This window comes from Nilaparvata lugens, chromosome 2 (genome assembly GCF_014356525.2).
Source record: "Nilaparvata lugens isolate BPH chromosome 2, ASM1435652v1, whole genome shotgun sequence".
Taxonomy (NCBI): domain Eukaryota; kingdom Metazoa; phylum Arthropoda; class Insecta; order Hemiptera; family Delphacidae; genus Nilaparvata; species Nilaparvata lugens.
Window position 1 is genome coordinate 76,475,686 of NC_052505.1, and position 287,127 is coordinate 76,762,812.

The 287,127-nt window shown below is 35.0% G+C and overlaps 10 protein-coding genes and 2 non-coding genes across 15 annotated transcripts in view; 5 read left to right on the forward strand and 7 right to left on the reverse strand.

Moving 5' to 3' along the window:
• LOC111048352 (piwi-like protein Siwi) overlaps positions 1-10,154 on the forward strand; it is a 36,567-nt gene extending 26,413 nt beyond the window's left edge. For both annotated transcript variants that reach the window (XM_039421752.1, XM_039421751.1), the window contains exons 7-13: positions 586-741; positions 1,274-1,416; positions 2,230-2,338; positions 3,337-3,629; positions 4,889-5,043; positions 6,037-6,458; positions 7,505-10,154. In XM_039421752.1, the coding sequence (XP_039277686.1) occupies positions 586-741; positions 1,274-1,416; positions 2,230-2,338; positions 3,337-3,629; positions 4,889-5,043; positions 6,037-6,458; positions 7,505-7,915 (1,689 nt within the window). In that variant the 3' untranslated portion in view covers positions 7,916-10,154. The remainder of the gene's footprint in view (positions 1-585; positions 742-1,273; positions 1,417-2,229; positions 2,339-3,336; positions 3,630-4,888; positions 5,044-6,036; positions 6,459-7,504) is intronic.
• A 3,086-nt stretch (positions 10,155-13,240) lies between these two features.
• Positions 13,241-27,660, forward strand: LOC111048343 (succinate dehydrogenase assembly factor 3, mitochondrial). Its single transcript, XM_022334220.2, has 3 exons — positions 13,241-13,465; positions 19,775-19,952; positions 27,356-27,660. Exons 2-3 carry the CDS (start codon positions 19,776-19,778, stop codon positions 27,527-27,529), a joined length of 351 nt encoding a protein of 116 aa, XP_022189912.2. The 5' UTR covers positions 13,241-13,465; position 19,775; the 3' UTR covers positions 27,530-27,660.
• Positions 27,661-38,864: 11,204 nt separating this feature from the next.
• LOC111048347 (acid sphingomyelinase-like phosphodiesterase 3a) lies at positions 38,865-136,498 on the reverse strand. The gene is made up of 8 exons (XM_039421753.1): positions 136,259-136,498; positions 106,678-106,745; positions 68,166-68,225; positions 66,677-66,827; positions 46,387-46,592; positions 45,554-45,711; positions 39,794-39,980; positions 38,865-39,113 (listed from the first exon to the last, which is right to left on the reverse strand). Exons 2-8 carry the CDS (start codon positions 106,739-106,741, stop codon positions 38,887-38,889), a joined length of 1,053 nt encoding a protein of 350 aa, XP_039277687.1. The 5' UTR covers positions 106,742-106,745; positions 136,259-136,498; the 3' UTR covers positions 38,865-38,886.
• A 4,008-nt stretch (positions 136,499-140,506) lies between these two features.
• LOC111047684 (venom protease) lies at positions 140,507-154,374 on the forward strand. The gene is made up of 7 exons (XM_039421759.1): positions 140,507-141,305; positions 144,911-145,090; positions 145,847-145,938; positions 146,558-146,661; positions 149,741-149,994; positions 151,148-151,305; positions 152,817-154,374. Exons 1-7 carry the CDS (start codon positions 141,215-141,217, stop codon positions 153,027-153,029), a joined length of 1,092 nt encoding a protein of 363 aa, XP_039277693.1. The 5' UTR covers positions 140,507-141,214; the 3' UTR covers positions 153,030-154,374.
• A 1,214-nt stretch (positions 154,375-155,588) lies between these two features.
• Positions 155,589-203,154, reverse strand: LOC111060452. The gene is made up of 17 exons (XM_039420193.1): positions 203,004-203,154; positions 202,347-202,523; positions 201,373-201,464; positions 199,095-199,204; positions 197,690-197,952; positions 188,509-188,666; positions 185,938-186,145; positions 181,161-181,288; positions 179,283-179,395; positions 177,061-177,296; positions 170,569-170,730; positions 169,000-169,185; positions 162,558-162,634; positions 161,131-161,237; positions 160,114-160,367; positions 158,300-158,439; positions 155,589-155,921 (listed from the first exon to the last, which is right to left on the reverse strand). Exons 1-17 carry the CDS (start codon positions 203,080-203,082, stop codon positions 155,694-155,696), a joined length of 2,718 nt encoding a protein of 905 aa, XP_039276127.1. The 5' UTR covers positions 203,083-203,154; the 3' UTR covers positions 155,589-155,693.
• Positions 173,354-179,396, reverse strand: LOC111047687 (transmembrane protease serine 13). Its single transcript, XM_039421760.1, has 4 exons — positions 179,279-179,396; positions 177,061-177,296; positions 174,504-174,664; positions 173,354-173,648 (listed from the first exon to the last, which is right to left on the reverse strand). Exons 1-4 carry the CDS (start codon positions 179,287-179,289, stop codon positions 173,613-173,615), a joined length of 444 nt encoding a protein of 147 aa, XP_039277694.1. The 5' UTR covers positions 179,290-179,396; the 3' UTR covers positions 173,354-173,612.
• LOC120349985 lies at positions 181,018-184,337 on the reverse strand. The gene is made up of 2 exons (XM_039421761.1): positions 184,186-184,337; positions 181,018-181,288 (listed from the first exon to the last, which is right to left on the reverse strand). The coding sequence occupies exons 1-2, from the start codon at positions 184,292-184,294 to the stop codon at positions 181,083-181,085; spliced, it is 315 nt and encodes a 104-aa protein (XP_039277695.1). The 5' UTR covers positions 184,295-184,337; the 3' UTR covers positions 181,018-181,082.
• A 4,789-nt stretch (positions 203,155-207,943) lies between the features above and the next one.
• On the reverse strand, positions 207,944-232,786 carry LOC111047689 (venom protease). Of its 2 annotated transcripts, none has more exons than XM_039421756.1 (7): positions 232,606-232,786; positions 228,225-228,413; positions 224,913-225,007; positions 224,294-224,403; positions 213,100-213,359; positions 211,295-211,452; positions 207,944-209,622 (listed from the first exon to the last, which is right to left on the reverse strand). In XM_039421756.1, the coding sequence occupies exons 1-7, from the start codon at positions 232,754-232,756 to the stop codon at positions 209,416-209,418; spliced, it is 1,170 nt and encodes a 389-aa protein (XP_039277690.1). In that variant the 5' UTR covers positions 232,757-232,786; the 3' UTR covers positions 207,944-209,415. The 2 variants fall into 2 exon arrangements, with proteins under 2 accessions (XP_039277690.1, XP_039277689.1); XM_039421755.1 differs by lacking the exon at positions 228,225-228,413 and adding an exon at positions 230,681-230,875 and having other exon boundaries at positions 232,606-232,763.
• A 3,510-nt stretch (positions 232,787-236,296) lies between these two features.
• On the forward strand, positions 236,297-248,568 carry LOC111047688 (serine protease snake). The gene is made up of 7 exons (XM_039421754.1): positions 236,297-236,452; positions 237,650-238,168; positions 240,436-240,545; positions 241,299-241,405; positions 242,388-242,650; positions 244,569-244,729; positions 248,282-248,568. The coding sequence occupies exons 1-7, from the start codon at positions 236,374-236,376 to the stop codon at positions 248,510-248,512; spliced, it is 1,470 nt and encodes a 489-aa protein (XP_039277688.1). The 5' UTR covers positions 236,297-236,373; the 3' UTR covers positions 248,513-248,568.
• A 15,110-nt stretch (positions 248,569-263,678) lies between these two features.
• On the reverse strand, positions 263,679-263,871 carry LOC120350132. The gene has a single exon (XR_005570647.1). It is a non-coding gene; the product is annotated as a U2 spliceosomal RNA (small nuclear RNA).
• A 531-nt stretch (positions 263,872-264,402) lies between these two features.
• LOC120350138 lies at positions 264,403-264,521 on the forward strand. Its single transcript, XR_005570652.1, has one exon. It is a non-coding gene; the product is annotated as a 5S ribosomal RNA (ribosomal RNA).
• A 3,294-nt stretch (positions 264,522-267,815) lies between these two features.
• Positions 267,816-281,557, reverse strand: LOC111047690 (venom protease). Of its 2 annotated transcripts, XM_039421758.1 has the most exons (8): positions 281,405-281,557; positions 279,951-280,130; positions 278,211-278,308; positions 276,624-276,733; positions 272,627-272,804; positions 272,289-272,373; positions 270,888-271,045; positions 267,820-268,078 (listed from the first exon to the last, which is right to left on the reverse strand). In XM_039421758.1, exons 1-8 carry the CDS (start codon positions 281,481-281,483, stop codon positions 267,863-267,865), a joined length of 1,104 nt encoding a protein of 367 aa, XP_039277692.1. In that variant the 5' UTR covers positions 281,484-281,557; the 3' UTR covers positions 267,820-267,862. The 2 variants fall into 2 exon arrangements, with proteins under 2 accessions (XP_039277691.1, XP_039277692.1); XM_039421757.1 differs by lacking the exon at positions 272,289-272,373 and having other exon boundaries at positions 267,816-268,078; positions 272,542-272,804; positions 281,405-281,552.
• Positions 281,558-287,127: the final 5,570 nt, after the last annotated feature.

Here is a 287,127-nt window from a genome sequence, read left to right on the forward strand (position 1 = left end):
CTTAAAGCTAAAGAGAAATTAGTGACTGTATAAAATTCATTTTTTTTTCAGTAAACTCGTTTATACTGTAGCATGCTAAATCCATCAAATATGCTCTCAGCAATTCCTTAAATTCTGATCTATCAGGTTCATGTCTTATGCAACCTGGGAGACAACCAATAAATTTTATTCCCATGTACGTTGGACTTTGTTTATATTTTTCCTTATTGTGTTTCTTTATTGTAAAATTATTTTTATTTCTTTTGTTGTAATTATGTATATATGTGTGTACATTATGTATAATTATGTGTTATCTACTTGCCGTGGGAATCTAGATTCGTTAGTTTTTATATATAATATTGTCCTATAAATGTACAAGCTGTACACCGTCATGAACTTTAACTTACTGAAGAATGGCTTGCATGATTGCTCTCTATCAAGATTTAGAATTATTCTTATTGCTTCTTTTTGTAATAGGAGTATTTTATTTAAGTTTTAGATGCTTGTTCCTCCATATATTTCAATTCTTTGTTTTATAAATAATATAAAACAAACATCAAAATATTCTTTGATTATTTTCGATATAACTGCATGCTTTGGTTGCAGGACATATTCAGAAATGAAATGATCGGTCAAGTGGTATTGACCAGTTATGGTAACACCGCCACTTACAAAGTGGATGACGTGGATTTCACCTCAAACCCTGACACCACTTTCGACATGAAAGGAGTCAAGACTACCATCCGCGACTACTACAACTCGGTAAGTCTTGTTATTCTACCATCCTCATTTTCCCACCATAATCAATTACATTATTTCCCCAGAAGCTTTCTTCTGTTTGAAAGTTGAGATTTTCTGTTTTCTATGTAGTTAGTCTGTTTCCATGATATTTACTGACTAACTGTAGCAGGTTCAACTGTATCCAGTTATTTTCAGTTTATTGAGTTGAACGACTTTTATTATAGGAGGAAACTTCTCTTGCCAGCTTGTTGGAATGTTGGTCTTGTTTTCCGTACAGTGCCGTTGACAACAAGTAAAATCATACGGGATGTAAAAATACCGTAATGCAAAAGAAGCCCTGGTGTCTAAATGGATTGTAACTACCGGCTGAGGGCCTCAAGACTTGAACACTACATATTAATTTGGTATTTATTCAAGGATAGCAGCAGAGCAGTATAACAAAATAGTACTGTAGAATAGAATAGTCATGGATAGAGTGAGGGTAGAGCCGATTGTGTGATGAAAGTTGTCGACATTTGTAATTGAGTTTTGGATGTATGATTTGTGATTTCAGAAATACGGTTTGAAAATTCAAGATGGCAGACAGCCGCTGTTGGTGTCGAGGCCGAAGGCGAGAGACGAGCGTGGCGGCCGCGATGGTCCCATCTTTCTGGTGCCTGAGCTCTGCCGCATGACTGGCATCACCGACGAAATGAGGTACAACCTTTTTTATTAGGGGTCTAATCACAATACTTTGTAATAGGACCACCTTCATAGTTTATTTATTACCTATTTCATCTACTTTCTATTATATTTTATCATGAAGTTTAATTTTTCATGGTATACTTTCATGATAGGTTTAATTCCACATGGATGCAAATAACAACTTAGTTTGCTAATGTGATCTGGTATAGTGTTGATGGCTAAATATCTACAATATTATTTTCTTAAATATTTGTAATTGATCAATACTGATGCGTAACTGTAAACAATTATTAATTTCTCAAGTTTAATTTAATTTTATTATATTGTATATTTTTGTAAAAGTTACCATAGGCAACAGCCTTGTAACAGTTATCAATAAATATCTTATCTTAAGCAATCGATAGGTCAGACTCCTAGGGAGGGCGACACTGTAGTATAACAAAAGCTTCATGAAACACGTTGCCTCGATGTGAATCGCATCCAAATATTCAGGCCAAATACAATCATCTTTATCTATCTATCTATCTATCTACTTTCCTACATACAATTTGGAAACTTGTTTTAGTGGTACCAATAGTAGTACTATTTGCTATTTCCATTTCGTAGTTCTAATTCTACAAAACTTCTCAAAGTCAAGTACCTCACAAATTATGGTTGCAATTAATAATACGACTCTCACAGTATCTCTAACTACGTGTTAAAATAGAAATAACAAATGTTAGGATGTAATTTCCTCTTTGAACTGTATAATTAGTGAAATGAAGAAGAGTGAGATGTTTTTAGAGTTGAGTGCTTAGAATTGCATTGCTTGGTGTATTTGGACAGAAACAACCAGAACCTGATGCGCGCGATGGCAGACAGAACCAGGATGGACTCTCGCACTCGCCAAGAGAGACTAATGGTCTTCCAGAAGAGATTCACTCAGACTCCCAAGGTAACTTCAAACCTAATGTTCTTGAAAAATGTTTAGAATCTGTTACCAAATCTAGATTATTTCTCTACTCTATCTCTACATTATGGAACGTAGGTTACACATTTCGTCAATAACTACTATTGGCAGCTTAATAACCACTATCTTGTAACAGTTTTCTTAGTGAAATATCAAAATCATCTAACGAAATACCAGACGGTGATTCGTCATATCTTTGTAAATGTTGTGAAAGAAAGAAAGGCCCGATTTCACCAAAACGATAGTAGTAGGTTTTTTTTTTTAATTTAATTTTTTTAAGTAAATACTGTATTGTAATTTTAAAAATATATAAATTTATTTCTCAATTCTATAGCTCAATTTTTATTAATTGTTTCTTTAAATTCAACATGATTGGCAAAACTTCCATTTGCGATCAACCAAAGAAAATAGTCAAATAGCTCAATTTAGGTTGCACAATATTTTGACGCCGGTCCCTAGATTGTCAATATCATTGACAATTTTGGTTTGTAGTCGTTAAGCAGCTTGAATTCAAATTTATTTCAAAATTCCTATATGTTTTATTAATCCTCACGTGAAATAAATCACTATTAGAGGCGTTGTGCGGTATTCAAATAAATCGATCAATCTCAGATAATTTGAATACATGGGGATCATTTAATTTGGTCATCTTCATTATTCAAATCAAATCGTGCCATATGTGATGATGATGGTGACTCATCACTCGTCACATTTGTGACAATGATGAAGGTTTAGGTATTTTTGGCTGATTTTTCATCTTATTCTAATTAATTTTTGTGAATTAGATTGTCTCACAAAGATTATTTATAATACCTATATTTTGTTAGAAAAAGTTTATTTTATTTCATTATTCTCTCTTAGGTCTCAATGTTAAAACTCTGTTAATGGCTCTGTTTAATATAGTCTTTAGCCTATTTTTCAATTGAAGTCTTGACTATTTAGAACAGATTGGAGCAGCATTTAATTTGATTGCGTTGTTTCAGAATGCAGAGGAGCTTAAGAATTGGAATCTGAGTCTATCGAAGAATTTGGTGTCTATGAACTCGAGAATTCTGCCACCAGAGAGAGTGCTGTTTGGTGGTGGAAACGCAGTGACTTTGGACCGCGGCCCAGACTGGACGAACAATTTCAGAAACTGTAGTCTGCTGGCCACATCGGCCATCTCGAATTGGGTGGTGGTTGGCCTGAGCAACGCCCAAAGGGACATCCAGGAGTTTGTCTCGCTGCTGCAGAAGTCAGCCCGAGGAATGGGCCTGCGCATTGACCAGCCCCAATGGTCAGTAATCATTGCTTTATTGGTTTCGTAAATATGATGTTTTTTTGGATGGAATTTGTCCCAGTCATGTCAGAAGCCTGAAATTACGTTGGTGGACCTGAATCCTGAAGAACTCTGATACAAATCTCTCTCTACAGGTCACATTATATTCATTTTTTACAATTGAATTGAATAGTGAACGCTATAGGTTGTCGCTTTTGTTGGTTATACGTAGCTGTCAGCATTCGTTCATTTCATTCAGATTGTTCAACTTGAACAAACATAAATTATTTTTTCTTGATATTGCATGAAAGTAACGGGAGTGTCTCGATTAGACCAGGTGTTCGATTATACCAGGTCCTATTCTACAATGAAGCTCCAAAACGTGGTACAATCGAACTACTGGGCTAATAGAGACGGAATGCTTCGATTAACCCAGTAGTTCGATTGTACCGGCTGGTATAAGCGAAACCTGGTCTAATCGAGACACAGGACCTGGCCTAATCGAGACATGGCATGTCTTGATTGTATAAGCCAGTACAAAGAAAACTATCCATCTTGGAGAAAAAAGTCAGAGATACAAAATGGAGATTAGATCTTTATCTACAACTTCTTCACTCTTCTTGAAACTTTCCTACCCTAAAATAAAAAACTTTCTCGATTAGGATTTGTATTGGTGTCTCATCTCAGAATGTGTTTAAAGCCTCATCTGATAAAGTTCCTTATAAAAACTGAATAAAAGCACTAAATACATGTTTTTGTATTGTTCGAATCACAAAATATCATATCTTAAGTGAGCAAATTTTCAAAAATGTTCATGAATATTCAGATTTAGAAGAGGCATTGACAATAAAGAATACGCTTCAGCCGGGCGGGCTCTATTTTTATGATAGCGTAGCTACTGTACTTTATATATAAATAACAACTCGTGCTTCTGCCATTACAGTTTATATGACTCCTGGTACAATCGAACTGCTGGGCTAATCGAAACATTCCGTCTCGTTTAGCCCACGTTTCGATTATACCAGGTCCTGTGTCTCGATTAGACCAGGTATCGTTTAGATGACCTGGTATAATCGAACTACTGGGTTAATCGAGTCAGAATGCTTCGATAAACCCAGTAATTCGATTATACCAGGTCCTGGTCTAATCGGGAAAGTCCGACCTGGGGTAATCGAACACCTGGACTAATCGAGCACCTGGGATAATCGAACACCTGGGCTAATCGAAATGTAACTAGAAGTAACTAAAGTAACTAGAGTTGTGATTGATGGTTTCAGGATGAACTTGGACGACGACAGAGTGAACTCGTGCGTGGGAGTGCTGGACAGAGTGCTGTCTCGAGACTTGCCGCAGATCATTCTATTTCCAGTTTCTAACAATCGCGCTGACCGTTACAGTGCCATCAAGCGCAAGACTTATGTCGACAGGGCAGGTCAGTTCAACAAACTCAGCTCTACAAGTATTTTAGGTTAAAACTGATTGAGGAAAGTGATAAACTTATGTTGAAGAGTTCTTGGAAATCGCACTAGCCTAATCTTGCAGTTTACTTTCTTCAGTAATACATTTTTCTGATTATTCATTCCAATATATATATATATTCAATTCAGTCAAATCTTTTTCAACAAATAATTGGCTGCTGGAAAACATATTTGCGAACGAAACTAGTTCGAAATTAGTCCTTTCAAAATTAGTTTATGCAACTGAATATTAAAGTGGTTGACAACACTAATTTCGAATCGGAATAAGAATGGTGATGGCGCCTTGACTGCAGCGGAGGAGCCACTTATGTGGCGTATGGGCGGTACAAAGGTTAGTGGAAGGGCGGAACACTCTTATTCTTCTTCTTCTTCTTCCCCTTCTTCTTCTCTCGCCTTCTTCCGATCCTTCTTCTTCTTCTTCTCTCGCCTTCTTCCGATTCTTCTTCCCCTTCTTCTTCTCTCTCCTTCTTCCGATTCTTCTTCTTCTTCCCCTTCTTCTTCTCTCGCCTTTCCGATCCTTCTTCTTCTTCTCTCGCCTTCTTCCTCTCCTTCTTCTTCTCCCTCGTCTTCTTCATCTTCTTTCTCTTTCTCCCCTCTTCCCCTTCTTCTTCTTCACATGTGTGTGCGAGAGAGGGAACGAATATGAGGAAGGGAGGGGGGAAGGTGCAACGTCCAGAACGTGTAGTAGGGAAAATGATTGACTCTTGTGGGCGGTGGAAGGGGCAACTCTCCGCCAGCTATCCACCACAGGCAGTCAAGGCCAGCACCATTCTTATTCCGATTCGACCTTTGTGTTGTCAACCACTTTAATATTCAGTTGCATAAACTAGTTTCGAAAGGACCTGTTTTTCTTATTGAGACAAGTTGAGAAATCTGTAATAATAATTGTACTCAATTTAGTACAATCTAATATGGTGCTGTATGGTGTGTATATTTGTTGTGTGCAGTGCCGAGTCAGGTGGTTGCGTTGAAGACGCTGCGCAAGAAGGGCCTGATGTCGATTGCCACCAAAGTGGCCATTCAAATGTCGTGCAAAATCGGTGGTTCGCCGTGGTCGGTGGACATCCCGATCAAGAGCACAATGGTGATCGGATACGATGTGTGCCACGACGCAAAGCAGAAGACAAAGTCGTACGGCGCACTGGTGGCCTCGCTGAACGCATCGTGGTCGCGCTATTACAGCAGCGTCACCCACCATCAGCACGGTGAGGAGATCTTCAAGGATCTCCCAATGAACATTATCAAAGCTATCACCAAGTACCAGCAGCACAACGAAAATCAGCTGCCGAACCGACTTCTCATCTACCGCGACGGAGTGGGCGAAGGCCAGGTGAACAAGGTCTTCAGTCGTGAAGTGGAGGATGTTGTCGTAAGTACATTATCTTGATAATCAGGCAAATATGAACTTCTAAAATACACATTGCAGTGTTGATTTAAAAGCTCTTTCAAAATAATATTCCTAATAATAAAATTACCAATGTAGGCTATTAGTATAACTCTGAGGTAACGTTTCAAAATAGTAAAATAGATTGAACCGCCAACAATCTGAGATTTGTATGATCGATGCATGAAATAGTGCATTGATAACTGACTGTTAAGCTGCAGGCAGTATTGAGTGAATTTCAATGTTATCCATCATCCTGAGCCAATGAAAGTTCATATTGGATTGTTTTGGTCATGTCTTGCCATTGCCAGAAAATAAAATCTATTCTTATTTTATCTTATAAGAATTAAACTAGATTCTTATATTGTTTAGAGCTCTTGTAGATATTTGAATTCAAAACTATATTTCCGAGGGCAAGATGTGCATTATTTTGGTGTAAATTCGTTTACTCCACCTCTTGAAGCGAAACTTGTTTCATCGGAAAACTCAAGATCCCTTGAAACTGATGCAACCAGTCAAATCTATTCATTTTCAGTATAAATACATTAATATATTAAATTTTATCCAATTTATTGTTTTTTATTTTGTGCCTTATGTACTTTGAATGTACTTTGAAAATTATTTTTTGTAATTTCTACGACCAATTATTACTAACCCGTTTAATGATATGAATCAAATTGCTTATGTTGAAAAGGGAACTATAGAAGAATTTGAGGAAACTTTTTCTTAGAATTAACGTTCTTATCGATGTTCTCTATATCGATTGCTAGATAGTGATAGAAAAGTTTCGTTTTGACATGAATTTGCTTATGATTTGTTCACTACATATTGAAGAATAAGTGCCAGTTGCACAAAAGCCAGTTAAATTTTAATCGTGATTAATTTCACTTGAATTAATTTGAGAAGCCTTCTTTGATTGGTTCTCTTGAAATTGTCACGATTAAAATTTGACCGGCTTCTATACAACCGGTTCTAAGTGTTTTAATTTTCGTCGATAACTCAGTAATTTGATGGTATTTGTGTTTGTGCAGAACGCTTTGCAGGCTACGTACGGTGAGCAGGCGCCGAAGATGGCGTTCATAATAGTGACGAAGAGGCTGAACTCTCGCATTTTCCTGGGCAACGAGAACCCACCAGCGGGGACTGTGGTGGATGATGTGATCACCTGCCCGGAGAAGTATGACTTCTTCTTGATTCCACAATCGGTGCGCCAGGGCACGGTCAGCCCCGCCGGGTACAACGTCATCTATGACAAGTCGGGGCTCTCTGCTGATCACATGCAGCGCATAACTTACAAGTTGTGCCATCTGTACTTCAATTGGTCGGGCACAGTTCGTGTACCGGCTCCCTGCCAATATGCTCACAAACTGGCCTTCCTGTGCAGTCAAAATCTGCATGGAATCCCTAATGAAGACTTGAGCGATCTCCTCTACTTTTTGTAGACGAGACTACATAAAGTAGTACGAGTCAACCAAAGACTGACTTTTTCGTAAGGTTGAACGGATACATTTTTTAGTACTTCCACTATACGCATAAAATAAACGCGACCGAATCCCAGTCGTGCTTACCATCCTTTTGTACTGTGTACTCCAACATACTTTCAACATTCCAAGCTTCTCTACTAGATGTATTGATGGTATATTGTTCAGATTGCTTTATACATTGTGTGGGTTAATGGGTATTTTCAAATAAGTTACCGGTTGGAAATAAAAAGAATTATAATTTTGCTTTTTGAGAAAATGAAAGATCCAACTGATCAATTCACGTTTGAGGATAATTTTCGCATTTATTTCAGTAGAAATGCAAAGTCACATTTTTCGAATGCAAAGTTACATTATGTTTAATTGAAGAATCATTTTCTTGATACACCCTGCAAGATATAGTTATATTTTTTGTACAACTACATTTATAATCGTGTAGATTTCATTTTTCACTTTACAATCTTTGTTGAGTCTTCAACTCTAAAGTTTTGAATTTGATGATTTTATAATAATGATTTTTCCTACATGAACTTTGAAATTGATGAACAAGATGTCCATTATGTCAGTCTGATATCAATGTTTTTAAATAAATTTAATGTAACTTACAGGGTATATATTACTGCCATTATTTATAGTTTTATATGATAGGTTAATAATCAAATATAGAGTTGTTATCAGAATATATTTTGACTTACTGCAGAGATTATTAGACAGCCCTATAGTGAGGTCCACGTTATAATAGCAGTGAAGGAAGATACGAGAACAACGTTGCCAAATTGACTCCATTTTGCCACTGAGTGTACACAGCTTTTATTCAATTCACCCCATTAAATCTGATCTGATATTAATTCCTTTGAATAAATTATCAATTTCATGTCAAATTAATTAAATTCATCCTTAAAATATTGTTTCCATAATTTGATTCTAAACTTTGCTTTCCATAACTGAGATCAGATTTACAAACCTGAAATGGCGGCTAATTTGAAAAGCTGTGATTCACCAATCTGAACTTCAAACAAAACAACAGCAATTAAGTTATTCGCTAGGTATTCTATTCCAATCTCTTGAAAAAATAAAAGAAAAATAGAAATCCTATCCATAATAAGATCGAAATAATCCTAAAATAAGGTTTCAATGTTATTTATACTGGTACCCAGAAGCATGGACGAAGTCTAAGATAGTCTAGATAAGTTATTAACTTTTAAAGTTGCATTTCAAATATAATTTGTGTTTCTCATACGGTAATAGCTAAAAATAATTTCATTTATCCAAAAAAAAATCAATAATACGACTCATGTACTTGAGCATTTTGTTATAAATCAAAATAAAACATGGGATTATTTGTCTACCTCTGTACAGTCACTGTCAAAAGAGAAATAAAATATTTTTGGCCAACTGTCAACATTGCAAAGCTAGAGAGAGATAGTGCTATCTGTTGCATGTCAGACAAGGATAACAACACTATTAACAATCATTCACTGCCATTATAACATGGACCTCACTATAGTACCCACTTACTATAGTGAGGTCCACGTTATAATGACAGTATTTGATCGACTTTGGTTTTGCTATCCTTGTCTATCATTCGACAAAGCCGGTGGTACTATCCTTTTCTAGGTCCACAACGATGCCAATTATGTTTTTGCCAGTGTAGAAATATGATTAATTAATGCAGAGAATCGGCATCTCTATTCTTCTATCTTTATTCACTGCCATTATAACGTGGACCTCACTATAGTGGGCTTACCACTACTGCCAGGTTTATAGTTGTAATATAATAATCTAATTGAACGGCCTTCAAGATGAGTAACATTTTTTGAAAGTTCTTTCAAATATTGTAGTTTTTTTTATCATATTGAAGAGAAAAAATGTATTAATTAGATCAAAACTTGATCGAAACTTTCTCCATTCTGTGACCTCCTTTTTGAAGTACAGCGTTTATCTTTGGTTGATGGATTTTTTCTTGTGATCTTTGAGGTGCTAATGTACTCGTATGTACACTACTTATTAGCAGTATTAGCATTTATTAATTCTTGACTTGATCTCACTCAATCTCATGCATGTCAAGCAAGATTCATTTTAAATTGCAAGATTATTTTTTTCATTTTTCATTAGTATTTAAGAATCTGTTTTGTTAAAACGACTTCACTTGAGAATATTTTTTCTTTAAGCTATAAGAGTAATAGATGTTTCTTTAAAATAATTACTTCTATTGATTTATGATTTTTTCATCATTTCATTCTCTGTTAAAAAGGAAAAATATTTTTTCTTTAAGCTATAAGAGTAATAGCTGTTTCTTTAAAATAATTATTTCTATTGATATATGATTTTTTCATAATTTCATTCTCTGTTATAAAGGAAAAAAAATAATAAAATTTTGATACTAGCAATACTTGTTTCACATTATTTATTGACAGAAATTATACAAAAAATTACTCGATATGCTCTTGTTCTTGGTTGAGTGGATGGAATGCTCATCAAAATGGTGATCCAAAAGAGAATAAGCCACACTCTTATCACTCAATGTTATGACTATGTGGCCTAGATTGTCAATTCTATAAGCGGCTCATACACTGGTCGAGCATTGCATGTCGTGCTTGCAGGACGGGCCAAAAATTGAAGGATCGTGCCAGTGTGTGAGGAATGTGCTGAGCATGTCCTGCATTGCACAGCACGATGGCAATCTGGAAAGGTTTGATTTCCGTCGTACCAGGCCAAAAAATATCACTTCACAATGACTTCTAGCACGGCACGGAGCGAACTGAATTTGCAGTGCTAGTGATCATTGTGCTATGCCAAGCTGGTCGTGTCAATACTAAAAATGGCAGGATGTGCAATGCATGAGCAGTGTATGGGCCGCTATAAACAGGGCCGGCGCAAGGTACATACAAAACGCCAAAAAAATAGTGTTTGTGCCACTATAGCAGGTGCCAGGTGTGGATAACATTTTCAATTTGGCGTGCATTTTGAAACAGTGACTGGTACCGCGCCAGGATAAGGTCAACATATTCATATACTACCTACATAAGATGAGGTTAGTGGCCAGGATAAGGTCAACATTTTCATACTACCTACATAAGTTGAGTTTAGTAGCGAGGGTCTAGAATTTTTATCTTGAAGGAGCTTTAAATAGTTATTTGTATATCTAGAATGAAAAGTATGACTTTTTCTCCCTGAGGGAAAAGTTTGAAGCCTGAGGCGAAGCTGAGGACAACAATTTTCCTGAGGGAGAAAAAGTATTTTTCACTCGTGATGTACACAACATTTTTCCTCCATCTACATTTTTTTATAGAAACTGCAAATAAAATAATTTTAATAACTTACATATTGGTGACAGTGTTTCCTAACAACATAACCTAACCTAAAATCTAAAACCTAAAAACCGGCCGTCTGATCGGCACTGCCGATTGCGCTATCTTTCGGCTAAAGTTGTAACAATTATATCAGCTGGGTGTTCACCAAAAATGGCTGACTCCAGATCACGCGGTTCAGATTTGAATTGCAGATCAAAAATATTTGTTGGCTGGTATTTTGAATAGAATAAGATATTTTAAAAATTGTATAAATTTTTATCGTCTACTAATAATATTAAGAATATAATATCATACAAACATATATTTCATGAGTTGATAAAATTTCTGGTTGTGGTATTGAATTCAGTTGACTCAATGACAGACACCTCTTTATGCTTTCTCATCTGAGCTTAGACCTTCTAACCTATTATAATGTAAGTTTTTAAAATAGAGATGCTTCCAATGTTATTTGAATGGAGTCACTTTTACTCCCTAGGGAGTTTTTCTGTTTTTTACTACCGAGAGCGAAAAAGTGACACTTTAGTATTATGTTTCAGGGAGTAAAGTAAGTACTTTAGCCAGTAGAGGAAAAAATATTTTGTAACTCGCGACTCTGTTTAAAACAGAGTTTTAATTCAAGAGTTTATACTTGGGGCCCCTAGAATTAAACATCTATGTGTATTCCAAATTAAGGTTTAAAGCAGTTTTGGGCGAATGCCTTTTGTTTTCACCTGCATTGTATCTATTGTCTATGAATAAATGAACTAGCAGGTAACTCTTCCTTTACAAGGGTGTAATTAAAAACTTGACCTACTGAAATTTTGAAGAATTTTAAATAGGCCTATAACCATATATACGGCTAATTAAGAATCTATAAGCAAAATTTCAAGATCAGTCTAGTAGTTCAGACGTGATGATGCGTCATTCTAGAATTTCCTATTCCTCACATGTATAAGCCAGCTGTTCATTCCTTTATTATACAGAGTGTTTCCAACTCCCAATATTCTCGGACATTGTTCCTGGATGAAACATATATATTCAAATATCATTTTTAAACTGTCCGTAGTTACTCACACAGCCACAATTTTGTTTTTCACTTGCTATTTTTTCTCAACAATGGCTGAACATATGGAAATGAAACTTTGCACAATCATTTATGACAAAACAAATGGCGGCCGATTAAAATTTTAATTCATAATCGAAAATCCGTTGATTTTACAAAAAATTACATAACTTTTTTTAGTAAATTTAATTGCAAATCGATTTACGCCTTATTTATTAAGATTGAACAAATATTAAGGGCCGGTTTATGAGCTCGAGATTTCATAGTCTGAGGATTTCGTAATCATCGGTCTAACGTAGTCTAGGACTAATAAATGAGCGGGACTGCGCAAGCGCGGATTATCTTTGCGCCGACTCAACTTAAGCCCGCGGAGCAAAAGTAGAATATTCACAGGGAATTTTGTTGTAAGGTTGGCAACAGGTGGTTGAAAGCACTCTCACCTATTTTTACTTTCCTTGGCCTTGCCCTATTACCATTGGTAAGGAAAATATTTCTTTCCGAAAAAAATTAAGTTACCCCAATTTCTAAATTTCTATACGTTTCAAGGTTAATTAATTAACAAAATATTTTATCTTTATTATGAAAATTCATTATGAAATCATTGAAAAATATAATTTCTTGATTGATAAAATATAATATTGATTACGGTATTTTAAACGAGAATGAGAAGTTAATATTATTTCAATAAACCGGTATCAGTTATCCTCCATAAAAGGCATTGACAAGACAGAGGATCGGCAATGTTGCTATATCCACAGAGGAAAGAAACACTACTTATGCTTATTCCGTGCTATATCTTTCTCTACTCCCATTATAACGTGGACCTCACTATAGTTGGTAATACACCCATCAGTGGCGCTGAAATTTAATCGCGCATGTTCATTACGTTGAAGGATTCTCTGGAGAGATAGTCGTTTCCGACTGCCATAAATAAGTGTATAGGTTATGTCAATAGTAATACTTAGAAGCTTGTTGTTAGCCTGAGTTTTATTTTATTTTTCAACTGGTTTGTTTTTACTAGCCTTATTCAATGAGTTTACGGTTAAGCAAATCTATAGGCAAATTTCAAAATGCACGATTATGATTTATTTCATGCTACCTATTTTGTATTAACTTGGACTTCATCAGAAAGATAACTTAGTGGATCTGAATAAGGTAAGAATTATTGAAAAATTTAGTAGCCTAATCATCAATCAGATCCGGATCTACAGTTATCATTAGGGAGTGCAGGCTAGCATGTTGGTGCCCCTCCCCATCACAGATATTCTCAGCTAAACTTTGTGATTGGAAAAACAAATTCTATATACAGTACAGTATACGGTATTGTACGTTACTTTTACTTCAACTCATGTGACTATAACAGTTACTGCAGTATAGTGGTAATGTAAATCTTATGTTATGTCAGAGTTTGGAGGTGTCAGCAAAAATTACCCAAGTTGAGCTGTGTAACAAATGGTTAAAGCATGACGTTCTGGAGAGGAGGCACCTCCTGTTGTAAATATTTAATAATGTTGTGGTTGTAGTCGTTGGACATTGTAAAGCCCCTCATGAGATTTAGGAGGATTATATTAAAGCCCGTCTTGACGATATATTATATTTTCATCACAGAAGCCAAAATTAAGTGCAGAAAACAATTAATTTTTGTGCAACATGATATCTGGAACAAAGTATAGTGAGATATGTCGAAATATGTACCAGGAAATTAGTGGTGGAGGTGAATGTTGGAAATATGTTGTTGTTTTAATTCCACGTTGAAGCCTAGTAGAAGATTCTATAAACTAGGAGACAAAGTTTCCTACGGACTACGACCGTGTCTCTAGACTATAGACCGTCTATAAGGGACAGTCTATAGTCAGTAGACGCGGTCTACAAGTCACTTGTTACTTGCTTACTTGCTACTTGTATTTGTCCTCCTGACAGTCTGAAGGCTGGGGAGTCGTCATTTTTTTCACGGCAGGTGATTTCCTCCTTGAGCATGTCGTATATGTTGAAATGTATGCTCTTCAACATACTCTGATTCTGCATAGTAGGGTCGGGCCAATAGGTATGACTTTAGGCCTCTGGCAAATGCTGCCTCGTCATCCATGTCCTTCAGGTCACGCGGCAGTAAATTGAAAAAGTATGATCCTGCATATGTTGGTGAGCAGCTGTGTTTCTTCAGTCTATGTTGCGGCAAGTCAAGATTCTTGTTGTTTCGAAGGTTATAGCAGTGGTTTTCCTGTCTTGTGGTAAGGCCTTTCTTCTTAACCAGATTTATTGTTTCGAGCAGGTACAATGAGACTACTGTGAGTATTTTACTCTCCACAAATAATGGTTTACAGTGCTCCATCATGTTTTTCTCCAATATCGTTCTCAAGGCCCACTTTTGCATTCTCAGGACTCTGTCAAGGTGTGTCTGGGATGCCGATCCCCAGGCAACAATACCGTACCTTAAATGTGAGGCAAAGAGTGAGTGGTATGCAATGAATGATGTACTTTTCTCTGATATGTTTCTAACTCTTCGTATTACATACATGGCAGATGCTAACCTTTTGCATAACAGCTCTATATGATTTCTCCATGTTAAGTGACTGTCAATCATTATCCCCAGGAATCTTGTACAGTCTGCCATCATTGAGTAATCATTTGTTTGTCTCTCATCTGGGTTGTTGTTGACTGGAGTGAATCTGATGTGGACTGTCTTCTTCCTATTAATGGTCAGCTTCAGTCTATTGCATGTGTCTGTGGTCTCGTTCATGATGGGTGCGACTGCTGAGCGGGGTCGGAGCGACTGTGGTGCGATGGAGGAACGAGTGCGGAGCGTGCTCGGTGCGGGTTGGAGGCGCGTATATGTGTACGCAGCTTTAGAGGAGGGTCAAATCCTGTTGTTGTTGCTGGCTGTGTAAAGGCTTCATTTAGGATGTTGATAGTGTGAAAAGGATCAGTGATCTTCTGGCCCTCTATTTCCAAACAGAGGTTTTCCTGCCTGTTAAGTTTACTTCTGTTCTGTTCATCATTGATCATTTTCCATAGGGTCTTAGTTTTGTTGTCTGATTCCATGATCCTACTCTTGACATGTATCTTTTTTTGTGTTTTACATCCTGGTCATATAGATTTTTTAGTTCTTTGTATTGCTGCCTATGGTCCTCTCATGCATTTGAGAAGAATTTCTCTCTAGCTAGTTGCTAGAGTGTTTCAGAAGAATAGTGTTTTCGTCCCAAAACTTGAATCCCTTTGCTGTAGTGATCTTCCTTGGTCCTCTTGGCATTATTTCATCCATTTTCTGTCGCATTTTTGTAGCAAAAATATTGTATTTTTCATCGGCAGCGTGTGTATCAATCACTGGTGACCAGTTGGTAAGCTGTAATTTTGATTTTAGCTCTTGAATGTTTCCTTTTGAATAGTTTCTTGCATACCTGTATGTCGGCAGTTCCGGGTTGCATTTGTATTTTATATTGCACAATACAGCATGGTGATCTGAGAAATGGCTCGGGTAGACTGTGGCTTCGGCATCTGAAAGTGAGAGGTTATGATAGCATCCATCAAGGCTTGTGGCTGAGTTTGGAGTCACTCTGGTAGGATGCATATAATGTATTTGGCAGCCATTTTGAGTCAACATATTTTTTAGGTCTTTGAAGTTCTGCTCAGATGTCTTGTGAGTGTCAATGTCTGTGTCACCCAGGATCACTATTTTGTGATGTTTTGCTGAGAAATTCTGCAGCAGGCCTCCAAGTTTAGTGAGGAATTCCTTTATGTTACCTGGGTCAGGTGATCTATAGGTTCCAATCAAAATCAGGTTTGTCTTCTTTGTTTGAATATTCAAGCCTACTGTTTCAAATTCTTTTTCTGTAGGTTTGTATGGCTCTTCCAGCTTTATTTCTGTTGTGTTGGATAACATGTCTTCTTTAATGTATATTGCTATTCCTCCCCAGAGGTAAAGGGTCCGGCAGAAACAGGAAACAAGGGAATAACCCGGAATTGAAGTGCAGAGGAGCTCCTCCTTTTGCAATCCATGTTGAGATAGTATCAAGATATCAGGGCTGTATTTGTGGAGATCTATTAACAATCTATCTATTTTTACCTGCAGGCCTCTCTGAATATTAAGATGGAAAATAGTTAATAGACTTGATTTCTTGGTTTTGCTGTCTAAGTTTGGTTTTTTGGTGAGGCTATATTTCCGTTTGGGCTCCTTGTATCATTCCCTAGGATTTGGTGAGGTAGTTGAAAAGCATCATCATCAGTCTTTCAGCCAATATTCTTGACCCCTCCCAGTTTAGTTGCCTACCATTCCAGTTTAAGTGGTGTTCCTTAAGATGGTCAGTGTTGTCGACAAATGTGGCATTCAGCTGCCAACACATGAATTTTGATGCGTTATTTGTCTCCTGAAGAAATCTTTTATTAATGTCCTCTCTTGGCGGAATGGATGCGACATACCATTTAGTTTTAGGAAAACGTTTTATGTTAGCTTCTATTGTGTACCATAGTGGCCTCATGACTTGGTTAGGTGTTTTAGATCCCAGAAGATTTCTTGATCCAACATGCAGTAGGACTTTTTGTGGCATAGTGGTTTTACTTTTTAGAACTCGACTAATGTCCTGTATTTTGGCATCTGTGATGATTTCTACATCTAAGTCTTTCTTACACATACCCTGGATTATGTCTCCAGCCTGCCTCGCCGCAGAATCTGCGATCAGGAGAGCCGCCCTCTTGTTTCCATTATTTTCCTGCTCCTCAATTTTTGCAATAGAAGGTTCAGGTTCAAGTTTATTGTTCTTGCTTTTTTTTATCGGTACGCTAGTTCTCCGTTTATGATCTTTGACAATTGTTACACTGTGATCTTGTGGGCAGTCCTCTTCACTCACTGTCAGGCCGCATTCAGACTCCTTCATCAGCTCTTCTCTTTTTTGACATGAGGGCTCCGGGAAAATTCCCTGTGTGAAATCGCCGACACGACAAACAGACAGGATTTACTCTGATGGACAGAATAAGATGAGACTGCGGTTTATAACTGCGCTAGGTCTACTGTTGACAGAACTACTAGTGTAGTACATTACACCACAAAAATTTGCTGTTCTATGAGGAGAGAACTAATAACTCATAGGTTGTAGCTGATTGAAAATAAAATATTCGTTTTTTATGAAAAGTTTTATTTTTATGTGAAAGTAACATCTAAATGACATTAAACTTATAGTGTCGCGTAAGTGTGAGTTGAGCCTTAGAGTGCTGGAAATAATACATGTTTTCAAGTATATCAAAACATAGTGGGACGTTGAAGGTAGATTGAAACTTTGTCCTCAATTTCTTTCTAAGCTTCAACACCAGTAAGCTCGGATATTCTTCCCCAATTTTTTCCAACTCGAGTGTAGATTAGATTGTATTATTTAAGAAAATAAAATATGCCATATTATTCTCTAATTTTATAGATTGAAATAGACCCATAACTTAGCTAATTATTCAATGAATTTTACAAAGTATGAAAAATTGATGGGAATAAAGACAGAATTCAATAATTTTATTATATTGTAATTTGTAGCTTTATAAATCGGCTGGGTTTGCACAAAAATAATTTCTTTTCCAATCTTGGAAAAGGATGTAACATAACCTTTTTTCTATTAACACACTTTTGGAATATGATAGAATTTATAACTTTAAAAAGAATCTATAACTATAGAATCTCTAACTTATAATTTATAACTAGATTATTTGACTTTTAGAATAGTCTAAAATTTATGAGACTGATGAAATTCGAATGAAATAATGGTGTTTATTCATTTATATGGACAACAATAGAAATGATATAAAGTGGAGAAATTGTCAAGTATGGTTTGATAAATACATAGTTATTTTTAAATATTAGGCCCTATAATATAATATAGTCTAATAATATTTTAACAGAATTAGAAGTATAACAAAGTGATTGAAGAAAATAAATTGTGCATTAGTTGAGATAATGTTGATGACATGATATAATATTAATTAGCAGTATAGTATAATTTACTATATTATAGTATTATTATTACTATTTTATGTAAAATATAAAGGTTCCTTTGCTTCAGCACAAATATTTCAACTCTAAAGCAACGGTGATTGCCGAGTGTAGCTAGCCGCCAAAATCTGGTGTCCCTAGTGTGCTCGCAATAAAAATGATGGAGGATCTGGCTCCACAGGCTAATGTGACAGACAGAATACTGTCTGATATATTCTACTGCTTTGTTCAGCAGCTGATAATAGTATTTTGTTGCTGATAGTAAAATGCTTGATGGTGGCTTTTAAATGTACCCTATTTAAACTAGTAGTTCTGTGAGCAGTAGACCTCACGCAGTATTCTCATCCACAAGAACCTAATTGAAACTATAATAGACCTTATGGAAATACAGCAATAGACTGGCTTCTCCACACATCTGTGTAATCACTTGTCAGCTGATTTAAGATGAATAATTCTATAGTCTGATTTTTACTCTAATATTGGCGTATGAAGGAGGCTCCTTTTTCCTTTTATATTATCCTTGAAATGCGAAATTTCCAAAAACCTTGTAAATACGTCGACGCGCAATTAAAAAAGGAACATACCTGTCAAATTTCATGAAAATCTATTACCGCGTTTCGCCGTGAATGCGCAACATATAAACAGTTAAACATTGAGAGAAATGCCAAACCGTCGACTTGAATCTTAGACCTCACTCCGCTCGGTCAATTATTGCACAATATATGCAGTAGAACAACTGCCATCAAACACTGCACTTCTAGACGATGATCGATACAAATTTACTATTTGCAACTAGTACTTTTCCCTTGCCGCACAACGATTACTGTTCCGTCTTTTTTATTTACTGCACGTCTGTCCACTTTCATTTCTGGGAATGGTATCTACAGCATTTGTGACAGTAAAATTCCTGCCACAAACAAGCAGTAAAATTCCTGCTAAACCAAAAGGTAAAATTGTAGAGCCATAGCCTTGAATGATTGGATAAGAAGCAAGTTGAATTTTAGTCTAAAATTGCTTGGTACCTTGGTATCTTGGCTTGTTTTTGTTCTTAATATTTACTATTTCTATAATTGAAAGAGCATAAATCTTGAAGTGAACTATAGTGAGGTCCACGTTATAATGGCAGTGGATAAAGATAGAAGAGCAGCGTTGCCTGTTCTCTGCCTTAATTAATTATATTTCCATATTGTCAAAAACATATTTGGCATCTTTATGCAGCTAAAAAAGAATAGTACCACCTATTTTGTGGAATGATAGACAAGGATAGCAACATCAAAGTTTATCAAATACTGCCATTATAACGTGGTCCGCACTATAGACTGCATCCAATATGACGTATTGTACAGAATACAGTTCTTAATTAATAACTATCTATTTTCTGTACTTTTTGTTGTAAGTTTGATGAATCTTACCTTATTAATTCACTGTATCAAAGATAAAAATGGTGATTTGTTTTTCACAAAGTGAGCTATTCCAACATTCACATTCATTTGTTACAGAATGACTTGTTTCACTCACTTGCAACGTGTAAGGATTCTATACAAGACAATTCTTCGCTTGCACAGAGGTTTACCAGAAGGCTTGAAGTTTCTAGGCGATTCATATGCAAGAGACGAATTTAAAAGACATAAAACATGTAACCCAGCTGAAGCAGCAGTATTCATGACTGAATGGACGGTAATGGATTATGCATTATTACCTTATAGCCTACTTTCACAACTCTATTTAAGTACTGTAATTTGATTTTGATTTTATCTAAAATATTCTTGATCATTTGTAACTTGAGTGGATCAAAAAATACAATAGCATTCACTGCCTCAATCATAACTTTAACTGTTCTAAAATCTTACAATCCAAGCAAGTAAAATATTTGGGTATATGTATGAAAGATGGTCTTCTGTAGAGGAGCCATATTTATGCGGATTTTAAAAAATATTTTGCGCATGCTTCTCCATAGATTCTACTATATGAGAAATTTATGCCCAATTTATATAATGAAGAATGTGTACTTCTCGCTTGCGCATTCCAGACTTTTATATGGCATTTCATGTTGGGGATGTACATGCGTCACCCACTTGAAACCACTAATACTTTTACAGAGATCCTTGCTACATTTTATGCATGAAGAACCTGTTGTTCACCCCAATCTCTTCAACAATTTGCAATTTTATTAAACTAGTGTAAACTTGGGAATAGCTTGTATATATTTGAGCGTGCGCATCTTACTTGGGGGGCGGGGGCTGGTCAGGTTAGAGTGCCAACACCCAATTCAACTTTTTTTTAGAAAATCGTTTCTGTTCTTAGAAGGTAAATTCTGTAATAAACTGTCCTTATCAATTATTCATAGTGGATAAGGGCATCTGTTCAAAAGTAATTTGAAGGCTTTCCTGTTAAATTTAAGTTGAAACCTTCAAGTGAAGATGAATCATTTTAAGTTGTTGGCAGGCCTGGACCGCCTGTGATGTTTTAAAGTCGTATCTGTTCCGAAACTTTCTCGTAATTTAAAGTATTACTTACGTTCTAGAGCCAAAATCAGTTATGGTAAGGCTAGAGTGAAGTGTTGAGTTTGTATTGCAGTTACTGAAATACGTTAATACTGAATCGAGTTCGCTGGATCAGTGTATTTTCAACCTCACTTTCGGATGCCGGCTGGCAAGGTTTACTAATACAGTGCAATGTTATCAGTCTTTGCGCCTTGCCCAGTTGCATGCCACTAGTTGCATGCCATAGTAGTTGCTGCTGAAGGCGCGGGTGAGTTTTGACTCCTGTAACGGCTTCAAGAGTACGGTGTTGATTTACAATCTGATGACTGCAAAACCTCTCTGAAGTGATAAGGACGAATAATGAATGTTTATCAGCAAAACTTATAAACATTCCGTTTCATTTTCTCAGTGCTTAACATGTTGATTCCACGTGTCTTCTTATTAGCAATGTTATAGATAGTAACTTAACTACAATCTGAATGAACTTCTAGATTCTTGTTGCTTGCGTTGTATATTGTGTTCCTCTTTTATAGCACTGTGAAAATATTCCATTCTATAAAGATGGAAAATATTCAGCGTTTTCAGGCCTCAAAGAATAAAACCAGAATAATATAATATATTATACATATTATAATTTAAAGGACATTAGTATAAAAAATCGTTCTCATCTACTGTTAGCAATGTTATCACTTGGTGTTGCCTTGATAAGGAATGTGCGGCTTCTTTGAAGACTGATGTGAACTGTGATAGGGTTGTTTAATTGTCTGGTATTCATAAGAATCATACTCGACTTTCAATGCTTTCTGAATCCCCAATCTCGTCATCATCCACTATTTCCGTTGGACTCAACATTGAAGTGGGGAATCAAAATATCGACTCCAATAGTTTATCACCGATGCTTGACGAATCGGAGTCTCAATTCGGTCCTCTGAACGATGAACTTTCTCTTTTAAAAATTGAAAATTGATTGTTGAAATCTCGGTTTGAGGAGTTGGAGATTCAGCGTAATGCGGCTTTGGACAGGTCGATTGAACTGGATATCCAATTAATGCAACGTCTGGATGCAGCTAAGGACATTGCGACACAGACCGTCCCAGCTCCAGTCGGGGAAAGTAGGGCTAGCGGAACTCTGATTGACTGATTAAATACATTCATCGGTGATGAATTATTCACAGACAATGACATTGATGTGTATTGTAACAAAATGTTTTCCAGATGTAAAGATTTAATTGTTAACACGGCTGTAGTGTCTTTGATTATCAATGATAACAGTTATGACCTCTCCTTTTTAAGCCCTAATTCGTCTGTTAACAAATTGCCTTTGTTCTCAATGACAACTGCAACATTGATTCTGTTACATTCTGACAACATTGAATGGATGGATTGGCTCACACTGGAGCCTTGTTGTATTTGATTATATTGATAGTTCTTTTTATAATTTTTATTCTGAGACAATATAACTACAGGTAATTGAATATTTCAGTGGAAAGAATGAAGCTGGTTCTCAATTCGGATCGGATAGTTCCTGTAGACTGTCTACAACAACAAAACTCATTTGACTGTGATTTCTTAGCGCTTATCTTTCACCTTGAAAGCTACATCAGAATCAGAACTAAGAGCAAAAGTAGGTCCATTAATAGTATTGAATTTGGCAGATTTGATTCAAAAAAATATAGGTTCCAGGTTTTGGGTACTATCGTTTAAATCATTTAGAGCGGCAGAGTGATGATATTCATTGGTAATATTTCTCAATCTACTATACGTTCTTATAATACTAGAGAGGCAGTTTCACAAAAAATCTCTCAGAAAACTCATGCTATTTCGATCGCTTCACAAAATGTTCACACTGTAACATCGAACACATTATTATTATTGGATAAGAGTGTAAATACAGAATTCTGTAGTGATATTTTTCTTAAAAAATATATTAATTTAGATAAACTAGATGTGATAAATCAGAAATTGAAAGATGATATTGAGAGCTTAACTGAGCATATTGGGTCATTGTCAATCTCGATTAAGGTTTTAGAGGCAGATAATCAGCTTTGAGAGAATATAAATGTATTTAATGGAAAAAATGAAACAGATAGATTTAGAATGCTCTATGGTGAATTTAGTGATCAAACTGTTTTTTAACCTCAAAATTTAGAGAGAGTAGGTCAAATGTCTGATTACACTTCTATTTCAAATTTTAATTTTCGAGATGATTGTCGTAGTGTTTCTAATATGTCCGAGGTAATAAACAATAGTCTCAAATGGCGTATCACACTCTTTATGGATAGTCAAGGAAGGAATGTAGTTGATATTCTTATGCAAAATAAGGTTGATAATTGTGATGTCATGGGCACCCAAGCCTGGGTCTTGTTTCAGGAATGTAACAGATGAGTGATTGCTCTGAAATGGGTCCACAAGATGCATAAGTTTTTCTTGCAGGGGGTAATGATATTGCAAAAAATGAGGCCAAATTATTCATAACAGCACTACGTAGGAAACTTTTAGAAATGAGTCACACAAGAGAATTTGTCTTTTATATTCCTCATAGGCATGATCTCCCCAGTTTGTTGTGCGTGAATAAATCAGTGGCGTGGGCAAATGTTGAGCTACGAAACGTTCAGTTTTAGAGTTGAGTGGACTTGGAAAGCGTTTCCATACACGTCATGAGCACTATTTGAATAGGCTAGGGAAGCACTACATTGCAGCAAAAATCTTTAATGATCTCTATAAAAAGGTGGATACTGTTGTAGGTTAGCCAATACCATTAAAAAACTAGACTATTTAACTGATATTGATACTAATCAATGTCGGCTGGATATAGGGAGTGATGAGGAAACGTCTGCACAAACAAATACTGAATAAGGAGTCTGAGAAATTGAAATTTATACACCAGCGTATAAGATCACAGTACAATAAATTGTATAGGCTAGAAATATTAATTGATTTAGAGATATCAGATTTTCTTATTTCAACTGATCCTGGTCAAAGGGAATAGTGAGCTGAGTTGTGCAACTGTGTATAATATGCGCCTTATTGTCAGTTATTGTAGAAAAATAGGAATATGGGAGGAGTTTCTATATATCATAATATTAGTCAGCAACCATCGAGTATTCTGAAAGTTAATGAAAATTCGACAGAGTTAGCTGGGAAAATGTGACCTGTGTGGTCACGAAACCATGGTCCTGTACTAAATAAAACTGTAGAATTTGAGACAATATTTGTGTGTTTTTATTTAATTCTGAAAGTTAATGTTGATGATTACTGTATTGAGAGTTGGAGATTTAATTTAAAAAAGAAAACATACATTCTGCTCTCCAGAGCTATCACCTTCCACTTCTGCTTTCGGAAGTGCTTAGTAAACAACTATTCTCATATATAGCCTATATTGTTTATTTTTGTGTGTGGCGAAAAATAGCGTTTGCACCACGGGCAAAAATGTTTTTCCGGCTCTCAATCTTTTCTAGTCCTCGGCCTACGGCCTCGGACTTGAAAACCGATTTCGAGCCGGAAAAATCTCATTTTCTGCTCTAGGTGCGAAATATACTATTTCAGTAATTCAACCAATGTTTTCGAGAATTCATTGATGAACATGGAGATCAAATTTATTTGTGCAGGTGATTTTTAATATTGATTTTCTGTCTTTCCTCAACGTAGGGGCTTCCTCTGCATAATGAATCAATATAATTTGATAATGTGAAGGTTCCTACTAGAATAACTGCTCATAGTAGTACAGCGATTGACAAACATAATTACGAGTGGTACATTAACAAAGATAAATGTAGATGTCATAAATTCATGGCTTTTCGACCATACCGCTCAGTGTATTGAATTGTTATTGGGGAAACGCTCCCGCGAAGCAGAAGTTTCACACAGTGCAACTGTTGATTTTCGGAATTGCAGTACGGATAATATAAACAGTTTGGAGGCATCTTTAGCAGGTGTAGACTGGAATTCATATTTTAATTTTAATTTGGGAGATACTAATAAAAAGTATGAGGTTTTTCATGATATTTTCATTCACTTATATAATATACATTGTCCCTTAGTAAGGGACCCCCTGTGGGTTGGGGGAGCTTTGAGTCGAACATCGTATTCAAGAATTTTCTGAAAACCAGAATACACCCACAGTATCCCTGCTTGTCTTAGAAGGCGACTAAAAGGGACCCACTCTCCAAAACCCTTCTTCCAAAACGTTTCATTTCTAGAATGGCACTTTTTCCATTGGCTTAGCTTTGTGCCATTCTTTCTTCATTTTTATATCTGTCGGCCTTCCTTGGCCGTATTCTCACTTCTTCTTAGGACAACCCACGGTGTGATGTGGACCGTGCTGATGGGTGGTGCTTTAGTATGGTGTTTCTAACGGTGCCTGCAGGATGCCATGCGCCCTCCTGTAGTATTTAGCCTTGCCTGCTGGACATGCGGGGCTCCGTCTGGGTTGACTCCACTTTCCTAGATGCTCGTGGGAACCACATGTACAAACCAAACCCCAAGGCAACTCCAGAAGTTGTCTTGCCTTCAAACCCATTGAGATCTGCCCCATCAGGGCAGGTTCCTCAATCTGAAATGGGTGCTTCAGGAACATAGAACGTTCCGTTGCACTCTCATGTTGAGGCTACCAACATTGTGAAGGCTTCCACTGATCACGACATGGATAACGTGAGTTCAGTCACACCATCCCAACAGAAGATGGAGGATGAGCTTCTCAGAAGTCTAGAAAAGCAAGAATCTGCAGAAATGCCGGAGGATGCAATAGAGCAACCGAGCAGTTTGCGAGAAGAGAGACCAAACCTCACCACTGCTCAAGGAAGAGCGGCCATTCAGGCAAAACTTCTTGGGAGGTGAGGCTTTTGACCCTGCAGAGTTTTGGAGGGCCAAAAAGAAAAAACCCAAGAAACCAGAGATGGGCGAAACTCCAGGCACAAATGTGGGTCAAGAAGCTGAGTCGAGGGCGGCCAGTCACCAGGTGCCCCAGAGGCAATTCGGCGACCCCTCCCTCAGCGGAAGGACCTACAAAAAAAGAAAAAAGGCCAGGAGTGGAACTCAAGTAGGTCACGAGTTTGCGGATGGAGAGACCAAACCTCACCACTGCTCAAGGAAGAGCGGCCATTCAGGCAAAACTTCTTGGGAAAGGTGAGGCTTTTGGCCCTGCAGAGCTTCGGAGTCTGTTTTCTTTCCCGACTGACAAGAAAGCCTGGGCTGACGACAGTTTTCGACAATCCACCGCCAGGAGGCAGCACCGCACGGAACAGCGCCACATCAACGCGCTCAATTCAAGAACGGCCACAACATTCCCCCCCACCTGAAAAGATATTTTTCAGCTAGGGCAAAGACAAAAATGACGATTATATAATACAAAAATCCAAACATGCAACCACAACCAAGAACACAAAAAAAACCAAGATTCACGACTACACCCTCCACTATTGAGTGGGTAGTGGGAAAAGTTTAGTGACTGGTCGTAAAAGTACTGCTTTAGTAAACTACCGTTTATTTTACAGAGAACTTTAAAAGTGCAACTTCCCTTCTTTTTTTGTTACATTTTACGACATGCCATTTTAAATTGAAAATTAGGCTGCCATCTTCCAAAATGGAAGACAACTCAATTTTTTTAAATGGCATTTAAAAAATTACATTTAATTAATTTACAATATTTTGGCATTAAAAATACCTCCATTTTTATGATATTTTTGGATTCTACATAGAATTTTAAGACATTTTCACTATTGTCATTTTTTGATAAACCCAACGGTTTACGAGCTGGAGGGCATTTTTGTATTCTTATCATGAAGGCAATAAAATAGTGTTTTTCAATGATTAACCACCGGTATATCAAAAACCATTAATCCGACAGCCAACTTTAAATGGGGAACTTCCCTTCTTTTTTTTGTGAAATTTTACGACATGCCATTTTAAATATTGAAAATTTGGCCGTCATCTTCCAAATGGAGGACAAATTCATTTATTTGAATGGCAACCCCCATTTTTTATGAAATTTTTGGATTCTACGTAAAATTTAAAGACATTTTTACTCTTGTCATTTTTTTTGATAAACCCAACCGTTTAGCATGTACAGTCATAATAAGAATCTAAAAATGTCATAAAAAATGGGGGTTGCCATCCAAAAAATAAAGTTGTCTACAATTTTGGAAGATGGCGGCCTAATTTTCAATTTAAAATGGCATGTAAAATGTCACAAAAATAAGGGAAGTTGTACATTTAAAGTTCTCTATAAAATGATCGGTTAACAGCAAGTTTCCTATTGTTACACCTTATGTGAATCACTCTATACATTGTATTATTTTTACTATCGCATAAGTAGATGTTTTTTGTTTAGGCTATTGTATATGACGTTGTTTGTAAAATTATTATGTTTCTTGACAATAAAGATTGATTGATTCAATTTTTTCATTATTCAATTTCAAAAGCCACATCTGTTGGCAGCCTTTGAGTTGTGGCTGTTACAATAATATTCAAGAGCAGAACTCATCCAATTTCATGTTTGATAAAAAACATGTTTGATGATCAATCATCTAGGCGAAATAAAGCTTAGTTATGAATCTGATTTTTGAAATAAAACGGTTTCTTACCAACTTTCTGTTTCAGAACTACGCTATCCAGCTTACCGAACAGTTGGGCTTGAAAGGTCCAAAATTCTCAAATACTCTTGGAGCTTGTATGGATGAGAAATTACTGGATAAAATGAGAGAAGATCAGATAATGCAGCTCTATGAACTAATGCAGGCTAGTACTGAGTTGAAGAGATCAGAAACTGAATAAATCAGCCACTATGTACGTTTGTATATAATAATAGGTATTTTTATTCTAGTCAATGCCAAGTAATGATGTTAGTTTGTTGATGTATCTGTAACAGAATGCTAATTCTATTAAACCAAACCTGGAGAATCGCAGATTTCTATCATTTTTCTCAATCCCTGTCAAAAAAATATAATCAGTGCTAGGACTTTTGTCAACATCAGAATAACAAGAATCTGGTGTGGCGCACTCACACAACTTTCCTTGCCGTTATGAAAATTGATCACCTGACGCTAGTGTACACGCGCATCTCAAGTCTACTATTCAAAGATATGAGACAGCTGGTGATAGGTCAATAACGCTGGAAACACACGAGGTCTGCTATCTCTTCGTAGTGAATGATTAAATCATTGATTTTAAATTTTAATAGAACCAACAGTTTGCAATTGAATAATCTTATTTTCTCGCATTTCGAGCTTATTTTCAATTCTAGGTGGAAATGTTACTGGACATTAATTGCAAAGATTTTCATGCTCATTCTTTTCCACTTGAAATTTTTTGTTTAAATTGTATATGAAGGCTGATAATTGAGAATCTAAAATCAAACTTTGCATAGATGGGGTAAAGCTCCTGGAATTTCTACAGATATAGGACTTGTTGCAGTTGATAGAGCTTATCAATGACTATTCCAGGTATAAATTTGATCAGAATCGTTGTAGCCGTTTTCGAGAAAATCGCGAAAAACCCTGTTTTTGACAGATTTTTCGCCATCTTAGCCGCCATCTTGGATTGCATTTGATCGAAATTGTTCGTGTCGGATCCTTATAGTGTAAGGACCTTGAGTTCCAAATTTCAAGTCTTTCCGTTAACTGGGAGATGAGATATCGTGTACACAGACGCACATACACACACACACACACACACACACACACACACACACACACACACATACCGACCAATACCCAAAAACCACTTTTTTGGACTCAGGGGACCTTGAAACGTATAGAAATTTAGAAATTGGGGTACCTTAATTTTTTTCGGAAAGCAATACTTTCCTTACCTATGGTAATAGGGCAAGGAAAGTAAAAATGAATTTTTATTCACGTTTTAACCATCTGATGTATTTGGGAACTATTTAAAAAGAAAATAAGGTTTATTATTCTAGGTATTAAATATTGTATAAATATCAGGAACTTGATAGAGAATTATGGTAATGAGTAGAGGAAACGAAAAGTAATCCGAGCTTCCTCAAGTGAACAGGGTGATAGAGAGGAAGTGGAAATGGCTCATTGAAAAATAATTATTAAAGTAATGCAAGACCATGCTGTTAGCAAATTCTTGAAGACTTCATAATCTTCCAAAGATTGAAAAAAAAACAATGTAAGGCATAATCACAATTACTTCATCACGGTACATTCGCTTACTGCTCAGCTCTACAGCTCTTTACTACCCTTGGCCTCCCTCACATAGCCTCTCCATCTGTCTCGATCCTCGTCCTGCCTCCTCCAGTTACGAACTCCAAGCCTCCTTAGATCGCGTTCCACATCATCTGTCCTCCTATTTTTCGGTCAACTTTTTCTTATACTGATGCATATCCTCTCCTTCCATAAACATTTCATTACTCTTCCATCTTCCATTCTCAATATATGTCCCATCCATCATAATCTGCCAGATTTTATGAACCGCACACTGTCTTCATTGTTTAAGAACTGCAATATTTCAGAAATTTTCTTCCTCCCCAGAGAGCATTCTCAAAAATAGGGCTCACGATTCTTCTCATCACATTTCTTTCAAAAACTCTCAGTCTTTGCATATCTACAGCCGTAATATTCCATATTTCCGATCCATAACACACCACAGGCCTCACAAATGCTTTGCATAGTTGCAATTTTTTAGCTCTTGATAGCATATTCGAGACTTGAATAACTTGATATCATAATGTACATTAATAAAAATGATACTAAGGAGTAAATTGTGCTGATTTCTATTTTAGTAGTACTATTCTATTAGATTCTAGTAGTACTGATTATTGAAGTGAATGATACTTTGCTGAAGTGATATCTCTTTGTTTAAAGAGATAATTTACAATGTTGTTTCAAAATAATTTTGCTTTTTGAAATTTATTCATTCACCATTTAAATTTACCATGTAAACCATGCTTCTTAATTTTTTCTCTGGAATGTTTTGGGAAACCATTACAATATTAGAGTCAGCCAGTGATAATAAATGGCATATCATCATAATATTAAAGGTGTTAGATTGACGCAGTTGACAGGTATACAGGAATAAGCCTTGGTCCCAATATTAAGCACTTGATACCTGCAGTTATTAAAGCTCATTTCGTTCTGAACTTATAAATGTTACTGCTTGAATAAATTTGTCTGTCCACCCTGTCACCTAAAATGATTCTAACAATTTCGAACCACATGTTTTTTAATTTTCTATGTGTTTTATAAATTACTGAACGTGAGACTGCTCACTAACTATGAGAACTGTGTTTAAACTCTTGATAAAGGCAAATTTTTCTTGTTTATGATTCCATTCACCAGAAGAAAGGGCAATTGAGCGTTATATAGCTTTAATTTATAGGGAATACACATCGAGAAAAGGGTAAAATTATTTCTGTTGTTTGACCTGCCACAATATCAGGCTATAATCTGATATTGTCTGAACATCATTCCAGGTGTTTCATACATCTTAAGAGGAATGTCATCTCAGCAAAAAAATAATTTTCCCAAAGACTTGACCAATATTACTACTCCAGGTCTCATTGTTAAATGGAGTGTTCAAGTGGTGAGGACTTTCGATATTATTTTAAGCCATTGTTGTTTACTTTGCTGAGTAGTTTTAATTAAGTCATCAGCGAATTTTTCAAATATGGCAGTAATATACTTCAGACTTACAGGTAAACTTATTTATCAAGATTTCTCCAAGTTCCAGGCAGCCTCCATTTTATTATTGACTCATTCAACAAACTCGTCAATGAAATTTCTTTTGGTTGAGGCAACTGTTTGAATATCTTCCTATATAACTCATATTCCATAATTTTTTGTAAATACTTAGTTCTTGCTAGTCAAATATGATTGGTATTCAATTTTCTTTTCTACATATTTTATTTATCATTCATGTTGAAAAGGACTTCTATTTCCTCACGTATCTTGGTGTGGGAAAAGTCCTTATTCTATTAGTTCTCTCGTTGATGATGTGAATATAAAATTCTTAGTCTGTTGACATCACATTTAGAATTTGTTGAAATGGGAAGATAGTGGAATCTTGTGGACAATGAAAATAAATTTGTGAACAGTCGTACAAAAATAACTTTAATTCCACACCAATCAAAAGTAGATGGCACTTTACAAAAATGGAAGAATTTATTACACATATTTTCATACAACATTTATCAAACCATATAAATTAGTTTTATAATAATAGTTATTGTACAGTTCAATATTATTTTGAATGTTTGTATACAGGATTGTATTTGTCGGGTATTCAGGTTTGAGTTCGAATAGATTCTCATTTAATTTTCTTGTACATTTGAAGTTGGGTCGTATACACAGCTATTTCTTCAATTTCCTTTCTTTTAACACGATTAGAGAGAGCTTTCTAAAAAGGGCTCATACGACTAATATTTGGTTTTATCATACACAAATATTTTTTGTAAACTACATACATGTTTGAGGTAAAACAGAGAATTTTATCTGCATTGAGCTGGGAATGCACATACATATTATTCTACTAGACCGTTCTGAGACAATTAACACTCATTCAATTATATATATTTCAGAGAGTGTAGGATCTGCACAGTATTAACCAAGATAAGTACTTTCTAAGAGTCTTTGAGGTTTGAATTTATTCAATAATGAATTTTAACCTTTCGATTATTAATAGAAAAGAAATAGAAATGATTTGCATTTCTATTAATCTTTTCCGTATATCATTAAGTGAGTTTATGGGTTTGAAAATCATACCTATCTATTGAGTGGAACACTTCTCTGAACAAATTGAATGGTTATTAAAAATTTTGAATTTATTAATATCACATTCCACTTCCAAATGATAAGTGAAGTGCTGGCCAGGATAGCCGAGACGTCTAAGTCTTTGCACCCTACATAGGTTTCTATAGACCCTGTTGCACCCTTTAGTCTGCTAGCGCTACCCATCTGAGTTCGAAGCCCGCCGGTGGGCATGGACGTTTGAACATCTCATCAAATCACCCTCACACTTTCCATTACCCTCGCACAAGAAAAAAAAGCTCATACGGGCATCATCCGCTATAAAAAAAGCTTGCAATACCACTTACAAAAATCAAAATTCGTAAAACTTGGCTTCCTCAACTTTTTTATCATTATATTATGATTATGATGAATGTCACACTTTTTCCTTAAGAAAAGCTCTTATCATCAGCAAATGCATTTAGCACCTAGCCTTTGTGTTAGCGATTTAGTATCCGTATACACGTATTTATTCTATCAAAATAGCTTTTTGCAAAATAATTCACATACTTTTGTTCACTTCTCATTCCAAATATATAGCAAAGAAGCCTTTGGAATTAAACACTTACTGAAAATAGATATGCTTTCATTCACATATTATTCTTAGTAATTGTAACTTATTATTGAATACGGTACTGTCAAATCTTGTGATAGTTTAATCTTTGGGAATGCAGTTTTGTTATAAATGAATTTCAATGCAACTGTAACCTGAATATCCGATACAATCAAGATTCTGAAAGTACGACCTGTTTTGTTTGGCTGTCTCTCTCTGTACAACTATTGTCACCTCACACTGGCCGAGTAAGCCAGTATAATTAGTAAGAGTTTGTTTGAGTTGAGATTTGTGCTGGCGAGGGATGTGGAGGCAGCAAGGGCACTGGCTCCTGTCGCTAAACAGTTCTGGTACAGTGTGTAGTCCACTTTCGAAATTGCACAGTAGTGACTGTGCGCCCAAGCGGCATTCACACTGTCACTCAGTCCTGACGTTTGCACTGAGTTGACTACATAGTACCTGTGCAAACAATACTAGTGTTATTAATGCCCATTCTACATTCTTTCTACACTAGGCTGATGAGAAAAAATTGTGGCTGAGGTTTCATGGAAAGTTATTTATTCATTTACTTAATTATTTATCTATCATTCATAATCAACTTTAGGACAATGAAACAGACTACAGTCCAAAACTCCTTTTCATCCCAATTTCATAAAATAAATTGTCCAAATCATTGGCGTAGATAGCTGTTTAACATTGCGGGGACGTACTGTGGGGTCTGGGGGAGACCCCCTCCAGTCGATGGGTGTCTGGGGGGGGGGTACCCACCAGTAAAGATTTTTTTGAAAAATAGCTCATCTAAATGATGTTTTTTAAGCATATTTCACTTCAAATCCGTTTTAAATCCTCTAATTTGGCAGTGGTAAATTAGTGTGTGAATAAAATTCTGGGTTACTGGTTTTATAAGTTTTACTTAATACAAATTATTTACAAAAAAAAACAGCATTAGTTGTATTGTTTGTTTTGATTACCAATCAAAGCAGGATAGCTAAATAACCATAAAAAAGTTCTCCACTCACAAACCATACAAAGCTGTAATATTTACTTAAAACTGTGTTATAAAGGTCAACATAAATTCCCTTGAGTAATTACATTTTTCAAAACAAATTTTAAATCTTTGTGATTGTAACTCTTGTAACTGTCCCTCATCTATTACCTTTCAAATTACAGATACTATTTTATCAATTTGTAGAAAACAATTTTTATATCAGGTATCAAAGCTCATCAATGTTATTCCTAACCATTTTATCACTAGTAAATTGAATAGAAAACTGCTAATTGAAATTCATACATGGATAATCTCGAACAATGTAATTTTGGCAATGTAATTTCCTCATAGCTTAGTATAAAGACTTCTCATGTTTTTTTATGTAATTTTCAACTATTCTTTACTTTCCCCTAAGCCTTCACTCTGCTCTTTCTCTTCCCTTCCTCACTCACTTTTTCTTTTCCCTATTTCTTAATGATACCCCATTATTATTCTCATGTACTGTTAAGCATTGAACACTCGACCTCTGCGCTCAGGTTCCTCGAACCTTGCAGGGACTTCCCGTTTTTACTTTCCTTGCCCTATTACCATAGGTAAGGAAAGTATTGCTTTCCAAAAAAAATTAAGGTACCCTAATTTCAAGTTTTCTATACGTTTCAAGGTCCCCTGAGTCCAAAAACATGATTTTTGGGTGTTGGTCTGTGTGTGTGTATGTTTTTGTGTGTGTATGTGTGTATGTCTGTGAACACGATAACTCCATTCCTAATTAACCAATCGACTTGAAATTTTAAACTTAAGGTCCTTATACCATAAGGATCCGACATTAAGAAATTCAATAAAATTCAATTCAAGATGGCGGAAAAAATGGCGGATAATTACTAAAAAACCATGTTTTTCACGTTTTTCTCGAAAATGGCTCTAACGATTTTCTTCAAATTCATACCATGGATAGCTATTCATAAGCCCTATCAACTGACATGAGTCTTATTTCTGGGAAAATTCCAGGAGCTCCGTAATATTATTGAGAAAAATGGCGGATAATGACTAAAAAACCATGTTTTTCATGGTTTTCTCGAAAACGGCTCCAACGATTTTCTTCAAATTTATACCATGGATAGCTATTTATAAGCCCTATCAACTGGCATGAGTCTCATTTCTGGGAAAATTCCAGGAGCTCTGTAATATTATTGAGAAAAATGGCGGATAATGACTAAAAAACCATGTTTTTCACGGTTTTCTCGAAAACGGCTCTAACGATTTTCTTCAAATTTATACCATGGATAGCTATTTATAAGCCCTATCAACTGACATGAGTCTCATTTCAGGGAAAATTCCAGGAGCTCCTTTATATAATTGAGAAAAATGGCGGATAATGACTAGAAAACCATGTTTTTCACGATTTTCTCAAAAACTACTTGACCGATTTTTTTCAAATCCATACCCTGTATAATAATTTATCAGCTCTATCAACTGGCATGAGTCTTTTTCCTGGGAAACTAATGGGGGGTCCACCCCATCCTTGAGAAATGGACTTTGTAACCTCCTTCTCGTGCATGAGATAGGTAGGTAGAGCAGTTTATAAAAAGAACACAGTCATAGTCGAGATATTTCATCTGTAGAACAGCGGTTTCGACGACTTTTGAAAAAAACATCGAATTTCACAATTTACGAAAAAGGAAAAAGTACTCTGAAAACAATTATATATACACATATAAAGTAGTCTGATCGTAGTTGCAAATATTTTGCCGCCAATCGTCATTATATTATTCCCCTAAATTATTCTCATCTAAGAATGAGGCTTACAGTTCAATAAGCAAGGAAAGTTGTGTGCGTGTACCACACCAGATTTTTAATATAGTTATGTATAATCCTATTAATGGTATTTTTATTTTTCATTTTATATTGTATTTTACTTTTTTCATTACAACCATTTTTGTCATTGTAATTATGTTTTTGGGATAAATAAAGATTTGATTTGATTTGTCCTTGTTTGGAGAGAGTTTCAGATACAAAATACTTATGTAACAATCGTAGCATAATAGATGAGTGTGTTAGTGTGTGTTCGTGCATAATAAGGATATAGATTCTACTAGAATATTCAGCACACTGGTCACTCTTGTCATACAAACGACGCTATGTATAAATATTTCGTACAAGGCAAGTTTATTCCCAATTTACAAATAAACTAATAAAAATCTGTTATCATAATTAAAAACTTAAATAATTTTTTTCGGGGGACATAGCCTACGCCTATACCATAAAATATTGGGGGGACGCGTCCCCCGTGTCCCCCCCCAGGTTCTACGCCCATGGTCCAAATGAAGGTTATGTGAAACTTTTCAATTTTTCAATAATTTCCACATTGAAACAAAACATTAAATACATTTTCAATTTTGAATTTAATAGCTTAATATGGAAGTCCAAAAACACACCAAACAGAATATTAAACACATATCCTATTTATCATATTACACATAAATATTACAAAATAAATAAATATTACACACATATTTATCAAGAATGCATTGACTTCCTTTATATATGGAGAAAATTAGAGGTCGTATAAAAACACTATCAAGCTGAATTGCCACATATATTACTTCCCCACATACATATAAAGCATATTCCCACATCAGAGAACTTGTCCGGTACCCCTACTATGAAAATATTATTCCCATAGGCTCTAATTGAGCCGTTCATACTCGCACGGCTGGGCTGATTGGATTAGTCCCACTAAAACTCATGGAAATTATATTTTCCTACAGTTACGTTGAAAAGTGGCCATTGCTGCACTGATTACAGAACGCAAAGAATCACTTTTCCGTTCTAGTGCGGGAAAAATTTTTTCGCCCCACTTGGATGTAATGAGCTGGTTTACGTGCGTCATATGGAGGCCGAAAGTGATTGTTTTCTGACCAGGCCGGTAAAATTTTTACGGCCCTAGGGCTGTAAAATAACCTTGAAGTCAGCTGATTCTGATTTGATGTGAACGTGTTTACAAAATAGTTTATGAAACGGAATCAGTTTATGCTTCTAGAATTGAATAAAGTTTTTGGAATAAGATACTATCATTTTATTTGGATGAATGAAATACAAATGAGATATTATAAACTATTCAAATTCAATTTTCAGAGTATAATAGAATCTAACCTCAAACCTCCTAGTAAAGCGTTTATCACGGAACATGGTGGATAAACGGAATCATTTTATGCTTCTAGAATTCAATAAAGTATTCTGTAATAATATACTATCATTTTATTTAAATGAATAAAATACAGATAAGATATATATTATAAACTATTCAAATAATTCGATTTTCATAGAAGGATAGAACTTCTAACCTAAACTTCCATTGACATTCAGATCACATCAGATTGGCCGAATTTCAAGTGTGCTAAAACAGCTGATCAAAAACTTTTTCAAGTGTGATAAACCAGCTGATCAAAAACTTTTTCAAGTGTGATAAACCAGCTGATCAAAAACTTTTCATTATTTGTGTTTATCATTCAATAATTAAAACATTTATAATAATATCATCTTATTGTCATTTGGAAGAATAAAAAGTATAAACTCAACCTCTTACATAATTGAACATAATCTTTTAGGTTATTTAGACAAATCAGAATAAAAAATAAAAGTACTTGGACAATTTCTTGATTTCGGTGCAGCAAACTGTCACTTTGCGCACTAGTTGCACAAATAACTATTTTAATTTACCGGACATGTACACTGATACTGATATGTGACAATCCAGCTTTACTGGTAATCTAATATTGTAGGTCGAATTACTGTTCTGTAGGTCAACATTTTTAAGGCGAATGAAAATCTTTATCTAGAACTGAATCAATTTCTTCATCATGTTGTAGACTTTTCATTTGACTCGAACGTACTAATGTGACGATTAATTATGAATGGAGAAACCCGAAAATCTAGTGTTGTTTACATTTCAAAAATATAGTTTTTTTCAAGTCTCATGTCTTTCAGATGGGAAGCTTGCAGTTCTGAAAAAATTGACTCGAACGACTTTACTATTATAACGTCTTTACTTGGACTTTTTACTATTGTGAAAAATGAATATGAAAGGGGAAAACCTAGTTTTATTCAAATTCCATAAATATGAATTTATTTAAAATTCAATTCTATTCTATTGCAATTCTCATGGTTTTCAGACGAGAAACTTACAGTTCTGAAAAAAATGGTGACTATAAATGAAACTTTTGGTTATTCCTCTGGATTATCCATTGACTCGAATCTAATATTGTGAAAATTAATTATTTATTCATTCAGTCATGTACAATTATTACACTTGTTTAAGAAGGCACAAGAAGCTTATGCCCAAAACTGTCCCTTCTAAAATTTGTACTACAGTCCAAATCAAAATGTAGGTTAAGCAGGTAGTATCACTCATTAACATAACAATTTACACTTCAAAAAAACTTTAATAAAAATAGATATCATGAATAACGAAATTTCACAGAATTAGAAACAATTATCCAAAAAATCTAAATTTCTAATAAAACTGGAAAATGAGGAAAACGTTCAGTGCTATTTAATTTAATAGATATGAATTTATTTCAATTCTCATGTCTTTCAGACGAAAAGCTTGCAGTTCTGAAAAAATGGTGACTATAAATGAATTCTTCGGCTATTTCTCGTGTTGATTATCAATATTATTTACAGTAGGCCTATGATACTTCTCCACAATCTCTATGGCAGTCGTGTTCCAAATCAGTCTGCAGAAATGCAAACAGCATTTCACTGTTTTTCATGTTTCTTCTTATAGTTTTGCGTTTTTTTGCAATTTTATTCCAAAACAATGGAAATAAACTATCAAGTCTACTTTACAAATTTTAAAAATTATACAGTAAAAATTCATCCTTGCTGACTAGACTTAAAACGTTCCAAAACTTTTTAAATCAAACTTCAGTTCCAACTGTTGCTCGAGTCTCCAGACCTTCAACATTCACCAGCCTATTAGCTTGTTCCAAGGTATTGTTATTTCCAAAATGTATTAATTGGGCTAATTTTCTTAGGACAAATGTTTTATCATTCCATAATACTGTAGGCTATGTCGCAATTAGTTTCATTCGTTATTTTGAAACAGTGATGGTTATCTGCACACCAAGTGCACATAGTAGCACTTAGCTGCGCCAAATGAAAAGTTTTCTCACAAGCCGCAGGCAAGTTTTTTATGTGCAGCAAAGTTTGAAACATAAGTTTCATCTTTTACGTCGGGTGTAAATTGCAGAGGTTAATTTTGCTGCTGATCATAAAAATATTGAAATAATAGCCTATCACAAAGAAACTTCTAGCAGTTAGAATTATTAACATCGTTGTAAAGCTACAATTAACAAGTCGCAATTTATTAATTTTCTTTACATACAAAGGCTCACAGAGATCCATAAAGAGCCTTATTTACACAATTAAATGAAACAACAATTTAACTTATATACATTTTGAAATATAGTAAATAAAGAAAAGAAAGCAAAAAGCATTTACACAGTTGAAATAATCAAATTAATTTATGAAATACCTATAATAACAACTCAGTAATCATTAGTAAGTGTGAGTAGTAGCCTAAGCAGGAGTGCTTATCCTCCCATGGTCTATGTCGCAAAATCCCCCCCAAAATTTGGCATCTATTTAGGTAATTAATTCTTGGATAGTCTTGGATTAGATGAAAACTGTACATTAAAAAAGTCCCCCCTCCACTTTTCCTAGTTCTATCTAAAAATCCCCCCTAAAATTTAGCCTCATGTCACAACTTGCGACATCAAAACATGCTGTGGACACCCATGAGCCTAAGTCAAGTAATATAGTAATGAATAACATAGTTCGTTATAGGCTACCTTTTCCTACCAGTGAGAAAAATTGGTATTTTGTGCTGTTCAGTTATCAGTGCAGGAATAACCATAAACTGCAGTGTTGTTTTCATAAAGTGGATTAGAACTCTACTCACCTGACCTGTATCAGTATCAAACTTATAGAGCCTGAGAGCTGGATTGTTAGAACCACTCTGTGTTCTCCGAGGTGTTACTGAAGGTGCAAGAAATATCCATGAAACTGGTTTACCTGTCAATAAAAATTGAAAATTCAAGGAAATTTTCCAAAATAAAACTTTCATCTAATTAACTTCTATTATTCTTGACATGTTGAAAGAGACGTCTTTATATTGTCATACAATCTTCGTTCCACAGCAAAAGGAAAATATCATTCTGTACTAGACCTTATTCTTTTTAGTAACATCATTCATTGTTTGAATTCTCTCATCCCTTATTTTTCTGACTTATATAATATAAAGAAAATATGACAAGCTAATCTTTGTGGCTGATCTGACCACAAATGAATGAATATTCAGGTTTCATTTCTTGGGGGGGGGGGATACTTCCCCATATAGGATACGCCCCCCCCCTGGATACGCCACCGATTAGCGTAAATACTGTAAAATTCTTTCAAAATGAATGAAGTTAACAACTTGAAAACGAAAATACTATAGTGAGGGTCACGTGGCGGCAGTATTTGATTAACGTATATATGTATGTCATTATTGTCTGAACTGAACCTGAAAAAAGCATAAGCATGTATTCCGAAACATACAGACAAAAATTTCCATCCATAAATCTAAAACTGAACATGGAATACCTACTGGGATGATATTGGACTTTTAACATTTTTTCAAATGTGCAATTTGCTAATGCTATGTTGCTAATGCTATTTTGCTATGTTGGGACAAAATTTTCCAATAGTATTACCATCGTCATTATAGATAACTCGAAAAGAGTCAGAATGGAGATGGCCGAAAAATTGTCCGGTTATGATGCTGGCGTATCGCCGCACCAGGTCCAGGTACCTGGCGTTGTGTCGTGGCAGAATCGACATCCTTGCAGGTGTCGCTTGTCTCTCATCAGCTCCTGGAGCAACGTGGCCCACCAAGTAAACCTACAAGTAAAAATACAATCAAACCAATTATTCAAGACTAGCAGGTAACCCGTGCTCCGCAAGGGTCCATTTTAAAACTTGACAAACTGAAAACTTTAATTTAAAACAGACCTATAATCATCTTCAGTTAATTAAGAATTTATAATGCAAAATTTCAAGTTAATCAGTCCAGTAGTTCAGACGTGGTGATGCGTCAAACATGATTTTCCTATTATCCTATTATTGATTTTCCTATTTTCCTATATCCCATACTAGTACGAGATGTATAAGCCAATTCTTTCCTTTATTATAGTATAGATAAGAATTATTTTCTTCGATGAAAACCATATTATATAATACACTGGATGAACATTCAATTACTTTATATTAATTTTTATTTGGAATATAATATAATGAACAAAATATGCTCTAACAGAGGCTACTGCCATAGAGAGAAGATACGAGCATCGAGTAAAAAAAGCTCAAGTACGCTATACGACTTATACTTAGTTTTTTTTAAAAACTTAGTTTATAATTTAAGTTTTCTCTGCTACGGGGTTTGGCTATATAAAATAACCGGATTGTTGCTGAAAATCATTTCTTTTTTAATTCAAACATTTCAATTTGTTATTATCTTCAAGATAATAATTGGTCCCGGCTGAAGTATGACAGTCGTAAGGCCCATTGACGGCTCAAATTATATACTCAGGCGAGGTGGGACCTTCCCGCAAGGGACTTCCCACCAACAAAAGCCATACGAATTTACTTTTTTTATCTTCAAGATACACCCTTCTTCTATCCCCTAAAATAATACGGTACGTGTAAATATTACATTTTGTTCAGAACATTAGTGGACGTCTTCTTTTGTGAGCTCCTTCATGATATTCACCTCTTTATCTATCACAACCTCCAGAGCATAGATTAGTGCTCAGCTCAACTGCCATACGTAAAAACTAAGATTCGGTACATGTTGAAGAGTTTTTCAGGAAATCCGGGTCATTTCTAATGGCATTCAAGGTGTCAGGACAAACATTTTGTGCGAGCTTCATTCCGTTTAATAGTGAGAGTTTCAGGTGTCATTTCGCTCATAGGTACCTTTTGCGTGGAAAAATTGTTGGATATTTTTGTATAAAATTTACCATACACATTCTTTGTGAATTCCTATAATTTCAGCAATTGAACAAATTGATACCTGACGGTCAAAAGACACCAGATTACTAACTTTTCCAATAATTAAAAAAATATTTTCTTGTTTTCTTCCATGTTCGGTTTTGAAGCATCTAAATGTGAAAATCTACTTTGTGGAAATAATTAAGGACTAGAAGGTTCGTGAAGTGGACAACTACAAGACAAACTATATCGGACTATCTGTAACCTTGTCTAAATTTGGGAGAAGAATAGCACAAGGTTACCTTAATTTTCCTCTCCCTATCATTTTGATGATGTACTTATTGTATGAATGAATAAAAAAAATCATCAGTTCTTGACTGGAGAGGGCGATTTCGGCGTAAATCGTCTCCAAAGTCTTCTCCACTATCTTAAGAACGCTAAAACTCTTCAATAAATCATTCATGTTATTGATATTAATTTCCTTTCACACCTATTCTGATAAGAGATATATGTTTCAGCTCCGTTTTCCCCAAAAGTTATATGTGAAATTTGTTGTTATTGTTACACTTTTCATTTTTCCGGCGAGACAAGAAAACAGCCTGGCAATAAATTACAGTTTACAATAGTGTTAACAGTGGCAATTTCCTGAAAAATCATAGCGTGCAGTGTTTGCTGTTTCTACAGTTAATATTCTCAAGCCAGGTTGATAATATACCTTCAGTTGAGCCAAATATATATGACGGCTGAGGCATAAAAAATGTATACATTGTGCTTGTTGAGTTGAAACTTTCTATGATTCTCTCTGTAAAGTAGCTTATCTTCCGTTCTTACTAGTTGAATCTAAATTATTTAGACAGTCCAATATGAAAATTCAGTAGATTCTAAAGATGAAAGCCATGCAAACATACAAATTAAGGAAGAGTAAGCATGCATAAAAGGTAGGAAAATCATGAAAGTGTTTCACATTTAACCACAAAGTACCCTACCGTATAAGATTCATTGAAAGATGATTCATCATCTTCTATTATTTTTGTTAACATATCGATTTTTCACCTCCACTCGCATCTTGTCATTCATTACACAAGGTTGGCAGAAGCTTTTCTTTATGTCGATTAATTTTGATTAGGGCACCAAAAGAATAGAACATTTTCTATTTGAAGCATTCAAATTAAATCTATTGAACATGATTTCTTATGACTTAGCATTCACAGATTTAGTTGGGTGAAGCTATTTGAAAAATGTACCTCATTATCAATTTCATGGTTTTTATACCATTCTAGTTCATTGTGATCATTGAAGGGTTGAAGTGATGAGTTAGTTCAAGTGAATTCTAGTACACAAGTATATTGTGCTTATAATGGGCTCTTCTTTTTTTCTATCGATGTTTTGCTCCAGTAGAGAAAATTTAAAATGTTGGTTTTACATTTTATAAGCTTTATAAATAATATAAATTAACGGTAATATAAATTTATAAGTCCAGTATTAAATTAATCGATGTTGATTTTCATTGTATCGCTTTGTATCAATGTTACTTGCACTGTTTGCAATTCATCACTATTCTCTCAAGAATTAGTTTTTTATGAATTCCATGATCTGAAAATTGAAATTCAAATGCTATTTGGATGACGTTCACATTCCACTGGTTTTTTTACAATAATTGTTACGTTGAAGAGTGAGGCAATTCAATCCATTTGGAAGTAAAAGGAATTCACAGTGCGATTTGAACAGTGGATAGTAACTTTGAAATTCAGTTGCTCAATTCATTTCGGCTTGATACTATCATTTGTAATTATAGTTGATCAGAAATATGCATTGTATATAATGTTCATATCTCAGTTTGACTAATCTTCTATCACAGTCTCGCTTTCATTCATAAACATGATAATCCTAAATACGTTGATTACCTTAAAGATGTAGCTTATCTTACGTCGAACAATGTACAATACAAACAATTTTCATTGAATTACTATCATGATGATCATTGGTCCCGGCTGAAGTATGACAGTCGTAAGGCCCATTGACGGCTCAAATTATATACTCAGGCGAGGTGGGACCTTCCCGCAAGGGACTTCCCACCAACAAAAGCCATACGAATTTACTTTTTTTATCTTCAAGATACACCCTTCTTCTATCCCCTAAAATAATACGGTACGTGTAAATATTACATTTTGTTCAGAACATTAGTGGACGTCTTCTTTTGTGAGCTCCTTCATGATATTCACCTCTTTATCTATCACAACCTCCAGAGCATAGATTAGTGCTCAGCTCAACTGCCATACGTAAAAACTAAGATTCGGTACATTTTGAAGAGTTTTTCAGGAAATCCGGGTCATTTCTAATGGCATTCAAGGTGTCAGGACAAACATTTTTTGCGAGCTTCATTCTGTTTTATAGTGAGAGTTTCAGGTGTCATTTCGCTCATAGGTACTTTTTGCGTGGAAAAATTGTTGGAGATTTTTGTATAAAATTTACCACACACATTCTTTTTTTTGAATTCCTATAATTTCAGCAATTGAACAAATTGATACCTGACGGTCAAAAGACACCAGATTACTGACTTTTCAAATAATTTAAAAATATTTTCTTCCATGTTCGGTTTTGAAGCATCTAAATGTGAAAATCTACTTTGTGGAAATAATTAAGGACTAGAAGTTTTGTGAAGTGAACTCAACTACAAGACATCCTATTTCGGACTATGTGTAACCTTATTTAAATTTGGGAGAGGAAGAGCACAAGATTACCTTAATTTTCCTCTCCCTATCATTTTAATGATGTACTTATTGTATGAATGAATAAAAAAAAACTATCAGTTTTTGACTGGAGAGGGCGATTTTGGCGTAGATCGTCTCCAAATTCTTCTCCACCATCTTGAAAACGCTAAAACTCTTCAATAAATCATTCATGTGATTGATATTAATTCCCTTTTACACATATTTTAATAAGAGATATGTTTCAGTTCCGTTTTCCCCAAAAGTTACATGTGAAATTTGTTGTTATCGTTACACTTTTCATTTTTCCGGCGAGACAAGAAAACAGCCTGGCAATAAATTACAGTTTACAAAGAAACTAATTTGTCTACAAACATGGGAGATGCCTTATTCGAATGAGTGGGCTTCACACTACATCACTGCTGTTGGAGTATAATAATGTGGCAATAAGGGGGCTCTTAGGTCCGCCGCAAAGTTGACCCACGCTAATCCACGAAAAGCAACCCACGTCATGGGATGTTTTGCAAACCATTGCTATAGAATTATTCATAATCAATCAGCTGACAAGTGTATTACCGTATTCATTGCATCCTAGATGTCTAGAGAAACCTAGCATTTTGATTTGGACAGTATAGTATACATTGGAAATGGGACAGTTTTGGGCATGAGCCTGTTGTGCCTTTTCTCATGTTAAGTATTTGTGCAAAATGTGATTAATAAATAAATAACAAATTTCACATTTAACTTTTGGGGAAAACGGAACTGAAACGTATCTCTTATTAAAATAGGTGTAGAAGGTAATTAATATCAATCACTACTTTGCGGCGGGCCTTATTGCCTCAATTTCGCCCACATCACTGTAAATATTGTAAAGTGTAAATAAAAGGCATTTATCTATATATCTATCGGTTGCTCTTTATTATTTGAAACATATTTACTTCCTCTGTGAGATCATCATGCGGTCCCGTTACTTTACAGCCACACCTCGTAGCATAAGCGATCTTTGAAAATGCTATCTTATGCTATATTTTCTTTATGGAATTACCCAGAGAGATACAAGATAGCTGAGGCAATCCTCCTACATAAATCACGGCATTTGAAAAAGCCCGAAAATTGTAGACTCATCAGACATACGTGAGGTAGCTATCATATCACTTTTGGCAGTGGGAATTGTTTGATAGCATCATCATTAGGCTATTGCCTGTTCCGACTTACAAACAGTGAGGATAGAATGTAATTAAATTATATACTCTCTGCTGACAAACAGCTTATATTCATTTGAATACGTGGTCTTATGTGGCCTTCCAATTGATTTTCTGCCTTCAGTTCTATAATTTTATACCTCTAGGGAGAATCTTTCTGCAGACATTCTCTTTATAATATGTTCCTTCCATTGAATTCGGTATTCTGTATTTCTCATTCAAATTGTGTATTCCCAGATCTAATCGGATAACTTCATTTTTAAAAGCTTTTGATAGCTCTGTAAGTAAATGTTTAGTTTATTTGTTGCCTACACTATACAGGATATAAGTTTGATACCTTGATTGGTTTGGAAAATATAAAGACTTATCGGACACTCGTGACCCCTATTATGTACTCTAGTATCAGAGGTTACTTGTCGCTAGGACTAGATACATTATCAATGGCTATTTGTTTACATACTGCTCTTCTTATCTTACAACCTAGACCAACTCATTCTTGGATTCTTCAAGACCTTGAGCTATCCTGAAAAAAACATATTGCAATATCGATTGAGTATTAAGTTGAAATAATTACCGTTTCCTTGTTTCGCTGTGACTTTTGAAGGACTTCCTCCAGCCATACCCATTGCTTTCCTGGGTCTTCATCGTTATTTTGACTTGCAGCCCACAAATTAGTGTTGAGTAGTACTAAACGCAACTTCTTTACTTTTTGTTCTATTGTGTAGTAACCACCTATGAACAATAATAGGTATATGTATAACTGTAGCAAAACTTCATGAAAATATATAAAAATTGATTACACTGATTACAAATTAATACTATGGAATCTAAATTAAAATATCATTGGAAAAATAAATTATAATTGAGAATAGTTTAGAATCTCAATTAATCCTGATCATTATTGAAATTATCGACAAAATGAATTATTCTCTATCGATGGAATTGGAATTCAACTGCAGCTAAATATGGTAGAAGTTTTTGTCTTGAAGGTTCCCTTGGTGAAGAGAAGATTATTCTAATTAGGTTTGGGCTGTTTTTGTTTCAGGGAAAACATCCCCAAATTAGATAGAACCGAATGATTATTTTTAATTAATTGAAAAATTGCAACATTGAAAAATTATTTGATTTATTGAAATAATCCAAAATCAATCATTCTTCTTTGTCAAGAAGGCGACAAGATATACCGTACAAAAATAAGTTTTTTATTTTGATTATCACAAAATTGAAACAGGCTACTAAAGATAAACAGTAGACAGATACAGGTAAGGTTGAGGAGCAAAATCAGATCATAAGTGAACAAAAGTAAATATATATCACTATAAACGATAATAATATAGATTTTTTGATCATTGAGAATGGTTTGATTAAAAGTAATTTAATACGTTGAATATTTTCAATATTTCGTACCTTTATTGAAAGTGGATAAAGCTTCGTTAGGCAACCATTGCCTCCATAGGTTTGACAGGAATTTGTATGGCTTTGTGGGATCGTCATGACCCAACACTGGGAACACAAACTGGCTGCTGAATGTATTTCTCAACAGGGTTGTTAGATTGTGGAGGGCACTCATACTGTGTAAAGGAGGGCGGCCATTTTTTGTTGATAGCGAGTCCCTGCAATCAAGAATCAAAATTACACATTGAATTAATTCCAAAGAAGGTCAATTATCAATTCGGATATCATTGGTTAAATTACCAGAGTAAAATTGAATTAAAATTTGAATTAAATTAAAGTAAAATTAAAAGTAAGTTAAATTACCCAAGTTAAATTAGCAAATCCCTCTCTAAAATTGGGTAACCGGCAAGTCACTCTAATAGAATAGAATGGGGTATGGGGCGAGCTGGCGAAGTGAGACTGTCGATTCTCTGCCGTCGTTGTGGCGAACAAACGCATATTCAGGGTTACTCTCGATTAATTCAACTTTTTCAACTTGCGATTCTTGTTTTGAGTTTTTTGTCATCTTCTTCAACCATACTGGTCCAGGTGTCAATAGCCAGGTTGGTAATGGTTTTCCATTACTTGAGTTTCTTGCATGTAAAAACATCCGCTCATGTGGTGTGCAGTTGGTGCTTGTGCATAATAGGGAACGAATAGAGTTAAGGGCATCGGGGAGAACTTGTTCCCAGTGACTGTTGTTCAAACCTCTCGATTTTAGGGCTAGCATCACACTTTTCCATATAACTCCATTGTACCGTTCGACTTGCCCATTACCGGCTGGATTATAGGGCGATGTTCTGCTGCTGGCAATTCCTTTTGATAGTAGGAAATTTTTCAAAGCTGATGACATAAACGATGTTCCTCTATCGGAATGTATGTAAGACGGTACACCAAAAAGAGAGAATAGTGATGTAAGGTGTTTTATTACTGTATTAGTAGTCATGTCAGGACAGGGGAAGGCAAATGGGAATCTGGAATATTCGTCTATAAGAACTAAAATATACTTGTTCCTTGAACTTGATTGTAGTGGGCCTTTGAAATCCATATTAAGACGTTCAAATGGTCGAGTTGCTTTGATAAGGCGGCCAGTTCCTTTGGCATAGCGTGGTTTCATTTCAGAACATGTAATACATTTGGAACATACTTCTTTTACATCATCTATTGAATATGGTAAGTTCTTTGTTTTGGTCCAATGATGGAGTCGAGTAACTCCTGGATGACACAGGTCCTCATGAATTTTTATCAGTTTCTTTATATCTGTATGGCATCCAACAGTGGCACAGACTCTTGATAGTGTATCTGCTGGTATATTCTCTTTTCCAACTCTATAAATTATATTGAACTTATATTCTGACAATTCAAGGCGCCATCGTTGGATTTTGTCATTCTTAATCTTGCTGGTTTGTTTATTACTAAACATGAATGAAACTGATTTCTGGTCTGTGATAAGTGTAAATTCTCGTCCAAGTAAGTAATGTCGCCATTTCCTGATTGATTCCACAATGGCATAAGCTTCTTTTTCCACTGCAGAGTGCCTAGTTTCAGATGTGGAAAGAGTTCTTGAGAAAAACGCCACTGGTCTCTCATTCTGTGTTATACTGCTCCAATAGCGTAATCTGAGGCATCAGTTTCCAAAGTGAACGGGACTTTTTCATCAATCTGCACTAGAACTGCAGATCCTATTTCTTTCTTTAATGATTCAAATATATTTCTGCATTCTTCATTCAACGGGAAGTGAGTATTATGCACAAGTGGATGGATCTTTTTTGAAAATTCTTTTATCCATTTGGAGTAGTGTGCAAGCATTCCAAGGACACGCTTCAATTCTTTCTGATTTTTTGGAGCTGGTAAGTCAAGGAGTGGTTTCAATCGATCTGGATCGGGCTTAATCATACCCTGACCAATTTCGAATCCCAGAAAGGTTAAATTCTCCATAGATATTTTACACTTTTCTTCATTAATCGTGAGGCCATATTTTTCTGTTGCTCTCCAGAAATTTTCTAAATTTTCATCATGTTCTTCTTGGGTCCTTCCGCATACAATAATATCATCTAAATAGGCATAACATGATGTCAAATTTTCTTGTTCTATGATTTGATCAATCACTTTCTGGAAAGCAGCTACTCCATTCGTGACTCCGAACGGAATTCTTTTGAATTGATACAGTTTGTGTCCAACTTCAAATGCGGTGAAATGCCTTTCCTCAGGCAAGATTGGTATCTGGTGATAGGCAGATTTCAGGTCAATAGATGAGAATATTTTATATTGCGCTACCTTATTGACTAATTCTTCCATTAGTGGTAGTGGATAGGCATCCAAATTCGTGAATTTGTTGATGGTCTGTGAATAGTCAATCACCATACGTTTCTTTTGGTTCTCTCTTGAAGTAACAAATGCTTGAGCTCTCCAAGAAGAATGACTATTTTCTATAATATCAGCATCTTTAAGCCGTTTGACTTCATTCATCATAAACAAGTAATCCTCTTCTGAATGTCGTCTCGATTTAGTTATTATAGGCCGACAGTCCGGTTGAAGATCACGAAACAATGAGACAGGTTCTACTGTAGCTTGGGCTAGAGCACACTTTTTAATTTCATAAGTAGGCCTTCTTGCGTCATTGTCTTCATTCAGTTGTAGTGCTGCTTTAGATCCACCAAAATCAAAAGTGATGGATGAAAAGTTCTTTAGAAAATCGTGTCCCAAAATTACACTAGCGCAACATTTGTTCAATACGATCAAAGGAAAATCATTATATTCTTCGTTCTGGAAATATATTTCACTCAAAGCGCACTCAGTTGTTTTAGTGTTGCAGGCACTTGAAGCAAATGTAATCAAATTGGAATATGGCATAGTTTTCATCTTCGATTGTACTACTAGTTTCTTATCTATAAAACTTGCTGTGCTCCCAGTGTCTAATAGTGCCAATGTATCTATTCCATTAACACGTATAGGAACAAGACATTTTGAGAGGTCAGTGCTGGTATTTGCTGCTGAAATTACTGTGGCAGATACCATTTGGTTTTTTTTATCGTTTCGTGCTCTGCATACTTTTGAAAAATGGCCTATTCGATTACAAGTTAGGCATGGTTGTCCTTTTGCTGGGCATTGGCTATTATCAGTATGATTATTATAGCCACAAAATCTGCATTGAATCTTCTTTTGGTAAGACTTACGGACTAAAGTCGTTTTCTCGGTATTTTTATTCTCGTTTGCTAGGACTGTGTTAACATATTCTGAACTGGTTTCGTATTCTTTAGCAATGTTTTCAGCATTCTCTAACATTCGTGCTTGTGAGATAGCGTCTTGCAAAGTTAGCGATTTCATTTCGAAAAGACGTTGTCTGATTTTCGATGATTCTAATCCGGAGATGAACGCGTCTCGGATATATTCACTTTTGTTATCGTCAGCCGTGACTGCTTGAAAGTTACATGGTAAACTTAGCCGTTTTAGTTTATTATAGAATTGATCAATTGATTTTCCATGGGTTTGTTTTGCTTTAGATAAGCAGTAACGTGCATGTACTACATTTTGAGGTTTTATAAAGCTTGAACCCTCTGCTAAGAACCTAACGGATATAAATTTACCCTCACAAAAACTGTCTCTAATGATTACTTTATTGTGAGAAGTGATATAAAAAGGAACACTCCTAAACGCTGTTGTTTTCCGTATCAATTCTTACCCCATCTGTTGCTTGTGTTACGATTGACTGTGAAACATCGTCGGAGTTATCCTTTCTGCTGTTACAGTGTTCAATTATTTTCTCTCTCAGTATCACTCACCCTCTCAATTTCACCGGCTCAATAATTCCTTGTTGTTTTTAAGCAGCTCAATTTATGTGCAACTGATAGCGTTCTCCTTATCTTGTTTTCATACCTGTACAAGAGTTGCCGGCTGACGTGACTGCTAGCAAAATAGGTAGCGTCTTTCGGTTGCTATGACAACGCTGACTGTCGACAGTGACCACCAGTTTTCTTATCAGTGAACTTTCTCTTTCAATAGAACCGGTGTTTTTACTTTTCATAGAGACTATGAAGCCAATGACGACTCGTCAAAGGCGCGAAAATTTGATTCGCGCGCAATCGGAGCTCAATAGTTTAAATGGTGACTTAATCAATGCTGATGTTGTTGAACTGGCAGTTAATGTTAGGGAAACACTCTCTATGATAGCTGAAAAATATTCGAATAATGCAATAGTTGACTTGATTCCAAATATTATCGGAGTCTTAAATAAACTTGACAGTTCTATTTCGGAGAACAATGAATTGAGAAACGATCTTATGGAGATCTCAGTTGAAAATAAACAGTTGGCTAAATCCTTGAGTGATGAGAGGAACAGAAGAAAGGAATGTTTTGAGGACTCTTTGGTCAATGAAGGGAGAGCAGACGAGGAAATAAAATTGCTGAAATCACGCATTGTCAGTCTAGAGGCAACTAAACGCAGTTTGAGTGAAGAGTTGAAAAATAAAAATGCTATTATAAATATAATTCAAACAGAACAAAATAGTTTTTATGATAGAGGAGATATCCTTCTGGAACAAGATTCAATTAAAGATACGGACTTTATCATATCTAAAAAAGTTGTTAAGCCTAAGAATGGACAGAGAGAGAGTAATCCAATCGTGACAGAGAATAGGTTTTCCGTACTCTCTTCTAACACATCGTCACCTTTGATGCCGGATAAGTTTAAGGTACAAGTTGAAGTTCACCAACCCCCCTCAACGCGAGAAACAACTCACTTGAAACGCCGTAAGAATATCACCTCCAAGAAGAAACAGAGAGTTACTTTTCTAACTGATAGTCAGGGAAAACAGTTCTGTAAACACACGAGAGACCTGGGAGATGATTTTGAGGTTTTAGTTTCCACCAAATCGAGTGCTAAGTTGAAAAATGTTGTTCTTGATAGTTGTAGTTTGATCAAGGACTTTACTGAGAGAGACTTTGTAATTGTATCGGCGGGTTCAAATGACTTACATCGCGGTGAACCGTTCAAGTCGACGTTAAACCAGGCAGTCCAGTCTCTTGCTGATATAAACATTCAGACTAATGTCCTGTTATGCAGTGTACCCTATCGATACGATGATTCTACTCTCAATGAAAATATCTGTAATGCAAACTTGTACTTATCCAGTGCGGTGCGGAACTATACAGGTAGACTTAATATTGACTACATGGATATTAATGCGTTCCTCGTCAGATCTCATTTTACGCGACACGGGCTTCATCTCAACCGGCGTGGGAAACGGACTCTCGTCAACCGACTGACGAATTTTGTGAGAGACTTTTTCAATGCTCGCCCTGCATCCTCGAGAGCTGAATTATTAGCGGAGAAACACAATTTACTTACGCGCAACTCTCACAAGTCACCTGACTCTCCTGTCTTTCAATGTCTAGGATCATATCCAGTCACACCCAGCTCACCAGCCCCTCTCCGCGCGCAAAATTCAGTCATCTCTGTACTGACAGAGAAATCACCTTCAGTTGAAACCATCATCCCGATCTCCTATCAATCACTGGATGAAAACAATTTTTTAGTCAGTTCTCCAAACAATCCAGCTCGTTTTTTAAACGGAACATTTTAGATTCTAAAAATAATCCTAATATTTTTTCTCTTATGTATTGTAATGTTCAATCTCTGAATAACAAAATCACTGAGATCGAGATGATAAATCAAGAGAGGGATTTCGATGTGCTTTGTCTTTCTGAGCACTGGTTAAGGAAAGAAATCATAGATCTAGTACAGATAAGTGGGTTTCTATTGTTAACTGCCTTTTGCAGAACCTCTTTAAAAAATGGTGGGGTTGCTATATTTATTTCCAACAAGTATTCGGACCATGTCCAGCCTCTTGATTTGTCATCTCATTGTCTTGAATTACACCATGAATTTGCCGGAGTTATTGTTAAAAAATTAAAACTTCTCATCATAGTGATATATAGATCGCCTAATGGTAACCTGGAATTATTTTTCAGTGCTTTGGAGAGACTAATTTTATCTCTGAATAAATATAAGAAAAATAAATATAATATTATCGTAGGTGGAGACTTTAATGTAAATATTCTATCAATGGATTCTAGAAGGTCAGATTTAATAAATCTATTAAAGTCCCTGGATTTACATCTGACAAATTTTGAGGCAACAAGACATAATTCTGCACTAGATAATATAGCTACTGATTTAAATCCTGAAGATTTTAGTGTTAAGGTTGACCCGCTAGCACTAGGTGATCATGATGCACTATGTTTCTTTGTGAGATCAAATTTAAATTCGGGAAATTCTGGTAAAAAACAGAGTTTGCAGCCACAGAGTTTCAGGCCAATAACCTCAAGGGCATTGCACTGGTTTTGCTATAGACTTAGTTTGGTCGATTGGACTAGAGTAACCATTCATGACAGGGCTGAATACAATTTTAATGCATTTTTCAATATGTTTAACGGTTTGTTCTTGGACTCATTTCCAGTTGTCAAACGTAGACCGGATATTTCCAATAAATCTAAGGCTAAAAAGTTTCTCAATTCACCGGCTCTGAACATACTTAAGAATTACGTTTTGATTGCCTACTATAAACTGAAAAAAGAAGGTACAGAATCAGCTAGGTTGACTTACAATAGTATTAAAAAGCTATACAGAAGTGAATTGAAAGTGGCTCAGTTAAACCACAATGCGAATTTGATTGAAGCAGCTAACAATAAATGCTCAGCAGCTTGGAAAATTATTCGAAATAATTCCAAGCCCGCTAAATCTACCGCTACTTCTATCTCAGCAAAGGAATTCAACAAACACTTTATCAGCTCCATTGAGAAAATTTATAAAGATATTGAGCCGTCACAAATTTCTGCTGTTGACCTGCTGAACTCTTCCCCAAAAACGCAGGCAACTTTTGTAATAAAAGAAGTAACCTGTATTCAAGTCCTCGAAATAGTTTCTAGAATGAAGTCTTCCACCACCAAAGACATATATTCTCACTCTAGCTCCCTTATTAAACGGAACATTTTAGATTCTAAAAATAATCCTAATATTTTTTCTCTTATGTATTGTAATGTTCAATCTCTGAATAACAAAATCACTGAGATCGAGATGATAAATCAAGAGAGGGATTTCGATGTGCTTTGTCTTTCTGAGCACTGGTTAAGGAAAGAAATCATAGATCTAGTACAGATAAGTGGGTTTCTATTGTTAACTGCCTTTTGCAGAACCTCTTTAAAAAATGGTGGGGTTGCTATATTTATTTCCAACAAGTATTCGGACCATGTCCAGCCTCTTGATTTGTCATCTCATTGTCTTGAATTACACCATGAATTTGCCGGAGTTATTGTTAAAAAATTAAAACTTCTCATCATAGTGATATATAGATCGCCTAATGGTAACCTGGAATTATTTTTCAGTGCTTTGGAGAGACTAATTTTATCTCTGAATAAATATAAGAAAAATAAATATAATATTATCGTAGGTGGAGACTTTAATGTAAATATTCTATCAATGGATTCTAGAAGGTCAGATTTAATAAATCTATTAAAGTCCCTGGATTTACATCTGACAAATTTTGAGGCAACAAGACATAATTCTGCACTAGATAATATAGCTACTGATTTAAATCCTGAAGATTTTAGTGTTAAGGTTGACCCGCTAGCACTAGGTGATCATGATGCACTATGTTTCTTTGTGAGATCAAATTTAAATTCGGGAAATTCTGGTAAAAAACAGAGTTTGCAGCCACAGAGTTTCAGGCCAATAACCTCAAGGGCATTGCACTGGTTTTGCTATAGACTTAGTTTGGTCGATTGGACTAGAGTAACCATTCATGACAGGGCTGAATACAATTTTAATGCATTTTTCAATATGTTTAACGGTTTGTTCTTGGACTCATTTCCAGTTGTCAAACGTAGACCGGATATTTCCAATAAATCTAAGGCTAAAAAGTTTCTCAATTCACCGGCTCTGAACATACTTAAGAATTACGTTTTGATTGCCTACTATAAACTGAAAAAAGAAGGTACAGAATCAGCTAGGTTGACTTACAATAGTATTAAAAAGCTATACAGAAGTGAATTGAAAGTGGCTCAGTTAAACCACAATGCGAATTTGATTGAAGCAGCTAACAATAAATGCTCAGCAGCTTGGAAAATTATTCGAAATAATTCCAAGCCCGCTAAATCTACCGCTACTTCTATCTCAGCAAAGGAATTCAACAAACACTTTATCAGCTCCATTGAGAAAATTTATAAAGATATTGAGCCGTCACAAATTTCTGCTGTTGACCTGCTGAACTCTTCCCCAAAAACGCAGGCAACTTTTGTAATAAAAGAAGTAACCTGTATTCAAGTCCTCGAAATAGTTTCTAGAATGAAGTCTTCCACCACCAAAGACATATATTCTCACTCTAGCTCCCTTATTAAAGAAGTAATTGAATTCATTTTACAGCCGCTCACCACAGTTTTAAATGCATGTATAAAATCATCAGTTTTTCCATCCTTGCTGAAACATTCAAGAACCATCCCGATTCATAAGAAGGGTGACATAAATTTTCCAGATAACTTCAGACCAATCTCCATCCCACCTATCTTTGGAAAAATCCTAGAATATATTATCGCAACCCAACTCTATGACTTCCTTGAATTAAATTGCTTGTTTACAGATTCCCAGTATGGTTTTAGAAAAGGGAAGTCAACAATAGACGCTGTGCAATCAGTTATAACCGAAGTTGAGGAGGGCTTTAATAGTAAAAAATACACAGGATTAATTCTATTCGATCTAAGTAAGGGATTTGATGTCGTGGATCACTGCATCTTGTTGAATAAATTACAGTTTCTTGGTGTCCATGACAATACTCTTAAACTTTTAGAATCCTATTTGGAGGGTCGTACTCAGTCAGTGTGTATTAACTCAAATATTTCTGAGCCACTTAATGTACCACACGGAGTACCTCAAGGGTCCATACTGGGACCGTTATTGTTTCTAGTGATGATGAATGATATAGGATTGAATATTTCATCTAAAATAGTTTGCTATGCTGATGATTCATCTTTGGTCACAAACGATGTGGATCTGGGTGTCCTCCATCAAAAAATGTCTAGCTGTAAGGGTGAGGCTTCAGACTGGTTTAGAGCAAACCGCCTGTTTCTAAATACAGCCAAGACTCAAACATTGGTGCTTGGACTCAGAAAGATTAGTGAGGGAGTAGATAGTGCAAAGCTTCTGGGCATAACATTAGATCAGAAACTTACATGGATACCCCATATTGAAAGTGTTTGCTCAAAATTAAGTAGGGTTTTATATCTCCTTCGCAGTCTTAAGGACTGTGTTCCTTCAAATTACCTGAGAATGTGCTACTTTGCCTTTTTTCAAAGCGTTTACACGTATGGTTTAGTCTTATGGGGCTGCGCCCCAGAGGTTCAAAAAGTATTCTTGCTCCAGAAAAAAGCTATAAGAATTATATGTAACGCTACTTATCTGGAGCATTGTAAGCCATTGTTTATAAAGGAGAAAATTATGACAGTGCACAGTTTGGTAGCTTTCAAACTTCTCCTCCAGATAAAGAATAATTTAGGTTCTTATAGCCGCAGAGTTGACATTCACTGTCATAATACTAGAAATAAGACAAAAATAGATATACCATATACAAGACTCAAAAGAATATCAACAAGTCCAAATCAAGTTTCATTGAAATTATTCAACACATTACCCGAGATAGCCAGGAACCTACCAATGCCAATTTATAAGAAAAACCTAGAGCGCCTACTATTGAATAATCCTTTATACTCAATTTCAGATTTCTTCCAACTACCAGTGAAGGACTATTTTCAAGTCAAATAGGTAGTGAAATAATTCAATAGGCTACTAATCATGTAAATGTACTTAATTGTTCTTCCTCAGTTTTTCATCTAATGCAAGACAATTTTGTATTTATTCGATACATTGTTACTTTTTCTGTATTGTCATATCAAATCGTACTAAGTGTAACTTTCACTGTATAATTCAAAACTTAAAACTATGTATTATATTGTTGACTGACGTTTCCGATAGCATTGTATGTATGCATTGAAGGAATAAAAAGCATTCTTATTCTTATTCTTATTCTTACAGTATATAAGTTGTCTGATGGTTTATCAACTATTCCAGTCAGAACTCCCAACTCCGTTGCTGGTAGAGGTAGGCTAGTGCACTACACTACACTAAAAACCATTAAAAGTTTAAGTAAAGTTTGTTATTCATTTTCTGCTACTTCTACTTCCTCTTATACTTTTCCTCCTTCTGTTCTGCTTCTAATGTCTTATCTTCTTCTTATTCTCCGTATTCTTCTTCTTCTTCTTCTTCTTCATCATCATCTTCTCCTTCTTCTCCTCCTCCACCTCTCCTCCTCCTCTTTTTCATCTTCTTTACATTCTTTTTCTTCTGTTCGTAGGGTAGGCACGTCATGCACATTCTACACCCTCAGCTATTATTAAGGCTACTTTATACCCCAAGGAATTTATTCATTTTCCGGAGGTCTAAAAGAAAAGTACGGACTTTGCCTGTGCTCCCCAGCAACTGCTCCTAACTGAGCCACCCTTTTACAACTTTTTTCTCCATGAAGAGTAGGCTACTGTGGAACTTTCAGGCCCAAGCGCCTCTTCTCCCTGTGTTTGTCTATCACGTTAAAATGTTGTGAACCGTTATAATTCCTCCCCAACATGTAATATTTTCAACAAAACTTAGCTCACGATAAACTTCTAACAGGTGATTAATTTCAATGAGAGAATTCATTCTGCTAATTGTGTTTAATGGGGTGAGTAAACGTAGGCTGTGTAATTATTATTCCCTGCTGTTATTAAAATAGACAATAATTATTCTACCCATAAATATAACGATTCTATGATACGTGATTTCATCTTCTTCCAAATTAACCATTATTATTATTATTATTTGATACAATTTTCACTCCTTATAAGCTATTCGCTATTCATTCCCTATCGGAAACGTTTTTTAAACTAGTATAGACATAAGTACCTATCTTGAAAAATTGATAACAGAAATTGAAAAACAAATTGGGAACTATCAAGTCACCAGGTAGATACGAAGCTTACTTGTAAACATTCCCTATCGAAAAGATTTAAAATTAGTATAGACATAAGTAGCCTACCTATCTTGAAGAACTTTTAACAAAAGTTAGAAAAAACCATTTGGAAACTAGTAAGTTATCAGGTAGATACGACTATTGAAGCTATCCTCTATGCATTCCATAAAGCAAAGATTTCATACAATATACTTTAGACATAAGTACCTATCTTGAAAAATTGTTAACGAAAATTGAAAAAAAAACGAACTGGAAACTACTACGTTATCAGGTAGATACGACTATTGAAGCTATTATCTATGCATTTCCTAAAGCAAAGATTTCATACAATATATAGTATAGGCATAAGTACCTATCTTGAAAAATTGTTAACGAAAATTGAAAAAAAACGAACTGGAAACTAGTACGTTATCAGGTAGATACGACTATTGAAGCTATTCTCTATGCATTTCCTAAAGCAAAGATTTCATACAATATATAGTATAGGCATAAGTACCTATATTGAGAAATTGTTAACGAAAATTGAAAAAAAACGAACTGGAAACTAGTACGTTATCAGGTAGATACGACTATTGAAGGTACAGTATGTAACACACTGAGGAGGCTGTAGGCTGTAGACCCAATTAAAGGAAAAGGAACGTTTCCCGTTAAAGATGAAAAATAAACACGCTTAGAGGAACGAGAAGCGAATTTCCCGTTGGAAAAATACAATTCAAGAGTGGACGCTGGGTCTCTGTAAAACGTGAAGCACTTCAGTTCCCATTACTCATCAATGGCAGAGAACTCCAGTTTCTTTGAAATAATAACTCAAATTCCTATCTCCAATGTCTACCTCAGTGATGGGTATTTTGAAATGGGGAAAAAGAAAATTTTGATTTAAGAGAATCTGTACTGTATTCAGGCTGTAATTCTTCGATGTTTGATTTTCAAGTTGAAGCGTTAGTGGTATTTTTGGTAATAAGGATCCTTACATTCCTTGGAAATCCTTTGATTCTGATCACTTAAGAATGAATTAAAGCTCCTATTTCTCTCAAAAACATATTATTTTACAGTTTTGAACTTGGTTAGTTATGATAGGAGTATTCAGAACTTCCATTATCCTTCAGCCACAAGGTATATATTATTTCAAGTTTGTAGTGTTTGTTTGTTCTTGAAGTGTTGGATCTCCATCCCTGACCAGAGAAGCTATTAATCCGAGAAGTTGCATTAGTTGAAGCAATCTGAAACTCTTCAGTTATAAAGTTGGAGTTGCTGGATTGCTCGGGCAAGAGTCTTAATCAGTGTTTGACTTGGGGATCTTGTTTAAAGTACGGTACTGTGGTAGGTATACCTTCGCTGCTTCTCTATCCACAGACACTGAACTTTTCGACAAGTGGGCTATTTTTGATCGATTGCTCGGCAGTTCTGGAGTTGATCCATTCTGTTAGAGGTCGACCGCTGATAGGGTTACTTCTCACTTGCTATTAAAAAGCAGCGTTTGTGCGCAGACTCTTAGTTCAGAAAAATTGTGATGCTATTCATTTTGATATATGGATCTGTTTGAAGTTGAGGTCTGAAGTTTGAAGTCTGTTTTATGCTTTTTCCGGAGTAGGGTTTTCGTTATCACGCTTGGAGTAAGTAGAACATAATTATAATGAATAACTGCCAATGACGAAACATTTATATTTATTATACTGGATTTGGATATGGAGAGGGATGCAAAAGTCTGGAATCCTGTTCATGATTTATCGTTTGACTAGCAGAGCTTCACTATATGAGTAAGAAGAAGTAAGAAAGTATTACAAGAGCAGCTCAAGAAACTCATTCAAGAATGATTCCAAACAATTCCACGAGCGATGTTACATGATGGGATGTGTAGCCAGGAAGCATGAATTCAACTTGTCAACTACGAATTCAGGAAGCTTGTCAGTTGTCAACTACGCAATTTTAATATTGTCACTTACATTTTGTAACTCTATCAAAAATCCGAGTTTCTTGAACACATTGTATGGAAATTTTTTTCAACATTTGACAAGTTATGGCTTTTTAACAACTTGACTGTCATGAGACCCCATTAAATTTCGGATCTCATATACTTGTCCTCTCAAGCCATGTACTTAGGTTACATCCGGATATAAGTATTTCACAGCAAATATTGTCCCAGATGCATTCTATTCACCATGTTGAGTGTGATTAAAAACATTTTTTCCCATACAGTATATCACCTCATGTTTTGATATTCACTTCTAAAGTTGGCACCTACCTAAATGTGCTTTGCATCTTGAGCTTGAGTTTGGAGTTTTTATGACACACGCTTCACTTATGAAAAACTCCAAATCCAAGTGATAGGAGAATTGAAGAAGCGGATTTAGGAGGTTCAGCGTTTCCATTCCTATCACGTGTCTCGCGAAAATGAGAAAACAGAAAACGAAAGAACTTTGTCGACTTTCGAAGAAAGTGACCATTCAATTTCGCCAAACAGAAAGCAACTCCTCTCCAAGTTAAGAATTCATTTTGACTTGATGGATTTCCGAGTTTATAACTTGAATCCGTCTTGCAGCGAATCGGTTATAGAACTATCAAAAGTTGAACCCACAAACTTATTTTTATTAAACTTGTAGGTAGGGTTCGATTTATGCTCAGCTCAACAATAAATTCATGTCGATAACTTTATCAACTTTGGCAATTCAACAAGGAGAAGGAGGAATTTTTATATTGTAGGTACTAGTATAACATTCACTTTGGTGCTCCAAGGTGTATGCTTTCAATAGTCTATTTTTTATGATTGAGAGTTTTATTGACAACGAGGTGTGATAATTTGTTGTTTATTTAAATTACCAACTGTAACTGTTGAAACCAGCAGTTTCCTTTCCTCTTGTCAACGTGATGTTCAAAATATATAGTGGATCATACATAGATATGCAAAATATCGGATGAGAATCGAATCCATGATTGTTCAGTGAAGAATAGCGGTAAAGGGTTGCTATGCCCCAGCGAACTGAGCTGCAACGGACGATAGCCGTTGCTTACTTTCTATACTTTTGATTAAATTATATTCAATATTTCTTGTGAGATATCATTTCATAATTTTTTCATAAAACCCGAGAAAAGGTCTATGTATTTAAATAATAATACATTAACGAAAATTATTCTAGGTACATTTGGTGAATCTTTACAGCAGTGAACAGGTTCAGACGCTGTATTTTGCTCATCCAACACATCAACTCATCGAACTCATATAAATCTTGTAACGCTTCCAGTTATGAATGTTTTTTCGCAATTCGGAAACAATGGGCCCGTTCTGTGTACATGGAATGTGGTAAATTGTCCGATTCACAATTTACCAGGTAAAAAGTTCCGCGTTCCATGGGAAGAGTTTTGACAGATTCTGTACCAGAAACCAGTTCCAGTTCCAAAATCCTGCACCACACTCGAATTTACCACGCTAATTGTCCGACCTGGTACAGTTCCAACTATCTGAGCTCTCGCTGGTTGATTATTGTAGTCTGCTTGCTTCTCTGCGCATGCGCTGATAGTAAATTTTAGAGTAATGGAATAAAATAAATGCACACTTTTCTAGACGATAAGTTTGTGAAACAGCCTTTCTTCATTCACGCAGCTAGTAAACGACACATTTTAGAGTAAATCAACTTTATATGTGCGCGCCAAAAGCTTGAACCAGCGATTTTGAAATGGCGTTCCATGGGAGCATTTTGCACTAGTCACGTGATGGAACAATTTACGATTGGAACTGGAACAATTTACTGTACACAGTGTGTCATCCCTGCCTCTCCAATGTGTCTTTTCTCTATTTTTTCAATTTCGCGCCTTTTTGCCCTAGTAGCCGTTCAACTACCTATTCCTGTTCCCTGTCATTCGATAATCGTATAGATTTTTGCCAATGTTTATTTAAAAGGCGGTGGCTCAACAGACTGCACACAGACACAGTGGACAGTGCTAGCAAAGCACTCGACACATAATTGGTGTGAAAGTGGCCTAAGCCAGGCAGGCAGGGGCCAATGAACACGCTAGGGACGTGCTCCAACTCTCTGGCGAGGTTTGAACGCTGTGCTCGGACCACACTCGAACACCTCTTTCAAGCGAACAGTCTTGGAAATCGATTGATGAACGAACGAATAACCCCATCGGCCACGCGAGCACTCACTCCTCTATTTGCATACCAAATACGCTCTGCTCTGCCTGTGTGCTGTGTATATACTGATGTGGATATTGTGTTCACGTCAGGTGTAAAGTATTTAACAGTCTGTACAGCTTGTAATTTCATTTCCTCCTGGTTATAACAATGTTCCTGGGATTCTGATCGTTCAATCCGATCTGAATTTGAGTTGCGTTAATGAAAAATGATTAAAAGTCGAAGTTGAAGAATTCTAGCTATGAAGAATTTCAATATTCGCGTAACCTGTCACATTTCTTACCAAAGTCACATGTCTTCAAATTTTCATGTTTCCAAATCTACTCATTTGCTAGATTTGTAAAATGCCTGGTTATAACAATGTTCCAGGGACTCTGATCGTTCAACCCGATCTGAATTTGAGTTGTGTTAATGAAAAATGATTAAAAGTCGAAGTTGAAGAATTCTAGCTATGAAGAATTTCAATATTCGCGTAACCTGTCACATTTCTTACCAAAGTCACATGTCTTCAAATTTTCATGTTTCCAAATCTACTTATTCGCTACCCACTTTTTCCTCTATTCTCATAATCTTCCTTACGTAAAGGCCTATTCTTCGAAATGTTGAAAACACAGGTATTTTTCATTCATATTCACTGTTTATATGAAACCAACAAAATAATCTTTGATTCAAATTTTCACTGATGTGATTAACATTGATTCGATTTCCTGATTAACTGATTATTGGGCTTTGGGTTTTTTCTCTGTAATAAAGATTGTTTTGTTGTGTAATAATTTATGCTCTGTGTAGGCTAATAGTATATTAATAAATTATTTGAAACAATTTACTCTCGATCTAATCAAGGTCGTTTTAACTTTAGTCCTAAGACGGGTTTGCTACCTTCTACAGATATTTCAGACAAACCTCTCTCATTTGCTTGTGAAGCCCAACATCCATCACAGGTTAGGCATTAGATGAATGAAGAATACCAAGAAAACGATTTTTCCCCAGGAGCCAACGCCCAACACCCAAAAGGGTGTGACGATCAATCAACTACTGTACTTTACACTTAATACAGTTTCTTCCTCTTCGTCGTCTTCTTCTTTTTCTTTTCAAGAATTTCTTCATCCCCTCTTCCATCACCAGATCACATTGGAGAAACCTTCTTCATGAGAAATGGTATCGTATCTTGTATACCATTCTTGCTTACTATTAGAAGCATACATTCCAAATGAGAGATTGAATTGCAATTAAAAAAATATAGTTTGTTATCAGGAGAAGCACATAGGTACTGTAATATGTGACTTTCTAGTATGTGTATACTCCATTTGTGATAAATAACCTATTTGTGAATATAAAAAAATGGAAATACCATCAATTTTGAAATAGAAACGTAATGAAAATTCATAGCACAAGATATTAACTCATTATATTTTATATCAAGTGCATTACAGTGAGTAGAGTTAGCACAACCTCAAATTTATTCAAATAACGAGATGATGGTTTTGGCTTCTGTCCAATTCTAAATCTGAATCTTCGATAAGCACTCTGACTTGTGCACAAAAACTGCTGAAACGCCTGTTTAAACTGAGAATATCTCCATTATTTCTGACTTCGCCTTTCATTTTCTTTACTTTTCTAACTATAATTCTTCTTCTATAACATGTTTTGATCGAAATGTATCATGATGCCCCCAAATGCTTCTTAGTTGTTCAGTTGTGCTCGTTACTTTTGAATTGAGATGATCCATGATTATGACGTTACCAAGCAGTCACGTTTTGGCTGGCTCGTATTCTATTCAATCACACAAATCTTCCGGTGCAGACCGAAAGATTTAAAGGCTTTTAGCGGTTCATCTGACAAAAATATCGTTAATCCAGTTTCTTATATTCTTTCTATCTCTCAACCTGTTTCTCAACAACTATTTCATTCGAATCCGCTTATTCGTATCCTACGGCTACTTACGTAGTATACTTTTTTGCAACCTTTTTTCGGAATGATATTACAGGTTAAAAAAGTATTGTGAAAAATTTCCGACACATGCTCATCGCGATAATGACATTTCGTTTGAAGTCAGATCCTCAAGAGAAATTGAATGCGGACGGCTGGAGCTGTCGATACCGTTGAAATGGTGTATTATCTGGCCGTTAGGCGCTATCTTAATGCACGTCTTGTGTCAATTCCAGCCGTTCGCCTTGCAGGCATTCTCGATTTTGAAACGTGCTGAAGTCAGCAGAATGGCAGATCCTCTGTGGAGCACCGCGGTCCCTTAGGAATCGCCTCTCGTCTCCTGCACACCATCCTGATCGACAAAAATCGATCCAACCGTTGTCAAAACAAAAGTTCTTGCATTATTCATACCTCCAAAAAACAAACACACTTGGAAAACGGATAAAAAACTACGCAAAAAAGTTTTTATCGGAGCTCTTGGAGTGGAAAGCTCCAACTTCACATCTTTAAAGGTCTTGACTTGTCATTTTGTATGTTTCAAGTGACTTTTGGTAGTATGTCTTGAAGCTTGGCAAATTGTGACAACATCATGTTAATATGAATCTATAGCCTGTTTTTTATTCTATGTGTATTCTATATCTATATTTTGACAATATTTTTGTTAATTAGTAGACTACTTTGATAGAAGAGGAGTAGAGAAAGCTAGAGATTCAAAAGAGAGAGAACAGAGGTATGAGAAGAAGTAGAAGAAAATTAACTAGAAGACCGAGAGGAAGGAGGTGGAGAGAAACGAGAAATCAAGAAAGAAGATGAAATAAATCGAAAATTGAGAGAAGAGGAAGTAGAAAAAACCTTAGTATAAACATAGAGAAACAATAGCAGGAGTTTTTGTCTTGCTTTGTCTTGTTGAAGAATTACACAACCAATAAAGATGCGTAGCCTACTTTTACAATTCATACAAGTTTTCATATTTATTTATTTCATTTCCATGTAAGTTATAACAAACTGCTATTACTCAACCATTGCTTACGCTATTGTTTCTCTATGGTAAAAATTAAATGTTGAGCATGAAAAGTATTATAGGAGCCAATCAGAAGAATGAGAATAATGTACAGCCAAAGAAGTAAAGCAAAGCCGCCAACTACTACTGTACTCCTCTTCTCCTCTATTACTCTGTCCATCATATCCCCGATATAAGAAATGCTGGTTATCCCACCACTGAACGGCATTTTATTTTTATTTTATTAGTCTTTGAATAAGGTTATACCAATATGAGGCTGGATCGTGTTGTACCAGAGATGAAAGAAATATAGTTTTCTTTACTCTATGGTTGTACCTATCACCAGAGACAAATGAACAAGGTAAATTTATCTTATACTATTATCTTTATTAGGCCCGTATGTAGATACTCGGTTCAAACGGAGGAATGTCAGCTGTTCGTTTAAACTCTGTATGGAACACATTATGATAAATGCAACCATTTCCACATGTAAACGTGGTTTGGCGTTAAACGAAGTGTTAGCATAATGGTCCTTAATCAAATTAAACTGTATCTTTACTCTATGCTATCAATTATCTACAAAAATAAAAGAGAATGCACAATATTTTATATTGTATTTTTCTCTATTCATTTTTATTTAGAAGAGTAATTGTATTTGATTTGTTTTTGGTTATCACCTACTAGATATTATGCTAACACGAAATTACTTCATATTTTTTCTTTATCATTGTACATAATTATCTGTATTATTTATTAAAATTACTATTAGTAGGCTACTTTTTTTCATTTATCTTGCCTTCTTGTTGTTTTTCATGTTTCAGTATTCTTTTACTTTGTACTGCTGTTTTTACGGACTCACAGCTACCGTACAAGTCTGACTTTGCTGGCTGTGCCTGAGATTGATTATAATTTACATTTGTCTTATGTGTCTTGTATGTGCCAACAGTGGTTTCCCTGAATGCTGCTTCACAAGAGGTGACTCAGTCAATATTGAGAGGTGGTGCAACTCAAACTTGCTATGCGTGAGCTCCAACAAGGTTCAAGATTTGAGATTCACTTATAATAGGAGACTTCTAGTGAAGTAGATGCGGAAAAAGAAGCTAAGTTTCTGGGATTCACTCTAGACAATTGTTTGAGTTGGTCCAGGCACATTGATAATACGACTGGAAAGCTAAATAGAGCTTTATATTAAGAAAGTTGAGAACATGTGTCAATGTTGATGTTCTAAAGGTTGTCTACTTTGCTCACATCAAGTCACACCTGTCTTATGGAGCTGTACAGTGAGAATCAAGGGCATATAACTCTTAACTATTTCGAATTAAAAGGAAGGCAATCAGGCTTATTTGTGGTCTGCAAAAACGCGCTCAATGTAAAGACAGCTTTAAAGAATTAGAAATATTGACATTACCCTCTATTTTTGTGCTTCAATATCTGACCTATGTGAAGGAAAACTTAAATAATTTTGTTGAGCAGGGAATATCCCATGAACATCAAACGAGAAGCAGGAACAACTTGATTACCAACCGCTACGAGTAAGCTAGCACGCGAAAAACATTTCTATTTATTGGTGTGAAGCTTTTTAATTCGCTCGCTGAACAATTTAGAGGTTGTAAAATCAAGTTTTCAAGCGGAGGCTAAAAATATTTCTAACCAGTAACACCATTAAATTTACACTTTTCAGGAGTTATATGAGCTCGCTAGGACTATGTAAAATTATTAATATTATGTTGAGTTACATGAAGTACATACTGTATCAACTACTGTTACTTTTCATTTTTGTTGTTTGTTTCTATTTGACTGACTGAATTGTATCTCAATACCAGAAAATTACATATTTGAATATTTTATTATCTCTCTCTTTTGTTATTCATCTGGACATTTCCATAATTGGATAAGCATGTTTCATTATATTGTAATTATTTTAGAATGGTTTATTTTCAATCATTGTTGTGTGATTGACATTTGTTGTAAATTGTGACGAAGGTAATGCTTCTGAAGACCACAGAAGCGTTTACAATAAAACTTTCATTCTATTCTATTTTGACGAAATAAATATTCTATTCTAAGGAAGGAGAAAATGTTGGAACTCGGTGATAGGTCGCCGTCTATATCGTGGGTGTCTTTGTTGTATGGTTATATTATAGTACTGACCCAGTCCAGAGAACAAATTCGATGTTTTCGCCGTGCTTGTCGCGCATCATACGCACTGCGGACTGGATGAGACTCCAGGGGCTGTCGCAGTTGTGGTCGCCAAACAGCTGTTGAGAGCCTCCCCGGCCACCCCCGCCTCCTCGCCAACAACCTAAAAACCATTTTCGCAAAACAATTCAAGCTTAGTCGCCAAGTAGATTCCAATCGAAATAAAAATATCTTCCCAAAGCTGATCAAGAACACAAATTATCGTTTTATCAAATAAATTTAATCATTTCAGACCGGGTGTAACAGAGAAATTTCAAGTTTAACTTATTCTACAAGACTTTCATTGATAAGAAGGCAGCTAATTAACATAATCAGTAAACTGATAAATGAAATACCTCTTGCTTTGGATTTCGAAATTAGTAAAAAGAGCGTGAAAGAGTGGATTGAGAGGAACATTTCTTCACCTTAAATATATAAATTCAATTTCAATTATTTTATTTTTATTTGATAGTGTTTTCCCTGCTCGATATTTTTGTTGATTTCTGATGATTCCACTGTTCTAAAGTTTCTACTATAATTATTGAATTTGAACCTGAATTTCCTGCATTATTTCGAAATATTATGTTTTTCTTTTACTGTTTTGCAACTCTCACCAGCGGGCAAAGCTTTATTTTTGCTGTTGATGCCTAGAATTTTATTTTATTAAAGTACGGTATATGTATGAACAATTATGTTTATTTATTTATATTTCCAATGATATGCCAAATTATAAAGATTTTGTAATATTGTAAATGAAATCGAAATTGAAAAAATTGGAAACAGAGAGTATAGAATGTAACATATTATATGGAATGTTACATTCTATATTCCATGATCTCATAATTTATGCATAAATAAATCACAATCAATTCCACTGTCAATGGAAAAGATTTTTCTCTCCTCATTAATTGTTTGATAAGGGAGCAACGTTTTGGAGTTTCCCTGTATGCTCCCACACTGTAACTTCCAAAAAAAAAAATAGATGGAAAGTTTGGCGTTGACGATTGGGGCTCCTAGCATTCGCTTTATCCTGACGGTTCAAATATCGAATGTGTATTTTATTCTATGTTTTTGATATTTTATTGACGTTTATCCCAACATTCCAATGTAGTATGATAATTGAAAGTTAATTGATTTTTTTTGTGATTAGAATTGATTTTATTCAAATTAACAGACTATTGTAAGCAATCCGGAGTGAGGACTCTACTATGTAATGAACCGTATGTAGTAGGATTGTATATATAGGCCTACTAAACATAATTTTAGCAGGCCACTCTAATGATGAATAGTAAAGCTAAGACTTGAACCAAATTCTTAATACTCAAATTGGCCAAATAATTCATGTGATAATTATTTGAACATTCATACATTAAACACTTGTACAAATATTGAAAGGTTAATATATAATATTATCATATTATTTGATTATACTACCAAAGTTATACTAATAAATACTACTCACTGTGACTTTCAGTTCCATAATGTACATCCCAGTGAAGATCAGTTATATGCCAAAAATAGCCTGAAACAAAACAGTGCTAATTGAGGTGATTTATCAGGAAAGTTTTTTCTTTTCAAGGAACAGATATTTCCAAAAGTATAGTCATGTTTATTGATTGAGTTGCTAAAATGATTAGATAACTTTATCGATGGGGATTGCAATGTTCGATTCAGATGTATGATTCTACTCTAGATGTACAGGGTGTTTCAAAAAGTGGAAATATAGGATGTTTTATTAACACAATATAATATCATCAAAGTATCATCATGAACATTTAGCGAAGATACCAACTTCGCTCAAGTGTATATCTAGTATTCACTTTTCCTGTAGTGTTATAGGCCTTTTGCTTGCTCATAGTTGTCGAAACGCGTTCTTTTTGGCTAAAACTTATTGTAATTGAAGGAGAATATTCACAGGGACGTTCAAAGATTCTTTGTCTGTATCACGTCTTCACCTGTATTGTAGTTTGTTCTAGGAGCTGAGAGTCGATGTGAACAAACATGCACGTGAGAGTGGATATAATTTGAGCAGCAAGACCGATCCATAGTAGCCACCTAACATCTTTGTCATAAACTAAACTGAATAATCAGAATACGTGATTCAGTAAGAACGGAAGCATTATGGAATGGTATTTACGATTTCAGCAATCAACAACTGATATGAGTCATCACTTTAAATAAACTATTTCGCAGAGTACTGAATCAGTTCACACTAAGACTCAAGCATTGCAGCGATATTAAAGACATTTTACATCCTGAGGGATTCACGTTTCTAGTTGGGCAATAACTTTTATACGCACAAAACGCAAATTTTACATTATTGTTCTCTCTCCTTTCGTTTGAAAAGTCTCTAGAGTTATATGATTTAACCATCTGATGAAAGCATTTCTGTATGATTTTGAAGCAATCTACTGGAATTGTAGAGCAGCTCTGGAATGTGAGGTTGAAATGAAGATAAGACCCACCTATGGCTTACGTCCAAATGCCTGTGAGTGTATGGAGTGAGCAGACGCAGAACATTAACCTCATCTCTTCACAATCAGATTGGAACAAAAGCAGCCTGAAGAGCGGCTTCACGATTGAAATATCCTCTGCAATTAGTTTGGGGAGAGAGGCTTTTTTCATGGAGATGGATTAGTTGGCTGTGGTGAGTAGCGAGCTCACCTCACTACCGTTAGGTCTACCCTTATCATCGATTTTCATTTTTGTTTACTCGATTCTGATGAACTTCGCAAGATTCCTAGATAGTTTATTATCATCCTATTAATCATATTGATCATTATCCGTCTAAATCTCTGGGTATCACGTGTAATTCATCGTTTCGAATGTAGTAGGCCTGTGAAGAATAAGATAATATTACTGTTTCCTAACTTCTTAAGGGTCGGTTGCACAAGACTATGATATTATGACAATCTAGTCGTCTATGATATTAAGTAAATTTCAACGTATTAAATTATGCAAGTGCATGCACTGTGAATCATTGATTAGGATCCTGACGCTACTCTTAACTTTGTTCCCAACAAATCAAAATATGTGATTGATGATGGACCGAGAATGTGGGGACAGATGAATAATGGATAGTACAAACATTTCCTCCTATTCCAACAATGTCACTAGAATTATATTACTTTGTTCAGAATTTTCCTTCTATTCTCATTTATTTCTAGTTGTGTTTTGAAAGACTACTCAAATTGAACTGATACTCTTGGAGGGCAAGGTTTAATTTGTTGAAAGTAATTTCGGCATGCTATTATGTACCCTTGGTAATAAGGATGGTTTTATTTGATTTGGATGAGTTATTACTTTCATTGCCCTATTACCATAGGTAAGGAAAGTATTGCTTTCCGAAAAAAATTAAGGTACCCCAATTTCTAAATTTCTATACGTTTCAAGGTCCCCTGAGTCCAAAAAAGTGGTTTTTGGGTATTGGCCTGTATGTGTGTGTGTGTGTGTGTGTGTGTGTGTGTGTGTATATGAGTGTATGTGCGTCAGTGTACACGATATCTCTCCCAATCAACAGAATGACTTGAAATTTGGAACTTAAGGTCCTTACACTATAAGGATCCGACACGAACAATTTCGATCAAATGCAATTCAAGATGGCGGCTAAAATGGCGAAAATGTTAAACAGGGTTTTTCGTGATTTTCTCGAAAACGGCTCCAAAGATTTTGATCAGATTCATACCTAAAAAAGTCATTGATAAGCTCTATCGACTGCCACAAGTCCCATATCTGTAAAAATTTCAGGAGCATCGCCCCATCTATGCGAACTTTGATTTTAGATTCCCAATTATCAGGCTTCGGATACAATTTAAACAAAAAAATTAAGTGGAAAAGATTAAGCATGAAAATCTCTACAATTAATGTACAGTAACATTTTCACCTAAAATTGAAAATAAGCTCGAAATGCGAGAAAATAAGATTATTCAATTGCAAACTTTTGGCAGCTGTTGATTATATTAAATCATTCACTTTGAAGAGATAGCAGACTTCGTGTGTGTGCAGCGCTATTGTCCTGTCACCAGCTGTCTCAGATCTTAGAATAGTAGATTTGATATGCTGAGGGATTCACGTTTCTAGTTGGGCAATAACTTTTATACGCACAAAACGCAAATTTTACATTATTGTTCTCTCTCCTTTCGTTTGAAAAGTCTCTAGAGTTATATGATTTAACCATCTGATGAAAGCATTTCTGTATGATTTTGAAGCAATCTACTGGAATTGTAGAGCAGCTCTGGAATGTGAGGTTGAAATGAAGATAAGACCCACCTATGGCTTACGTCCAAATGCCTGTGAGTGTATGGAGTGAGCAGACGCAGAACATTAACCTCATCTCTTCACAATCAGATTGGAACAAAAGCAGCCTGAAGAGCGGCTTCACGATTGAAATATCCTCTGCAATTAGTTTGGGGAGAGAGGCTTTTTTCATGGAGATGGATTAGTTGGCTGTGGTGAGTAGCGAGCTCACCTCACTACCGTTAGGTCTACCCTTATCATCGATTTTCATTTTTGTTTACTCGATTCTGGTGAACTTCGCAAGATTCCTAGATAGTTTATTATCACCCTATTAATCATATTGATCATTATCCGTCTAAATCTCTGGGTATCACGTGCAATTCATCCTTTTTAATGGAGTAGGCTTGTGAAAAATAAGATAATTAGGTACTCTTTCCTAACTTTTTAAGGGCCGGTTACACAACTCTATGGTAGACTATGATATCATGACAATCTAGTCGTCTATGATATTACGAATTTCAACGTAATAAATTATGCAAGTGTGAATTATTGATTAGGATCCTGACGCTACTGTCAACTTTGCTCCCAACAAATCAAAATATGTGATTGATGATTGACCGAGAATGTGGGGACAGATGAATAATGGATAGTACAAACATTTCCTCCTATTTCAACAATGTCACTAAAATTATATTACTTTGTTCTGAATTTTCCTTCTATTCTCATTTATTTCTAGTAGTGTTTTGAAAGACTACTCAAATTGAACTGATACTCTTGGAGGGCAAGGTTTAATTTGTTAAAAGTAATTTCGGTATGCTATTATTTACCCTTGATAATAAGGATGGTTTTATTTGATTGGGATGAGTTATTTTTGTTTCGCAAATGGACATTTTGAGAAATGACTCTAACAATCTATTCAATCCAAAACCGATTTTGAACTTGAGAAGAATGAAATATGAGAATCAATTCCAAATTAATATAATAATTTTTCAAAAATATTTTCACTGTGATGCTCGTTATTGAATGAGTTGTTTACCAAATTGATTACAAACTAATCCGTCAAAAAATGTTCTATTGCATAGAACTTTTCAAAATTATTGTTATGTTGAAACCCCAAATTTAGAAAAATTCAGCTCCTGTCCCCGCAAAAAATCGTTTCAAATCCTTTTGACCTTTATTTGAAACTCCCTACTTGATTTGTTTTTCAACACGCCTCAGGAATTTCGATTACGCAGTCTGCGTCAAACTCCAACCCCCTCTGTGTGCACCCCTTTGTTGAATAAGAAGAAATTGGAATTGAAAGTTTTGAATAGCTGATGACTGCGGCAATTCTTTTTTTTAAAGGGTTGAAGCTGTTAGATATGATAGGAGAGTACAGAGGTTTCTATCAACACCAAGGAGAGATATGCTTTGATGGTCGGTAGTTTTTAGTGAAGAAGAGTCATTGCCAGAGGTTGGCTGGTGATTGCCAGTCGATAAATTGACAATGATAGACTGGCAACGAAATGGCTCTGGCTTTATGCTTGGTAGCGTGAGGGGGCTACAGAGGGGGGGGTGAATGTGAGTGAGGGGGCTTCAGAGGCTCACTCCATCTTCTAATCAAGCGGCCCTTTCAATTTGTCTCAGTGACAGACAGCGGCCAGGCAACTGGCTGCCATTTATCCACCCAATTCAACATCACATTCATATTTCATAAATTATTTGCTAACGCTCCATTGTTTTTATACCGAACGTGTTTATATTATTGTAATATGGTGAATATTGAGAGGTTTGAATTGTAGTTTTTTTGTGCCTTTCTTTCAGGTTGATGAACTTATCAAATTTGAACGACATTTTTCCAATATGAACTCTAGTAAACCTTGTTTTTGATTGTTAAAGAATGTATTCATATACCAAGTAAGCACCTAAATTTTGCATCGACATAAAAAATTGGCTAACTTGCTTCTTATCCATCCATATTATTGCAGTCTTCTAGCATTTCCATAGTACTGGCTTGATTTCGCAATGAAATTAATGCAAACGTATTTAGAAATGTATTTGAACCGTGCGACCCCACGACGTTTTAACCTGAAGTTAGGCCGCGCGCTCCACGTGTTTTCTTGAAAATTGGAAAATTTGATTGGAAGAGCGGTAGTTCTAATTGAGTCGTCACCGCGAGAAGATGTAGTCGCAGAACAAGTCTCAGTCTCTAATTTAGGCTTCGGTCTAATTAGATGGAAAGTCTCCTTGCTATTTTTATTTTGTATAAATTGAAAGCATGTAGTCTGAAAAATAGTACCGTGGTTGAAATGTAAGCGTGAGTGATTGTAAGTGCCGATTTATTTGTTGAATTTTCGATTCCATGGTGAGTGCCAAAATTATTTTATTAAGCTCAAATAGATTGACCAGATAAATTGACCGAGGCCCTAAATTTATTGTAGATTGAGTTAGCAAATTCTTGACTAATATCAACTATGAATAATTGCGATGAAGTAGTAATTTGAAATTAAATTTTTTTAATGTTGTAATATTGAAACAAGTAATTGAATAAATAACCGGATTGGTTACAGTGAAGATTATGATTCGATGTAACAGAATTTTAAACATGAACGATAATTCTATGTTTGAATACAACTAATAAATTAATATTTCAGTAGCATTTCTACCAAAATCTTTTATTTGACGTTCCTGGCTCGTGATAAGTTACTTAGTGGATAAAACAGGTGTTTTTAAACAATAGTGAAGATCTTGGCATTTGCATGAACGAATCCATCCAAAGTTCCCAACCGTGTATTCAAATAGTTTAAACAGGTTAATAGTTGATTAGAGATTTTAATAGCAATTATTATATTTTTCCTTGTTACAAAATAAGGGTGCTAACAAAGTACCCCGTTACCTCCAACCGTTAAATTATTTTGGGTGCCAGTGTGATATTTATTCAACGTTTTTAATAATGGTTAAATTTCTACACTTGATAATGACATCATAGCCGGTCTACATGATTGTCCAAACATCTTTTGTATCTCTCATTCTTTTTGATATCTCATTCCCAAGTTGAGTTGAGATTCTCTAGTTCAAAATCGCCAAGGCGCAAAAATAGTGTACATAAAAAAATATGAACTCTGATGTCCTCAAAATCGGTAGATAATAAATTAAAACAAAAAGTATTATTTTTATCATGAATAGTTGGCAGATTAAAGCTTTTCGCTTTGTTGTGATCTTTTTGTTCCGGGTATGAATACTTTAGAAGCTTAATTATAAGGAATAAAATTGTGATCGCCGTTTCAAATCGTTATTTTTCTCAACATAACTGATTCGTTTTTATTTTTTACTGAATGATTTTGTTCACTGTATATTCGATTTTATATCCTTTTTCTGTGGTGAGACTTGATTTTTCAAATGAAAGTAATTAATAAGAGGCGATCAAGTATGATTGTAATTAGGCTCACTCGATTCATGAAGCTTCTCAAGGTGTAAACAACTACAATACTAATGCCCGGTTTCACCAACCTCGATCAAATGTAGCCTTGCCATGGTCAATTAGACCATGGTCAAAATTTGATCACTCGTTTAAACATACAACTGTTCCACCAACCTCGGGATTGATCAAAACTCCGTCGGTCAAATTTGAACATGGTCAACTCTTGAAGCTGTACTTTTCTGAAGTTGGCCTTCCAGGGGTGCCCAGCCCCCCCAAGGGCAATGGCGCATGCCCCCCCAATCCAAGTGTAATGCCCCCCCCCCAAAGTATCCCAATTCCCAACCCCTTAATTTTTAACATTAGTCAGTGCTCAGTGTATGACAATAAAATTCACATCTTACATTCTAATCTTCCAAAGGACATTATTCACCTTTGTTCTTGTGGGGAATTCTTTCTGTTTTCATAATATTATAAAAATATATACCATCGCTTCTTATCTATTTTAAAATAGAAATAAAGTATCTTTTTGATATTTTTTTTGAGACTAGCAGTGCACCCGTTCTTGTTCGGGAGGACAAAAAGTACTACATTACATCAGGAAAACTACATGACAAATATTTTAATAGGATATTAAAAGATAAGTAAGGGAGGCTTTGCTTTTTAAATGTAAAGGTTACTCATAAAAAGTTGAATTATAATATCATTGATATTCTTTTATTGCAAAAGAATATTGCATAGCAATTTTGGTGAACATTCATACAAATTTGGAACGATTTTATTTATACAATATATAATGTCGGCAAGTTTAGGTATTCTAAATCCTATACTATTAAACGAGCAATTTCTGTTTAGATGTTTTGGTGTTCAAATGTTCAGATATTTATATGTTTGTATTCCACCTGATCTCGAAAACGGCTCTAACGATTCTCACGAAATTCTGAAAATAGTAGGTTTATAATATAAAAATTCGATTGCACTAATTCTCATCCCTGGGGAAACTCGCTGAAGGACATTAAAAGAATTTATTCATCCTTGGAAAAACAGCTGATAATTTCGTCGTCTGTTGATGATGGAAGTGAGTGAGCGAGTGCATGTGTGTGGGACTGAGACAAAATTATGACTCAGCTGTTGAACTTTTGTACCTAATAATTCAATCAGGTACTTAGTGGCAGTTGTACAAAAGCCGGTTAAATTTTAAACCTGATTAATTCCAGTAGAACCAATCAGATAAGCTATCTTTTTGAGATGTTCTTCTGTGATTTGGTTCACGTGGAATTAATCGGGATTAAAATTTAACATGCTTTTGTGAGATAAATTTTTGCATTCCTCTGCGATAAAATATTCAAAAGTAATTATTCTAATGGGGGTGGAATATATTAGAATTGATTTATATGAACGTTTTCCAAAATTTTGGGTTTAAACTAGGATTAGATACCCTATTATTTAATCTCAATCCACTGTGATTAGATAGAACCTCTCTGTATGAACTATGAGTATTTATTATAATTTCTTCTTTCGTAATAATTTTTATATGCTTTTCTAGTTTTGTAGGTACTCCAGAGCGGAGCTAGGTGCCCCGATATTTATCATAAATTGGAACAGATTGTCACTGATGTTGTGTTGTTGGTAGTATTTACTTTTTAACATTACAGGAGTAAATAACACAAGTCGAACAAAATGTATATTTAAATGGTTTGGTTTTTGGAATAAAGATATCATCTGAACAAATACATTTTGTAAATTCTATCTATTAATACCAAATATCGGGGCACCGAGCTTTGCTCGTTATTCATTCATTGATGAACAGAACTCAATTCTTTGAAATGATTGGGAAAGGACTAACAAGCACAGCCCAAAACTGTTTCTTCACCGAATTTTGATTCATACATTATAAAATTTATAATTGGAATATTTAATATTCCAAAAGTAGGTTATGTTTCATACACTTGAATTCAAGTGAAATTTTCAGTCCAAATATTCGAAAACATAAAAGTTCTAATTTAGATTGTTTACATACCAAATTCAATAACAAAATATAACACTCACTAATCGCTTAGAACTGTAAAATAATGATTAACTTTGAATATTATGATATATACCATCTCATGTCAACAAATCAGATTACTGTATTTTGATCGAGTCAATTAAAATTTCTAGATTTCTCGCGAGATACGATAAGCTAATTGATTACACAGCTGATCTCCCACACAGGCACACGCATCTTCTGTTATCGACAGACGACGAAATCATCATCTGTTTTTCTAAGGATGAATAATTATCCTTTTCATGTCCTTCAGGGAGTTTTCTCAGGGATGAGACCTAGTTCAATCGAATTTTGATATCATAAACCTACTACATTCCGAATTTCGTGAAAATCGTTAGAGCCGTTTCCGAGATCTGTTGAACATAAATAACCATATAACCAGATAGCCAGATATAAAAATATAAACAGATATACAGAAGTTTCTCGCTAATATAATAATGTTAACATCTTATAGTCCAGTCAAATGATCGTTTTTCAGGAAACAGCCACGAAAGAATTTTTTTCGATGGTTCTATCTGTATTTTGGGGCGCTAAATTCCAATCTGAAATTTGCTGACACACCAGAGAGCGACTTCACCCGCAAAATTTTGAACTTTTTTTAAGTTTTCCATTTAATCTCGAGAAGCTTGAATTTATCGAGAAAAAGCATTCTCTATATAATATTATAGATAATAAAATTTCCAATGAATTTACTGGTCGCGCAGGACTACTCTTTGGATTTTTTATCTGAAGTGTTCCACAAGATACAAAACTTTGAATGTGCGAGAAATTTGTGATACTCCCCCCATTTTCACAGTCTCGCATATGCAACGTTGCGTATCTTGTGGAACACTTCAGATAAAAAATCCAAAAAGTAGTCGAGGTTGTGATGAATTTTCTCCTCTTTTCACTCCCATGAATTATACTTCTGTTTTCAATACCGTTAAAAAGTTACAGCCAATTGAATGATGATCTTTATTTTCTCATTTTTCTTGCGATTATACTGAGTTGCCTTAAATTGATCTTGCATCACTGTTTATATTGAAAAACTGTTGAGTCTGTGAAAATGAGAAAAATATCGAAAATTTCTTGATTTTTTTAATCAAACGTATCTTACTTCACGATTATATTTTTACAAAAATCATTCACCTCACATAAAAGAGGAGATTTTTTCCTTCAAATCGAGACCAAGTATCATTTTGAGTTACCGAGACACACAGTTTTGAATATAGAAATCGGTCATTTTCTATGCATTGAAATATGGGCTAAAATACACTAAAGGAGGAATTTCCTATTTTTTTAACAAATTTCAGTGAAACAATACATGATTTTCAACCGCCTTGACGAGCTAATATGAACGAGCTGTAGTACGAGGAGATGTGATCATTCAGTCAAAAGTTATAAGTGTTTAAAGTTTTGATCCAGGTCGTATCCTTATGTGTGCCCCCCACTAGGAATTACTAAAATATAACGAGTGATTCTCATAGAACATAACCCTCGTAAGGTGATTTCAGCCGAAATATGTTTCTTTTTTGTAGGAAGGCCACGAGAAGGTATTATAATGAAAATTTGAATTTTGGCTGTAGGACATGATTTTCTATTTTTGGGTGTATTCCCCCTCCCACCTCTACTAAATTCAAAAATAGGTACCTCAAGAATTCTGTTCAGAATTAATATTGTTAATTAACGTGATGTGTGGCTTTCTATCATTACTAGAAAAAATCCTAGTTGTATAGGGTAGAAGTGGTAGGTTTGCATAATTTTGAAAACTCCTTAAAAATACCCCTTTTTTGAAAACTTTTAGCTCCAGAATCAAGAATCGTAGAGTCCTGCACGACCACTCAATTTATTGGAAATTTTATTATCTTTAATATTCTAGAGAATGATTTTTCTCGAAAAGTTAAAGGCTCTCAAGATTTAATGAAAAACTTGAAAAAAGTCCGAAATTTTGGGGTTTTTTGGGAGTTTTGGGGGTGAATCCGCCCTCTGGCGTGTCAGAAAATTTCAGATTAGAATTAAGCCCCCCAAAATACATATGGAACCGTCAATAAAAATTCTTTCGGGCTGTTTCCTGGAAATCGACCATTTGACTGGACTATTATACAAAACAGAAAAAATAATGAAGCATTACAATAATTATTACTTGATTACTGTGTGGTAAATAGGGTGAAAATTTGAAAGATTGAAATTGGCTTCATTTGATATTTTTGACAAAAGAATTTTTTTCTTCTGTCAAATTCACTAGAATTTGCGATGTTGTTTATAATTGCATTTTCATTTCAGAGACATTAATATCATCATGAAACGCCTTCGAAATTAAAATAATTATTAGATTAAAATGTACATTACAATTTAACTTAGCATTGTCCTTTTGAGAAAATTAGGTTGCAACAGCAAGGATACTCAAACACAGGACCATTAAAAATTAAAATTAAGCAAAGGGAATCAGAATAATAGTGGATGATAAGTTATAATTTATTTTTGTCAAAGATTTACCTTCAAACTCATAGGCTTAAAATTACTAAAATTTCTGCATACAACATATTATCAATTGCATTTTTCATGCTTTATATAGAGTTACACTTTGCAAAATATAACATTGTAAAGGTGGGAAAAAGTATTAAAACTACATTAGGATTTTTTAGCCATGATTCAAAATGTTGACATAAAATGTAAAAAAAATCGTGCCCCCCCCCCCAAAAAAATGTTGATGGCGCAAATTGCGCCATGCCCCCCCCTTGTGGGCACCCCTGTTTGGCCAACATGTTTGCTGGCTTGCTTTTGGCTACATCTGATTTTTATGGATAGAAATTACTGAGATATTGAAATTTTTAAATGCTAATGAATTAATAATTATTATAAAACGAAAATCCAAATTAAATTCTGTAATATAGTAAATATAGTAACACTCCATGATACTCAATATCAGTTTCGCTGCTCATATTCAGAGGGTAATTTGCGCTGAATGCTCTTTTTACTTTACCGTCAGGCCGTCAAAAATTCGGATTACTGTACTTTTTTCTGTTATTACTGTACTGATTTATATTTATTATTTCGGGGCAGGCCCCTGGGCCCCCTTCTTATATACGCCCCTGGCACAGACGTTTTGTATAGTCACACATTTTCATTAATTTAAATAATAATATTTCAAATTTGAATTGAATACTTTCGTACAAAAAATTTACAAATCACCATCATTTTTGACAATTTTTTTCATGAACAAAAGAACATTCCAATTCTAATGAGATACATTGAAGCAGCAAGGTTGATCTAAGGATTGAATAATATATGCCTACTGTGTAATGAAAGAGTGAAGCAAATCTTTTTCAAAATCTTCCTTTATTTTCTATACTATAATAATTTACTAATTAAAAGATTCGGAGAACAAACCTAATAAATAACTCACTACAACTAAATTCAATCGCACTAAAAACTTTGAAATTTTTCATTGCGTCAAAAACATAATAATTATGGTAACCTACAAACAAGCAAGGGAATTGATCGAACCAGACTTTTGACCGTGTTCAAATAATTTGATCGCCCGTTCGGCGGCAGTCAAACTTAACCATCGGATTGACCGTGGTCAAACGTAACTGGTGTTGGTGGAACGAATTATTTCTGATTTAATCAGCTGATAGACTTTAACCATGTTCAAATGCCTTGACCAAGGTTGGTGAAACGGGGCATAATGGTGCATCAACATTGAAATTCACATATCATCTCAGAGTTTTTTTTAGATTCTATGAATAAATAATTGTTGCATATTCTATGAATACACTTTTCCAAAACAAGTATTGAAACTCTGAACAAGTATTCAAAATTTGAAAATGGAAACAGGAGTGAGACCAAGTCAAAGAGAATTACTGGAATTTTCGTCAACTTTCCACCGCACTGTTTGTTTCTTCTCCTGAATCAGTAAGAAACCTCTGAATAATAGCGTGCCTAATAATTGGCAAAGTCCAACTTTTTATCGACTAATAAGCAAAGAAAAGCGAAGTTTTCGGCGCACGGCAGTGGCGCGTGCATTTGTCATTATCGCTTCTTCTTGTAACTTTTCGAGCTCTTGTAACCTTGCCTGGCTCACTTCTTCAACAAGAAACTCTCGATGAAGGTGTAACAACAAGAAGAGAAGCCTCTCCAGAAGAATTGGTGTGGGTGCAGTAAAAGAGGTGGGGGTGGGAAAGAAGGAGGAGGGGGAGAAGACATGTTGGAATAAGAAGAAGAATGAGAGGAGGAGACTTGAGAGAGAAAAAGGAACGTGATCAGGAGAAAATGTCAAAGAAGTTTTAGATGGAGAAGAGAAGGTGGAAAAGCAATGAGGGGGAGGAGATGAGGAGTTTTAGAAGAAATAAAAAAGGAGAGGATATGATGAGTATTGAGAGAAAGAAGGAGGAAAAGTAGAGGAAGAGGAAGTGGAAGTTCAAGAAGTGGTGAAATAAAAGGAATGAGTGATAGTGAAGAAGGTGACAACAGATAGGTAGCAAAAACGTTAGTGTGGACGACAAAGTGGAGAGTGACGAAAGAAGGTGAGAAAATCGATGAAGAAGCTGCGGTGGCTAATTAATTGTGGATGGATTCAACAAAGTGGAGAGGAAAGAAAGAAAGAGATTAAGTGAGAAGGAGAGTGGGAGAGAAGGACGAATGAAGAGCCGGGTGAAAAACTTCTTTAATTCAGTCGGCTCAGACTTGGTTGGACTTTCCTCGCTGGCAAATAAAGTTAGAGGCGAGTTTTGTAGAAGTGAAAGGGAAAGACATAAGATGCCGACCATGGGCGGGAAAAGCGCGGCAAATAGCGTCATTGGTGGTCGCTGTCCTTCTTTCTTTTATCAAACCGCACTTTCAGTTCGACGACAACTAACTTGCAAAACTTATTCGTGCTGCTCTCTGTCACAAAGCGTCGGCATCATTCACTCTCCTTGCAAATCTCCTGACTGGAATTTGTAAAACACGAATCGAATTGAATCTAATCTGCTTATCCAAACGGAGAATCTAGAAGACGTGCCTTGTCGCCGCATATCAACTACGCCCAAACCAACCAATCTTAATTTAATCTTTGAATTTTTCCGAAGGCTTTAGCACTGATAGATTCTATTTTCAATCTTCAAAAGTATTTTTTATCTCTTTCTTGTTATCAATCGCACTCACAAACCATGAAAATTTCCTGAGACACTTTATAACTTGGAATCAATATCAAATAAAAATTATATGATTGCCAACACTACATTAAGACTACCAACACAGAACCTACCAAAACTCTTAATATGTTCTAAATATTCATTGAAGAAATTCATTCATAATACAGATCCATTAATATAGATTGCTTTGTTCGGAAATGTTGCTTTACTTGCATCGTTTACAATATTAAGCTGCGTACACATAAACTCGCCTCCAACCCGCACCGAGCACGTTCCGCCCTCGTTCCTCCATCGAACCACAGTCGTTCCGCCCCCGCACCCATCATGAACGTTACGGAAGATGTTAGATCTTCTCGCGTTCCCCGGTCGATCATCAATCGCTCTGCTGGAGTGACGTTCGGTTGCGAAGCAGAGCGAAAGTCTGTACGCACCTCAAGATCCAATTCACACAGAAGTGAAGTGACACTGACTTTTTTTCACTCCCATGCCACTCATGAGGTGCGTACAGACTTTCGCTCTGCTCCACAACCGAACGTCACTCCAGCAGAGCGATTGATGATCGACCGGGGAGCAAGAGTGGTTCGACCGGGGAACGCGAGAAGTTCTAACATCTTCCTTAACGTTCATGATGGATGCGATTGCAGAGCGGGGGCAGAGCGACTGCGGTACGATGGAGTAACGAGGGCGGTACGAGGGCGGAGCGTCCTCGGTGCGGGTTGGAAGCGCTTATATTATGTGTACGCAGCTTTATATTTACTTGCCACGTAAATCTCATCGCATTGAACCATATGTTATAGAAGAGTTAAAAAATCAGCGTCACGCCAGCGAGGCGGTGCCACGTCTGCACCTCTAGGCTTTCGGAGTTTGTATGCTCATCGATCAAACTATCAAACGCTTTGACCAATATACTTGGAGTTTTTTAACTATCATAGACATCAATTTCAAGTCTAATTAAATCGACCAAACTCAAGAAATTCGTTTGAATTTGAACATTTATAAAGAAATCGAGTATTTGAATTTGAATTTGAATTTATTACTCTTTGCATGTACAACAATAAAGTTATTTGGCAATCGTCACATATTACAAAAATAAAATCACAACAAAAAGTCATTCATGTCATAAAAACACTTATCAGCCAGCCAGTCCTTCAATTTTTTCTTGAGCTGCACTCTATTGTCAATGTCCTTAAGATGGTATCATTTCATTGAAACTAGAATTAGCACATTTTTGAGAATTCAAAAGATTTTTTTAATGAATAAATTAGAAAATAGTCAAATGAGATTATCGACTGCATGCCAACTCCCATTTTTTGCCGTTATGAAACGCAAAGTCACTGATAACTTTTTTTCATTTCCAGAAAATGAACCAGATCCCTGCTTTCGTTCCTCTTTTATCCATCTCATCTAGAGCTTGAATTGTCTGCTATCTGACTACCCGAATATTTTTGATAGGAGTGCAGCTTTTTCGTTGTGATCGCAATTAATTCCGAATAATTATTGGTACAATATTAGCATTCTAATATTCCTTTGATGATCTACTAGTAAGGCTACCTTCTACTTGAAGAATTTTTCAAATTGTTTCGGAAGCTTTGTCTCAAAGGACCAGAGCGGCGCCTTTATGAGAGTCAAGTTTACTCTTATCAATTTAATTTGCTTTCGAGAATGTTGCAGGATGTAGTGAGGAGAGTGGAGCAGAAGGAGTACACAGCAAAGTCCATAAAGTATTTCGTCAGCTCTCTACTTGGTGAACTCTTGTAACAACATTAATTAAGAGACAAGTTTCTTGATTGTGTCACTCCTCCCTTTTTGCGCGCTCACAGCTCAACTTGCTATCTATCTGGTTACCTCTCTCGTCACTCATAATATCCCGTGTCTCTTATCTCTTGTTGGACACATTTTGCATCATATGCTTGCACTTAACCGGTAATTGATAACGATGAAGTTTCGAGGCTTTTATTAGCCAATGTTAGGAGCATTATATAAGGGTGGACGAACCTAGATGATTTTTCATTGGAGAAATTCTGTACCAATACTACTGTCTATTACTGTTTATTATCATTAACATATGACATATATATATATATAATATATATATATATATATATATATATATATATACAAGGTGCGGCAGGAACGATTAAGCAGTTTGTTTCCATTGTCACATCAGCTGTGATAAAGTTACAAATTTCCACATGGTCTGTTTTTGTTTCTTAGTTAACCCCATTTCAGTAGCCAACATGATTTGGACCGGTGCTCATCGTGGTTTTGCCGTTCGCGCTTATTATGAGAACAATAAATCTGTGATCGCTACACAACGAGCTTTTCGACGACAGTTCAACATTCCACGCAACAACGCCGTTCCGAATGCAAACACAATTCGGTCATGGATTCGGCAGATGGAGGAAACTGGTAGTACACTGAAAACAAATACACATTGTCGTCGCAAGTCCATTAGAACGCCAGAAAATGTGCAGAGGGTAAGAACAGCATTCGAACAATCACCGGAACGCTCTGCTCGACGACATTCTCTTGCATTGGGGATTTCAGACCGCAGTTTAAGAAGGATTTTACATTTCGATTTAAAGTTTCATCCTTTTAAAATAATGATTGCTCAAGAATTACGCCCAGTAGACTACGCCAACCGACAAAATTTTTGTGAGCAAATGCTTGCTCAAATCCCTCCACATGCAGCTTTTTTTAGTAGTGACGAGGCACATTTTCATCTTAGTGGGTGCGTGAATAAGCAAAATTTTCGCTACTGGGCTGAAGAAAACCCTCGAATTATTCATGAAAGACCTCAACATTCTCCTAAAGTGACGGTGTGGTGTGCCATATCACAATTTGGCGTGGTTGGCCCCTACTTTTTTGAGGAGGAAGAAGTGACCGTGACAGTGAATTCCCAACGTTATGTTTCGATGTTGAGAAACTTTCTGCAACCCAAATTAGAAGAGATGGTTGAAGAACACGGGCTGGCGGATTTGTGGTTCCAACAAGATGGAGCTACTGCTCACACAGCTCGAATTTCACTAGACGTTTTGAGAGAGATGTTTCCGGGACGCCTAGTCTCTTTGAGAGGTGATGTTGGGTGGCCTGCGCGGTCACCAGATCTGAGCATTTGCGACTTTTTTCTTTGGGGATATCTGAAGGAAAGGGTTTTCAAAGGCCGCCCTCACACTCTAGCAATGTTGAAACAGCGGATTATTGACGAAGTGAATGCCATTCCCCGCGATATGTGTGCAAGAGCTGCTGAAAACTTCAGAGATCGCCTTCAACAATGTATTGATGCTAACGGTCGCCATCTTCAGGACATAATTTTCAAAAACTAAGTAATATAAAATGGTATATTGAACCGCTTCAGAAAATAAAAACATGTTTCCATTATATATCCTGAGTCACTTTTATTACTCCTAAAAAATGCTTAATCGTAGCTGCCGCACCCTGTATATATATATATATAATATATATATATATATATATATATATATATATAATATATATATATATAGACGCACACAAACACATAAGTGGTAGTCAAAGAAAAATCTGGTCATGAGACCGTTGTCAGGTTAATACAATATAGTAAAAATGTATTTATTTTGATGTCAAGGTTGTCAATGTAGTGTAGTGATTGTGAAGCCGAGATAAAATCAATTGAATCGCCTTGGAAGGCACGTATATTACAATTTCTGATGATGTGCTTCATCGTCTGTCTATCCTCTACACAATCACAAACAGGGGAAGGTAAACTGCCCCAGTCATTAAGAGAGGCCCCGCATCTCCGGTGGCCAGTCCTAGCCCTGTTGAGGGTTGCCCACGTCCGTCTTGGCAGTTCAAATAAATATGTGCAGCCTATTACTGTAATTTTAGTGCTGTGAATACTGATAGGCTACTATATTGACAAAGAAGGAAGTAGGTCGCCCAAAAAGTTGTATTTAATAATTATAGTTTCATGAGTAACTTCCACTCTAGTTTGATTTCAATTTTAGTCTAATAGACACTCTAGGTTTTCTTTTGTGTTAGAAATTGTATGAAAAGACAATGACTCTTATTCCAAATCTGTATACTCTGAAATCTCAGAATTTTATTTCAAGAAAAAAGCCTTGTATTAACCTATCCACGTACTTTAACGAGCTGGACTCACTGTATTTTTGTTGGGCTGGGGATATTTTGACGAGCGCAGTTTGCCGTAGTACTGTGATCCGTATTCACTATTTTGGTAAGAGCTACTCGTATTCATTTATAAATAGATAGATAAATGCCTTTTATTCACACTTTACAATATAAAAAGTAATGTGGGCGAAATTGAGACACTCAATTCCACCTAACCCACGATTATTAGCTACAGTACATAAAAATAATAATATACTTAAGAATTCAAAATTAAATACTGTGATATGTTTACATTGATAAATGTGTTGGATTTTGAGTGAAAAAGACTAGTTGATGTGAAAACAAGCATTTTGGCACGTGACTGGACTGGCGAAGGTGTCAAATTGATTGAATATGATGGATGTGTCGTGGTCAGCTTCGACAAACCTGCTTTATCGCTTCCATCAAGCTCCTGTTTCACGTGGAAACGTGTCGCTCCATCCGTTTTGTCGAAAGTATGATTTGTTACCGAAATTTAAAATTTCTGTCAAACATTTTTGATACTGACCCTGGAAATACACCAATGATCTGGTGATAGACATATATGTATATATATATTTTACCATTCAAAGCGTAAAATAAAGTCAACCTTTCAACTTATTCTAAAAGTTATTTTCATCCGAAGAGAGTAGACTCCGCGAAACAATCTTATTTGGTAGGCTCCATCATACTAGAAAAAAGATACTTTGCATTATTCGTCTCTGGTCCTATTGAAGTGAGAAGTAGCAGGGACAAATATAATCAAGGTATCTTTACTCTACGGTAGTGATGACATTTTACAGTAGTCATATTTCTACTTCAGTCAATAAATGCATCATGATCTAATACAATGATTAAAATACCACGAGTAACAACTTTGTTATTCTGAGTTGCATCGTTGTAAAAAGTATCTTTTTATAATATAAAGTAGCCGACAGGTTCGCTTCGCTTGCCTTATCCGTCTAACCAGGTCCCTTGCCTGTGTTTTTTTATTTGAGCTTACTTCCTTCTATCTATAAAAAAGTCGAAAAAGACTTTCAGACTATCAATTCAATCACCGGTCAATTTGAATTATTATGTAGCGCAGGGATCCAAAAATCTCTATTTTTATCAGAATCAATAGATATTAAGTTATTTTCCTATTAGAGACTTGCTCAAGGTATTATGAGAATTATTGTACTCCAGTTCTTTGAAATTCTGAAAAACGCAGAAAAATACTGGAGAACGCTGGAAAAACGCTGAAAAACTGCCAATTTTGGGCGCATCTCTATTGTTATTTCAAACCCCTTCTTATTTTCACATCTTAGCTGAACTTCTGAACTGATTTTTCATATTCTCTGTTGATTTGTTCTCGAAGAATTGGATGATATGCAGAAATAAAGTGAATTCTGGAAAAACGCTAAAATTTGTAGCTAGGCTTTCATAGTTGATGGTTCAAAATTGAATAATAATTATAATCCTCCACGTAGGGAAAGGTACTCCAGTACCCATCGGATGATCTAAATATTGGATAGAAATCCAGGCTTCTCAGAGACAAAGTTCTCGGTTTGGAGTTGGTTGAACGAAGGGCTCACACGGAAGTGAGTCGGCATGAGACTAAGATAGATTGTGCAATGGACAGCAGAGTGTAGAGTGTAAAATCTCTCCCTCCGTATCTTTCTCGCTCTCTCCATTTCCTACCCCATACTTCAATCTCTTTCCACATTTTCCATTCCCTTTTCGCCGTTCTTGTTCCTTTTGGTGGGTGTGGAAAGTGAGGGTGACGAATCGCCTTCTGGGACTGGGATCATTTCGAAAGTAGTCGCTTTTTTGTCGGACCTATGACAAATGGTACTTTCCTTTCACAATATAGGCCTTCCTCTACAACTTCCACTTCACCTGTAACGAACTCAGCCGTAAGGAAACTCTGTTATAGCTGAATATAATTGATCATTCGATCACTTGATCATTGAATCATTTGATCATTATATCATTGACGTATTGGTTACATTGGGCTATCGATTGCATTCAAGTTCAACATGGAAAACAATATTAAGGAGTTATCTGATCTGAAAAGCAAGATAAAAAATTATTGATTTTTTGATTTCAAGAGAGAATACGAGTATACTTTACAGTAGCTTGTTTTGATGAGAGTTTAAGATTATTATGAGAAAATAAATTCATTAAAAAAAAATCAAATGTTAATGCAGTGCATAATGTGGAACAAGTAAAATAATAGTATTTTAATTTTATCAAAATGATACGTGATTTTTGTTGAGTTCAGTTATTTGTTCAAACTTTAATCTGGGAGTTATTATTTTTTTCTCTTCATGATTTAATACATTTATAGAGCGGATAAATTTGTGCTGTTTGTTGAGTTCAATCTCCAATCTGGGTGTTTATTTTTTCCCCACATAATTTGAAAAACTTATAGAGCGGATAAATTTGTGTTACAAGAGTTTTTGAATGATTCTATTGTTTGTTATGAGGAGACGTGACTTACATTTTCTGCTGAATGCTCTGAATACACATTATTCTTTGTTGGATTGTGTTTTGTGAAAATAAATTCGATGAAAACTAATCAATGACAATTTGAAGGAATAAGCCAGGTCCTCTAGCACTCCCAAACTAATAAAAAAGTCTTCTTTGAATGGGGCTCATTCTGCATATGCACTGAACAAATAAAAACAATCCATCAATTTATGATCTAATTCTTTGTTGATAATCCATTCATCAACGTTCAATGATCCACTTTGAGCAACTGATATTCAATTTCCATCTAACAAACAAACTCATTTTCACATAATAATATTCTTCTACATAGAGGGAAGAGCTCACCAGTGGCAGAAAAAAGTATCAGTTACGAACAGTTCTTTCAGCAGAAGAAATAAAAGCTTGATGTAGCGAAAAACTTTGCAGTTGCAAGTTGAGTCAAGCTATTTGATAGCTTCATGGATTAGTTGAGACTGAAACTTAATCCAGCTTTATTCAATCACGTCTCATCTACTTTGCGCTCATCCTTTCCCTCCCCAGCATTCTTGTTCATCCTATCCTCCTTCCCCTTTATTTATTTTTTCATACTGCGACGCGCCACAGCTTATTAACTCCTTCTTTTGTTTCTATCTAGTCCCATCCCACTCTTCCCTGGGGATGTTGCTTTCTTTACTCTGATAAAAACATGTTGTCGATGTCGAGAGAAAACTCCATTAACAAATATGAATATAACGTGATAAATACCTATAACACAGGTCTACATGAAGCTCATTTATACTAATTCAAAAGATGATCGAGAGCTTCAGGGTATGAAGAGCATATTGAGGTACTTTGTTGGAGATGATGTGAAACTTACTTCAAGGAGATTGAAAATTATTTACTAGATAATGTGCAAATGCAAATTTTTGTTTTTAAAGTTTTTATTATTGGACAACTTTTTTATTATAATTAGCTCTAATAGTTTGTGAAGTCTGAAGTTCTGAATAATATCCTTTCAGAGAAAAATTGTGTAGTATCGAAAAATTTGCATATCGTCTAATATAGGCCTAGTTATAAAAGTCAGTGATGTAAACTATGAACTTTAAAAACGCATTGTATTGTACTGAGTGACCTATTTTCAATGGGTGTCTCTGACAATATTAGTAGTAACGATAGGTTACAAGTTATTTCTTGATTAAAAGTAGATTTGATGACTAGTTATTGTGTCTTCTGTCCAAAAGTAGAAAAATTGAGAGCCAAATGAGGACTTGGAATTTCCAAATACTGCCTTCAATTGGTTGGACACACCTCAACGCATCAATGACTATGTAGATGTAATAATAAAGTATCAATATTGGAACTGTTCTCAATTCGCTCTAATTGGATAGGCTTTCATTATATGAGAGTTGCAGTCATCATGTATGATTCTAGCCGACAGTTACAGTCGCAGTCGGTTATTGAATTGTGATTGAATTACTCAGAAGTGGAACAATTTGCACATTATCAATGCTTGTGGAAGATTCAGCGGAATCGTGATTGGGAATCCTGATACAATATTGATGGGATAATTTCGATCACTGGCGTTCTGTTATTGAATCACAGTTTGGAATGTTGAGAGGGATTGAACATGGAGTAGAGTTTCGAACAGAGGATTGCAATGTTTCGGATGAAGCGGGATTGAGTCGGTTCATTTTTCATTGACCAAAAGGGGACATGCATTGCTGATTTTTAGTGGTAGTTGGATATCGCATCATATATCAAAATATAAATTACAATATATATTACAATCATATATCTCAGAATATTAGAAGGATAACATATTAAACTTTTCCAACTTCGCAGCTAATTTAATAACTAGGTACACTGAAATTGTGATAATTACTGATACAGATAATAGATTTTACTAAAATAAAGCATATAATGTTGATCTTCATCATCATTAGCTTATTGTTTTTCAAAATCACAGTTCTACCAAACGTTACATAGATATGTTTTCCAAAAATTGATTCCTGACATCCCTATATTCGAGGAAGTTTGTGAGTTCATGGTTAAAACAAAGATTCATTATTCCATTGTGTTAATTCTGTTTTAATATTTTTTGAGAGTTTTTGATATGATCAAAAACTACTACTGCTACTGCATACTGCATACAAATGCTACTTTGACTCCATACAACATAGATCCAGAATACGTTTGCATATGAATATCCCGGGATCAAAGATATGAGAAAACAGGAAGACTTCATGATTCGACTTCAATAGGCATTCCATTAAAAAAATTATTGATTCAAATCGAAGCACTCTCTGGTACTGTACCAGTGAATTGAAGTGGTATGCCAGTTTGAAAAAGTCTAATCCCAAACTCTCTACTATCAGACAATCAATACTAAGGGGGATGTGATATCTGTTCAATAAATGCGCACATTATCTAATAAAAAGGTGAGTACTGTACTCGTTTTTTTGCAGTGCCCGCTTGGAAATGGAACAGTTGAATGGAATCATCGATCCAGCACTGCACAAAACCCGCTCTTCTATTTTATCTCATTGTGAAGCTGCTCTATTTTCTTCTGTCATTGTATAAGTACCTCCGTACATCTAGTGCATGGGCCACTCCAGAGGAATCGATAAAATCCAATTATTTCTTCGTGTAGGTAAACTCTGTTCGATATATATATAGGCGTTCAGCACCCCTATTTCCCCAGTGGTTTGGCACTTGCTCACCAGGAGGCGTGAGCCAATTGAGCTGGAAAATTAGCACATATTGGTCCATTCATTTGAGGTCACATCTTTTTCTCTCGTCTTGAAAGGAGTTCTACGGTACCGTATTTCTAGGATAATACGAAATTTGATGAAGTCTCAAAACAGGTCAAATTTACTCAGGTGAGGGTACTGCAATACGGTTTCTATTAATATTTTTCTACTATAGCCGAAGAAATTATTACAAGTGCTCTCATGAAGAAAATGAAGATAAAGTGCTCCTTGAGAGACGTAAGTTTATTGTGTGTGAGTTGAACGTTTTTTTTTTTTGACGAAACATTTCTATTGACAACTAAGCATATCCAAACAACCTAACCTAATAACGCGGAGCTACTCGTAAACTCGTATTAAAATCCTTACAATTTTTACTTTCCTGATAATTATTGGGCTCATGATATTGATCATATGGACTTATGGATTTGAATTTGATCATCTTATTTTTGTGTTCTTTTTGGAGTCATCATTGATTGTCTCTTTTCTCGTTGTAAGCAGTCTGATCAAAGAGTTTTCATTGGAAATGCGAGAATGAAATCTTCATTAATAATTCGAAGTACAGACTGCTCACATTAGAAACATTTTTGTCAATCCTAGAATCAAGTCCAGTCCTTTTCTAAGAATCCTTTAGAATCACTAATCGGGTGTTTTCACAAAAACGTGCTCTCTGAACTGAGCTAATCCGAATTCCAGCTTATTTCTATTTTCATATAGATAGACTCCAATATTAACAGTTGAAGGGGATGTAGTTTGATAATTGGAAACTCTTGTCTCGATCCGGATTAGTGTCTGTCTGCCATATCGAGGTGGATTATTGTCAAAAGCAGCGTATTTCTGCAATAAGATGAAACCAACGTAGCGTGCAATAGAGAAGTAAGATTTGGAAGTGGATGATTGAGAGCGAAAACTGGACGCTACAAGGAAAAATAATAGATTGCAATTAGCAGCAAACTCATCAAAAAAGCATTTTTACTTTCACTTCAGCTACTTGCTATTGAACTCCCTGATGGTGACATTGGATTATTCTGTCTCAAAAACGTTTAGCTTCAATAGAGCTGTACAGTCCTGACGCTGGTTGTATGAGGAGTGGGAGGAGGAAGTGATTGTTTTTCTTTCATCTTTTCAAATATCCCTGTGATACCCTGTTGAAATGGTTCCATGAGGGATTGTTTTTTTTTCATGTTTCAACCACACACGATACTGGGAGTGTACCGCTCAATCAGCTTTGAGTACAGTATTGATGATTGGTGCATATTACATTAGTTATATCATATTACATTATTATATTATACTACCCTATGCCGTTCTATTTTGACTTTCATCAGATATTATTCAATTCTTAGTTTCGTTGATTGCTTATTGAGACTTTCAATGTTTAAAATAATACATTTGATACACAGATCTTGAACATAATTGGTTGAAGAAAAGCAGGCATACCCTAAATTTGAACAGATCAATATCAACCGGAATGAAGTTCAGTTTTGATCTCAATTTGAAAAAGAGCATAGGCTGAAAGTGTATAAATATTGTATCAGAAATTCATAATTCAACAATTCAGGTCAAAAACGGTTAGGAACTGTTATATAGTGAATTTAAATCTTGTAAATCGTTATTAATTAACAAGGGAATTGTACAATATCGATTGGATTATAATATCTAAGAGAATCCTGAAGCAGAAATTATCAATTTTATATGCCAGATTTTTATTGTCATTGGCTATGAAATACCACTTTTTCAAGTATTTCTGAGAATTATTCTTTAAAAAAGCTTTTTTTCCACAAAAACATTATTTCATGGAACATCTAAATCTGTCAAATCACAATCTTAAGGATAAACTGGAGAAAGAGGAACAGCTACAATTAACTGAGGGAGGGATTAATAAAAATAATTCCATGTATTAATAAAAATATTCCAGCCAATTAGAATATTTGATTACATTGAGTTGGAAAGGTAACCGTTGCATCCCCTTTACGTTGAGCTCAGGTAAACTAAAACTCACACGTGCGCTTTGTTAGTAACAAACATTGGTGTTTCAGGAGACTCAAAGCATTACTTTGAAAGTCAGATAAATCCTCATGGTGAATCGAAAACTCATTGTTGAAGGGAACAGTAGTTATGTTCGACCCTATTTTTTGGTACACAGAACTCTCGCGCATCCTAGTTATAATATGTTTACATTTTGCTGACAGTTCAATATACGGATTCACCTTGGAATTCACACAAAAACGAAATACATTCGCTCCGAGATACAATAACAATTATTCTGCCATGCAATTTCGTGACAGCTACATATGCGACCATGGATTTGACATGGGCGAATAATGTATTTCATCCGAATTTAATAGAACTTTCCATTGACACGCGTAGAATAAGTTGAGGGTACCGACCTGCCGGCCACTGTCACCCCCTCCTCTTTTTTGTGCCTGCGTTTCAAATTTCCAACCAAATCTCGGGCAAGTCAATATCAATAAGCCGTTAAGGCATCACAAGTATATATAAATATATATTTCCCTCTTCTATCATGTATAGTAATATTACACTCACTGTTCATCCACTGTTTATTCAATGTTATAACTATATTTGTAGAGAAAAGATGCGCGTTAGCTAGCGTGTTGGAAATGCCCATTATTTCAACCGTCATATTTGGCCGACGGCTCATTCCCGTTTTTACTCTTTACCTGTTCTCTCTTGCTCACTTTCTCACTCGACCCTTCCCCTCCCTCCATCATTCTTATCTCCTTCTCCTTCCAGTTTCCTGTCCTCTCCCTTCTCACATCGACTGAATCGATAGAAGGAATGCCTTGAAGGTTCAGCTCGCCCCATTTTGATTAATGTTCTGAGGTAACAAAAATTGTGTGAATTATCGGATAAATGGTTGAGTGGAAATTTTTTCACATCAGGATGGAGTATAATCGTTCTTATGAAGAGTAATCCCGTGACGATAATATTTCTAAAATAGTGAGGCAGAGGCGGAGCAGGGGTGTTTTAAAATAGTGTTAGTAACATAGAACATAATATACTGTATTAAAAATCTTTACCAACAAAGATTTCATCAATATTTGCATTGTATCTCAGTTACACCAGAGAGAAATAAATATTATCTATTTATTCACAATCACAAATCATAATTAAAATATGATTGGGAGAAGACAACAGGCATATCCAAAAACTGTCTTCTCCCAAATTTTTACAAATAAAAGTTTCAAAAGAGAATGAGGTTAGATTTCACTTTTTTATCTTCTCCCTGGTTACACTCAGGTGTGCCCGAAGTTCAGCGCCGTATAATATAAGAGTAATTCTTGTAAGTGTTAAAGTCAAAGTCTAGGCCTACTTTTATAAGCTCGCTTCAAATGAAATACTGAAATAGCTATCAATAAACCATTGTCAGGCACAAACTGAAACCAAGCTTTAGTAGTTGAGCTTACTCGAACCTGCTTTTATTCATTTCATTTATTTATTCATAGACAATGGATACAATGCAGGTAAAAACAACAGGCATTCGCCCAAAACTGCTTTAAACCTTAATTTGGGATACACGGTCCAGGGGTTATGTAAATAATAACTTAATTCACACACTATTTTCAGACTATCACGGCCGTAGGGGAGTTGGTATTTTCGATATTTGAAAAACAAAGGAAGAAATCGAAAGAATTTTTAATTACAAAGAGAATTTTCTATTGAATGAGATGAGATAATTACGGGCTTCTCGATTAATTCGAAGGTATTGAATCTTTGATACCTTCATTTCCCCATCTGATTGTAGTTACCCAGACACCCCATCTATTGTCGTTATAATGAATTGGCAATATTATTTTATTGCATCGACTGTATTATATTATGGCGAGAATGCAATAAAGGAATAGTTGATAGGTCTCGTTGGCAGTAGACAGTGTTGCTACGCTGTAAAGTTGTTGGAAGACTGTTTAGAGTGCGCACTAGGCGGGCAGCATTAGGTGTTGGATATACGGGTCATGTCGAAACGTATTTACGAGGGATCAACCTGGTTTACGACTAGGGTGGGGCCCCTCTACCTATCCCCACCCACAACTCCTGACATCATCTAGACCTCTCTCAGCAACACTACTACCCTCTTTGCTTTGAAGCCTTTACACTGATGTGAAGCTCGCACATACCACACATGAGTCGCGTCATGTATATGTAGTACACTTTCTGTCTCTAACTAATCTCTCCGCCACAAAATATATTGATCGATTTCGATTCTAGTTGATTTTATAGGGTAAGTAAAAATGTCATTGAGAAGATTTAAAGACATAATTGAATGATTCAGCATTGACTCTTCACTCTTGATGCTAAATCGTTATTAAGGGTATAGTTTTCATTGCTTGTTTCTGTTTCCAGTTCGAAAAATCACGTGAGGAAATCCTATTGGATCCTTAATTTTAGAATATCGTCAAGTATTTCTTGATATAAATCAAGTTGTTTAATGCGTGTTGAAGATTACACGTTGGAGGTGTTGAAATGTTTTTTTCACATTTAGTATTGCCAATTGATTGTGCTGAAAAACGTTCTATTCTTCATTCATAGTGTCATAATTATTATTATCGTTTCATATATAGTTCAATAGTTCAAATTAAGTCAATTGATTGAAAAAACACACTTGTCATCTTAGCATTGTATTCCAGTTGTTTTCTTGCTCGCCAATAACATTCATGCTTCGAAAACATACTTATAACAAGATAAGAAAACAAGATAAGGTTTATCTCAGCATTTTTTTAACATTCTTGTAATACACATACAAGAATGTACTGAATATTGATTGACTTCTTAATACCACAATATATTCATTGAATGTCATGATGATTTTTTCAAAATGACAAGGCCTTTTATTTGTTTTTCATCAATTTCTCATAACATTATAAATACAACAAACTATAGAAATGCATTGTAGCAATATAAATTATTTACAAAAATGAGAGAATCAGGAACAACTTCCTCGAAAGAGCAATCTTAAATACCAACTCACTTGATTATGAGGTATCTATTGATGTAGAGGAGCTTCTATTACTTGGTTATGATTAAGAGGTAGCGAGTTGCAAGATGTATGATGTAGAGGAACGTTTGTCATACATACTATGATTCACATAAAGGATGTGATTATCCATCTCTCACGATTTACAATAACTCATTGCAAATTAATAAAATCCGTTATTATCTTCACGTGAGAAATTCAGGAGTCTGAACACCATTCTGATTTCATAATTTTCTATTCTGATTTCACTTAGAACTAAAGATTTAACACACTGATGTCTACTTTGAATAAAATCATCAGTTCGTTAGCTACTCATTCAAGAATCATTCTTATTTCCTTATCTGAGAAGATATTACTGTATATCCATTCTTCCAATTCAGATGTGGATCAATATTGATATTTGCATGAGTCCCAGAAGGTACAAATCCCACCACCATGTTTTGATAGAATTCAGAAAGATTAGAGCTATGGTTTCATAGCTTGTAGATGGAAGAAGTTCATTATTACCTCGTGTGAGCACAAATAATTTTCAACAGTGGGTTTCAAGTTTCCTATCATTTTCAATGAAACAAGTAAATGATATTAAAACACTGGCATCCACCAGCATGCACAAATATATTCTACAATGTTTTATAACATAGAAATGGTATGAACAAAGCGTAATCTGGTCAATACAATGTTTCACAAATTCATTTTGAGAACAAATGAGTAAAATCGAACATAGTTATTAAACTGAAATTAGTGGGACTTCCAATCTCCCACTCAAATATTTAATGATTTTTATTGCTTTACCAATCAACTAATAATGAATAACTAGTGGCCAATTAGAGCGTTTTGTTTGCGAATTCACAATAATTCGGCACCTGAATTTCTGTTCAATGACCGTTTGCAGCTTATCGAGAAGTGGGACTTCATTAGCGGAAATATCTACTTCATTAGAACAACTGCATACCATTGTACACGAAAATCGAAGCTTACTACCGCTTTTATAAAACAGCAGTACTTCATTATAATGAATATTAGATTGGCCAAAAAGCGTGATTATAATTCAAGTGTATTCTCACTAATTGGCTAATGAAGCCTTCATAAATTAGCCAATCATTATTCCGTTTGATTGTGAAAAGAAGCATCGATTCGATACGCATCCCTACAATAATAATTAATACAAAGAGAATTATAAAATAGAATTTGGTTTGTTAGCTCGTCTAAAAATGAGCTCAATTGATGCTTAATATAAAATTCACATTTCACAGAGTCACGAATATTCCTATCATAATAATATCAAACGATATTCTTTATTTAAAGCTCTAAAGAATAGTCAAAAGAGAATAAATTAGTTTATGATAAAATTGAAGTTCTGCACAAGTCACTAAGTGATTAAATATGCTATTATAAGCCACGGTAGTTAGAAGAATATACTAATGTTCTTCAATATACCGTGTTATAAGCCTTTCAAATTTCTTATGAACATCATGCCTCATGTCTCATGATCCTCGTAACATAGGAATTGATCTTCTTCATAGTACCCGGTTTCATATTTATTTTGACAAATATGAGTCTTAAATGAATTTTTTTCAAATACCATGCATAATTTGGGATGAACAGTGGATAAAACTTTCTTTTCCGACAAATTGTGGATTTTCAGTTATTAGAAATAATACTGTTCACTGATTCTATCATCAGAAGTAATGAAATACTTGATATAGAAATTATTTTTCGATAATTGCTTAAATGAATGTGTCCAACTCTTGCTTAAGATATCTGCATTCTGCCTAGTCGTTCGAAATATCTCACCAACTCATATTCAATGAATTTCCACATTCAATATCGATTCTCAAAATTGAGAGATATCAAGCTTTCCAATACTATTGTATAAAATTTCAATAGCTTTATTGATCAACAAAAAATGAATTCACTTGGTGTGGAAAAAGATTGTAGTTCGAAGCATAATGGTGGAAACTAGCTGTTGAGCTGTGGACTGTGGAGCTCTGTGATTGGTCGAGACTAGTCACTCCCATTTTCAACACTTGAAACAGCTGACCAATGGGAGTCGAGGATGGTCTGTGATGACAGCCCACCTGTTTATCTTTGCGGTAGATAGCGCTCATGGTATTATTCTTCAAACTTCATGAACATAATTATCACTATTATAGTAGGCTACACTTCACCTTCAATTCTCCCCTATTTTGTTGTTCTTCATCCCTTTTCACTTTACCTTCAACTTATGTGGAAAATTGTACCATCGGGCTGTTATCCTGTTATTCGCCTCTGAGGTAGCCTCATATAAAATTCCTCTTTATTCATTCATTCATTTATTTATTAAGTAATAATAGTTCTGATAGTTTTCCACCTGAATGTGCCCAACTAATACCGCCGGGTCGTTTTTCAGCCTTCATGGTAGCTGGTAGCCCATAATAAAATTATAAAAACCTACAAAAAGGGCAGGAGACACGACCAGGGAATATAGAAGGGAGTGCGTTTTCATGTATGAGGAAATATTGCAGCGGCAGCCTTTTGTAAGGTCAGTGCTGTCACTCTTGAGTTTCCAGCGTCAAGTGGCATGACAGATCGCGATGAAGGGGCGGTCACTAGACGAGAATATATCTTTGTACTCTCAACTCTCTCCCACTACTAGGATCTTAAATGATGGTTTCACAATCCTACTCTCGCTCCTTCAAAAGCAACTTGTGATTCAATTGATCATATTAGAGTTAAGGTTGAGAGCCAACTCAAAGCAAACTGTAATGTTCACGGTATACGGTGGGTATTTTATAATAGCAGGTAACCCGTGCTCCGCAAGGAGCTAATTGGAAACTTGACAAACTGAAAACTTTAAAATTTTAAGATAGACCTATTACCATCCTCAGTAAATTGAGAATATATAAACAGAATTTCAAGTTAATCAGTTCAGTAGTTTAGACGTGATGATTCGTCATTCGTGAATTTTCTATCCCGTACGTGTATAAGTCAATAATTCTATCCTTTAGACTCCTCTTTTTCTCAATTCAATTTTGATAATAAAATGAAAAAGAGACAGAATTCATATACAATCGTGATCCAAATAAATTCATTGATTAGAAATCACTGAGTGGTTACCCAAAGCTACACGGGGGTTGAGCAAGTTTAAATCAAACGAAAAATGTTGATCGTATTCACAATATCTATCGTGTCTGAAGAATTCTCAAATAATATAAACCGGAATTATTCATGATTATTGTAACATTTCTAACATGTATGATAATTCTAACATTTTTCTGAAATATTAGAATTGTAGAATAAAGTGATGATGTTTTGGGAGGATTTATCTCTCAGAACATTCTCGAAATAAAAATAGTCTTTCAGCGATAACAATCATTGGTATTGTCGTGAGTCATGAGACTCGAAACCCTTGAAAATTAACTATCAGTTTTTTTAGTTCTTGTATAGTTTTCTACATATTGACCTCCATTATAAAAATTGTAGAGAAAGAATAACAAAGGATTTTCATAGTCTCTTTATCTGCAATCTTTAACAAACACCTAAATCCATCCCACTATTTCGCAGAATGGACTTTCCCTTTGACAATAATTCTACAATACAGAAGGATTTGTGTTGCATTTTTTTTTTGACATGAATGCCTCTTGAATCGTCTTCCTATTGTGATCCATGCATGGATCCTGCTAATTCAGCATGCTTTTGTAGCGATGTGCGTTTTGTCTCACTAGGACTTTGAACACAAACATGCAACAGTACTGGGTTGTTACGGTAGATACCAGGAACGTAATCATGAGTGAAGAGCCGGCCATCTATTATTTGTACACGACATCGGACGTCTCTAGCGTGTCCGGCCCGCTACGTTATACGTACGCCAACGCATACGTTATAATCTCAAAATTACCTTTGTCGTCAGACACCAGACCACTGATTGTATGTATAGCCCGCCGTGCCGTACCTGTCGTCACAGCACTCTCCCTCTCACTTCCGCTTCCCACCCTGTAACGTCCTCTTCCATATCTCTCCATCCGTCTCCTTTTCCCTATTTCATTATATCCTTCTCCTTCTTCACACTTTGGAGTGCCTTCCACACACGGCTTCTTACTTCTACTACTCGTTCTCCAAACCATTCCAAGTCTTTAGTTCTTTCTCCACTTTTACAAATTCATTAACCTTATAATGACCACTGTATGTTACTTCCCTAATTATTATGCTCATTATTCAACATTCGTCTTCTATCTTACACCTTTTTTGCTTTATTCTCATCTGTCAATGCTTCTTACTATATTTTCCCATGCTATCTACATCTTCTACTATACTGTTACTACTCGCTATGTATTCAATCAATTAATCAATTCCATTCAAATCAACACAATACAATATACATAAAAGAAATCGAAACTCAAAAAAATCACATTAATAAAAAAATGTCTAATAAAATACAAAAGCAGGCTTCAAAGCAGTTTAAGAATAAGATCCTGGTTTTTCTTATCTTAGTAACTTGACTACCTTCCACTCACGCGTATATATTTTTTTAATTAAACTTTTTATGTTGATTTTCTTTCATCTGTCTCACCTTCTCTTCCTTTTTTCATCCGCTTCTCCCTCTTCCTTTCATCTTCCTGCCACTCCTCTTCTTCATAGTCATCCCATTCTCCTCCTTCTCCTCCTCTTGCTTCTCCTGCTCCTCACTTCAATGTTCCTCTTACTCTCAATCCACCTTCTCCTTCTCATGCTACTCTTTTTTCTCCTTCTCCCACTTCTCCTCTTTCTTTGAATTCCCTTTTCTCCTTCTCCCTATTTTCATATTCTACTTTTCTCCACCTCTTTCTTCTTCTCCTCAATCTCCTCTCTTCATCCTCCTTCTCCCCTTCTTCTCTCACTCCTCCATTCCTTGTTCCTTTCGTTTCCATTCTTCCTCCTCCTCATTCAGGCCCTTCTCATTCGCTCATTTTATCAAGCTTCTGCTTCAATCTACATTCTCAATCCTATTCTTCTCCTCTATTACTTATCATTTTTTGAAATTCACAAATTTCTCCGTCATCCCATTTTTCCTTATTATTGGCTCCTCTGCCAACATTCGTTCTCCCCTTGTCATGGTATCCATCCTCTCTCGATTCATTTCTTCTTTCGCTCTAATCATTATGTTCTTCTCTTCCCTCCTTTTAACTTTCTCTCTCTATTTCCATTATTTGACCGCTACTACTCCTCTTACTTCTATCATATTGTCATTTTTCTTCCTTCCTTTCAACTTCTCCTTCTTTCTCCGACTCCCTCATTTGACCGCTACTTCTCGCCTAACAAATGTCCCAGCTATCGAGCCTTCATAATTGTTGTGGAAGGGGACACCAGGACTGGTACGGTATTACGGGATATCACAGTCCTAATCCGATATCTAATCAAACGTTAATTTGCCTCTCGAAATCCTCACCACGTCACGTTGTAATCCTCGCCTCTGGCCCATCCTTCTAAGCTTGACACTGCAACACTCATGACAACGGAACCATACCTATAAAAGGTATGTGAACAGAACAGATAGGATGGAATGAGAGTGCAATGAAAGGAGAATGAGTTGTGGTGGGAGGTGAATAGGCGGAATAGAAGAAACAGAATGAAGAAGAGGTTGAAGAGGAATAAGAGGGGAAAGAGGAAAGAAGGAAAATTAGAAGACCTTTAGGAAGAGGATGATTGAAAAGTATTGGAGGTGGAAGAGGAGGTGGAGTAGTGGGAGTAGAGTAGGATGAGGAGGTAGAGTAGGGGGAGAAGGAGTAGGAGAAGGAGGATTTGGAGGAGGGTGAGGAGGAGTAGGGATAGGAAGAGGAGAAGGAAGAGGCTGAGGAAGAGGAGGAGAAGGATTGTTTGTTGGAGTATTTCGGTGGTCAGTGATTATTCACAACAGAACGCGAACGGGATGCATACCTGCAAATACAGTAACACCGTCGCTGTCATCTGATGCTTTGCTTTGATGACGCACTCTTTGTGTTTGAGTCCTGCCAGCGTAATACAGCCTCTGGCCGAAGTGACAGATGCAGTGTGAAGGCAAAGGGATAGAGGTAGAGTAAGTGAGAGAGTAAGAGAGACAAAGAGAGAGTGAGAGTGATAGAGAATAGAATAGAATAGAATGACTGCCTTTATTTTATACCTAGGTGAGCGAAGTTAGGGCGCGGTCGGTCCTCTCTTACACTCAACCCTCCAATACAATCAGAGAGAGAGTGCAAGTGAGTTAGAAAGACTGTGTTAGAGAGAGAGAAAGATTGATGGAAAGAGATAGAGTCAGAGCGAGAGATAGAGGAAGACGGATATTTGATATTTATCTGGAAAATTTTACAATCAGAATAATTTATTGATAATGAAGTTTTTAATACTATAATACTCATATATTGCACAATTCACAAATGTTCAATAAATATTGCAAATCATTTATTAGCATTCAAGTGGCATTCTTCATTCTAAATAGTATAATACTATATTGAGCCAGAAATTATAGATGCTTAGTTACGAGAATGCCATTCTTCAATCCATATTTGGATGGAATATGTTTCATATCGTTTGACATAATTTGTCTATTTAATAGATTGCAAGATTTAATAATACTTGCAGTTGACTTGATAATATTGACATTCTCTGTCCGCAATTTCATGTTTTCTATCGATTCTATGATCTATGCACAACTACGTTGTGTATTTATTGATTTTTTGTTTGCTTTGAGTTTTGAAAGTTGGTATTTATGATACCCTGAAAACTGAAAATGAAATTTCTTATGAGATTATCGATTAATTGAAAAATAATTGATCACAGTTGATTGAATGACACATTTTTGCTGATTAACCAACCAATAATTCATCCATTAATGAATTGGGAGATTAATTTATTCTAGTACGAAAAATTAGTAATACAACGGAATATTCTTTTTGCCTTATCAACTTAGCTATTCTTATTCTCTCATCAAAGCTTCGAAGGATACCAAATAGAGTTGACTAGTTTGTTCCTAAACCCAAAGCTTTGAAAAATGAATTTTCGCCACAAATCAGAAGATGACATAATCAACCTCAATACTGTATGGTTCCAACATGCCATACATTGAGAGAAACTATAAAATCTCTAGGCAGAGCCTCTCCTGAGATCTTGAGTGGTCTCATCGTTGTCAAACCGGCCTCTTGTGACTTTTTTATTGGGATACCACAAATTTCGTATATACATCAATATACTAAGTAAATTTGAAGCCCTGAATGAGACAATAACACAAAAATTTGAGCATTGAGCTTCAGATTAGTATGGATAATTTCTTACAACGTCCACATGAGTGTATGGACAACAACGGACATCATTTTTCAAGTGTTGCTTCCTGTGTGTAATGAATGGTTTCATTATTTTCTCCTCTTATTATCGAAATTTCAACATTCAAGTTAAATACTGGAGGAAATTTTGAGTTCTGTATGGAAAATAAATATGATGTTTCCAGCTGTTCTTAGTGAGAATTTGTGTGTATTTATGGCTTCAAAATTTTATAAAATAACTTAATCAATTAATGTGCAGTGATAATTAAGTGTAATATTTTACTTTCGTTTGGTGTTTTAATTCTTCTAAATTTAAAATTCGCATCTTATATTTATTTTTGGACGAAAATTGAGCTTGAACTATTTACAGTAGAAACATAACCTATTTTTATGGACATGTAACATTATCAAAATTTTCGAATGGAATAGTTTTGGGCTAAGCCTGTTGTTCCTACCCAATCATATTATTTTATATGATTTGTAATATTGTATCCACGAGTAAATAAATAAATAAATAAATAAATATATAAAAGGAGTATGTAACAGCGGTTACAAATCCTCTATTCTTCATTGCCCAACCCTGGATTTACTTAGCGAGGACATTGATCTATTTCCCATAAAATGGAGTTGTATTCATGTTTATGCCTATTTTGTTCTCTGATAAACCATGAAAAGTTGTTCATGAGAAACATTTGGGGGAATACCCTTTGCCTTCTGCTGAAAAACGTATCATGCCAAAGCATCAAATAAACTTTTTAGTTGTTGACATTTGAACCCATGTCAGTTAAATATTGTTTGACAAAAGAGGGCTCTATACCTGGTCAAAGCTAGGACCCAAAAATGTACAATTCGAATTTCATCTACTCTCACCAACATATTTGTGAATTTGTTGTTTCGGAAAGCGGAAAGTGATACAATATCCAAATTGATAATTGCCAGAATTAATAATTAGTCACAATGATAATCAATATCTATAGCTCATGAGAATGATGCCGATACCAGTAATCAAATGGATGACGAACACGAATAATTATTATTATGATTGTCATCAGTTGGTTGCATCAAATTCATCGCCAAGTAGACTACATTGGTGAGAGACGGCTGGCGATAGCAATACATGATTGATACGCTAATGTAGTGGAACAATACTCAATCAATTAATGTCAATCCTATTAAATGTTCGAAACCATTCACCTGGGACCAACAGTGGGTAGCAAGGCTCGCATTTGCGCCCTCATTCAATCAAGTTTTATTGCAGGCTCTATTACATCAATAGAATGTTGTATCCAATGGCATTGTTTTCGCTATTTCATGTAACGTATGTCAGTCATCTATTTATTATCTGAATGAAATTGGAAAGAAACATTTTACACCATCTTTCAATCAATTTCAATCTTACAAGGGTGAATCACATCAGGGTAATGCTTCCATTGTTAAAATTTGCTTCTGCCTTATTCGTACTTATTCAGCACAATAGGAATGATTCATCATTAAAAACTTAATGGAGTGGCCGTAGTCGAGTGGATCAGATGCTGGCTTTATGATTCAGAGGGCCGGGTTCAAATCCCAGCCCAGGCAAGATATTTATCTCGGGCCACTCCCGTGTTTCGGATGAACACGTTAAGCCGTCGGTCCCGGCTGCCTAAAAAGCAGTCGTTAGGTCATGTCAGAGGCCCTGAAATTGATCAGTTGCGACCTGAAAACTCTGTCACCAGACCTGAGCCAGCCAGGTCACTCGATATTATTATTATTATTATCATTAAAAATATTGGGTTACAATCGGAACTTCTTTGGCTTGAATAGTCTCAAACAGTTAGGATGGCCACTAACGACTGGGACAAGTGTGTCGAGCATCTGTGAACGGAAAAGGAATTCAAGTGAAAGACTTTGAACGAGAAACAGCTGATTGACAGCAGCTTTCACATAAAATAAACAACCAATACCCTTCCTGTCTTCAATGACGACCACCCTTAGAAACCATCCTTGCAATATGCCTAAAATTTGGGCCAAAAACATTCACCGATATTCGAAGAGCATATTCCAAAAGTTTCATTTCATTCCAATCTGACTCTGACAATCATTTCTTGATCTCTTGGCCATAAAACAAATGTACTTATTAATTTCCATTGCCATAAAAATTATGATGTGTACTTACTATACTTGGAGGCTGAGGTAACATTCAATTTCTCACCGAAAAAGATATTTGACCGTATTCTTTATAAACTAGAAGCCATAATAATATTAAACTGGAAAAACAATAATTCTGATTTACAGCCCCCCAAAATGAATTAAATGTACAATACTATAGTGATGTATTACGTTATGTATAAGGATGGAACAAATTCAGTTTCTAATTAGAAACGTCTGAAATGGAAGAGCTGGTGATAAAAAACTTTGAAACGATTGTTCGAGTTGTTTGGATGAGCGCGACTAACTGCCATCCATGATAGTGGGTCTGGATGGATGTACTCGGACGATAAGCCATTACAAGAGACAAATCACCCATTAAGAACATTCTATTCAGGAGATGCTTTGAATGGTTTCCATTGGTGCAGCTCATTTAAAAGCGCAAAACTGACTGAAACATGGCCCAAGACTCATTGCATTCGGAAATGGTTAGAATTCAATTGACTAAAAATAAGCCATTGTAAGATTCTTACATAGTGTGAGATAGTATCGTGCATGTTGAGTATCCAGATGGTCAATATATGAGTTATTAAACGCCATTTAATTGATATTCTTGGGTTAGATATGATCAAATAGGTTCATTCTTATGCGTTGATAGTACATTTTCAAAGGATGATTCAATTGATGCCTAGCAAGATACTTGGTAACTGCCATGACTGCTATGATTGGAAATGTTGTTTTTAACTCTACCAATAAAAGTTTTCCAATTCTTTGATCTAATTTAACTTAAGATAAATAGTTATGAAACACCTTGACGGCCTGAGAAGAGTGAGCTATGATATGAGTACATTGAATCATTGTGTCAAAAGGTATGAGTGCTTATTATTTTGATCCCTGACGTTTCGTTTTAAATGCTCTTATGATTTTAGGCATCTACACCTGTGCGAAGTACCAGTGTAAGGACAATGAAGTTACTGGCAATGGTTAAAACTGAAAACCTGTATTTCAAAATTTAAGGAAATTGGTCGTTATCAAGTGGATCTGAGTTCAAGATATGAATAAGCCAAATCAGATTGCATATTGATCTCTTCCACACACAGATGGGCACATGAGTGGATATGGGATATAACTCCCGGTAAAATAAACGTTCAATGGTTGGACGCAGTGACTGCGAGATCCTTATCCTTCTCAAATAAGTTTAATAATGATAGCAGTTCATGATGGAGGACTATCTGGAGTAACTTTATTGTTAAAGTTAGTGCATTAAAATATTAAGTAATTATATTAATCAGTGAGTGCACCAAATGTGAATTTATTCAGTTTTAAATAAGTTCATGCACTTGAAACTGGCATGAATGTTGATACATGTTGTGATAAAATAATTCAAAAACGGGTACTGAGATTTGTATTCCTATTTATATTACAAGTAGCCCTAAACAGAAAAGATACAATTATTCAGTAATCTTTTGTAGCTTATTACTTACCTAGTCTCCCGTGAACACTCGCCAAAACTGATATCACCAATAAGAATTCTGCAATGAGAGCCATATCCCTGTAAAAATGAGAACAAAGCATTAATTATCAGTCCTTAAAAAAATCGAAGAGAGAGTAATTTTGTTTCAATGTGATCCTCCTCAACCAATATTCTATTTCACTTAGGCATGATGTCTGAATACCTGGATGAATGTGAAAGGTATCACATTTCAGAAAATGGTCTACACCAAACTTCTTTTTGAGAAATGTTTGGATTGGATATAGAACTAGACAAAAACATTCTCGACTTTCAATATTACGATTTACTTAACTTAGTTATGTTAACGTTTATTTAATTAGTTTGTATGACCTTCCACTGACCTTCGTCTCTGATATTTTATTTAATTCCATTCGATTCCTATTTTTTAAATAACAAGCTCCTAGAAAATGGCACTGCATAGTGTAATACCGAATATACCATAATCTGAGCATATTGACGATAGTCAAAATTTGACGGAATATGGAAATATACGTGAATATATAAAACAAATTGAATAACATAGAAAAATGGAAAACCGAGAGTATCATGATATCCTCTTTGATTGATTGATTGATTATTTGCCTTTATTAGGGCAGAGTTAGGACTCCTGGTCCTCTCTGACACACAACCCTAATAGATACAGATACTTGATAATAGTTACAGAAAAATAATTTATCAATGGATGAAGTTATTGGTGAGGGGGAACATTTTAAGCCTTGAATTCCCCGTTATAGAATGAATGCGGGTAGCGGGTCGGCGACTGAACGTGAACAATTTGTCTTTAAAATTGTCCCGCTCACATCGTAGTTCCGCTTTCTACATAGTGTGATCTATGCTCATAACAAGAAAAATGGAATGATTCGCAAAGAAGCTAGAAAAATTGGTAAACCAGCGATATAGAATGCGATATTGATGCGATTTACAAGTCAGAAGATTGGATTGATCGTATAATTCATCTTGAAGTACTGGAAACTAATCGTAGAATAGCTGTTTTTTGGATAGGCAACCGATTATATTCTATAAATTAGAAACAATCATAAAAAAGAAAAGAGTTCAGCTGAAAATATTTTGAAATACTCGTATTACGCTGCAGAGTTAGAAACTGATAAATCGAGCAAGATTCAAAAGAGAAATAGGAGGAGATTGAACATGGGTTGGAGCAGGAGAAAAGATGATGAACATTCATAGAAAGACAAACCAATAATAGAGAATAATTTATTAGAGAATCGGCATGTAATGCTGAGTAGGAATTATTGGATAAACGGATATAGAGATGAAGATAAAAAAGGAGAAAATGGAAGACTGAATGAGAGAAAAATATGTGGTTGGATGAATGAAGAAAAACAAACCAAATTACTGTATAGAGCACTAGTTTAGGAGTCTCGCAGGGAAAACTTTTTGTCACGAAAGCTCGACGAGAGAACTGGGAAAAATGGAATTAAATTCGAGTAGAAAGTGGTGTATAAAAAGTGGGAAGAAAAGAAGTTGTTGGCCGTGGTAGAATGGTAGCGAAATTTCACCCCTCATAACCAAATACGTTGCGGGGGTGGGGGGGGGGGTGAGTAGGTCCGATCCTCCCGCCTCCATCTCTCCACCAACCTTTCGTTGCTCTGCTCCTCTTATCTGAGGAATGTTTATGTTCCCACTCTAAATTACAATATAATTTAAAGTTGAAGAGAAAATTGCTTCAGTTCTTTCCGTTCCGGGTCGATTGTTTATTTTCTGAATCACTGGGAATCCATTAGACATTTCCCTTCCTCCGCCCCCACTTCCTGCTGTTTTTTTCACGATTGTGTCTCATGGCACGGCGGATCGCTTTCATTAATGCAAAAAACGCAACCGTAATTAGAATTTTGGCTTCTCCGTTTGGAATTAGTTTACATAACGCTTTCGAGTTGTCTTTTCAACTGTATCATCTCTCTAATGAATTTCTGTGTTGTATGGATTGAGACCGAATTGTCATTTGAATAGATGGAATTAGTCTCTGTTGCCTTCTATGAAAATAAAATTTATATTGTAGATAGATCTTAGAAAACATTCTCAATCAGCCAATTATCTCTGTTCAATACTTCCATCACATACAGCCCAAAAAATAATGTTGTATTTGTTTATTGTTATAAAATAGAAGTTGTTCTATCCATTCAAACTCACGACTTTACCAACTGAATTGTTGTAGTTGAATCTATAGCTGTTATATATAATGTTTCAGTTAACAATTCATTCCTGAATCATCTATTTTTCAATATATTTTTGATATGATGTGTTGAACTTCAGTCAGACCTTTAAGACTTTGAGAGTGAACCTGATACGTAACTTTACTCAAAGTCTTCCCCTGGCTTGGATAGACAGACCATCATGAGAGCAAATGAACAATGCTCTTTGACAAAAGTTGAAATTTAATTTTCACACTCCGTTGATATAGGTGTATCAATTTGTATGTTACATGTATGATAAATATCTCAAATACATTAATGTGAGCTGATAATAGTTGAATCCACAAAATCTAAGTGACACGTTTTATTTCAAAATTTCAGAGTTTTGCTTGAATGAAAACAGTTTCCGAGACTTTTGGAAAGTGAAAGTTTAGTATGTTTCTAAAGTTGAAACGCTGGTACGCCACAAGAATAGTATTTAGTATCCTTGGGCAAGCTATGCTACGTGGATTTTCAAAATCAGGATCCAACTTTATCTAGACATTGCTATTCTTGAAATACAAAGAGTGAAAAAGGAAGAGAGAAGAGAGAACAGTATCGATGGAGTAGAGTGAAAGAGTAGAGACGATAGTAGGAGGAAAATGAAGAGAAAGCTTCATGTAGGGAAATAGAAGATGGCAAAGAGAAAGCCAGTCACAGTTGGCAACTGCACTGAGCAGTTCTGCTTGTGTAATAAAACAGGGGACAGATGTCGACTTTTGAGCTTGTTCTGAGCTTTCCAGCTATTTATGACCTTATAAATACATAATTTGGTCCCGAATTAACCTATTTATGTTTTATTCAACACCTCATGTAGTTTTGGGACTACAAGAGAAAACGTGAGAGACTTTGTACACTGCAACACAACATCAACAGACTTAGCAGAATTATATATCTTGTACTATATATATGACGTTTGTGCTACCCTAAAACCGAATGGCGAAAACTTGTATCTTACATACTGTATAGTAGAAACCTAGTTGGTTGATGTTATCTTCCATGTACTGTAGTGTGAAAATTGTGCAAGCCTTAATTCATTTTTCACCCTTGTACTCCAGTTTCAGTACACGTGTGCTCCATATAAAATTGTTGGTTGCTGAAAGTGTATGCAGTTTTCGATTTCTTTGATTGGAGATTTGATGGAATTGCGTGTTTCCCAGTTACAAATCGAATAACTTGGAATAGGAATAGGATCAAATTTTCCTGTTTTTAGAGTACAGTGAAAATAATTCAGAATTCACCTTTCACAGGGAGACTCTGAATTAAAAAAAAAAGACAGAAACCATCTCTGATGTCATCACTTGCAAACTCTAGATCTTTTGCAATGATGATTGTAATATAGAAAATATAATTTGTTGGTTTGACAATATTTGTGGGCTTGCTTTCATTCGAAAGCCTAGTAGGGAATGTGGAACCCTGCCATGAGCATTATTGATGAAGTGAGTTTTCAAAGCAGAAGATTGTTATTGATTTCCCCTGTGACTAATGTGTTTGGTTGCGTCAAATTGGAGTTGAGTCTTGACATTATTGGGAGTCTACAGCAGAGCCGAGAGATATGTTTCAGAATTTATTCAGAAAATAAGAAGCAAAAATCTATTCTACGCGTACATGAAATTCCAAATAATGGTTTCCTCCCCTCACTGTTCTCAACTTTACTATTCTTTAAATGTAGCTATAGTATAATATAGCCCAGCCATTAGATGGAGGGACGAGATCGCTCAGTGTGTAGGAGATATGTGGCCGACAACAGCCAGGGATCGGAGAAGGTGGCAAACAATCATGGACAATTTGTAAATATATTGTAAATTGAGTTGGTAAATTTTGTTATTTGGAAGATGTTTTTTTCTGGTAACTGCCAAACAAAAATTACCTCAATTGAGAGGCTTTTGCTCATTCCATGAATGTCAATGAAGCTATTAATATTATTATTATCATTTCATTCATCACATGACAAGTGAGTGTTTATTGCAGTCAAAGTCGGCCTTTAGCAAGACTTTGGTGCATTACTAAACTGAAATGTTCAAAAATGATCTCACAATGGATGCTGTGCTGAGAACAACTGCTTTTTCCATGGCATATTTTGCACTTCTCGATATTCCCATCTGACAAAGATTTGCTGACACTTTTCTAGTTACAACTCCAACCGTGGAGATAAATGGCAGGAACAAATGTGATCTTTTCTTGCATCCAGACATCCTTGATCTCAGCAACCAAAGAAAGGTACTTGGAGACCTTTTCATTATAATACTGGTCCAAATTGTGGCAGCATGGTATGCCAACATCTATTAGTGTTGTTTCCTTGGCTACCTTATCCTTTATGAGGATGATATCTGGCCTATTATGAGCAACTGTTCTGTCTTTCAGCACCGACCGATCCCAATATAACTTATGTGTATCATTCTCCAAGACTGGGGATGGCTTGTACGAGTAGTAGTAATAATAATATTATTATTATTATTATTAAGTATAATTGAAAAAGAATTTGGTCTTAATATGGGGGTAATAATATAAATTATGAGGATTTGAATTGTACAATAAAGTAAAATGTTCCAAACTATTCAATAATAAGCATGTACATTACGTGTTGCTAGAACCAATAGATGTAAATCACCAACAGAGTTTCGATGAGTCTCAGTCCTCCACCTTTTTGCTGATCACCATGAAGTAGGATGATTAGAAATTTGAAATATTCTTGTTTTCTTGGGCTTGTTTCCCAAGAGACTAGAGACTAGAGCAATACGATCGCATAGGAGCAATATTTACAATGTTTTCAAAATCGAGCGAGTGAATTACATTAGAAGCTTTTATAATGTTCCCACAGTTGTTAATAGTGACCTGTGTCAAATCTGGATGGAATCGCATCTATTACGTATGGTGAACTGTTCATTGTTTTATAACGCAACAGTGGGAATACTCTGTTGGCAATTTTTTGTACAATACAGTTATTAGCAAATTTAAGAACAGTATAAGCAGTTGAGTCCTGATTTTCAAAGCTTATAATTCTGTTTTATCAAGTACTGGTTGAATTGGATCTTCTTTATAGAAATAAATCAGTTAGGCTAGTTTCACACTTATTCGGTTCGTTTCGTTTTCGGCAAATTCCGATAAGTGTGAAACGGTAATTCGGTTTGAATTCGGTACCGAATAGAAACCGCATAGAACCGAGCGCCCACTTGACTCTAATAAATTCCATCAGGTTTCAATTCGTTGCTAGCGAGAGGTTACTTTCACACACTTTCGGTTCGGTTCAGTTCGGTTCGTTTCGTTTTCGGAAAAATTCCGATAAGTGTGATACGATGATTCGGTTTGAATTCGGTACCGAATTGCAACGACATAGTACCGAACGCCCCCTCGACACGAATAGGTTCCATTATATTCGAATTCGTTGCTAGGGAAACAGGAAAAATCAAAGTCTTTTACACACGCTTGCCTTTTTTGTTTGTTATTTTAACCTGATATCGTAATTATCTGTTTCAAAATTTTCCAAGTCAAAATCATAATGGTCAATTCATTTCTGTTAGTTCACAGAAACATTTTCTCTCAATGAATAGTTTGCTGAAAAAATATGAAAGATATAAATTAAAACTTAGGGACAATTTTTATTTTTTATTTTTCCACGAATATTACATGATTTCATCAATGAAGAGATGAAGTTTTTTTATAAAACTGTGTCAACTAGGAAAAAATTTCCAATTAAAGAAAATAATCTCTCTGAACTTCCAAAATTAACATAATCAAAAATAAACTATCAAAATAATTCACAATTTTCAATTAACTTTAAAATTTTGTTGTTCAAGAAATAACATATTACAATTTAACACCAACTGTTATATTTAAATATACCAGCATGAACTGTGAAAATCCAAACACAGCTGTGTTTGAGAAGAAAATACCTAATTGGAACCGTACGAATTAAAACCTGACATGTATGAAAGCCTCATTCGTTTTCGGTAACGAGCCGAACTGAACCGAAAACGAACCGAACCGAATGAAACCGAAAGCGTGTGAAGCTGGCCTTAGTGTTGAGGTTTTTGCTAATGATTCTTTTTCCATTTGATTCTTTAGCAATGTATTCATTATTATTCAAGAAAGCTTCAATTTTCTATCCCCAATTTACAGCAAATTCCCTGTAAAATTCTTGATCAATTGGCTCGAAGACGTTATGTTGAAATTTTTCATCAGAATTTAATATTCTTATAATATTTTAATTATCAAATTAGAATTGACGTTCAGTGTAGAGCTTTTTTCTATTAAACTAGTTCTTCTACTAGTTTAAATGTTGTTCTTTCATTTCTTATCCTAAAATATTAATAATGTTGAGCTTGATATCGATTAGAGAAAATACCAAAAACATCCTTACATCGGATGTAACCGTAACTTGATAAGCCAAGTGAATTCAACTAAAAATCAGATCTCCATAAAATTTGGCACAAAAACGAGTGCATAAGGGTGTCTGTGTACTGGAAAAGTACACGTACAGTATTATACAGATTACCACTAGATTTACGCTGATTAAAGTAGACTTGTACTTGGGGGAAAAAGGACATCAAGACTAATCAACTTTGTAGCTCCATTGACTCTTTTGTTTCATGCTTCCTCTGTCTTATCTTCGCTTCAACCTCCAATTCCACTTCAGCTACTCTTTTCTTCTTCTCCTTTTTTCATTCCTTCGATTCGTTCACCACCACTCTTTATCAACTGTTTTTACAACTCCATTACTCTTAAGTGCTTCCTTATTTTTTTATTCTCTTGCTCTCTCTTTTGTTCCTACTCCTCCTTGTCTCATGTCTCTGCCTTCTCCAACTTCTTCTTCTTCTTCTCCTCTTTTTTATCCTCCAACTGCTATTCAGTAAAAGCTTGTCCTTCTCCTTCACCCTTTTCTCCATTCATTCTTCTACTTATTCTCTTTCATCTTCTTCTTCTACTCCTTCTCAACCTTGTCGCCCTTCCCTCCCGCTCTTCATTTTCTTCTTCCCCTCCTCCTCCACCTTTTCCTCCTCCTCCTCTTCCTCCTCCTTCACCTTCTTCTTCTCGATTTCTATTTGTCCTCCTTCTTCAACTCCTTCGCTTTCTTCTTCCACTTCTTCCATCACTCCTCCTTATCCTCCTTCCCGTCCTCCTCATCTTTCTCCCTTTTCTCTTCCTCCTTATCCTTCTTCTTCTTCATCACCTCCTGCTCCTTCTTCTCCTTCTACTCATCCTCCTTGTCCTTCATCTTCTCCTTCATCTCCTCCCACGTTCCCCCCACCCAATTATCATTCTTCTCCTTCTCCTCATATTTCTCTTCTTTCTACTACCGTTCTCCCACTTCTCCTTCTCCTTCCACCTCTACCCTTCTTTCTACCGCCACCACCGTCCGTTGTCTCAACCCATAAATGAAGTCAAAGCATTACACATAGACCAAGCACAGCACAGCAAGTGATGCCAGTGCTATTCAAGATCCTGGCTGTGATTCAGTAAAAGCTTGGAGCCGGCAGCGCAGTGCAGCCAGCCCAGAGCGGCCGTTATCTCACTTGGAGCTGGGATTAGCGAACGGCTGTATCTTCATCTGTATTCATTGTGGGTCTAATGTTAGCAGTGGGTTATCTGGCTGCTCGTGCATTCACCCTCCACCACCGCTTCTAAACGGCCCCCTAAAAGGGGAGCTCACACCGCTCACTTACCTCCAAATAAAGTATTGCACAAAATAAACGCGGGTTTGTTTGCTGCTACACTAGTAGCTTTCCACCGCCTTTAACCTTCCCATTGGTTGCTGCCACACTCTGTATGTACACGCCAACGCACTTACTTCCAATAAAGCTTCAATTTTCTATCCCCAATTTACAGCAAATTCCCTGTAAAATTCTTGATCAATTGGCTCGAAGACGTTTTGTTGAAATTTTTCATCAGAATTTAATATTCTTATAATGTTTTATTTATCCAATTAGAATTGACGTTCAGTGTAGAGCTTTTTCTATTAAACTAGTTCTTCTACTAGTTTAAATGTTGTTCTTTCATTTCTTATCCTAAATATTAATAATGTTGAGCTTGATATCGATTAGAGAAAATACCAAAAACATCCTTACATCGGATGTAACCGTAACTTGATAAGCCAAGTGATTTCAACTAAAAATCAGATCTCCATAAAATTCGATTTGGCGCAAAAACGAGTGCATGAGGGTGTCTGCGTACTGGAAAAGTACACGTACAGTATTATACAGATTACCACTAGATTTACGCTGATTAAAGTAGACTTGTACTTGGGGGAAAAAGGACATCAAGACTAATCAACTTTGTAGCTCCATTGACTCTTTTGTTTCATGCTTCCTCTGTCTTATCTTCGCTTCAACCTCCAATTCCACTTCAGCTACTCTTTTCTTCTTCTCCTTTTTTCATTCCTTCGATTCGTTCACCACCACTCTTTATCAACTGTTTTTACAACTCCATTACTCTTAAGTGCTTCCTTATTTTTTTATTCTCTGCTCTCTCTTTTGTTCCTACTCCTCCTTGTCTCATGTCTCTGCCTTCTCCAACTTCTTCTTCTTCTTCTCCTCTTTTTTATCCTCCAACTGCTATTCAGTAAAAGCTTGTCCTTCTCCTTCACCCTTTTCTCCATTCATTCTTCTACTTATTCTCTTTCATCTTCTTCTTCTACTCCTTCTCAACCTTGTCGCCCTTCCCTCCCGCTCTTCATTTTCTTCTTCCCCTCCTCCTCCACCTTTTCCTCCTCCTCCTCTTCCTCCTCCTTCACCTTCTTCTTCTCGATTTCTATTTGTCCTCCTTCTTCAACTCCTTCGCTTTCTTCTTCCACTTCTTCCATCACTCCTCCTTATCCTCCTTCCCGTCCTCCTCATCTTTCTCCCTTTTCTCTTCCTCCTTATCCTTCTTCTTCTTCATCACCTCCTGCTCCTTCTTCTCCTTCTACTCATCCTCCTTGTCCTTCATCTTCTCCTTCATCTCCTCCCACGTTCCCCCCACCCAATTATCATTCTTCTCCTTCTCCTCATATTTCTCTTCTTTCTACTACCGTTCTCCCACTTCTCCTTCTCCTTCCACCTCTACCCTTCTTTCTACCGCCACCACCGTCCGTTGTCTCAACCCATAAATGAAGTCAAAGCATTACACATAGACCAAGCACAGCACAGCAAGTGATGCCAGTGCTATTCAAGATCCTGGCTGTGATTCAGTAAAAGCTTGGAGCCGGCAGCGCAGTGCAGCCAGCCCAGAGCGGCCGTTATCTCACTTGGAGCTGGGATTAGCGAACGGCTGTATCTTCATCTGTATTCATTGTGGGTCTAATGTTAGCAGTGGGTTATCTGGCTGCTCGTGCATTCACCCTCCACCACCGCTTCTAAACGGCCCCCTAAAAGGGGAGCTCACACCGCTCACTTACCTCCAAATAAAGTATTGCACAAAATAAACGCGGGTTTGTTTGCTGCTACACTAGTAGCTTTCCACCGCCTTTAACCTTCCCATTGGTTGCTGCCACACTCTGTATGTACACGCCAACGCACTTACTTCCAATAAATTGGCTTTTCCCCTCCTGAATTATATTCTGCTACCCGAATTCCTCTTCTTTTTTCAAACTGCTGCAGATATTCATCCACGTGTTTGAATTTTGCTAAACTGAACTTTTGTTCCTTTAATCCACTTTATTTTGGCCAACAATTTGCTGCAATCAATTATCGTCAATCTCAATATCCATCTTGGTCTGAATGCTTACTTTTCACTCTCGTCATCTCAGTCCATAATGAAATCATCTCATTGAAGATTACAGTTTCCATTTCTATTTAGATTGTGATGTTGAGGGCTTGGATAAAACTATACTATCGTTGCTTGAAAAAGCCCAGTGTTCTGTTCATCAGACTTTCATCCATACTCGTAGCTGAATAAAGTGGCTCTTTCAAATGCTCACGTTATCCGGTTGATTTGTGAGTTTTTTCATGATTTTTTAAGCACCTGGTTAGATACGTATAAGCTATTTCATTTTAATTTGATATGATAAGAATATTGTTTGCGGATGTAAGACCCAATGGTCAAGAATCAAATTGAAGGTTATTGTTCACATGAAAGGATAATCAACTTTTGCACTTCTATTTGAACACTAGCACCTAATTGACTTGTGCTGCTTTCTGCGTTCTTGTCTTCTCAATCCATACACGTTGAGCAACTGGATTGCTTCCACGTTCACATGCTGATAAGATCTTCCCTGAAGATTTTGTTATATCATCAAATAAGAAAGTCATTTATTCTATTCTATAAGCAGTGAATGACTTGATTTTTTATATATTTTCTATTACTCAATATGCTATCGAGATTGGCAATGTTGATGTAGGTACTCAATTATCATCAACATGATTCATATGCCAACAGAGTTCTTAGCCGTGGAATGAGTTATCCACCTTATCAGTTTCAATAATTCTCCAGTTACCTTCCTAGAAATTCCTGACTTTCCTACTGTGGAGTGGAAACTGAGTTGCTGCTTGATTCGTGACGTTATTCTTTTTTTCACAACCGTTGTTCAATTCTGAACTTAATATCAAGATATATTTTCAAGAAATGAGATTCCTGGATGCTTCTCATCCTGTGATCTCCACCCCATAATCTTACATGGCAAACATCTTGTAAACATTCTGGAGAGAGTTTCATAATCCAATTCTCTCCACCTTTATTAGAGTCAACACTCACGCACCAACAGCAACAAGCATGCTCTCTAATATTAATATTGGAAAGTTGCAGCCGGAAAATGTGCGGACGGAATGACTTTTTCAGCAAGTGTGTGCGTGTTGTGTCGACAGCAGAAGCTGTAAAATGTCTCAGAAAACCTGTGAGTCTGCATCGGCCCACAAAACCTCTTCTCCCATGAGACTCAAATTTGTTTCACTCAGCAAGCCAAGAACGTGAGTGTGCCCGAGCATGCTGAAAGCCTTCCTGCATGGCGGCAAGTGGAGCATGAAAGTGCCGGCAAGTGTGTTTGCTTTCCATGTTATTTGCTCTTGAGTGCGGCGCGTGACACATATGCAACACATTCCAATCTGCATACCATTAGTGCGTCACGCAAAAATGGATTGTGTTTATTGGTGGATGATAGAAAAATGTGATTCACTCACTGATCTTTCAACCGCTTACAAGACTGTCCTCAATATAAGTTCATTAATGCAAAGTTAAGAGATCTGGAAAAACTAGCCGTTAATTCCCGGAAATGCTCTCTCCTTTCGTGATTTGATTGTGAGTATTGACGTCATGATGATTGAGGCTCATCATATATGCACTACTTTATGATTCACAAATGATGCGAATAATATATACTGCTCTTACTGGTCGTTGGACACCATATTTCACCCGATCGATTCCGTTTGTGATGACTATTTGAATCATTTCAAATAAGTACAGAATTCATGACAAATCAGAACATCATTCAAAAGAACAAATACCATAATATGGGTTCTTGAGAGAATAGAATATTGTGGAAGAATATGATAATTATAGTTTTTTAAAATTTTATAGATAAGTGTTCTATGTTTTCCTGTTTTGTTGACTGACTTATCCAATATAAAATATAAGTTATCAATACCAATGTAAAGTATAAATGGATGTCTACAAGGAGTTTCCTTCCAATTTATTTGGTGGTAATTTGAATGATAATTGCAATCACTTTGTCTTTTTTACAATCATATCATTGTTTGACCCTCACTAACTGGTTCATCAATGTAATTTTTGTGATTTTTTAATCACGTTTCTTTGATGGAAGACTTGATATTGGAGAGACTTCCTTTTTCAAAAGATCATCACTTATCACGAAAGTTGTCACGGTAGGTTATTGCAGGGTAATAAGCAGGGTATCAGACTATCAGAAACTAAAACGGCCTTGAGTGCTTCGATACTGCCTGTTGATTTTATATTCATTGCAGTTACACTTGTATCACTTTAGTAGGTTGGAGTTGGGATCAATGTGCTATTAAGACTCTTGAGACTCAATTGTGCAATTGAGACGCTTGGAGCGCAAAACCTGAGAAACTGACAGAGATACATCAATGGAAAAGTGACAAAGTTTTATTTTTACTCTCCTTGCCCTATTACCATAGGTAAGGAAAGTATTGCTTTCCGAAAAAAATTAAGGTAACCCAATTTCTAAATTTCTATAAGTTTCTAGATCCACTGAGTCCAAAAAAGTGGTTTTTGGGTATTGATCTGTATGTGTGTGTGTGTGTGTGTGTGTGTGTGTGTGTCAACCACCGAAGAAATTGGAAGCAAACTCTATTAATTTATACTTTACATTGGTATTGATAAATTATTTTTCATGTTGGATAAGTCAGTCAACAAAACAGGAAAACATAAAACACTTATCTATAAAATTTGAAAAACTATAGTTATCATATTCTTTCACAATATTCTATTCTCTCAAGAACCCATATTACGGTATTTGTTCTTTTGAATGATGTTCTGATTTGTCATGAACTCTGTACTTATTTCCGAAAAAAAAATTAAGGTAACCCAATTTCTAAATTTCTATACATTTCTAGATCCCCTGAGTCCAAAAAAGTGGTTTTTGGATATTGATGTGTGTGTGTGTGTGGTGTGTGTGTGTGTGTGGTGTGTGTGTGTGTGTGTGTGTGTGTGTTGTGTGTGTGTGTGGTGTGTGTGTGTGTGTGTGTGTTGTGTGTGTGTGTGTGTGTGTGTGTGTGTGGTGTGTGTGTGTTGTGTGTGTGTGTGTGTGTGTGTGTGTGTGTGTGTGTGTGTGTGTGTGTGGTGTGTTGTGTGTGGTGTGTGTGTGTGGTGTGTGTGTGTGGTGTTGTGTGTGTGGTGTGTGTGTGTGTGTTGTGTGTGGTGTGTGTGTGGTGTTGTGTGTGTGTGTGTGTGTGTGTGTGTGTGTGTGTGTGTGTGTGGTGTGGTGTGTGTGTGTGTGTGTGTGTGGTTGTGTGTGTGTGTGGTGTGTGTGTGGTTGTGTGTGTGTGTGTGTGTGGTGTGTTGTGTGTGTGGTGTGTGTGGTGTGTGTGTGTGTGGTGTGTGTGTGTGTGTGTGTGTGTGTGTGTGTGTGTGTGTGTGAGTGAGTGTGTGTATGAGTGTATGTGCGTCTGTGTATACGATATCTCATCTCCCACTTAACGGAATGAATTGGTGAAAATGTTGTCAAAAACAGGGTTTTTTGCGATTTTTACGAAAACGGCTCCAACGATTTTGATCAAATTCATACCTTAAATAGTCATTGATATGCTCTCTCAACTGTCACAAGTCTCAAAAAATCCAGGAGCTCTGCCCCATCAATGCAAAGTTCGATTTTAGGTTTCCAATTACCAGGCTTCAAATACAATTCAACAAGTAAATTTAAGTGGAAAAGATTGAGCATGAAAATCTCTACAATTAATGTTCAGTAACATTTTCACCTAGAATTGAAAATAAGCTCGAAATTCGAGAAAATGTTATTATTTCAATAATTGCAGACTGTTTGCAACTGTTGATTCTATTGAATCATTCACTATGAAGAGATAGCAGACTTCGTATGTCTCCAGCGTTATTGTCCTGTCACCAGCTGGCGTATTTCTTTGAATAATAGTAGACTGTGATGCGCGTGAACACTAGCGTCAGGTGATCAATTTTCATAACGGCAAGGAAAGTTCTGTGAGTGTGTCACACCAGATTTTTAGTAATTATACACATAAATAGGTCACATACCAGAAAATAGAACAATAATCTGTGAATGTCCTTGATCCTTGATTTCACGTAAATAGAACGATCTTGGAAAACTCATTCCAAGCGAGTACCCAAGTTTGCGAAAGTACTAAATATCGTTGACCTCTAATCTCGATCTTACGAGTGTCGCCCTCACCCTCGCCTGGATCACCTTTTTACGACTCGAGGTGCCAGATCGTAAACAGGCTTGATGAGATCTTCTGGTTGGACTTAACATGGTGTAGGCTTCAGACTTGAACTTTTTGAAGTACCTGCAGTGCTATTACGACTGAGCCCTTCTAGACTGGGCTCTATTAAAAGGCCTATGGACACTGTGCTTAACGGTATACTTGATATTAAGTCGATATTTTTCTACCAGCAAGAGATTGGACACTCACATGATGTTATTAACTTATGTCAACGCGACAAAAGGGTCTAATCTCGTAAAGGCCAAGTCTCCCTCTGAAATCTGTACTTCGGCAAAAACGTTTGCTCAGAAGATTTTGTTGTCACAAAAGTCTCGTCTTTCTTCATTCCCTTTCAATCATTTTTGATATAAGCTCTTAAATATCTTCTTGTAGTTGAGTTTCATATCTAATTATCCATTTGAAATCTGAATCCTGAACCTGGAGTGGATAAATTTAAAAAACCATAGCACCTAGCCACAACATTTTATTTATTTTTAATTTTTTTTACCTATTTTCAAAACTTTTCCCATCTATCATGATGACTGAAGTATTTCCACCTTTCAACGTTCTTGGATTCTGTGGTAAACGCTCAGAATTCGTACCAAATTGTTCAGAAATTTGTGAAATTTTCACTTGATCTCCGTTGGTATCTGTCGATGATAGATTTATGTTGGAAAGCAGCAATGGACTAGTCTCATTTATCAGATATTATCAGCTCCAGTTTCTGCATCAAAGTGGGTTGATTTCAGATGGAGTGGATACAATTTCGTTCTACATCATCCAACAAAGCAGGAGGATGCATGATTCATGTCTTAATGGAGGTGAATAGTAAGTAAGTTATGAAGAGAATCCATGATGGATGTTCAGGATGCTCTTTATAAGTAAATTTGAAAACATGAGTTCATTATGGACATATAAATGGAATTTGTGAAAAACTCACAACAATACACATCCTTATAGTGCTGTCTACTAACTCAAAATAAGCAAGTAACATATTCTCTTTTTGACATTTTAATAATTTCGAGAGTGCACTTTCACGTATGACTAGAATCGCGTGTTAATGGGGTGTGAAGTGGAAGGCTGTCAAAGTAGCAAAGCCGGGAAGGGTCGATGGTGGGGGGAGTCGAATCAGTTGTGACTGCGAAAAGCCTCCACACTCCATCCTTCTCATCCCCACTGTGATTTTTATATTCTATTTTCTTCTGCTTCTCCCTCATATTCTTTCACTCGTCTTAATTATTTTCTATAGAAGTTGAGGATATATTTGGAAAATCTAATTTATATTGAGAAAGACCCGAATGGAATGCGAAAATTGAAGGAGATTTGATTGATTGGAATGGATAAAAGCCAGACGATGCATTAGCTACCAGAAAAAATTGTCGAAAAGTTTGAGATTGGAAAAGGTCAAAAGAACAAAAAACGGGAGAAAAAAATGCGTTGTTTGACTAGTTACACCGATGTGATTAGAGTCTGGAAAACCAAGACATGTTATTTCAATGCAACGGATGAACAAGATAGCGCCACTTCATGATGTGGAGGAAAGAGCAAAAAGAAATATTGTCATTTAGAACATGGAAAAAGTTGGTACAAGAAAGAAGAGTGGTTCGAGATTGGAGAGGCAGTCAGAGTATGACTTAGATTGCTTGAATGAGAAAGAAAAGTGGATGAGGGAGAGAGCCTGATAAAGAAAGAAGTTTCCGAGAAACTCTGCTCCTCATACCACAGAAAAAGCAACATTCAATCCATTTGTCTACAAACCACTTGGAATGGAACCTGTTACCATTTGCGCCGAAAAGGCACAGCAATATCTCCAAGTTTCTTACAATGTTGCTCTTTTCAAAGCAAGGAGAGAAGGGAGCACAATCCAAGAGAATACAGATAAATATGCGGAGTATAATAAATTTCACGTCAGTCATCTATCACGCTAGTGCAGTGCCGCATGCTCACATTCGATTTCTAATTCCAATGTATAGCAGTAGTTTCTGTGCCAAACATTTTTCTGCATCTCAAAAATCGCAAGAGAATCGTAAATATGTATCTTCCAAGAAGTAGGAAGACAACTCTTGGCTGGCTTGGGGCATAGCATAGCCCACAACACAGGCATTCTTATCCCCAGGCGAGGAGCTGCTTGCTTCTCATTCAAGAATTAATGCAATACATTTTCCTGATGGAGGTCTTGATGGATGTTTCGCACTGTGCGTTATAAATCAACCTGTCATAAGCACTAGTGAAATGATTATACATTTCTTGCAAACATCGAAAGTGTTGTATTGAGGTGGATTTTGATGAACGGTTGGATGAATGCTGTGAAGGAAGTGTGTGAGTCGTTATGAGATTTTTTATTAGTAAGATCTTGATAATTGGAATTTTTTCTTGGAAATATTATAATCAGGCCTATCACATTGATCAATATCATCATCGTCATGGATTAGGCTATTCCATCAATGCCAAATCGATTGGACCTATTCAAAATTATTTTCCATTTATTAAAGAATATTTCTTCTCAATTGACATAATTATGAATAATATTAGCTTTTGTATTCAAAGTAGGAACTATTTTTTGTCGAAGTTTCAAAACATTCCATTAGTAGGGTGAGGCCCACATAAGCTCCAGGTTTGTGCGTGTATAAAGCGAAGGATGATTGTGATGAGAGATTAGCCTGTAGTACCATCTGCTTCCAAAGTTCCTGATGAAAAACTGTAATAAATTAAAAATTTACAGATCGAATTGGAATGACTGGTTGGATTAAATAGTTCAAAAAATAATTGATGGACTGTTGGTCAAACTGGACTGCCAGTAAAAGTAAAATATTAATATGTTTCCTGTTTCATTCATATCATGCACTTCTTCATCATTGATTCTATTTTGAGTATAACATAACTTCATTCATGCGGTGTTTAAATGCTTTTTAATTGTTGATCTTTTCAAACTGTAATATATTCAGTATCTTTGTTTATTATTGTTGATTTGAAAAATATTTTTTCTTTTCTTTCTTTTTCTCTTTTTCCTGACTGAATGATTATTACTTATGTGATAATATCTTGAATGAGTATCTGAATCTATTCTGAAAATCAAAGAATTTGAGTGTGCATTTTCATGTCAAAAATGATTTGATCTGTGTGACATGCTCGTTAGCGAATTATTTATCAATGTAATTTAATGATTATGTTCATATCTTCTGCAACTACCTCCTCCCACCCCTCACTAAAAACAATGTTGGTGAGTCTATCGTTACCGATGAATGATGCTATCTTTGATCTAGAAAACATGTTTCTGTTTCAGGATGTTTCTAAGGTTGAAATTATTGTTGTTTAACAAAGAGAAAAGTGTTTTGCGTCTGCATGATGCAGCTTACGAATTTGAACAACAAAGCTTCAACCTCCTATAACAGTAGTGGTATCTGCTCTCCTGCAGACGGCAGACTATGCAACACATCCTACACTATTTTACTTATCAAAGGTCGACCAGTAACACCATGAAGTTTCTCAGATAATCATTCGTGGAAATAAAACATTCTTCATTACATATCTGTATAGTGAATAATGCGTAATATCCCGACATTATTACTATTTTGTATCTGCATAGTAATTGATGACAATGTTGGTAATATAAATAAAATCAAATATGTGGTGTTCTGTTGGAATATAAAAAATAAATATGTGGTGTTTATTGAATGAAAGTAGGCTTGTATCTGGAAATTGTTATTCTACAGTACTTCTAATTTTATTCTCTTTCATTGCTCACTCTGGACTTTGTATTCCCGTCGTCGTCTTCTTACAGGGTTAGGCATTAATACCTGTTCCGCCTTCAAACATTTTTCCACCTTTTTCATGGTCTGCCAATACTTCTCCTCCCTTCTGACTTCTAAGCAATGACAGCTTTGGGGATTCTTCCGTTTTCCATTCTCTCAACATGTTCTCTCCACTGTTGTCGATTCTCGTCAACTCGTTGAGGTATAGAGATCACATTGAGCTCTCTACGGATATCGATATTATAGAGCCTGTCCTCTCTGGTGCATCCCTTCACTGGCGTCAAAAAACTCATTTCGGTCGCCTGTAACCTGCTCCACTCCCTCCTATATGGTACCCAGATTTCAGAGCCATACAAAAGGGTAGGGCCATCACTTTATAGAGTTTGAGCTTCGTCTCTTTTCGGGCTTTATTTTTGAGAGTTCTGTTAATAGTTCCGCATATGTACTGGAATCTGTTGATTTTTGTATTCAAGTCATGGTCTTCCTCGTTTGTAATATCACATCCCAAATATTAGAAATGTGATACTTGTTCCAGTATTCTGTTGTTGAGAACTACTTTAGAACGTATTGGAGACTTCCCCAGAATCGCCATCACTTTTTTTGTGCAAGGAAATCTTCATAATATATTCTGAGCTCAGGAGATGGACTTTGTATTCTACAGCCCAAATACAAGAACAATTCCATTTTCGTCCATTGCTCCATTGCTCACTTGGTGTCATCTAAGTGAAGTTAGAATTATTGAGGATGAAGCTTTCCAAAAACAATAAGCCTTCATTGAGTTGATGGCTCCATTAAGAGGTTCACAAAATTAACGTGTATGAGTGTAGGTCTAAAGGCTTATGTGAAGGCCATATAGCCAGACTTTCATCAAATCAAGATTATTTGTCGGTCTCTGGCAGATGCCTCGGGGTCATAAAGAGTGTGTAGGAGGTAAGGGGTTATTAGGGGTTATTCATTCATTGGATAAAGGACGATTGGTTGAAAAAGACCATTCTATATTACTTTAGATATTCTGAAACTTCTCTTTAGGATATCTGTTTTGTGTTTCGTAATCCTCCTTTCCTCAATCCTTTATAGCTTTCTTATTTTCAGGATATGTGATGACCTTAATCCCAGGCAATATATATGTAATGTAAGTCCAAAATCACTGGAATAAGATTCAGTTCTATCCCAGCTTATTTGCCTTTACTTTCTAGTCTTGTTCTTCTATCTATATCCTTTAAGCCTATAAAATTCTTATTTCTTTGTTCCTCAAATTCCATCCACCTTTTCCCTGTCCTCATTTCCCTTGTGCCTGAAATTTTTCATATTTTTGTTGAGTCTTTTCCTGTTAGCACCCACTATTGCTGTTTCATCCATCCAACATTTTTCATGCTCTCTTCCCTTACACCATTACTTTCTATCTCATTCTTTAATATTTTTTTGCTCTCCAGTGAGACTACTTCCTCCTGCATAGAGCACCGAACAGCATCTGCCACATCCTAACAGCTCCATCCCACATCATTACGTTTTCACTCTCCCTTTCCTTTTTCTCTTTCATCCTCATATTTCCCTTTCCTTCTTGATTTCTCACGTAACGAAAACGAAATATTCTCTTGCTGTCAAACGTCTCTGCTTTCTTTGACATTTGCAGGTTTTTGGAACAAAATAAAAATTGGCTCATCTCAAATATCCAGCACGTTTGCTCTTTTCCGCAAACCAGGGATGGTCTATTCTATCTACCTGTCCAAACAGTCATAACCTCCGTAACGTCATTCCAGACCATTCATTGTTTGATGGCTTAAAATTTATTTTGACATGTTGGATGCTCTTGTTCTACGTGTTTGGAGATTTCAAAATAAAATGAAGGTAGTAGTAAATTCTTCCCTACATTCTTCTTTCTATGGTTCAGACTATGATTATTGTGGCTGATGCTTAATAAGCATACATGGTAGTCTCAGAAAGAACGGCTTCAGCTTTCTACATCACCATGATAAACAAAACGTCATCCCACATTCAAAATTAATGGTCGTCAACTGTCACATTTTTACTGTCAGGAAGCGGTTGGCTATCATCCATCTGGTCTATTCTATCTGATCTATCGCTATCATCTCATCACTTAGGGAACTGTCAGGTCGATATTCGGCTTTCAGTGTAAGTCGCGATCGCTATCGATCCTCATGTAACACAAACACATTGTAAAGCATGGGAATGAACAATAAGCTCTAGGCTTGTTGAACGAGCGTTAGCGAAGCTCTCACTTTCACTAGTGCCCAAAGTCGTTTTCTGTCTGTTTGTATGTTCGACAAGACCTTTAAAGAGAATTGATGAATCAGCATACAATTTTGAACACTAATTCTTCGAATCGTTTCACAGGACAACGAAATTGACTCACTCCTTCGTCATTTTGCAGGATATAAAAATAACATTGAAAGTGCATGAGAAAAAAAATTGTTTGGATTTATCATTTATCAGTCAGCTAGAATTATTTGCATGATTTTCATTTTATTTTCCCATCCAATTAAAGAAGCTGATGATATTATTTGACAGTTGTCACACAGACTCTCAGGCCGACCGACTTTATGCGCCGACACATGATTTCACCTAAATGATACACAACATTAGTTTATAAGTTCTACTAGCCGTCAGGCTCTCTTCGCTCGCCATATTCGTCTAGCCGGAACCCCGACTGGATCGTCCAAAAATGAGATCAGCGGGCTCGCTTCGCTCGTTTGCATGTCGACCTCAGCGGAACCTCTGTACCGAATTTGAACGTATTATGTCGATTTGATCTCGAAAAAACACCTGTTACTATATCGGCGTATCTTTGGCGAACAAAATTCTTCCACCTCAGCTAAACCTGTGTACTTAATTTTTCTTAATATATTTCCATCAATTATTGAAAAAAGGTGAGGAAACGCAGAAAAGCTGAGAAAACGCTAATTTTGGGCGTATCTTTGGCGTTATTTCAAATTCCTTCTAACACAACATTATTGCACCCCAGCTGAGCTTCTAGAGTAAATTTAATCATTTTCTGTTTTTTTGTTCTCGATATAGCTGAGAAAACGCTAAAAAACGCAGATTTTGGGCGTATCTTTGGAAAATTTCCAAATCCGTTCTTATTGCGCCTCTAAAGGACCAACTGAACACACCTACCGAATTTGAAATGGTATGTAATATTTCTATCATATGTTAGGACGATCCAGTCGGGGGTCCAGACTAAACGTCTGGCTAAACGGATATGGCGAGCGAAGCGAGTCCGACGGCTAGTAATATAATTTTCCCAGGAATAGCTCTGATTGAAGTAGCAGTACCCAATAAATTTTCCCGCGATAAATCAGGACCTCCTAGATAGGTGTTCAGGAAGTACTGGATAAATTATTGGTATTTGGGAGGTCCTGGATAAATGCATTTCAATCTTCAACTTGGTGCCAACCAAAATTTTTAATTTAGCTACCAGAACAACTGTTTTGATAGATTATAGTTCTATATTAACATATGGTATGGACATTTCAATTATAATTTTAAGATATTGGAATAAGGAGAATATACATGCTAAAAGACGAACTTTAAACCCATAAAAACCACCCTTTGAGATAAAATATCGCCAAAAATTTCTTAGTGCGCCTCTAAAAGGCCAACTGAACATACCTACCAAATTTGAACGTTTTTGGTCCGGTAGATTTTTAGTTCTGCGAGTCAGTGAGTGAGTGAGTGAGTCAGTCAGTCAGTCAGTCAGTCAGTCAGTCAGTCAGTGAGGGCCATTTCGCTTTTATATATATATAGATAATAACTCGCTTCCGTTAACGTCTGTCTGCCTGTCTGTAACATACACGTAATTAATACTACTTGTGATAGCAGTTGCAATGACAAATTTGTTTTGTTCAAAGTCTTAGAATGTAAGTAGAAGCTACTATTACAGTTCATTAACACTTTATTATTCAATGTACCGTACTCATTCATTCCATTTTTGTATAATTTATTACTACCTCCAGATGTTGAGATCATTGGAACGGTTTGAGATATCGATGTGCGGATTTCGCCATTAATTTTACAATGGAATTCCTTATCGAAATCATGTATCAGATGACCACCTTTCCATTTGAAAAATGAAGTTGGATTCAAAATGATGTTGGATCCACGATGGCGGACAAAAGTTTTGAAGCGACAGAAAGTTTTTTTTTCAATTGGAATAGGCTCCCATGGAACCTACTACTGTAATATCATACTTGTAAAAGTTATATTTAGCTGTTTCCATAATAATTCTCACCAAATCTGTATAATTACGAGTTGCGGATCTCAGAGGTCAATACAACAGTTTATGAGCGAGATCTTTATCCAGGGGTCTCCAGTTAATAGATAATAGGAGAAATTATCATAAGTTATGACAGTGACGATTCGATTTCCGTTCACCACGATGATATTCAAAATAATGTTTTTATTAATAACGGGTTACTTGTGGTATCGATCGAAACCAAAATGTAAACCGCGACCTCTTCGTTCTGCTAGCACCTTTTTGGACATTCACCTGCTACTCTCGTGAGGTGAGTGACCACTTGAGGAGTCCGATTCGATAAACATAATTCATGAGTTTGAAAATCGTTTCCCGATAGTTCGGAACCTGTCTCAATCTGTAGGTCCACTCATATCTTATCAAAATTACTTCTATTATCTACGTAAAAGCCTAGGACTTATTGTTGGAATTACCTATAGCAAAATAGCACATTTTCAATTTGTAGGATGAGCTTAGCCTTATTTCAGTTCAGACTTCGGAGTTTAGACGATACATTGTCCGCTCCCTTGTATTTTAAACTTTAATTAGTGATGGGGGCGAGATTCAGTTCACGTCCCCTAATAGTATTTGTGAGCTGTGATCCATATATCATTACTTTACATTACATTTATCACATTCCTTAATCACAACATCAAATTAATGATTGGGAGAGAATCAACAGGATAAACCCAAAACTGTTCCTCTCCCTAATTTTGATAAAAATAGTCCAAATGAGGTTATGAAAACACTTTTATATAGATCACAAAAATTTACAGTCCAAATATACATTATACTAAAAATTTTGTATCTTGGTTGATTAGAAAGATGAAACAAATTATTATTACACTTGAAAATGCATTAATAAATTGAAAAATATTAAAAAACTTGATAAATTTGAAGCTAGAAAAATCACAAAAACATTCACTATGTAACATATTTAATTTGGATAGATAAATAAAAATCCCTAGTTGAAAGATTTATAGGTCTAAGTGAAGTAATAGGCTAATATCGCCAAAGATGATAACGTTAAAGATTAGATAATATCAGACATCCTGGCTAAATTGTACAACGGCCGAAGAGGAATGGAAATAATTTTTGCTACTATATAATATTATATAAAATATTGAAAATTTGAGGTTAGGCATAAAACATTTACTGATCGGCGACCTAACGATCGACCGAGTCATATAACGTAGAATCTGACCAAACACCTTGGCAGAAATTTATTGTGGCAAAACAGTATGCAACTTGAGGAACTAAAAGTCTCACGTGGCTAATTATTGTAATATACGAAACAACTAATAATCTATAAAAAATTACTTGGCATGTAAAAAGCATATTTAAAAACCCCAACAAAAATAATTAAATGTATTAAGGAAGTAGGAGGTTACTGGGCGCATGAATACTGTAATAATTTGTATGCACCAATCAAATAGTGGCAATTGATAGGCGGCAATAGTGAGCTGATTCAAAAATATTTGTATATATTTCTACAAGTGATAAGAATTTATATAAAATTGTTGTATAGTTTTTGTTTTGTATACGGCCCGAAGGCAAAGAAATTATTGAAGATGTAACATAAGTAATAATTTAATATTTTGGTACGGTCTATTTGAGCCTTGAATGGCGGAGGAACAGAATATTCAAACTTTATGTAAATTTAGAAATCGGAAATGAAAATTGTAAGAATGAGAAACGAGAACCCCACTCGCCTGCCAACTACCACCATGAGAGGTCACCAAAAATTATAGAGCGTAATACCTTACTGTACCTTGTAATAATTTAAAGTTAAATTGAATTACTAAATTTTCTCATAAGACTTTGTGATGCTCATATAAAGCAAAAGTCATTTTTAAATCATTTTTTAACCCCTTGGAAGAGGCGACTCCGGCTACAATAATCCAGGACCACCAGGAGTTGGATCGACATCAGCAGCTCATAAGAAAATTCCAGCACATGAGTGAAAAATATTGAAATAGTGATAGGGCGCCCTCAGTGCTTCGAAATTGAATTAGAATCAAAGCTAGCTTGTCGAAAGAGTTTTTTTTATAAATTAAGAATTTGGTAAAAATACTTGCGCAAGTAAATATAGTATAAAAGGTATTTTATTAGATAGTAACGAATCAATCCATATATCCAAAAAGATCCATCAATCAAAGAAGACTAAGATCTAGGCTGTTAATACAATATTCATATGATCATTAATTTCTGCAATATAATTTGCGATAATTTAAATGTAGCTCTGATCCACTAGATGAATTGCTTTATTTATTCCTTCAGGTGCCGAATCTCGCACCCTGAGATAAAAAATATATTTATTACAAGGAAATCTATTAGAAACTATAGAATTTAATATATATTTTTGGATTACTAGTTTGTCAATTTGTCATGCTGATTTAAGAATTTATTCTAAATAGAATTGTCCAAGTCGACAAGTATTAGCAAGCTGATATCGCAGCTACATGCAAATAAATGCATATGATCATAAAATTAAAGCACATGGTAGCGTTTCGTGCTATAAAACTTAAAGAATAGTATTAGCCTGTGATATTTTATTGATTTCGATTATTGTTTTGTCTTATATTATATATTTCTGTCGCTCTATATATTTTTGCACTGATTTATTTTTTGAGATATTTGTTAATATATGTATCAAATTGTTTATGGTGTACGATTTATTTTTATTCCTCAATACTATAGGATAAGTTTTATATATATATATTTTTTAATAAATTATCAGTATTGTTGTGGAAGCTCATATCTGGGCCTATAAAGATTTTTATGAGACTGTATCCTATTAAAAACCACGACCTGATTTTTATAATTATTAAAATATTTTCATGCTCTACCGATTGATGCCAAGCAGGAGGCTAATCGTTATTTTATTATAAAAAATAACGTGACAACTATCAGCATATGATCATATTGTGTGATCTATACACAAAAATACATCAATCAAAATGTGTGAGAAAATTTAGTTTCATAGAGTTTTTTGATCTATATCTAATGAAGAGTACGTTATACGTATTTTCCTTCTATTTCATTCCATTTCTCACAATCTGTGGCTATGAAGGACGATTTGAATGTGATTCAAGGTTAAAATTTAAATAATTCAGCTTGAACTTATCCACTACCACAGCTCATACAAGGAAACTTCTTGTCAACTCCGAACATAATATTACTTTTCTCTTGCATCGAAATCCCATCTCACAATCCTGATTTCCTCATCGGCATGCTCCAATAACATGCTTCATTGCAAATCCTGGACGTGAATACAGTAATAATAATTACTATGCCATCATTAATACTTAGTTTGAAGTTGGCTTGGCTGTGGCACTGGGGAGTTCTCGCTGCGTATGATAAGAATCCTGTGGGATGCTGGGCCTTGGGCGCCGCTGCTATTAGTTATCGCGCCGTCCGCCAGATGGCTGGCCACTCTCTGTCTCAGTCTCTGGAGATTTGTGAGTAATAAAGCTCCTCGCAAGGCTAGCAACGCAATATCTCACTGTCGCTTTGCAATATGCAAGTTTTGTTCGGATCCTGTTGTTGCTGTTTGTCATACTGTGTTGGCCCTGAATAGAGTATGCAACACTCCAGACGTTTCCATCTATCATGAAAATCTTCGATTATGCATGATGTTGGGTGGTAAAGAAAGTTTACACCACCATGTATTCTAATACTGTGAATACATGCAGTGAGATTCATGTTTCAAGTCAGTGGAAATGTTAGTTGTCACATTTAGTTTTCGTCTTTTATGGTGAGCCTAGATAGCTGTGAACCAAGCCATTTTAGTATATCTGGGGCCTGTTTCATAAAAGTTACAAGTCCTGTAATACAGCAGGATCACCATTCCAATTACATGCTCAATATAGCCGATAAAATCAGCTGTTCCTGTATTACAGGACTCCTAAATTTTTATGAAACAGAGGGCTGATCTAATATTAATTCATTCTCGATCTTCGTTAAAAAATATATATCTTACCAACCCAATGATACATTTTCATAATTGAGATTAGATATTTTGGAACTTCTTTTCTTTACAGTTCTATTTAGCTTGGAAACATTCCTGGGAATTTGGTAACAGTGCAGAGTGCAGAGTGCAGAGGTGGGAAAGGATGAAGCTTTATTTTTATGCTTCAATGACAGACTATCTAATGACAGACAATAATAGCAAACCAATATATTGTTGATGAAATGCGGAATTTAGAGTGTTAATCTCTCAATAGTGTATAGTTTTGACTCCAAACAGCCAAAAAACTAATCTTCATCCAGAATTGAGAGTATTTTTCCCCATCTGAATGATTATATATAATTATATATATGTATTGTAAATTCTTTACTTTGACAACTTCGAAGTTTTTCACAAAAATGATCTAGTCGTATCAATTGGTAATTCTTTATCACAAAAACAAAAGAAATCTGCATTTAGACGAATATCCATCAATCGTTCATCCAATATTGTTCCTGAGTATCATAAGTTTTCAAAGTCATAAGTTATATTCTCTATCAAATTAAGACTATTGGTTCAGTAATGGACTCTCGTACAATGGGAGGCAGAAAATAGGACTCATTTATTTCCCCATTACTTCCCTAAAAAGTTAACGCATTGCACACAATTCTAAACTTATTGGGTTTTCAATTAGATTTGAAGAAAATTACTATTCTGAATTATTAAGGGGCGTATGTTGAGTAGGAGTTCACCAGATGGAGCAACACTATTAATAATAGGGCACGTCATCTAGTTTATGTTCCCTCTGAAACTAATTACGGGTGGTTTATTAATGCTATTCGTTGTATTGGGATATTGATTTTTCAATGTTATTGTCGGGGAGACAAACTTTGAACATGATAAATTACAGTTTTAATGAGTGAAGCTCTGGCAGTCTTTGTCTGCTTCACGTCACGCCGCTCGTTATTTTGCAGAGTTCGCTGTTTACTTTCTTGTATTTTCAGTTCTAAAATTGAACCACTGTAGTTTGAAATCACCTGTCTTTTCATTTATTCCCGCAGTCACGCCAATGTCTTGATATAGGTTGAATTAGCAGGCCCCGTATATTGTTCCATCAATCCTTTGAAACTCATGTATTCAAGCGACAGTTTTTTAAAAGAATTCTCGACAAAGGTTCACGAAACCTCATAATTATTGGAATAGTTTCTTTTCTATTAGTATATACGCTGAAAATGTTTGCTCAACCATCACGTTTCGGTGTCAAGTCAATTCATCAGCTGAATAGATTGAAATAGAATATTCCAGAAATTTCGAAAAATCTAGTTTACGAAATTCTTCAGTCTTTTTGACATGTACATCGTGGTTCGTAATGATCATTTGCTTATTCCATTGTCTCTCAAAAGATGATCTTCTGTAAATTACCACAATATACTCTTCGAAGTGAACATTTTCAATATTTGTGGCAACTTACTACTATTTTTAGATCTTCGACGATCATTTGTGTAAAAATGGTATAACCTTTTTTTCATTGGAATTCTAAATGCTATTTCAAAAGCGACGTTGATACATTTCATCATATAATCACAGGTATTCGAATTGACTAGTCCACACTGATGATATTACAATCAATACCCAGCAGATGCTTCCAAGAATCGCATTACTGAAGCACCTCCGACATGATACACTCGATAATTCCAAGCCAACAATAATAATAATTCATCTAATATACCGTAAGCAAGCCGTAAGATACTGGCTTTCATGTGTTACTCGACTCGTGTCGGTAATTATCAAGTTGGAACCTTGTAAATAATTTATGATACCGCTTGATACATTCAGTTCATAACCTGACTGCGTCTAATCAGGCCTTATAGAACCTTCTATGATGCTGGCGAACCTCATATGATGATGTTGATAATGATGTTGGTGAACCTTATAGTGCTATAGCCTCTCCTACTCCTACATGTTCCATGAATCTCAAATCAGAAGCACTGCTTATTATTGAAACTTTGTTTCTTGTTCAACGATGTACCGTTTGAGTAAGCTCAGGTATATGATGTATGATAAGTTAGTGAACAGAAGTTTGTGACAAGGCAAACTAGCAGTTCTGATTTGTGTCAATTTTGACGATATTTGAATATCTTCAATGACTTGTGTGATTGTGACATATCTTGCTCGAATGTGGGATTATGCAGGTGACATTATTATCAATTTATTCTGTATTATTTATTGATATCATGGACTGAATGATGTATTACTCGTTTTGTTGAATAATTGAACTAGCTCATGATTCTTCTTATTGGAATATTGAGAACTGAGAATAATATATTATTCTTATGAATCACATGTAACTTACCCCATTATATAGTATAATATATAATCAATTGTTTTTATGTAATAGGTTTTTATATTTTTCACCAATATAAGTCTGATTTCGATTCTAATGTACCATTGAACAATGAGTTGATTGAGATTGAATTCTCTCGTCACATTCGACTTTTATTTTGGAAGCTCCAAATCTTTCAATACAAATCTTATTGTAAATATTCTTTCAAAAAATGTCCAAATAATAAAGAGATAATGTAGGTGAGGAATGATACAATATTTGAAGTAATTAAAGAATTCATGGAATGGTGTCACGCTGAAAAAACCTTTCTCCTACTGGAAATGGAAAATTTTACCATTAAAGACTACTTGAGAGAATGGAAAACTGACATCTTAGAAGAAAAAACTTGAAGTCTCAGCTTGATTCCTCAACGAGGAAAATTTTTCATTTAAGTAAGCTTCAGAAATATTCCCTTCGAAATGAGAACGGTTAATATTGAACACAACTGGAACAACATTATTGTGTTGCTATACTTGTCTATCATTCGAAGATATCACTACCATTTTCTAGCTCTGCAACGTTACCAGATCCTGTTTACAATGTTAATTAAAAAATACTCAATATCAATTATGGAATTTTTATTATTTAATCATTGGAAAATATATTTCCTTGGCGCATAAAATATGATTGATTATTTTGATCAAGAATCAACAGTTAATATTATATCTAATATACCGGTATCAGCTATCCTCTATAGAAGGTAGTTGCAAGGCAGAGAATCGCCAACGCTGTTCTCCTATCTTTCTCAATTGCTATTACAGCCACTCCACTGTCATTGTGAACCTCACTATAGGAGTTGGTGCCTGCTATTACAGCCACTCCACTGTCATTGTGAACCTCACTATAGGAGTTGGTGCCTGCTATTTTATTTTGTGCAAAATGCATTTTCTTTATTGCTTGCATGCTTAATTTGCGGTGATGCCGGTGATATTGTTTCAACTTTTGATCCGGTATATTAGTGAAAATCGGAACAGAGATCTGTTCCGAGCTGCAGTTAATAGAATCCAAATTGCATTGATGATCGCCAATCTCCGTCGCGGAGCCGGCATATAGAAGAAGAAGAATTAGTGAAAATCAATCTTCGACAATGATGTGGTGCTAATATCTTATTTTGTATACAACATAATAAATGAAGTAATACATTTTAATAATAATATTGCTAATGCTTTTGTGATGGTGATCCATACCGGTTTGTAGAGAGCCAGATGAGGATGAGCGAGAATCACATGCACAGGCCCGTCTCCGTTGAACGATGCCCCAACGTCACGACGCTGACTGACGTCGACCGGCATCCACACAACGAGAAGCGCCCGTCGCCCTTCCAACAGCGCATGCTCCCAACTTCGAACAGCTTCGAAATTTCCCAGTTCACGGGAAACCCGTTTCCCGGCCAACATCTACCTTTCCCACTGCAACTTTGCTACTCATTTCCTTCCCAGTTTGAGTGGGTTTTTGATTTTCTTCATCCTTCAACAACGGCAATATTATACACTAATTGAACACTAATTTTCAGGTGTTAAATTTATCATATCATTCGATATGTCAGTTTCCAATTGTTAAAATAAATTTTCCCTACAAAATGTTACTCGATTTTCATTTTTGATGAAAATACCACACAAGGGAATAGAAAGATAGTAAATTATGAGTATATGAATTATAATAGAGGAGCAATAAATCTCTTTCTAAGGATAATACTCACATGATGATTGCTACTGAGTTTGACGATCAAAGGAGCCTGTGAGGAGCCTTCATCTCTCTGGTACAGAATCTCTCTGGTACCATATCTCTGTATGGTGGAGAACCATAGAGCCACAGAGCTGAATTCATATTCATACAATGTTTTTCAAGAGAACATTAAAAAATCTATCAATGGAGAAATATTCATACATTTTTTTCTAGAAAACGAGAATAAGTAATTTTATCGTATAGATATTTATGTGAAAAAAAAGGTGTAGAAATTGAACTTGTCATATGTTATAAATAAAACTATTCGGAATTGGCTTTTCTATAAATCAATATTCATGTGAGTACACAATTCGTTATTTTTATATTTTCCTATGAAATAAATGTGTACAATAATAAAATTTATGCTCATCCTGTATATTATATTTCATTTCATTGTTTTAATCATCTATCTATAACAATGTTTTTCTTTACGAAAAGTGGGATAGAGTATGAATAGGGATCGATAGATCTAAAACGTTGAGAAAGAAGTATAAACAAGATACAAGGTATACTGAACAACTAAAAATCTTATTCACACAAACTGATCATGTTTAAGTTGGTTGGTTCCATGGTTGGCATGTAGAAAAATCTTTGTTCAAATTCACTCAATGTTGATGTTGATAGTTTGAGTTTTAAACACAATTTTAGGAAACTGGAAAGTTTTTGAGTAATGAGTAACAGTACCAACGTTTCCAAAAACTGGTAAGTTCTAGAAAATTTTGAACTATAGGTACTTTCTAGTAGAAGAAGCAATGAATCAACATCACAACCTTCAAGTGGACTTCTTTGCATTTCATGGTTTCGAGGTGTGAGATTATGTGTGATCAATTGAATTTGATTCTTGTTCATTTGGAATAAACAACCGTCTCTAAGTGGTTATGGAAACAATAATTTAATTGTTTCACGAATGGTTAAATCGTAAGAGAGGATACTATACAGCACAAAGAAGGCTCCTTCTAGCGGTAGTGAGTTATGCAAAGGAATTGTTGCCTGAGTGCAGGGGATATTGAAGGAGGTTCTAAACATAGGAGAAGAATAGCTATAAAAATGAAAATCTTTTTTAGTACCATTTTTTTAAATTGTTTACTCAGAACATTTTTCGGCATATATGGGCATTAAAGGTATCATAGCCGAAACATGTTGTGAGTAAACAATTTTTAAAAAGAGTACTTTTTATTTTTATTTATATTCAAGAGTTGCCCTAACGAAAAAAAGCCAGGAGAATAATTCTATGGATAATAATAATCTATATTCATTATCAGTTCATATTATTATTGATACCTTGAGAATATACTATTAATCAATTTTAGACATAAATGTGCGTTTTAAATAGGAATTTCTCATGAATCACAATACAAGTTTGATATCTAAGTTCAGTTTTTCCATATCAGTTGATGAAAATACCAACCATAATAAATCTTATTATCAATCCTTTTGTTGAGAGGACTTCAAAACATGAGGCAATCTGTAATGGGGGATGTCATTTATTAGTCAACAACATCATGAAGATGGCAGGCTAGCTTTCAATTGGACCATCTTCATAAAGCAGATGAATGATATCTCACATACCAGTATAATATCTACGAAGAGAGCAGTCGAATTCACAACCAGGAATTGGAAGAGCCTATTGTCGTTTATAGGTACGTTTTCAGCTATTGAACAAAATCGATCTTGAGAGCATCTGTTGTTGATAGAAGCACTCACCTTTCCTAGATCCTAAAACAGATTCGTCCTTCATGAGAGGAGTGTGATTTGTACAACACTGTAGGATTGTAGAAATATGCTCTGGAACTCCAAATGGAGAGTCTATTCTAGTGAATGATGTTCACCCATAATTATAATTGTCGTGCTTTATGCGTTCAACTGAGAGGAGTTTGAACGATATCTTACTTATTTAGACTGTATTTGGTGTTTAGGCTGTTTATGGTTATAGAGAGGGACGAAGTGCTCTGATAATAGACAGTCATTGCCTATTTTGATAGGGATGGAAGATTGAACATGAACCGAAGCTGTTTGTAGAATCAGCTACCTTCTGTGACTTAGTAAGTACAGCTCTTCATTCTGCTACTCACTGTCATGCCACTCGCGTTATAATGGGCATACAGGTTAATACAACGACCACATCTAAGGTACAAAATACCGACTATGTTATTGTTGGCGTTGCTTGTGTTGTTTTCAGTGACCCGTCGATAACTAGCCAATTTGAAACATGAATTATCCCAGTAATAGTAATACTGTTGAACGTTATCCCGTTTCCACGTGTAAACACTGTATAGAAAAGATTAATTCAGACTTCATCTATATTTATACTGAAATTTGTTTGCTCATAGTGCACAGCCTTCTACAACATTCACTTATGATTGATATAAGGAGAGTCAAATTATCCAGCCCATTTTGGCCACTAATTGGCTATGAATAAATGAAGTCGATCTGAGTAATCCATACTTCCGAGTTGCCGAGGTTTGGGTTGACAGGTGGAAGTGATTATCTCAACCTTTGATTAAAAAGAATAAACTTTCCTCAATAATTGATGAAAGAGAACAAACTCATAATTCAACTTATCAAACTTAGAATATAAAGAGCTTTGAAAAATCTTCTTTTGCATAGCAAATTTCCTAAATTCATAGTTTCCTATGTTTTGTTTCATTTCCATTTTCCTAACTCTGAACTCGAATCTTAAAATGCTTAAAACAATTTCTAGGATTATGATTATAAATTGTAGGTAATCCATTTCTTTCCATCAATAAAAAGATTTTTATCTTTTAAATGAGATGACTTACAATTTGTTTCCCATGAAAGGCAATTGGGCCAATTTCATCAATGACTACAAATCCAAGTGAAATATTGTTGGAAGCTCTCTCAGTGATGAAGTGTTTGATTGGAAGTTTAAACTAATGAAGTTTAAAATAACTACTGGAACACATACTCAACTATAAGTTAATGCAGTAAATATTAGAAATAACATGAAATTCAGAATCCAGAGTTAGGTCGATAAGTAACGATGATGCTATTAGAGCAAGCTGTTGGAGAACAATCTTGAAGTGGAGGTCTGAGGTTGAGGTTTCGGAACGCTAGTTTTCGAATACAAGTCCCCAACAACTCTGGAATAAACTGCAGTGTTGAACAACTCCACTCGAAATCACCTTTCCAGCTCATGTTCGAGCCTCTCTCCCATTCACTAACAACCGAAAACTCCACTAACAATTCCCAGCTGATCGTTTACATGTGCTTTCACAGCCGCAGGGGTCTTCAACTACTACGGGGGACCTGCTGGTCAGCCATCTACCTTATTTAGTGGCAAATCAAAACTTCTGTCGTAAACATTTGCCGTTAAACTGTGTCATTATCGTTAATACAAACCATCGTCTATTATCAATGGAAACTCTTGTAGGTACTATAAAATACTAGTGTCAAGTGTTTCCAGGTGCTCTGAAAGTTAGCGGTGGATTTGATTAAAATTTTTGCTGGATATGGCATATTGACATTTCCCTCGTAGATCAATTATTTAAATTCTTCTGTACTAGAGTCACCTTTGAATTCTCTGACAAACGCATTGACAATGGAAAGCTCTCCTAGAATTAATCATTATCAGTCGCCCGTTAGCTGGCTTTATTACATTGAATGCAATCGTGCATGCAATCAATAACTCAATTCATCTTGAATAATTATTTTCTTAGCCATTTCACTTCTATCAACTCGAGCTGCTGACCAGTTGACAGCAGTACTTAGCGATGATGTCATTCTGTCTACGATGACTGTGTCTATACTCAATAGAGACTGAATTCAAGCCTGATAGACTATTGTATGTTAATTTGTGAGAATTCATGATAAGAGTACTTGAAATGTTATAAATTTTGATTAGAACGAGTTTTGTTGTAACCTTTTAGAGTATCAATCGACATATCCCTTAGAAAAGAGATCTTTCGATTCCTCATATTCTTCAATTAGGCTCACTCCTTCAAATTCACATATAATAGAATTAAACTAACTGCTAAACAGAAGGTTAGCTATGATACGATACAAGTTGAGTTTCAAGCTATTGGGATTTAATTTGCTTGGTAAGATTCTGTAAAAATAGGTTGTGGAGGTGGAAAGGCAGTTGCGAATGGAACGCAAGAGAGAGAATTAAGAAGAAAATGGTGTGAAGCTGGAATGGTGGAGAATAGAGGGTGTGGTTATTACTTGTCTCATATTCGCTAAACGTGATCTAAACGTAAGATTATCCCTTCTCTGTTTTCTAGTCGTTTCCATTTGTTTCCCCCACCTCCTTTCCATCTTTTCTTCAGTTTCCCCCTGTTCCCCTGTTCGCGAAACGAGTGCTGACATCTTGTTGAACCGGTTGCCTCTCATTAGAGACTTTCTCATCTGTGTTGAACGAATCAAGGATTTTGGCGAGTTAGTGCTAATGATCGTGTGCCATGCTTTTGCATTGTTTTCTAGTTGTGTGCGTATTTGTCGGTTTGGCTTCAGTGGCGGTTGTGCAGGATAAGCACGAGCGACTTTACGAAAGTGAGTAGAGCAATAATTCATTACAATACTACAGCACCAGTGCATCACTGAGTGTACGTGAATGCGAATGCACACATTACCCACATGACGAAAATTAAATAATGTGTACAAAACAAACACACACACAAACTAATCAATATAATATAACTCACAATAAAGTGAGGCGACCAGGCTAACGTGGTGACGTGAACAATTTACAACTTTAAAGAGTTAATAATTTACGAGAGTTAGCCTATATTGTTCTGCTGTAAGTTGGTAATGGGATTTTTTCCTGAAAAATCTGATCAAATAAAACTCATTTTCCATTTTTACACAATATGAAACATGATAATATTAATATAATAAAAATGAAAATGAATGTAATAAAAATGAATATCAACTATTCAATGGAAATGAATCATATACCTTCGAAAAAAGAAACTATAAAATTATCAGTATTAAAATTAGAATAACTGGCCCATGAATAGTCGATTATTATAGAAACATTATTTTTCATTATTCCGAGATATTGTTAGATGACGGGTGAAATGAATTATCCCATTTTAATAAGATTTCGTAAAAACTTCACTATGAATGTTGTGACAAAACTTTGAAATGTATCTTTTGGTCAACTTTGGAAGATCGTGGATTTAAGAGAATAAAGGTGAATAAATGAATAGATCAATCGATAGATTGATTCATACATTAATTTCGTTTTGTTCAACCAAATTTGTTTTGAGGTAGCCTACTATTAACTCCACTCATTACTTTTATCATTTTGGAGAAAAATCTTCTATACAATGCTCCATTCATGGTTCTCATACTATCTATAGGTTGACCATCCTTCATAATATTATAAATTGATGCGATATGATATAAAAAATATCATAAATATTATGTTGTAAAATAAGTAGTTGAGATCAGTAATAAGTACTGAGATTTATTGTTATTAGGATAGCCTAGTGATTAAGCCATGCAATCACTTTGTCTTATCGTAGAAACTTGTTACTACCTTTGGAAATAATGGAATTTAGCATTACAAGAAGTAATCATGATCATTGAATGTGTCTTACAATGAATCTTAAGAACGTCCGCCTAGGAACTCCCATACGTCAGGAGTTAAAATTGAATTGCAAGTTTGGGATGAGTCGCTATAGAAATAGCTGCAAAGGAATTGGTGTCAACAGATGGAATCTAATAGAAGAAGTTGGGTGCAAATCTGCATCCTGGTAAACTCGATTATCCGATTCCTCGTCCAGACTTAGCCCTGTTGATGGAGAAGTTGGAAAAGGTTACGCCATTATAAAGCTTAGTTAATCTTTTTTTGGAAAGTTTCTACAAAATTATCACAAATTCTCAGCTGACAGAATATTTCAGGATTTTAGGGAATTAAAATAGAATTTGTTTATGGTGATTTATGGCGCTAGCGAGCTGAAATCTTCATATCGATCCGACCAGAACAGAACTTCGTACCCTATACACTAGACAAACTTGAGATCTTTGTTTAAAAAGTGAGATTGATTGAAAAATATTGTGAAAAAATCCGATTATCATTTCTGTGCTCACACATACTGTGCCTGAAAATTGATCATGTCACACTTGACAATTGATCAAATTTGTCATCTTAGATAAAATTAATAAACTCGTGAATTTATGCTGCAAATGATAAATGAAAGGTGCAGTGGTGAACTTTACACTTCACATAGATACTTCAAGAAACAAAACTGTAAAGTATCACTTAAAATAATATTTGTGCAACATTATTATTTTGCATCTCATGATCACACGATCAATGTGATGGAAATTTTCAAAATATGATAGATCTCTGATGATTGATTATTCACAAGCTTTCCTGGTGAATTATTGGCAAATCCAGATTAATTGCAATATATTTACAAACTTTCATTATTTCACTCAAATAACATTTAAGCTTATGTGAATGCTCAAGTTTCCTTGGGGTTATTTCTGAATACGTAAACTCCATTTGAAAATTAAGAAAAACAAAAAATATCATCCATAACTGTTATCCAAGCATACGGATTTGTTATTATCATTTTTTTTTAATTAGTCAAATCTCCTCGGTTACGTCCGATGATCGATTTCCGATGAGCGATTTTGGGGATTAGCAGTCCACTGAGCGATCCATTGTTCATAATAAAAATAAGGATAGGCAGAAGCCATGAATGGGAGAACTTGAGTGTCATTAATTATCAGGGACAGTGACGGAGGAAGGCCACATGCGTATGTGTATACTAGTAATACGATATTGATGATGATTGAATCAGTTCCCATAATAAGGAATCAGTTGTTAAGCAAAGATCTTCTGTCAGCTTCGAACAGTTCAAATAAATTCATCTTTATTATAGCCTATGTATAATATATATTTATAAATACAAATTTAAAATTCCAACAACTTCAAATCCAATCATCTGTATTTCGTCAAGTGAATGAGTAACACTACTGCAAATAGATAAATATAAAGTATCTCACAGATATCAAGAAGATTTAAAATCAATTTCACATATGAAGCAATCTACATCTACAAGCAATCACAAATTTTAAGTTTATGCCAATCTTTAATCATTATAGTTAGTATATAGAAGCAAAATAGCTCCCATATTATAACAGTTTCCATCAACAGAACTCAAAATCTACATTCAAACTTAGGGCGCTCAAATCACAAAAATTAATAATTGGTAAAATTTTCTAAGATTTTTTCATTTCGATAAATTGATAATACATAATCGAATTTTTTTTCTATCACCAGTAATAATACTCAAATCGAATTTTTAACAGTTTGTAAATATATTGTTCATTGGATACAATATTCTTAAAAAAAATTATTCCTTGTTATAGGAGGTGGTAGGTACTTGATCATCATCATCATCATCAATATCGCATTGCGAGTATACACATACGCTCGTGGCCTTCCTCCGTCACTGTCCCTTATGATTATGACACCCAAGTCCCCCCCCCATTCATAGCGTCTGCCTATCCTTATTGTTATTCTGAACAATGGATCGCTCAGTGGACTACTTTTTCCCTGACTGCTCATTGGACGACACCTCTTACGAGGATTCTCATCTCCTTTCATTATCATCTATGGAAGAAAACTTCCATAAAATAGAAGAGAGTGAATTATGGAAGTGCTAGACGTGAATAATAATTGATCATTACCTTTGTCTCATTTGAAGATTACCATAATTATATTCACAAGAAACGTTTTCCTACTTGGCAAGACAAGTCTTCAACCTAGAACAAAGTTCAACAAATAAATAAAATTAGAAATTCAACCTAGATCAAAATTCAAAATTATGACTTCAAGCATTCGGCAGGCAAAAGACACTCATGATCATTGAAGAATTCATCAGCAGATTCATGATTAGCTGGCCTACAACTCTATGTAAGCTGAAAAATTATGAACCAACTGCTAAACTCATATTTAGTGAACAGCGAATAATGATTTAGATTCTCATTATTATTGGGGTCTGCTGGATAGGAATAAGATTGGTGTTCAAGAGAATAATTTTCTGAAATTTTTGAGGTTGGAGGTTACTGTAACCAAAGCAGGCGATTCAAGAGATTGTTTTGTAGATTGCGAAATATTATGAATTCCGTTTTTACAGATGACCTATGTGATGATGGATCTATTTGCAAGAAGATTAAAGATTGTCCTGGTATAACAGATTTGATCCAACAAGGCCTTCGACCGAAGGTCTGTAGTTTTGCCAGCGATGAAAGTGTCGTCCTGTGTTGTCCGACAACAACTGTTGATTACAAGACTGATGAAACCATATCAGAAAAGAGTGAGTATTGTACACCCACTAATAGTGTGATTCTTGAGTTCAAGATCCTTTTTTCTAGTGTCATCACAAAAGACTGAGTTTTTCGTCTTCATCCATTAAAGAAATCTCTTTATACAACTGTTTTATATACAATCCTTATAAGAATACTAATACAATTTACACTATCCAAATACTTATATGATCGCAGCCACATCTAATTGATTTGGCTGTGATATGATCCATTCTAGTTTGTTGATATCAACGATTGTTACGTGTGTATTTTTTGCAATGAATTTAAAAAAATTCGAGACAGACTAATATTGTTAATAAAAGTGTCGACATAGGGAAGATTCATTACAAGTAGAATTCATTGTACTGGAAAAAGGTGTTCCTCACGGCGTCCGTTATAAGGACTGGACTACAGGGCACGTCAGATAAACGGGCCCCGCTGTCTTGACAACCATTTTCTAGGATATCTAGAGAGTTGTTATATTATTTCATCAAAGACAAGATCTTTTATAACACTGTACGACAAAGAAGTCAAAAGATTGCAGATAGAGTGTTCGACCCGTTTATATGATGTAGATAGTTCCAGTTCCCGACCATGATGCTCACATTTTTTCCAGTCCAATTTCATTTTAGTCATGAACTTCCACCATCGTCGATAATTTTATTATTCTAAACAATCGGGTTGTGGAAATTCATGGCAAATAATGGGCTACGTTACACAATATTTTCAAGTTGAATACTTTTAAATTATTGATTCTGTGTTTGCAGTGTGTAAAAAGTATACAAAAACCTTATGCCTCGGCTATGTACCCAATATTGTCGAGGGACAGCCTGTTGAGCCGAAAGAGCTCCCATTCATGGTGAGTAAATGCATTCTGATTACCGTGGAGTCTTGATATGATCCATAACATCTTGTTATAGAACGTAACAATTATTGTGCAGACGTCATTGTGGTTTAAAACCTCAATGCGGTTTTACACAATTGTAGAAATAATATTTTTCTAGGTGCCTTGCTATTTTAGAGCTATTTTAGAGCTAACTGTATTGTTATGAGATGATGGGATATGGAATTTTGTCTTGTTCCCTTTCGAAATAACTGTGAGAGGTAGTTCTAAATGTTAATTCATGTTCTATTTCCTTGCCTTTGTTTGAATCGAATTCGATTTCAAAGTAATTGATTTCAAAGTTAATGATCTTTTATTTGGGATCAATAATTTTATAACAATATTTGAGAGATCGATGAAAATTTCTACTACAACAGAATAATTGCGTTGGATCATTACATAACATCCACGCTACGGTCTTACCTTATCTAGGAAACTGAAGTACTGAAGTATTCTGTACTTTCAAATTTCAGTCCTTCTCCAGTTTGATGAGAATTTGATAACTATATATTATTATAATAAATATTTATGATTTTGTTATATTCAAAATATATCTATATTCTACTATATTTCTAATATATTATCAATTTCTTAGGCACTAATTGGATACGGTAGGACGACGATTGCATGGAAATGTGGAGGGTCCCTTATAAGCAAACGATACGTTTTGAGTGCAGCCCATTGCAACCATAATGGCGAGTGAGTACTTATAATTGATCATTCCATAACACTATTATTAATTTTTGAAAATTCGTTGCAAAAATGTATAATTTGAATGAACAAAATTCTTCTGCCAATACCAGGCGAGTTAATCATAGAAACAATATTATTTGGAGTATATGTTTAGGATGCAACGTGCAAAAACGTTCATCAAGTTTGAGAATATGAACTCCGGGGTCTCCCAGAGCATCTTTTCAACAATCAAAAATAGTCAATGCTGTGACAATTCGGGATTTAGGATGGTAAGGCTAACTATGATGATCTTCGGAAAATAGGCGTTAGGGGATGAGGACGCAAGGCTGCTGACAGAGAGGAGTGGAGAGGCATTCTAGAGGAGGCCAAGGCCCTGGATGGGCTGTAGCGACATAGAGAGAGTAATTGAGTGAGTAAGGAAGGCTAAACATGATAATGATAATATGATAATCACATGGTGAGTATTCTTAAAAGGTGCGTACAGATATACGCGCCGCGAACATGAGCAATTCACTTTTAATCAGCTGACTAAATCTGTACTTTTACAGAAACGGTAAGATACAGATATAAAAAGCTTGGTATCAGCTGATTAAAAGTGAACTGCTCATGTTCGCGGCGCGTATATCTGTACGCACCTTTAGACAAACAAAACATTACACCCTTCCTAAACTCAATTATTCAACCGACCTTCAAGTCAATTATTCCTATTTAAGATTATATACATTTCGGAAGTTTATTTTTGAGTTTAACGTTACACTGCTATTTCTGTCACCATGAGATTTAATTTCCACTCTTTTCCTGTTCCTGTTCCCTCCCTAGGTTTGCCATCACTCTTGGCTTTCCTCAAGCGCCCAAGGCAATTCTGTGAAGATCAACACTGAAAATAAATATGAAATTTTTAGTAGCTAACTCTTTCTCCTTGTTCAAGCTGAGGATTTATATTTCCGCCATGAACGTGTTAGTAAACTCTAACTTCACTGATTGCTTTATAATATATAATGCTTTATAATATATTGCTTTATTAATATATAAAACTATAATAGAGTGATATCCATTCCGTGTCAAAAATTCATTATTTGTTCATTGAAGCTCCACAGAATGCTTTTCATCTTAAAATATACTCAAATAGGGAGAAATATGAAGCATTATTCCAATGTGCTCAGACAGCTTACATTTTCATCGAATCCACAAAACAATCCAATGGGTTTTAATAAATTTTGAGAGTAGATTTCAATACTACATTTAATACTACTTTGTAAATGAAAGTTTATCACGTACAAAATTGACGGATTAACAACATTTGTAAAGGGCTGATTGAAGCCCATTAAGAGGCTCTGGGAGGAAAGTAGTGGAGTTTGAAGGAGGTAGGAGGAAAATATACTGATCTTGATGAGTTACTATGATTTAGGAAAACGTTGAGTTTTTATATCAAGGACAATCTGGGGACAATGGAAAAAATGAAGCAGCACTAAACATTTGGGGTCAAAATACCATTTAGGGCGGTTTGAAAGCTTTATAATGGACATTTCATGCCCAAGAGTAAACCTCTTCCAGCTCTCATCTTGATACAATTTATTAATAAGAGTATTAAAGAGGGTCATTTGTTTCGAGCGGCATCATTTTATGAAGAGGGCTTTGATATGCTGGTCCACTGGTATGACAAATGCCTCAACCTTCACGGCAATTATGTTGAAGATTAATCGACAGTGTAAGAGAAATTTAGTGAACAAATAATCTTTTTTATACATTCTTCTTTTATTTATGACCAATCGGCGGTTCAAAAAATCACCCTCCTATATATTTATAATAGAAGCTCACTGTTAAAATAATAACAGTCCCAGCCTGACATACTCAATACTAAAATCAGTTATTAAATTTCTTACCACATTCTTGAATGAGAAAAAGGTCTATTCCAGGAAAACTACTCCAAAATAGAATCATGAAAAGCCTTTTTTTGAGGTTTAGAGGTTAAAGCATCCATCGGAATCCAAATTAATTCTCAATTCAATCTTAACATCACTAAACAAACATATAAATGAAAAAACTAGAAGTAGGGGCCCAATCATTGTAATATTACAATCACAGATTGTCACAATCACTGTAATGTAACATGATAGGCTTTTAATTTTTGAGTTCGTTTCAAGCTATTTCAAGTGAAATGATTCGATCAGATTCCATGGGGAATGCCAAATCATCGAGATTCTACATTTCTTATTGTTTTAGGAATGCCACTTGGGTGCGTCTTGGTGAGTTACTATGATTTAGGAAAACGTTGACTTTTTATATAAAGGACAATCTGGGGACAATGGAAAAAATAAAGCAGCACTAAACATTTGGGGTCAAAATAGCATTTGGGGCAGTTTGAAAGCTTTATAATGGACATTTCATGCCCAAGAGTAAACCTCTTCTAGCTCTCCTCTTGATACAATTTATTAATAAGAGTATTAAAGAGGGTCATTTGTTTCGAGCGGCATCATTTTATGAAGAGGGCTTTGATATGCTGGTCCACTGGTATGACAAATGCCTCAACCTTCACGGCAATTATGTTGAAGATTAATCGACACTGTAAGAGAATTTTAGTTAACAAATAATCTTTTTTATACATTCTTCTTTTATTTATGACCAATCGGCGGTTGAGAAAAATCACCCTTCTATATAATATTTATAATAAAAGCTCACTGTAAGAATAATAACAGTCCCAGCCTGACATACTCAATAATAAAATCAGTTATTCAATTTCTTACCTCACTCTTGAATGAGAAAAAGGTCTATTCCAGGAAAACTACTCCAAAATGGAATCAAGAAAAGCATTTTTAGAGGTTGAAGACCTCATCCATCGGAATCCAAATTAATTCTCAATTCAATCTTTACATCACTAAACAAACATATAAATGAAAAAACTAGAAGTAGGCCCAATCATTGTAATATTACAATCACAAACTGTCAAACTGTCACAATCACTGTAATGTAACATGATAGGCTTTTAATTTTTGAGTTCGTTTCAAGCTATTTCAAGTGAAATGATTCGATCAGATTCCATGGGGAATGCCAAATCATCGAGATTCTAAATTTCTTATTGTTTTAGGAATGCCACTTGGGTGCGTCTTGGTGAACTTGATTGGAAATCTAACAGTGATGACGCGCGACCAAAGGATTACCAAATAGTTGCTTACATAGATCATCCTCAATACAATCCCAACGAAAACTATAACGACATAACACTGTACAGACTCGATAAGGACGTGGAATTCAACCTCTACATTCGGCCTATATGTATCAATATTGCGCCTCGTAATGAAACCAAAGCTGTGGCCGCAGGGTGGGGCAGAATTGGGGTAGGTAAGTAAAAACTATCAGCAAAACAGATCAAACTCTGTATTTCTTTATCTGAGAATCAAAACCAATGTGAATCAGAACTTAGTGCGGATTGACTTGCTGAGCAAGTTAGCTCTTGAACTGGACTTTAGTTCGTTAACAGGAAGGTCGAACAGCATCATACTTTTTATTAGTCTCTCGCTTCTCAACAAGGAAAATATCTTCAAACTGATTTAATAATGCAAAATGTATATCTATTCTCTCACTAGACAATTATATATCACATCGAGAACGTTTCATGGCGTCATGCATTGAAACAAATTAATGAGCATACACTTTTAGTAGAGACCAATTAAGCCATTGAGCCTTTAAGCCTATTTAGCTTCAAGACAATTTTTAGCAATATTGTTTACGATGTTTAGGTCACAGATTTTAACCTGTAGGCTAATGATGCCTCATTGCTTCAAAAGGAGACTCGAATTCAATGAAAAATCTTGTATCAATGGCGTACTTGGTTACGATTTCTCTGAAGATTATTCCTCAAATTTCAAATGAGCAACATATTTTCTTTTTTCAACGTATAGCTAAAAGAAGATGAGATTATACATCCGGTGAAATGGAAAGTAGATAGCAGCAGCTGTACTCAACTCTCTCTCTCTCTCTCTCTCTGAGGAAAATTGTTATGTTGAAGTTGGAAGAAACACTATTGTTGAACTAACTCATATTTTATCTCTTTATTGAATTAACTCCTTGTTGAACTGTGTTGTGTTCTGTATTCTACTAATACAGTATTCAACTAACTCTGCATTCTAGTCCGAGTACTGAGATTAAAAAAGAGTAGAAGCTTGATGGAGAGTAATAAAAGCGAGACAGTGATAAATCAATTCAATAAATCGTTTAATAGTCCAACATAATTATAAATAAAATATTATAACTCTGATCAATATGATAAAACTCTGTTAAAAAAACGTTTATCCTGGAAACTGCAACAATTATATGAATATTTCAGTAGGCGTGTGGCAATACAAACAAATATCTAATATGGAATTTTATATCTTCAGTACATTGTCACTGCTATTGCATATCCAATAGCAACCTTCATATTATTATTATCATCATCATCATAAGACAGATTATTATTAAATCATATTCCATGATAATGTTTGTTTTTTTTCAGTTGAGAGAGAAAGTTCGAAACTACTGAAAGTCGATCTAGATCTGTGGACACTGGATAAATGTTCGAATTTGAGCATCAATAATGTTCGATTACCAAAGAATCTGACAGACGATATGATGTGCGCCGGTACTATTGGAGGGGGGGCTGACACTTGTTCGGTGAGTCTGTTTCTCTTTCTCATTTCACGTGTTCGGGTGTCTTGTTTCTCTTTCTCTATCTCATGGCATGTGATCATTCTCTTCCTCTTTCTTATCTCACGTGATTATTCACTGTGCCTGCAAAATCAACATAAACAATGAATGAATGGAAGAGGAGAGAATAAGGAAAACGAGAATCATAATACGAAACAAGTCTTTAGATGTATTCAGTTTTTTCTACAGGAAAGGAGCAAACTTCTCTTCTATACTAGCATTGATTTGCTGGTATATATCTCTACTATTAATGTATAAATAAATAAATAAACATCAGATACTAGCATGGGACATTGGCATTGTATTAATTGAACATTAATTTGTCGTATTGTGGGTACGTGATATTGTTCAATGTCTTAATAATATAAATCATATTGTAGGCTGAATTGAGTTTTGTCGTATTGCATAATGATACCGGAATTGCATATTACATGCACACTAAAACACATATTTATAGATGAATATACTCACAAGTCTCACTAAAATATCAGAGGAAATTATAAAAATAGTTTTCATGGAAGATAAAATTATAGCCATTGTATTATTTTGTATTATGATTATCTGTATTTTGTATTATGAAAAGTATCTCATTCAAACCTTAGTATCATCCTACGATTGGTGGAGGACTTTGAAATAAGAACCTCTCTTGGTTGACGGATAGTTTTGTGTAAAACACAAAGAATACTTATGTATCGAAGTTCCTCATATTTTTTAGTTTTAGTATTGGAACAGTTGAAGTAGGCGTTTTCGTATTGGAAACACAAATTAGTTTTTAATTACTTTTCACATAGTACCGTTGATCATGTAATGAACATGATTGAATCAATATCACTATCAGTTCTTTTCACTCTTCACGATTGAAATCTTATTTCTCTTGCTGAGTTATGTGTAAGATGGAAACATTAGCATTGCGCTTGTAATTTGGCAATGAGAGGGGAGAGAACGCGAGAGATGAGCGCACCTACACTTTCAAACAGCCAGGAAGTGACTCTGCAGCTTATTATCAAAAGCAAGTAACCAGAACAGGCTTCGAACAGACACAGTTCCATAGTTCAAGGGGAGAAGCAGCAACACGGTGCTTATCTCAATCTCTACAATAAGCGCCGTATTAGTTGATACTTTTGAAAATTCTGCAAAATATGCTAATGGATATAACTTCTCTATTCTTGGGAAACATCTGCTTAATATTATATTATTTATTCATTTGACATATTTCTATACAAGAAAGATTATCAATGTACGATGTAGCATTCAAGAGAAGTTTTCCCTGTTTTCTACATTGATAGAATTTGCATCCGAAGATTTGTTCATAGAAATATAATAGTTGAATTGTTTGTTATTGAAGTTTTCCGGTTTATTCAATGATAGTTGAACATCGTGTGAGACCTGACTCCCCCCCCCCCACATATTGTTGTGTGTTGACATGTTATGACAAAGATGAATGTTTACATGATTTCATGATCATTTCGTATGTTCAGGGCGACTCGGGAGGACCCCTGTTCTATGCGCCGACGCAGGAGCAACAGGACAACGAGTGTTACCTGTTGTCGCAGATTGGTATCACTTCGTTCGGCACACAGTGTGGCCTGGAGCCTGCCATCTACACCAACGTCGTCGCCTACCATCAGTGGATCGAGAGCATTGTCTGGCCTGTCAACGGCACTTCTGATCTACTTATATGGGAAAATTGAGAAAACCCTAATAAAACCAAGCTGGATGCAATGTGATTCCACCAGATCTTTGCATAACTTTATTGAGTTTCTAAATTCCAGAGAGTTGAATCCAGAGTAGATTGTATGATGGAGGATGGTACTTTGGAGCTGTATAAAAACAGTGCTCTTTTTATAGTAGATATCAACTCCAAGGGACACGTTCCTTTGTTGTAAGAACTGGTATCCTAAGATGTACTGGACAGCTCGATATCTGTAGAGCACTAAATGAGCAATTCAATTGAAATACCTACTCTTAGTACCACAAAAGTTCCATTGAATAAGATTCAGAGCTATTCTAGGAATACAAGGATCAAGTGGATCAATAATTATTATCTGAGAATATATAAGTTTCAAAACTCAACAGAATATTTAAAATAGCTAATAATTCGATACTCTGGGGAGTGATAATTTGGATATTTTATGATTGCAGTTTGGATGACCCGTAATGTTAGTCAAATTCTGAAAGCTATTATCTATTCATATAATATGCTTGAAAATATAGAAAAATTGAGTTTTTATTTCGTGAGAAATATAGAGCTTATGTCTGGAATTATTCAGATCTTATTTATATATCTGGGTTATTCTAGGTAGGGGTGACCACCTCATCCAGGCCCCAATAAAACACAACCCAATTCCATGCAAAATTCAGCTCTCAACTTAAAAAAATCTTTACTCATAAACACTTCCGAACTTGATTTGTTTAGGAATCATCCTTCAAGTATTTCAATGATGATGTCTGCGTCTACCCTGCATATGAGCTCATATTGATGGAATGATTATTCATATAATTTCGATTTTTTGGTTGACACAATTTCCTAAATTGAGAATTCAGAGGCACATTTATACAAAACATACCTTTTGAACAATTAATTACGACATAGCAGTCAGGTATTTATATAAATAGAAGCTATTAGCTTCTACTTACATAGAATTTAATTAATAGAAATTAATAGCCTGACTGCTATGTCGTAATTAATTGTTCAAAAGTGATTATTTAACAAGCAGTTCGTAATGGAATCAAACATTGAAGAGAAAACATACCTGTTGAACTCCCGGTGGACCGGGTCAGAAGTAGAAAAGATCTGTGTTGATTCATAATGAATTGTTTTTCTGTCCTAATAACAAGTAACGGATAGAATTTGTAAATAATATTTATTTACTCACTATTTATTGGAGTTGTTTTGTAAGATTACTGGCTGGTCGCACAATGGTCAAGCAGAGATTGTTCACGAATCATATTCGTCAGTGCCATGTTGTTTCGAATCCTGATTGATGTTTGTGCAACAAGTCTTTGATGAAAATAAATGTATATTTTTGGAGAAACTATTTGTCACAAATCTTCTTGTAAACTATTCCTTCACCCGGTGTGAGAGTACGTATTCATGTAAAGGTGTGTACATACTTGATTACCACGAACACGCACACTTCACTTCTCATCAGCTGATGCTAAGCTCCTTTACAGATGCTATACAGATGCTTTATCTGTATTTGTACAGAAACAGTAGAATAGTAGAACCTAATATAATAAGCATCAGCTGATGGAAAGTGAAATGCGCGTGTTTGTGGCACATAAGTCTGTTTGCACCTTAACAGTGCATGATGTATGTGAATTGACTAGTCAATATAATATGCTAGCAAAGAGGATTCTGATTCTCTTTCATGCAACTCACAAAGAGGTTTCGTCTGTTTTGACTTATTACAAACCTCAATTCACAAAAAAAATTTTTACATTAATTGAGAAAAAAATTGATTGGATTGAGTGAAGTACTACTCATTCATTCCACTAGTAATCTCTGATAGAATAATTTCTCAAAATAATATGAAGTTTTTGCAAAAATCAAATACAGTTTTGACTTTTTCTGTGCAACTAAATTGAATACAGGTCCAATAATAGCCTCATAAAAAAAATCTTGTAGCCTCACAGCTTATCGGAAAACAGAGCTGTCAAACTCAGATCTAAGCTAAATGCTCGATGAATTGAAATCATTGTGCTGATGATAAATTACATATTTATTTAGCTCATTATATGATGGAGTTGAATGATTAATAATGTTCCTCGATCTCATGAAACCGTGATTTCTATATTTGCAGTTTTCATTGTTTTATTGTCAGTTGGAAATATCGAGTTGAATAATTCAATGCTTTTGTCAGAGTATTTATTAAATCGTCCATAAGTTGTCAGCATACAGCAGACCCTTCTGTTATTGGAATTTTTCTCACTAATAAATATACTAAATGATTATGTTAATATCATTTTCACTAATAAATATTACTAATAGATGATAGAATCGTCATTTTACAGGTCAATACTGACCTGTAAATTGACGTGGGCTACAAAATAATATCATCCAACAACTGATAATTCTCGTGAACTTGCAACTTGAATGCAAACTATAATTATTCATAGTAATAAGAATAATAGAAAAAAGTCATAATAGCATAGTAAAAAAATATTAACATTTAAGTCATTATAACTCATTCGTTGTATCAATCAAGTTGACTTGAAGTCATGCAAGAGCATGATGGAAAATCGTGAAATAATGAAAATCATCCTGATTCTTTTTTATTACATCTATTGAAACTTATACTAATCACAGATTGAAGAATAAATAATAATTATAAACGCTTTCCTCATTAGAGAAATCAATTATTCCAAATAATCTCAGTATAAGTTGAATTTTCCGGCCAAACAACGGACTCAATCCATGGTTGGAAGTATGTAAGATTCATGTAGACTCCTGGATATTCGGCTATTCCACATCTTTGACCTACAGCCAGCAATCCCAACTGCTTCTCCAAGTAGCATTGAGGTGAATTGTCAATAGGAATTGGAGTAATTGGACTGATCAGAATTCCTCCGTACCTTGCTTTCTGGAAAGATTTGAAATATCCATAATAGAAAAAATATCAAGCACTAAAATCAGGAAATATAATTATAATAATATGTATTTTTTGAAGTTTGATATAAGATCATGAATAGTAAAGGTGAGCATGATAAAAATTTATAAACAAGAACTAGATTTTTCAGTTTTAGCAACTCAATGAATGGATGACTATCATGAATTGGTAATGAAAGGATGATGATTCAAGTGAAAAATAATAGCCAGAAACATATTTTGGATTATTTATAGTATGGCTCCAATATTTAAATTTATATTAACGTTCACATCGTAGAACTTTAAAACACCTTCAAACATTAACGTCATCACTAACCGGATAAGAATGTATTGATTTTTCATATTATCTACAACTTCATTTTCAATGTTTTGGATTCATTTGTAATATGGGAAGATAATGGAATATTATGCATATGATGAGAACGGAGTGTTATGTTTCACATAGGATGAGAATGGAAGGTTATGCGGAAGACGAGAAGAGAAACGAGTCAAAACCTTATTCGTGTTAGAAATAATCCATAAGATGAAACAGTGATGATGACGTTTATAATACATCCAGTATTGCGCTTCATTCTACATCCATATCTAGAATTAGTTTCCTGAAAACTACTGACAAATGAGTCATAACTAGAGAAAACTCGACTTGGAAGTTACAGGAATTAAAGTGAATGAGAATTTGAATCAATAATGCTGTAGGCAGTAGGCTAGGAAATTGAATTTCAAAATTGTAGAGAGAATTTCTGGAGATAGTGAACCCTATGTGGATGAAGAATTATGAGTTGTGAATAGGTGGGTTAATTATTATAGGCGATTCTTGTGCAGACGTTGTGCACTACACAAACAGTAGGCTGCTTATTCACTTTGGCGCACAGAATTAGTCACCTCCAATCAGAAGTGTTTTATCCTGATCAATAAATAATAATAGAACCGGTTCAATAGTCCCAAACACATTTTCCTGCTTGGCCCCGGTTCTTCTTTGCAAAACAAGTTTTACTAAGCGTGAAATAGATTTACTGCCTGAAAACAATCATGATGAGGAAAATATGAGATGAATTCCACAGTTCATAGAGCTCCAAATAGATGGATATAAAAAAGGTTTTCAAAAATTATTTTGCTACGAGTAAGGAAATCAGTGGGATGAAATAAACCGAGTCTTATGTTATAAACAATGAAAGCTATCATACTCACTCTACAGTATTCAATGATATTAAGAGTTAATTCATAGTAGTATTTTTCCAATTCACAGCGATTTCTTACTACATCGTTCATAAGCCATAACGGAAAACAGGCTAATACCCTCATAAAATGGCTGGCATTTTATTGTACTCAGCTTTTGGCTTTTTTGACTGGTTTGGGAATTGGTCAATTAAATATTTATATGAACATTCAAGACCTTACCAAGGAATATGCTATATCCCCCCAACAAAAAAAAATTCTAAGAAAAGATGCAATCATTGATCCAACAACCTGAAATTATCTCGAAAAATAACGTTTCAACAACACAATATTCTCAGGAAAACTCTTTTAGAGAAACAGCAGATAAGCTGTTAAACAGAAAAACAGCACATAAGCAGAGAAACAGTAGAGTACAGTAGTGTCCTGACGTTCTGACATTATCAGAAAGATGCAGGGAGAATGCATCGTTGAAATTTTTTGGAAGGGGGTGGATCTCAAAAAAGGTCAGCTATGTTTAAAATAACGATTGATATCATAACTCATAAATCTAGAGATGACTTTGGCTCTATTCATGTATTCATATTCCAAAGAAAGAAACACGTCATTGAAGAGAATGTAAATTGATAAGGTTTCGATTTGAAGTAGGACTTCTAGCTCTCATTTGGGACTTCATTTCCTTGTATAGGCTACAGAGTAATTAGTACGTCTATGCCATTTCTTAGGTCAACCTGCCATTGTCCCATAACAATGCATACGAGTGGTAGGAATGCCTAATCTATAGCATGTGAGTATAGAACGTGAACGCAGAGCAATTATTCTTACTGATCTTCAATAACGATCACCACACGGATTCTATTGGACCTTAACGGGAAAATTTTGCTGGTGGATTGGGTATTGATAAACTATGTCCCTCTTCATTGTCACTTAATATGATTTATACTTTCCTTCATCAAATGAAAACAATCAAATTCAGATCCCTTTTCCCCATGTTATAATCTAACTATTTTATTTCGAATTGTTCCATCTAGTCAACTGATAAGATATTCAGAATACCGTGTTCTTGTCTTGAATCGAACCCAAAAACAGTTAAAAAAAATTGAAAAAGGTCAATTACTTCTCCACTCAAATCCGCAAACTATTGAATTGTTTTATTCTGAACAAATGAAATGAACTTACAACACAGCTTGTGTCGGGTGATACTTGTGAGGCACATAGCAAATTTTCTTTAGGTCCGTTGGGCAATTCTTCGGGAGTACCGGCTAGGCCACACCTGTAGTTTGGCACCAGGCGTATAGAGTCATTAAAGCTGATGAATTCTGCAACAAAAGGCATATTAGTGAGTAAAAACATTCCATCAATCGAGAATGTCTAGCTTATTCAAAAATGTGAAAAACACCAGAGATAGATAGTGAGACCCATCTGGATGAGGAATTTTGAGGTGTGAAAAGTTGAAAATAGCACATACGGCTATAAACATTAAATTTTCATAACTTTTCAATTGGAATATATTGTATTCCCTATCTTATATGTGTCAAACCAATTCGGAATTTTTAAAAATAAAGTATAACTGTAGCTGAAATTCTATTTCAACGTTGTCATATATATCTTAAATATTCTTTATGTATCAATATTCACGTAGATTGTTAATCAGCAATATTACGTACCAACGAAGGTTACTGTAGGAGAGGCGATACATGATTGATCACTTAATTTTTCAATCCTGAACAACGATAAGCCGAAATTAGTTTTGTTTCAGTGAATTTTATTAATCTCCCATTTCCAGCTCATTTGTCCAAGTCGAGCTAAGCAAATTATTTTTTCTTGTTGATAGAAAATATTTATTATCATTCAATTATCACCTTATCAATACTTTTCATTGAATTAATTAATAATTGATTACTAAGTGATTCATTAAATTTTACATTCTCCTAACCGAAACATGGTCCGAACTGACCTAAACCGAAACATCCGTTCTCTAAGACCGGGTCTTGCTTAAAGTGTTATATTTGATATATTTTCTACTAAATATGAATTTAAATATTTTTCATTGGTAAATTTCAATAATAGTAAAGTATAATATAGATTTCAGTTGAAAATTGAGTGATGGAAGAATAGAAAAAAAATTGGAAACATTGATATGTAATAAATGTATGATGTTGGATGTAAGAAAACACACAATACAAAAATCCGTGTAAGATACGATCAGTTACTACTCAGAACAACAATCATGGAGAAATATTTTATCAATATTTCAGGATTTATAGCAAAACTGAAAGGTAATCATTGAAAATAATAATGTTTTTCATTGTTATCAAGAAACTTGTTTGAGCAAACGTTTTCAGCCTCCAGTTATTTTATTAGCAAGAAAGGTTCATGAATAACTATAGTGGTCGGAATCACCTGTTTCGTCAAGTGAATGTTTATTTTGTGACACTTCATTGTGAAGCATCGTATTGATACAAGTTCCAAAGGCTGGGGCTTGTATGGTTGATCACTCATCCTTTGTCATCAATTTTCCTAAACCAATGTATTCTAAATTACAACAATTAGTTTTTCAAATAAAACATGTCAATAAAATACCGAAATAATGAAGAGAAAAAAATTGAATGCTCAAAATATCTGTTAGTCGAAACATCTGGTATTCTAGACCGGTAAAAAATAAACGTTATCCGAAAGATCCGGTAGCTGAGACCGGTACGTTTTCAATAGATTGATGTTCACTTGATAACCGTGAGTTGGGGACTGACGAGCATTGTTGGAGAATGTTGAGGAATAGTGGGGGAGAAGGTATTAGAGCGGGCAGAAATTTTTTATTCACAATTTTGCCACTATAGAAAAAATAATTTTGCCTCCGGTCTCACAGACCGGTGTTTCTGTTAAAGTGTTAAGAGGCATTCAATACAGTTTATTGATTTCAAGAAGTATATAGTTTTACAGTGACTGTCACCTTCACTATAAATGGAGCTTATTATGCAATTTTTAATTCTCACCTTTATCGGAAAGTGGCGTCCAACCAGCTGAAATTGCTATTCTGGAAAAATCGAGGTCACTTGCAGCTACTGAAGGAAGACATACTGGCCTGATGTATTTTCCGAATTCAACTACTTTATTCAGTCTATATAGTGCTATATCGTTGTATAATCTTGGTGGCTGATATTCATAATGTGGAAAATGCACTTTGATGCTGTAAATAGATTTTCCTTTAGGATCGCCATGACCCAAGCTCACCCATGCGGCTGGCCCTCTGCAAAAAAAGAATAATTATCACATCTCGAGAAACTAGAATCAATTAAAACCATACAGACTACTTTTATTTACAATAGAATTGATGCCTCAATATAATTGTTATCGATCATGTCAAAGTATCATGTATCCTTATTGCATTGTTTTATAAAAGAGCCTCCTATCTCGCTTCACAATTGGCAGAGAACTTGACCCTCTGTACCCACACGGGATAAGTACGAAAGGCTCTGTCCCACTCACATGACTACAGTAATGAGTAGCATGAAAAATCCATCATTTTGCAATCAGAAGCATCATTCTTCAACACTTCAACAGTCAAGTGGCCGCTTTTTCTGTTTGCTACAGTAACTGTTGCGTCCACTGTCAATAGAGCTCAAGCTCAAGCATTTCCAATTCTGAACTTCGGCCCGGTTTTTAGAACACTCATTGAATCCAAGCCATAGATTTATTTTTATACGTGTCCTACGAGTATTAACTGAAGTTTATGAACTATTATCACCAAATGAGAACATTACAAATGAATGATAGGAATGTTATAGGTTTTCAAAATGCGAACCACTTATTACACTGTTTTTATTGTTTTGTGTCATTCTCTACCCTCATATTCTCAGTTGTTTCTCAACATTTCAATTCCAACTCCACAAATGCTATTTTTATAACAATACATTTTGATAGTTGCTCTAGTTATCCACTTACTAGTGATAAGTCAATTATTTTGGGAAAAAATGAAATTAGATTTAATAGCTATTGAAAATTCCACCAACCTTGGTGTATCTGCACAATGGGCTGCAGATAGGATGTATCTCCTACTTATAAGTGTTCCAGTACACAGCCAGCTGATATTACTTCTTGGTCCATATCCGATCATACCCTGAAGTAAAAATAGAAAATTTTCGATAAAAGAGGTAATAGTGCATGATCATCATGAACTTCTGAGCGGTATTATTTGGAAATGAATTTTGATATCAGAGGTTTTTATCAACTCACAATATTAAAAAATATTGGAAAAGATTATGAAGACTGTTGCCTATGTCAGCTATATAAACTACTATCAATTTGTTTTTGTTGGAATGTGTTTCATCATTGTGATGCGAATAGAGATTTTGGCCAACAGAATACTTGATAGGATACACATTAATCCAAAATTTTTTAGTATGAATGTTGCTTTTTTGAATTTCAGGATTGATAATAATGAACAGGGCCTGATCTAGCAATTTGGCGCCCCTAGGCCCAATATTTTTGTCAGCCCCAACCGGTAAGTTTTACAGCCTTAAAAAACATTTTAAAAATTGACAGTAGACCTATTGTTTGAATATCATATCATTAGGCAACTCCATATTGTATTTTTTCGGAAAATATGCAGGTTTAAGATTCATAGAAATAAATTTAGCATCTTAAGACAGAACTAACTCGAGAATATGGGAGTGACTGTCTTAATATAAGCCATCCCCCAAATTCAACAGGCTGTCTGATTGGAAAATTGCTTGCATGTGACATTTTCAAGCTGCTCGCTTCCTATTGTTTTAGCTGTTAAGTTAAAATGGCGGCTTATCCACCTGTTGACCAATCAGGCAGCTCTTGGTTTTGAAGACATCTATTACGGAATCAGCCACTCCTATATCAATTTCATGTTATTGCCCTGAGGAGGGCATTGTTCATTGATAAGAATGTAAAAAAAGGTCAACTCATTTATTTCATGAACTGGAAAAGTTTGAATTCTATTCACAGTTTCAGCTTGAAGACGGGGCTGAGAGTTCAGAGAGTTTCTTTCCACCAATAATATTTTTATCAAGCATTTTATCAGATTCTTCAAGTATACTTGTAAACGTGGATATGAATGTAGTGGAAGCTTTCTTCATCATTTATATCTCAATTTAGGAAAAAACCTTTTTTATGTAATAATATGTTTGTTTGTTGAATAATATGTTGTTTTAGTTTATTTTTTTCATTTTTATGTCTAGTAGGGTTTCTCTCACTGATTGTGTGCCCCCTGGAATTTGCGCCCATATGCCCGGGCCTATTGGAAGATCCAGCCCCAAATTGAATGTTTTAATAATTGAACTTGATAGAGAAGAAATTTTGTTATCTTTATAGGAATGAATTCCACTAGAGCTATATATTGAAAAAGATACTATAGTCTATAGATATTAATCTAAACTTGTTGAAGTTATATGTTATCAGGCAAACTCACCATGAACGTCATAGGTTCGTTAGTTCTTTCTGTATTGTTGGAAGTCCCACAAGACTCCTCTTCATATTTGTTGCACACTGGAAAAAATGAATTTGTGCATTTTTCATTCCAAATAATCTCCAAGAAAAAACCGTACAGGATTATAAACTCTATCCAGGGACATGGTGTTATTATTTCATTCATAAAAAAATATTCTTTTTGAAAAATATGTTTCTGAAGGTGATCAAATAGAAGTTTGACATATTAACAACATCCCTATTCGATAATATTAAAAATAGTTTTTTCTCGCTCGGTATAAAAATATAATGAATTTATCCGAGGATAAAATGTAGGCGATGTAAATCTTATTTTCTCCAGAAATCCGAGTTCATAGCTATCAAAGCCAATAATAGAAGCCTATTATGTTAACACTTGGTTATGTGTGAGATTGCAGTGCTTCTCTGTTGCTCACGAGAGCCCAAGAATGGGAAAGATAATGATGTAATGAGAGATGAATGAACCGACAGTTTTGGTGCACCCAAACTACAGGCAAATGATTTTGAAGCTCATCACATTCAGCCTTTAATTCGTCGTTACTCTCCTATCATCAAGAAAAATACTCTCCAGCCAGAACAGAAAATTATCACTTATAGAGACTTCAAAAACTTTGATGAAGCCGCCTTCCTGACTGATGTGGCTCAGACTCCATGGCATCAAATTGAAGCGTTACCCTCAGTTGATGACATGGTCGAGACTTTCCAGAATTGGACTTTGACTCTGTATGACAAACATGCACCTTATGTGATAAGGAGGATTAATAGAAAACGATGAGTACCGTGGATGACTGAAGACATACTTAAGATGATGGGATGTAGAGACAAAGCACATAGAAAATTTAAAAAGACATTTGACTTGGACAGTTTGATAGAGTATATGAGCCTTAGAAATAGAGTTAAACAGGAATTACGGAAATCAAAGATTAGGTACTTGAATTCGTTTATGACAAACAATAGACAAGACTCTAAATCACTTTGGCAGGGAATAAAAGAATTCGGGCTTGGCAAACAGAAATCGAGTCCACAAATTGACTTACCATTGAACAATATAAATGACCATTTCGTTTCACACTCTAACCAACGCGACGAAGTTGTCATTGCTAATCATATCGATGATCTTGAAGAGCAGGTTACAAACTTAGATTTACCAATTACTGATCAATTTCATTTCCATCCAATCTCAGAAGAAGACACATTCAGAGCAATTCAACGTATTCATAGTAATGCTACGGGTGTAGACAAAATTCCTATTAAATTTATCAAGAAGATGTTATTTGCTATTTTACCAACCATTACATACATTTTCAACAAGTCACTTGAAGAAGGCATTTTCCCAGAAAACTGGAAGTTTGCTCTGGTTCGCCCTCTAAATGAAGTTCCATCACCCAATAAAGTTGAGGATTTTAGACCAATCAGTATTTTACCTGCATTGTCCAAAGTGCTAGAAAGACTCATTCATGCTCAAGTTGTAAAATTTCTAGACAACAATAGTAAGCTTCATAACTTTCAATCAGGCTTTAGAAAATTCCATTCAACTGAGACAGCTCTGCTTCGTGTCACTGATGATATAAGGTTAGCTATTGACCAAAGAAAATGCACCATCCTCACCCTATTTGATTTTTCTAAAGCATTCGATACTGTTGATCATACAGTCCTTCTGAATAAGTTGGCTATTCTTGGTTTCAGTCACAACTCGTTAGTTTGGTTTAAATCCTATCTATTAGGTGGGAAACAATGTGCATCTGTCGGTGACAAAAAGTCTACTTGGAAAAACGTTATGCATGGAGTACCACAAGGTTCAATTTTAGGCCCTCTCCTCTTCACTTTGTATGCTAATGACCTTTCTTCCATTATCAAATTCTCCAGTTTCCATACTTATGCAGACGAACTTCAAATCTATTTAAGCTGTCCCATAAAAAAAATTAATGAAACAGTTGGAATAATGAATCGGGATATCAATTCGATAGTGGAATGGTCAAAGAAAAATGGCCTTAAGCCTAATCCCATCAAAACACAACCCATTACAATTGGATATTCTCGTCTTATAAACAATATTGACCTTGAATCGATTACAAAATTAGTTTAGACGGTAATGACATTCCTTACTGTAGCTCAGTAAAAAATTTAGGCATTATTATGAATAATACTCTTGACTGGTCAGAACAAGTGAACAAAACTTGTAAAAAGGTATTCTCAGTCATGCATGCATTGAAGAAAATGCACGATATTCTCCCTAGAAACATTACATTATTATTGGTTCAATCTCTCATCTTCCCACATTTAATGTGTTGTAATTCTGTTCTTAACGATATGCAAGTCACTCTGAATGATAAACTACAGCGTTGCCAAAATTATTGTCTACGTTTCATCTACTCTCTCCAACGCCATGATCATATCACCCCAGCCCACATTGCTAGTTCAACATTAAAGCTTCCCGATCAAAGGCTTTTTCGAATAGTCAAGCTTGTTAGAGATATCTTGAAATACGGTAATCCGAACTATTTTAAAGATGATTTCAAATTTGTCTCTGAAGGTAGGAGGATAGATGCTTCACATACTAGAACCGGAGAAAGTACTTTAAGGATACCCAATCATCATACTACTATTTTCACAAAATCCTTCTTAGTCAGTGCCTGTCGTGCATGGAATGCACTTCCTGTTTCTATCAGGTCCATCGAGAGCCGAGCGAGCTTCATCCTGACTTTAAAAAAACATCTTTTGGAACAAATGACTGAAACTGTCCGGCCCTAGACAGTTTCACATGACAACCATCCCCCACCCATCCCCACAGATACAAACCTGTTATAGAAAGAATTGTATATATATTCATATTATATAAACTCATGTTATTTTAATTATCCACTGCATACTGCTGTATATTACTGAAAGTTGATTACCCTGATCTACGTTCAGCCTACTTCATTTTATTAATCAATAATTTGATCTTATCTACCTATATAATTATTTTACTTTATCAATTTTCTCTTTTTTTCTCTTAAATATTTATATTAATTAAAACTTTCACAATATTTCCATTAATAAATAAATCCTTAGTTTAATTAATTAAATTAACGTTTTGGTAGAGAGTTAGTGGGGAGGATATTTTTACTATTCTTTCCGAAGAATGGACATTGATATGTCCAAAGCTCCGCCAATTTATGTAGATGCATAGCAATATAATTTATCTATAGTTATAATATTACAAATTACTTTTTCATATCACATACAGTTCAATGATTATTTTCTTAGTCTATATTATGTAAATTCATCTATAATTTTGCTGTATTGTAAGCTATTGTATATAAGTGTATAAGCCAGTATATATTGTAATCTACATAAAATAAAGTACTCAATCAATCAATCATTCTGTACAGTAGTTCCAAGAGCACATCTCTTATCTCATCCAAGCTATTTGATATTTTACTAGACTGAACAGAACTTCCTATGGCATTGCGTATTTTATTAAATAAATGGGACTATGAGGATATCGAAGTACTCACCCACCAACCAAATTGCGCTGATCGCTAAATGTTTATATCCCAACTAAAAAGTGGTACAAAAGGATAACTTATCTATAGCTCCTCCATGGTAAAACGAATAGAATGATCTTCATCAATATGAATTTCTGTATAAGCAGTAGCTTGTTCCTTGAACATTGAATCAGTGAAGACCTCATAGTGAACAGAACTTCTTTGTTCAAACAAAGTGTTTGAATTTGAGATTGTGCTCAGATCGGGGGCGAGGATAACTTCTCGAGCGTGTTTGTTTTGTATAGCAATCCGATTAGTAATCGTAGGGGAAAGTGAGGCATAATTTAAAATGTCTTGCGTTGTTGCTATCTCTGCAATGGGCATTTAGATACCAGATGTGACTTTCGGCTGTATAGATTTCAAGTGACATTCATATATTGATCATTGTTATATAAGCTAACTTATTCTGTACTCCTACTCCCACACTGATTTTGATGCAGGTCAGTTGTTGAAGATGCCGAATAAAAGTTGTTCTTTAAGTAAAGAATATAGAGTGCAGGGCTAATGTGTTTTAAACCATTCTCATTTCAACTCATTTCCAATGCTAATAAATAGATATAGATAAATGCCCTTATTTTCACACTTTGAAACAATACTAGTAGTGTTGTGGGCGAAGTTGAGGCAATAAGGGCCTCCTTTCCTACACACCCACAATGATACTAAGGGAATCTGCAACTTGGGCCCAGCGGTGAGAATGTGTTTGGGCACTCACAGATTGAACGTAACAGAGTGAACGTCTGTGACGTCATCACGTGTGATGCCATTTCGCTCTCACTAGCAGCTGATATTACGTTCCCCGACTGAAGGAGCGAAATTCAAATTCACTACAGTATTCTAAGGAAGCTTCAAGCAAAACACTACTAAGATATAAAATATTTTTTTTGAATTCTTAAAACCTTCAAACACTAATAACTTTGAACCTCCGTCACTCAGCGTAGCAAACATATCAACACTGTTCATTTTCTCACTCATGGTGACAGCCTGAAATAGTCAATAAGTGATAATTATCCAAAAGTTGATGGGGTGGTGTGGTTTTAACAAACCGGGGGATTCCCGGTCGTCAACCTTTTCAACATACTGTCAGAGCTGGAAATTCGATGTATTCATGATTTCAAAATTCCTCACAAGTCGAGATAAATCAATGGAACTCTTTTGGAGTCGAATAGGAAGGAATGGTCGTTATAAAGCAGATGGTTGTCGGAGAGTTTACATACCGTTATCACTTCCAGAGAGAGTTAGAGAGAGAGTGTGAGACAGACAGACAAATAGTGTGACTGGCAGTGATGACGTAACGACGTGAACAGTGTACGTGTGTATTGGAGCCATGTATCACTCCTATTTGACCGCTGGGCGCAAGTTGTGTATGTCCTGATACTAATACCATGATTCAACTTTTCATAAAAACTTGCAGAGCAAGTTCGAAAAGCGTTTTCGGAGAACAGCAATATAGGGGCCTACTGTTGAGATCAACAAGATTTTCTTGCTAAGGGTGATGCCTGCATCATAGAAGTTTGTGTCCAATTTAAAAGATAAAAATGATGATGAGACACGAATGATAATTCTTATTAGACGACTTTGACGTGTAGAAATTTCCCAAATTCATGGAGATGCGTCTATGGGGCTGAAGGACACCCCTGTAAAATGATGATGACTATAAAAAATGTACATAGAAGTGTAATTTCCTTCTGGATATGATTAATTTATCACCATACATTGTTGAAAAAATTAGCATACATTTAAAAAATTCTTGGAAACTTTTTTTGGATGTTGAGTGGGAATAGAAGTTATCAAATACACTTGAAAACTGGATGTTGACTAATACGGGAGAAAGAAAGAGAAGAGAGGGACACACTGTGAGAGGGCACAGATCAATTTCTCTTCTCCTGAGTCTTTTTTCGAAGAATTTCGATTTTCTATTATATCTCTTTCTCTCTATTCTATCTTCTCACGTTCTATTTATTCATCTTCTTATGACGTAGGATGTCACTTATACCACGGAATAAGCATACCAGTGCTTCTTTCCTCTGTGCTTATACATACCAAGTTATCACTGAAAAATACTGTGAATATTTTTGGTAATGTTCATCAGGGTATGATTGTGATTTTTTTAGTTTTATGGTAATTGTTTCAGTGACTATGGTAATTTCATACTCTGTATATATTGTAAAAATGGGAAATAAATTGATTTGATCTGATTTGAAATTCATCCTCCATAATCAATGTCATCACAGTCCCATTCATCCATCTTGTTGCAGCAAAGGATATCACTGTCACTTTGTCACTCGTGCATCTATTTTCAATTCCAGTTATCAAAGTGATTGAATTACTGTGAGGTTCCACCATGTTACCATTTTTAAGAGATAAGTTAATCGATTCTTTGGTATCGATTCTTCGATCAACATGAACTTGATTTTCGCATTGAATCGAGCACATTCATTTTTTGTAATAGAGTGTGATTCTTAATCCACTAGTGAAATGCTTATTGGTAATTACAGTATCTATTAGTGAATGGATAGACGAATTGAATGTATTGTCGATGTGATTGCACAAGGGTCGAGAATGTGCTAAATCTACCTGCCAAAGGGTTTCGCAGTTGTATTGTTCTCGCTTGACCGTCCCTTGCCCCCATTGAGATAGGTTTTACCCGATACTATAACTATATTATTATCACTGTAAAATATGAATAATTTCCTGTAGAATTCCCATGAATGATTATTTTCATTAATCATATTTTCAGCATAGAATTATTATAATAATTTATTTCATCCAATATAATGTGTTATACGTTCATAATCATTACAGGCCCTCCTAGAAAAGCAAGCGTGAGCTGTTGAGCTCCAGGATGTCAATGATTGTAGTGTGTTTGGAGATACGTACTGTGTTCGGAGATGGACTTTGCGCTCTCGCCGAATCGGTTGGCGAGCTCGAGCGTGCAGCAGACGATCGGTTCGGCCTCCTCGAAACCACACAGTGGCGGCCGCTTGCCCGACTGCAGCTCTCCCTGTGCAAGCGTGCACTTGCTGAACGGCACGCATGTGCTGCCATCCGACGCGCAAGTGTCACCTGTACCAAACACCATTTTGTACCAAACACATCACTATTCTCATTACTCATAGTTTCTCAAAAAGTATATTTTCTCTAAGAAAGAGGATTATTTGATTCATTCTATTTTCTTTAACTGTACCAAACGAACAACTAGTTGTGATAACTATGTAGGTAGTTGGAAATTACAGATGTGTGTTCAACTAGAAAAAAGATATGCAGGTGAACAGGGAAATTTGTTTTATACAGGAATGCAAAATACTTCTATAGTACGTTGTTTTGAAAGAATCGTGAGTAGATTGCAGTATTGGAAAGTTGATCAACGCCATGAAATTGTAACTAATGATACAAAGATTTCATTTTGATATACAGTTTCATGAGTAATTCTCCAGATTGTGGATGCCAGCAGCAATTGAATTCATTTCTCAGAGGGACCTGCAGACGCACAACTAGTTTTGAAGCTTGTATGTTAATCAGTTAATGTTACAAAAGTTGAATGTTAAAAATGGATTAAAAAGAGGAATATGCGATTGGAGGATAAACATTTGTTGAATATTAAGGGAAAAGTTCAGTTGAGTTGAGGAATGTACAGTTGAGTGAAAAAGATTTTGAATTTTATATTGAAAAGCTCATTGATGTCAACAAAAAATTATACAGATACTATTCTAGGGAAACAATAATTCATAGCTAGCTTATCTAAATTTACCTCATGTAACCTTATCTAAATTTGGGAGAGGAATAGCACAAGGTTACCTTATTTTTTCTCTCCCTATTTATTCCTTATTTTTTTCTGTACTTGTTGCATGAATCAATAAAGCTACAATATCGTAGTTATATCAGGGATGAATGTCCATGAAACTCTCAGACCCACTGTGAAAGATTGAGAGTTCCTATTATCGGTCTTGTTCGATGTTCTCACTCATTATCAAAATGTAATATAGAATTCTAATTCAGAGTCTTATCATTCCAAATCCATAATTTCTTGTTTCTTATTCTTGGACAGAAAATGGGACTTGATTTTTCCCAATATCAATAGGAATATAATCTATCATTGGGAAATTGAGTTGGACTGAGAAGCAGTTTTGGGCTATGATTTTTCTTATTTATCTCTATAGGGCTATTTTATCAAAGAAATTGAAAGGTACTAGTGATTCTATATAATGAAAATGAATAATAATAAGATAGACTATATTAATTTATGGACAATTTTCTTGAGAAATTCAATATCATCAACCGATTAGTTGTTGATGTTGACCGATCAAGTCGTTCGGCTCGACTTGTGACAAGGGAAGAAAACTGGATGCAAAGTTGACCGTGTCGTCACAAATGAAAGCCGTCAAGGACAGCAAACATGGCGACGTCCAGTTCGGCGAATTGTGTGTTGGTGTGCGTGTGTGTGTTTACCTTGATACTGTTGGTGGGCGGCGAGAGTCGGGCGAGTGAAGAGGAGGCTGAAAGCAGCCGCTGGGATCAGCCACTGCCACTGCATGTTGCCAGATGATCTACTATGATACTCCTTGACCTTGCCGCACTCCTCGGCGACTTGCGACTGGTTCTTTCCTTCCACTCACCACCAGCTCCCTTCCATTTTCCCCCTTTCCTCAACAACTACACGAATAGTGGGCAGAGGAATCAATGATAACGCGAAACGAGAAGCAAAAATACCTTCGGCGAACAGTGTGAGGGAGAATCAGTAAGAATCAGAACAATAAGTGAGACTGATGACTGAGTATCAGATCAGGCCTCCGAGAATTTTCCCCGAAAAGTGGATGATTTTATAGCCGTTCACAGATCAAACACATTGTATCAGTGGAGAGGGAATTTGTAAACGATAGCCCTGCTATTTGTTTCGCGAATGAAGTGTGCTGAATAATTTGTGATAACTTGCACTGAAAAGAAGAGACGCCGTCAATAACCTGTTGTTACCTCTGTTACCGGTTGCCAACTGGCGTAGAGGCAAAGTCCGTCGCTAGATAAATATAGCCTACTTTACAACGAGCCCTCTGCCTCACTCCCTCTCTATTTGGAAAGCCTGTGCTGTTTGCCTGCTCTTCTGACTTCGTCTGCTTGTCAAAACAGACATTGTTTGGTGTTCTGAGAATAGCAATAATAATTATTATCGATCATCAACTGATTGGGGAAGGCCCAGCTGAACGGAGACAACGAGCGTTATCAGTGTCTATCAACAAGTGGTAACAAAACAAGTCGATAGGAGGATCTTATGATCTAGTAATCTAGTATCATCCACTCTATTCATGATGAGTACCAGTTTTTCATTTCCAAGAAGAAGCTGGTGCTACTCCCTCATATTAGAATTCTTATGACCTTTATTATCTTCTGTAAGGCCTTATTTAGACTCAGTCAATTTCTAGCTGTATTTTTACGACAACAGGTGTCACCTTCCAAAAAAATTTCTCAACAACCTCCCCCAATATTCATCCTCGCAAAAAAGTCATCAGTCGATATATTGAACACTTTCGGGGACCCCCCCAAAAGAAAGGGGTTTTGAAACCTCAAGAATTTCAAGAACGCAATTTGGGTCCTCCTCCTCCCCCTCCCACTCTATGGCGTCCCTGAGGAAAATATTTTGGTAGACAACATTCCGTTTCTGTCATTCCCATAGATTTATAGGAACTATGAGGTCATGGAAAGTTATATGGTGTATGTTATTTTATTATCTAATGTAATATTGAAATTCTTCAATTGGGATTGAATCGCAAAACTGCGCGATCAATAAGAGAGTTTACAATACCCACTCAATTATATCAGACACAAACTAATATGAAAATAGTAGTATTCTTCTCTGCATGATTATATTTAATGTTAAACTCTTGGAAATTCATGAGCAGTATGTTTGGCCAATTAGTTGACATTTCCAATCTGAGTCATTCACAAGTAGAAGATCAGGCATATTAAATACTTACCTTCCAATCAGACTTTGAGTCTTCAATTGAAAGTCATCAGCGATACTTCAAACTTATTGCTACGATCTCATCTGTCGGCAATCCTGTATTTCTCACAATTATTGCAATAATTTATTAATATGGTGACTATCATTAATTAAAATACAATTGATTACATGTACGCATATCTGGTTCGAAATCTGTATCATTGAATTAATATTAGATATTCGAAGACATCTTCCTGGAGGGTTGGCCAAATGTCTGGTTACTGGGAGATCTCGTGCTGAATAAAAAAGTCGGTTCATCTTGTCTTTTCAAGTCGTTTATATACAGAGACAGTAAAGAAGGAAATGTACTGGCGGCCAGTGATTTCCATTACGTCACTTTCAACCAGTTTTCAACTACAAACCTGTCTAAATGTAAATTGATGAAAAGTGAAGTCATGGCTACTACTTGACTCCTCTACATTCCCTGTCTATGAGCAGCAAGTGACTCACTCTTTTCTTTCCTGGTATCAACAAACGATGAAAATGTGTGTCATCTATCAGATGATTCTTGAAGTATGAATTTCTGCTTTATAAGGACACTCAGCTAGTTATTGGAGTGATGAGGTTATCTGTGTTTTCTATTTTACAGTTGGTTATTAGAGTAAAATAACCTGAAATCCATGCAATTCAGTCTTGAAACATCATTACTAAGATATTATTTTCTTACTCACAAGACTTCACATCTTCAGATGTGAAGTGAGAAAGGTTGTCGGTTTGGAAGGAACAAAATAAGGTTCTACTGACATTAAATCAATTGAATTCATTATATTTATCCCATTTTTATAATCAATTGCTGGTATTATGAGAGGAGTTGATTATTATACTGATAAGGGAGAATCTGCACAGTCCGCTCCTATTACACCCATAATCCATTAATAATCCAAAGATTCATCCATCCATAATCCAAATCCATTTGACGAGTTTGGAGAGAATGGATCACATTTCCATTGACAGTCGACGAGGTTACATATTATGTTTCCATTAGTAGCCTCCCAGCCGCCTTAATACTGTATTCATGACCAGAGCCGTGTCTCTCAACATAGCTGCCAAAATAAAAGACTATGTTTTATCTCTCCAAATCAGTCTTCACTATAAAATAAAAGATAGTGTGGACCCGTACTTCTTAATGTGATAGACTATGGAATTGTTGATACACTTCAGATGAAAATTTTATTATAACAGTAAACAGTAATTTCAAATTGATTAATATAATTGTTTAGTGTTCAATCCTCAACTCTATTTTTTTTTTGAGAAATGAGTGTACGGTATTTGATTTCTCGGTAACAGAAGAAGAGACTTTCCTTCTTTCTCTAGTAGAAATTACTGCCACACTTGTAGAGAGCTAGTAGCATTATTTGGCCAAACAATTGATTCAATCCAGGGAATGTAGTGGCCTACATTTGTGAAAACACCAACTGATCCATGCTGATTGCACTTGAATGCTCGGGTCCACAGTCCTGCCATGCGGATCAAGAAACAGTCAGACTCCAAGAGTTTCTCATTCGGTGGCAAAGTGACTGGACCTCCTTGCTCTCTTAAATTAGGTTTCAAGATTATTCGATCATTCCTATTATTGTCAACATTTTCTTGGTAGAAGGATAATTCCCCATTTCAAGTAAGCTTTTCTGCTTCTGACATCTGACCAATCATTGAGTCCAGAAAAAATTGTGTCACTACAAAGAAGTGAAATGGAAATCAGAAATAGGATATGTTCTTCTGATGAACAAAAATAAACTAGCAAGGTTAGTCCAGTGTTGCAACTAGGCGTTGCAACCTTCAGTTGCTGGCACTGCCTGGTTGTGGGCTCGAATCCCGCCGGTAGGCATGGACGTTTGATCCTCTCATCATCGTCTCACCCGCTACTCAATAACCAAGATTCCAATAGTATGCCACATTTTTATGTGAGAAAAACATGGTGAAAGAAAGATATTGTGAGATAAATAGCCTGTGATTTTCCAGTTTAGTTTTTCGGTTTGATTAACAAATAACACTTCTATTAATATGTACTACTGAATACTTATTTGAATATCAAACCTTCGTAGAAATTATTCGACAGGGTAATTCACAAGTTACGATTCCACATTTCTATTTCAATTCCAGATTACTGAATGTTTTTTTAAGAATGACAACTTATACATATTCAATTCATCAAATTCAATATCTTTGATAAAATTTATATAATTCCAATTGTTCAATTCAATAATCATACATTATTGAATTGAATTTTGTGGAGATCTAAGCATCATGAGGACCTTTCCAGTTTTGCTACTGCATACTGAGTGTCTCAATTCAGGAAAAACTATGAGAATGAAACCTTTCCAAGAATTAGTTCATTTTTTCAATTTCAGTTAGGAAAGTAGGGTAGAGAATTGAAGTATATTTGACTTACCAAGCAAAATTTACTATCACTTCTTGTTTTTTGTCCAGCGCAAATCATTCCTTGCTTATGAAATCCATCAGGTAAGTAACTATTGTTGAAAGCATTCTCACATTCTTCAAATAAGAGGAGATCCAGCATTATTGAGTCATCTGGGGGTTTTGAAACTTCACCTGTGAAATAACAGATCATTTTACTGTTTGATGTCTACCTGAAACTCTATTATTCAATGGATGATTTTTCTATGTATACATAGATGAAATATTATTGATGTTGCTTTCCATGACGAAACACTATTTAATAACTTTTTTGTAATTTGATAATATGGTATGAGATGTTGTGCTATTTCTCCATAATTGAAAGAATAAGACGTTGATGTTATCAATACCACTTTAATTTATTTGAAAATTAATTCATAATACAGAACCAGGTTTCATGGTCATACCTGCCACATCTTTAGCTGAACTAATATGTTTGTTGTTGAAGGGACAACAACAACAAACATATTAGTTCAACTGAAGATGTGGTTGGTATTACCATGAAACCTGGTTCTGTAATAGGAATTAATTCGAATGAATAAAAGTGGTATTGACAATATTAACGTCTTATTCTTTCAACGTTGTTGTAGTTTTGACACTGAGTTATACATTTGTAAATATTTGAAAAACACTTACTTTTCTTGGCGTATTGAGGTATGCATTTCACTCCTGAGGAGGAGCTTCATCAGCCTGCTCCAGTTTATTGTCTCTCCATGACTATATGTGAGCTATATTACACTGAATAATGCAGAACAACATCATCCTCCGAATTAAACTAAACTCATATTTATAAAATACAGAGACAAATCATCGGCTGACTCCTCCTCAAGAGTGAAATGCATACCTCAATTCGCCAAAAAATTAAGTGTTTTTGAAATATTTACAAATGTAACTCAGTGTCATAACTACAACAAAGAAATATTATTGTAATAGAGAGAAAAATAAAAATCTTAGTACCCTTTTTGAAATATTTAATCTCATGTGCACTTGAAAATGGCTTTAATGTCTGAAACATGTTGTGATTAAATATTTCAAAAAGGGTACTAAGATTTTTATTTTTCTTTCTATTTCTATAAAAGTAGCCCTATACAGAAAAGATATAAATATTATTGTGTCTAGTATTTCACAAAGGTCAAAGGTACATACGCACACTGACATAGAAAACAGTAATTGGATTAGGCATATATTAGAATATCAACAAGAGATAATGTATGTGTGTTACTTCGCATTATATGCATATGAAGTAGGTTATTGTGACAGTTTGGTTTGTATGGTAACAGAGTCAACAAGGTAATGCAGAACTAGCAAGGACTCTTTTGTATGAGAGAAGTGGAATCACAAACATGCAATGAATTAAATCACAAACATGTACCTTTTTGAAATTTACAGCAATTAATCTACATCATCGATTTATCTACATCAAAAATATATAATATGAAGATTTAAGTGTAAGAGGTTGCGCGTGCGCCCTAACTTCGCCTTCCCAGGTTTCAAATATAGGCAGTAAATCAATCAATTATTATCGAGTATAGAATCTTCAAGGCAAATAAAAACAAAATCACACTTGAATAACGATTTTTAAATGCGAAGTTTTTGGGTATCAAGGTATATCTTCTTTATTATATTAAAGCCACATAGACAAAAAATTCACAGCGAATACGGCTGATTGTCACGGAGAACCAACCTCGAAATTAATTAGGGAACGTACTGGGGGCTATGGGAAAACCTCCAAATCAAAAAAATTTCACCCCCCTGGCCCCCTAGAGACCCCCGAATTTTTTCGACATTTGAAATCAGCATCGCACAGAAAATTCGATATGAGCTTTTTTGTTCAGCCCCCGGAGATAAGCCTATAGCCATAGTTTAATTCCAACCAAATTCAAATGATGACCTGGGAAATTGAGTTTTCATCGAAAATTTGAAGTTTTCCCAAATACGAAAAATTCTCAGCCAAAACTATAAGATCGCTGAGAAAACTGAATACCAAATCTGTTGCATATTACACTGGAGGCTACGGGAAAACCTCCAGACCTTCCAAATTCTTTCTCCCGGCACCCCTGTAATCTTTCAAATATTTGGGACACATTTAAATTTGTTTCCCACAAAAGATTTATGAGAAGCTTTATTGTTCAGCTCGCCAAGTTAAGTGGATAGCCATAGCTAAATTTCAACCAGTTTCAAATGGAGCGCGAAGCGCGAGTAAACTTGATATAGGTATAGATTTTCCTATACCTTGATATAGTAATCAAGTCATACAATCTCTATTAATAAGCTTTATAGATAATTTATAGTATAACTCGGAAGCTCCAGTTTATTGTGACTATATGTAAGCTACGTATATTACACTGAATAATGCAGAACAACTTCATCCACCGAATTAAACTTAACTCTTATTTATGAAATGCTAAGACAAATACAAGTTGAAAAGGTGGAGTGCTTGGGCAATCTATTCATGACAGTTTATGGAAGGTCAATTTTTCTCCTTGAACAAACTAAAATTGAAGTTGGGTCAATCAAAAACTTCAACTGACTGGTTGTACGACTATTCCACTTCCTTGTCAAAAGGTGGTTGGTGGTGAGAATTGAAGTGTACTGGTGCAAGCATGCCGGCTCAATTTCGTCGTGCAGATCTACAGTGCGGTTCAGTCTGAACAGGGCTATGTCATTGTCCACGGCTGGGTATTTGTAATCTGGATGAACAAATATCAGTGTAACTCGTGCAGTCAGGCTCTTGGCGCCATGCTCTAGTTTCACATAGATCGGTTCTCTGCAACAGTATGCAACATTTACAGAATTATCTTACTTATCACTTTTACAAGTTATAATATCCTATTATTAGCTGAGTAAAGACTCACGCGCAGCGCGACGATACACGATCGCTTCCCAAACGATCATGACATTTTTGCTCATTACTCCATCCTTCAATACTTCTTGTAATATTTTAATTAGAGTAAATCGTTTCTTCAAATTATAATATCCAGCTACTCATTTATGTAATAGTAGTCTATATTTCGCACCAAATTTGGATAGTTTATAATATATATCTTATCTGTATTTCATTCATCCAAATAAAATGATAGTAGGCTATATTATCGCAGAATATTTTATTCAATTGTAGAAGCATAAACTGATTCCGTTTCATAAATTATTTGTAAAAACGTTCAGCACCATGGATATTGCCCAAGTAGTTCCAAAATTATTCACCATGTTTCGTGATAAACGAAGTACTATGAGGTTTGAGTTAGATTCTATTATACTCTGAAAATTGAATTTGAATAGTTTATAATATCTCATTTGTATTTCATTCATCCAAACAAAATGTTACTATCTTTTTGCAAAATACTTTTTCTCAATTCTAGGAGCATAAACTGATTTCGTTTCATAAACTATTTTGTAAACACGTTCACATCAAATCAGAATAAGCTGACTTCAAGGCTATTTTACCGGCCTGGTCAGAAAACATTCACTTTCGGCCTCCATATGACGCACTAAAACCAGCTCATTACATCCAACCGGGGCGAAAAAATTATTTACCCTACAATATATAAAAATATGATTACGATTACAGAGATTATTCCCAGTTTCATGGATGACAACAATGTTCTAGATAATAATATTTATAAGAATGTCATTATTAAAGCTGTAATAGTCATTTAAGATAATAAAGTATTCAAACATTCTGTGAAATATTTGAATAGTTGTTTGAAAAGTTTGAATGGGTGTAGAAGCACAGCTTCTACATAAAGTGAAAACCTGACGCTTATTCCTAAAGCAGTAAACATGAATCTGCTAAGACCACACACATGTAGTCTAAAGGTGCATACAGATATACGCGGCGCGAACATGAGCAATTCACTTTTAATCAGCTGACTATATATTTGTATTTTTACAGAAACGGTAAGATACAGATATAAAAAGCTTGGCATCAGCTGATTAGAAGTGAATTGCTCATGTTCGCGGCGCGTAAATCTGTACGCACCTTATAGGTAGACGCGCACAGATCGTCATCGGACGGACGGCACGCATCGGACGGATCCGATGAACGTATACGATATTGTATAGGTATGCGCACTCCAATTGAAAGCAATGCATCAAATCTAATCGTCCGATGAGTGCCGTCCGTCCGATGATGATCTGTGTGCGCCTACCTTAAAGTGACCGGTATATGTTTTCAAAATTGAAATATCAACTCATCAATACAATCAAGAAACAAAGGTGTTTGAGGTTATCCACTTCTAGTCTTTGATCATCGATCGAAATAGGCTTTATTGGTATACCATAGGCTATCTTTGAGAATTTTCAAAAGTATCTAGTTTATGATCACTTGAGTTTTCAAAGCCACATATCATATAGTTCACAATCTCAAACTTGGAGCATAGAGAAAAGATAGCATATAAAATTCTATCTTTTCCTTCTCTATGCGTGAAGTTTCCGGTGCATGATGATTGCGGGACGCTGTATGACGACAGAATAGGAATGATTTTAACTACTCTATCAAGGTTAAAAAATTGTCGTGCTACTGTTGTCGTTCCACGTACCACACTCATCTCACACTGGTGTGCATGTGCTTGTCATTTTCATATCATTGATTGCATTATCTTCCAACTTACACCAGACAATTTGAGTTTATTTATTTTAAAGTAAATCGTCAGTCTTCGCTACCAAAAATCTTCATATTTGAACTCAACTGGTTCACCATCGACCGAAATTTATTTTAGAATGACACCTAGTTTCAAAATGCATATTCACCTACAGGCCATTCAGCTTGGCACAGCTAGCTGAAGAGAGAACATATCTGCGACTGATGAGAGTCCCACTGCAGTTCCACCACACTTTGTATCCATCTTTTCTGTATCCAAGAGTGGCCTGAAATAGCAATAGTTTATTAGTTTCAGAAAATATAGTTTGTAAAGTATACCAAAATAGGATTGAGGAAGAGGTGGGATGGATGAAAAATAAAAATTATTGACTTTTTCAATTAAAAATTAAACCTATTTGATTAAATGTTATATTGAAGCTCCATATCAATTTGGTTGAATTGTAAATGTATAGACTAAAATTAAACCTATTTGATTAAATGTATATTGAAGCTCCACATCAATTTGGTTGAACTGTAAATGTATAGACTTCAATGAAGTTAGAGTTCAATGTAAATTATTAACTTCAAATTGATGTAAATCAGTACATTCTTGAATGTCTGGTTAGCATGGGAGCTACTCGCTACAGCTGCCGTCATCTCCAATTACAAGCAGGCAACAGATCTTTGATGTAGCGCCTCATTACTTAGCATGTTAAACGCGCATGCTAAATGCTAAACGCGTATAAAGAATTTCACAGAATATTTGGAATACCATTTTGTCTCACCAGCTTCATTGAGACTTGTTAGGTGGTAAACATTCAAACATATAAAAAGTCCTAATATCTAACCCCTATGCTACAGGTGGAATACCGTCAAGTTGACACTACTTGTTGCTGCATTGAGAATGTCACATTCAACACTGAAGTTGTTATAAAAATTGATGGAAAGTATAAATCGGTGAAATAATACATCAAATTGAAGAGAATTGAATCCTCTACAAACCCAACGTTCAGTACTTATTTTTTCGATGCATTGTTGCTGAGAAATAAGCCGTGAAAGTGCAAAAAGTTGGAAGATAAACTGTCTTTTCGAAGATTTTACACTTTTAAAAGTGAATATCTCGAAAACTAAAGGAGATATCACAAAACTCTACTGAACAAAACTTGTAGAAAATTCATCTAGCTTCATTTTTTTAGTTAGTCATGTCGCTGAAATGCTTTGTTTCCAAGATACATGCGTGTAAGCTAGAATTGGAAAAACGCAACTTTTAAACCACCCTCATCCCTTAAGCACAAGGGGTAGGGATGTGGACTTTTGATATGTTTACCTTCTAAGTAGTCCAAACAAAGCTGCGAAGTCAAATATTGTGCACCAAACATTCCCTCCAAATTCCCCTGTCAATTGATCTATTGTTGTATAACTGAAGATATTACACTCAACACTATATTAACGGCTGCAACCGTCGTGGGGAGATAACGTGAAATAATGAAAAATAATACATGAAATTGCAGAGAATATGATGCTCTATGAGCTACGGATTTTTTCAATGAATCGTTAAAAAGTTATAAGGCCAAAAAGATTAAACATCTGAGCCGGAAGAGTATTTCTTCAAAATGTGACACATTCGAGAGCTCTAAACTATGATAACTATAATAGATATGGTAAAATGTTACAGATGAAACTTGTAGGCTAATTTGTGAGCTTTAATTTTGTATTCGACAAAATTGTATGGTGAGGACTTTTGATATTTTCACCCCCTTACTATTCTCAAAAGAGCTATGGTACTATATAAATAAGAGGTATTTTTTCAAATATTCATCTTTGAAAAATCATAAATACAGTGAGAAGGTCCTTCCAATTCATAAAAAATGATATTTTTAAAAAGGTTTGAAGTATTCTCAGCTTGAACTAGATGGTAAAAGTTACTCATCATTCATCACTACTAAATATTTAATTAATGAAATTAATGGAAGCCTACGCACTTTGTCCAGAAACTGTACGCATGTTGTCTTTGTGCATGAGAATTGATGATAAATCTGTAGTACAGCACACAATGGGTTCAGTGCCGTTGAAGCCACACACCGGTGGCTTATTGTTCTCTTGTTTGAAATCGTCCGCATTGTAGAATGGACACTGATTCAGTGGTAGACAAAAATCACCCTCCGTTGAACAGACTTCATCTGCAACAAAATTTTATCAAATTGAAATGATTGTAAATTCATTGCTGTGGAGAAATGAAAGAAGAAAAGATATACTAAGTGATAAAGAAAACTGCAATGAGAATTCTAAAAATGTTCGAAAAACGTTCGAAAGAAAAAATAATTTTATAATACTAGCAGGTAAACCGTGCTTCGCAAGGGTCTATTTTAAGTCTTGAAGTAATGAAATATAGAAGAATTAATGAAAGTAGGCCTATTAGAATCCTCGGTTGATTAAGAATTTATAAGCAGCATTTCAAGTAAATCAGTCCAGTAGTTCAAACGTGATGATGCGTCTAACATAATTTTCCTATCCTCTACACGTGTATACGTGTTCAAGCCAGTTCTTTCCTTTATTATAGTATCGAAGATGATAGATAGGTGGATGATAAATCCATCTACTATACTATACTATAATAAAGGAAATGAATGAGAATAAATTTTGAAAGGTTTGCGATATCGATGTGCGGTTTTCACCATACCTTTTCTCTGGAAATCCTGTATCGGAATCATGTATCATATGACCACCTTCCAATTGAAAAAAGAAGTTTGATTCAAAATGACGGGAAAAATTTGGGTGCGACGGAAAACCTTTCGAAAAGGATCCCCAATCTAATGCCTATCTTCTAGTTTCCCTTTTAAGGGAAATGTTCTGCTGCTTCCTTACAACAACTGAGATCATGACAATTAATTGAAAACTTGACAAACTGGAAACTTGATTCCTTATTGATTGCTGCACATTCTAACGGGGATATTGTGGATTTCGTCCTGAATTCTCTGTTCCAATCACACGACAGTTCTTAGTCAAGTTGTACATTTGATTTGAGAGCCCAGCCCCGCAAGTCTTGCGATCTAGGGGACCAGGAAACGTTACTGAGATAACGTAACGTTTGTTAGATGGCAAGTTTTGATGTGATTGATTTTTTTTAATAAAGTTATTTTCCTTTCACACTTCTGTTTTTCCAATTTTTTAAAAATTTCCGTTATTCTGTATCACTTTGTACTTGTTAGCAGTTTGATGTACAACCATGGAAAAACTGTAGGTAAGATGATTCAAGTTTTAATTACTCATTAAAACTTATTATTCAAGTTCCACCTTTCAATTACCGTATTAATTTCAATATAATATAATAATTTACCGACGTATGATGAAGATAAATTTGTATGGAGAGAATATTTCATTTATCATAGGTTCTCTCAAATAATTCACCTTGAATGAAGTTCTATAATAAGTTGAAAAGCATCAGTATATTAGTTGGAAGGAATGGTTTAAAACACAGTATTTACACTGATATATTGGACAAGGGTCATTTTTACAACCTCCGATCGCATGTCATAAGACATCGACAAGCGATAGGGGTGATATCCTCAAATCTGAACCGTGTTTCCTCCCCACCAAACGCTCTATGATCAGTGCGGCCAGATCATCAACAGTTATTGTTAGATATTGTTTAGTTATAGAACCAGAGCACAGAATACAGCATTATACAATATTTGTATAATATTTATATAATAATACTCATACAATATTTGTATTCTGTGCCTAGAGTCATGGACGGCACATTACAGTCTCCCGCCAAGTGCTAGTTGCTTAGCGGTATTTGTTCTTTGGAAGCAGAAGGAAATAGTTTAGGAAAGATCTGCTGGAGAATGAGTCAAGGCTACGCAGAGAATTTTTTGAATGATGATGTTTGTAAATGGTGTCAGAAAATTTGAAGACACCAGTTGAAGTGACCTCTGAATTCGTTGTGATCCATGACAACTCGTCTTCACAGTGCTGGTGCAACCAAACGGCTTCTCCAGCAAATGAGATATTCTCGATCATCCGCCATACAAAACTGACTTAGCCACTATTTACTCATATTTTCTTTCCAAACTCAGAACATGACTTGGAGGGCAGTGTTTCAAATTTAATGAGCAACTCTAAAAGAAAGCCATAGCCCAATCAACTCATTTGGCGGCAATATTATTACTGTATAAAAAGGTTTCTGGTAGGCTGGTCCACTGGTATGACAATACCTCAATCTTCACAACAATTATGTTTAAAATTGAGTAGAAGAAATTTTTAGTGATATAATTATTTATTCTTTCATTATGTATTCGTTTTCTAGAATTATTGATTCTTTTAATATGTATTCGTTCTCCATATATGGCTAATCAGAAGGTTGAAAAATGACCCTCGTATATTGAGAAACAGATTGAATAGGAGAGTTGATTTGTGTAACTCCATCATTGTTGTATGACAATTTCTCACTCAGCTGGATCATTGATGATGATGATTGTTTGGAATAATAATTATTGAATGAATAAATTAAAGCTGGAAAAAAAATTTGATAGAAATCTACCGACTAGCTTACTGGTGATCCCATTATGATCCTGGACAAGATCCGAGGAATGCAAAAACGTAGTCCACTTTTGTATTACTTCAATTGGCTTTTGGCTTGCTCAATTTAGAATTTAGCCTACATCACACTATCTATGATTGAACTTCAACTATCATTTTTGGCTTGTCAATTTTACAATTGATTCCGCTGCAATCTCAAATATTCAATTAATTTAGAACAAAAATGATCCCTACGTTCCTACGTCACTTTCAAAACTAACAGAATTGATATATTGTTATTATGATGATAGAAAGTTTTTTAAGAGTAAAATCGAACCGCAATTAATTTAAATAATCATGATAATTTAATATGTAAAGTGTATGAACAGATAGATCTAATATGCTAAAGCTACAAGCAATTCTTGAACCAACTTCTGTACGGTACTCTTTGTATAACTTGAGTATTTTGATTATGAGAATTCCTGATCAAATTGATTCAATGGAAGGAAACTATTATGCTGATTGAATGGAAGGAAATTTAATATTCACAACTCACATTGACTGTAGTCTGGAAGTTCAAATCTGCTAGCTGCAAAACTAAAAAATGTGAAAATCACACCGCAGATAAGAAAACTATTCGCATGGCGGCAGTGGAAATGCCCCATGACAGCTGACTAAAGTATGAAGGATCGCAATGACGCACCTTACCAAGCTTTATTTCCATTGTTCATCAACCTTGAACCGCAGGTTTTTTGCTTAACAAATAGGAAACCGGTTGTACAAAAATCTCTGAAAACTTGATCTCTCGTCATAAACATAGCCTACAAGAAGATGTTATCATTGATTAGCGAAGATAGAACTGCTTCTCAATCTTAGTTTTCCTTTTGCATGTTCTGAGAGTGTAGAGCTTCCTCATCCAAGCGAAATTATCTGATCAGTATTTCATTAACACTGATACGTTTTCAGTGTTTGAAAAATTGAAATAATGCTAGAAATACATAATCGTCTTTTGAATTTGTTAATATTATAAAGCTGATAGAATAAAATGATAATAGAATCTACACATTAGAATTCTACAATGATTTGAAAAGGCCCCTCGTATCTCTCACTCTTATTTGAATCTTTTCAAACAATGGAATTATTTTTAAATCTTAGTTCGTACACTGTTATCTTTCCGTAATTTATCATGATCTGTCTACTCGTCGTGAACTATCTTATTCAAACGCATTCAATCCATTGAAATACATAAACCATGATATTTCGAGTATTACTTGATAATGAAACTAAATTTAATCTCATCACAGAAAAAAGACATTGTAAAAGTTATATTATGTCTAAATCAAACAAGATATAGATTTCAACTTGAATGCCATCAATTTCAAAGGTGGAGTGATTAAGGTTGATTTGTCTTATCAATGATACTAATAAAATCTCAACAAGGACGTGGAAATGCTTTTACTCTTGTCAAAACAGACAGGAGTCGTTGATTTGCTAATTTAGGCAATAATATTATTTCCAAACAACGTAACCCTCAATTCTTAATCTATCAGCTTTTATTGTTCGTTGAATCAATCAACAATGCCGATCAAAATCCATCAAATTTAGTCGATGAATAATTAGATGGTACTTTTATAATGATTTGAATCACCATAATATTCATGATTAATCGTTATACAAGATATTCTTTATTTGACCAACAAGATGTCAATTGTGTTTGTGTTGAAGAAACTGCAAAATACTGTATTATAATATTTTGATCTCATGCCAAAATGAGAATGGCAACGTTGAGTTCAATAACCGAAACTGACCTTTTGGAGGTCAACAGTCCTGTATGGAAATTCAATTCCTTAGAGAGATTAGACACAGGCAAATAGTCTTCATTTTCGTGAATGAAAGCAAAAGTAATAGTTCTTCATAGGTAGTAACTCGGCATTGAAATAAAATTAATTCAAAACAGTCTTTTATTATACAACAGATTAAATATTACATTTCTCACTCAGTCTCATTTCTGATCTTTTCCACTAAACTTGAAAAAAAGAACTGCAAAAGTATGATTTTATAATAGAATGAATGTATAAATGTGAATTCTTATAAAAAAGCTAAGTATTTTGATAAGATAATTGAATTAATAATACTGTTTAATGCTTGCTTCATATAGGATGGGTTCTATCAATATCACTGAATGGATTCAGTGATATCATTCAATGAATGAATTTCATCATTCTTTCAATTCCAACAATATGAGAACTACAGGAAGGCTAAGTTGTCTGGAAGTCTATTGTCTAACTAAAGATTCACCGTGAATATCAATCCGTCCATATTCCTACTGAATTTGTCTTGTTCAACGGCCATACTATGGATTCAATCCATCTCAAATGATATAGAACTTTTGTATAAACGCCTGGAAATTCAGCTAAACCGCACTGCTTCCCGAAAGATGTTAAACCAAACTGAGTCCGTAGATGACAAGGCCCCGATGATTTGAATTGCGAGAATAGAGGACCACCAGAATCACCCTGCAAACGAAAAAGGAGAACATAGGCTGAATTCAATCCAATACATTATATATATTGTTATTAGTCATCATATACGTATCTGAAGGCATCAAAATGAATCAGATGCTAGAATCATCCATGTTATGTTCTTGATGAGCTATCATCCACATTGAAAAATAATAATGAAGCTTATAGATTTAGATAATTTATAATTGAAAACAAGTGATTGAGATTTTTATGTGATTGCAGTAACTAATCATTGAATGTAGGTATAATTTATGGCCGGGACACACATGTCCACACCGAGACCGCGCCGCAGCACGGCGGCCGTGTGACGGACGTACTACGGCGAGTGAGAAAACAAAATGCTTTCAAACGTGTAGGGACACATACTACAGCACCGTCACCGTGTTTGTTGCCCGAGCCGTGCCTGCGCCGTCACCGATTAGTTCAGTTTACTTTTTGACGGAGACGGTGTGGGCTTGTTTAACATGGTGAGAAACTTATTGAAGAGATACGTAATTTTCCAGTTTTTTACGATCAAAGTGATGAGAATAATATGGTTGAACGGAAAATAAGTTTAACCAAAAGTAAAAGTATAACCAAATAAGTCAAGCCAAAGGTATGATAGACATAATATAATAAATAATAAAATAAACAACAAAACCTATAAAAGAAGGAACCCGTGACTGTGTCTTAAGTTTTAAATTTAAAACTAATTACGTTTAGATACATAAGGCAAGATAACAATTTTATTGCTGATATATATTTTCGATACATGACTGATTTTAGTATTGTTATGCACCGAAATATATACCAGCACTATGATTCTCATCGTCTACAAGTAATTAGTTTAAGGAAAAAACGTTTAATTGAAAAAATATAAATTGAAATCGGATGTAACAAGCTTTAATAGTGTTATATTATTAACAATAGTTAACTCATTCAGAAATCAGACCACAGTAGCACTACAGAACTGAGACACTGTTGCCGCTCGGCTATCGCACGGATATGTGTGTTCTCCTACCATCATCACCGTGTCGCGGACGTAGCTCGGCCGTACCTCGGTACGGGCTCGGTGCGGTTATATGTGTCCCGGCCATTATTCGTAGATCTACATGAGTATGCTGGTTTGCTTCTAGGCAGGGGTTCCGAGGACAAAGATAGTATACATACAGTATATACGTATATACATAGTATATACTGTATATACTACAGTATACACTACTTCATAGTATAATACTGTATATACATACAGTATTACCTATATACTATCCTTGGGCAGCGGATTGCTTTTCTCACCCATTCTATTGAAACAGAATTTCATATTTTCAAGCACTTCTCTAGTTTATTTGGAACTGTGGGAGAAATTTGAAACTTTTTGGTCTTATCGTTCTCGAAAACCTCAAGAAGCGTATAGAAATAGTCAATTTTGAACATAAGGGTATTGAACCCTCTCAACGGTATTTTCCTTATTTTTGGCCCAATCAGTGAACCTAATAATATCCTGTTCACGAAAAATCTGGGAGGGAAACGCATCAAAAGAATGAAAATTGTTTTATTTTTCAATTAAAATTGTTGTATTTGGACTTCTCTTCAATTTGTTTTTTAAATACTTCTTACAAATTGATTGTTTAGTTCATGTTAGAATATGGAATACAAATATGAATCCATAATTCCATGGCTTACTTAAGATATAGAAGTATACTTATAGATATAGCTTACTTTATATATATCCTACTTACCTTCTATCGGTTACCTTCTATCAGTAGGCTGTGATTCACATACGGACCCATATATAATAAAGCTCTTGGCAATAAAATATAGCAAATAATAAAGCTCTTGGCAGTATAAAATTCATTCAACCAAGCCAATACAGCATTATTCTTTATACATTGATAGATACAATATCATTCTCAACTATGAATTATTGGGGAAGGAACAACAGGCTTAAAGCCCAAAACTGTTCCTTTCCCAAATTTAGATAGAAATTGTCCAAAAATAGGTTATGTTTAAGTTGCATATAACATAATATTATTATACATTATAACTTGAGGAATTCAGGCTAGGTTCACGTTTTTGTTTTGATTGATATTTTTCAAATCAAGTCAAGTTGGATTTCCATGTGATGCATATGCATCACACACTTTCAATAATAATTTATAAATTCATTTATTTGAATAATAATAATTATTATAGTAACGATTCCCTTTCTCTGACCTCTTAACCAGTTCTTCCCTGTGTACGTATGTATCCCTATCATTCGCCACAAATACTCATTTGTATAATATATGTCTCTAGAACTCCCTAGAGTTCATCTCATCGGATTCTTCTCACTCAAGATATATTAAATATTTTCTCAAATCTATTGAGGATGCACATACCGGGCAAGTATCTTTGTCGTCCATGTCGGATCCAGCACAAATCATTGCATCACGATCGATGCCGTCGGGCATTTGCAAACTGTCTGCAGAGTTGGAGCACTTGAATGGATCCATCACGTCCAGCTCAACTTTCATCAGTACTTTACTCAATCTATCAACTGAAAAATGACAGTGAAAAATTATTCTTGTGATGAAAATATTGAAAGTAAAATACCAAGTATTCAAAGGATAATTATGCTGATAGGAAACAGAACCAGAAACAGAATTCGTGAAAGTATTGATGTCGAGAAAAAAAATCATGTAAAATATGAGAGTAAAGCTGGGTTTACACCAAAGTTACTAACAAATGTTAATAACTGAATTTTTATAGATTCAATTAGATTAAACAAAACATATCATACACATGATAAACATTGTGTGTTTGTCAAGTTCCGTTCAATCTAATAGAATCTATAAGAATTAAGTTATTAACATTTTGTTAATAGCGTTGGTGTAAACTCAGCTTAAATTATTTTCGGTAGATAAAGCAGCGAACAAAACGAGTCAGTCGCGGTGAAAATCAAATCGATATCACTAAAAAGCTGTACATTGATAGAAGCACTTCGAGTCATTGATATTGTTGTAAATGTGCTTTTGTAATTAACACTTTATTCAGTGAAAGTTTACAATATTGAACAAGATAAAAATTGAATATTACATCAATTTGGAACGTTCATCATAAAATCCAACTAGTTATCTTTTCATAAACAGATCGTTGCCAAAACCTTGACAACCGTGCTCACATGATAAGTATCCATGTAGGGCTAGCCTACATCAATAAAGAAAGATATGATGGATATAGAAGATCGATAGCAAGCTGAAATCCACACATCGACCGTTCGTACCCTCAAAAGAACGAATATTTTTAGGGAGAATGTGGATCCTCTTGTAATGTTTCTGTAGATCGCCATTCCCTGGTTTGGTTAATCTCGTTAATTGATCGAGTTTCCATTATGTTTTTTAATGTCATGCATATACTGATGAAGTAATAGGATGATGCTGGATAGATCTGATTGAAAAATGAGACAGAGTTTGTCACGTTATTCTTTATATTTAAATAACGATTAGCCTCCTGCTTGGCATCAGTCGGTAAAGCATGAGATTTGATATAATTAGGTCGTGGTTTTCTAATAGTATTCAGTCTTAAAAAATCTTGATAGGCCTAGATATGGGCTTCTCCTATAACTCTTGTAATTCAATAAATAATAAATATATATAAATATGATACTTATACTATAGTGTTGAGGAATAAAAAATAAATTGCACACCATGAACGTTCATACATATATTAAACAAATAATGCAAAAATAGATCGAGGCAAAAAATATATAAAGAGCGATAAAAAATATAATATAAAAATAGAACAATAATTGAAATCAATAAAATATCACAGGCTAAACTTTATATTCTAGATTTATGGCACGAATCATTACCATGTGCCTTTATCTTAAAATCATATGCATTCTTTTGCATGTAGCTGCGATATGCGCTTGCTAATACTTGTCGACTTGGACAATTCAATTAAAAATATGTGCTTTAAGATCAGCTTGATAAATTAGCCACTAATAATCCAAATATATATATATATTAAAATCTCTAGTACTTAGTAGATTTATTTGTATCGAATATATATTTTTATCTCAGGGTGCAAGATTCGGCACCTGACGGAATAGGTAGAGCCATTCATCTAGTGAATTAGAACTATAATAAATTATCGCAAATTGTATTGCAAAAAATTAAATATTATATGCATATGTTTTAATAGCCTAGATTTTGTACTTCTTTGATTTAATAGAAATTTCTGAAATATTGATCTATATTTTTCTTTCAATGAAATACCTTTAATACTAATTTTACTTGCGCAAGTATTACTCTTATTAATTTCTCAATTTATAATAAAACCCTTTCGGCGAGCTAGCTTTGATCATCAGATTAATTCGAAGCACTAGGGCGCCCATCACTAATTCAAATTTAATCACTCACGTGTCGAAAATCTTCTTGTAAGCCGCCGATGTCGATCCAACTCCATGTGGTCCGGGAATATGGTAGCCGGAATCGTCTCCTCCAAGGGGTTATAAGTTTAATTCAAAATGAAAATGACTTCTGCTTCACAATAGCATCACGAAGTCTTTTAAGAAATTTAATAATTTACTTTAACTTTAACTTTTACAAAATCATTAGTAAGGTACTACGCTCTAAAATATTTGGGGTCCTCTTATGGTGGCATTTGGCTGGCGAGTGCTGGTTCTTCTTTTTCAAGTTTTACAGATCCTCTTTCCGACTTTCAAATTAGCATAAAATTTAAATATCTTAGTCCTCCGCCATTAGGTTCAAATAGATCTTACAAAAAATGCCAAAATATTGCTTAGATTGTATGATTAATAATTTCTTTGCATTCGAGCCATATCGATAACATAGACTATACAAAGTTTTAACACAAAATCTAGTACATTTATATAAATATATAGAAATATTTTTGAATTGGCCTACAGTTGCCGCCTATTAACTGCCGTTTTACTATTGGTGCATGCAAATTTTATTCGGTATTCATGCGCCTGGTAACTCTTATTTCCTGAATACATTAAATTATTTTTATTTGGTTTTTTATTTATGCTCTTTACATGCTAGTTAATATTCTATACATTAATATTAATTCCATGCTACCTAATAATTAGCCACGTGGACAGGTGTTTTTTCACATTGCACACCATCTGATTGCAATAAAGCTCTGCCAAGGGGTTTTGGTCAGATTCTACGTTCCTCGGTTTGATCGATCTCTAGGTCACCGATCCGTGAATACATGTACATACCCTCAATCTTCAAATATTTTATATAATAATCTATTTATGAGCAATAAACTTCCTTCAAATCCTTTTTAGGTTCTTGTACCATTTAGCCAGAACAAGCTGATGCTATCTAATCTTAGTTATTATCTATTTGGCGATATTAGCCAGTTACTTTATTTTCAGACCTATTACTGTTTCTGTTAGGGCTTTTTATCTACCCAGATTTAATATTTTACACGCGCCCCTGGGTTTGAATTCAAAATATTTGAGAATCACAATGTTTTTAATGAAAACCCACCCTTCAATACATCGATATACACTATACTTTATTTATAAATTATACTCTCATACTTCTATCACAGTTCGCAGACATATTTGCTGCATCTCCTTTATACCTTTATCAAATACAATAACAAATTCTCCTCCTCAACACACATAAAATATCATAAATATAAACTTCTAAACGCACTCCTCCTGACAACACTTAAAACATAGTAATTTTTAAATTCGCCGCTTGCAGGGCCGCCAACCTAACTACACACATTTCATAATTCTCATAAATGATTCCTTTTAGACAATAATTTCGATTCACAAAACTTCTGGGCTTATATCTTATAGTATTCCTTAGGTCTTAATATAAATAATTTTCTATACATCAGGTACAATACTTTTCTTTTGCTAATGGCTCTTTGGTTTTTTTTTTTTTTGGTAGCTTGTATTCACTTTAGGTCTTTTTCAGGTAACAAACGTGGCATAATTAAAAGTAATAAATATAAAACATATAAATAAATATACCGACATTAATAAATATAATAAATAACAATAATAAATAACAATTTTGGGTTACCATACTTTTTCATAATCATATGTTTGCAGGCATTACATATTTGATTCAGGTGGCCTTGCCCAGCTGGTCACTGGTTCTACATAATTTGCTGTCGAATTTCATAATTATTAACCTAACTGCTGCATTTTTTTCTCTTTAAAGGTAATTTACAAATTTTAAATATACTATCCCCGCTTGTGTCCTTTTTTAGTGGATGTAGCTAATTTAATTACACATTTAAAATTTATTCTTTTTCTTATTGCAGGCTTCTAACGGCTGGAAGGAATTAAAACATTGGATTGTTGCCACGCGGTCCTATACCAAGATTAAAATTATTAAGGAAGGTCAGTAATCGGTTTGATAATAATGTTTTCCTTGATTTCTTATCATATTTATTTCAAATTCAACGATATTGCATGTGGAAATGTTGTGATTTACTTGCATCTTCTTGCATTCTGTTTGTAGATGTTGTAGGCTGGTGAGGTTATCTGCTGTTGATTTGTGAGGCTGTCCTAATTGATAATTTTTTCATCATAAATTTAAAGCCCTTGTATCTTGTGTATTCTTTCTTCAAATAACTCCTTGTTCCTTTAATAATAATTTCTTTTAATTGATTCAAAGCCTTCCATTTATTTTCTTTCAAGACTATCCACTTAAATTCATTATTAGGCTTCATCATCATAATAAACAATCCAATAATATAACACTTCCAATCAACACTAATAAATTCTTTCAACAATAACATGGTCTTAATCATAGCATCACTTTTCAATATTATCACAGCCATGGTAATCCACACAATACAATAAATCAAAACACTAATTAGTTCTTTAATAATATAATCTTTCCACATATAATAGCCCGGTACTTCCATTTTATTGACATTATTCCTTACTCCTTTCACTCTTCTTAACCACCTTCCATTATTTATTAGTCCATCTTCCATTTCCTTGTTGCCCATGCACGAATCCATAGTAGTCCTATCGGTAGCTCCAGTTTTAATCCATTCATTCGATCCATTTTGCCGGTCACATCGCTGATTTGCCCTCTTGAAGCGAATGTGCCGCGGATGCATGACGTCGGTCTCCTGGGTTCGGTCCGGTGTCTTCTTCGGGCGTTTAAAACGTGCATGCGGCCGGTATGCGCGCGCGTGGTTCCTCCTTCGTCGCTTCTTCCGCCTCCGGGCCTTGCGATGCTGGTACCTTCGGTTATGTAGTCCGTTCTCCTCGTCCTGATGCCGGTCGGGTGTCCTCGGGCGCTTCCGTCTCCGGGCCTTGCGGTGGTCGCTCCTCTTGTCCGGTAGTCCGTCCTCCCTGGTGTCGTTCTCTTGGTCCTCTATCCTGGGTTCCTTGGGGTGCCTTGGTGGGGTCGAATGATGCGCGGGTGCGGTGGCGGTCTCTTGATGCACGAGTGTGACGTTCAAAGCGGATAGTATGGTGACGGTCTCCTCCTGGCAACTGTTTATTTTTAGCAGTGATTCTTCGGTGGCAGGTTGCTCTTCGGTGGGGAACAGGAAACTTAATAGAGGCTGATGCTTGCGGCTGGCTTTAATTGCATGTTTGGCGGCGGTTTTTTGTGGTAGGCTGTCCTGTATTAACATCTGTTTTTCTAATATTTTCGGTTCTTCTAATAATGTTTTCGGTAAATCACTTCTGAAGGTGGTGTATGATGTTGAAATATCTTGATTTTCTTTGTTTGTTTCATTGGAGCTTGTAGGTGTTATATCGAGGGTATCATATAGTCCTGGTTTATTAGCTGTAGTTTTCTGTATATCTGGTGGCGGGTCGTTGGGTGCTGGGTTCCGGGTTTTTTGTTGATTCAATCCTATTGCATGTGCTAATGTATAATTTGTACTTTTATTTGCGTTTATTTCTTGATTTAATTGAGTCAGAGTGGATTTTTGAATTAGTAGAGTTCCGTTTAAAGCTTTACAGGTTTCAGTATTTTGATTGATGCTACCTTGCAGTTGGTTCATTTTTGTGGACATATTAATCTGTTTATTTTGTATTTCTTTAATACTGTTAATATTTTTGTCAACTGTAGTTGTTAAGTTTTGATTGGCAACGGTAATTTGTTTGTGGATTTCTTGGTGGCAATCGGCCTTAATGTTATTGTTATATCCTGAATGGGTGTAGTGATTTGTGTGGTTAGGTTATCTATCCTTTCATTGAGTTCACATGTAACCGTATCCAACCTTTCCGATAATCCTGCCGTAACTTTATCCTGACTTTCTTTTTGTAGGGTTATCATTGCTTTTAATTCTTCCCTATGATTCTCTACTTTAGTTTCAATATTATCCAACCGTTGTTCTACTGATTTTATAGCGCCTGCGGTCTCTTTCATGCCCTGTTCCACTGTTTGTTTATTTTCCTCTTTTACTGTAGCAATCTCTTTTTTAATCTCCTGCATCATATTATCCATTGTTTTTTGTAACATAATATTGAAAGTACTGCTAGTTTGTTCCATTATTACCTTTTGAAGCGGATCTAACTCTGTGATTGAAAATATACTTTGTTTGCTCAGGTGTGACTCGGCCTCCGGCGATGCGGGTTCTGCAGGCTGCTCCTCGCCCCCTTCAAAGTTGATCTCTACTATCCGTTGATTCAATGGTGTGTCAGCGGCGTCGATTCGAGTGGATGATAGAGGTTGCAGACCTGGTGGATCGAAGACTATCGACCCGACGCTTCCTGGTTCCCTTTCTCGTGGCGTATTGGCATCTACCGTGGTGGGGTTTGATGTGCTTGGAGTCGACAAAGTGGGATCTGTGCAACCGCCGTACATATATGAAACTTCAGAGTTTGCGGGAGTGTGATTCATTATGTCAAATATGATAAATGCTAATTAAACAGTGATAAGAATGATAAGCGAAAATGCTTAAAAAAGAGACACAAACCGGGACTTACAGTGAAACAGTGATGTGTAAAGTGTTTGGATACTCATACAACAAGGTATTTATACTTAAGTTTTTTATAATGCTCTAGCGCCCCCAATGTTTTGTTTTGATTTATTCTTGGCTAGTTTACAGGCTGTGACTTATTTTCCAACCGGCTTAAACACATAATATATTTTTGACTAGAAAGTAATAGCAGTTTAGGCTTGTAAAATATAATCTCTCTCTATAGACATGTATTTTTTTACAGTACTAATAATATAAAATTTTCTTTAAAACATATAATTTCTCTTTATTTAAAGCTATTGATTCCCCAAAAAGTAATACAAATTTCCCTTCGCCAGTTTTCCTCACAACTCGTATAAGTTATCTATAATTTTCAATATGGTTATTGACTTAATTTCAAATAATTATTCAATGAGCTTGGCTCTCATCATCAGTCCCACGTTGGTACGGCATGTCTTTATGTCACGTTATTCTTTATATTTAAATAACGATTAGCCTCCTGCTTGGCATCAGTCGGTAAAGCATGAGATTTGATATAATTAGGTCGTGGTTTTCTAATAGTATTCAGTCTTAAAAAATCTTGATAGGCCTAGATATGGGCTTCTCCTATAACTCTTGTAATTCAATAAATAATAAATATATATAAATATGATACTTATACTATAGTGTTGAGGAATAAAAAATAAATTGCACACCATGAACGTTCATACATATATTAAACAAATAATGCAAAAAATAGATCGAGGCAAAAAATATATAAAGAGCGATAACAAATATAATATAAAAAATAGAACAATAATTGAAATCAATAAAAATATCACAGGCTAAATTCTATATTCTAGATTTATGGCACGAATCATTACCATGTGCCTTTATCTTAAAATCATATGCATTCTTTTGCATGTAGCTGCGATATGCGCTTGCTAATACTTGTCGACTTAGACAATTCAATTAAAAATATGTGCTTTAAGATCAGCTTGATAAATTAGCCACCAATAATCCAAATATATATATATTAAAATCTCTAGTACTTAGTAGATTTATTTGTATCGAATATATATTTTTATCTCAGGGTGCAAGATTCGGCACCTGACGGAATAGGTAGAGCCATTCATCTAGTGAATTAGAACTATAATAAATTATCGCAAATTGTATTGCAAAAAATTAAATATTATATGCATATGTTTTAATAGCCTAGATTTTGTACTTCTTTGATTTAATAGAAATTTCTGAAATATTGATCTATATTTTTCTTTCAATGAAATACCTTTAATACTAATTTTACTTGCGCAAGTATTACTCTTATTAATTTCTCAATTTATAATAAAACCCTTTCGGCGAGCTAGCTTTGATCATCAGATTAATTCGAAGCACTAGGGCGCCCATCACTAATTCAAATTTAATCACTCACGTGTCGAAAATCTTCTTGTAAGCCACCGATGTCGATCCAACTCCATGCGGTCCGGGAATATGGTAGCCGGAATCGTCTCCTCCAAGGGGTTATAAGTTTAATTCAAAATGAAAATGGCTTCTGCTTCACAATAGCATCACGAAGTCTTTTAAGAAATTTAATAATTTACTTTAACTTTAACTTTTACAAAATCATTAGTAAGGTACTACGCTCTAAAATATTTGGGGTCCTCTTATGGTGGCATTTGGCTGGCGAGTGCTGGTTCTTCTTTTTCAAGTTTTACAGATCCTCTTTCCGACTTTCAAATTAGCATAAAATTTAAATATCTTAGTCCTCCGCCATTAGGTTCAAATAGATCTTACAAAAAAATGCCAAAATATTGCTTAGATTGTATGATTAATAATTTCTTTGCATTCGAGCCATATCGATAACATAGACTATACAAAGTTTTAACACAAAATCTAGTACATTTATATAAATATATAGAAATATTTTTGAATTGGCCTACAGTTGCCGCCTATTAACTGCCGTTTTACTATTGGTGCATGCAAATTTTATTCGGTATTCATGCGCCTGGTAACTCTTATTTCCTGAATACATTAAATTATTTTTATTTGGTTTTTTATTTATGCTCTTTACATGCTAGTTAATATTCTATACATTAATATTAATTCCATGCTACCTAATAATTAGCCACGTGGACAGGTGTTTTTTCACATTGCACACCATCTGATTGCAATAAAGCTCTGCCAAGGGGTTTTGGTCAGATTCTACGTTCCTCGGTTTGATCGATCTCTAGGTCACCGATCCGTGAATACATGTACATACCCTCAATCTTCAAATATTTTATATAATAATCTATTTATGAGCAATAAACTTCCTTCAAATCCTTTTTAGGTTCTTGTACCATTTAGCCAGAACAAGCTGATGCTATCTAATCTTAGTTATTATCTATTTGGCGATATTAGCCAGTTACTTTATTTTCAGACCTATTACTGTTTCTGTTAGGGCTTTTTATCTGCCCAGATTTAATATTTTACAAGTTCAAATAAAAACTGAGTATACGAGAGTGTCGCAGAAATGTCCCTGATAAAACAGGTCAGCGATGGTAGTTCAAAATTTTCTGAATATGAATATGGATACGTATGATGTACGAAACAAAACTATAATTCTCATTATTAATTGATTATAACTTAGAAGTATCTGGAAACATAATTTCTCACCAAATCCGAGGCGCCCCCAGCCAGCTGCTACAACCTTATCTCGTGGTAGCGATTCATCGATTGAATGCAAACAAATGGGACGGATATACTTATTGAATGTGACATCCCTTTCCAGCCGGTAGAGAGCTATATCGTTGTACACCTGAGTAGGGTTGTATCTTGGGTGGTCGAATGTCATGACGATTTTCAAAATTTCTGGCTGAGCATCATCCTCGTTGGTTGACGTGTCCAGATCCCCCAATCTCACCCAAGTAGCTCTGCCACTGAAATCACCTTGAAAAATTAGAGTGCATCAATATTTATCATTCTTGAAAGACATAATGAAATGAATGCATTCATTATTAGATCATCTTTCATCCCATTGCAATGATATTATGTCTAAAATAAATGTAATGGGAAAGATAAGGTATAAAATACTCTTCATAGGTCTATTATTCTATATATTTGCTCTATTTATTAGATCCATACTTTCAGTCGCTTTAATCGCTTATTGTTTGTGTTGTATTTTCATCGATGAAAACTCAGTTCCATGATAGTTTTTCAGTTATTGATTCGTTATCATGTGAGCACGAGTGTAGCCATAACTTGCACGTTACAAAAAGCGATAAAAACAGTAATATTTGAATATTTTGGAGCGCGAGGCTCCATTGGAGAGACTGAATGGAGAATGGAGAAGTGAAGAGACTGGAACGGTGGACCGAATGTTCATTCTCCACTCAACTCAAATTTTTTATTAGTTTTGTCTAATAATTTACCTTAACAAGGCAGTAAGGCTATATTTAGGTATATATTGGCCATTCTCTTACTGTCCGAAACGGTCCAATTCCTATGGCAGACTTTCTATTGGTTACTATGTTTTCTAGTTTATGATTGATCATTCCAAACTACAAGACTGCAGAGTTGATCGAATTATTCTATAAATTTAATTTTTATTCTTGAACAAAATTTTCACCCAATGTAAATATTATTGCCTTCCAATGATCATAGATCAAATTGATCATATACTAGACTCTAGTCTTCCAGTCTAGTTAGGTATTCCAAAAACTTCTTCAAGATGAATTTCATTGTATGTTTTGAATAAGAGGATATTTTTTGAGAATACGCGTTAAATGCCTCTCATCAAATGCGATAGATGAACTTGTTAAGAACTCTTAATTGTATGACTGCGGCTGTGATGAAATAATTATTGATTACCTTCTCAGTTCTTGACAGAGACATACCTCCTCAAAATATGTTCAACCGAATGTCATAATTCTAATACGCTAGGTGGTATTACCGCTTTAGAGCCCTTTCATTGTTCATTATTTGTTCAGTCTCGCCTTTTCAACGAAACTAGATTGTGTTGAGGAAAAACTGCATGATCAAGTGGTACAGACCGCTCTTAGAAAACAAACAGGCTACTTACAGGCTGGAATCAGTGCAATGAGCTGCAGATAAAACATATCTGTGACTGACTAGAGATCCACCACATTGCCACTCTATGTTACCACCATCTTCTCCATAGCCTATATGAGCCTGCAACAAAATCGAAGCAAAGTAGAAAAAATGATGAATTACTTCATTAGACAAATATTCATTGATTCTCTTTTCAATTTGAATGATGACAATGGGACTGGGATGATGGATTGGGTTCAATTAATGTGAAGCGTAATGTGGTTCCATTGATTGGTGAATGACCAGAACAAGATTCATACACTAAAATTGACATTTTTTAAAAATCTCATTGATTTCAGAGGAATGAACAGAAAACAGAAAATTCAAGTAGCCTATTCGTATTTGAACATCGTTACAAATAATATCAAGCTGTAAAAGTTCGGCTAACAATTTTGAAATAATTGGATAACAGATTCTCTATAGCTTCTGTGAATCTTCTTTATTCTTCATCTTATTATACACTACCGGTCTGGTTTCCAATCCATGAAAGCATGCCATCAATAAGTTGATGTAAAAATGTAATAGCCTTTATGCTTTGCCAGATGGCATTGATGTAAAATTTTGGCCGTCTAGTCAAAGTTATAATAAGTTGGATGCAAACTCATTTCAAGCCACTCATATATGACTATATTCCAATGTTTTCAATTTGACTTTCCCAACTCAATCTCTTAAACACAATTGAAACTTTTTTAATTGGTAAATTATGAAAAACATCAATATTGACCAAGTTATCACTAGTAGTACTGTGAAGAATAGACCTTGCTCCCACTCGACAGCTGATTCATGATGAATATATAGTCTTATTTTTACGGTAATATTGGGGTATGAAGGAGGCTCCTTTCCCTTTCATATTATCCTTAGAATGCATGATTAAAATAAAATCAAATCAATCAAAATCAAATTCATATCCTTTCCACTAGAGTACAAATAAAATCTTATAAAACCTTCAAAATATTCAAAAAACCTTACATACATCGACGCGCAATCAAAAAAGAACATTCCTTTCAAGTTTTATGGAAATTTGTTTCCGCTTCCCGTCGTAAATGCGGGACATTACATGCATGCAAACATAAAAATATATATAAGAGAAATGCCAAACCGACAACTTCAATCTTTAATCATCAACTTCAATCAACCGGAGGACGGGAGAAGGACACGCTTCAGCCGCACGGCGAGAAACCGGATCCGGTGGGAAAATGAGCTGGAGGCACTCTTCTTCGCCAGACGGCTGTTTCGCCGTTTCGCCGTCCGACAGGTAGGAGGGCATTGTACATAATGGAGATGAACACAGTACGGCAAACAGCCTGCCAGTCCTGCCCCTACATCTGACACTTCTTCAGTCAACTCTTATAATGAATTACATTATATTATTTTACAAATTATGAATAATTATCTTATAGATATATGCTTATCAGTTTATTAAATTCTTATTTTTAATGCTCTATTTTATTTAGGCCTATTTCATATTAAAAACTTTACAGTAAACATTCCGTTTCAAAATTATTCTTTAAAACTTCTAAGTGGAATTTTGAAAAAAAATAATTATGACAATAAAAATGGAAAAATATAAAATATTACTTCTAAGAAAAACAAATTCTCATACATAATTTGATGAGATCTTACAACGAATAACTGATTTAATGTAAATTTTATTGATCTGAAACATTTCATAAGGGTAGTATTTCGTTAGGTAGGCCTTTTGAGGTGCTCTAAAGTAGTTAAATTACATTAGCCATTCTCATTCATTTATTGTAAGATCTTTTGATAGTGGTACCAATTCATAAACACGACTGAGAACCTCCAAGAACATATTGTTGTTATTGCCGTCGTGTCCGGCGACCGTCGAACGGCACGTGCAGTGTGTTCTGGTATTCAACCGGCGCCGGATCCGGGGGAACAGCCGTCCGATAGTTATGCCGTGTCGTGTGTCCCCGGCCTTAGACTTCACTTCGTTCGGTCAATTATTCGAGTTGATATGGAATGTCAAACTTGAAACAATTCGAATTCCTTGAAATCGATGATTCAAGATTATTGATATTTGATTATTGATCAAATTTCTAAAAACCTTCAATGCAGCCATCATACGTTGAAGCGCTTTTCTGGCTTATACAATAAATACTATTGTACTAAACAATAACGGCCTTGTTCCAAAATCAAATCTTGATATTACAAAATAATGAGGAGACATATCGGATCATCAATAAAATTAACTAAATCCAGTCCCATCTAATTTTATAAAATGTTCTTACCATAAACGGAAGCTCTTTGGGTTCCGCTTTCTGACCACCAGTAACAAAGCCTTCAAACCGTGGACAGACCTCGAACGTGTATTTCGCACACACTGTAAGAATGCAAAGAACATTTTTATTCAAGTGAATAATTCCTCATGGTAATATTTTATATCTTAATACTTCTCTGAGATCATATATGTAACTTTTTTCCTGCATTAAAATATCACGTAAAATTCTAATTCAAATTCATTCATTTGTCATAAACTTAATCAAACAGAAATTGATAATATTTATTTTATTGATAAATTAAATATTATCAATCCAAATATGGCACTTCCGGCAAAGAACAACTTGTGCCCCGGCAGTGAGTTCGAACAAATATGATAAACATATCAAAAGAGTAAGAAAAAAGACCTATTTAAAACAAGAACAAACCTATTACCTCATTATATTTATAATCAGTCTAGAAAGTATCAGGCAATAGGTTGCCTGTTAATCGTAATACAAATGTCTCAACGCAACCCTTCCTCTCGACAATTAAATGGTGAGGTAGGCAGTCCTACCACGGTAATGGACATAAGTTAGGGATGAGCTAAGCCAAGGGTCACGCATAGACCAACAATCTCGATCACAAAGCTAGTTACAAATAACTAAAAATAATGCATATCAATACGAAAAAGAGTGGGATATCGTTAACCAAATTCATTTTAATCTCATTCGAATAAGTGGAGAATAGTGAAAGTATACAATGAGAGAATTTTTTTCACCAATCTCTACCATCATTCCATATTACATCCATCAGGACTTGGATCAAGGAAAATTGACGTCAAGGAGAGTCCACTCTGCTGATTATTATTTCTTTGAAGGATGAGGCAAATTGAAGAATAGAGCAAACGTTGTTCTAAGATCTGAATTTGATAATGGTGTTCATATTTTTTCTCTATATTTAATCTGGAAATTGTTATGGAAAATAATATTGTAAAAGGACTCACTTGTTGCTGCAATCGATTTATCCTCTGCTGTATTATCTTTTGGAGCAAAATCAACGCAACAGGTTAGTGGGTTGGAATCCTGGAAGCCACACAGTTTCGGATGAATCCCTTTCTTGACTTCATCGAGTGCTGATTGACACAGTGGCACCGGTATACACCGCACTGGTGGACAAGGATCTGCCAAAATGCATGTCATACATTTTCCCATTGAAAAATGATTAAGGTAAGACAAAGTCAGGAGTTATGAAGTGGAAGATGTGTAACTTCACAATATTATATTTTCATATTTTCAACGACTTGTGAAGCGATTGCTCAAAAGTTGAGGGAATGAGAATTTTCAAATTATTTTATCTATTTCCTTAAATGTATACTAAAAAGTTTCCTCAATGATTTATATTATGCTCAGTCAGTGCAATCAATGATATACAGACTATTCTGAATTGTAATTAATTATTATATTTCACGTAAGATTATACCCACTATACGTGGAGTTTCAATTCATATCCGTTTCCAGAAATACAATAAATAAATTAAATATCTAAATCATTAAAAATACAGAATAATAATTAAAAGACTTCATGTTCTGATAAAACTTCTCCTTCTGCAACATTTTACTGAATGATTGTGATTATGAATTGGTAGAAAAAGTTCACTAACCGTCCTGATACTGCTGAGAAAAAACACCAAGAAGCAGATAACTATAAAGTGTTATCGCCGATAATAATACGGTAAACATTTTTGAGTCGACTGAACGAATCGGTAGCTAACTAGACGCTATGCGTGAGATTCGCCCTTGTAAAAAACTGGTTTCTCAGCTGAGTGCACACGTTCAATGGGAGAAGAGAAAAACATCTTTTACCACCTCCCGTTCTAAGAAAAAAACAGTTATCGACTTAATTTTTGGTTTGAGAGCAAATTATTTCACATATGAAGAGAGGCAACTGCTGAAGTTTTGTACCAGATGAAATTCATAAGAGAGGATCAAACAGTAGGCTAATCTATTTTCATAGTAGACATGCTTTTCTCATAGTTTCCAGCAGCGTAGCCAAGATTTTGACTTTCTACAGTCCCCACCTAGATGAAGGGGGGAAGTGTTATCTTGAATTTTTGCACCTCTTTTCGGGCTCATGGGGGGGGGATTGTAGCAAAGAAACCCCCACCCCTCTTACCCATCAATGATCGTTTCACTGGATTCACCACCTCAACACTCTTTCAACTGGCTTCAATATTCAATTTAGAAAATTTACGTCATACAGAGTTTAGTAATATCATTTTCTAGGTTAAAATTCTTTCCACTATCACTAACACGAATTTCTGTTGGAGAATTATAATTAAATGTAGGCCTACGCCTAAACATGCTCATGAGATAGTAGTTCAAATCAGACACAAACGATTATTCTTTTCTCGATATACTAATGAACTACTAATGAAGATTTCGATTATACTACGACTATGAGTATTATTTTTCTCCCTCATATTTCTCACTCACTAAATTTGACAAGATACAAAGATACAAAGAGGCAATATTAACAAGAATGTTCATGATTATACTTTACTAATCTCTATACTTATAAAAGGCTAAGCCCAGACAGACTGAAATCACACCACAGCCCAAACTACTGAGCCTAAAAACTTGAAATTTTGCAAGATTGTTTATGGTAGCCTGAAAACATCCACTAAGAAAGGATTTTCAGAAATTTGCCCCCCTGAGGGAGCTGGGCCCCCCCCAAAATTTTGTACTTTTTAATCGCTCATTGCACAGCAAAGTCATGAGGAACTTTTTTGTTCAGCTACGAAAAAAATTAGATCTATGCAGAAAAATTTTGATCAGGAGCACAGGGGGGTCCAGGAGAGGGAATTTTTCGAAAAATTTGATGTAAAATCACACTACAGCTCAAACTAATTGTCCTACAGACTTGAAACTTTGCACAAATATTCTTCAAACATACTAGACGCGTACTAAGAACGGATTTTGAGATATTTTGCCTCTAAGGGTTTCAAAGGATGAAAAAGGATCCTATTAAGTAAGGTTATGAACATGGTAAGGTGAGTGCCATATGGAAATGAGATAATTTATTTATTGACATGTGATATTCTAACATATGTTGTAATCATTGGAAAAAACAAAATAATATGATAGAAATTCAAAAAAGAACATCTGTTCTATTATTGCTTTCTACCTGATTCCACTCAACCTCAATAATATTGCTCTGATAATTGATAAATATGTTTAATAATATTATTATTATTGATATAATAAAAGTATTGTTTTAATAATTAATTATTATCATTAATATAATAATAGTATTGTTTTGGTAATCAATGAATATTTTTATTTTCACAAACTCTGTATAATTTATAATGGTGAATGTGGAACAGCTGCATCAAAGAAATTATCTCAAAAACATATTTTAAGGAAAACCATCGTTTTGAACTTCGTTTTCCTGATGCAATGTATAAGCCTACACGTGGCATGTAGGTATTATTAATTTTTCAGCTAGAACAGTTTTTTGAGACTGCTAAATAAACGTCTACAGTTTTATCAATACTGTATCGGCAATATGAAAACGCATGCAGTTAATATGTCTTTAAATAAAGGTGTTGATATCTACATGATAATATTCTCTACCATTTTTATTTAATTAAAATTTCGAAATTATTCAAGCCTTTATAGAATGATTGACTCACTGTACAGTCTGTCGAAAATTTTAATATTGAAATGAGGGGTATTTTGGCAAGCTGAACAAAAAAGTAAGGTCCTCTGCACCTTTTTGATATTATTTCTTCAAATGAAAAATGAGTTTTGTGGGTTGTCAAAACTCCCCCTGAAAGAGAAATTTTATTCTATCTTTGAGTTGTGCCAAAGAAGATAATTTTGAATAAAATTTAGAATTTAGAAATAGGCCGACACATCTAGAAAATACCTGAGTCTATACCTAATTCATGCAGGTGAACGGGCTAGAGACACTTTCGTTGGTTTGTACGTTGCTTTATCGTCGGGGTTACAGTACCTTGTTTTTGGCGGTGAGCTTTTACCGGTTGAATTTGGCTTGACGGCGACGTCCTCTTACGTCCCTAGACCTGTCGTCTGAACGGGTATCTTGAAGCGGTTTTACATAAAGTTGCGGAACCAAAGGGGTGGTAGTACAAGAAGTTGGTTTGGGGACACACATGAACCGCTTAGCGGTTATTTGAAGAAACAATTATTCGTACATGATGAAGAAACACAATTAAACATTTCAGGACATGGCACTACTAGAAAATTTAAACTTTAATAAAAATAAAACTAGCTAATGATATAAACTTGTAAACTTGCCCAAAAAGGGCGAAACATAATGACTACATCTTTACTCTCGTAGTGCTCCTAGCAAAGTGTCGTCCGAAACGTAATCTGGTCTCTCGACTGGGGAATCCCCACTACTGTATTTAGAAACAGGTCTCCTATTGGGCGAATGGAATCAATTTGACCAATCGTCGCGTGGCTTCTAGAGCCTTTGGACCAAATAGTAACTGCAAAATCGGTAGTTTGTTATAATTTCAATGCTTGCTGTTTTCCAACTTATCGCACTTTATGTCGCGACAAGAAGGCTAAGTTTTAGAGATAATTCCATAATCTACATTCCTCGACGACTCGGAGCCACAATTTTTAAATATCTATCATGGGAAACTCGAAGTCATGGCCGTTCATAATAGAGAGAGAAAATAATTTATTTCGCTAACTCACTTACAATAATGGCTCTAGTCTATTCCGTATTAAATTTACTATTATAACTTGGGAAAAGGCCTGAATTAAAGAGAGTGCCCGGCACAGAGTAAAATAACAATGATTTCTGCATTGAATAACATCTATCTTGCCAACAAGAATCGAACTCTTTGTGAATTTAGATATGACCTACACTTTAGATTTATATGATTCTATTAATAAATTCATGGAAATTGAAGAACTTTTTCCAGTTGATGAAATTGATTATCAATAGAGAAAATGATTATAATTTCATCAATACAGAATTAGTTGAATGAATTGTCTATGTACTGAGTTCTTGGTCAACAATAATTGGTATTTATCCAATCATTATTTTTCTCAGAAGTTATTTTATTTGAATTAAAAAATATTTATAAGCTCCTATCAATTTATCAATCGTAACAATGAATTTTTCAAAACATGAATTTAACCAAATAAAAAATTGCCGATACTTCTGTATTCATGTTCGCATGTTTTCCACTTATGATGGATAGCAAAAATATTGTTGAGCGAGCTGCACGGCGAATTGTAATCATATGTCTGTAAAATGGATTAATAAATAATTATTATTAGCCCCCCTATTAAAATTTATGTTCAGAAACCATCCCCAATATTCACACAACATATTCCCAAAGTTTCATGCCGTTATGTCAAGAAGTTTTCAAGTCTACAGGGAACAAACAAACATACAAACAAACACACAAACAGACATTCATTTTTTATAAATAGATTTCCATTCGGCTCAAACAAAAGCCTCTCTAAATGAAGGTAGAATGATAAGGATTCAGTTCTGTTGTTTTAACATTTTTTCAAATCACTTTCAAAAAGTTCATGTAGTACCTACTATTGTGTTTGACACTTCTGGCGCTATCATAGTTTCACCACTATTCTGTTCCACAGTCCTATCTCTTGCAGTCGTTAACTATATCTATAATAATTATATAAAGTAAAGAGCTGGCTTATGCACGTACGGGATAGGAAAATTATGTTTGACGCATCATCACGTCTGAACTACTGGTCTAATTAACTTGAAATTTTGCTTATAGATTCTTAATTAACCAAGGATGGTTATAGGCCTATTCTCAATTCTTCAAAATTTCATTACGTCAAGTTTTCATTTTGTCAAGATTTAAAATATATCCTTGCGAAGCACGGGTTCTTGCTAGTACAGTATAAAACTCGACAAACTAGTTTTAAACAATAAGCAATTATTATTGTTGTTCAATATTCGTATTATTGGTAAATCAACTTTTCACCGAATACAGTAGAAAGGTTTTTATAGTCCATACAGAATTATTAGTTCTGACCTGAAGGGATATGCGGAGCAAAGAGAAGTAGGGATAAAGCGGCCTGCGTTCTTTAATCTCTTGTGAGTGTTCAACTGCTCATGATACGCATACGAAGTTTCCTCTCTGGAAGTACAGAGTCGACTGAGTCTAATCGACAAATTGGCAACTGCACTTCTTTCTATAGGTGCGTACAGACTTTCGCTCTGCTCCGCGGTCGACCGTCAGTCGAGCAGATCGATTGATGATCGACCGGGGAGCAAGAGTGGAACGCGAGAAGAGCTAGCATCTCCCGTAACGATCATGATCGGAGCGTGCGCGGAGCGTGTTGGAGGCGCGTATATCTGTACGCACCTTTAGACTTCATTGTCCATTCATCAATTTGATTGAAACAATGTGATCTCCTTCCATTTCTCTGCTCCGCATATCCCTCCAAATCAGAATTAATTTTGTATGGACTATAACTTACTGTGATACGAATATCAATCACTCTCTCACTTCTCATAATGGAATCACATCAATCTTTTTTAGGATAGGTAAAAATGTAACAAAGAACTCAAACACCTCCATCTCTCTTCTATCTACTTAATCAATTTATTTATCATAATACCATTATTAATACTGAAACTATTATTAGTTATTAATATTATACTTTCAGTATCATTCCCTTGAATATACAGCATTATTGGTGTATTTTGCAACATAATTATCTGGTCAAATAAAACCCTATTCTCTTTTATTCTATCCTATAAATTTGGAAGTACGTAATTGAACGAGCGTTAGCGAGTTCTCACTTTTGACTTACTGGAGGCTAAAGTCGTTGTCTGTCTGTATTTCTGTGTTCTACAGTTATTTTAGCAGGAATTGATCAATTAGCTTCAAATTTTGAACACGTATTCTTCGAATCTTTTTACAGGTCAAGTTCGTTGGACAACAAAATTGACTCACTCCTTCGTCCTTTTTCAGGATATACGAATATCATTGAGAGTGTATAAGAGAAATATTGTTATTATTTATCATTTAGTCAGCTGAAGAATTCATTGCATGTAATTATTACTATCCATTCATTCATTTATAACATAAGCTGAGGCTATTTGGGAGCTATCACACGTGCTGACACATGATTTCAGCTGGTTAATATGAAACTTAATTTACAACTTTTGAATGATATGGGTTGATATTATCCCAAAGCTGTCATTGCTCACAAGCCAGAAGGGAGGAGAAGTATTGGCAGACCAAGAAAAAGGTGGGGGAATGTTTGAAGGCGGAACAGGGATTAATGCCTACCCCTATTAGAAGACAACACCGATTATCAATATGCGGTTTTCGTCATTGATTTCCCTCGTAATTTAAGTATTTTGGAAGTGATCATTGACAAGCAGATCGTAATGGATGAAATATTAGAGAGTATTCATTTTCTCTTGAAACTCTGTATCAAAATCATGTATTACATCATGACCACCTTCTCATTTAGAAAGATGAATTTGGATTTATATGGGGTTCAAAGATATTGGAGCGACATAGTAGCATTTAAAGAGTAATTTTTCAATTCAAATAGGACCCCTAATGAAACCTACTGTCAAATTATTCTTGTAAGAGAAATATCCAGCTTTTTTCACTATTATCTTCAACTCAGTATAATAAAAAGTTACAGGTTTCAAAGATTTCAATACAACACTTCTTGAGCAAGTTCTCCAACACAGGGGGTCACTAGTTACTCTATTATCATTAATAAGATTACGACCGGTTCCAATTTCACAATGTCTATCGTTCTAAAGATAAATAACAAGCAGCTTGTTATAATTTAATTCTCAATAATGTCGTATAAGTTATTTTTGAAAACAATAAGGCCTAACGCTCGAACATGGTAGCAATTTTCCAAAGTACATCCCGGCCAAACTTCTTAATCTTGACAAATAATGACTAATCATATCACAGAGATTTATGTTCTGTATGGTAGACTATATACAATGATTTTCTCAATGAATAAGTTTGGAATGGAGAAGATCGAATGCACTTTTGATTGTGAAGAAAAACATTGCTATGTCCATACAAGGACATCATCACTGTTTTTCGATGGCCACACTACTGTCTCTATCCAGTCCAGGTAATGGGATACTTTTGTATAAACTCCAGGATAGCCTTCCAAGCCACATATATATCCAAATGACGTCACACCGTACTGGGTTCTCATTTGACAGGAATATTTAGTGGGATTTATAGAGTAGAGTGGTCCGCCAGAATCACCCTGCAAAACAAGAGAACCAGTTCTGAATAAGTCATCTTGAAATAGATGAAAGAAATTGTCATCACTTCTGGAGCTCCCGAAATCATTTGGAGAAAGCACAAAAATTCCCGTGTCTATTTTACTGTTTCTGATCTCGAGTCCCCAGAGCAACAAGAAGGAACAAGATGGATAGAAGCAGAAAACCTATCCTAGGCCCAGTTTGAAATTTCTTTATCACTCATCATTCATTCATTCATCAATTTGTTCATTCATATACAATAATTTATACGTTGAATACAAATAAAATAATACAATATAGTGCAGTCAAAAGGTGGGAAGAAAGGCCGTTTGGGGAATTAATTTCGAACAAGCTGAATTGGTGCAATGATTATGGAGTATTATTTGACAACTTGAATGAAAAAAGGTTGACCTTCTAGCCCTGGAGGTAGAATAAAAGGCCTGGTGCTAGTTATGGTGGTTGTCCCAAAAACCTTGAATTTATAGTTCCTTTTCAGTTCCCTGCGATTTCCGCCGAATTGAGTCATCGGCATGAAAAACACGACATCCTCTTTTTCGAATGAAATGGAATCATTTGAAAATCTGTATCTTTATTTAGAATTGAGCTACAACTTTTCAAAAACTAGTAAAAAGTTTGGAAAAGTCGAAATTTAGAGGAATCTCCGTTTATAATCAGCTATATCTTTCGATTTCCACTATTTGAATTTTTGAATAGAAATCCTTCTTTGTATTTTTTTGCTCTACAACCTCAGACCAGGTAGACAGTTCTATTCCAACTAGATCTCCAGGTACACCTGATTACAAATTGCTTTGCATTTGACCAGTTGGTTACCATGAAACCATCTTTTGGTGGTAGGCCGACTATATTTCTTGAATTGGTAACTATTAGCATAAAGAATCGACATAGTACTGATGATACACTGTACAACTAAGGTGATAGCACATTGGACAAGTGTGAGTGATAACATAATTTTGAAGGTTTTTAAAAGAGCTACAACATTTTTTTTAAAACGCAAGCATAAACTTTTATGCATCAAATATAAAATTAGTTGGCGGAAACTCCAACATATTTGCTGACTTCGTATAGGAATAACTTTCTAACCAGTCATACGATAAAATGTTATCGGACATTGGAAACTCCAACATATTTGCTGACTTCGTATAGGAATAACTTTCTAACCAGTCATACGATAAAATGTTATCGGACATTGATTGTGAAACTATTCAAAATGTTACAATAATGTATCATTTCTATGTAATAAATTCAATTTATCCTCAAAACATAAAATCGAATTCGGTTCGGCACCCTGTTTTGGAGTCGAGGTATACCTGCTTCACGAAACCCTTGCAGTTTCGAACAGTGTGAATTTCAATTATTATTGTACGTTCAATTTTTTTCAAATTTGGCAAGTGTTCTTATAGTACTCCATAACTTTTCGAATTCGGCAACAAGTATACTGGGAATTATACTTGTATATTGGGAAGACCTTCCCAATTTTTCATGCTTAGTATTTGTTGAAGATTTATTGTTTGGAATATAAATTCCGCAATCTTAAAGAAGTGTTATTCCGTCTCTTGCATACCAAGATCACCAACTTGGTGGTAGAGCGTCATACCCAAAGATACTGAGTGATGTAACGAACTCTATGAATTTCTTGTACTGAAAAGTAATCACCTGACAACTGTCCTTGCCTCCTGATGCAACTCCAGCACAAATCATTGAATCAACATCCATGCCACGTGGCAGTTGATTGGTGGATGCTGTTCTTGAGCACTCAGACACATTCAAAATATCCATATCAGCTTTCAGTAACTGGCTACTTGTTCGTTCAACTGCAAAAATATTGATTATTTGTGTAGAATCACATTGAAGAGTATATTACACTAGTCTTATAACAGTATTCGTACAATCTATTCAGCATAAAAGTACCCTTAGCCTAGAGCTCTACGGTCGAGGCGGAGATAGGAGATGAGATGTTCAGGGTCAGACTTGAGGGAACCAGAGACAAATTCTAAAAGCTTATGGAGGGAGGATTGTAATAATGGGGGACAGTAAGGGGGGTTTAGAAGTAGGGGGTTTAAACCCTTGATTACTGCTAGGTTGCCTGTCCAATCCTATACTATTAAACGAGCATCTTCTGTTTAGATGTTTAGATGTTTAGATGTTAAGATGTTTAGATATTTAGATGTTCATATGTTTGTATTCTACCGGATCACGAGAACGGCTATAACGATTCTCACGAAATTCAGAACATAGTAGGTTTATAATATAAAGATTCGATTGCACTAGGTCTCATCCTTGGGAAAACTCGCTGAAGGACATTTAAAAGATAATTAATATTCATCCTTGGGAAAACATCTGATAATAATTATTTCGTCGTCAGTTGGTGGTGGAAGTGAGTAAGCGAGTTCATGTGTGTGGGACTGTGTCAAAATTATGACTCAGCTGTTAAACTTTTGTAATCATTCAATTAGGTAGATAGTGCCGGTTGCGAAAAATCCGGGTTATTGTCAATCCTGATTAATTCCAGTAGATCCATCTTTTTGAAATGGTCTTCTCTGATTTGGTTCACGTGAAGTTAATCAGGATTAGAATTTAACCGGCTTTTGTGCAACTGGGCCTTTGTGAAGGAAATTTTTGCATTTCTGTGGGAATTAATCTCAATGTACTGTGATTAGATAGAACATTTCTGTATGAATGTTATTATAATTTCTTCTTTCGTAATAATTTTTTTATGCTTTTGTACTCCAAAGCGAATTCGGTCCCCGATATTATTCTTAAATGAGAATCAGATATAATGACAAAGCACATGTTATCATGTTACTATGCTTTGGCAAAAAACATTTAGTTTTTAGAGATTCCTATGCTTGAAATTTAGGTTGAAACCTATGCATAGGAAACATTTAGTTTTTAGAGATAGATGAATATCTAGGATCTCGAAGTTCAGCGGCGGGATAGCAGGAATCCTCCTGATATTCTCCTTAAAATCAATAATTTCTTCATCAGTGCTGTGATTTCCCTAGTAGTTTGTTGACTGCTTGAATGGCATTCAATTCATTATTTAGGTGGATAATGATATAATTGTTATAACGGTATATAACTATTAGATTGTTTTTGGCGTATACATTAAAATTTATCACTGGAATTTTAGATCCAATTTGAGAATAGAGTTTGTATAAGAATACTTATAAGCCTAATTGGAACATTTGAAAATCAAAATACCCTTTTTTAACTTTATTCTATTACCCAAGACATGTTCCTACTTATTATGAGAAAGATAACTAAATGTCAGTAATATGTCGAACCATGTCGTGACTAATAGAATGAAGTTGAAAAAAGTACTTTGATTTTCAAATTTTTACATAAATACGAGTAGCCCTCACCAAAATAGTGAATACTAATCGAAACATAACATAGAATAGTCTCAAATTGTTGATAGTAAAACAGAATACTTATTGTTTCTGCTGCAAGGAGCCTACCAAATCCAATCCGACCCCAGCCAGCAACCTGGGCGCGAGTGTCCTGCACAGGGTCCTCGGTCTGCAGGCATATCGGACCAATGTAGTCGTTGAACGTCACTTCTCTGTCCAGTCTGTAGAGTGCAATGTCATGGTAGTTCTGATCAGGCTTATACTGGGGGTGGTTGAACCTGGCCACAATTTCGAATATCTCTGGCCGGGCATCGTCCTCATCTGTTGACGTATCCAGATCACCAAGTTTCGCCCACCTGGCTAGTCCGCTAGAAAGTAATGAACATTTATCATCGTTCTCAAGAAATATTCAATGAATGAATACCTAGGATCTTCAAGTTCAGCGGCGGGATAGCAGGAATCCTGATATTCTTCTTAATCAACAATTTCTTCATCAGTATAATGTAAACGGTAATTTAGTAACTGGGGAGATTATACCGAAGAGTTCAAGAGTTCTAAAAAAAACATTTAAACTTGCTTAAATTGATAATTCCAATTCTTTTTATCGTCTTATAAAAAGAATTGGAATTATCAGTGACAATTTAAGCAAGTTTAAATATTTTTTTTAGAACTCTTGAACTCTTCAGTATAATCTCCCCAGTTACTTAATTACCGTTTACATTATACTTCTCAATACTAATTATTCTAGTGAGTCTCCTTGAAGATCTTGTAAGTTTCAACTTGACGGGATTTGCTTTTTTTGTATGTATGTGACGCATTTTAGGCCAAACCCTGATTTCCATGTAATTTCACAGTAACAAACCGTTGGCACGTAGATGTATGTGTGAAGTTTTTAGAAACTTTGCATTTTCAAGATAATATGGAAGGAAAAGTTATTTCCTTCATTGTAATTACAATGGAGTAATATTGTAATTTTACAATATTACTCAATACATTATCTACTTTTAAACTTAGGTGAAATAATTGCAGTTGCTGTTGTCACGTTATTCTTTATATTTAAATAACGATTAGCCTCCTGCTTGGCATCAGTCGGTAAAGCATGAGATTTGATATAATTAGGTCGTGGTTTTCTAATAGTATTCAGTCTTAAAAAATCTTGATAGGCCTAGATATGGGCTTCTCCTATAACTCTTGTAATTCAATAAATAATAAATATATATAAAAATGATACTTATACTATAGTGTTGAGGAATAAAAAATAAATTGCACACCATGAACGTTTCATACATATATTACACAAATAATGCAAAAAAAATAAATCGAGGCAAGAAATATATAAAGAGCGATAAAAAATATAATATAAAAATAGAACAATAATTGAAATCAATAAAATATCACAGGCTAACTTTATATTCTAGATTTATGGCACGAATCATTACCATGTGCCTTTATCTTAAAATCATATGCATTCTTTTGCATGTAGCTGCGATATGCGCTTGCTAATACTTGTCGACTTGGACAATTCAATTAAAAATATGTGCTTTAATATCAGCTTGATAAATTAGCCACTAATAATCCAAATATATATATATTAAAATCTCTAGTACTTAGTAGATTTCTTTGTATCGAATATATATTTTTATCTCAGGGTGCAAGATTCGGCACCTGACGGAATAGGTAGAGCCATTCATCTAGTGAATTAGAACTATAATAAATTATCGCAAATTGAATTGCAAAAAATTAAATATTATATGCATATGTTTGATAGCCTAGATTTTGTACTTCTTTGATTTAATAGAAATTTCTGAAATATTGATCTATATTTTTCTTTCAAATAAATACCTTTAATACTAATTTTACTTGCGCAAGTATTACTCTTATTAATTTCTCAATTTATAATAAAACCCTTTCGGCGAGCTAGCTTTGATCATTAGATTAATTCGAAGCACTAGGGCGCCCATCACTAATTCAAATTTAATCACTCACGTGTCGAAAATCTTCTTGTAAGCCGCCGATGTCGATCCAACTCCATGTGGTCCGGGAATATGGTAGCCGGAATCGTCTCTTCCAAGGGGTTATAAATTTAATTAAAAATGAAAATGACTTCTGCTTCACAATAGCATCACGAAGTCTTTTAAGAAATTTAATAATTTACTTTAACTTTAACTTTTACAAAATCATTAGTAAGGTACTTCGCTCTAAAATATTGGGGTCCTCTTATGGTGGCATTGGCTGGCGAGTGCTGGTTCTTCCTTCTCAAGTTTTACAGATCCTCTTTCCGACTTTCAAATTAGCATAAAATTTAAATATCTTAGTCCTCCGCCATTTAGGTTCAAATAGATCTTACAAAAAATACCAAAATATTGCTTAGATTATATGATTAATAATTTCTTTGCATTCGAGCCATATCGATAACATAGATTACACAAATTTTAACACAAAATCTAGTACATTTATATAAATATATAGAAATATTTTTGAACTGGCCTACAGTTGCCGCCTATTAACTGCCGTTTTACTATTGGTGCATGCAAATTTTATTCGGTATTCATGCGCCTGGTAACTCTTATTTCCTGAATACATTAAATTATTTTTATTTGGTTTTTTATTTATGCTCTTTGCATGCTAGTTAATATTCTATACATTAATATTAATTCCATGCTACCTAATAATTAGCCACGTGGACGGGTGTTTTTTCATATTGCACACCATCTGATTGCAATAAAGCTCTGCCAAGGGGTTTTGGTCAGATTCTACGTTCCTCGGTTTGATCGATCTCTAGGTCACCGATCCGTGAATACATGTACATAACCTCAATCTTCAAATATTTTATATAATAATCTATTTATGAGCAATAAACTTCCTTCAAATCCTTTTTAGGTTCTTGTACCATTTAGCCAGAATAAGCTGATGCTATCTAATCTTAGTTATTATCTATTTGGCGATATTAGCCAGTTACTTTATTTCAGACCTATTACTGTTTCTGTTAGGGCTTTTTGTCTACCCAGATTTAATATGTTACACGCGCCCCTGGGTTTGAATTCAAAATATTTGAGAATCACAATGTTTTTAATGAAAACCCACCCTTCAATACATCGATATACACTATACTTTATTTATAAATTATACTCTCATACTTCTATCACAGTTCGCAGACATATTTGCTGCATCTCCTTTATATCTTTATCAAATACAATAACAAATTCTCCTCCTCAACACACATAAAATATCATAAATATAAACTTCTAAACGCACTCCTCCTGACAACATTTAAAACATAGTAATTTTTAAATTCGCCGCTTGCAGGGCCGCCAACCTAACTACACACATTTCATAATTCTCACAAATGATTCCTTTTAGACAATAATTTCGATTCACAAAACTTCTGGGCTTATATCTTATAGTATTTCTTAGGTCTTAATATAAATAATTTTCTATACATCAGGTACAATACTTTTCTTTTGCTAATGGCTCTTTGGTTTTGGTAGCTGGTATTCACTTTAAGTCTTTTTCAGGTAACAAACGTGGCATAATTAAAAGTAATAAATATAAAACATATAAATAAATATACCGACATTAATAAATATAATAAATAACAATAATAAATAACTTTTTGGGTACAGTACTTCTTTTTATAAACATATGTTCAACAGACGTCACATATTTGATTTAGGTGGCTTTGCTCAGCTGGTCGCTGTTCTACATTTCATACTGCTACATGTTACATCAGAATTTGCTGTCGAATTTCATAACTAACCTAACTGCTCAATTTTTTCTCTAAAAAAGGTAATTAACATATTTTAATTTTACTATCCCCGCTTGTGTCCTTTTTTATCTGATGTATATAATTTAATTACATATTTAAAAATTGTTCTTTTTCTTATTGCAGGCTTCTAACGGCTGGAAGGAATTAAAACACTGGATTGTTGCCACGCGGTCCTATACCAATATTAAATTTATTAAGGAAGGTTAGTAATCGGTTTGATAATAATGTTTTCCTTGATTTCTTATCATATTTATTTCAAATTCTGTGATATTGTATGTGGAAATGTTGTGATTTACTTGCATCTTCTTGCATTCTGTTTGTAGATGTTGTAGGCTGGTGAGGTTATCTGCTGTTGATTTGTGAGGCTGTCCTATTGATAATTTATCTTCATGAATTTAAAGCCCTTGTATCTGGTGTATCTTTTAAAACAATTCCTTGATCTGGTTCTGTTTTCTTCCTTATGATTTCTATTTATTCCGTTGAGTCTCAATATTTTCATTTTAGTGGCATTTTTTATAATTCTAGTTACACCAATAAACGACTTTATAATATAAAGCTTCCAATCAACTTCATCCGATACTTTCCACTTAAATTCATTATTAGGCTTCATCATCATAATAAACAATTCAATAATACAACACTTCCAATCAACACTAATAAATTCTTTCAACAATAACATGGTCTTAATTATAGCATCACTTTTCAATATTATCACAGCCATCATAACAAATATTAAACACCATAACAAAACATTTATCATCTTTTCAATAGTATAATATCTCATCATATCATATCCAGGTACTTCCATTTTATTAATATAATTTTTTAATTCTTCTAATCTTATTAGCCACTTTCCATTCTTCATTAGTCTCAATAAGTAGTCCACTCCATTATTTTCCCGGCATGAATCCATAATAGTATTCCTATCAGTTCTGTTTCTGTCATATTCCTTTGGCCTATTCTTCCGGTCACATCGCTGATCATAGCCTTTAAAACGTATGTGCCGCGGATGCACGCCGTCGGTCCGCTCCTGTCCTCCTCGGTGTCGGTCCGGTGTCCTCTTCGGGCGTTTGAACCGTGCATGCGGCCTCCATCGGTGCGCGCGGTTCCTCCGTTTCTTCCGCCTCCGGGCCTTGCGATGCATGTTCTTCATTCGGTCCTGTATGCTGTCCTCCTCGTCCTGATACCGGTCGGGTGTCCTCGGGCGCCTCCGTCTCCGGGCCTTGCGGTGGTCGCTCCTCTTATCCGGTAGTCCGTCCTCCCTGGTGTCATCCTCTTGGTCCTCTATCCTGGGTTCCTTGGGGTGCCTTGGTGGGGTCGAATGATGCACGGGTGCGGTGGCGGTCTCTTGATGCGCGAGTGTGACTTTCAAAGCGGGTAGTATGGTGGCGGTCTCTTGATGTGCGGGCTGCTCTACCTGCGGTGATGGATCGTCGGCGGGTTGCTCTTCGGTGGGGAACAAGAAACTTAATAGAGGTTGATGCCTGCGGCTGGCTTTAATTGCATGGTGGGCGGCGGTTTTTGATGGTAGGCTGTCTTGTATTGTTATATTGGGGGTATCATGTAGACATAATTGTTTAGATGTAGTTTTCTGTATATCTGGGGGCGGGTCGTTGGGTGTTGGGTTCTGGGTTTTTTGTTGATTCATTCCTATTGCATGTGCTAATGTATAATTTGTACTTACTTGTTGAGGTGGCGGTTTATAATTTCTGTTGTAACTGTTTTGTGTGTGATTATTATGTGAGTTTAATCGATCACGGCCATCATAGTGATTCCTACGATTGCTCTGCTGGGCATAGTGGTTGGTTGTACGATTTTGAAATTTTTCATTATTCCAATTACCATTTTGCCTGTGCTCATAGCGGCGTTCAAATTGAGGAGCAGATCGGTAGCGATCATATGATACCGGTTCATATTTTTGGCTGTTATGCGGATTAAATTTTGAATTATGTTGATTTGATGCGTATCTCTGGTCTGAGCGGTGGTTTGATATTGCCATTGCAGACTGTATGCCATATAAATGATTAATCAGCTGCTTGCAATCAGTAATGGGTTGTGTGGCGAGTGCCATTCTAACTTGATACGGTAGCTTCTTTAAAATAATACTTGCTAATGCCGATTCATTAATGGGCTCGCTCAATTGAGAATTTTTAAACTGTAGGGCAGTGACGAAAGTGGTACATGCACCGTCTAAGTTAGGGTTGAACTCGCATGATATGATGTCCGCTAGCACGTCCAACTGTTTACTTCTGCTCCAATACTGTTCCAGGAAGACAGCTACAAACTCATCCAATGATGTAAATTCATGGGCTCTACTCCGAAAGAACATCAGGGGTTCGCCAATCAATAAATTAGTCAAACGAAGACGCCAAAAATTCCAAGAGGTAGGTGCAAGAGTTTGTACTAATTTTATCTGATCAATGAATGGTTGAGGTTGCAAATGGCGATCAGTATTATCAAATTTTCCTAGTCCTTGTAATATACTATGTACGTTGAGGTTGTCTGTTTGAATCCCTTGAGGTCGTTGTTGAATATGATTTTCTAATGCTGTTATTTTTTCCTGTGTTATCTGCCATTGACTATTATGTGTAATTTTATTTGCGTTTATTTCTTGATTTAATTGAGTCAGAGTGGATTTTTGAATTAGTAGAGTTCCGTTTAAAGCTTTACAGGTTTCAGTATTTTGATTGATGCTACCTTGCAGTTGGTTCATTTTTGTGGACATATTAATCTGTTTATTTTGTATTTCTTTAATACTGTTAATATTTTTGTCAACTGTAGTTGTTAATGTTTGATTGGCAACGGTAATTTGTTTGTGGATTTCTTGGTGGCAATCGGCCTTAATGTTATTGGTTATATCCTGAATGGGTGTAGTGATTTGTATGGTTAGGTTATCTATCCTTTCGTTGAGCTCACATGTAACCGTATCCAACCTTTCCGATAATCCTGCCGTAACTTTATCCTGACTTTCTTTCTGTAGATTTATCATTGCTTTTAATTCTTCCCTATGATTCTCTACTTTAGCCTCAATAGTATCCAACCGTCGTTCTACTGATTTTATAGCGCCCGCTGTCTCTTTCATGCCCTGTTCCATTGTTTGCTTATTTGCCTCTTTCATTTCCACATTCTCTTTTTTAATCTCCTGCATCATTTTGTCCATTGTGTTTTGTAGCATAATATTGAACATACTGCTAGTTTGTTCCATCATTACCTTTTGAAAAGGATCTAGCTCTGTGACTGAAAATAGACTTTGTTTGCTCAGATGTGACTCGGCCTCTGGAGATGCGGGTTCGGCAGGCTGCTCCTCGCCCCCTTCAAAGTTGATCTCTACTATCCGTTGATTCAATGGTGTGTCAGCGGCGTCGATTCGAGTGGATGATAGAGGTTGCAGACCTGGTGGATCGAAGACTATCGACCCGACGCTTCCTGGTTCCCTTTCTCGTGGCGTATTGGCATCTACCGTGGTGGGGTTTGATGTGCTTGGAGTCGACAAAGTGGGATCTGTGCAACCGCCGTACATATATGAAACTTCAGAGTTTGCGGGAGTGTGATTCATTATGTCAAATATGATAAATGCTAATTAAACAGTGACAAAAATGATAAGCGAAGATGCTTAAAAAAGAGACACAAACCGGGACTTACAGTGAACAGTGATGTGTAAAGTGTTTGGATACTCTTACAACAAGGTATTTATACTTAAGTTTTTTACAATGCTCTAGCGCCCCCAATGTTTTGTTGATTTATTCTTGGCTAGTTTACAGGCTGCGACTTATTTTCCAACCGGCTTAAACACCTAATATATTTTTGACTAGAAAGTAATAGCAGTTTAGGCTTATAAAATATAATCTCTCTTTATAAACATGTAATTTTTCACAGTACTAATAATATAAAATTTTCTTTAAAACATATAATTTCTCTCTATTTAAAGCTCTTGTTTCCCCAAAAAGTAATACAAATTTCCCTTCGCCAGTTTTCCTCACAACTCGTATAAGTTATCTATAATTTTCAATATGGTTATTGACTTAATTTCAAATAATTATTCAATGAGCTTGGCTCTCATCATCAGTCCCACGTTGGTACGACATGTCTTTGTGTCACGTTATTCTTTATATTTAAATAACGATTAGCCTCCTGCTTGGCATCAGTCGGTAAAGCATGAGATTTGATATAATTAGGTCGTGGTTTTCTAATAGTATTCAGTCTTAAAAAATCTTGATAGGCCTAGATATGGGCTTCTCCTATAACTCTTGTAATTCAATAAATAATAAATATATATAAAAATGATACTTATACTATAGTGTTGAGGAATAAAAAATAAATTGCACACCATGAACGTTTCATACATATATTACACAAATAATGCAAAAAAATAAATCGAGGCAAAAAATATATAAAGAGCGATAAAAAATATAATATAAAAATAGAACAATAATTGAAATCAATAAAATATCACAGGCTAACTTTATATTCTAGATTTATGGCACGAATCATTACCATGTGCCTTTATCTTAAAATCATATGCATTCTTTTGCATGTAGCTGCGATATGCGCTTGCTAATACTTGTCGACTTGGATAATTCAATCAAAAATATGTGCTCTAAGATCAGCTTGATAAATTAGCCACTAATAATCCAAATATATATATATTAAAATCTCTAGTATTTAGTAGATTTATTTGTATCTAATATACATTTTTATCTCAGGGTGCAAGATTCGGCACCTGACGGAATAGGTAGAGCCATTCATCTAGTGAATTAGAACTATAATAAATTATCGCAAATTGTATTGCAAAAAATTAAATATTATATGCATATGTTTGATAGCCTAGATTTTGTACTTCTTTGATTTAATAGAAATTTCTAAAATATTGATCTATATTTTTCTTTCAAATAAATACCTTTAATACTAATTTTACTTGCGCAAGTATTACTCTTATTAATTTCTCAATTTATAATAAAACCCTTTCGGCGAGCTAGCTTTGATCATCAGATTAATTCGAAGCACTAGGGCGCCCATCACTAATTCAAATTTAATCACTCACGTGTCGAAAATCTTCTTGTAAGCCGCCGATGTCGATCCAACTCCATGTGGTCCGGGAATATGGTAGCCGGAATCGTCTCTTCCAAGGGGTTATAAATTTAATTAAAAATGAAAATGACTTCTGCTTCACAATAGCATCACGAAGTCTTTTAAGAAATTTAATAATTTACTTTAACTTTAACTTTTACAAAATCATTAGTAAGGTACTTCGCTCTAAAATATTTGGGGTCCTCTTATGGTGGCATCTGGCTGGCGAGTGCTGGTTCTTCCTTCTCAAGTTTTACAGATCCTCTTTCCGACTTTCAAATTAGCATAAAATTTAAATATCTTAGTCCTCCGCCATTTAGGTTCAAATAGATCTTACAAAAAATACCAAAATATTGCTTAGATTATATGATTAATAATTTCTTTGCATTCGAGCCATATCGATAACATAGATTACACAAATTTTAACACAAAATCTAGTACATTTATATAAATATATAGAAATATTTTTGAACTGGCCTACAGTTGCCGCCTATTAACTGCCGTTTTACTATTGGTGCATGCAAATTTTATTCGGTATTCATGCGCCTGGTAACTCTTATTTCCTGAATACATTAAATTATTTTTATTTGGTTTTTATTTATGCTCTTTGCATGCTAGTTAATATTCTATACATTAATATTAATTCCATGCTACCTAATAATTAGCCACGTGGACGGGTGTTTTTTCATATTGCACACCATCTGATTGCAATAAAGCTCTGCCAAGGGGTTTTGGTCAGATTCTACGTTCCTCGGTTTGATCGATCTCTAGGTCACCGATCCGTGAATACATGTACATAACCTCAATCTTCAAATATTTTATATAATAATCTATTTATGAGCAATAAACTTCCTTCAAATCCTTTTTAGGTTCTTGTACCATTTAGCCAGAATAAGCTGATGCTATCTAATCTTAGTTATTATCTATTTGGCGATATTAGCCAGTTACTTTATTTCAGACCTATTACTGTTTCTGTTAGGGCTTTTTGTCTACCCAGATTTAATATGTTACACTGTATAAAGATATAGTTACTGTGGGTAAATTCAGAATATATATGATTCATAATCGAATCAATCATTATTGACTACTATTGATCAATCAGCTGTCAAGTGGATTATTATTATTATTTATGCGTCATTGTGCTCATCTCCATACAGTAGTCAATGATCAATGTAAGAGCTTGTTCACATGACAGCGAATTACGCTCGGTTGTCGCGCGGTAGCCAAATCGCTCGATTTGCCAGCCTCGTACACATGACAGCGATTCAAGAGCTATTTGCCCTCGGCTAACTGTGCAAAGGCTGAAATTAAAATTTCTACTGGTGATATTTTTCAAAGTTTCTCGATTTGTATATCATTAAGCTATCAAAATGAAAAAAATCTCAGAAAAACATTTTTTTCCGATCATTAGTTTTTGAGACATTATAAGCGCCTAAAGTTTAAAATTTTTGGAACAGAACATTTCAAATACGGTAAGAGATGAATTCATGAGATTTGGAAGATAAATTCTTCATTGTATTGTTAATTGAATAAAACAAACATTTTTTGAAAATATCAATTTTTGAGAAAGCTATTCAATTTACTAAAAATGACCAAAAATAACTTATTATGTACATAAATAACCTAAGAAATTATGTTCAATTATGTTTTAATAGGGGAGATTGAGTTTATACTTTTTTACTTTCAAATGTCAATATGTTTATATTATTGAAATTGTTTTTGCAATAAAAAATCAATTGATAATTAATGCAGCTGCCATGAAAGTGTAAGCAAATACAATCAATATAAAATTTTAAAATGAAGATTTTTTTTATTTTTGTCCAAGTTTGAATTTCGGTGTCCCAACGTGGGCTAGCTTACCCTACTATGGAATATGATCCTCTACAAACTAACTTAAACTGAACCTACTAACTGAACTGAAAATTGTAGTAGAATAAATTTTAATTGAACTGAAATTATACTAGAATGTGCACTATGTGAACTACTCTACTCGAGACCGCTCGGTTGACTGAAGACATGAGTGTAAGCTCTCATGCCTGCTCTAGTATATCGAGCCGCCCGGCAACCGAGCGACAACCGAGCGGTTGGACTGGAGACTACAACCGCCGCGATTCGCCGGCGACTACTAGTAGACTAACTTTACTCTACTAACTCTGGTCAATGTTGGCTACTCTGAGTAGTTGCATGAAATTGCATGGAATGTTAACCTGTCGACCTTTCTTTGCTTTCATAATACGGACGATTCAACGCGCTGAATTCACTTTGTGTGTATTCAGAAAATGCATTTTCTCTTATTTGGAGCGTCTATTTCGCTCATATAGTTTACCCCATGCATTCGGCTAACGAGCGAAAAAAATTCAGCAAGTCTGAGTAGCCCGAATTGTTGTGGCCTCGGAGAGGACTGTGGTTTGTAACTAGTAGTATTATTGTCTGGAACTTGGAATCATCCAAGATAATGTTTAAACTCACCTGTTGAATCCATCAGTACAATGAGCTGCACATAAAACGTATCTTGTGCTGATCAATGAACCACCACACTGCCAAGTTTCTTTTCCTTCTTCTCCATAACCAATGTGAGCCTGCAATTCCAATAGCCAATAATAATAGATTTATTTCTACTGAACCTGTTAAGGAATATTGATTGTTGTTTATTAATAAAACGGATAGTTATTACAATATTATCTTGTATAGTTATTCCAAATTGATTTTTTTTATATCATTGTACAGATCAATAATTATTTTCTTAGTTTATGTTATGAAAATTCATCTAGAACTTTGCCGTATTGTAAACTATTGTATAAGTGTATAAGCCAGTACATATTGTAATCTACATAAATAGAGTACTCAATCAATCACTTTTTACATTCCACTTTTCATTCCAAACATCAAACATAGGTACATCTCTACAATATAAGAGATCAAAAGGAAGCGTTGAATGACCATTTTTCAGGAATCAATTTATGCAAATTGTAGTTTTCAAGGTTTTCTGATAATGCATCTCCAATATAATACACACCACAAATGACAAAGCACTTCACGTAGGTACTGAACAACTGTACAAAAGACAAGATAATGCGAAAATCCTTACCATGAATGTAAGCTCTTTGGGAGCTGCAGAAACTCCTCCAAGAACATACGGGACGATGAGGATTGGACATACTTGTCTCATATATATGTCACACACTGATGAGAATAAAAACAACAAAATATATAAGAAGAAAAAGAAGAAATTGTAATCATACCTTTCCAGTCCATAAATTATTTAAAATTTTCTATGATGATTCATCATTAATATTTTCTATGATTTCATTCACACCACAATACATTGATAATACACCCGACACACTGGTTAGTTGGACATCAACTCAACAAAAGGCAAGACTTATTATTATTTGTAATGTATTATTCGGATACATTCATCCACACGTTTGGTTAGGTGATTATCAAGAAATATATAAGAAAAAGAGGAATAAAAGAGAGTCATATTCAAAAAGATGACTTACTAGAAAAGAGCAATGTCTTGATAGGATAATAGTCCAGTCACTATAATTATACATTGGTGCATGCAAATCATATTGTAGCTCTAATTTTTAAATATATTATTTGGGTACATAAGAGAAGTCCAGAACCAATATTTCTTCATGCAAAACTTCCTTGTGCTAGATAGAGGATGGCCCAAAAACCTCGTATTTTCGGCTCATTTTTCCAGTTTTCAGCTATTTCTGCCAAATCTCGATCGAACAGAACAATTCCGCCTTTTTTTCTAGGATATGAAATTCTGTATAAAATGAGATCATTCGGAACTCCTTATCTCCAATGAGTACAGAGTTATGATTTTTCAAAATTGAGTGAAATTTGAAGAGAGAATCAATTTCATACACTTCATTCTTCTCGGCTCGTCAAGGCGGTCCAAAATCATGCATCATAAGTCAAATTCGGTCGAAAAGTGGAAGATTTATTTTTGAGTGTACTTAAGCCCATATCCCAATACACAAAAATGGCCAATTTCTATATTCAATGCTGCATGTCTTTTGAAATACTTCTGATAAAATTTCCAGATCTAGTGAGGATGTGAAAATTTTCCCCCTCTACCCACTCCAATAGATAATACTTTCATTTCCAATACCATTCGAAAGTTACAGAAGATTTCAAAAATGGCGATTTCAGTTTTCACATTTTTCCGTGATTTTACTGTTGATCAAGTGTTTCTAAAACGAGTCTGATTCATCATAGAATCTCTTGATTGATTCCAAATTGTATATAAATTCATCCTCTACGATCTCAGTTGTCTAAAATCCATCTTGAATAACTTTTCCCTATCATAGTACTGCCAAAACCGTTAATATGATAAAAATATCTACAATTTCCGGATTTTTTTCAACAATCAAATCTCACTCTACGAAAATATTTTTTCATAAATCGTTTACAGCAGGTGAAAGAGGAAATTATATTGTACATTTCAAGATCAAGTAATGATTTTTATAATAAGAAGTTACCGAGATACATTCATAGCTTTGAATACAGAAATTGGCTATTTTTTGTGTATTGGAATATGGGCTTTAGTACACTCAACAATAAATTTTCCACTTTTCGACCGAATTTGATTTATGATGCATGATTTTGGACCGCCTTGACGAACCGAGAAGAATGAAGTGTAGTACGATGAAATCTGAGTATTGTGTCAGAAGTTATAAGAGTTTGAAATTTTGATCCTTGAGGTGTCCTTAAGCGCGCCTCTCCACTAGGAAATACTGAAATGAAGTGCATCTAACGGGTGATTCTCATAGAACATAATTTTATGAACTTATGTCATTGTGCAAAATATCAATGTGAAGACTATGTAGTTGGTGATGATGGTTGAAACTGAAAATTAGGTGTTTTTCACAATACAAGGAGCATTGTTGTCAGGTGTACCTGGTAATCTATATGAGATAGAGCGCTCTACCTGATCTCAGATTGTAGAGCACAAAAATACTACCAGAGGGATTTTGAATTATACATCTGAATGGTAACAATCGGAAGATATTGTTGATCAAAATAAAAAATTCATCAAAAATTGATTCATCAAAATTTCATATTATAGAAAGAAGGCGAGAACAATTTTTTCTGTCCGATTTCGAGATTTGGCAGAAATAGCTGAAAACTGGAAAAATGAGCCGAAAATACGAGGTTTTTGGGCCGCCCTGTATCTAGCACAAGGAAATTTGCATGGAGAAATTGGTTCTGGACTTCTCTTATGTACCCAAATGATATATTAAAAAATCAAAACTACAATATAAATTGCAAGCACACCCCCTTTTTTATGTCTATATTGACTGGACTATAATGAGGATAGAATGTTGCTGTAATTTATTCCTATTGGTCCAGTCAAGGAAAGGTTATAGAGGGAAAAGTTGGGAAGACAATTTTTGACCCCGCAGTTCTGTTTAGGGTAGTGATGAGGTAAACATATCAAAAGTCCTCACCCCTACCCCCTGTGCTGAGGGGGTGGGGGTGGTTTAGAGGTACCATTTTTTGGTTTCTCGCATAAAACTCAAAAACTATGTATCCTAAGGACTTGACTGTCATATAACGAATTAAAGCTTACATAATTTCCCACAATATTTATTCTACAACTTTTTTCATATCTCCTCTAGTTTTCGAGATATCCGCTCTTAAAGGTGTGACATTTTTGAAAAAAACACGTTTGTCACCAATTTTTTTCTATTTTTGTTTTTATAACGTTTTAAAAATCGACGGGAAGAGTTATATGACAGTCAAGTCCTTAGGATACATCGTTTTTTAGTTTTATGCGAGAAACCAAAAAAATGGTACCTCTAAACCACCCCCACCCCCTCAGCACAGGGGGTAGGGTTGGGGACTTTTGATACGTTTACCTCCTCACTACCCTAAACAGAACTGCGGGGTCAAAAATTGTCTTCCCAACTTTTCCCTCTATACCCTTTTTTGAGCATTCATTGCCTGGACTATATAGGTTGATGATATCTCACTTCACGATTATATTTTTACAAAAATCATCTAGTTGAATACATAATTACAATTTTGGTGTGTTCAAGTGATAGTACTAAAATAAGATTCATATCAAACGGTCAGCATTGGATGAATGGGAAGCGTTTGTGTTACTTTCAGGGGAAGCTGACTATTCAATGTGAATCGTACTAAGAAGAGTAAACGCAAACAGCAGCTGATAGACGTTTGCAGACGTCTGCAGACAGACGGAGAAAAAAACCCTCTTCAGGTGTTTGAATGTTGCAACGCACACAGACTTCTCCATGTATCTGCTCACGTCTGTATGCAGACGTTCGATTTTCTTCTACGTCTGTTTTCTGTTGTGTACGTTCATTCATGATAGTGTATCAAGAATGATAGTGTATTATATTAAAGAATAGAGCTTACTCACTTGTGCTAGCGACTCGTCGTGTTGCGCTAGCAGCATCCCGACTTGTTTGCATGGGTTCGTCACAGCAGGTTAGCGGATCATTACCCTCAAACCCGCACAGTTTTGGATATATACCCTTTTTCAAATTCGTCCTGATTCCATATAGAAAGCAGTATTCCACCTTGATACATTTGTCAGGATCACAAGTATCTGTAATGCAATAATGTGTAACAAATTATCTTAAATAGCAAGCAAAATCGCTTATTGAAAAGATTTGATAGGTCTCTAGCAAACAGCTGCTTTGTTATCGCCGGGTGCGATATCAACAAGTGAGAGATTAGATAATAACGGGTATCCTGGCTACAATTATTAGAACAGCCAAATAGAAAAGAATTTTATTTGCCACTTATTGAATTATATAAAATAATGAAATTTTGAGGTTGGGCTATAATACTTACTGGTCGGCAACCTAAATAATCGATCAAGCCGTATAATTTGAAATTTAGCCAGACACCTTTGGCAAATTTTTGTTGTTGTAAACAAATAGCATTCAACAGAGGATTTGGTAACCACATGGCATGTTATTGTAAATGGAAAAGCAACTTAATAAACTCAAAAAAATGTATTGTATAAAATGAGCATGTACAAAATACATAAAATAAATAAAAATATCAAGGAAGTATGTATATTCTATCAGGCGCATGGATACATTTGTAATTTTGAGATGAGCCAATCAAATTGCAGTGGCTGATTGGCGGTAATAACAAGCCGATTCAAAAATAACACTCCATATTTATATAAATTATAAGAATTTATAAGTTATCACTACTCAGTTCATGTATCGGATGTAATCTGAGTAATTATAAAATATAACACATAAGATATAGGTAATAGCCTAGCAGATTGACACGGACTATTTGATCATACAATGGTGTTGTAGTTGAATATTTGAATAATATGCAAATTTGGAATACGGAAGTATGATCGTAGAGAATAGGGGTAGATCAGAGCCACTTGCTTGCCAGATGCCACCATGGAACGCCACTAATTTTATAGAGCACAAGTCCCTTTTTTGTTAAATTGTATGTTTGAAAGATTTAAGTTTAAATTCAGTAATTAATTTTCATAAGACTTAGTGATGTTGTATTAAGGCGTAAGTCTTCAGATATTTATTATTCCTTGGAGAGGACGACTTCGGCCACCAGAAAACCCAAGACGACGGGAAATTCGGATCGCCATCATCATCTTGTGAATTTCGGCACGTGAGTGATAGTTAAGAAGAAATATATAAATCTAGGGCGCCCTCAGTGCTTCGAGTGAAACAAGATTTAAAAAGCTAGCTCGTCGAAAGGTTATACAAATATAGAAATTGCAAGCACACCCCCTTTTTTATGTCTATATTGACTGGACTATAATGAGGAAAGAATGTTGCTGTAATTTATTCCTATATTAGTCCAGTCAAGGAAAGGTTATAGAGGGAAATGTTGGGAAGATTATTTTTGACCCCGCAGTTCTGTTTAGGGTAGTGAGGAGGTAAACATATCAAAAGTCCCCACCCCTACCCCCTGTGCTGAGGGGCTGGGGGTGGTTTAAAGGTACCATTTTGTGGTTTCTCGAATAAAACTCAAAAACTATGTATCCTAAGGACTTGACTGTCATATAAAAAATTTAAGCTTACATAATTTCCCACAATATTTATTCCACAACTTTTTCCATATCTGCTCTAGTTTTCGAGATATCCGCTCTTAAAGGTGTGACATTTTTGAAAAAAACACGTTTGTCACCAATTTTTTTCTATTTTTGTTTTTATAACGTTTTAAAAAGAAACGAGAAGAGTTATATGACAGTCAAATCCTTAGTATACATAGTTTTTGAGTTTTATGCGAGGAACCAAAAAATGGTACCTCTAAACCACCCCCACCCCCTCAGCACAGGGGGTAGGGGTGGGGACTTTTGATACGTTTACCTCGTCACTACCCTAAACAGAACTGCGGGGTCAAAAATTGTCTTCCCAACTTTTCTCTCTATACCCTTTTTTGAGCATTCATTGCCTGGACTATATAGGTTGATGTTATCTCACTTCACGATTATATTTTTACAAAAATCATTTAGTTGAATACATAATAACAAGTTTGGTGTGTTCAAGTGATAGTACTAAAAGAAGATCTATATCAAACAGTCAGCATTGGATGAATGGGAAGCGTTTGTGTTACTTTCAGGGGAAGCTGACTATTCAATGTGAATCGTACTAAGAAGAGTAAACGCAAACAGCAGCTGATAGACGTTTGCAGACAGACGGAGAAAAAAACCCTCTTCAGGTGTTTGAATGTTGCAACGCACACAGACTTTTCCATGTATCTGCTCACGTCTGTATGCAGACGTTCGATTTTCTTCTACGTCTGTTTTCTGTTGTGTACGTTCATTCATGATAGTGTATCAAGAATGATGTGTATTATATAAGAATAGAGCTGACTCACTTGTGCTAGCGACTCGTCGTGTTGCGCTACCAGCACCAGCATCCCGACTTGTTTGCATGGGTTCGTCACAGCAGGTTAGCGGATCATTACCCTCAAACCCGCACAGTTTTGGATATATACCCTTTTTCAAATTCGTCCTGATTCCATATAGAAAGCAGTATTCCACCTTGATACATTTGTCAGGATCACAAGTATCTGTAATGCAATAATGTTATGCAAATATTGTTGAAAAGTTCTGATGAAGGAGCTGGTCAATTGTTGCTATAACTAGTATTTCAGGTCCGGATGGATAAAGTTGCGAAACAAATTGAAAATATCTCTCAAATACCTTGGAGCTAGAAGGATTCCACAAGATTTGTCTTGTTTCTACTGGAATCATATTTGAAATGAATTTTAGTAACTGGATCGTCTCTGCGATCAATATGAAGAGTTATGCTAAACTTCAGTTTATTCATGATGTGCTGGAGAGAAATGAACTTGATTACTGTCAATGGTATTAGCGTAGTATTCGCAATAGCATCCTATTCTATAAACAAAATTATTAAATCTACTCTAGTTTGATCCAAATGGATAACAGCCATGACGCAAGTTGCATATTGAGGCGCGATGCGACGTGACCCGAGTCTGCTAGAGAGTTTACAACATTTATGAACATTTATGTTGACCCCTGCTAGCTTAATTTCAATGTGAGACTTATAATAAGATTTATGATATAATTTGATCATATCATATAAACACATCTAGCAGACTCGAGTAACGTCGCCTTGCATATCAATATGCGAATAGTCTAAAAGCAGATTTTGGAATCCAGAAAATCCTCTTATTTTTCATGAGCCTCCTCCCCATTCCCAAAAAGTCGAAGATTGGTTCGGAACTCATTATTGCCTTTCGACTATTTGTCTGTCCTTTGACTATCTCCTATTGAAAAAAAACAAGCCTTACACAATTGATCAGCTAACACACAGAATCTAAGAAATATCCCCAAAATAACTGACAACCATCAAGAAAGTAGCAATCATATTGAAAAAAGTGTTTGAACGTTTATTCTATTAGAAATATTCCCACTATCCATTTTAATAAAATAAGCTTATTGTACGTAAATTGCAATGCATTTTTTCAATATAGCATTCCGATTTTTTCTTATTTTTGAGAATATTATCACGGGGCTGCAAAATCTTTGAATGGATGAATTATCAATTTATTCTCCAATCCCAATTCCTTCCAATCACAAAAAACCAAAACAATGTCTTCAACCAATGATCGTAGGATAATTGTAGTCCGAAGTCTATAAAAATAGGCTAAGACATCTCGTATAATTATTTATATGAAAAACCATTGTTTTTGCAATGTTCTTCATTTCAATATTAACCAGTGGCTTCTATAGATTTTTTTAAGATTCTCAATTTCATAGAAAAATTAATTCTCTATTCATTATCATTATTATTATCATCAGTATTATTCGCAAATAGTTGTAAAATATTCCTCACAGCCTGGAGATAGAATGAATGAAAAGTATTCAACTACTTATCAGTTCAATATAAAATCAATACTTCAAATTTGAATACAAAATTAAATTTGAATTCAATTTAAATATGAATTTGAATGAAAAATTGAGAGAATATAAATACGAATACTTGTATACATTATTCTTGTTATTGAACTTAGCCAAGCTTCGTTTAGTTACCTATCAACCAATTATCAACTATCAACCAGTATAGTACTAATTATTTGCAGCTATTTTCTGAAATCCTATGGCGTTGAGAAAGCAGATTTTTATAGCAGCCGGTCCGAAACGTAGTAAAGCTCTGACATATTTATCTTAATTATTTCAACTCTAAAATTTTAATTCCATTCAAAAAAAAAACAAAACCATATATTTTTCATAAGTTGTCGACAAATATCACTTAGAATGATATAGCACTCACCATCTTTAAACTGTTGTGAGCAAACTTTTGAATGTGCGATAACTATCAGCAATAATGTGGTTGTAATTGGCACTAAATTTGTCACGATCATCTTGGAACTACTTCTTACTACTGACTTGAACGTTGAAAGAGGCGCACTGAGCCACCGCATTACAGCTTTCAATAGCCTTGACGACTGGTTCACGCCACTTGAAATGCAAACAGCTACACCGATTATGTTTATTCACAATGTTGTAGGAAGGGTCACTGGTCACTGTCGTTGACACTGGACTCAGATTGACCTTGTTCTAATTAGAAAGTAGTGTTCTTTTGTCCAGTGAACTCTGTTGTTCGAAGAGGAGGATCGAACATAATAAAGAGGAAAAAATGTCTCCTCCTTCAACCAGTGGGTCATTTCTTCTAGTTCAATGGAGCAATTCTTCTAGTTAAATGTTTTGAAATTCATTGATTTCCGAACCTCTCAACAATCAATAAATATCAGAAATGACAATGACTTACGTCTAACTGATATTGGAATGAAGTTCTCAGTTTCTTTTGAGGAGGTATTGGACACTTCATCTTCATTCCGATTCAGATCATCTCATTCGCTCATCACATCCATTTCAGTCGGCAAATTTGGGTTTTGGCTAAGTGTTGCTTTTGAAACAATCTGATAAGAAGATCTCTGAAGAAAGATTCATTTCAAAGGAAGGGTTCTTATTCGAAGGAGTGTATAAATTGGAGAAAGGATTCTCATTGAAGGGATGGTTCTTATTGGAAGGAGTGTTCATACTGAAGGAAGAATTCATACTGGAAAAAGGATTGACAATGAAATGAGGTCTCATATGACCACCCATAGGAGTCCAATGCTTTAGACAACATACTATTAGTTGGCCATTGACAGTGTGTCCACATGCTATCGGCGGCCGTCCCGTTGGCATTCCTCTCGTCAGCTCTGGACAGTCACGCATCACCTTGCAAACTCCTCTGAAGTGCACGCATCCACATTCAGCCCATGTCAACAAACAACAGATAGTGCTAAAGTGTGAGTTTACATCATCTGTGTTCATAAATACTTCAATACTTCAAAATCGATTAGTACTTCTAAACTTTCAGTTCAAAGGAAAATAATATGAAAATAAATGTTTCATGAATGTAAGTTAGAAAATGCTTTCATGCACTGTCATTGAAATTATCACTTCATGTTCAATGAATTCAACAGTTGAATGATTTCTAGTTGTATCAAATTGTATTGCATTGTATATTGAATTATATTGTATATTACTAAAATAAAAAAGCAGCTCGCCTCTATGATGTGAGAAGACCGAGACAATTTAGTAATAGGAGAAAAACCGGTAGCCTAGTAGGAGAATCGAAACTACAATCAAAACATGATTATAGACACTTTGATACATGACGAATTCGCGACTAGCCTATCCTTTACTGAAGAGAGCTACCACATTTCTATTCCTCATGATGTTACAGTTTCTGACATTCGAAAATCTCCACTTTCGAGTTCATCAACATAGCTATAAAATCGGGAATTCAAGAAGTCTTGCTGTAGTAGATAATCTGTGTGAGTTGATTACTCTTTAAGGTGATACCAAATTGAAAGTCCAAAGGTTTTCCTCCTTTTCTGATCAGTTACCTGATAAAATATTAATCAGCAGGTGTTTAAATTAGTATGAATACTTGATTTAGTAGAGAACTGAGTCCTTTGATGACTCACCAAGTCTCGCATTGATCACGTGCACACATCAAATTATCATCAATTTTGAACAAAAACAACGGATAAGGAACAACATGGATGAAAGGTTCTTCTGCTGTCGATTCTTTAATCAAAATCTTAATCTAAAATATTAATAATCATTCAAAATCTTCTCATATCTTCGCGATGTGGTGACGGAACAGGTCACTGGAATAAAGAGTATATAGACATTTAAAGGTGTAAGAATACAGCTTCCATCTTACAGGAAAAAGGAGTGGATTTGAAAATTTACTCTTAATATCATAATCTAGATTATAATTCTATAGTAACATATGATATGGAAATTTAAATTATAATTAAGAGATTAGGAGAAGAAGAATATACATGCTAAAAGACGAACTTTAAACCCTTAAAAACAACCCTTAGAGTTAAAATATTGCCTAAAGATTTCTTAGTGCGCCTCTAAAGGGCCAACTGAACATACCCACCAAATTTGAACGTTTTTGGTCCAGTAGATTTTTAGAGTTCTGCGAGTGAGTGAGTGAGTGAGTGAGTGAGTCAGTCAGTCAGTCAGTGAGTGAGTGCCATTTCGCTTTTATATATATAGACAATAGGTATGTTCAAAATCAGCGTTTGACAGCAGTTTTCTGCGTTTTTTCAGCTTAACCGAGAAGTAATGAATAGATAATATTAAAATTTCCTTCACAGGTTCAGATCAGGTTTTGAAATATTGTGCTGGAAATGCTATTTACGAGAACTAATGAACAGAAAATAGTTGAATTTGTTAATACAGGTTCATCCAAGTCTAATGATCAGAAATGCTGTTTTAAAAGGACTGTGAAAAGTTACGCTGATGATAATAATAAGTCAGTATAATCGTTGATTTTCCTGTCTTTCTTATCGTTTTGAGCCTGAATACTCTCACATTAATTCCAATGTTGAACTTCAATGATCAAACATGAGCTGAACTTGTGCAGAAAATTTGAATATTCTCTGTCTATTGGTTCTAGGCAAAGCTGAATAACCGCTGGAAAACGCTGATTTCGACCGATTATCTATGGCGTAGTTTTTAAGCCATCTTCTCACATTCTCATTTCTTAGCTGAACGGGAGAACAATATTTGAGAATTTTCTGTCTATTAGTTATCGAAAAAAATACAAAAAGCTGTCATACATGACATCAAAACCTATTCACTTTTTTAAATATTATTTTGTGAATTGGAAATCTGGTCGCGGATTTAATCATTAAATGTAATTAATAAAGCGAGAAGATCTCCAATGTACAAAGATGTATCACTGGCACCATTCACCTTACAAAGCGCATAAAACTTTGGAAAACCACCAATTATTTCATTTATACGAGTATCTTTGGAAACTGTTTAGTGGAATTTGAAGCCAATAGTTTCAGTCATAGGAGGGAGATGACTATAGGATTCTAAATGAGATAATGAACCTAATTTGGAAACAAGGAAGTTGTCCATTTCTAATGCATGAACTTTAAATTCAGTCCTTTTTCCTGTTAGGATGAAGTTGTCCTTTCTACAAACCCATCAATGTAAATACTCTTTATTCGTGTTACCTGCTCTGTCACACATCTCAAAAATATGTTACTATTTGGAATGATTATTGATATTTTCGATTAAGATTTTCATTGACAAATTTACAGTAGAAAAACATTTTCATTTATTTTGCTCCTTACCCTTTGTTTTTATTCAAAACTGATAATAAGTGTGCACGTGATCGGTGCGAGCACTTGTGAGTCATAAGAGGAAGATCATTTTTCCACTAAATCGAGTAATCATACTCAATTATACACCAGCTCCTTCTAATTCGATGAATTAGCTACTTCGGCAGAGAAAAGAAGGAAGGGCTTTGGACGGTATCTTGCAATCTGGTATCACTGACCTGTACTAATGAGCGCACACAGACTATCTACTAAAGCAAGACTTCACGATTGCCTGATTCAAGGCTACGCTGATGGGCTCGAAAGTGGGGATTCTTGAATGTCAGAAACTATAACAACTCGCGAAATGAAAATGTGGTAGCTATCTTCAGGAAGGATAGGCCAGTCTCGATTTCGTCATGTTCCAAAGTGTGTGTACTCATGTTTTGATTGTCGTTTCGACTCTCCTATTACCGTCGGTCTTCTCACATCATGAAGGTGAGCTACTTCTGTATTCTAGTGATGATTTAATCCATTGTTTTCTCTGCTCACTGATTATCTTGATTATAGTTTGTGTTTGTAAAGTTATTAAAATGGAATTTAACGACTGTTTTTGTACTAATTCACACTCGTATAGTAGCCTATTTTAAACAATAACATTTATTATCCTCTCATATTTCTCACAAATCAATGATTTTCATTACTAGAGAAACCGGATCTATTCAGAACTATAAAATTTATTGAGAGATAAATTTATCGTGATGTTCATTGAGAAACTCTCATCCATGTATTGCGATAACGCTTAATCTGTAAATCGTTAACAATCAACTGCGCAGAACAATTCACTGAAACACCAAGTCTCAGACTCAAGATATCTCCAATCTGATTACGCTTGATCAGTAAAGCACTCAACTGCATGGAAAAGTGTACCGAAAAGCTGTGAACCTGATGAATTTTCTCAACTTAAACCTACAAAAATCATGTTGAGGATGAACATGATGTTGTCATAAATATATCTATATATATTCACTGTTTCAATAAATCGGTATTCACTATTAATTAGTGGAATTGATTGGTTGATTATTATAATTTAAGAATTATTAGTTATTATTTATTCATTTCATTTCCAAAATTTAGATCTGGAAGTTATCTTCTAGTAAAGAGAGTTCAGTTACACTTTCAAAAATTGTAACTTTGCTACCGAGTTACAGAATGAGCTTAAATGTAATGGTAGGCTAATCATGATATGAGATGTGGCCTACAATGTTATTAAAGAATGGAAATATTTTGAAGTATAAATCATAGGTCAGGTTTGGTCCACACCAATCATCTCTTGTTGAAAATTGGTTTGTGGGGAGAAATTTTTCGGTAATGTCGATAAAAAATATTTATTCATATTATAGCTAGTTACCAGTCCGCTTTTTAAGAAACAATGTTTCAAAATATTTTCGGGGAGGGCCCCTGAACAATTGATGAACAACCTTAGGGGGTGTGGGGGTTGAAACCTCGGTTTCTTCCCCAAATTGACTCTCTCATTCCGCATTGACCTACCAGAGAAATTTCAACTGGATTTCATCCTTCGTACGCCCTTGAAAAAAGTGCTTCGATCTTCGAATATTGATAATTATCATAAAAACACAGTGGAATATCCTATGGACACAGATGTAAACAACACATTAACATGTCTGTTGACAGGGGTGGAATGTGGATGCGTGCACTTCAGAGGAGTTTGCAAGGTGATGCGTGACTGTCCAGAGCTGATGAGAGGAATGCCATCAGGACGGCCGCCGATAACATGTGGACATACTTTCAATGGGCAACCAATAGTATGTTGTCCAAAGCATTGGTCTGCTATGGGTGGTCATATGAGACCTCATTTCATAACCAATCCTTTTTTCAGTATGAATCCTCCCTTCAATATGAACCCTCCATTCAATAAGAATCCTTCCTTCAATATGAATCCTCCTTTCAATAATAACCCTCCCTTCAATAAGAATCCTTCCTTCAATATGAACCCTACCTTCAATATGAATCCTCCTTTTAATAATTGGAAATCTCCTCATCAAATTGATTCAAAGCCAAACCCTAGCCAAAACCCAAAGTTGCCGACCGGAATGAATGTGATCAGCAAACGAGGCGATTTGAATCAGAAAGACGATAAAGAGTCGAAAACCTCAAAAGAAACAGAGAATTCCATTCCAATATCAGTTAGAAGTAAGTCATTTTCATTCCTGATGAATATTAATAGTTCATATATTCAGGTGATGCATGTTCAATCTCCTATTCTTGCTGTAGTATTGTCTGTTTTGATAAAAATGGTAATCATACTTTTCGAATGTAAGCTACCAACTTTATTTTATTCAGAGTAGGTTACCTCAATTTTTGGATTGCATGGGTCTATATAGAGTGTTTAAAATTATCCAGCTGATCTCACGAGAAGAAAAATTCAGCAAGAGAAACTTATTTCTGTGTATTTTTTACTTTTCTCTTTTTTTTAGAAAACATATTCACTTCAGAAAGTCCAAAATAGTAACTAGATGCTTTTTACTTTCCTTGCCCTATTACCATAGGTAAGGAAAGTATTGCTTTCCGAAAAAAATTAAGGTGCCCCAATTTCTAAATTTCTATACGTTTCAAGGTCCCCTGAGTCCAAAAAAGTTGTTTTTGGGTATTGGTCTGTACGTGTGTGTGTGTGCGTATGAGTGTATGTGCGTCTGTGTACACGATATCTCATCTCCCAATAAACGGAATGACTTGAAATTTGGAACTTAAGGTCCTTCCCCTATGATTGTTGAACGTTGGATTCGACACGAACAATTTCGAACAAATCCAATTCAAGATGGCGGCTAAAATGGCGAAAATGTTCTCAAAATCAGGGTTTTTTCGGGATTTTCTCAAAAACGGCTCCAACGATTTTGATCGAATTCATACCTAAAATAGTCATTTATAAGATCTATCAACTGCCACAAGTCTCATATCTGTAAAAATTTCAGGAGCTCCGCCCCATCAATGCAAAGTGTGATTTTAGATTCCCAATTATCAGGCTTCAGATACAATTCAAACAAAAAATTTCAAGTGGAAAAGATTGAGCATAAAAATCTCTACAATTAATGGTCAGTGACATTCTCACTTAAAAATGGAAATAAGCTCGAAATTCGAGAAAATTTGTTTATACAATAATGCAAACTGTTGGCAACTGTTTATTCTATTAAATCATTCACTATGAAGAGATAGCAGACTTCGTGTGTATCCAGCGTTATAGTCTTGTCACCAGGTGGCAGATCTTTGAATAGTAGACTTGAGATGCGCGTGTACACTTGAGTCAGGTGATAGATTTTCAAAACGGCAAGGAAAGTTGTGTGAGTGCGCCACACCAGATTTTTTGTGTAGTTGAGAAGTTGATATTGTGGTAATTATTATAATGGTTTTGATCTGACATCACCGACTTTAATTGTGTAAGAGGCTTATGATATGATTAGGCCTACTCCTAAGTGAACCAATACAAATGAGAGAGACAAACAAAACTTGAATACACTGTCCTCAAATCTTCTAACTCTGTCCTCACACTGTACACTGTCCTCAAATCACTGAACTCTATTTCGGGAAATCTCATAAATCACAATTACATCCCACCAAGGTCAAGCTGGAAGAAAGCTATCCCACAAAATTCAGTTAGATGGTTTTATAAAATAGTTTTATAAGATGTGTGATTGTAGTGATTCCGATCAAACCCTACATAAATATATATATATATATATATATATATATATATATATATATATATATATATATATATATATATATATATATATATATATATATATATATTACATATGTAAAAAATGTGTAAACATATGACATATATGTATTGGCTGTTTCACTAGCAAGCACCATGAAAGTTCACCATGAAAGTAGTTTTCTCTCTTGTAACTCCAAAATTCGATCTGCTTCCTCGAAATGTATTTTTCAGTTTTTTTAATTCTCTCAAAATCTTATGATTATTCTCAATTTATTAGGTACTTTTCACGCCATGCCTGGTTGTCTGCCAAGTAGTACTGCAATCCAACTACAGTATTTGTAGTATCCTTTACACATTGAACGTAGCCTAAGCGTATTTACCTCAATATGTTGGTTGAAAAAGTAGTGTCATGCAGTAGATTATCAATGCATGTCTAGGCTATAAGACTATACACAATGATTGAAATCGATGAACAATGTTCATTCCACTCAAATACATTGAGTAGGGTAGGCCTAATGAGTAAGGTCAGCTTTGCAAATACTTCGATTTCAAGTCTTACAAGTTATTCCTCTTATATGTGAACTTCGATAACTGATGAAGCTCTTACAATTCAATTTCGTTATTTAGATGCTGAAAAAAACTAAATTTCGAATCACATTCTGGGTTTGAATAAATGTGGAAAAGGGTTATACATTTAATATTAATGTATTCCAAATAATATATGTTTTCATGATACTTTCAGAATGTGAAGAATACAATGATATTGTCAGAGGTACTAAAAATAAATGCCCAGATTTGAAAATTTTCGTAGTTGGTGGTGTGGAAGCTGCTTCAAAGGAAGCTCCATTCATGGTAGAGTATATTATTCTTATAAATCATATTCATCTATAAATTATCTATTACAGAAATCAAATACCGGTACGTATCTCTTCTAACAAAACTATAATTAACTCATTGATTACATGTTTTACGTGTCTCAGAGTTAATTTCTATACAATCTTTAAACTAATATTGCTTATGACTGATATGATTGTGATGCTATGATATGATATAAATCAATCGTCTAAGTTAGGTTTGTAGATGGAGAACATGGAGACTTGTTAGTACATAAATTCAATAAATATCGTCGTTATAGCCTACCATACTTCACTGTAACCGAAAATTTTCTTGAACGAAATAGAATTTTCATATACGGTAACGATATCATGAACAGGACAATAATCATCAATAACATGTAGAACTCATATTAATGAATCCATGTGCTATTTAATATTGATTCATAAATAGAATGAATTCGAATGATCTGTATTCCTTCGTATGAACAAAGCAATATTTTATGGATAGGTAACACAGTTATTCTATTTATCCATCATAAATAAACTGACTTAGGCCTGGTTGCACAGAAGCCGGTTGAGTTTTAATCGTCATTAATTCCACGAGAACCAATCGGAGAAGACCTCTTTTCAAAAAAGCCTTCTCTGATTGTTTCTCGTGAACGTAATCACAATTAGAATTCAACCGGCTTCTGTACAACCGGCACTAAGAAACCTGAATTGTTATTCTCTAGAAATTGATTGATTCTACCTGTTTTTACTTTTATTTGAGGCTTTGATTGGATACGGAGACAAGAGCTCATTGGAATGGATGTGTGGAGGCTCGCTTATTAGTCCGAGGTTCGTCCTTTCGGCTGCTCACTGCAATACAAGTCCAAGGTGAATCAAATCTCTTATTAATTATAGCTTATGTTTTGTACATTCCATTGTTTATGTGTTTTTTATATAATTTTTGTTCATGCGTGAGGGATAATTCCAAAACAAATTGCGCTTATGTTATCTTGGAACCTGATTGGTGATAATTACATAGAATATGTTTGGCAGAGAAAATTATAGTGGGATAGATTATGGTCTGGTCCTCTAGGCTATTCTAGTACACAAGAATAGTGGTGTTTCAAGTGATTTAATTTGAGGAGTCTCTTCTTGTTTTCGGTGTCTCCAGTGATCTAAAAATTACATTATAGCTACTCATCTATTCAAGATAATTGAATATCATTCCAAAAATTGCTCTCATGTTATCTGGGACCTGATTAATTACTAATAATTACGTAGAATATGCTTGACAGAGAAAATAATAGTGGAATAGATTATGATCTGAGCCTCTTATGCACAAGAATAGTCGTGTACCAAGTGATTTAATTTTAGGATTTTCTTCTTATTTCCGGTGTCTCCAGTATCTTGAAATTACATTATAGCAACTCATCTATTCAAGATCATTGAGTATTCCAATGTCGATAAAGTACATATGATTATTGAATCTCACATTTTCAAATTTTCCACCTACACACACTCACTCATATTCCAACAAACAAAAACTGTTTCAATCTTCAAATACTGTGTACAAGAAAGTTTGCATTACACTTCGTAGATCGGTACATGAATAAATTCTATAACATGTCCTGATCTAGAGCGTCTGTTATCTTTTCTGTGACAATGGAAATTTGCTTCAAGAACATGGCTGCTCAGAACATGGTTCCATTCCCATATGGTTGAAAACTCATTGTGTAGCGGACTCTCACCTCACCATCCACGCAACACTCATAATGTATATAATTATTATTGTGGGTAGTTTTGGCAGAAAAATATTGTTGACGATAAACATTTTTGCTATAATATATTACTGTAATCTATAATATTCCAGTGGCCCACCTCGAGTTGCAAGACTGGGAGACTTGGATGTTTCAAGAACAGACGATGACGCAAAGCCAATTGACCACGACATAGAAGAGTTCATCAATCACCCCGACTACAACCCCGCTGCGGTTTACAATGACATTGCGCTTTACCGATTGAAAACTGATGTACAGTTCAATGACTACATTAAGCCTATCTGCTTACCGGAGCCAGGCAAAGTGGGATGGATCACTAATGTTATTGCAGCTGGGTGGGGAAGGAAAGACTTTGGCAAGTGTACAGATTCATTCTACATTCATTTGAGAACAAACAAACTCATGTCTATCAGTTTCAAAGATCAAGATCCTTTCAAATTGATATATTACTGTCGATAACTCAAATAATACCGTACTACAATATGCCAGAATCCTTATAAGAAGTAGAAAAGTGGAGAGTAACTAAGCCAGGGGTGCCCATCCCCCCAATGGTCCATGTCGCAAAATTCCCCCCCAAAATCCTCAAAATTTGGTATTCATTAAGGTACTTAAAAACTGTATATTGAAAAATCCCCCCCCCCATTTACCCTAGTTTTTTCCAAAAATCCCCCCAAAATTCAGCCTCATGTCGCAACTTGCGACATCAAAACATGCTGTTGTCACCCCTGGACTAAGCCTCATTTCAAACTGATATAATCTGAAACTGGGATATAAATATTGAAGGGTTTGCCATATCTCCTCTACCAATGTAATTGAAGTGATGAAAAAATAATGAATAAATACAGGAATACTCGTAGATATGATTATAAATTCAAAATGTATAATTTAATGATAAATAGATTACTGGCTACGAATAGCGTTTGTTTAATAATGCTGAGAATGCAATTAGTATTAAATAAAAAGACTATATCATCAATAAAATCGGTGGTGTTTGACAATTTCTTAGTCTTTTTATTTAATATGAATAATAACCGCAATATCAACTTCTCAACTATACAAAAAAAATACAATTAGTAAAATCAAATCAAATAAAATTTATTCATCAAAAACAATTAGATTACAAATTAGAATACAATAACAATTAAAACAATGAAGTTTTATGCATTGAATAATTTCTTAATAGGCAAAGATAATTCAATGAATAAATATACACCCCACTATAAATGATACAGTATGTGTTGAATATTGAGTATTGTTCTCACACTCTGTTGTCAGGTATTTGAATCAATATGTTATCGGAATAGTTTCTTCCAACACAATATTGTTTCAAGCGTGACCATGACTATCAACTTGCTATGATTCTTCGCTTGAATAGCTCAGATCGTAAAGTTTCTCGTTTGTTGATGTAGTGATTTATGAGGATTTAAGTGCTTATAGTTGAGTCACTCAAAAAGCATGATAATTAATAGTATTATTTATTGGCCATTAAAGTAACGAAGAGTTGAGATTCAGTGAGCTTAGGTGGTATTGAATAGGTAGCTAGAATCTGAAATAGCTCATTAGGTATTTATAGAATCTTGAATCATTTGATCCACTCTATTTGGATTTTCTTGTTAATATCAAGCCTTGTGCTTTCATAAGTACAAGGTCTATAACAATCATAAGTAACGTAAGCTCAATTCCTGCAGGAAAGCAATAAATTAATAGAACCTCAAAACCTTTATTGAGATAGAAATTTTCTAATAATGTTCTCTAAAACATTTCAGCATTGTGTTCGTCTCTCTCATATTATGATGAATCATATTCATCATATTCATATTCATCATTCATATATGATGAATCGTCTCTCATTATTATAGATGAATGTGAATGTGACATCTCGATTTTAATAACACACTGCCAGTTAAAATATTGAAATATTTCAAGTTTTCAAAATTCAAATGTCTTGGACCTTGTTGAATGAATAATTATTATGAAATTAGAAGCTACTCACAAATAACTTAAGAAATAGGATACCATCTATATCATCAATAGAGATGATGATGATGATGATCATTGATAATGCAACTGATATTGAATGTTATGATGGTGATGATCATCATCATCAACATTCAATATCAGTTGCAGATTCTGAATAAAACATAGTTTTAGCAATTGATGTTTAATCTATTGACTTGGCAGGATAATTAGAATATGATGATAATGATTACAATACTATACTACGGCTTTACTGCGTATTCTTAATTGCTTTAATTGTAAAGTCTTTTTTTCAGTGGGCAAGACCAGCCCAACTCTTCTGAAGGTGGAGTTGGATGGATTGGAGATAGGCGATTGTAACGGAACTGCTGAGAATAATCCAGAAGTGCCAAGAGGACTCGATGATAACACCATGATCTGCGCTGGCAAGCTGGAGGGAGGCAAAGACACTTGCTCGGTAGGATAATATTATTACTATCCCTTCAATCTGCTCATTCATTTATCTAGAGATCTAGACATCTAGAATATTCAAAGATAAATCTCCTTGGGTACATAGGAGAAGTCCAGAACCAATTTCTTCATGCAACATTTCCTTGTGCTTGATACAGGATGGCCCAAAAACCTCGTATTTTCGGCTCATTTTTCAGTTTTGAGCTATTTCTGCCAAATCTCGTAATCGGACAGAAAGATTTGCTCTCGCCTTTTTTCTAGATCATGAAATTCTGAATAAAATGAGATCATTCGGAACTCTCTATCTCCAATAAGTACTGAGTTATGATTTTTCAAAAATGAATGAAATTTGAAGAAAAAATTAATTTTGATGAATTTTAGTTTTTAGTCAACAATATCTTCCGATTGTTACCATTTAGATGTATAATTCAAAATCCCTCTAGGCGTATTTTTGTGCTCTACAATCTGAGATCAGGAAAAGCGCTCCATCTCAAATAGATTTCCAGGTACACCTGACAACAATGCTCCTTGTATTGTGAAAAACACCTAATTTTCAGCTTCAACCATCATCACCAACTACATAGTCTTCACATTGATATTTCGCACAATGACTTAAGTTCATGAGATTATGTTCTATGAGAATCACCCGTTAGATGAACTTAATTTTAGTATTTCCTAGTGGAGAGGCGCGCTAATTATTATGGAGATTTTTAAGAATGATCATATTTATTATTAAATTGAAAAGGAATTCCCTAATTGCCTCATACATACCACTTATGTATTTGTACTCTGAGTTTATTTTTCGAGAAGCACTCAGTGAGATGGAAGAAGGAATCATGATAAGTGGTGCAAATTTGAATAATATACGATATGCGGACGATACCATCATGTTTGCAGATAGTCTTGAAGGATTACAACTGTTGATGGACAGTGTAACAAGAATAAGCTCACAGTATGGTTTAGAAATAAACACAAAGAAAACAAAACTTCTGATAGTGAGTAAAGAGAACATTGCTGGAGCCAGCCTTTACATCGATCAAGTCAGGGTAGAAAGAGTGAAGCAGTACAATTATCTAGGAACGATTATTAATGAGAAGTGGGATAACTCTCAAGAAATCCGGTGTCGCATCGAAAAAGCCCGTTCAGTGTTTGTTAAAATGAGCTCACTCTTCAAATCCCACAATTTGTCTTTAGAAATGAAGCTCCGACTCATGCGTTGCTACATTTTCTCTGTTTTGCTGTATGGTGTGGAAACCTTGACTCTGAACAAAGAAATCACCAGAAGACTTGAAGCATTTGAACTATGGCTTTACAGAAGAATTTTAAGGATATCTTGGACACAAAAAGTCACGAACGCAGAAGTACTACAGCGCATGAGAAAGGGAGCAGAGTTGGTAAACACCATAAAATGCCGGAAACTCCAATACCTCGGACATATAATGAGGAACACAGAGAGGTACGGGCTATTCCAAGAGATCCTTCAAGGCAAAATAAACAGCAAGAGAAAACCGGGTCGAAGAAGAATATCTTGGTTGGCGAATCTGAGGAAGTGGTTCGGTAAAACATCAGTAGAACTCTTCCGAATCGCAACCAACAAAATCAAGATAGCCATGCTGATAGCCAACATCCGGAACGGATAGGCACTTAGAGAAGAAGAAGATACCACTTATACCGAATTATGAATTAATGTGCTTCATATAGAGCCCGTCAGTTTTATATTGTTTCATCAATCAATAAATATGCTTATTAACATTCTATTCATTGAATTGCATTTCTAAAAAAAATTGCTATACTTGATTGACCAATCGTTATTTCATTGAGGCATAAGATATTTTAAGTACGGTAATTGCTCTATTCTAATTGCAGTTGTAACGACCAGGCTGCAAACCTTACATTTTTGAACAATTCAACTAAAATATCTACAAAGAAATGAATTGCATTGAACTCCAACTGCAATCTTATTGTTCTGTAATTATCGTAGAGGTATGTCGTCATCCACCGCTTAGGGCTAAATGGATTTACCCATTTGTTATTTACTTTTCATGGAACAAATCAAGTCTAAACCATCTCTTTCCGATAGTAAATCGGAATTAAGTCTGTTAAAGTGATGAGTCATTTCAGAAAAGTAAAGAATCATTTCTGTATAGATTTCGTTTGAAAAAACTAAAACTAGTTTTCCGATAGTCTTGAAGGATTACAACTGTTGATGGACAGTGTAACAAGAATAAGCTCACAGTATGGTTTAGAAATAAACACAAAGAAAACAAAACTTCTGATAGTGAGTAAAGAGAACATTGCTGGAGCCAGCCTTTACATCGATCAAGTCAGGGTAGAAAGAGTGAAGCAGTACAATTATCTAGGAACGATTATTAATGAGAAGTGGGATAACTCTCAAGAAATCCGGTGTCGCATCGAAAAAGCCCGTTCAGTGTTTGTTAAAATGAGCTCACTCTTCAAATCCCACAATTTGTCTTTAGAAATGAAGCTCCGACTCATGCGTTGCTACATTTTCTCTGTTTTGCTGTATGGTGTGGAAACCTTGACTCTGAACAAAGAAATCACCAGAAGACTTGAAGCATTTGAACTATGGCTTTACAGAAGAATTTTAAGGATATCTTGGACACAAAAAGTCACGAACGCAGAAGTACTACAGCGCATGAGAAAGGGAGCAGAGTTGGTAAACACCATAAAATGCCGGAAACTCCAATACCTCGGACATATAATGAGGAACACAGAGAGGTACGGGCTATTCCAAGAGATCCTTCAAGGCAAAATAAACAGCAAGAGAAAACCGGGTCGAAGAAGAATATCTTGGTTGGCGAATCTGAGGAAGTGGTTCGGTAAAACATCAGTAGAACTCTTCCGAATCGCAACCAACAAAATCAAGATAGCCATGCTGATAGCCAACATCCGGAACGGATAGGCACTTAGAGAAGAAGAAGATACCACTTATACCAAATTATGAATTAATGTGCTTCATATAGAGCCCGTCAGTTTTATATTGTTTCATCAATCAATAAATATGCTTATTAACATTCTATTCATTGAATTGCATTTCTAAAAAAATTGCTATACATGATTGACCAATCGTAATTTCATTGAGGCATAAGATATTTTAAGTAATTGCTCTATTCTAATTGCAGTTGTAACGACCAGGCTGCAAACCTTACATTTTTGAACAATTCAACTAAAATATCTAAAAAGAAATGAATTGCATTGAACTCTACAATCTTATTGTTCTGTAATTATCGTAGAGGTATGTCGTCATTCACCGCTTAGGGCTGAATGGATTTACCCATTTGTTAATTACTTTTCATGGAACAAATCAAGTCCAAACCATCTCTTTTCGATAGAAAGTCGAAATGAAGTCTGTAAAAATGATAAGAGTCATTTCAGAAAAGTAAAGAATCATTTCTGTATAGATTTCGCTTGAAAAAACTAAAACTAGTTTTCCGATTTTTGTGAAGGTTGGAGTTAATATTTGGAATAATCAAGAACATTTTCAACTAAACTACAAATAAATGTGTTGCCCAAAATATAATTTGATGAAATGTTGTAGGGTGATTCGGGTGGACCGCTGTTCTTCCCACCTCGCCTGGGACGATCACCAGACTGTGAGCTGCGCACGCAGGTCGGAATCACATCTTTCGGCAAGCAGTGCGGTCTTGAAGGTTTTCCCGGAGTTTACACCAAGGTGGAAGCGTATGTGCCGTGGATCGAGTCTCATGTATGGCCAGCTAGCAACAGCAAATTAGATCTTAGGGAGTTATTCATATGGACTGATAAATGATTTATATTCTGTGAGTCTTATTGACACAGTGAATAATAAAATGAAATTGAAAAAAGTACATATTTTTTTACTAGCAAGTAACCCGTGCTTCGCAAGGTTCTATTTTAAAACTTTGCAAACTGAAAACTTGACGTAATAAAAAATTCGAAATTTGAAAATAGGCCTATAACCATCCTCGTTTAAAAAAGAATCTTTATGCAAAATTTCAAATCAATCAGTCCAGTAGTTCAGACGTGATGATGCGTTGAACATAATTTTCCTACATAATCTCCCGTACGTGTATGAGCCAGCTCTTTCCATTATTAAAGTAATGATGATAAATAGATGTATGATTTATCAGTATCTTTGAGAAATAACTTTGAATGAGAATAACTTTTGAACGGTTTGAGAAATCGGTGCGGTTCTCACCATCCATTTTCTCTTGAAATTCTGTATCGAAATCATGTATCATTTATGACCAACGTTAGTTTTCTGTCTTCTAACTTTGTCATATGACTACCTTCCAATTTAAAAAAAAAATGAAGTTGAATTCAAAATGGCGGAACAAAATTTTTATGCGACAGAAAATCGGTTATTTTCATTCGAATAGGATCCCCACTACAATCATACCTATCATCTAATGTCCCTCTTAAAAGAAATGTTCAGCTGCTTCTATACAACAACTGGAAGCATGACAAATTGAAAATTTGACGTAATGGAATCTTGAAGAACTGAAAAAACTCATATAACCATCCTCGGTTAATTAAGAATCTATATGCAAAATTTCAAATTAATCAGTTAAGTAGTTCAGACGTGATGATGCGTCAAACATAATTCCCTATTCCTTACGTGTATAAGCCAGTTCTTTCCTTTATTATTGTATAGATAACTGAAGAGACTTAATACTTGAAAACCTCACAGAATCATATTGATTTTTTCAATACATCAATAAATTTTAGTATCGATCCTCCTCAATTTGAATCAGGCAACTTTTTGTTTTCTCAATCCCAAACAGAATACCTAAAATATCCGTTTTACTGCGAATTTGTGTCTGATAGTACATTATAACTGAAGAATATGAAGTATTACTTATTTTATTGTGATCTATTCATGTTTTTCTTATAAAATTCAATGATACAGCATGAAGACTATGTTCGTTCCATTTTTACTGGTGGCAAAATTTTACATTAAAAATAATTATTAATAAAATCCAAGTTCAATTGTAACAAATTCCTTCAAAAAATAATTGATAATAATACGTTTCGAGGGAAAAAATAAGAACAAAAAATTGGCAAGAATCGGGATTCCAACCGAGAAACCATCGCTCCAAAAGCGAGTGTTTTACCGTTACGCTACACGGCTCCGTTCGAAAATGAATGTCTTGTAACAGCATTATAACCTCCTCATAAAAAAACACACTTCTGGGCTACAACAATGTAGCCTATGACGTATGGAACTTCGTGTACAGTAGCATGAATGAAATTTGAACATTAATTCTGAAAAATCTAGAAGGAAAATTGAAATTTGGGCTTTCAGGTGCACGAGATGTATATTTTTAGAATCTATGTGCAAAATTTTGAGATCTAAATCATTCCCGTTTTTCCGGTATGCAATCCACAAATTGACATGTTTTGATGCGAACAAACGAGCACACGAAAAAACGAGCAAACACGACCCTACTCTCTCTTACTATATAGAAGATTAGATGGAAATGAATGAGAAATCAAATGCAAGTGAATTAATAATACTATTGTTGAACTAATATTCAAAGTTAAAAAACACATTTACTGCTGTAAATATTGATCACAGAGTGGACAGCTAGACGGAAATTCGATGAGAGCTACTATCCAAAAATTACCAGCCAAGAAATCAAACCCAGTACCTCATCTAATTGCTAGTCAGGCATTTTTCAACTAATTACACTAAATTGGAATTCTCTGGATAGCTCATTCTATACTAAGCCATAGCGGTCTACAGAGCCAGTCTACTAAGCCAGTATACTAAGCCAGTCTACAGATGGAGATGGAATGAGAAATTGCATGTTTCGATCAAGACGATAATTAAAATGTTAAATGCTGTGTACCACCCTGAAAACTTCTGCTATGCAAATATTGACCACAGCTAGACGGAAATTCGTTGAGCCACTATCCAAAAATAATTTTTTAGTCTGGATAAACCCGATAACTCCCAATATTGCTAGTCGGGCATGTTTTTTTAAAGAGTTGTTGAAGATACGAGTGGACAAGCATTAATTGTCCAAGTTCACATGATGTGATATTTTTTATGTTTTCTATTGTTCTTTTGGAATAGATTGATTCTTATAAGAACCCAATCTATTCAATTCAGAATCTACATATTTTATTAATTAATCTATCGTTTAAGTGATCTTTGTCGAATCATTATTGATCATCGAATCATTAATGATTGTAATACCCGAACCGGGTATTAGTTTAGTAGGTTGACTTCGCCTTTGATAACATTGGGAAGCATCCTCTCATCTCTGTCTGTTACTTTTCATCTATTCTTCCTTTTTCCTTGGCCTACTCTCCTATCCTTGGCGTTACTCTAGTGGGCGGGAGCAATGAGATAGCCTCCTGCCAGGCGTCTTCTCGCCCCATCGGTCTGCTGTATGCACAATGCAGTGTGAGTACATCTCGGAGACATATCCACGCAGAATAGTTCCGTGCTCAGATTGTGTCCAGAGCCGGCAACCCCTTTTTATTGTCATATTCCGCTAACAGTCACCACCAACTGCATCTCACCAGAGAGGATAGGGAGTTGAACTTCTAATCCTCATTGATCTCACGAAGATGCCATACTCCTAGTACAGATTTTCATATTTCATTTATGGCACATTTCACAGAAAATATTTTAGGCAGCTACATAAAATATGCCGAGTATCTGATGCTGCTGTCGACAAACAATTTTCAATTTTACTTTCCTTGCCCTATTACCATAGGTAAGGAAAGTATTGCTTTCCGAAAAAAATTAAGGTACCCCAATTTCTAAATTTCTATACGTTTCAAGGTCCCCTGAGTCCAAAAAAGTGGTTTTTGGGTATTGGTCTGTATGTGTGTGTGTGTGGTGTGTGTGTGTGGTGTGTGTGTGTGTGTGTGTGTGTGTGTGTGTGTGTGTGGTGTGTGTGTGTGTGTGTTGTGTGTGTGTGTGTGTGTGTGTGTGTGTGTGTGTGTGCGCGTCTGTGTACACGATATCTCATCTCCCAATTAACGGAATGACTTGAAATTTGGAACTCAAGGTCCTTCCCCTATAAGGATCTGACACGAACAATTTCGATCAAATACAATTCAAGATGGCAGCTAAAATGGCGAAAATGTTGTCAAAAACAGGGTTTTTCGCGATTTTCTCGAAAACGGCTCCAACGATTTTGATTAAATTTACACCTGGAATAGTCATTGATAAGCTCTATCAACTGCCACAAGTCTCATATCTGTAAAAATTTCAGGAGCTCCACCCCATCTATGCATAGTTTGATTTTAGATTCTCAATTATCAGGCTCCAGATACAATTTAAACAAAAAATTCAAGCGGAAAAGATTAAGCATGAAAATCTCTACAATTAATGTTGAGTAACATTTTCACCTAAAATTGAAAATAAGCTCGAAATTCGAGAAAATGTGATTATACAATTGCAAACTGTTGGCAACTGTTGATTCTATTAAATGATTCACTATGAAAAGATAGCAGACCTCGTATGTCTCCAGCGTTGTTGTCCTGTCACCAGCTGACTCAGATCTTTGTTTATGAGTGTGCTTGAGATGCGCGTGAACACTAGCGACAGGTGATCAATGCTCATAACGGCAAGGAAATTTGTGTGAATGCACCACACCAGTTTTTTTCATCTCAGATAGTGATTGTGATAATGGAGTGATTATTCTACATAATACCAAGTAATTGTTGGATCAAAAGAATCCCTTTCCTATTTTTCATTCCTTGGTTTTCCATTGGTTTTAATCCACGCTAGTTACCTTTACCTCTCTATAACGATATTCGTTGGAAATATTGAATAACTATAGTCCATACAGAGTAAGTTTTGACTTGGAGGGATATGTGGAGCAGAGAAAAGTGGGGATACAGCGGTGGCGATGTTGCCAGCGTTCTCTAATTTCTAGGAGTGTTTTACTGTTCATGATACGCATACGAAGTTCCCTCTCTGGAAGCACTGAGTCGACTAAGTCTAATCGACAAATAGGCAACTTCGCTTCTTTCTATGACTCTATTCATCACTGTGATTGGCTGATCTCCCTCCATTCCTGTGCTCCGCGTATCCCTCCAACTCAAAACTAATTTTCTAGAGACTATAGATCCACCAATCCCGCAGTAGATTCATTAGTATTTTGGGAGTTTCATTGTGTGCATTGCTGGTAGCCTCCTATAAAAAAGGAGATAGTCTAATGCTATACAATACATTCCACTGTTCACTTCAAATAAATTATAAACTTGTGCTGCATATACTTCACCCGGAATCACAAAATATAATATAGTGCACACATGCCCGCTGTATCGATTGGTGTGAAGGAATCGGCTACAAGTCCAAGCTCTTTCTTGACTGACACCGATTTATTATTTAAGTCAATGATTCCTGAGCCACTAGCTGGGCTTCATTCATTAGTATCTCGGCTCTCACTAATAATAGGTCAAGTAAATTCAATTCAAATAATTTATTGGGAGAAGTCTTAAATTTGAGTTCTGGCAGTCAGTCAGTAGTCATGCTATCATGTTCAACGGAACTATGGCGAAGCAATGATAATTAAGAGCAATTTAGATTCATGACTGAAATCATGAATGGAATGGAACAGAAATATTCATTGTTACTGAGCAATGCCTAATTAATTTTTATAAAAACTCATTTATTCATTGAGCATCCTCAGCTGTTAATTCTTGATAGAGAATGCCAAACGATATTGTTAGAAGACAGGGAAATTGAAGCAAGGACTCAAAATTCAAGAGGTGTTCCTTTGGCATTTACACGAAAATTGAAAATTTCCACACTCATTTTAGGTGTGAAGGAATGATCCTTATCAGTATTCAGAGGTAGTTCTGCCACTGGCAAATATTGAACTTAATACTCAACCATGCCTTCCTGTTTTGAATAATTTATTGCTATGGAAACGATGAGACGAGCTCCCATGAGCATATTGGGAGTAGACGAATCTCATTGCAAGAATTATAATTAAATTATAATATAAATGGATATAAAGAGTATGGAAGGAAGTTTATTGGCAGGGACAATGAATATCGGTTTACAATCCACAATCCTTGGGATATTCCAAGTCCATTCCTGAGATTCCTGGCATCGTCTTCAGAAATCAACAAACTCACGCATTCTCATCGAACCTGAACTGATCGTGAAATATCCTGTGGATGATAACGATTTTCTGTACAAAGTTCCATTTGACAAGCAATGCTACAACACAACGGAGAAAACGTTGGACTTTTTCCAATATTATAAACAAATAAACTGTTTAATGGAGTGTTCCACCAAAAGAGCTTTGAGAGAATGTGGATGTGTTTTGTTTTACATGCCACACAACGAGTCAACATACATATGCTCTGATGAATACAGCTCGTGTGCGGTGAATGTTGCCAAAGCCACTCATTATCATCTCACAGGTGAGAGAAAATTTCAAGACACTTGCGTCTGTTTGCCACCTTGTAACTACACCGACTACAAGGTTATATCTTATGAATCACTGCATACTGAATTCCAAAATCACGAAGTTAAAGTTTTATTCAGGAACGATTTTTTTTTATCCAAAAGTTCGAACCTACACTTACAATAACAATGAGATGATGGATGCCACTGTTGTTTACTTGGATGCATTTCTAGGCGTGAGTATAATGACTGTAGCCGAACTATTCTACTACATTTTGTTGTATGTTATTGATTATTTGAGAAGCAAGATACAGCGAATGCTTGATTGGTTGTATTTGTATAACTGAACCTCAATAAAGATGTAATCAAATGAAAAATTCTCTATAACATTTCAAAAATTATCATACAAAGAAACTCTTCAAGTATGATTCTTTAGGTGTTTTATCCCAGCCCATTTATAATAAAGTTTTAGTCATTTTATTAATAAGTGTGGTTAGGACTGTGTTCATTTATATGTCGTTAATATGTCTGTGACATCAATATGTATTGAAACGATTTTCAAAAACGTCCTCAGCCAAGAATGCTTCTGGGTCCAATGAGAATTGTCAACTAATAAGAATTGTTCAAAGCATTTCGCTGATGAAACGACATGCATGATGAGCTTGTGTGTACACACATGTTCAAGACAATAGTCGTTAGTGGCCACCCTTAGTAACCAAAGTTTTCTTGGCTGCGTAGGCTCTCAAGAATAGTTCATAAATACAGCTCAGGCTATCGGTTTTTTTAATAATTTTGTAATCTTTTTTTAATAACTTTCTAGTCTAAACTGTAATATGAGTGCAATTTTATCCTTATTAAAGCTTTAATTTCTCCTGTCTTATCTCATTTATTTATCGATAAATTTCATAGTTGTATCATATTATCAATTCGTATGAATTTCATGAAATATATCCCTCTTTAGTCCTACAGTCCTGCTAAGGCACGAAAGTTCTCAATATTTAAAAGGATGGCCAGAATTTAAACTGGCATATACTAATAGGCATATGCCATGAATAGACAATGATTAATAATTATTATATATCATTATATTGTAATGTGAGGTTTTCATTTCTAGTCTCTTTGGCACATAAGTAGTTAATTTATTGACACATTCTCAATTTGCCATAGTCAATGAAAAATTTATTCCAGTAGCATATTTTATTGAACTGAGTTCTATTGTAGAACAACGAATAGAAAATCTCATAGAATTTTTGTAATTATATCCTTCTAGTCCTATAAATATAGAATAACCTATTCCATTAATTTTAGGATTATTAGAACTCATATTGATTATGTTAATGAAATATTTATTCATTCTGTTATGGAATATCCATGTTTGTGTAATTATTTGATTATTCTCTGGCTAATGGAATTTCATGGAACTGTTATTTCTTCCAATCCTATTCAATAGTACACAATAAAAATATAGAAAACGTATAAAATTGTAATCATCTAATAAAGATTAGTTTTATATCATCATCTTTTTGTTATTTCTACTTTGTAGCCTAGTGAAGATGATATATTATGGTAGTTATTCATATATCAAACAAAACTACTTGAAATTGTCTAAACCACTTATTCATTGAACATTTTCAATGTTCCAGTTGTTACATTATCATCAATCCCCATAGTGAACTGAAGAAACTATTATTCATGTAAAGTAAACAAGACTGTGGTAATTTGAAGTCGTTTTATTCAGTGTCTCTCCACATTTTATTGTGAAGAGTGAACAATAAAAACAACTTTTTGAAGATGAAAGACTACGTGATTCTTAATTCTCCTCTCAATGTCACTCCTAAAGAAGCCCATTGTAATAATATGATTGAGATAACTTTGTAGGTGGATGGCCATTCAGCAAGAGTGGAACCTGAAAATGAAAACTTTTTTCCAACTAGACTACTAGTACTAGAAAATTGATGAACTGAAAATATGAAGAAGCTAAACCTTGGCGAATTGATCTCACTACAGTATTTGCCACCATGACAACGAATTTGCTACTTTCTCATTCGTTAACATGTTATTTGTTCAATTCTACATAATTCAACTCCTATTGGTTGATGTCATGAGAGAGGACTCTCTCTATGACAGAGAGATAGACAGAGATATCCCATTGGTTAGCAGTTTTTTTCCATATTCTTATTGACCGAGTGTAGCGAGCTCTAATTGAAAACTAGAGCCTCCAGTCCTTGTACGTTTATGGGGTTGTTTGTTCATGGGCTTGTTCGACGATTACTCTTGATTGCTTCCATCAATCAACTTCAAATTTCCAACACATATTCTTCCAATCATCATACAGGTCTGGTGACGTTTGCTAACGAAGTATTTACTCACTTCTTTGTCCTGTCTGAGGATAAAAATGATAACACTGGAAGTGCATAGGAAAGAAAATAGTTATTAATTTATCAGCCAGCAGACTACTGAGTTGTTTTGTGGGGGTTATTGAAATACGTACGTTATGAGTAAGCAATGTTTATGATTAGTTATTCACTCAAACTAAGACTTGAAGTTCTAGGTTTCACTTGCATGCATTGCTAATTAAGGAGAACAATTGTTCCATTGGTAACCCTCCGGATGATGCTATGAGTAAACTTGTCTCATTGGCTCCTCACCTGATCTCTCCCCCATTCCATTTCTCTTTCTCTTTCCATTTCCTACCACTCTATCCCATTCAGTTGGTTCCTTGTCACCTGATGAATGCTCTCTCACCCGAAATACACACAGACTCCAGCCAACTACCATTAACTGCTTCCTGTATGGCCCAAACTAAGCTAGAGTTATGGCAATGCACCTTTGTGGCAGAATGTGAAGCCTGTTTGAAACTTGCATGCATAGCAACTCAGGCCATTACTTTCATTGCTACACTTAATTGTCACAGAATTTATTCATCGCATTGTTATCTTTGATGTGAAAGCAATGCTCCAGAAAACTCAAGATAGCTATTTCTTCAGGTAGGCTAGTCATTTCCTCACTGTTATATTTTAATTAGTTGGTTATTTTCATTAGAAGCTCTTTTTGTGCTCTACAATCTGAGATCAGGTATAGCGATCTATCTCATATTCCAGGTACACCTGACAACAATGCTCCTTGTATTGTGAAAAACACCTAATTTTCAGCTTCAAGCATCATCACCAACTACAATGTCCTCACATTGATATTTCGCACAACAGCATAAGTTCTTGAGATTATGTTCTATGAGAATCACCCGTAAGATACACTTCATTTCAGTATTTCCTAGTGGAGAGGCGCGCTTAAGGACACCTCAAGGATCAAAATTTCAAACACATAACTTTTGACACAATGCTCAGATTTCATCGTACTACACTTCATCCTTCTCGGTTTGTCACGGCGGCTCAAAATCATGCATAATAAGTCAAATTCGGTCGAAAAATTGAAAATTTATTGTTGAGTTTACTTAAGCCCATATTCCAATAACAGAAAATGACCAATTTCTATATTCAAAGTTGCATGTCTTGTGAAATACTTCTGATAAAATTTCCAAATCTAGTGAGAATGTGAAAATTGTCCCCCTCTACCCACTCCAATAAATAATACTTTCGATTCCAAAACAATTTGGAAGTTAAGATTTTAAAAATGGCGATTTCAGTTTTTACATTTTTTTCGTAATTTTACTGTTGATCAAGAGTTTCTAAAACGAGTCTGATACATCATAGAAACTCACGATTGATTACAAATTGTAGATAAATTCATCCTCTACGAGCTCAGTTGCATAAAATCCATCTTGAATCACTTTTCGCTATCATAGAACTGCCGAAACCGTTAATATGAGAAAAATATCTACAATTTCCGGATTTTTTTCAACAATCAAATCTCACTTTACGAACATATTTTTTCATGAATTGTTTACAGCAGATGAAATAGAAAATTCTATTGTACATTTCAAGATCATGTAATAATTTTTATAATAAGGGGTTACCGAGATACATAGCTTTGAATATAGAAATTGGCCATTTCTTATGTATTGAATAATACATAATAAGTACCTACACTCAACAATAAATTTTCTATTTTTTGACCGAATTTGACTGTTGATGCATGGTTTTGAACCGCCTTGGCGAGCCGAGAAGAATGAAGTGTAGTACGATGAAATCTGAGCATTGTGTCAAAAGTAAATTATAAGTGTTTGAAATTTTGATCCTTGAGGTGTCCTTAAGTAAAGGTTCTAGTAAGGCCTCTACTAGGAAATACTGAAATTAAGTGCATCTAACGGGTGATTCTTACCCATGAACTTATGTCATTATGCGAAATATCAATGTGAGGACAAAGTAGATGGTGATGATGGTTGAAGCTGAAAATTAGGTGTTTTCCACAATACAAGGAGCATTGTTGTCAGGTGTACCTGGAAATCTATATGACATAGAGCGCTCTACCTGATCTCAGATTGTATAGCACAAAATTACGCATAGGGGGATTTTGAAATATATATCTAAATTGTAACAATCGGAAGATATTGTTGATTAAAAACTAAAATTCATCAAAATTGATTTTTTCTTAAAATTTTACTCATTTTTGAAAAATTATAACAAAGTACTCATTGGAGATAGAGAGTTCCGAGTGATCTCATTTTTTTCAGAATCATATAATCTGGGAGAGATTTGGCAGAAATAGCTGAAAACTGGAAAATGAGCCGAAAATACGAGGTTTTTGGGCTATTCTGTATCTAGCACAAGGAAATCTTACATGAAGAAATTGGTACTGGACTTATCTTATGTACTGTAACATATTTAAATTTGGATGGATAAATAAAAATTCCTATTTGAAAAATTTATAGGTCCAAGTGAAATAATAGGCTAATATCGCCAAAGATGATAACGTTAAAGATTAGATAATATCAGGCATCATGGCCAAATTGTACAACAGCCGAATAGGAATGGAAATAATTTTTGCTACTGTATAATATGATATAAAATATTGAAAATTTGAGGTTAGGCGTAAAACATCTACTGATCGGCGACCTAATGATTGACCGAGTCGCATAACGTAGAATCTGACCAAACACCTTGGCAGAAACTTATTGTGGCGAAACAGTATTCAACTTGAGGAACTAAACGTCCCACGTGGCTAATTATTGTAATATAAGAAACAACTTATAATATGTAAAAAATTACTTTGCATGTAAAAAGCATATTAAAAAACCCAAACAAAAATAATTAAATGTATTAAGGAAGTAGGAGGTTACTAGGCGCATGAATACTATAATAATTTGCATGCACCAATCAAATGTTAGCAATGGATAGGCGGCAATAGTGAGCCGATTCAAATATATTTGTATATATTTCTACAAATGATAAAAATTTATAAATTATTATTGTGCAGTTTATGTTTTGGATATGGCCCGAAGGCAAATAAATTATTAAAGATGTAACATAAGTAATAATTTAATAGTTTGGTACGGTCTATTTGAGCCATGAATGGCGGAGGAACAGAGTATTTAAATTTCATGTAAATTTGGAAATCGGAAATGAAAAATTGTGAATTAGAAAAGAGAACTTCCCCACTTGCCTGCCAACCACCACCATGAGAGGTCACCAAAAATTATAGAGTGCAATATCTTACAGCACCTTTTAATAACTTAAAGTTAAATTGAATTACTAAATTTTCTCATAAGACTTTGTGATGCTAATGTAAAGCAAAAGTCATTTTTAAATAATTTTTAACCCCTTGGAAGAGATGACTCCGGCTACAAATAATCCAGGACCACCAGGAGTTTGGATCGACATCAGCAGCTCATAGAAAATTCCAGCACGTGAGTGAAAAATATTCGAAATAGTGATAGGGCGCCCTCAGTGCTTCGAAATGAAATAAGAATCAAAGCTAGCTCGTCGAAAGGGTTTTTTATAAATTAAGAATTTGGTAAAAATACTTGCGCAAGTAAATATAGTATAAAAGGTATTTTATTAGATAGTAACAAATCAATCCATATATCAAAAGATCCATCAATCAAAGAATACTAAGATCTAGGCTGTTAATACATTATTTATATGATCATTAATTTCTACAATATAATTTGCGATAATTTAATGTAGCTCTGAATCACTAGATGAATTGATCTATCTATTCCGTCAGGTGCCGAATCTCGCACCCTGAGATAAAAAATATTTATTATAAAGAAATCTATTGGAAACCATAGAATTTAATATATATTTGGATTATTAGTTGTCAATTTATCTTGCTAATTTAAGAAGCTAATATACGAAATAGAATCGTCCAAGTTGACAAGTATCAGCAAGTTGATATCGAAGCTACATGCAAATAGATGCATATGATCATGAAATGAAAGCACATGGTAACATTTCGTGCTATAGAACCTAAAAAATAGTATTAACCTGTGATATTTTATTGATTTCGATTATTGTTTTGTCTTATATTATATATTTCTGTCGCTCTATATATTTTTTCTCTGATTTATTTTTTGAGATATTTGTTAATATATGTATCAAATTTTTTATGGTGTACGATTTATTTTTATTCCTCAATACTATAGGATAAGTTTTATGTATATATTTTTTAATAAATTATCAGTATTATTGTGGAAGCTCATATCTGAGCCTATAAAGATTTTTATGAGACTATATCCTAGTAAAAACCACGACCAGATTCTTATAATTATTAAAATATTCTTATGCTCTACCGATTGATGCCAAGCAGGAGGCTAATCGTTATTTAACTATAAAAAATAACGTGACAGTACCCAAATAAATATATTAAAAAATCAGAACTACAATATAAATTGCAAGCACCAATGTATATAGCATTGATATAGAGAATAAGATTAAGAAGAGCGATATCCGCTATGATGCCACTGCGCTAGTGTAGCTACCAGAAATTTCGGGCAAGAAGTCGGGTATTAATTTGTATTCGCTGTGTAGAAAAAGAGCCTTTTTCAAATGATAATATTTTTTTTATTGAAGCAATAAAAAATATTCAAAGTATGGTAGTTTCATGCAGTGCTTATGGATGTACGAATCTGCATGCACCAGATAAAAATATTTCTTTTCATACATAAGTATTTTTATATTTTCATCGGTCATGTTTCATGCAGGCTTAGGTTGATTATTCATTATCATTATTTGCCAAGTAATAAAATATAAGTTTCGGTAATATTATAATAAATATTTTATTTCCATTGATCCAATATAGGTATCCATATTCCATCCCATTAATTTGTCTCATATTGTAATATTTTGTGAACACTGAAAATATTGTATGCTGAATTTGTATTATAAAAAATATTATTTGCTAAAATTGTCTATAAATTCTTCATCATTGCTATTGTTTTATTTTTCCCGTTCTGATAATATGTAGTTATTTATTATCTTATATTAAATATAGAAGTTTAGAGTATAGTTAGGTACCTATACTTAAGTTGCAAAACGAATGAGAAACAGTTTCACGAAATATTGTGATAATGGTTAATTTATTATTATTTGCCATCTAATAGAATATACGGTAATATTAGCAATCTATAATTTTTGTTTTATTTTTCCCGTTCTTATATTATGTAATTATTTATTATCTTATATTAAATATAGGAGTATAGAGTATAGTTAGTACCTATACTTAAGTTACAAAACGAATGGAAACAGTTTCACGAAATATTGTGATAACAGTTGATTTATTATTATTTGCCATCTAATAAAATATACGGTAATATTAGCGTTCTATAATAAATGTTTTATTTTCCATATCCTAAATACATGGTAATAGGAAAATATTGTAAAAATGAGATTCATTTGCTAATAGAATGGATCAAAATCTGTAGTGAGGTAGGTTCACTAAATTAGATGTTTGGTCAAGTTTAAAATAATGTTCAATGAACAAATCATTGTATCATATGGTAATGGAAATGACGAAAAGTTGAAAAAAAATTATATTGAAATCCATCAAGTATGTCGAAAGATATAACGCAATGAAAGTCGATGTTTTCCATATAAGTCTGTCTGGGCGCCTGACTTCTTGCCGATATTCAATGGCGACGAGAAATGAAGGAGGCATCATGCTTCCAAACGCTTGAAGGTATAGCTTAGTCATCTAACTATATATATCAATGGTATATAGTATCATCCATAAAAACGTAGGGCGATAAACGATGTTTAGAAACATCGATGTTCAAAAACATCTATGTTTACTGTTCGATGTTTTTCACTTATCGATGTTAGGATGAAAAAACATTGATCTTCAAAACATCGATGTTTTGTCTTTCGATACCCATCCCTAATTTAAAGGATAATATAGAAGGAAAAATCTGGTGTGGAACACTCACACAACTTTCCTCGCTCATTGATCTATAAGCCTCATTCTTAAACGAGGATAATTTCGGGGAATAGCATTTTGCCGATTGGCGGCTAAATAATTAAAACTACGATTATACTATTGTTATTGTGTTCAGAGTACATTTTCCTTTGTTTGAATTATTAAATTATTTGAGGATTTTTTAAAATTTGTCAAAACAGCTGTTCTACAAATAAAATATCGGCATGTGTTCTCTTGAATGAACTGCTCTACCTACCTACCTCACGCACGAGAAGGAGGTTACAATGTAAATTTCTCAGGATTGGGGTGGACCCCCTGTTAGTTTCCCAGGGAGGAGACTCATGCCAGATAATAGAGCTGATAAATAACTATACATGTATGAATTTGAAAAAAATCGTTCAAGTCATTTTTGAGAAAATCTTGATAGAAATTTAACAAATTTCATTCTTCTCAGGAATATTACGGAGCTCCTGCAATTTCAGGAGCTCCGTCCCATCTAAGCAGAGTTTGATTTTAGATTCTCAATTATCAGGCTTCAGATACAATCTAAACAAAAAATTTTGAGTGGAAAAGATTGAGCATGAGAATTTCTACAATTAATGTTCAGTAACATTTTCACCAAAAATTAAAAATAAGCTCGAAATTCAAGAAAATGTGATTATCCAATTGCAAACTGTTGGCAACTATTGATTCTATTAAAATGATTCACTATGAAGAGATAGCAGACCTCGTGTGTCTCCACTCCAGCGTTATTACCCTGTCACCAGCTGGCTCAAATCTTTGAATAGTAGACTTGAGATGCGCGGGAACACTAGCGTCAGGTGATCAATTTTCATAACGGCAAGGAAAGTTGTGTGAGTGTGCCACACCAGATTTTTCCATTTTGAATTGAATTTCTTATTGTCGGATCCTCATGGTATAAGGACTCTTTAAGTTAAAAATTTCAAGTCAATCGGTTAATTAGGAATAGACATCGTGTTCGCAGGCACACACACAACCAACACCCAAAAATTATGTTTTTGAACTCAGGGGATCTTGAAACGTATAGAAAGCATGAAATTAGGCTACGTTAAATTTTTTTGGAAAGCAATACTTTAATAGGGCAAGGAAAGTAATGAACCGTAAAAAAAACATGTATTAAGGGTACCTTAATTTTCCCCTCACCTATAGAGGTATAGAGTGAGGGGAACGAGGGTTGTAGAAGGTTATAGGAAATGAGGGTAATAGAGCAAAGAAAGTACCAATAAAAACTTAGATTAATAAGATTAGGTGGGCCGGTCCCGACTGTACTGCAATGCCAGGTCGACCCGTGATGGAGGTGGAGCAAGCCCCTAACACTCCATCTGTTTCCAAAAATCAGTTTAATATACTGGCCACACAATGTGCGGCGTATCAGATATTAAGCTGATAAGAACAGATACTACACTTTGATCTTAGCCAACAGGCCGAGAAGCGATAACTAACATCTGAGAAACATGAGCCACTATATCAAACTTCACACAAAACTCTGGCGAGAGTTTACAAAATTCCTCAACTTTGATCAACCATTCCAGGATGGAATATTGTTATATTAGTGTGGGAATACTTAAAAACCGTTCATAAATTGGAAAATCATCAACTTCGTTGATTATATCGAGCGTAATTGCAATATTACAATAGATAATCAGAATAATATATGACACTGGAATTTTTTGATTGAAATGCAATCAACTGTTGTGCTAGTTCTCAAAATGCCTGCTAGGATGTGCTAGTATAGTCTTGAGAGCTGAACAGTTCATTCTTTCATTGATCTTGCCCTCTAACCTACAAAATTCATAATGTTATCAGCTCTATCTGTCAATAAATTACAAATGAAAAATTATATAAAATATATCTAGCTTTAAAGTTTTAGAATAGTAGATCATTAAAAAACAAAAATGAGAACTTTATTTGGAATCAACAGTGCAGCACCTGTTGAAGTCATATAACATTTTAAAAGCTGATTCCTCGCCAACGGCCATACCACGTTGAATACACCGGTTCTCGTCCGATCACCGAAGTTAAGCAACGTCGGGCGTGGTCAGTACTTGGATGGGTGACCGCTTGGGAACACCACGTGCTGTTGGCACTCCTTTTTGCATCCATCTTGATAAGACATTATAGTCAACACCTCAACCCAAACTTAATAATAAAGTATTATAATTTGAAATTATTATCCTTTTGTATTATTTTTGTATTGATCATTGAGGTATTTAAAATACTCTAGACATGCACTATTATTTTTATAACATAAAATATAAGTTACAAGCCCAACTTTGGTAGTGTATAAATCAATGTTAATACATTTACATGTACAAATAAATGTTATGAATAAACCCCCAGCTCATCAGTCATTTTTCGTATATAAATAAAATTCAAAAAGATGATGTTTGAAAACTTCATTTTCAGTCTGTAGATGAATTAAAACAAAATCTGGTGTGGTGCACTCACACAACTTTCCTTGCCGTTATGAAAATTGATCAACTGACGCTAGTGTTCCCGCGCATCTCAAGTCTACTTTTCTAAGATCTGATCCAGCTGGTGACAGGACAATAGCGCTGCAGACACACAAAGTCTGTTGTCAACAGTTTGCAATAATTGAATAGTCTTATTTTCTCTAATTTCGAGCTTATTTTCAATTTTAGGTGAAAATACTACAAAACATTAATTGTAGAGATTTTTATGCTGAATCTTTTCCACTTGAAATTTTTTGTTTAATTTGTATCTGAAGCCTGATAATTGGGAATCTAAAATCAAACTCTGCATAGATGATGCAGTGCTCCTGAAATGTTTACAGATATGAGACTTGTGGCAGTAGATAGAGCTTATCAATGACTTTTCTAGGTATGAATTTGATCAAAATCGTTGAAGCCGTTTTCGAGAAAATCGCGAAAAACCCTTTTTTTGACAACTTTTCCGCCATTTTAGCCGCCATCTTGAATTGCATTTGATCGAAATTGTTCGTGTCGGATCCTTATAGTGTAAGGATCTTAAGTTCCAAATTTCAATTCATTCCGTTAATTGGGAGATGAGATGATATCGTCTACACAGACACACATACACTCATACACACACACACACACACACAACACACACACACACACACACCACACACCACACACACCACACACACACACACACACACACACACACACACACCACACACACACACACACACACACACACACAACACACACACACACACAACACACACACACACACACACACACACATACAGACCAATACCCAAAACCACTTTTTTGGACTCAGGGGACCTTGAAACGTATAGAAATTCAGAAATTGGGGTACCTTTATTTTTCCGAAAGCAATACTTTCCTTACCTATGGTAATAGGGCAAGGAAAGTAAAAAGGAGCCTCCTTCATACGTCAATATTAGAGTAAAAATCAGACTATGGAATTATTCATCATAAATCAGCTGTCGAGTTGATTATAAATTGCATGCCATGACGCATGCAATCCAATATCTCAATGTAACTTGGTAAAAAATCAACAGCTGTGTAGACTATAAATTGCATGCCTCATTGAATGTAATTTTTATCCACTATTAAAAATAGGATGCAAAGAACTCTTTTAACAGCTTGTCTGGGCGCCTAGATGTCTTCTGGTTTTCTCACGCTAAATTCCGGAAAGCGTTATATTCCAAATTTGTTTTATTTTTACTTTTTTCATAAGTATTTGAAATCTTTGCATTTTTCATTTTTGAATTAGGTGGTATTTTTGTTGCTCGTATTATTTATTATTGCATAAGTTCGTATTTTTTTATTTTTTTCTATCTGTATAATTTTTATTTTTAAGGAGACATATTTGGGGAAACCGGTGTCTCCATTGTAAATAAATAAATACATAAATGAACTATTGATTGCGTGCAATAACGCATAAAATAACATAGTATTGTCTCTCGAACTTTCTCTGCTTTGAACTTGGGCTGTCCTGATGCCAGTATGTCTTGAAGGAGATTAGCTTTTGATGTTGGTATTTTTGATACACCAACCCCAACAGCCATTAGACATTTTCACACCGATATCTCGCCGTCACGACATACAGACAGGATTTACTCTGATGGACAGTATAAGAGGAGGCTGCGGTTTATAACTGCGCGAGGTCTACTGTTCACAGAACTACTAGTTTTAAAATTAGGAATACAATAATCAGGCAGGCTCCCTTCTACCTTCCGCCCGCCCCCGCACTGAACAAAAAGAGATCAACACGACCGTTTAGTTGAAGTTTGGTCTGTTACATTATTATCATAGAGTAAAGACAACGTTGATTATTTGTCTCTGTTATTATTTAGTATAATGAAGGTACCGCGCTTATACTGTATTCTAGTGTTAGCTTAGAATTCCAGCTGCATGGTTGATAGGTTAATAAGATGATGATAAAAATACTTTAATTGGTTTTCTTTAGTTTGTTGGTCTTTTATTTTCCAGATGGTTCACTAAATTTATCTGATTGGTATTAGCAAGTTTTAGATGCTTGCTGAGATTTTAATATTATGAAGAAGACTATAGCAAAACTGATGATTGAAACGCCATCCTGAAAAACGTTTGCAAGTCGTATCAATTGGTGGTTCAGAGTTAACTAGAGTCTTAATTTAGTTAATTTATCATTGAGTAATTATACGAATAAAGATTCTCCATGAGGACTGTGGATAGGAAATTTGGACTTGATGAATAGTCAGAATTTGATGAGTACAGTACGCTTAGCTTAACACAAATTTGTATAATGAAGCATCAACCTATCAAACAAAATGATGTTCTTAGTAATTTGATGAAGAAATAACAAGTTTTTTGCTGGAAACAGCACCAATTAGACTCAGAAGTGTGCATGACACCCTCGACTAGGAAGTAATCACGAATCACCAGTTAGCAATTGGACTTTATAAACTTGGATCTGTCTGTCTTGAGTCATCCAGCTACCAGCTACAGGGAATGTCACTAATGGGAAATTCGAGACCATACACCATATTAAGTCGTTCTTCAAGCTGTCAAATAAAGCTCACTGCCGCCAAGTCATCTCATCTGTTAAACTTCAACACCACGGCGAAACTTTCATTCTAATACTGCAATCGGCCAAAAGTAATTTCAGAGTTCCAACGAGAAAAGCAAAAAAATACCGCTGAGGTCGTTGCTGGAATTGGGGACACGCTTGATTGATTATGACAGCGAATGCTATTCAGTAATCGAATGACTTGTAGGAAATATTTCTTGTTAAAGGGTGTTAGCTTTACCATTTTATGGATAGCCTGTTTCCATCAATGGAGCTTCATTTCAAATATTATATGGATGTCTTCCCTTCTTGCAATGCTAGTAGCTTTCAATTTGTACCTTGATTTATGTTAGAGATGAAATATAAATCAAAGAGACAGCTGTTATTTCTTATTTTTAATATTATTGTAAGCATCAAAATAATTCAAGACCAGATAAGATTTGGTTGTTGTACTGTTTTCGCCCACACAATGGATTCTATCCACTTGAGGTAGTGTGGCACTCTAGTGTAGACGCCTGGAAACTCAGCCAATCCACATTGGTTGCCGAACGACGTGATCCCATACTGGATGTGCTGATAACAGGGATGTTGAGCGTAAGTTTCATCCACGAATTGGAATAGCGGTCCTCCCGAGTCACCCTGAAACAAAATACACTCATTCAAATCTAACGGTATTCATAAGTTATTCAAATCAAAATTCTTGAAAGTAACTGGGGCGGCAGTAAATTGGGCGATTTTGGAACCCTGCAAATAGTCTATAATTGTTTTCGTGTTAGGGGAACGCGGCTACCATTATCTTGTAGCTCTTGCCTTATCATTCACGTATTGGGCACCAGGAAATCCACAGAGAATCTACAAAATGTCTCTTCACAGTGTCAGAGTCACAGTGTGGTGTGCAATCTCATCAAGGAAACAGTAATTGAATTTTGAATCTGTGGAATCTGTTGAATCTGTGGCATGTAGCACCATCTTGGTTGAAAACATTTTTGGTAATCAGGATTACGAACTAATTGTGGTTGAAAAAAGTATTCTTCCAAGTTGACATAGAATAGAGTATCCACTGTAACTGAATATTCCCAAGAAAGCCCTAAATGGGGCAGTGACTTTGTCACAGTAGAAACATTTCGTGTATTTCCAGTGGATTTTTTTGGTGCCCAATACATAAATATCGCTCTCTTTCTCCTTCAATGAAAAATTTTAAAAATCATCATACAGTATGCCGTGCTACCAATTTCTCCTAATTCGGTTGGATAGCATTGTCTCACCTATTAACCTAAGGAAATTTATCGGCTCCAACGTAATAGATTCTTGATAAATTATGAATGGATCTATCACCTATGAATGAGAAATCCAATTTTCAGAGCAAATGAACTTATAATCTTCAGATGAATTTTGGCAAAATACTACACAAATACACAAAGAACAATATCTTACAAGCCTAAGCATCTAGTCACTACGAGCTAATTACTTATCCAGATTATAGTTGAAAAACAGTGGCTATTGGCTTGTATACACAAATAACAATATACAGACAAAATAGAACACTATAAACTGATTAAAACTCAAATTAAAACATTAATAAATTCACTTAAATAGAAAATTATTTAGAGAGCACAAAGTTACAACACACACCAGCCAGCCATGTTTCAGAGAGAAGAACAGGAAAAGCAAAGCTACCAGGAAGCTTCGTCATCAGAACAAAAACCCACATCTCAAAATCAGTGATGACTTCATGACACGTCAACAACAAAATTATAAATTACAAGTTTAGAATTCACATTTATAATACACATATATTTGTTCTCAATAAAACTTTATTTTGAAACTATTATTTTAAATTTTTATATATCATCTCGATTTAAATAAACCATTTATCTATTAATTCTGTCAACCCAGCCTCGGTGACACCATGGAACAATGCAACAATCATTTACGATAATAAATTCTCAGTCAAAAAGTTTGTCCGTATATCGATGACTCTGATATTTACTATAAAGTTTCATAGATCTCGAATTGAAGATTCGATTCCAATCGAGAAAAAATGTAATATTACAAATATTATTTTGAATAATTTCATTTGAAATGTGTAATCCAGATTAGGTGTGGCCTACACTCTAGATCTAGAATATTAAGATATTTTTTCTGCAAATAAGGATTGCAAAAGAAATTGATTTGGAAATAGATAATTGATGAGAACTCTCCTGGAGGAATACTTATTCCAGAAGGGGAATTCGAGATATCTTCAAATTTGAAATTTGAATACATCTCATTCTATGAGTGTGAAAGTATCACCATAAAGGAAAGATAGCACAAGAAGATATCCCATTGTATAGGGTGTTAATGTTCCAATTTTCAATTTCAATTCAAGCCGATAGTCTTAGTAGCTCTTTTCCGTGATGTTATGTGACGCTGATGGTATAGTCTCTCACACTGTGCCGTTCTTACACTCTCACCCGGCCAAAATAGTAGGTAGTAATAAAAGTAGTAGACAGTAATCAGCCTGACTTAGCAAAATATCGGCTTTCAAATTTAAAATATGAACTACCTGTAGCATGGGATATCTTATTATGCTATCTTTTTTCTACGGTATCACTCAACCCAGAAATATTGACATCAATAGACCACAAGAGTTCCAGAAAATGTCGAAAGAGTGATGCAGTCAATTTTGCATACTCCTCGGCGTTTGGCTTGCAAGCATACTTTGGAAATTTCCGATAACTTCTGAAAAGCCGCTTTGAAGCACGAAGTAATTGATATAAAAAACATTTGATTCTAGCGAAAAACAACTACAGCGCAAACGGCTCAATGAATTAATTACCTACCACAACTTTTCATTTCTCAAAGGCAATCTCACAAACTCAGCATTAATTTATGAATTGAATCAAATTTTGAAGTCCAAAATAACAATTTCTGCAACGCCATTGATTATTATGCGAAGTTAATTGATTACTAAGTGAGAATCGACTTGATCATTAAATGCTCAATGAAGGTCCCAATACTAGCCAAGTTAACGTTAACTTTATAGTTGAAGAATAGTTTTGGGCCAAGCCTATTGTTCTTTCTCTGTCATATTCATATGATCTGTAAGTGAATCTACGAATAAATAATAAAAATGAATAAAGCTATATCCAAGACTTTTGAAGAAATTTAAATGAAGTATCCATAAGTGAGAAAGGAATTGGGAAAATATTAGAAGTACTCCGAGAAAACTCAGAGACTATAATGTAATGTAATTTCAATATCATTGTGAGTTCCACTAGATTACTAGAGAGCACCTATGGAATGTAATGTGATTAGGCTACATTCTATACTGTGTGGGAGTACTCTTACTTTTATTGAACTTTCAAATAAATGAGCTTCTCTGACGCACTGCTGAAAATACAGTTTAATATTATAATTATTATATAATTTCCTTATCAAACTTGTATAATTTGTAAAATGCACTCACCGGACAGGTGTCTCGTTCACCTTCATCAGCTCCAGCACACATCATCGAGTTCCCATCAATTCCATTCGGCATTTGATTCGAATCTGATGTTTTCGAGCATTTTTCTATGTCATACAAATCCACTATGACTTTCATAAGTTTTGTACTGATTTTACCAACTGCAAGGAGACATTAGGTAGTAGTTGAATAGAAATACCAATTGTAGCATCCACCAATCAACAGAGTTCAAATCAAATATTATTTGTGTTTCATCAATTTATCCAACTTTACAACTAACAAGGTAGAAGACGGACTTCAGAGAGCCTCGATCATTCTCTACTATTGTCAGTGGTAAATGGATAATGGTGATGGTAAATGATAATAGACATCATCAAAACGTGTTATAAAAAAAATATTATCCAACTGCCGCACAGAGAATAATATTCTGACAGTATTGCCGCATTCGAAGTTATGAAGGTATCTCTGTGGGTAACTTGAAGACAAGTTGCACTGTACACCAACCAGCTCCTACATCAATAACGTGTAAGTCAACTAATAAAGGGAATGATTCAAAACGAAATCACTGCCGCTCCCAAGATTTGCTGCCGTGTCATTCCAGATTTTCCATGACAGGCGTAACGTGCTGAGAGCGTTGAATGACAGAAAATCTTTCTGATGTGAACTTAGAAAGTTAAGAGGTAGATTTGTACATTTCCATTGTAGGGAAATAAATGGCATGAATACATATCAATAAATTTGCAATCTACTACAAAGTTTTGTGAATTTTCAAATTTTATTCATTTAAATTCACAATATTTACAATCACAAGCAATGATAACAAAAACACACAACTCAGTAAGATGAAAATTGATGAATGAGAAATTAATTAAATGAATACCGGTATGTCTTATCAGGGAAAAATATATGTGAATTCGGAATAAAGAATACTACTTGCTGAAAGTATACAATACTCCATGTTTGCAAGTAGAAATGAATATCACTTGAATTTATTTTCAATTCATGGATCAGTGGAGGAAATGAAAAAAAGGAAGAAACCTCATCAGTGGGAATGGCTATTTCAAAATTCCTCGTTTTCTTTCACTAAACATATATCATAACAGGCTGTGAACGCAGAAGAATGTGAGCACATCTTTTCGACGCCATCTTAAAAACGTCATCTCAAAATGCTTTTTTGTTTATATTATATCAGTTCAAAATTTCTCCAATATTGTTTTTGTGTATTATTTTGAGGCAATAAATTCGATTTGATTTGATTTTCTCATTTCCCTGCCCGGCCTGTATAAGCGTTTAATCTCTTGGTACAGGTAATAATAGAAGGATACTAGAATATGATTTTGTTAGCTACTGAATAAAAATGTTATTTGGGAGATAAAATAAGCATAGTTCAAGATTCAAACTTACCAAATCCGAGTCTGCCCCACCCGGCAGCCAGAGCATTGGGAGGTCTCTCAACAAACTCTTTGGTTTGCAAACAGATTGGTTTGATGTATTTATTGAATACCCCTTTTATTGAATTTCCCTGCCCGGCCTGTATAAGCGTTTAATCTCTTGGTACAGGTAATAATAGAAGAATACTAGAATATGATTTTGTTAGCTACTGAATAAAAATGTTATTTGGGAGATAAAATAAGCATAGCTTAAGATTCAAACTTACCAAATCCGAGTCTGCCCCACCCGGCAGCCAGAGCATTGGGAGGTCTCTCAACAAACTCTTTGGTTTGCAAACAGATTGGTTTGATGTATTTATTGAATACCACATTCCGAATCAGCTTATAAAGAGTGATATCGTTATAAACTTGTTGAGGATTGTAGTCGGGATGATCGTATCTGTCGCTTATGGCAATCACCTCAGGTTGTGCATCATCCTCCTCGGTCGAAGTATCGAGTTCGCCTAGCTTCACCCACCTCGCGGGTCCACTAGAAAACATTCATCAAATTTATATTGAGCGATTCAATACACGATTCGAAATAATATAGACCTGTTAGACCTTTAAATGATATAAAAATGAAATTTTAGTCATATAGATAATAGAAACCTATCTCGTCGGTTAATTAGAACCAGAGACAACTGATACAAGTAGATTTCCCCTGCAATGGTAATTTTATGTCTAATCCTTACACTATATTTTCTCTATGCTAGAATACATTCAACAAATTTATATTGATCAAGTAAAAGAATAGAAATGATATAATCAATGCATAATTCCTTTAGTCTGTAGCCGTGGTAGAGCTGTCAAATAATGTATTATTCATTTGACAAAAGTGATAGAACTGATTAACAGTTGAAAAAGTATCTGAATCAATTTATGATTCATGATAATCGATGAAGCAATGAAAGAGATGAGGTGCGAAGCTCTTTCAACTGGTAAACCAACCTACTGGCCCACCGATACGAGGAAAATCCCAGATCTCATAGATTTCTTCCTGAAAAAAAATATATCAGTTAATTATTTGCATTTAGAGGATAGTTTCGACCTTAATTCCGACCACTCACCCATCATTATGACTCTGAGTGATTCAATTCTACGGAAGGAAAATACTTGTCCAGCGTTAGCAAATAGCCGCACTGGTTGGGATGGCTTCCAACAGATGCTGGAGGAAAGAATAGAATTAAACTCACCATTAAGGAACGAAGAACATATTGATCGGGAGTTGGAGAAGTTTGTGACTGATATCCAACAGGCAGCATGGTGTAATACCCCACAAATCAGAAGAAGAACCACTGGAAATAATTACCCTGCGGAAATCAGAGAATTGATTGTTGAAAAACGAAGAGCTAGAAGGAGATGGCAGCAATCACGTTCCCCCCAAGACAAAAGAGTTTTGAACAATTTATCTCAAGAACTAAGGAGAGAGATTCAATGTATCAAGGAAGAATCAATTAATAGTTACTTGAGAAACTTGACAGCAGAATGCAGCACGGACTACTCACTCTGGAAGGCAGCTAAAAAAATAAAACGAACCATTCAACAATCTCCTCCTCTCAGAAAGCAGGACAGACAATGGGCAAGGAGTAGTGATGAAAAGGCACAGACATTTGCGGATCATCTTGTAAACGTTTTCCAGCCAAAAAAAAAACCCTGGATTTGACATGATAACCGGCTCAGTCCTCAAACACCTACCAAGGAAAGCAATAGTGAAATTAACAAACATTTTGAATGCTTCTTTCAGACTAAAATTCGTACCAGGAATATGGAAAGTAGCAGAGGTTATAATGCCACTGAAGCCAGGTAAAGAGCCACATGAAGTATCATCATATAGGCCAATATCATTGTTACCGGTCCTATCCAAGTTGTTTGAAAGGATTTTACTTAGTAGGCTAAAACCAATAATTGAGAGACAGCACATAATTCCAAATCACCATTTGGCTTCAGAGTGAAACACTCAACAATAGATCAAGTGCATCGGATTATAAATGTAATAGAGAAGTGCTTAGAAGAGAAAAAAGTTTGTTCAGCAGCTTCCCTTGATATAGGGCAAGCTTTTGATAAAGTATGGCATGAAGGTCTCATTTTCAAGCTCAAAAAAGTGCTACCAAAGCAATATACAGATATATTACAATCCTATCTCACTGACAGATACTTTAGGGTCAGGCATGAAAGTTCATATTCTGATTTGAAGGAAATTAAAGCAGGAGTTCCTCAAGGCAGTGTTCTGGGACCAGTTCTCTACCTACTCTATACCAGCGATATTCCCAGCCTTGATGAGAATACTACAGCAACATTTGCAGACGACACAGCCATATTATCAGTAGACAGTAATATTCATATTGCAACAGAGAAACTACAGAGATCCATCAACAAAACTCAAGATTGGACTAGAAAGTGGAGAATGAAATTGAATGAAACAAAGTCGATTCACATCAATTTTACCAATAAGAAGGACCTGCCCATACCAATAACTATCAACAACCAAGTTGTACCATATGCTAATGATGCCAAGTATCTAGGTATGACCTTGGACGCAAAGCTTCGCTGGAAGGCCCATGTCAAGAAGAAGAGAGAAGAGCTTGGAATCAAATATAAGAAGCTGTATTGGCTGATCGGAAGAAACTTCGTCCTTTCAATCCGAAACAAAGTACTTCTGTACAAACAGATATTAAAGCCAGTATGGACGTATGGTATACAACTTTGGGGGTGTACCAAAGACAGCAACATCAATGTCATTCAACGTTTTCAAAACAAAGTGCTAAGGAACATTGTGGATGCTCCTTGCTATGTCAGGAACAGCGATCTTCATAGAGACCTTCACGTCGATCTGGTGTCCACCGAGATCCAGAGGCATGCGGAGAGGCACGAGGGGCGACTGCACCAACATGATAACGTCGAGGCGATCCAGCTGCTAGACATTGGAGGGTTGGTGCGGAGGCTCAAAAGGAGGAAACCGTTTGAACTAGTGTAGTGCTTGTTCAAGTAGTGTCCAGTGAAAGAGCAGAGCAGTGATTGAGTGAATCTAGCTTCTATAGTGCAGTCAATAAGTGTACATATTAATTAAACAATAGCAGTAAGAGTTTCTAATGAGAAATTCACTGTTCAATTTTTCAAGTAAAATTTAGGATAAAAAAATTAGCTCATTAGTCTTTAGACTAGATGGCTATAGTATTGACCAATAGAAAAAAAAATGATAATCGATTTTCATTAATTGAAAACCAATAAGTTATTTTCAGTTTCTTATAGAATATAAGGAATGACATACCTATCAAAAAGATACCTTATCTTCATTTCTATAATCTTTATCTATACTAATTAAGGAAAGAACAGGCTTATACATGTAAGGGATAGGATTCACGAATGACGCATCATCACGTCTGAACTACTGGACTGATTAACTTGAAATTTAGCATAAAGATTCCCTATTTACCGTCGATGGCTATAGGCCTATTTTCATCAATTCATCAAGATCTTAGTGGGTCCAGCTTATCAAGTTTATAATTAGGCTACACCTTTGCGAAGCCTTACATAACAGTTACCCGCTAGTCTTACATAAAGGACGGCAGAATACATACAGAGAGTTCAGCGAGCTAGCCCACCTGGTGTGGGACTGTCTATTCCTGAGTTTAGAGCTCAGCCATGTAGGGGCGTTTGACAATTTCGTGTGTCCCCGGCAGAGATACACTCTCCACATTGGATGCAACTGTCTAGTGTTTCACAAGAGAAAGACTGGCATCCTCACAGAGAAACTTCCCTCAGTCGTTTAGTCCACTCATGGTATACGCTATACGAAATACAGATAGTTTTCTTCCTCCGAACTTGGTGAGCCACTATATGGAGAAGAGGTGTCGTAAACATCTCCTAAATATAAGGCTGTGGATCAGTCTTCCGGAAATCTTCCAACGGTAACCCCCAATCGCCCCCCATCCCCTCCGCTATCACTAAGATTCCTGACCGACACTAGCAAACAAATCTTCGAAGCTCCGATAAATTGTCAATTAGCCTGTATGAGTTTTGTAATATAATAATAATCCAATTGAATAATATAAAATCATCCTATTCCATTCGTCATCTTGAAAATAACCCATTTCCTGCTAAGTAGAATCATTATTCGAAACCAGTACACATTATTGCTTTGATCTAGATACCGGTACGGTAATATTTTTCTCTGATTGTCAGGGTAAATAAAAATATTAGAATGTTTCTAGAATGATACTGAGTTTATTGGAGTAATCATGAAAATTTGAAGTGCCTAAAATATTGAAAAATCAACTCATAAAATTAGGAGAAAATAATCGGAACTCACATGTCGTGTGTTTGAGTACAATGTGCCGCAGAAAGTACAAATCTTTCACTAATAAGAGATCCTCCACAGCGCCATTGTATATCGTCATGAGGACCGTACCCGATTAGAGCCTAGACAATAAAAATCATGGTCAATATTTGTGTCTGAGCTACAGCGTACCTACTTGAGAAACAAAAAAGCGTAGATGAATGCTACTAATTACTTCAATTCCATTATTGGGTTACTACAAGATAATTTCACATAAGTTCCATTATTGCATGAAATGTTAGGCTATTGTCATATTCAATAAAGTACCGTAATGGTTTAGTATCCAATCAGTGATTCAGGGCCGTTTGCGTAGTCAAAGCTTAAACTGAATCTGATCAGTTGCTGGCTCAAAACTCAAATTCATGTGGCTATAAATACAAGTCTACTTATAACTAAAACAAGTAGAATATTGCTCTCTTCTATAACATAATATTGGGGCACCGAGCTCCGCTTTGGAGAACAAAAGCATATAAAATTTATTACGAAGAAAGAAATATTACAATATATTGATAGTTCATACAGAAAGGTTCTATCTAATCACAGTGGATTGAGATTAATTCCCAGAGGAATGCAAAAATTTCTGTCACAAAAACATGTTAAATTTTGATCCAAATCAGAGAAGACAATTTCAAAAAGATAGCTTATATCTCATTGGTTCTACTGGAATTAATCAGGATTAAAATTTAACCGGCTTTTGTACAACCGGCACAAAGTACCTGATTGAATGATTACAAAATTTTAACAGCTGAGTCATTATTTTGTCTCAGTCCCACACACATGCACTCGCTCACTTACTTCCATCATCAACAGACAACGAAATTGTCAGCTGTTTTTTCATGAATGAAAATTCATCAGGATAAATAGAATAAATCCTTTTAATGTCCTTCAGCGACTTTTCCCAGGGATGAGACCTAGTGCAATCGATTTTTTATATTATATACCGTTCACTATAATATATTTATATTATAATATATATTATATTAGGTACCTACTATGTTCTGAATCTCGTGAGAATCCTTAGAGCCGTTTTAGAGATCCGGTGAAATACAAACATATAAACATTTAAACATACAAACAGAAATTGCTCGTTTGATATTATAGGATAAGACTAGATCTTGATGGATATTTCTTGTGGATAATCATATTTCCATATTACATACAACAAAGATACCGGTACAGCGGTACCTACCAACATAGAAGAGAAGTTTCATGTGGGAAAACAATTTTATTATGTTGAGAAAGTAACTCTTTTTTCAATAGCTACTCATGATTATTGAATCTGAAGTTTTTCCAATCAATATATTATATTACGTGATTCAATACTTTCAATATTCAATATTAATAATTTCATCATTTTATTTCATTAATATCTCTTTTTATTTTTGATGTGGCTATTTTTTTCTGAATGTAAAGGATATTATTTTAAATTTCCAGAATTCACTCATGACACAATATTATATTCTGCCAGATAAAAAAACGCACATAAAAACATTTCACTTATTTTCTTTTCATTTCTTATGGATTTTGAGAATAAACATTTACTCGGCCTATGATAATCACCATGAAAGGTAGTTCAAGAGGCTTGGCCGGTGTCCCTCCAATCGAGGCATAATAATTTGGAGGTATTGGACACGTCATACCCCTGTATCTGGTACACACTGAAAAATGCCAACATAAGAAAATAATATAAGAGACAAGAAATATAGCCTTCTGCTTATCCTTTATCTATGATAATATATAGAAATACTTTGAATAAAATGTTAGTACAGTAGTAGGTATTAGTTACAGTATCAGTTATTTGCTGAAGTGAAAATCGTTATTGTTATTTGCAGTTATTATGAAGTGAAATTTCACCATGCAAGCATGATTATTTACTATAGTACTGTACCAGTACTGATAATCACCATGAGGCTTAGCAGCTTTTCTACAAAAAGAAACATCAATAACAGTATTCCATAGTATTTGAAAAGTAATGTTCCATACCTTTTACATACTGCAAAAACGAGAATTGAATTGTGCATGATATTTACATGTTTAAATTGAAACAAGTGGAAAGAATGCTTTTATGACAAAATGGTCAAACATATTATTTCGAATGGGTGGATAGTGAGAGTGTTAAGGCAAAGCCTTTGCACAGTACACAATACAACCTGTGAACGACGGTTCTCTTCTTTTTTATGGTTATTCAAGCTGGAATTCATCTTAATAACATTAAATAAATTTCTGAGAACTTTATGAACTACGATCCACTATTTAAGCTACCTATCAATTGAATGGATTTCAATCTCTGGTAGAGGAAAAATATTTGAATTCAATGTAAGGTACTATACTGTAGTCTTTACCTCTGTGGCAGTCAATAATAAAAAATTATACCTTTTGAAATGTCAGTTATTTGTGAATAGGCCTAAATCCTGAATGGCCTAAATCGTGGTAACCCAAGCAGCAAAATAATCAGTTGAAAGTACTTTAAAAAGTAATTTTAAATCACTTTCAAATCATTGTACAATGATTTACAATGCTTTGAGTGAGCAAAATTTTCATTTATAAACTACTTGAAAATCATTTGAAATCACTTTCAAATGATTGAATAAGTTCTTCAGAATCATTTAGAATCATTGATTTATGTACTTTTAAATCACTTCAAAGCATTTCAAAGTAGATTTAAATCACTTCAAATTACTTTTAAATGACTTCACAATGCTTTAAGTGGGCAAAATTTTGATTTATAAACTACTTGAAAATTATTTGAAATCACTTTCAAATAATTGAATTATAGTTCTTCAGAATCATTTAGAATCATCGATTTATGTACTTTTTAAATCACTTTGATTCAATGATTGATGAGTTAACTCATCAATCCTTTCATGGTTTCACATGGATAATAATAACCGAATTGATGGTCTTGATGAGATAATTTGAATTGATTTCATAAAATTATAGAAATAAAATATTAAAATTCTAGTGGAAAGCTTCATATAGGTTTTTAGAAGAGGTTTTGAATGAAGAGGTTTTTGAATAATAGACCATATACTACTGTTGTTCCTTTCATTTTCTATGAAAACTTGGAAATACAAATAAAATAGGTGCTGTGTGTACGGTATAGTTAGAGCTATATCAAAGCATTATTAAAAAAATGGAGTTCGGGTAGTAGTAGAGTGGAGATAGTAATAAGAATCAATTTTCAAAATAGCTATGGCTTTTATGGATTCACTCAGATTAAGCTCATTAGCCTATTGGTTATCAGCCTCTTATTAGTGACAACCTTTTTCGTGATCTCATTATGATACTTGATTTACTCACTCTCATCGGCCAATTTGACTCCAGGTCTGCCAAACATGAGTTCTTTATTCGTTGTGCAGCAAATCAATGGGTTGTCGTCTTTATCAAAACCACAACTGGGGAACGGATTCGATGCATTGAACTTATAGTAGCAGTCTTTAAGTTTGACGCAAAATCCATAGTCGGTTGAACAGGGTTTACCTGTTGAAAAATAATGTTGTTGATACATAAATGTGATAAACTAGAGCAAGCAGCAAACGGAATGAAGTGGCAGCGAAAGGGGGTTTCCAGCTTACAACCCCCCCCCCCTACCTTCCCCCCCCAAGAACCCAAAAATTAGATCTGAACGTTATTGTTTTCTGAACGTTGAAAACTATAGCTCATTCAAATGATTTGCAAATTGGCTACAGAAATGACATTCTCATCGGAAATAGAAAATACATTTAAAGAAATCGTCTCGTTGATGCTTTTAGGTAAATGTGTAATCCATAAACCAAAAAAAAAAAACAAAGTTACATTGAAATACGAGAAAAAAATTGCCTGACTGAGAAGCTTTTGTCATCGACATACCGGTACACCCTCCCAACCATCAAATTCACATTGGCAAAGTCACTTTGGTCTATAGAGGGCCCAACATTTTTTCCATCCACTTCATATCAAAATCCTGTCTATACTGCTGGAAGCCTACCATTAACTCTAAAATATGCAGTTAAAAAAGCCTATGTATGGAAAAAATTGAACGTTCCATTACAAAAATATAATGGTAAGCTACAGTGTTTTTCCAAGAAAATCAGTAGAGTAGAAGAGTTTCTTATGAGACGTGAATAGTTTTGTGAAATGAATAAGCAGTGAATTAAGAAGAGTGAATTAGTATAAGAGTTTTTGATGAGATGTGGATTGAATGAATGAGCTTGTATTAGCTTTAGCTTCCAGCTTAGCAGACTTTGCCAAAAATCCACTGTGCGCATTGGAAACGAAACATGCTTCACTACAATCAATGATTTGGATCCCTACCAGGTGTATCAGCATGAATCAGTTCAACTGATGATGACGAATAAATCACACATAATGCCCCTGCAGCCCCACATGGCTCACAAGCTCCCGCGATCTCATACTGATGGACTTCTCATCTATAATAGATGATAAATAAAGATGATTCATTTTTACTTCTAACAAATACACTCATTTGGTAAACTGACTTATGTGTAACACTCGATATTTATATTCAAATTATAAGCAATCAATAATAATTTTCTAGCTCCACGATCAAATAACAGAACAACGAATCCTAATTACTGAACAAAAGCGTTAGTTAGTTATTCAATTTAATCACATCATGTATTTGTTTGAATGAATGTCAAAACATTAAATCACTAAAATTATAATTTATTAATGTCGCAACTTGGAAGATTGGAAAAAATTACTTGTACAATGGAAGTTTTTATAAACAGGTAGCTACTTTTCTAGACACACACCTTCTTCAAATAGTGATGCACCTACAACCAAACCGAAATGGATCACAAATAAGTACACTCCTTCGCATTTGAAGTTCATGATAAGACTGTGTGGTATTCTATGATCAGGTGCAACCTGAAGAACCGGTTCATAGTAAATTGTTATTCCTTGTTCGATTGCTGTTTTGAGTTCATTGATGATACAGTGTTCTTTTATTATTTTTTGCAGAATCCATTCGAGTCCAAACTAAATGGGGCCTCTACTTTACGGTAATTGGAACGAGATCGTCATCAGGTACGGTAAGTGGGCTCTCAACCCCACTACCACTAATTTGGGCAAATCATAGGTCAAAATGATTTTGGACTAATGCAGCTGGGAAACCGGATTATTTTATTCATCTTCCTCATACGGAAACTTCCTCGTCTAATCTTGCAATAGCTGAAATTACTTAGAAAAAAACTGTAATGCTATTATAATCTACTACAAAATTACTCATTGACAAAAACGTTGAGCAAATAGCCTATAGGGATATTATTCCCTGTCAACCTTGACTTGCATGAAGAACCTGTAGCCTCCATATGACCCCAGCATATAGTTAGTTAATATCAAGTCTTTCATGAGCCCATGTAATAAGCCATCCAAATGAGTAGTCAAATCTTGTCAGCATGATTATGAAGATTAAATCTTGTCAGTATCATTGTAAAACCGCAAAATGAAAAATAGTCATATTAGGCCCATATTATTTCAATTTAAAAGAACTTATAAATGTATAATGAATATTTCAAATATGCAATGACAGCTATATAAATAATATAACTGAGGACTTATGATACTGCAAATATTGATCGGAGAGCTAAATAGAAGAAGTAAATTTTAAGAATGAAACGTTTCAAAAATTGTGCTCAGACAAACTAATTAGAATAATTTTTCAGAACTTCGTAATGCATGGATAGAAAATCCGTCATTTCAAATAATTTCAACGATGGAAATTGGATGTCCTCATCCACTTTGCTGTTGCGGTGACGGATATATTAATTGTTGAACCAGAGAGAATTATAGAGTAAAAGCTGCTGGGAATTCTCGCAAGACATCTTAAAAGTGGGATTTATGAGCGTATTTTTCAACTGGGGAGATAGAGTAGTACGGCGATATGAGACAGCGGCAAGACTAGTGGTTTTGTCAAACACGTTTATTGCTCCTCTCATTCTCTTATTTTTCAAGCAAGCGGCATGAAACAATTACCACACGTGTGTATTCATGACAAGATTTAAACGTTTTTTCATCGTCTCTATTGTTTTCGATATTTAGTCTCTAATGAATGAGGAAATTTGATTCATAACTGGAAATACTGAATCAATGATGAGTACAACCAAGCACAAACAAACTATAGCTATAGATTTAGATAAATGTGTATCTAGATGTAAATGAGCGAGCGAAGTGAGGTCTAAGATTCAAGTCGACGGTTTGGCATTTCTCTTAATGTTCAAATGTTGAAATGTCTGAATGTTTAAATGTTTGAATGTTTATATGGTGCGCATTTACCGCGAAACGCGGTAATAGATTTTCATGAAATTTGACAGGTATGCTCTTTTTTAAATTTTGCGTCGACGTATATACAAGGTTTTTGGAAATTTTGCATTTCAAGGATACTATAAAAGGAAAAAGGAGCCTCCTTCATACGCCAATATTAGAGTAAAAATCAGACTATAGAATTATTATTCATCATAAATCAGCTGTCGAGTTGATTATAAATCGCATGCCATGACGCATGCAATTCAATATCTCAATGTAACTTGGTAAAAAATCAGCAGCTGTGTAGACTATAAATCGCATGCCTCATTGAATGCAATATTTTTATCCACTATTAAAATATAATAGGATGCGAAGAACTTCGCATATTTAAGAACTTTAGCTTATTGTCTGGGCGCCTAGATCTTCTGGTTTTCTCGCGCTAAATTCTGGAAAGCCTCAATTTATATGATAAATTGACCGACTTATTTCAAATTCATACTCTGTATAGTTATTTATCAGCTCTATTAACTGGCATGAGTCTATTTCCTGGGAAACTAATAGGGTCCTCCCCATCCTTAGAAATGGACTTTGTAAACTGATATAGAGTCTTTTGTCCTTCTCGTGCATGAGGTAGGTAGGTAGAGCAGTTTATAAAAAGAACACAACCATAGTCGAGATATTTCATCTGAAGAACAGCTGTTTTGACGACTTTTAAAAAAATCATCGAATTTCACAATTTACACAAAGGAAAAAGTACTCTGAAAACAATTATATAGGTACTACACATATACAGTAGTCTGATCGTAGTTTCAAATATGTTGCCGCCAATCGTCATTATGTTATTCCCCTAAATTATTCACGTTTAAGAATGAGGCTTACAGTTCAATGAGCACGGAAAGTTGTGTGAGTGTACCACACCAGATTTTTTTCTTACCCACCATATCCCTGAAACTTTATTTTGACTTATGATTTTCTATACAGTTATAGTGAGGTCCACATTATAATGGCAGAAGAGGAAGATAGAAGAAGAACGTTGCGGATCCTCAGTCTTATCAATGCCTTTTAGACGGTAGCTGATACAGGTTTATTGATGTAATATTAACTGTTCATTCCAGTTTAAAATAATCAATTATATTTTATTAAGCAAGAAATAATATTTTTCAATAACTTAATAACGAATTCTCCCAAGTAAGATGAAATATTTTGTTAATTAACTTTTAATTCTACATTGTTGCGAAAGACGTTCTGACAAAAGAGCAAAGCGAAAAAGAGATAGCGCTAACAGCTTTGCGGAATGATAATCAAGGATAGTAATACAATAATTTTATGTCAATTAAAATCTGCCATTATAACGTAGACTTCACTATAGGTACTGATGTTTTTGAAAAATATCGAAAAACCCACATATATATATATATATATACGAATACCAAGGGGCTGCACTTTAGTATATGGGCCGCGGAATCCAGCATTGAGACCTATACAGATCGATAGAGGAGATCAATACGAGATCAACCATGTATGACATTGTTGTCGATTTCCAAGGATTAGCTGAAAAAACATGGTGGAAAGTTCAAATTTTTTATATCAATTTTTATTTTTAATAATTTTTTTATGGCTAAAATATGTTTAAAACTAGTGCAATCTTATGTAAAATTTGACGAGGAATCCAATGAAACTGATTTCAGGTTCGTAACTTCAGTAGTTTTTGAGATATTGCAAAAAATGTGCAGAAAATTGCAATTTTTTTTATTTAAAATAGGTTAACTTGTTTTCATGATGCTTAATAGGTATTTTTAACTATTGGATTTAGTAGAATGATGAATTCTGAAGAAAAAATGTCCAGTCACTCGATAGCCTAAACTTGAAATTGTTGGAGATATTTGAGAAAAAACATGGCGGAAAGTTCAAAATTTTTATATAAATTTTTATTTTCAATTTTCTATGGCTGAAATATGTTTAAAACTAGTGCAATCTTATGTAAAATTTGACGAGGAATCCAATGAAACTAATTTCAGGTGCGTAACTTTAGTAGTTTTTGAGATATAGCAAAAAATGTGCAGAAAATTGCAATTTTTTTTATTTAAAATAGGTTAACTTGTTTTCATTGTGATTAATAGGTATTTTTAACTATTGGATTTAGTGGAATCATGAATTCTAAAGAAAAAATGTCTTGTCACTCGATAGCCTAACCTAACCTAACCTAACCCAACCTAACCTAACCTAACCTAACCTAATCTAACCCAACCTAACCTAACCTAACCCAACCTAACCTAACCTAACCCAAATGTGACTAAACATTTTTTCTTTAGAATTCATCATTCCACTAAATCCACTAATTCAGCCATGTTTTTTCACAAATATTTCCAACAATTTTAAGTTTAGGCTATCGAGGTTAGGTTAGGTTAGGTTAGATTGGGTTAGGTTAGGTTGGGTTAGGGTTAGGGTTAGGTTAGGTTGTGTTAGGTTAGGTTAGGTTGGGTTAGGTTAGGTTGGGTTACATTAGGTTAGGTTAGGTTTGGTTGGGTTAGGTTAGGTTGGGTTAGATTAGGCTAGGTTAGATTAGGTTAGGTTGGGTTAGGGTTAGGTTAGGTTGGGTTAGGTTAGGTTGGGTTAGATTAGGTTAGGTTAGGTTGGGTTAGGTTAGGTTAGGTTAGGTTAGGTTGGGTTAGATTAGGTTAGGTTAGGTTAGGTTAGGTTGGGTTAGGTTAGGTTAGGTTAGGCTATCGAGTGACTAAACATTTTTTCTTTAGAATTCATCATTCCACTAAACCCACTAATTCAGCCATGTTTTTTCTCAAATATTTCCAACAATTCCAAGTTTAGGCTATTGAGGTTAGGTTAGGTTAGGTTACGTTAGATTGGGTTAGGTTAGGTTGGGTTAGGGTTAGGTTAGGTTGGGTTAGGTTAGGTTAGGTTGGGTTAGGTTAGGTTAGATTAGGTTAGGTTAGGTTGGGTTAGGTTTGGTTGGTTTAGGTTAGGTTGGGTTAGATTAGGCTAGGTTAGATTAGGTTAGGTTGGGTTAGGGTTAGGTTAGGTTTGGTTGGGTTAGGTTAGGTTAGGTTGAGTTAGGTTAGGTTGGGTTAGATTAGGTTAGGTTAGGTTGGGTTAGGTTAGGTTAGGTTAGGTTAGGTTAGGTTTGGTTGGGTTAGATTAGGTAAGGTTAGGTTAGGTTGGGTTAGGTTTGGTTGGGTTAGGTTAGGTTGGGTTAGATTAGGTTAGGTTGGGTTAGGGTTAGGTTACGTTTGGTTTGGGTTAGGTTAGGTTAGGTTGGGTTAGGTTAGGTTGGGTTAGATTAGGTTAGGTTAGGTTGGGTTGGGTTAGGTTAGGTTAGGTTGGGTTAGGTTAGGTTAGGTTGGGTTAGATTAGGTTAGGTTAGGTTAGGTTGGGTTAGGTTAGGTTAGGTTAGGCTATCGAGTGACTAGATATTTTTTCTTTAGAATTCATCATTCCACTAAATCCAATAGTTAAAAATACCTATTAAGCATCATGAAAACAAGTTAACCTTTTTTAAAGCAAAAAATTTGCATTTTTCTGCACATTTTTTGCAATATCTCAAAAACTACTGAAGTTACGAACCTGAAATTAGTTTCATTGGATTCCTCGTCAAATTTTACATAAGATTGCACTAGTTTTAAACATATTTCAGCCATAGAAAATTGAAAATAAAAATTTATATAAAAATTTTGAACTTTCCGCCATGTTTTTTCTCAAATATCTCCAACAATTTCAAGTTTAGGCTATCGAGTGACTGGACATTTTTTCTTCAGAATTCATCATTCTACTAAATCCAATAGTTAAAAATACCTATTAAGCATCATGAAAACAAGTTAACCTTTTTTAAAGCAAAAAATTTGCATTTTTCTGCACATTTTTTGCAATATCTCAAAAACTACTGAAGTTACGAACCTGAAATTAGTTTCATTGGATTTCTCGTCAAATTTTACATAAGATTGCACCAGTTTTAAACATATTTTAGCCATAAAAAAATTATTAAAAATAAAAATTGATATAAAAAATTTGAACTTTCCGCCATGTTTTTTCAGCTAATCCTTGGAAATCGACAACAATGTCATACATGGTTGATCTCGTATTGATCTCCTCTATCGATCTACGTTGGTCTCAATGCTAGATTCCGCGGCCCATAAACTAAAGTGCCCCCTACCAAGGTCAATGTGAGAAAATTTTTCTCGACATTTTCTATTGCATATTTCATGTATGGTCTTCTGCT

Excerpts from the sequence above, each read along its gene's own strand:
- LOC111048343 (XM_022334220.2), top strand. The coding sequence starts at position 19,776 with ATGACTTGTTTCACTCACTTGCAACGTGTAAGGATTCTATACAAGACA. Across the intron at positions 19,953-27,355 it reads TATTCATGACTGAATGGACG|AACTACGCTATCCAGCTTAC; the intron begins GTAATGGATTAT and ends TTTCTGTTTCAG.
- LOC111048347 (XM_039421753.1), bottom strand. The coding sequence starts at position 106,741 with ATGGCTCTCATTGCAGAATTCTTATTGGTGATATCAGTTTTGGCGAGT. Across the intron at positions 66,828-68,165 it reads TTATGGAACTGAAAGTCACA|GTTGTTGGCGAGGAGGCGGG; the intron begins GTGAGTAGTATT and ends AATGGTTTTTAG. Across the intron at positions 45,712-46,386 it reads TTTATCCACTTTCAATAAAG|GTGGTTACTACACAATAGAA; the intron begins GTACGAAATATT and ends TATTGTTCATAG.
- LOC111047684 (XM_039421759.1), top strand. The coding sequence starts at position 141,215 with ATGCTTTTGCATTGTTTTCTAGTTGTGTGCGTATTTGTCGGTTTGGCT. Across the intron at positions 149,995-151,147 it reads GTGGGGCAGAATTGGGGTAG|TTGAGAGAGAAAGTTCGAAA; the intron begins GTAAGTAAAAAC and ends GTTTTTTTTCAG. Across the intron at positions 151,306-152,816 it reads GGGGGGCTGACACTTGTTCG|GGCGACTCGGGAGGACCCCT; the intron begins GTGAGTCTGTTT and ends TCGTATGTTCAG.
- LOC111047687 (XM_039421760.1), bottom strand. Across the intron at positions 174,665-177,060 it reads GTGGAATAGTCGTACAACCA|GTGAAGTTTCAAAACCCCCA; the intron begins GTCAGTTGAAGT and ends GTTATTTCACAG. Across the intron at positions 173,649-174,503 it reads GTGATAGTAAATTTTGCTTG|AGAGCAAGGAGGTCCAGTCA; the intron begins GTAAGTCAAATA and ends ACCTAATTTAAG.
- LOC120349985 (XM_039421761.1), bottom strand. The coding sequence starts at position 184,294 with ATGGGGCATTTCCACTGCCGCCATGCGAATAGTTTTCTTATCTGCGGT. Across the intron at positions 181,289-184,185 it reads ACTTCCAGACTACAGTCAAT|ATGAAGTCTGTTCAACGGAG; the intron begins GTGAGTTGTGAA and ends ATTTTGTTGCAG.
- LOC111060452 (XM_039420193.1), bottom strand. The coding sequence starts at position 203,082 with ATGTTTACCGTATTATTATCGGCGATAACACTTTATAGTTATCTGCTT. Across the intron at positions 186,146-188,508 it reads ACGACAAAGATACTTGCCCG|GGTGATTCTGGTGGTCCTCT; the intron begins GTATGTGCATCC and ends TTTCGTTTGCAG. Across the intron at positions 170,731-177,060 it reads GTGGAATAGTCGTACAACCA|TGGAAGGAAAGAACCAGTCG; the intron begins GTCAGTTGAAGT and ends GCTGGTGGTGAG.
- LOC111047689 (XM_039421755.1), bottom strand. The coding sequence starts at position 232,756 with ATGCGGTGGCTCAGTGCGCCTCTTTCAACGTTCAAGTCAGTAGTAAGA. Across the intron at positions 230,876-232,605 it reads CTCACAACAGTTTAAAGATG|ATACTTGTGATCCTGACAAA; the intron begins GTGAGTGCTATA and ends ATTGCATTACAG. Across the intron at positions 211,453-213,099 it reads CTGGGGTCGGATTGGATTTG|TTGAACGAACAAGTAGCCAG; the intron begins GTAGGCTCCTTG and ends ATATTTTTGCAG.
- LOC111047688 (XM_039421754.1), top strand. The coding sequence starts at position 236,374 with ATGTTCCAAAGTGTGTGTACTCATGTTTTGATTGTCGTTTCGACTCTC. Across the intron at positions 238,169-240,435 it reads CATTCCAATATCAGTTAGAA|AATGTGAAGAATACAATGAT; the intron begins GTAAGTCATTTT and ends TGATACTTTCAG. Across the intron at positions 242,651-244,568 it reads GTGGGGAAGGAAAGACTTTG|TGGGCAAGACCAGCCCAACT; the intron begins GCAAGTGTACAG and ends TCTTTTTTTCAG.
- LOC111047690 (XM_039421757.1), bottom strand. The coding sequence starts at position 281,483 with ATGAACTTCAAATGCGAAGGAGTGTACTTATTTGTGATCCATTTCGGT. Across the intron at positions 272,805-276,623 it reads TGTACTCAAACACACGACAT|TGGACCCGCGAGGTGGGTGA; the intron begins GTGAGTTCCGAT and ends AATGTTTTCTAG. Across the intron at positions 271,046-272,541 it reads GTGGGGCAGACTCGGATTTG|TTGGTAAAATCAGTACAAAA; the intron begins GTAAGTTTGAAT and ends GTCTCCTTGCAG.